Source organism: Ovis aries, chromosome 24, assembly GCF_016772045.2.
Source record: "Ovis aries strain OAR_USU_Benz2616 breed Rambouillet chromosome 24, ARS-UI_Ramb_v3.0, whole genome shotgun sequence".
NCBI lineage: Eukaryota > Metazoa > Chordata > Mammalia > Artiodactyla > Bovidae > Ovis > Ovis aries.
In genome coordinates this window covers 10,549,170-10,835,371 of record NC_056077.1, presented here as the reverse complement: position 1 = coordinate 10,835,371, position 286,202 = coordinate 10,549,170, and the positions used below count along the sequence as shown (strand labels likewise).

The 286,202-nt window shown below is 48.6% G+C and overlaps 2 protein-coding genes and 1 pseudogene across 11 annotated transcripts; 2 read left to right on the top strand and 1 right to left on the bottom strand.

Annotated features, from left to right (window-relative positions):
- Window positions 1-7,798: 7,798 nt before the first annotated feature.
- Window positions 7,799-10,878, bottom strand: LOC121817914 (NADH dehydrogenase [ubiquinone] 1 alpha subcomplex subunit 1-like; annotated as a pseudogene).
- Window positions 10,879-43,223: 32,345 nt separating this feature from the next.
- On the top strand, window positions 43,224-80,506 carry LITAF (lipopolysaccharide induced TNF factor). 8 transcript variants are annotated; one of them, XM_042240515.1, is made up of 7 exons: window positions 43,224-43,283; window positions 56,054-56,316; window positions 59,953-60,054; window positions 69,560-69,784; window positions 73,213-73,290; window positions 73,383-73,539; window positions 77,549-80,506. In XM_042240515.1, the coding sequence occupies exons 4-7, from the start codon at window positions 69,565-69,567 to the stop codon at window positions 77,655-77,657; spliced, it is 564 nt and encodes a 187-aa protein (XP_042096449.1). In that variant the 5' UTR covers window positions 43,224-43,283; window positions 56,054-56,316; window positions 59,953-60,054; window positions 69,560-69,564; the 3' UTR covers window positions 77,658-80,506. The 8 variants fall into 8 exon arrangements, with proteins under 8 accessions (XP_042096449.1, XP_042096448.1, XP_042096444.1 ...); XM_042240514.1 differs by having other exon boundaries at window positions 59,874-60,054; XM_042240510.1 differs by lacking the exon at window positions 59,953-60,054.
- A 39,225-nt stretch (window positions 80,507-119,731) lies between these two features.
- On the top strand, window positions 119,732-285,985 carry LOC105604659 (uncharacterized). 3 transcript variants are annotated; one of them, XM_060405888.1, is made up of 70 exons: window positions 119,756-119,983; window positions 121,295-121,455; window positions 125,528-125,598; window positions 128,036-128,201; window positions 128,280-128,423; window positions 129,297-129,480; window positions 131,106-131,251; window positions 135,806-135,906; window positions 138,607-138,772; window positions 140,861-141,046; window positions 141,174-141,326; window positions 143,144-143,288; window positions 145,842-146,000; window positions 146,764-146,888; window positions 149,310-149,498; window positions 157,761-157,916; window positions 158,401-158,585; window positions 159,504-159,686; window positions 160,715-160,806; window positions 162,727-162,890; window positions 165,524-165,683; window positions 165,927-166,006; window positions 168,293-168,479; window positions 169,355-169,510; window positions 170,127-170,260; window positions 171,444-171,602; window positions 180,319-180,499; window positions 185,872-186,083; window positions 187,904-188,092; window positions 188,517-188,656; window positions 189,752-189,914; window positions 190,012-190,098; window positions 194,617-194,754; window positions 194,850-194,969; window positions 196,045-196,137; window positions 200,304-200,521; window positions 202,409-202,602; window positions 221,853-222,161; window positions 223,040-223,269; window positions 223,347-223,484; window positions 226,933-227,289; window positions 228,413-228,769; window positions 229,994-230,347; window positions 232,988-233,119; window positions 233,964-234,113; window positions 236,427-236,634; window positions 239,541-239,707; window positions 241,068-241,180; window positions 242,217-242,298; window positions 245,743-245,880; window positions 248,308-248,482; window positions 250,596-250,717; window positions 251,265-251,405; window positions 252,867-252,980; window positions 253,087-253,215; window positions 253,852-254,013; window positions 255,696-255,860; window positions 259,619-259,787; window positions 260,215-260,399; window positions 260,622-260,714; window positions 260,873-261,077; window positions 262,685-262,869; window positions 262,951-263,048; window positions 265,093-265,277; window positions 269,554-269,759; window positions 269,870-270,047; window positions 270,943-271,052; window positions 271,306-271,422; window positions 271,567-271,708; window positions 285,303-285,985. In XM_060405888.1, exons 1-70 carry the CDS (start codon window positions 119,833-119,835, stop codon window positions 285,305-285,307), a joined length of 11,259 nt encoding a protein of 3,752 aa, XP_060261871.1. In that variant the 5' UTR covers window positions 119,756-119,832; the 3' UTR covers window positions 285,308-285,985. The 3 variants fall into 3 exon arrangements, 2 of the variants coding, with proteins under 2 accessions (XP_060261872.1, XP_060261871.1); XM_060405889.1 differs by lacking the exons at window positions 270,943-271,052; window positions 271,306-271,422; window positions 271,567-271,708; window positions 285,303-285,985 and having other exon boundaries at window positions 119,732-119,983; window positions 269,554-269,578; window positions 269,688-269,759; window positions 269,870-269,982; XR_009598382.1 differs by lacking the exons at window positions 271,306-271,422; window positions 271,567-271,708; window positions 285,303-285,985 and having other exon boundaries at window positions 119,736-119,983; window positions 269,688-269,759.
- The last annotated feature ends 217 nt before the right edge of the window (window positions 285,986-286,202 follow it).

Sequence of the window (286,202 nt, the reverse complement as noted above, 5' to 3'; positions counted from 1 at the left end):
CTGCCCCCTGCTGACCCCGCTCCTTGATTCTCAAAAGTGAAAGTGTTAGTCGCTCACACTTTGCGACCCCATGGACTGTAGCCTGCCAGGCTCCTCTGTCCTTGGAATTCTCCAGGCAAGAATACTAGAGTGGGTTGCCATGCCCTCCTCCAGGGGACCTTCCCGACCCAGTATTGAACCTGCATCTCTTGTGTCTCCTGCATTGGCAGGTGCGTTCTTGACCAGCTAAGCTGGCCCAGCACTTGGTAAGAAGAGGCAAGAACAGCTTCTTTGGACACTTTCTATAGAGGCGAGATTTCCAAGGTCTTCTTGTGCATTGCAAGTAGTCATTGAGTGTTGATTTGGCTGGGCATTTGGTAAGATGTTTTCTTGGTGCGTTAGAAAAATCCAACTCCCAGGACTCTGAGCTGGAGGTGAAAGGTGCAGTGACACAGTCTTTTCAGAGGAAAATGGAAAATCTAGGGAGCCTTAAAGGTCTCTGCAGCCACACCAACCTCAAGGCTGGTTAGGGCTGGGATGAGTAATGATTGTCAGGCAGGATAACTTGTTTGAGAAATGAACCAGAGCTTATTTTAGCTATTGAGTCATCACAGAAGAATGAGAAATATTTTCCCTCCCTTCACCTACCACCTCAAGGACCCTCAAGGTCTTTGCTTTCTAAAGAGTGGTGTTTGCCCTGGACTAGTAGAGAATCAAAAAGCCACTTTTTTTTTTTTTTTTTAAGTCTAGTACATAGTCAGGCTTCATCTAGCTGCAAATTACAGTCTCTGACTGAAATTAACTTACACTGAAGCAGAACATATTATTTTGTGCCCCTGGAAATTCAGGAGAGCAACAGCTTTAGGCATGGCTCGATCCAGGGGCTCAGGCAGGTGGTTGGGGATCTGTCTGTGTCTCTTGGCCATGCTTGCCTAATTGTTCAGTGGGCCCTCTCCATTGGCTGGCAAAGATGGTGCATCACAGCCCCAGGGTTTCATCTCACCAGCCTAGTGAAGATTTCCTTTTAGGCTGGAGTTTTTTTGGCTCAGCTTAAGTCACATGCTCATTACTGAAGCAAGCACTGTGGCCAGCCTTGCTCAGTATTCAGGAACCTGGGGTGTGGCTAGGAAGGGAAGATTTGGCAGTAAAAGGAAGAGATATTGTGTACACCTGGGGCCTTAGGGGGATGGAACCAGGCTATCCAGGAGAGGCTTGTGGGAACTGTTTGTGGAAACAAGCTTTCAGAATGGCAAAAGCCTGCCCCCTGGCAAGGAGAATCAGATCTAAATTTCATCAGACTTAGAAAAGCAAACTAATGAGACTTTTCTCACAAGTATTATGGAACTGACTCATACCATCTGGGGGAGTAAATCCTAAATTCTTGTTTGTTTCGTCACTAAATTGTGTCTGACTCTTTGTGACCCCACGGACTGTAGACAGCCAGGCTCGTCTGTCCATGAATTCTCCGAGCAAGAATACTGGAGTGTATTGCCATTTCCTTCTCTGGGGATCTTCCCCACTCAGGGATCCAACCTGCATCTCCTACCTTGGCAGGTAGATTCTTTACTGCTGAGCTACCAGGGAAGCCTCAAGTCCTAAATTCTGGGACTTTCCTCAGCCAGCCTAGTCTCTAGAACTTCTGAGGAAGTGGCTAAGACCATGGGTATGGAGTTGACTCCTGGGCTTGAACCCTGGCTCTGCTACTGATTAGCTGTGTGACCTTGGGCAAGTTACTCAGTCTCTCTGTGCCTCCGTTTCCTCATCTGAAAAATAAGGACCATAACATTTCCTGCCTCATAGGACACAGTGACAATTAAATGAAGCTCTGAAAGAGTGGGTGATGTGCCCATATTTGTGGCTTCAGTTTGCACCAGCTCAAATGACTCCAAGTTCTGGCCTCTACTGTCTCCAGTGCTTGAACGTAGCAGAAGCCTGTTGACTGTTTGTTGAATGAATGAATGAAAGGTTGAAAGGAAAGGTTTACTTCTTTCTGCTCAGAGCTCTGTCATTGGGTTCCTTCAGTCCACAACACAGAGGCATGTGGGCCTCCCAAGACTTGGTTCCTCCAAAAGCAGGCTCTGAAACAAGGGTTTGGATGAAAGTACAGGCATCCCTCAGCGATATTGTGGGTTTGGTTTCAGACCAAATGGCGATAAGGCAAACACCACAATAAAGCAAGGACTCTTGAGGTCCCTTGGGCTGCAAGGAGATCAAATCAGTCAATCCTGAAGGAAATCAGTCCTGAATATTCATTGGAAGGACTGATGTTGAAGCTGAAACTCCAATACTTTGGCCACCTGATGTGAAGAACTGACTCATTGGAAAAGACCCTGATGCTGGGAAAGATTGAAGGGAGGAGGAGAAGGGGACGACAGAGGATGAGATGGTTGGATGGCATCACCAACTCGATGGACATGAGTTTGAGCAATCTCCAGGAGTTGATGATGGACAGGGAAGCCTGGCGTGCTGCAGTCCATGGGGCCACAAAGAGTTGGACATGACTGAGCGACTGAACTGAATTCTGAATTTTAAAATTTCCCAGTGTATATGAAAGTTATGTTTATATCACACTATAGTCTATTAAGTGTGCTTTAAAATAACACTATGCTAAATAAAACAATATAGATACCTTAGTTTTAAAATACTTATTGCTGAGAGATGCTAACCATCTTCTGAGTCTTCAGTTGGTCATAGTAGTAACATCAAAGATCACTGATCGCAGGTCACCATAACAAATAAAATGATCATGAAAAAGTGTGAAATATGGCAAGAAGTACCAAAACATGACACAGAGACTCTGAGGGAGTGAATCCCATCGGTAAAATGGTGCCAATAAATTTGCCTGATGTAAACCTTTGTTAAAAACAGCAAAATCTTGCAATATCTGTGAATCACAAGAAAGCAAAACACAGTAAATTGAGGTGGTGGTATTGGTTAGTCCCTACATCATGTCTTGACTCTTTGTGACCCAACGGACTGTAGCTTGCTAGGCTCCTCTGTCTGTGGGATTTCCCAGGCAAGGATACTGGAGGGGGTTGCCATTCCCTTCTCCAGGGGGTCTTCTCAATCCAGGAATTGAACCCACATCTCCTGCGCTGGCAGGCGGATTCTTCACTGCTGAGCCACCAGGGAAGCCCCCAGTGTGTCTGTGCTTCTATTTAAGTCATCCCAGGAGACACTGTCATTGTATATGACCACACCAACTTTCAGAGGGCCTCATCCGCAGCTCCGTTTCACACTTGCCTTTAGGCTAATTCTAACCTGGAACTCATCACTTCATGGCCAATAGATGGGAAAAAAAATGGAAACAGTGACAGACTTTATTTTCTTGGGCTCCAAAATCACTGTGGACAGTGACTGCAGCCATGAAATTAAAAGATGCTTGCTCCTCGGAAGAAAAGCTTTGCCCAATCTAGACAGCGTATTAAAAAACAGAGACATCACTTTGTCAACAATGGTCTGTATAGTCAAAGCTATGGCATTTTCCAGTAGTCATGTACAGATGTGAAAGTTGGACCAGAAAGAAGGCTGAAAGACAAAGAATTGATGCTTTTGAACTGTGGTGCTGGAGAAGACTCTTTTAGAGTTCCCTGGACAGCAAGGTGATCAAACCAGTCAATCTTAAAGGAAATCAACCCTGAATATTCACTGGAAGGACTGATGCTGAAGCTGAAGCTCCAATACTTCGGCCACCTGATGCAAAGAGCTGACTCACTAGAAAAGGCCTTGATGCTGGGAAAGATTTAGGGCAGGAGGAGAAGGGGGCAACAGAAGATGAGATGGTTAGATGGCATCACTGACTCAATGGACATGAGTTTGAGCAAACTCCAGGAGATGGAGGGAAGCGTGGCATGCTGCAGTCCCTGGGGTCGCAGAGTCAGACACGACTGAGCAACTGAATAACAAACCTGGAATCATATAGAGCAGGGATTCTGGGAAACTGAGTTACCAGCTTAAATGCATGCATGCATGTGAGCATGCTCAGTCATGTCTGATTCTTTGTGACCCCACAGACTGCAGCCTGCCAGGCTCCTCTGTACATGGAATTTTCCAGGTAAGAATACCAGAGTGGGTTGCCATTTTTTCCTCTAGGCAGCTTAAGTGAGCTGACAGCAGTTTGCTCCATCTGTCTGTCCTACCTCCCCAGGTCCTCCAAAGCTGGGCAGCCAGGGCATCTTGGTTTCCCTCACATGACTTCTTATCCTCTCAAAGGACCTCCTCTTCAAAGAAAATGTAAGTGTCAGCCTCAAAATTCACAGCATCACTTCTGCTGTGTTCTACTGGTCAAAGCAACACAAGGCCAGCCCAGATTTGAGGGGTGAGGAAATAGATTCCACCCACCTCTTGATGGTAGCTTCCCTTGTGGCTCAGTCAGTAAAGCGTCTGCCTACAGTGTGGGAGACGTGGGTTTGAGCCCTGGGTCAGGAAGATCCTCTGGAGAAGGAAATCGCAACCCACTCCAGTCCTCTTGCCTGGAAAATCCCATGGACAGAGGAGCCCGGTAGGCTACAGTCCATGGGGTCACAAAGATTCGGACACGACTGAGTGACTTCACTTCACTTCTTGATGGTAAGACTTGCAACATGCTGTGGGTTTTTTTTCTTTTCAACCTGTGTTTTCAATTGTAAGACACTAAACTGCCATAGTTGAAAACGTACTTTGATAAAAACATAAATGCACAACAACACTGAGTGTAAGCGGAGCACGCCAGAAATGCATTGGGTACAACCTGTGCAGCTGTCCCGACAGCCCTGCTGATGCCACAGGATTCACCTACTTTTCTCCCCTTGCTGTGGTTGGCTCCTGTTATTTTATTTTTTAATATTTATTTATTCAGCTGTGCTGGGAGTTGCCGCAGGAAGGGTCTTCGAGTTTCTTTGTGGCATGTGGATGTTTCCGTTGCAACATGCAAACTGTTAGTTGGGACATGTGGAATCTAGTTCCCTGATCAGGGATTGAACCTGGGCCTTCTGCATTGAGAGGACAGAGTCTTAGCCACTAGACTAAGAGGGAAATCCCATGGCTTGTTATTTTTGAATGCCTACTGTCTACCCATTCAAAACGGGCACAGTAACTACCCCTATTCCTACCTGTATTTTAGTGGAATGACCCTCTAAAACTCCTAGTGTGGGCCTGTGCTTATGAACTCTGTCACCCTAGCCATAGTGATTGGCATGTGACCCAATGAGCTAGACCCATGAGATTCAGTCATAGGACTTTTGCTGAAATTCTTGGGAAACTCTGTCCAGCAGAGTTGCTTGGCAACGGGAAGCTTGGAACTGCTGGAGACTATCTTTGCAATCTTAAGAGAAAGGCCTGACTGAGAAGGAAATAGTGACGGTGGACAGTAGAGCCAAGAGATAGAGAGAGAGAGAGTCTCATGACAGCATCAGAACTCCTGGGTCCAGCCATACCTGAAGTCCTTCTCACGGTCATTCCAATCATGTAAAGCCTCTTTGATATAAGTTTCTATCCCTTGTAACCAAGAGATATTGTAATCTGAGAATGCTATACAGCTTATTTGGATCATGATGAGGATTAAATGTGCTATGATGTATGAAATATGGGCCTCCTAGGGGGCCCATTAGAGGTCTGCTTTCAGGAATGTTTCTTCCCCTCTCCTTGACGGAACATAGTTCCAACTTAAAACCTGCTAAATGTATTAAACAATTTAGAACAGGCGTGGATGGCTTTCGCTGGTTGTAGAACAATAAACACACAGAACCCAAATTTTACATCACCCGCCTGTACTCTTGACACCCTGTATTCTTAATTTAAATTCTGAGAAGGCAGGCGAAAAGCGATTGCTTTAAATAAACCATGTGAAATGGGGCAAAAACAATCTCGAGAGACACCCGTTTTGTTTTCTCTGCAAGAGGAAAGAGGCGGGGGCGGCGGGGGTGGGGTGGTTGGTGGTGCAGTGCAAGGAGATGGAAAGCTATAAAGACGGCCTCCTCTGTCTGCACGGAATTAAAAAGAAGTTCACAAGTGTGAGGGTCTAGACTTGGCTCTCTCACGACTGCTTTCTCCTGGGTACACTCCAGCGCTCCCCGTCCCCCCCTCCCCCAACCCCGGCTCCCCAAGTTTGTTTTTCCTGGGCCTGAGCTTAGATGTCCGGCAGGCGGAGTGATCCTGGGACCGCACCCCACCCTGGCGAGCCTGGGGAGGCCTACGGCTGCTCCGGGTCTGCGTGTTTAGAAAAGCATTCGGGCTGATTGTTTATTCTGGGTCTACTGCCGGCCCGCGGGCGGCCACGCAGGGCCTTCCAGATGCTTCCAGCTGGGGTCTTGTAAATAGGCCATACTGCCCGGCCCACCGAAGCCCTCCTCCGCTGGTCCCCACCCCCACAGGCCACCAAAGCAGGTTGCCAAGAAGCCCCTCTGACCAAGGCTCCCTGCTGCTCACAGCTTTGGGGGGGCCCCCCCACCCGCCACCAACAGCTCTGACCCGGCGGTCGAGGGTCAGGGCTGGCTCGCAGACACGTTGTGTTTTGTTCTGTTTTACTTTGTTCTGTATTGTTTTAATTTGAGCTGGCTATGAAAACTCGGAAGGTTTCACAGGAAAGTCTGGATCCTGGTTTCTCTTTGGGAAAAAAGTGGCAATGTCTAGTGATACAGGGTTTGCCTTCCTATCCAGCAGACACTGGCTGCAGCGAAGGAACAGCCAGTCCCTTACGTGGTCCCTTATCTTAATTTTGATTGCCCCCAAAGCAGGCTCTGAGTGCAAAGAGTTTATTAGGGAGGGGATCCCGGGAAGCGCTGGGGGGAAACAGGGCAGGAGTGGGAAGGAGGTAGCTCAGGATGGCTGTGGGCAGCTGGGGCTCAGACCCTCTGGGCACATGTGGGAGTCATGCCGCCCGAGGGGCCAGGGAACTGCGGTGTCTCCTGCCAGCGCCTGTCCTTGGTAGAAGGCTGCGCCTGGGGTATTAGCGCCCTGCCACTGCCAGTTGGACCAAGAAAAAAGCTTAGAAAGTCACAAATGGGACTTTCCTGTTGATCCAGGGGTTAAGAATCCGCCTGGCAATGCAGGGGACATGGTTTGATCCCTGGTCCGGGGAAGATTCCGCATGCAGTGGCACAGCTAAGCCCTCGAGCCTCAACTACTGAAGCCCGCGTACCCTAGAACCCGTGCTCTGCAACAAGGGCAGCCACCACAATGAGAAGCCAGCACACCACAGCTAGAGAAAGCCTGCGTGCAGCAATGGATTCCCCATGCAAGCAAAAATAAATAGATTTTAAAACACCACTCAAACACACTAATTCTCCCACTTCAATTGGGTGTCCAGTAATTCCATTTTTTAAAAAAATATATATTTATTTGGGTCCCAGGATGTTCACTCGTGCGTGCAGGCTTTCTCTAGTTTCAGCAGCCAAAATTAAATGAATAGATTTTTAAAAAGGAAAGTCCTGGATGGAGAAGCATCGTGTGCACTAATGGCAATGCCGTGTAGCACCCTTTAGATGGCCCTGCCCTCCTGCTTGCCATAGGCCCCCTGCTCTCTGTCTCTATCTCCCTGACAGGAGGCTATCATGCTTGTGCCAACTTAAAAAAGAACACACAATGTGAGAGTTTCGAGTTAAGTTTTGTTTGGGGACAAAATGAGGACTATAGCCAGGGAGACAGCACCTCAGATAAACTCTGAGAAACTGCTCCAAAGAGGTGGGGGGAGAAACCGTATAGCCGCGATGCTAGTGAAGGGGGAGGACGCGCAATGAAGCACTTATTTTTGCAGAACAAGGAGCAGTCATCACCAAGAAGGATTTTAGTGCTTTTCTAGGTAGGAGGAGATATACGAATTGGACTCATAAAATCAGCTGCTGAAAATATCTGTCTGAAGACCTATCCTGCCAAGTTTTTCCCTGAGTCCAGAGTGCCTCATTTCTGCTCTCCACCTTGAACTCCTTTCAGAGGGTGCTGAGAATCAGTAGCTGCAGCAGCTCATGATTTAATCATTGTAGATGTAGATGGCAAGTGCCAGTTTGTAGCTGACACTTGTACTGCTGATGTTTTTTTCTTTTTTCTTTTTATTACACACTACAAAATACTCTGCATGCTACACAAGACGCTGCATAATCTTCTAGCAGGGATAGAAGAACATGACTGAGTTGTTTTTCATCAATCAGGAAAACATTTGCTTAATCAATGTTCTCCAGACTCTTTGACACATAGTCATGGTTTACTCCAGAGACCCGCCTGTCTCTTTCCATCCAATACCGCTGATATGAGTAATGGGCAGCCCTTTTCTCCTCGCCCCCGTTACTGAACCTGTGGATGCCCGCGGTGGCCATTCCCCGGGATGAACAAGCCCACGCCCATGAAGGCAATCCCAGGAAGAACCTCGAACCACGTCGCAACTCCGTTCCCCTCTTTCTATTTTTGTATTTTTAAAAATGTATTTACTTTTTTGTATTTATTCATTTTCTATTTTTTAATGTATTTTTTTTTAATTGAAGGATAACTGCTTTACAGAATTGTGTTGGTTTCTGCCAAACGTCAGCATGAATCGGCCGTGGTGGTTTAGTCACTAAGTTGCAACCCCGTGGGCTGTAGCCCGCCAGGTTCCTCTGTCCATGGGATTCTCCAGGCAAGAATACTGGAGTGGGTTGCCATTTCCTTCACCAGGGATCTTCCTGACCCAGGAATTGAACCCCGGTCTCCTGCACTGTAGACAGATTCTTCTACCGACTGAGCTATGAGGGAAGCCACTACCTGTGGAATCAGCCAAAGGTATATATATGTCCCTTCCCTCTTAAACCTCCCTCCCGCCTCCCTCCCCATTCCACCCCTCTAGGTTGTTACAGAGCCCCAGTTTGAGGTTCGAGTCATACAGCGAATTCCCATTAGCTATCTAAATTACATATGGTATTTTAAATTTCGATGTCACACTCTCCATACATCCCGCCCTGTCTGTCCTCTTCCCATCTCCCGTCCCACCCCGCCGTGTCCAGAAGTCTGTTCTCTATGTCTGCGTCTCCACTGCTGCCCTAATACTTTCATCAGTACCATCTTTCTAGATTCCACATATATGCATTAGTATGCGCATCTAGTCAAGGCTATGGTTTTCCAGTGGTCATGTATGGATGTGAGAGTTGGACTGTGAAGAAAGCTGAGAGCCGAAGAATTGATGCTTTTGAACCATGGTGTTGGAGAAGACTCTTGAGAGTCCCTTGGACTGCAAGAAGATTCAACCAGTCCATTCTGAAGGAGATTGGTCCTGGGTGTTCTTTGGAAGGAATGATGCTAAAGCTGAAACCCCAGTATTTTGGCCACCTCATGCGAAGAGTTGACTCATTGGAAAAGACTCAGATGCTGGGAGGGATTGGGGGCAGGAGGAGAAGGGGACGACAGAGGATGAGATGGCTGGATGGCATCACCGACTCTACGGACCTGAGTCTGAGTGGACTCCGGGAGTTGGTGATGGACAGGGAGGCCTGGCGTGCTGCGATTCATGGGGTTGCAAAGAGTCGGAGATGACTGAGCGACTGAACTGAACTGAATTGATGCGTTATTTGATTTCTCTTTCTGACTTACTTCACTCTGTATAATAAGCTCTAGGTTCATCCACCTCATTAGAACTGACTCAAATGTGTTCCTTTTTATGGCTGAATAGTATTCTATTGTTTATATATAGCTTTCCTGGTAGCTCAGCTGGTAAAAAATCTGCCTGTATGCAGGAGACCCTGGTTTGATTCCTGAGTTGGGAAGATCCCCTGGAGAAGGGATAGGCTTCCCACTCCAGTATTCTTGGGCTTCCCTGGTGGCTCAGACAGTAAAGAATCCACCTGCAATGCGGGAGACCTAGGTTGGGAAGATGCCCTGGAGAAGGGAATGGCTACCCACTCCACTATTCTGGCCTGGACAATTCCATGGACGGAGGAGCCTGGAGTCCATGGAGTCTCAGAGAGTTGGACACAACTGAGTAACTTTCACTTTCACATTCATATATGTGGCACATCTTCTTTATCCATTCATCTGTTGATGGACATCTAGGCTGCTTCCATGTTCTAGTTAGTGTAAATAGTGCTGCAGTGAACACTGGGGTACATGTATCTTTTTCAATTTTGGTTTCCTCTTATGTGCCTAGGAGTGGAATTGTTGGGTCGTATGGTGGTTTTATTCCTAGATTTTTAAGGAATCTCCATACCATCTTCCATAGTGGCTGTATCAATTTACATTCCCACCAACAGTGCAAGAGGGTTCCGTTTTCTCCACACCCTCTCCAACATTTACTGTTTGTAGACTTTTTGATGACGGCCATTCTGACTGGTGTAAGGGGATATTTCATTGTGGTTTTGATTCGCATTTTTCTAATAATGAGCGATGTTGAGCATCTTTTCGTGTGTCTGTTAGCCATCTGTATGTCTTCTTTGGAGAAATGTCTGTTTAGGTCTTTCCCCCACTTTTTGATTGGGTTGTTTGTTTTTCTGGTATTGAGTTGTATGAGCTGCTTGTGTGTTTTGGAAATTAATCCTTTGTCAGTTGCTTCATTTGCTGTTATTTTCTCCCATTCCGAGGGTTGTCTTTTCACCTTGTTTTGATTTTCTTATGGATGAGACCTGTCCCTCTGCCTAAATCACCTTCAAAAATAGGAGAGTTAAAAGCTAATAATGCCGCATGTTTATAGTTATAGTCTGCTCACTTCTCCTGTTTCTGTGACTGGTCTGGTCCCTGATGGAGGCTGTGTTGGCAGCCTCGCACCCACAGAGCAAAGCCCTGTCATTCATGTGGTGAGCAGAGCCCTTGGAGCATTGGCTTTCACCTGCTAACACCTTAGAACTCCTTCCTCTGAGCCCAGGGTGGTGGCCGGCTCTCAGCCCACATCCTCTCACCCATCCTCACAAGAGCCTTGGGGCCTCCCCAGAAATACCCCATCTCTCGGGAAGCACAGGCATTACCCATGTTTACTACCAGCAACAAAGTTATCTTGCTGTGAGCCCATCCATGCAACAAAGCCCAGAGGAACCCCTCAAACACACTGGTTCTCCCATTCCAACTGAATGTCCTGCAATTCAATTCTTTTTTTTTTTTTCATATTTATTTATTTGCCTGCACAGTGTCTTCGTTGGGGCACGCAGGCTTTCTCTAGTTTCAGTGATCGGGGCCACCCTCTAGTTGCAGGGCACAGGCTTCTCTTTGTGCTGGCTTCTCTGGTTGTGGAGCATGGGCTCTAGGTGCGTGGGCTTCAGTACTTGCAGGGTGCAGGCTCAGTAGTTGTGGCGTACAGGCTTAGTTGCTCCAGCAGCCTATTGAGATCTTCCTGGACCAGGGATCCAACCTCCGTCCCCTGTGTTGGCAGGAGGATCCTTTACCACCAGGAAGTCTCAGCAATTCAGTTCTGACACTAACTAGTGCCACTAATTAGACTCCACAACTAGAATTAGACCCCCACAGGTTAAGGGCTCAGGCCCACAAGACAGTCCCCGCTTCAGACCCCAGCCATAAATGGGGTCCCCAGGTTACCTGCACTTCTGTCCCACCTCCTAGAGATTTGAGGGGTCTCACAATGCCCCCCATTCAGTTTGATCACTTGCTAGAAGGGCTCGCAGAATGCAGGAAAGAGCTGTCCTTACTATTACCTATTACCGTTTATCATAAGGAGACAGGTGAACCGGCAGATGAAGATGATGTGAGACACAGGGTCTGAAGGGTCCTGAGAACAGGGACCTCTAACCCCTTGGAGCTGGGGGTGTGCCACCCTCCCGGCACATGGATGTGTTTGCCAGCCCAGAAGCCCCCAGAACCCCATTATTTAGGGTATTTTTAAAATTGAGGTTTGAGTACACAGGCACAAGTGATTAAATCGTCAGTTGCTGGTGACTGAACTCAATCTTCAGCTTTTTCCCCAGTAGATGGGACTGAAAATTCCCATTCTCTAGGCACTTGGCTGTTTTTTCTGGCTACCAGCTCCCCTCCTGAAGCTTTTTAGCCCCAGTCCCTGGAGTTCCCATTAACAAACAAAAGACACTCTTATCACTCAGGAAATTCCAAGGATTTTAGGGGCTCTGTGCCAGGAATGGGGCAAAGACCAAATAGATATATTTGGTATCTATAAAAATAGATATACATACATATATTTTATTATACCACACACACACACATCTCTGTTTATCGACTGAGTTGCTGCCCAGGCCATTCAGACGGCAGGGCAGAATGGGGATCCCAGAGTTGCTTCTCTTTCTGGGATCCCTGTTCCTTCCTTCTCCCAGCATGTAGGTTTACTGAGCATCCACTTTGCGCCAGGGCTGAGCTGCCCGGGTTGGGGTGGGGTGGGGGTTGGGCCAGGCCCCAACTGGTACCACTCTATGAGGTCCTGGAAGCCAAGCGTCCACTGGCATAAAGTAGCCACTGAAGTCCCTGCTGTGTCTAGACTAGGGAACTCCATAGAGACTAATGGCCAAGTCAGTGGTGGCCAAGGGCTGGGGAGAGAGGGGAGTGACTGCTAATTGGTTGTTAACTAAAACAGCCAGTTTCTGGGTTTTGTTTTTAACCAGCAAATGGGTTTATCGAGGAATAGCAAAGAATTGCAATTCAGGACAAGCATGTTACAGCTTGTAACCTATAACCAAAACTATAACCAAGTCCAGAGACACAAAGACAGGACCATTCTTTATCTATAGGCGAGAAAGGAGAGTTGAGCTGGGCTGTTATAAACAAAGAGCTCATTGGAGGAAGCTGGGAGTTCTAAGTGTAGTGGCTTTTCATTGGCTGAGTTGTTGCAGCTTCTCATTGGCTGGGCAGTTGCCGGGCAAGGAGAAAATCTTCCTTCTTCTTCCTCCTGGCGTAGTAAGGTAACAACTTTCTTTCTGTTGGAGATGCAAGGTACATCTCTTCCTGTTTGGAGTCTGCAGATAGCAACGTGTGAGAGGGTGTGAGAGCTCCCCCTTCTTGCCATCCTGAATCCAACATAAAGGAGGTTTCATCTATTCATCAGGGTACTTGGGGTGATAGAAATGTTCCAGAACTAGGTAGTGGTGATGGTTGCATAATACGGTGACTGTACTAAAAGCCAGTGAATTGTTTAATTTATTAAAATGGTTGATTTTATGATGCATGAATTTTACTGCAATTTAAAACAATAAAATGATGAACTTAATATGAATAATGTATATTTTAACCCAATCTATCCAAAATGTTATTTTATTTATTTATTTATTAGAAAGATTTATTTTATATGTTTATTTTGACTGCACTAGGATTTTGTTGCTATGCACAGACTCTCTAGTTATGGGGAGCAGGAGCTACTCATTACGGTGGCTTCTCTTGTTGCAGCTTGTGGGCTCTGTGTTTGTGGCCTTCAGGATTAGTTGCTTCCATAGCATGTGGAATCTTCCCGGACCAGGAATCAAACACGTGTCCCCTGCATTGGTAGATGGATTCTTAACCACTAGACCACCAGGGAAGCCCCCTAAAATGTTATTGTTGGACCCTAAAATGTTATTGTTGGAACATGTAATCAGTATAAGAAGTTATGAATGAGATATGTTATATTCCTTTTTCCATGTAAAGTCTTTGGATTCTGGCACGTGTTGGGCACTGCACAACGGCTCCATTTGGACTGGCCACATTTCAAGTTTTAGCAGCCAAGTGGGGTTGGCTACTCCCTCGTCAGACAGTGAGGCTCTAGAAGGAAGCAAGGCTTCAGAGGAGCCACCAGAAAGTAAACTTCTCACTGAAAAGCCCCTCCCTTTGTGTGTGTGATTTGCTCATGGAGCCTCTGGAGTCTTGTCTGCTCTGGTCAGTCCTCCCTACCAGAGATGGGGAGAGTGGAGGGGGCTGAATGGAACCCCTTCTCCCAAAGAGATCCATGCCCAGAACCTATGAATGGGATCTTTGCAGATGTAATTAAGACCCTTGAGGGAATTCCCTGGGGGTCCAGTGGTAAAGGACTTGGTGCTTTCCCTGTCGTGGCCTGGGTTCAATCTCTGATCAGGAAACTGAGATCCTGCAAGCTGCGTACTTGCAGAAAAAGAAAAAAAAAATTGTAAAAAAAAAAAAGGACTCTCAAGGGCATCCTGGATTATACAGGTGGGGGCCCCAAATCCAATGACAAGCATCCTTATAAGATGAAGAGAGGATGCAGATACAAAGATGATGGAGGCAGAGATTAGAGAGATGCAGCCACAAGCCAAGAGCACTCCAGGACTGCCAGGTAAGAGGGAAAAGGTTTCTCTCCACCCTCTTAGGGTCCCTGGCTGGGTGTGGAAGTTGAATGGACAAAGATGAACAGGAGAGAAGGACTCACGTTTGATTGAATTTTTGCTTGTATAGAGGAGTCTTTACAAGAGAATACAGACCAGAAGTGGTCAAAAACAGGAAGATTTTGTACCTTTGAGACAAAGAAACAAGTGAATTTGTGAAGAACGGGGAAGACGAAGGGGTTTGGGTTTGGGGTGGGAAGTGGAGAAATAACTAGGAAAAGGTGAGGTGAACAAACCTTGTTCAGATTTCGCGACCCCCAGTTCCCTGCCCCTGGTGATAAGAAAGCCCCCCCTTCCTCCTGGTACAGGGAGGCCATCTCTCCGATGGGAATTGTTTTCTCCTGTTTCAGAGAAGAAGGATAAGGTCAGGGCGATCTTTCTGCTTCTGCCTGAGCTCCATCAACTGGAAGACCCCAGAAGCTGGGAGAGGGGCAGGGAGAAGGTTCTCCCCACTGCCGAGCCTCTAGAAGGGACCAACCCTGCCAGCACTTTGATTTCAGACTTCTGGGCTCCGAGACTGAGAGAAAATAAATAAATGTCCGATTTTTAAAATTATATTTATTTATTTTCAGCTTTGCTGGGTCTTCGTTGCTGAGTGTAGGGTTTCCCTAATTGCAACAAGTGGGGGCTACTCTGGAGAGGTGGTGTGTGGGCCTCTCACTGTGACGGCTTCTCTTGTTGGGGAGCATGGTTTCTAGAGCGAGTGGGCTTCAGTCTTGGTGGCACGTGGGCTTAGTTGCCCTGAGGCATGTTGGATCCTCCTGGGCCAGGGATCAAACTTGTGCCCCCTGCATCTCAAGGTGGATTCTTAACCACTGGACCACCAGGGAAGCCCCATTTTTTTTTTTTTTTCAAAGCCACTCAGTTTGTGCTAACTGCTATGGCCATCCCAGGAAGGAAAAAAGAAAGTGAGAGACAGCTGTGTTCACATTCCAAGCAGCATCCCTCCTGCTCCTTCCTAGGGTCAGTGCAAGCCTGGGCTTCAAATCCTGGGATCTGGGTTCAAATCCTGAACCTTGGAACCTAGGACCTCTTTCTGAACGTTTGTAAGCCTCAACCACCTCGTCTGTACAATGGAGATAAAAGTGCCCCCTGTTTTCTAGGGGTGTCATGGGAATGAGTGAGATGTGCAGGTAAATGCTGACCCCAGGGCCTGGCAGAGAGCGAAGGGAGCCCCCCAGAGCGGCGATGTTCATCACTGCCATTGTCTCCATCTTGTTCAGTCGCTCAGTCGTGTCCAACTCTTTGCCACCCCTTGGGCTGCAGCACACCAGGCTTCCCTGTCCTTCACCATCTCCCACAGTTTGCTCAGACTCATGTCCATTGAGTTGATGATGCCAAACCAACCATCTCATCTGTCATCCCCTTCTCCTCCTGTCCTCAATCTTTCCCAGCGTTAGAGTCTTAGAGATGAAGAAACTGAGGTTTAGCAAGTGAAGTGGCTTTGCCCAGTCATCAGACACCAGGAGTCAGGGAAAGGCTGGCTGTCTTGAGTCTGAATCCTGCTTTCTAGGACGCTCTCTCTGTTCAGCCGTTCCTCTAGCTCCCCATTCCCCACCCCATGCTCTGGTTCCACCAGCCAAAGCTGCCCAGGGTTACCTGTCTGCTCAGTCTGTCTGTGTACCATACCTTCCATCTCACTTTTTCTGTAAGACAGTGTCCTTCCTGCTCCTCCCTGCAGCAAACTCTGGCTTCAACCAGTGCTGCTTCCTCCAGGAAGCCTTCCCTGACTGCCTGCTCCCTCTGGGGGCTCTCCAAGGAGTCCATCCATGCTGAATCAGCAGGGTCCCTGCCCTCCAGGGGTTGGTAGTTGGAAGGGAGAATGTTACTCCACCTTTGCAATGCATGCATGCGTGGTTAGTCATGTCTGACTCTTTGTGACCCCGCAAATCTAAATAGGCAGGACAATAGGGTCTGACCCCTCGAACCCAACTGTGACCAAATTACCCAGAAGAATGCAGCCCTGGGGACCTGCATCTGGCTGCAATGGGAGTTTCCCTGGTGACAGAGCGGCTCTGGCCTCTGCCCTTGTGAGCACCTTTCCTCTTTCCACCCCACAAGGATCAGAAGCGGAAACAAAAACAAGAATCAAGAATTCGGCTGGGAAAAAAAAAAAAAGAATTCGGCTGGGGATTTCCCTGGTGATCCAGTGGCTAAGACTCTGCACTCCCAATGAGGAGGGCCTGGGTTCGATGCCTGGTCAGGGAACTAGATCCCACATGCTGCAACTAAGACCCGATACAACCAAATAAATAAATAAAAATGTTAAAAATAAGAAAAGAGAACTCGTTTGGCTGGCCCTCTCATGGGAAGACGGCATCTCTGCCCTAGTTATGCCACCACACAGGGCAGCTTTTGCAATGACCAAGTTCCTCTGTGCCTCTCCAGGGAACAGGATTCTAGGATGATGGAGAGGGACTCTCAAAAGTCTCTGGGAGCCACAGGGAGGCTCCCAAATTGTGTCCGAAGACTTCTGCGCTAGGAAGGTGGAAGTGAAAGTCGCTCAGTCATGTCTGACTCTTTGTGGCCCCTTGGACTGTAGCCCACCAGGCTCCTCTGTTCATGGGATTTCCCAGTCAAAAATACTGGAGTGGGTTCCCATTTCCTTCTCTAGGGGATGATCCTTAGGGATCAAACCTACATCTACTGCATTGGCAGGCGAATTCTTAACCGCTGAACCACCAGGGAATCCACAGGTGATCTGCGGTCCGAAGACAGTTCTCAAGAGAGATCTTGATTGACACTGGTTCTCATAGGAAAGACATCGGTGCTTTTCTGTTTCTCTTTTAATACTACTTTTTTGTGAGTAGGCACGTTGCTGTGCTGTGCTTAGTTGCTCATTCATGTCTGATTCTTTGTGACCCCATGGACTATAGCCTGACAGGCTCCTCTGTCCGTGAGGATTCTCCAGGCAAGAATACTGGAGTGGGTTGCCATGTCCTCCTCCAGGGAATCTTCCCAACCCAGGGATCAAACCTACATCTCCCCCATTGCAGGTGGATTCTTTACTGTCTGAGCCACCAGGGAGGGTGGAACTGCTCCCAAACAGGGCTGACTCATCCCTGGGGCATTTTAGCTCCTCCTCACCTCCCCACCCTTCCCAGGGGCTCAGACAGACAGAGGAGTGGGGAGCATGGGTGGAGAAGCTGGTCGCCAGTTCTGAGCTGGAGGGGGAAATGGGAAGCTGGGGAGACCCTTCTGTTACTTGCTAGGGCTCTTCTGGGTTCCCGATCCAGGTCTGTCCTGCCTGGGCCTTGGGTAACTTTCTGTCCAGGTTTCCTGTGCCCATGAGAGTCCTGCCAGCTGGGTTGGTGCCACCACGCACTGGGCACGTGTATTCAGTTCTGACCACAGGTGGCCCCACAAGATGTTAGCCAGCTCTTCCCATAGAAACTTCCTGGGGGTTGCCTATGGCCCTACCTCCCTCATTCTCTACCTGCCTTGCAGAAAACGCAAGGGGATGGCTAGGGAGGAGCCTCCCCACCGACCTGAGCACCGCCCCCTGCTAGGCAACCCCAGCTCCAAAGAATGAGAGGACACCAGAGTCCAAGGCCACCCAGTTCCCAGAGTCACAGCGTCTGACTTACTGTGCTGGCCTTGTGCAAGATACACTCTTCCAGTTTCGGCTGTGTGGGCAGTGCTCTGAGATCCTCAGGCTCCAAGGCTGGGTTTCTGTCCTCCCCACAGCCATGTGGCCGTGCTGGGCACCCACCGGCAGAGAAATCTCTTACCCAGGCCAGGGGGCGATTTCAGAGCTTCCAGGAGATGAAGAGGCCTTTGCGATGATACCAACATGTGTGTGTGTGTAGGAGCAGGGGGAGTGCTCTCTTACTTCCCATCCTGCTCAGCAGACAAAAGGCCTGGGGGAAGTTTGGTCCTGATTAGTTGCTAGTTTAATAGCTGTTTCCAGGCAATGGTGGGTGGCAAAGAGCTTTTACAGACATGCCCTCTGAGGGCAGGATTGCTAGAGTTAGCAAGGAAAAATAGAGATGCCTAGTTAAATTTGACTGACGGAGAACTAACAGGTGATTTCTTTAGTGTAGGTGTATCCCATGCAATGTTTGGGGGCATACTTATGCTAAAAAGATTTCATTGTTTGTTTCTTTGTTTGATCTTAGCCCTGGGGATATTTTTTATTCATTGTTTATCTGATGTTCAAATTTAACTGGGTATCCCCTATTTTTTTCTGGCAATCATATCTGGGAGGTAGGAGAGTCCACAAATTTGAGAGCTCTTACTTTCTTGACTTCTCCTTCCTCCCCGACCCTGTTAGATTTAGTTATCTGTATGGGGAGTGTCTAAGTGTTTCAATCAGGACTGACATTGTAATGAGGTCTTGCTGTGTCCCCCACATACAAACTGGCCACTGATTCCCATCCCCCCAGCTCCATCCAAGAATAAGGCCCTGGCCACCTGAGCCAGGTGGTTCTCCTTCTGGTACATAATGGGTGACCCCCAATGGGTATACACACAGCATGACTCTGAGGAGAGGCGCCTCAGCAGTTGTGCAGTGCACAGCCTGCACAACCGTCTGCAGCAACCCTGCTCCCACTTCTAGATTCTCACCACCAGCAATTTTCTGTTTCTCATTTACTTCTGAAATGGGTGGCCCAAAGACATCGTCCCTTTCCCCCCTCTATCCAACTGCCTCTATCCAAAGAAAACTCAAACCATCTGGGAAGGCAGTGCAGCAATGCTGAAAAACGGTTGAGCGTCCAGGCTGTGCACAGAAGGGCTTTTGATTCTTGGGACCGATCTAGCATCTGCTGAAGGGGCACTCCCTTCCCGCTGCCCAGGGTGCCAGCTGGGGCTCAAGGCACTGGATTAGAGGTTTCCTGCCTGCCTGCCTGCCTACCACATCCTTTCCCGCTCCTAGCCTTGGCCCCCGCCCCACCCTCCCCGGACCTAGGCGTAATTTTAGAAATGTAATAGATGCTGCTATGCACATTCTTGGCCTGGAGCCTGTGGGGGCAGGTCTGAAAAGAGTACAGACTTTTTTCCCCAGGCCATGTTGATCGAGATCCTCTGTTTTCCCCCAGGGACAGGTTTCTGAGGGGCCATTGTACAGGGATAAGCCCCCCCACACACACTTGCTTCTTTGGGGAGTCCCCTTACCCCATCCCACCCAGGCTGGATTACTTTGCAGGGTCAGTGCCAGCTTCTCTTTGACTTTCCTGAGGTCCTCAAAGCCACCAGGAGCAGTGGGGACTACAGGGAGTGGAGCACAGGTTCAAGGGTCCCAGGTGATGGGGGCCATGAGGACCTCTTTGCAGACCACTGGGGTCATTTGGTCTCCTGGAGCTATAAGTGATAGACTGGGCCCTCTGGGTCTAGGGAAAGAAGGCTGGCCCAATTTTAGGACTGGGGGCCAGGACAACAGTGAGCGCTTTTGCTTTTCCCAGGGCAGGAAAGCCTACGTGATTTTGATTCCAAAGAATTGTCCCATTCCTGGAATGGATGCTCTCGAGGTTTCTGGAATGAATGAGAAATGGCTTGCGGGGGAGACACACCCAGAGTCTAATGTCCAGTGACTAACGTTTATAGTGCTCTCAAATGGCAGGCTCTGGGCTGCATGCTTTAGCTTCTTCAACTTCCCTTGAACCCTAGCAGATGGGCGAGGACTGTGGATGTACCCATTTAACAGATAAGGAAACTGAGGCTCTGGGAGGTGAAGTGATTTGTCCATGGTCATGCAGCCAAGCAGTAGCACAGCCCACACTACTAAAGCCTGAATCCTCTGCCTTGGGAGTATCCCTCGACTCGGTCTTTATTTTATTTTCCAACAGTTTTATTGAGACATCATTCATATACCAAACAATTCCCCATGTATTTATTTATCTGGCTGCCCTGCGTCTTCACTGCTGTGTGCATGCTTTCTCTAGTTGTGGTGAGTGGGGGCTACTCTTCATTGCAGAGCACAGACTCTAAGCATGCAGGCTTCAGTAGTTGTGGCTCATGGACTCTAGAGCGCAGGGTCAATAGTGTGGCACACGGGCTTAGCTGCCCTGTGGCACGTGGGATCTTCCCAGACCAGGGATCAAACCTGTGTCCCCTGCATTAGGAGGCGATTCTTAACCACTGGACCACCAGAGAAGTCTCGATTCACCCATTTAAAGCGTACAGTTCAATGACTTTTAGTACACAGAGAGTTGTTCAACCATCACAGTTTTAGAACATTTTCATCATCTGCGGAGGACACCCTGCCCCCTTTAGCTATTACCCCCCACTTCCCCCACCCCCTACCCCCTACCCCTCAGCAACCACAACTCTACTTTATGTCTCCAGCTTTGCTGATTTTGGACATTTCATGTCAACAGAATCGTACATTATGTGAGCTTTCGAGTTTGGCTATTTTCACTGCCCGTGATGTTTTCAAGATTCATTCATGTCGTAGCATGAAGCAGCCTTCATTGCTTTTAGGGCTGAATAATATTCCATTTGTGTGAGTAGACAGTGTTTCTCCCCTCATTTGTGGATGGCTATGTGGGTTGTTTCCACCTTTTGATTATTGTGAACAATGCTATTATAAACATCCACATACACGTTTTCAGTTCTCTCAGGAGTCCCCCAGTCTTAAGTAAGCTGTTCAGATGCCCACCTATGGGCATTTTCATGCTCAGATTCCCCGACCTGGGATCCCAGCTGCCTAGTCCAGCCTGAGTGCAGAACCCAGCTTACGGTCCAATGTCTTGCAGTGACCACTCCCTGCCCCTCTCTGTCCTGTCGCCTGTGTGCTGTGTGACCTTGGTCCACGAGCTCAGCCTCTCTGGACCCCAGTGCCTTCATCTGTAAAGTGGGGATCTAATTATGGCTCTATGGGGCTGCCATGAGGATTGAGATGGTAAGAGCTCTAGGGGCAGAAAGCCTGGAGGAGGTGGTGGGGTGGGTGTTTGTTCATCCCTTACGCCAACTCTTCTCACCCTGCCAGCTACCGCCCTGAAGAAGTCCCTGGCTGCTGTCCTAAACTATCTCATCCTACTTTTAAGGAGTGCAAGCTAGAGCAGAAGTTCTTAACTGGGTGAGCTTGCCCCCTGGGGACATCTTACAGTGAGCACCTTTGGTTGTCAGAATGCTGAGGGGCTGGGGGTTGATGGGGGGAGGCCAAGGATACTGTTAAACACAGGACGGCCCCCCACGACAGTGCATGAGCCAGCTCCAAATATTAATATCGCCAAGGCTGAGAAACCCTGATCTCACGATATTATTGTCACTCATTCATTTTTCATGTGTGTATGTATTTACCTGTAACCTTGCCTCTTCCCAAATGAATGAGAAGTAACTAACAAGGATATCAACAGAGCAATGAAATTTTTTTCTAATGTGGAAACTTAACAAAAAAAAAAGGAGGGAAAGAAAATTAAAAAAAAAAAACAAAAACCACTCATGTTGAAGTAACCTTCCAGAGCTGGGATGTATATTTGGTCTGAGTTTCCTAGCAGCCAAAGCAAAGAGGGGAAATAATAGGATCAATTTCAAGATTCTCACTGTTTCAAAGGTGAAAACAAAATTAAGAGTTCAGGGGAAGTCTGGCTGAAAACAAGAGTTCAAGAGGAGTCTGGCTTTCCTGGGCCTGAAGAACCCAGGGCTTTTCTCTTTATCTAGGGGACACAGCAGCATGCTGGGGCTGACAGCACTGTCCTCAACAACAGCCCCAAGGGGAACACAATTGTTGTTGTTGAGTCGCTAAGTCATCGATCCCATGGACTGTGGCCCACCAGGTTCCTCCATCCATGGGATTTCCCAGGCAAGAATATTAGAGTGGGTAGCAATTTTTTTCTCCAGGGGATCTTCCTGACCCAGGGATCGAACCCCCATCTTCTGCGTTGGCAGGCGGATTCTTTGTCACTGAGCCATCCGGGAAGGCCCTAGGGAACACAGTGGTGACTGTCGTATTCTCCAAAGCAGGCGGTGATGTAAAGCTGAGGCCAGTTGGGCGAAGGCAGCCTTTCCTGTCCCTAGTGTGGTGGTGTACTTTTCCAAATTGAAGGCAGAAACCAGGGCCAATGCTTTAGGCAGTTACAGGGATGGCAACAGGGGCTCTGGAGTCAGACTGCCTGGGCTCTGGAGTGACTCCCAAGTAGCTGTGTGACTGATGGCCATTCTCTAAACCTCTCTGAGCTCACTTTCCTTATTCATAAAATGGGGCCCAAATGTACTGACCTTACAGAGCTGTTGGGAGAATGAAGTGAGATAGTATATAACAAAGGCTGACCCCAGGCCTGGCAGAAGTAAACAATTAGTTCAACTATTATTTCTGTGCCCCGGATGGTGCTGAGTAAATATTTTGAAACAGTTGCATTTTTTTTTTTTTAATAAGTAATGAAAGTTTCAGCCTTGGGAGTGGGAATTACGTGTTTGGGCTTCAGTCCTGAGCTGGAAGGCAGTGAAAGGGTGAAAGGTCTTGGCCAGGGAAATCCTACAGCCAGATACAGTCAGGTCCGATCCCACTGTTTTTCTGCTTAAAATTTCTGACTCCTCATCACTTAAGGGTGGCCTTCAGAGGCTTAGTCCCAGAGCCTGGGGGCCCATCCCTGACTTACAACCAATCTCTTTTCTACAAACCACCTCCATCCTACATCCCAGTAATTCTGAACCCCAGGCGATTGTCAGCCTGCCAGGCCTTTGCCTGTGCAGTGCCCTCCACCTGGAATGCTCTCCCTCCCTGTCTGCCTCACTCATATGCTAAGATTTGACTTGATCATCAGCCCGTTTAAGAGGCCCTTGTTGGATTTCCTACCCCCCAGGGAACAGTAATTTCTTCTTTGTATCCACCTCCCTCCCCAGCCACTCCACAGAGTCAGCATTCAGAACACAGATGCCTTCCCTCACTCACTCACTCATGACTCAGTCACTCATTCATAAATTTGCTCACTCATTCACTGATTCAATCACTCATTCATTCATTCCTCAGTCACTCACTGGTTGATTGATTCATTAATTGTTTCATTCATTCAGTCATAAATCAACCATTGAAAGCTTACTGTTGACCAATCCCTTTTCTGGGCACTGGGGTTAAAGCAGTGAACAAATCAGACGAAAAGTCCCACCTTTGGGTCTTTGTGACTCCAACCCTTAATAAATTGCCCCAACATAGAGTTCTCAGACTCTGTGGTCTGCCTTCTCCGATCCCGGGGTTCGATCGTTGGGTCAGGAAGATCCCCTGGAAGAGGAAATGGCAACCCACTCCAGTATTCTTGCCTGGGAAATCCCATGGGCATGGAAGCCTGGAGGGTTACAGTCCATGAGGTCGCAACACGTCAGACAGGACTTGGCAACTGAGCATGCATGCACTGTGTAACACAGGGAACTATACTCAGTATCTTATAATAACCTATAATGGTAAAGAATCTGAAAAAGAAAACCAGTTCAGTTCATTTCACTCAGTCATGTCTGACTCTTTGCAAGCCCATGGACTGCAGCACGCCAGGCTTCCCTGAGCTTGGCTCTGGGAGTTGGCTCCATCACCAACTCCTGGAGCTAGCTCAAACTCATGTCCATTGAGTTGGTGATGCCATCCAACCATGTCATCCTTTTTCATCCCCTTTTCCTCCTGCCTTCAATCTTAATATAAAATATATGAAAAGAATAAATATAAGTATAGTATAAATATAATTATATAACTGAATCAGTTTGCTGTAACTTGAAACATTGTAAATCAACTATACTTCAATTAAAAAAAATAATACCACCAAGTTCAGAATAAACTGCATCAATACCAAAGGGGAAAAAAAAAAAGAATTTTGCCACTAGCTTCAGGAGTTTACATTCATCAGCCTTGGTCTCACCTCCTCCAGGAAGCCCTCCCTTACCACCCTACCCAGATGCACCTGGAGCTTCTACATCCTTTCCATATGCCCCTTTTCCATTGACTGTTATAAAAGTATTTGGTGGTCTCCTATAAGGTCTGTCTTCCCACTGGACTTAAACGTGATCTTGGGCATTGTTCTCCTGGGCCTGCCACAATGGCTGGCAGCTGGCAATGATCAATAAATACTTGTTGAATGACCAAACAGGGTCGGGGCAACCTGAGATGACTTGGCTCCTCCCTCTGGGGCCCAGAGGAGGTCCTCCTGAAGGAGGGATAGTGGGTCAGGAGTCCCTCTGCAGGGCACCGATGGGGTGAGTGTGGAGAGGGGATTAACTCTTAGCCTGGGAAACTGTGCCAAGTGCCCGTCTGTCTTCATGCTGCTAGGAGACAGTTGGGTGTGTGTGAGGCTGACCTTGCCCAGCAATTTCAGTGTAGCACCTGGTGCAGTTTGCTAGTGCCCCATGCCGGCTTCACTGGTTTATCCTTGCTGTGTGGCCTCAGAAAAGTCACTTGACCCCTCTGTGTCTCGTTTTTGTCCTTTGTGAAACGGGACAACAAAAGACATCACCTCTTGGCGTTGCCACCAGGGTTAGCAGGATGAGAACATCCGTGGGGCCCAGCTTGAGAAATACTCTACCAATGTGTGTTGCTGTTTTGATCATGTTTTTCCCCACATCTGGCCACCCGGCAAGTGTTTACTGAGCACCTACTATGTGCCAGATGAGCTGAGTGCCAGCTGCTGGAGACTGTGAACAGGATCCTGTTTCGAACAAATCAGATTCCTTTAAAAACATTTATGAGACTGTCAGGGAAATATAAACCCAGACTGGATGACATGGAATGAAATTCAAAAGTTCATTTTGCGAGAGGCACATTGTAGTTTTCTGGTTATCCTTTTCAAAAGAGTCCTCATCTTTTAGACACTCAACCTCGGGTGTTTACAGATGACATGTGATGTCAGGGATTTGCTTTGAAACAATCCAGTCTGTAAAACTAATCTTTTTAAATGTATGTGTATGTTTTTTATTTTTATGGACTGTATCATGTGGCTTGCGGGATCTTAGTTCCCCAACCAGGGATCAAGCCTGGACCCTTGGCAGTGAAAGTACAGAGTCCTAACCACTGGACGGTCGGGTAATTCCCTAAAATGATTCTTTTTTGAAAGCTTATTTTTTAAAAAATCCAGTGGTGGAGGGAGGTCGTTGCTGTGGGGTTACATAGACAGTATCAGATGGATTGCAAGTCGATGATGAGGAAGGTGTTTGTAATGGTCCATGAGTTTCACAAAATGGCATCTGTTAACCCCATGGATAATTACACACCCTGGGTTGATCCAGATGAGCCGGAGACAACCACAGATGTCCTTAGCTCCCCGACCAGGGCTGGAACCCACACCCCCTGAAATGGAAGGCAAAGTCCTAACCACTGGACGGCCAAGGAAGTCCCAGGAGTGTGGTCTTGATCCTAAGTGGGCAGCCAGTGATGGGTTTCGGTGGGGACCGTGGCGCCGCTGGCCCGGTGCAGTTGTGAGAAAACTAAGTAACTCGCTGAAAGGCTCAGAATAAGCACACCGCTGGCGACTCCGACAGGCCCTTCTTTTTTTCTCTTTTTTGTCCTCAATACCCCCCTGTCCAACACGGGACTGGGGAGGGCTCCATACCCTAGGAAGGAGGTGGGCACAGGGCGAACACCTGCCAAGCCTTAAAGAAGGCATGCAAGGGTCTTGCCTAGAAGCAGGAAGCCACAGCTTTTCAGCTACAAGGAACTCCAGGCCTTATGAGGGTTTTGGGGGCCCCTGAAGGCAGAGCCAACACAAGTCTGTATCCCCATTCATCCATCTGCCCCATCTGGACAAACCACAGGCCTTGTCTTCCCTGCTCAGCATTTCCCCAGGACTGAAGGTTTGTGTCCCCTTCAAATTCACGTGTTGATGGGAATTCCCCGGTGGTCCAGTGGTTATGACTCTGCTTTCAGTGCCCAGGATGCGGGGTTCAATCCCAGGTAGGGGAGCTGAAGTCCCACAAGCCATGCCGTGCTGCCAGAAAGAAAAAAACTTAAAAAAAAAAATTCATATGTTGAAGCCTAACCTCCAATGTGAGAGTGTTAGGAAGAAGGGCCTTTGAGAGGTGAGTAGGTCATCATGATGATGAAGCCTGCCAATGCTGGAGACACAGGTTTGATGCCTTATCCAGGAAGATTCCACATGGCTCTGAGCAGCTAAGTCCATGTGCCACAACTACTGAGCCTGTGCGCACAAGAGTCTGTACTGCTTAACAGGAGAAGCCACCACACTGTGAATTGTGTGCAGTTCGCCACAACTAGGGAAAACCTTGCACAGCAACAAAGACCCAGCACAGCCAATAAAAAATTAAATTATTTAAAAATGAATAAGAGAGACCCCAGGGAGCTTCCCTGACCCTCCCACCGTGTGAGAACGCTGAGAGAAGACAGCTGTCTATGACCCAGGAGATGGGCTCTCCGCAGACATCGGATCTACTAGCACCTACTAGAACGGTGAGAACCACACGTGGGTTGTTTGCAAGCCATCTCGTCTGCAGTATTCTCCTGAGAGCCCGACCTGACTAAGCCTCCAGCAGAACACGGTCGGGACCACATCGCCCATGGTCACAGCCTACCGATACAGTCCATCCTCCCAGCCCTGGGATGCTGAGGGTCTGGGTTCCACGTTTCCACTGGGGAAGGAGACAAAAGGACGCCCACCCTGCCCTTCGAGTCCTCTGAGGGCCGGCCCCCTCCGCTGTGGCTCAGGCCCTGGCCGGTTACCACAGAGGAAGAGGAAGTCTCTCTTTCCTACAGGGCTCTCTCTTCCTGACACAGGGCGCCTGGGGCACAGATGTATCACGTCAGACGCCAGAGGTGGTAGTGACTTAATCACCCAAGCCTGCAGTTCCTTAAAAAGGTGTGGGTGTCAGCCTTTTCAGAAAGCAGTTTGGCAGAGGGTTTTTCAGGGGCCTGGAAAGATCTATGCTTTCTTTTCCAGCAATCACACGTCTGGGAAATTGCTCAAAGGAACCGATTGTAAAACAAGGAAAGAGAGACCGAGTGCCCGGTGATATCTACTGCCACGAGATTTGTCATAGATGTCAACATGTATGTTGACACCCCTTGTGGATTCTTAAGTAGGCGTTTAGAAGGAGTTATGGGAGCTCTTCATCAAAAACATAGAAAATACTTGGATGATACAACACTGAACTGAGAACACAATATGACGATGGTGGGCGAGGCTGGTGGTGGAGGGGGGTTCTGTTGATTTTCCTAATGGTCTGTGATATTGCCCTATTGCTCTAAATGGCAGGAAAACCAGCCTGCGTGTGGCGAGAGGGTTTCCAGCCCTGCTCCCCAATTGGCAGCCCCATCCCCAGGGCTCTGCCCGCCAATCCAGCCTTAAAACTGGTGCGCCTGATCCATTTTCGAAAATGAGACTGACATCGTAAGGCGTGTTTCCTTTTTGGATGATCCTGTGGCTTTGTGGAGCAAGATAAGTGGAAAAAAGCCAGAGAGGCCCTTGTAGCCCACTGGGAGGCAGAGCCCTTCGGGGCAGGGTTTTGGTCTTTTTCACATCAAAAAACTTGTTGACAGCTCAAACTGCACAGCCTCTTTCCTGGAGACTGAGGCAGGAATGTTTATTTTTACTGAAAAGGTTTAAAAAGGTCTTTATTTTATTGCAAAAGCAATGCACGCTCATTGTTTAAAAAAGAAAGAACCAAATAGTATAGAATTGTATAAAGCAAAGCCCCCCGCCGACCCCCCTCTTCCCTTCCCAGGGAAACCCCTCTTGGCTGTTTGTGTCTTTCCTTTTAGATAGGTTCCATATCCGGGGTTTTCAAACTATTTTTAGCTACAAGCCACAGTGAAAAAATAGGTTTTGCATTGTAACACAGTACCCAGGGACACTGGACAATCGCTAGACGTCTGATGAAACGATACTTGTTAAGAGGAATGCTAGCGGGGTTGTCTTCTGTTCCGTGTTATTCTAGACAGTCTACTCCATTCTATCCCATTTCCTTTAGAAAAGAAAGGTGGCTGTTCTTAACCCAGTCCCATGGTTTCATATCCCGCCGCTAGGTGCAAAAGTACTGCTGTAGACGTTACTGACGCATAGCATCATTATTCTCGACTCCCCATACTACTACTTGCTTTTTGCACTTGAGGATACTGCAACCCGCTTTCCATAAATGGACACACAGAGCTGTTTTCTTCCTTCTTAATGGCAGCAGAGGAAAACACATCAGTGGTTTTTGGTGTTTGTCCATCTCTTTCTTAACGGCCATTTTCGTTGTTTCCACACTGGGCTGCCACCAGGGAGGTTTGGGGGTTGGGGGAAACGCCCAGCTATGGGGCCATCTGGGCGGTGATTCCCAGCATGGGATCCGCAGGGCGGGGAGCAAGCATGATGGTTGCTGATAATACCCTGGGGTGGGGGCGGGTACGTTGAGTTGTGCATCTAGGGGCACAGAGGACCTCTACACCCAATGACCACACAGGATTTTGTTCATGTCACACCCTGCTTACCATGTTGAGAAATACACATGTGGGTTTTAGAATGAGATGGATCCCAAGTCACTTCTTCTTTCTCTTTCTTTGTTTCCTCTTTTGTCCCTTGACAGCTTTGGAGGAGGGGACCCTCCTCAACCCTGATTTCAAAGGTCTTCCATGTCAATGGCCTTTCGGTCTGAAGTCCTTGAGCCTTCTCTGTTGTGTGACGTGGTGGGTTATTTCCCAGGGGGGTCAACCGTGCACTTGTGAATACGAGCTGGACTGGGACCCCACAGCTGCAATGAATTAGAATGGGTACTTTCTCAGGTGGTGCTAGAGGTTAAGAACCCACCTGCCAAGGCAGGAGATGGAAGAGACACAGGTTCGATCCCTGTGTTGGGAAGATCCCCTGGACAAGGGCCCGGCAACCCACTCCAGTATTCTTGCCTGGAGAATCTCATGGACAGAGCTGCCTGGTGGGCTACAGTCCATAGGGCCACAAAGAGTCAGACACGACTGAAGCAGCTTAGTACTTTATTTGTAGTTCTATCTTAGGTTCAGATCCTGGTTCTGACACTTACAAGTGGGAAAAACCTTGGGTCTTGGTTGCTTCATCATTTACGAAATGGTGTTTAGAACTTCTGCTCAGGGAAACAAGATAGAATAATGGGTAAGTACATGAATTTTATTTATTTATTTTGCCCACGGGCGCATGGCAGGTAGCATCTTAGTTGCCTGACCAGGGGTGGAAATTGTACCCCCTGCAATGGAAGCACGGAGTCTTAACCACTGGATCTCCAGGGACTTTAGAAAGAACCTGTCTGGATTTTTATCATGGCTTCACACTAACCCGCTGTGTGACCTTGGGCAAGCTATATAACCTCTCTGTGTCTCAATTTCCTCATGTGTAAAATGGGGAGAATAATAGTGCCTACGTCCTAGGGTTCTGGTGAGGATTAAATGAGTTAGGCTGATGCCTGGCTATGCATTTATTATTATTGTTATTATTAAGAAAGATGGGTTGTTGTAAAGATTAAACAAGATGACCGATGTACAAGTGCTCCTATTGGATCTGGCATGTAGTAAATGATCACAATTAAAAGAAAAAAAAAAAAAGTTTTAAACAGAGGATACTTTTGGTTCAGAGTGCAGGAGGTCTGGTAATGAACGTTTAGCCCTGGCTCTTGATGAGCTAAGGCGGGAGAAGAAATCTTAGAGGCTGGGGGTGGGGCAGAGGGGTTTGCAAATGTTTGCTCCATGTTTCAATGTCTCCTTTCAGTGGCTCAAGAAGGTGGAGGAGGGGATGGTGGCCTGGGAAGTGCGGGGTTTGTGGTGGGCGGGGAGACAACCTCCATCTCTAAGAGTGGGTAGGTAGAAGGGGAAGTAGTGTGATTCTTCTTTTTTCTGGAAATGCTCCTGATGATATTCCCAGGTTAGGGCTTCAGGGTTGGGTGTGCTTGGGGCCCAGGGTACAGAAAGGGGAAGTTGGGGGTGTCAGGGACGTCAAGGTGCTCCCTACTTCCCCTCCAGATTGCCTTCTCTTCATTCCAGTGCAAGGCTTGCGCTAGACATGTGAGAGACATCCATGAACTGCACACAGTCAGATGTGGAGTAATAAATGTTGCTGTTGTTTAGCCGCTGAGTCATGTCTGACTCTTTGTAACCCCATGGACTATAGCCCGCCAGACTCCTCTGTCCATGGGATTTCCCAGGCAAGAACACTGGAGTGGGTTGCCATTTTCCTCCTCCAAGGGATCGTCCCGATCCTGGGATCAAACCTGTGTCTCCTACATTGGTGGGTGGATTCTTTACCTCTGAGTCATCAAGGAAGCCCCAGAATAATAAAATGATGTCATTAATTAGAAGCTAGTAAGTGTTACGGATGGAGAAGGGAACGACAGTCCACTCCAGTTGTCTTGCCTAGAGAATCCCACGGACAAAGAAGCCTGGCGGGCTACAATCTGTCGAGTCACAAAGTCGGATACAACTGAGTGACTAACACAAGTGTTACAGAAAAGAGGGTGTGGGGTTAAGAGAGTGAAGGAAGGGCTGTAATTTCAGAGAGGGCGGCCAGAGAAAGTAACACTTAGGCAAACACTTGAACGAGAGAGCAAGCCATGTTGATACCTGGGGTGCCAGTGGTCCCAGCAGAGAGAAACAGCCAGTGCAAAGGCCCTGAGGCAGGGTGATGCTGGAACAGCAGGTGTGTGACTAGAGTGGAGTGAGTGAGACTGAGAGTGTTTGGAGAGAAGGGCAGAGAAGAAGGGAGGGTTAGATCATGTGGGGCTCTGGAGGCTTCGGGAGGGCGGGACACCTCTCTGGACTTTGGGGAAACTGAGTCAGGAACTCAGGATAGGTCGTGAGTATATTGCTTGGGTGACATTACTTTCTTTTCATGGAGATGGAGACATTACTTTCTTTTCACTTTTTTTTCTAGCAGATCAAAAGTGTAAGTCCAGAAACAAAGGGCTCATAGGCTTTGTGGGTACTTGGTTTTTGTGGAAGGGGAGCCTAAAAACAACAGCGACAAGTTTAAGATTAGCGGATGCAAACTATTGTGTATAGAAGAGATAAACAAGGTGCTGCTGTATATACAGGGAACTATATTCAACATCCTGTGATAAACCATAATGGAGAAGAATATGCAAGAGTGAATATATGCGTGTCACCGAATCACTTTGCTGTACAGCAAAAAATAACACGACATTGTAAATCAACTAGACTTCAATTAAAAACAACAACAGCAGCAACTCAGTGATGATAGCATATGAACGTCTGGAGCCTTCCTATGTGCCTGGCATGGTGCCAGCCACGCTGTTTCTTTTCACAAGTTCAGCTCTGCCGCAGCCTCACTGGGCGATGTTGGGACAGTGGAGAAAACAGAGTCTGGAATGGGGAGGGGTTGCCTGAGGTCCTGCCACTCAGAGGGAGCCAAGAAGGGGACTGGAGCCCAGGCCTCGGACTTCACATCTGGATGACTTCAAGGCGCCATCCATTTCCTCAAACAGAGGGGGCCCGACTGCCCACTTCCCACCTCCAAGCCCTGGTCTGACCCTCTGGCGGTTGGGCAATTCCAAGTTTCCTGGACCCACGGTCACAGCCCCCAACCTACGCTTCTCCTTCCAGCCGAAAGAGAAACCAGCCTTGAACCGATGGACAAACACTCGCGTTCAGGTTCAAATTCCAGAAAATGCAGGATCAGTCCAAGCTGTGGTGTGCCCGGGAGTCAACCCCAAGTGAGTGAGATTCTGCAAGTTGAGTGCAAAGGTGGCACTGGTGTTGGGGCACCCGGGAAGACGAGGGAAAGACAAGAATCGGAAGATCTCATTCACACGTCGAATTTGAAGGAAAAAAAATCACCAAACTCAGAGAAACAGGGACGGGATGGATGGTTGCCAGAAGGTGGGGCTGGGATGTGTGTGAAATGAGATGATGGTCATTCGAAGGTGCTCAAAAGGTACAAACTTCCAGTTATAAAATAAATAGGTCCTGGGGAGGTCATGTATAGCATGGTGACTATAGTTAGTAATAATACAGTATCAGATATTTGACAATTGCTAGGACAGTAGATCTTAAAGCTCTTATCACAATGAAGAAGAGATACGTAATTATACATGGTGACAGATGTTAACTAGACTTACTGTGGCGAGCGCTTTGCAATATGTACAACTATGGAATTGTTATGTTGCACACCCGAAACTAATATAATGTTATTTGTCAATTACATCTCCATTCAGGAAAATGAAGGGAAAGTGGCAGAGGGCTCCAAGGGAGCAGAGGAACTTTCATGGGGACCTTGGCTGGGGGTTGTGTGGGGAGTAGGGGAAATTAGCTATTCCCTTTCTGACGGGGGAGAGCCGGGTTTTGCTTCAACCCACACAGAACTGCTTATTTCTCTTTTGTGGGTTGCATCTCTATGGGAGGCTACAGTGGAGGGAAAGTCTCTGAGGTTCAACAGCCTAAAAGATACAGGTCTGGGTGATCTAGAAGGCTGTAAGCTCCAAGAAGCTCTCCGTGGCGAGGTGACTAAACAGGGACATGGAGCCAGGCAGCCTGGGTTCAACTTGCCACTGCTACCATTGCTGTGTGACTTTTGGCGACTTGCTTTATGTCTCTGAGCCTCATCTGTAAAGTGAAGATGATCACCCTCATCCTCACATAAGACTGCCCTCACAGGGCTGTTGGGTGTACCATCTTTAAATAAAGATGATTCCGGGATTCGTGCTCTACCCGCACCGCCCCTTCTCCCCCTGCAGGGCTGTTGGAATGGATCCCAGAGAACGAAGCTCTTTTGTGCCATGAAGACATTTGTTTCCTGGAAGCTGCAACAATTAGAAAGCGCCAGGGATGATTGCAGAGTCACAGGGTACTCATTATTGATTTATCATCTATCTCCTGCTCCCAGCCAGAACTCCAGGGGGGCTGGGACCTTGCCTTTGGCTTTGTGATCCCAGCTCGAGGCCCCTGCGACAGTCCTGGCACCCAGATCACAGCAGCTGAGGGAGTGAGAAGGCTGTGGGACAGCCTCTGGAGTCTGCTGGACTTGGTTCAAATCCCGTCTCCAGGCACCTTCTTGCTGTGTGACTTGGGGCTTGTTACTTAATCTCTCAGGGCCTCCGATGCCTCATCTGTAACACAGGAGAGTTTTTGTAAAGAGGAAAGGAGATAGGGACTTCCCTGGTGGTCCAGTGGCCAAGAATGCGCCTGCCAAGGCAGGGGACTCGGATTTGATCCCTGGTCTGGGAGGATCCCACCTGGCCGGGGCCCTGCGCCACAGCTGCTGAAGCCCTAAGCGTGCCCTGGAGCCTGTGGTCTGCAGCGGGAGAGCCATCGCAGTGAGACACCCGAGCACCACAGCTAGAGAGTAGCCCCCTACTCGCCGCAACTAGAGAAAGCCCACGTGCAGCAACCAAGATCCAGCGCAGTCAAAAATGAATTTTTTTTTTTTAAAGAGAGAGAAAAGGAGATAATGGATGCAAAAGGGTCCAGTGTCCAGGACCCCGTGGGGGTAGAGTTAGTGTCTATCCTCTTCCTCCTTAGGCACTGGGGGTTCATTCCACATTCTTGAGCCATTGCTGTGGTCCCGGTGCTGTTGTTTAGTCGCTAAGTCGTGTCTGGCTGTTTGCAACACCATAGACTGTAGCCTGCCAAGCTCCTCTGTCCATGGAATTCTCCAGGCAAGAATACTGGAGTGGGTTGCCATTGCCTCCTCCAGGGGATCTTTCCCACCCAGGGATCGAACCCCTGTCTCTTGCATTGACAGGCAGACTCTTTAGCACTGAGCCACCTGGGATGCCCACACAGTGAGGGGGTGTCTTGTTAAATAGAACCTCAGGCGTACAGCATGTCATTCAGGTAATGTTATTGGGGGGATCGGGCCTCTCCTCCTGAGGACCCTCTTTCCCCTGCATTTAATCATCCCCCCACACCCCCCACCAAGGAGGTCACCAAGGTCTGCCTCTGGACAGACTAGAAAAGGCCCCACCTGCTGCTTCTCCGGGGCCTGGTGGAGACAGAGGCCTGGCTAGCTCGGGCTAGTTCCCACACCTTGAGGGCAAAGGCTGACCCACGTAATTATGGGGTTGGGTTAACTCAGCCCGGCCTCCATGTTGGCCACTGTCTGTAGGTGCCATCGCTTTGGCTAAAGGCCTACCGACCAGGCAGACCGAATAGAGAATGCCTAGTTAAATGTGAATTTCAGACAAACAATGAGTAATTTTTTTTTTTTTTTTTAGCTTAAGTATGTCTTGGGCAAGGCTGATAATATATCACAAGTCTGCAACATTTGGGATATTACTTGCTATTTATCTGAAATTCACATTTAACTGGGCGTCTTGTGTTTTTATTTGCTACAGCTGGCAACTCCACCAAGGCCTCTCTCTGCCCCTGAATTCACCCCATTTCAGCTCCATCTTGGCAGCAGCAGAAGCAAAGAGCATATCCAGGGCCAGAGCCCAGCCAAGGGCAGAGAGCCAGGCTCTGGGCACAAGGAAGGCCTCTCATGTCCCCAGCCTCGGTTTCCCCATCTTTGTAACTCAGCAGGAAAAATCTTGGCTGCTCGGGCCTTTTGCAAGAATGAATTGTGTGATGTGTGTGTGTGGGAAACATGTTTTAAAAGTGAAAAAGGTGTTGTGGAAACATTAGTTACCATAATTCATTGTTATGAATAACACAGGTCAGCCAGTGGAGGCGGTTTCTGGCAGCTGGGTTCTTTTTTTGAAAATTTGTTTTTCGAAACCAGCAATTGCTGTTTGTTCTTAAAAACGTTAGAAAATGGGAAGTAGCAAAATGAGAAGAAAAATCCCTAATTATTCTCCTCACTTAGAGACAACTATTTATCTTGTCCTTTTTTTTTTAAAAAAAATTTCGTTCTGTGGCAGGATCTTAGTTCCATGACCAGGGATTGAACCATGCCCCGTGCACTGGAAGTGCAGAATCTTAACCACTGGACTGCCAGGGAAATCCTTAGCACAGCGTTTTGTGTGTATGTGCTTTTATTAGTTAGTGATAAAATTAATCAGAATTATTTATCATGCAGGGATGTATGGTTATTTGGTTAAAATCCCAGACAATTTAATCATAGGATCTAGGTTTATCCCATCTCCCATCCAGATAATCTCATTCTTGTATGGGCAGGCATTTGGATAAGAAAGCAAAAGACAAAATTAAATCAATAACCAAAAACCATAAACAAAGGACATCTTGCGCTACAATCTCTGGCATTTTTAACTTTAGATTTCCAATGCATTCATGTTAGTTACATGCCATTCCTGCCATGTCACAGCGTTTTTTCATCCTTGAAAAAGTGTGAAGATTTTTTTCCCAGGTGTATGTGTGTGTAGTTTATTTTCTTTTTAAACACAAAATAGGATTATATCCTACATTCTTTTAGGCAACCCGTTTTTCTCCCCTGGCTGTTGAAATTTCAGAAAACACCCACAGGAAGTCTCTGCACCTCTGTCCAGTTCATGTGATACCAGGCGTGTTGGCTTGTATGTGTCTACTTCCCAGATCTTGCTCTGGGCCCTTTTGGGTTAGAACTGCAAAGTCTTCAATGGGAAGAGAAACAGTCACAGAAATGTGTATAAACGTGAACCCTGCCTCTGCTATGTCCTAACAGAGCATACGTGAGATGCCTGGTTTACTTTTTTAAAATTGCTATAAATTCATATAAGATTTAACATTCTCACCATTTTAAACTCTACAATTCAGAGTATCCCATTGGAGAAGGGAATGGCTACTCACTCCAGTATTCTTGCCCAGAGAATTCCATGGACAGAGGAGCCTTGCAGGCTACAGTCCTGGGGTTACAAAGTGTCGGACACCACTGAGTGACTAACACTTTCACAAACTCTACAATTCAGTAAACTTCACAATTCAGCATGTTGTGCAACCATCACCATGATTAGCTTCCAGAATATTTTTAGCCCCTCCCAAAAGAAATCACATACCTATCTCCCCGCTCCTTCCTGCCCTTGGCAACCACTAATCAGTTTTCTGTATCTATAGAGTCTTGCTGTTCTTGAAACTTGATATGAATGGAATCATATACCATGTGACCTTTCATGTCTGGCTTCTTTCACTTAGCATTGGGTTTTCAGGGTCTGTCCAAACTATAGCAAACGTTAGCATTTCACTCCTTCTTATGATCAAATAATATTCCATCATAAGGATATACCACTTTTTGTTTATCTGCATCAGTTAATGGACATTTAGGTTATTTCCATCTTTTGATTATTTGGAATAATGCTATGAACATTCCTGCACAAAGTTTTGCTTGGAAACCTGTTTTCAATCCTTTCGTGTATATACCTATGGGGTAGAACAGTGGTTGCACCATTTTATAGTCCTGCCAGCAATGTGTGAAAGTTTCCATTTCTTCACTTGCTCCCCAACACTTGTTTATTTTCCATCAAAAAAACTTTTTTTTTTTTTTAATGACCACCATAGTGGGTATGAAGTGGTTTCTCGCTGTAGTTTTGATTTGCATTTCCATGATGACTAATGGTGTTGAGCATCTTTTCATGTGCTTATTGGCATTTGTATATCTTCTTTGTAGAATTGGCTATTCAAATCTTTTGCCAGTGTTTTGTTTAACTTAAATTTGTGTGTGGTAAAATATACATAATGTAAAATTTATCATTTCAACCATTTTCAAGGGTACAGTTCAGTGGCATTAAGTGCGTTCACAATATTGTGCAGCTATCATCACTCTCCATCTCCAAAGCTTAAAAAAAAAAAAGGATATTTTTAAAAAGCAGTTTTAGGGGCTTCCCTGGTGGCTCAGTGGTAAGGAATCTGCCTGCCAACGCAGGAGACACAAGTTTGATCCCTGATCTGGGAAGATCCCACATACTGTGGAGCAACTAAGCCCGTGCACCGCAACTATTGAACCTGTGCTCTGGAGCCCAGGAGCCAACAGTACTGAGCCCACGTGTTGCTCAGCAGTTGAGCAACTACTGAAACCAGCAAGCTCTGGAGCCTGTGCTACCCAGCAAGAAGCCACTGCAATGAGAAGCCCCTACAGAGCAATGAAGAGTAGCCACAGCTAGAGAAAAACCTGCACAATAACGAAGACCAAAACAGCAGTTTTAGATTTGTAGAAACTTAGGAAGTTATGGGAAGTTCCCGTATACTCCCTGTCTCCACAAATACATAGCCTCCCCTATTATCAACATTCCCCACTAGAGTGGTACTGAGACAGGGCTGGGCCCTGGGCCCTGGGCCCTGGGACCCTTTGCTGCAGTGCTTGCCTCTGGACAAACTCTCCTTGAGCAACAAAATACAAAGAAACTATATGAGACTAAAAATAGCTGAATGGCTGTACACTTGGGGCAAATTTTGGACAAGATTAAAAAAAAGATAAAAAACACCCAACTACCACTTCAGAAAGTGAAAGTTGCTCAGTTGCATCCGACTCTTTGCAACCCCATGGACTGTAGCCTGCCAGGCTCCTCTGTTCAAGGAATTCTCCAGGCCAGGATATTGGAGTGGGTTGCCATTTCCTTCTCCAGGGGATCTTCCCAACCCAGGGATGAACTCAGGTCTCCCATATTGCAGGCAGATTCTTTACCATCTGAGCCACCAGGGTTCTGAAGAGTTGGGATTAAAAACAGGGTATTGTGCATACGCCGAGTATACAATACCACCTAAGGGTGTGCAAACCACCTAGATCACCCTCCAGCCTGACCTCTGGACTCACTCCTACCCTCCCTCCGTTTCAGGAATCAGCTCCCCTTGGGGAGGAGCAAGGGAACCTGTTACTTGTTTTCCGTCCCTCCTGCTGTAGCAGAAGCCCTGAAAAAGCCTTGCCTGAAGTTCTCATCCGGCCTCTTAATCAATTTCTATTGACTAGGGAAGTCCAAGGACCCTGGTTGATAACGGTGCATTTGTTACAATTGATGAACTTACATTGACATCTCATCATCACCCAAATCTATAGTTTATATTAGGGCTCACTTTAATATATATATATGTATTATTATTTTTTAACATTTTAAAAATCTATTTTATTGTTGCCTGTGAGGTCTTTGTTGCTGAGCTTGGGCTTTCTCTAGTTGTGGCACGCCAGGGTTGCTCTCTAGTGGTGGTGCGCAGGTTCTCATTGTGGTGGCGCCTCCTGTCGCAGAGCACCAGCTCCACAGTGAATGGGCTTTAGCAGTTGTGGCGGACAGGCTCAGTAGTTACAGCTTGTGGGCTCTAGCACATGGGTATGCATGTAGTTCTGGTACATGGGCTTAGTTGCCCTGTGGCATGTGGAATCTTCCAGGACCAGGGATGGAACCTGGGTCCCCTGCATTGGCAGGCAGATTCTCAACCACTGGACCACCAGGGAAGTCCTTAATATCTTTCTTTCTTTATGTATTTGGCTGTGTCAGGTCTTAGTCGAGGTACACAGGGATCTTTTGTTGTGGCTCGAGAGCTCAGTAACTGTGGCACACAAGCTTCGCTGCTCTGAGGCACGTGGGAATATACATATACACACACACACACACCCTAGAGAAGGACATGGGAACCCACTCCAGTATTGTGGCCTGGAGAATCCTCCTGGATAGAGGAGCCTGACTGGCTATAGTCCATGGGGTTGCACAGAGTCAGACATGACCAAGCACAACATAGCATATATACACATAAATATGTGTGTGTGTATGTCGCTCAGTCGCTCAGTCGTGTCAGACTCTTTGCAGCCCCACTGGACTGGCAACCCCTGTTGCCCGCCAGGCTCCTCTGTCCATGGGGAGTCTCTAGGCCAGAATGCTGGAGTGGGTTGCCATGCCCTCCTCCAGGGGATCTTCCCAACCCAGGGAATCTAACCCAGGTCTCCCACATTGCAGGTGGATTCTTTACCATCTGAGCCACCAGGAAAGCCCATATATATATATATATATATATATATATATAAAATTTTATCTTATTCATTTTTGGCTGTGCTGGGACTTCATTGCCCCTCAGGCTTTTCTCTAGTTGTGACGAGTCGGGGCTACCCTTTCTTGCAGTGTGCAGGGCTTCTCATTGGGGTGGTTTCTCTTGCTGCGGAGCACAGGCTCTGGGGCACGTGGGTTTCAGTAGTTGCGGCGTGGCTCCTGGGCTCCAGAGCACAGGCTCAGTAGCTGTGGTGCACAGACTCAGTAGCTCTGCGGCATGTGGCATCTTCCCAGATCAGGGATCGAACCTGCGTTTCCTGCACTGGCAGGTGGATTCTTAACCACTGAGTCACCAGGGACCCCCAGTGTCCCCTCTTGCTGTTGTACATTCTAAGTGAAGTCACTCAGTCATGTCCAACTTTGCGACCCCTTGGACTGTAGCCTGCCAGGCTCCTCTGTCCATGGAATTTTCCAGGCAAGGATACTGGAGTGGGTTGCAATTTCCTCCTCCAGGGGGTACATTCTAAGGGTTTGGACAAATATAATGACATATATCCACAAATATAAGAACATGTATCCGCAGATATCCTCAAATATAATGACATATATCCACAGAAAGTCAGACACAACTGAGCGACTGGGCACACATGCCCGCATCCATCATAATATCATATAGAGTATTTTCACTGCCCTAAAATTTCCCTGTGCTCTGCGTATTCACAGTTTTGTGTTTCTCTGGGACTTTCCCACCATCCCAATGCCTAATTAAAAAACTGAGTTGATGTCTCTTTGTTGTTGATTTGTAAGGTTGCTTTACAAAATATGGATACTAGATCCTGATTAAATGATTTGGAAATATTTTCTCCCATTCTGTGGATTGTCTTTTCACTCTCTTGATATAAGCATACCTTGTTTTGTGTTGTTTTGCTTTATAAAGTGCAAATACTTTATTGCACTTTGCAGATACAGCAAGTTATTTTTTAGAAATTTAAGGTTTGTGGCAACTTTGCTAAGCAAGTCTATTGAAGTCATTTTCTCAACAGCATTTGCTTACTTTGCGTCTATCTCTCTGTCACATCTTGGTAATTCCTTAAATCTTTCAAACTTTTTCATTACTATTATATTTGTTATGGTGATCTGTGATCTTTGATATTACTATTAAGACTCTCTGAAGACTCAAAGGATGGTTAGAAATTTTTAGCAATAAAGTATTTTGAAAATTAAGATATGTACTTTTTAAAAGACATAATGCTATTGCACACAATAGACTATAGTACAGTGTTAGTATATATTTAATATTCACTGGGAAGCTAAAAAATTTGTGTGTTGCTTTATTACAATTTTCACTTTCTTGCGGTGACCTGAAGCTGAACCCTTAATAAACCCAAAGTATACCAGTAGTGTCCTTTCATGCCCAAAACCTTTTCAATTTTGATGAAGTTAAATTTATCTGTTTTTTTCTTTTTGTACCTTAAGCTTTTGATATCATATTTAAGAAACCATTGCCTAATCCAAGATCACAGAATTCACAGTTTTGTTTCCTTCTAAGAATTGATGCTTTTGAACTGTGGTGTTGGAGAAGACTCTTGAGAGTCCCTTGGACTGCAAGGAGATCAGCCAGTCCATTCTGAAGGAGATCAGCCCTGGGATTTCTTTGGAAGGAATGATGCTAAAGCTGAAACTCCAGTACTTTGGCCACCTCATGCGAAGAGTTGGCTCATTGGAAAAGACTCTGATGCTGGGAGGGATTGGGGGCAGGAGGAGAAGGGGATGACCGAGGATGAGATGGCTGGATGGCATCACTGACTCGATGGATGGAAGTCTGAGTGAACTCTGGGAGTTGGTGATGGACAGGGAGGCCTGGCGTGCTGCGATTCACGGGGTCGCAAAGAGTTGGACACAACTGAGCAACTGAACTGAACTGAACTGAAGAGTTTTATAGTTTTTCCATCTTGAATTCATTTTTTGATATGGTGTGAGGCAGGGATCCAGCTTCACTCTCTTGCGTGTGAATATGCAGTTGCCCCAGCACCACTTGCTCTAAAGACTCTCTTACCATGAAATGGTCTCAGTATCTTTCTCAAAAACCCGTTGCCCACATATGTGTGAGTTTATGTCTGTTTGCTTATTTTTGATTTTGTTTTTGTTGCATCGCATGTGGGATCCTAGTTCCCTGACCAGGGATCGAACCTGCGCCCCCAGGATTGTAAGTGCAGAGTCCCAGTGACCACTGGGCTGCCAGGGAAGTCCCTCTATAGTTTTTATTATTATTATTTTATGTTATGTGTATATATTTTTTTCCTCTAGAGTTTTAAAACAAGAAAAGATTGGCATCACTAATAACATCTTATCTGGCAATTTCTCATGCTGAAGGATTGAATTACCCTCCTTTAACTGAGTAATATGTCCATGGCTGCTAGTATTTGGGTCCACTTGGTGAAAGGTGGTAAGACCTTTGGGCAGGGAAGAAGGGGGACAGTTTGCTGTAAGACCTTGGACAAGTTACTCTCTGCCTGGGTCTCAGCGTGAAGTTGGGGGGTGGTGAGAGGTTCCACCTCCAGAAGAGTTCTGGAATCCAAGTCTATGAATCCACAGGGGGCTCTTAGGCTTTCTGCCCCGACAGCATTTCTCTAGGTAGCCACAATAGGGTTCCACCCATTCTGCAGGACTCTGTATTTGGGGCTTCCCTGGTGCTCAAATGGTAAAGAATCTGCCTGCAACATGGGAGACCTGGGTTCAATCCCTGGGTCAGGAAGATCTCCCGGAGAAGGGAATGGCAACCCACTCTAGTATTTTTGCTTTGAGAATCCCATGGACAGAGGATTCTCACCTTAAAGCCACACCATCATCAATGCCCTGTAATGACTTTCCAGGGGGCCTTACTAGCAGGATCAGGGCTGCTGTTATTACTCTAGCAGGATAATAGAGGCTCTTGTCAGAGATGCAGCATCTATTGAGGGGCAGTGAGTTGATGGATGTTGATATAGTGGGGGCAGGAGGAGAAGGGGACGACAGAGGATGAGATGGCTGGATGGCATCACCGACTCTATGGACCTGAGTTTGAGTGAACTCCGGGAGTTGGGGATGGACAGGGAGGCCTGGCGTGCTGCAATTCATGGGGTCGCAAAAAGTCGGACACGACTGAGCGACTGAACTGAACTGAACTGAACTGAAATAGTAGTTACTCATTTCCAGAGCTTTCAGTGATTGAGTGAGAAAGTAGCAGGGGCCACAGGACACCCTGGGTGCATGCAAAGTATTGGGTTGGCCAAACAATTCATTTGGGTTTTTGTTTCATCTTAGGGAAAACCTGAATGAACTTTTTGACCAGTCCAATAGTTAGCAGCTGCTGCTGCTCCTAAGTTGCTTCAGTTGTGTCCGACTCTGTGAGACCCCAGAGACGGCAGCCCACCAGGCTCCACCATCCCTGGGATTCTCCAGGCAAGAACACTGGATCGGGTTGCCATTTCCTTCTCCAATGCATGAAAGTGAAAAGTGAAAGTGAAGTCCCTCAGTCGTGTCTGACTCTTAGCGACTCGGTGGACTGCAGCCTGCCAGGCTCCTCCGTCCATGGGATTTTCCAGGCAAGAGTACTGGAGTGGGGTGCCATTGCCTTCTGCGAGTTAGCAGCTAGGATAGGTTTAATTTAGCACAATCTGTGCTGAACGCTTTGCTTGCATTGTTCAGCTAAATCTCTGTGGATCTTACGAGACAGGTACTGTTATGCCCATGTTACAGACAGGAGACTGAGGCCAGAGCAAGTGGGCACATGGCCAAAGGCACATAGATTTTCTTGGGTTGCCTGGATGCATCTGAATGCACAGAATTGAGGTATGGGGAGAAAAGGGCCGACTTCCGGAGGGCAGGGAGCGCTGGATGCCTTGGCAAGGGATCTGGAGGTGATCAGCATTGTCTGAGAACCGGGAAGGAGAACAAATGCCGAAGATGGGGACCCAGGGGCGCAGGGGAGAGCAGAGTGGGAATGGAAATCAGGAGGGGAGTTCAAGGTTGTGCGGGCACGTGGCGCGGATCCACGAGCAGGAGCAGAACCCGAAAGGGGAGACACTCTCTGAGAGTGGGGTCTGGGCTGAAACTAGGGGGTTCCAGGGAGTGAGCGGGGTCTAGGGGTGTCAAGGGGGTGTTCCGAGGGTAGCGGGAGATCGGAGCGGTGGAGGGGAAGGGTAGAAGCCAGAGGGTCGCAGGTCCCTGATGGGGTTTCTAGCTTGGGGGAGGCGGCCCCCCGCGAGTGGGAAGGATCGGGTCCAGGCGGCGCATAGAGGCGGGGACAAGCCGGAAGCGGGAGCCGGAGCGCCCCGCCCCGGCCGGTCCAGCTCCCGCCCCCCGCCTTCAGGCGCTCCTCCCCGCCGTCTTCCAGCCAGTCCGCCCCCCAGCTCCATCTGCTCAGACCTCCCGGCTCGACTGGCGGCGCGCGCGGCGGTGAGTGAGGAGCGCGTTGGCTGGCGGCGGGGGCGCGGGCTGGGGTCGCCGACGGGAGGAGGCAGCGACCGGGGTGCTGATCCGCGGAGCGTCGAGCTGGTGGTGGCTGGAGAGCGGGGTCGGTGCGGCGCCAGCACCAGCTCCGGACTCCGCGGGAGTGGTGGCGGTGTCCCGGAACCCTGGCGGGTCCCCGGGGTTCGAAGTGGTTGGAGGGCGTCGGAGTCCCGCCGCGATCTTCCACGCGGGGCCGGGGAGGCCGGGCTTCCAGTCACTTGGCGCTTGTTCCCGCCGCAGTCCAGGCAGGGTCCCGTTCCTGCTCCCCGAAGTGAGCCGATCGCCCGCGGATCGCGCGCGGTGGGGTCATCCCGCCCTCACCTGAAAGCGCGCCCCGTGTTGCTCGCGGGGGTCTCCTCCTCGGGAGAGGACACCCCGAAGCTTTTCAAGAAAGTTTCGTCTCGCTTGGTAGCTGCTCTCTCAAAGTTGAAGTTTCCAGACTTATTATCGCACGGCTATTCAGAAACAAAACCAACCAACCAAACAAAAAAAGCCCAACAGATTTCCGACGCCGGTCCCAGAAATTCGACTTCTGGGGTCCACGATATCTGCTTTTCCCCGCCATCCCCCGCTCCAGGGGGTTCCCCATAGTATTCAGGACCGCTCTCGGCGGACACCGGCGGGCCTAGGGAGCCCACGAGAGATAAAAATTCCGGACACAGAGCAAACGGAGCCAGGGCCCTGGCTAGACCCCTCGCGGGGAGGGGTTGTGGGGGGGGGGAGCGGGTAAGGTAGGCACCCTGTGAGCGCAGGGGTCGGCCGGGACCCCGTCCACTGCCGCTGCCAGATACATGCCAGTGGCACAGGCCGGCAAGGTGGACATTGGCCCTCCACGCCCAGCTAGGTAGGTGGCCTCTTTCTCTTTGGTTTCCAGGTCACTGTGATCTGGGCAGTGGAGTCATTGTTATGCCAGAAACCCTTCATCAAGGTCAGGACAGGAGGTGATGGGGAAATGGGCAATTCTGGACCGGCTGTGCATTCCAGGGATCAGGCCGGCTGGTCTTTGATTAGTTGTCTGGTGGCTTTTGTGCTGCCGATAAGTGGGGCTGATGTCATTGCATGTCGGACTGAGCTTTGGTGGCTGGGAAATCCAAATTCTGGAAGGCACAGGGCCTTCCCATCTTAGTGCATCAGAGTAAGACTCGCCCACCCATCTTCCCAAGGGGAATAAGCCCTTGGCTGGGTGAGCTGGTGCTGGTTCAAGGGCTGTCTGGAAGGCAGGTTGGCCCTGCAGTTCCCCTGGGGCCCTTTTAAGGAAAGATGTGGTTTGCATTAGTGTGTGCTTGACTGCCTCCCCTATCTTCTTACCCCCCACCCCGCCCCCTGGCCCTGCCCAAGCCATCTCTGATTGACTCTTACAGTGAGACTCACCTGGATGTGGTGTCCAGCGTGAGCTGGTATCTGGGACTCCACCAGACTGTTTGGTTTTATCGAAGTTGACTTGGAGGAGGCCTGCAAGCAGGACTTGGCTCTACCTGACGTAGAATAATACCCATGCTGCTCCTGACTTACCTCAACCAGGCCTTGCACTGGGGTTTAAAGGTGCCCCAGACTCTCTAAGAAACGTCTATTGTAGATCTACGATGGGAGGGGCCCATCTTCCCCCTTTCCTGTTACTTGAAGGCATGAATAATAGATGCTTTTATTCACATTTGTGAAAGTATCCTCATTGTAATGTTTTTGTGGATTAAGTGACTCACTGATTGATCTGAGATGGAGGATCAATTTCTTAAGTCTCTAAATACTAGATTGAAGTCATTTCACTGTCTCTGGTGAGTAAACTTTCCTTTGTTCCTTTAGTCCCTTTTACTGGATGGTTGTGGGGAAATAAAATGCTACTCTAGCCTTGTAAAGGACACAGAAGAAATGTCTCTATGTTCTGAGGGGTTTATGCTGCAGTGGAAAGTGGAAAAAAACACAGGTGGATAGTCAGTGCTCAGCAATGCCCTTTACTCTGGAAGGATTGAAAGAAATGGAAAGGAGTGAACTACAAGTCAGGGAAAATTTCATAGGAAAGCAGAGACCTGAGAATACATGTCATAGAAGGTACATGTATTCCAAATAAGCAGAAGAGGCTCAGCAAAGCTTTGGAGGAAGTGCAGGCTAGCCCATAGTTGAGGACAGTAAAAGAGAAGCCACTGAGAGCAAAGGAACTGGAAGGCATTTCCAGCCCAAGTTTATTTTCAAGGAGATAGACAGGGCATGCTTCCTTGCTTTTACCCACGACTGGCAGTGCTATGGTGCCACTCTGAGAATGGGAGTATGCCCATCAAGGACTTAAAATTCTCCTGCTGAAAATGAATCAACCCCAGCTACAGTGATGGTGGAAAAAAATGAGTTCCATGACTCGAAGTCTTAGAGTTTTGACACTGTGACCTGTCTTCTATTTGTTTGTGCTTTTACTGCAATGAAAATAGCTCACTGGGCAGTGTGGTCCGTCTCACCAAGCAAGTAGCCTTCCTTAACTCATCGGGGTTGAGCTCTAAGTGGTACTTTCCTGGGTCCTCACAATTTCATCTTACTGTTTGCACCTGCGCTGGGGCTCAGGGCAGTCGGGATAACACTTTTGTGGCCAATGAATTTGTCTTCTGACTGCAGATTATTTCTGTGAAGAACTGTGTGTACTTTCATAAGACTTAGGGCCTGGACAGAAGAAAGTAAATATCACGGGTGTCTCAGTGGCAACTCCCTGTTTACCTAGTAGGTAGGAAGTTAATTCACCGAGATCCGAAAAGTCAGAGGCACTTTCTTCTTCGTGGGTGTTAACGTCAGGGAAAATAATGGTGAAGAATTTAAGCTATTTAGCTCATGGGGGTTTCTTCTTTTCTTTAAAAAAAAAAAAAAAATTATTTATTTTGGGAGATCTAACCCATGCCCCCTGCAGTGAAAGCAAGGAGGAAATCCTGACCGCTGGACTGCCAGGGAATTTCCTCTCATGGAGTTTTAGAATTGACAATGTTCCTGAGGTAAATGTAAGAGCTTAGCATTGACTCACCCTATCCGTGAGTCCAGGGAGATTATTCATAAAGGCTGCATTGGTATTTTTTAAAGTTATGTAAAAAATAACAATATTACAGAAAGCATGAAAAATAACGAAGCGTATCCGGTATAATCTCAGCCTGTGAATGAAACAGCTAGCATCAGTTTTCCTTATTTGGCGGCTTCTTGTCATGGTGCCTGCTTTTTTATGAAGTTGTAGTCAGGGTACGAATAATTTTGTCTCCTGATGCAGCCCTATTAATGTTCTCATTGTGCTGTTTCATCAAAAACCGTCATTCATGTGGAAACTGGGGATGTGGTTTCACCAGGAATCCAGGGGGGGAATTGTTTCCCTTTGATTCTGGGGGCGCAGCCCAGCTCCCCATTGGAAGCATTTTCCATTCCACAAATCACTGTAATTTGTACTTAAGCCATATTTGAACCTGACTCTCAGATTGTGGTCACTTTATCTCTGCCTGGTGAAAGAAACTGAATTCGGAAGATGGAATGTGAAAACATGTCTCTGAAATCTTTCCCTGCGAGCTTCTGTGCTTTTAACGGAGGTAGGCTGAATTTATTTGGGGTTCATTGGCCTAAGAACCTTAGTGTAATTTCTCACTTCCTCTCCCGAAGAGAGTTGGAGATCCCAGTTTCCCTTTTTGTCTAAATTCTTCCTCCTAATAGATTGTAAAGAATAGTTTTCTCCGGAGACCGTGAAAGACCAGCTCTCTTTGACCTCCTCAGCTGGTTCTCCACCTTGTGTACAAACTAGGCTATTTTCTTAGGAGGCCCGACAATTTGCATGTGTGTGTGTCCTTCTTTTTTGCCCAGGAATGTCTTTTTCCCTGGGGTCATTTCTCTAATGCCTGTATTCTTTTCTGGGGCCTGGACTGTGGGGGCAGGGAATGGAATTGAATAATCTTCCTCTTTCTGTTCCTGAAAGAACTGATTTTAGAGGATTAAGTGGGTGGGGAAAAAGCTGCCTTATCTTCTCTCTGAAGGCCTTGCCCTTTTGTGTGTTGATCTAATACCTAAATCCAGAAAACTGTTCTATACACATCAGGAGGATGTATTTTTAGAAGTTTATCACCTACCTGTGGCCACCTAACCTATTTGTGCTGAGATATATAAAAAGGAAATGGCAACCCACTCCAGTATTCTTGCCTGGAAAATCCCATGGACAGAGGGGCCTGGTAGGCTACAGTCCATGGGGCCGCAAAGAGTCGGACACAACTGAGTGACTTCAATCAATCAATCAATCAATCAATATATATATATATATATATATATATATAATATATATAGTTTATCACCTATTTGTGGCCAGGCATCAGTGTGCAAATGCTGGGAGGAGATTCATTAAACTTTAAGGCTTATTCACTTAAAATGGCGGTATCTGTGTATCTGTCTGTCTGCCTATCTACCTGTGTATCTATCTAGTAATTGGTAATCATCTATCTATCTACCTGTGAACCTATCTAGTAATGGGTCAGAGAGAAATACTAGAAACCCTGATCATCACCCTGGCCTCCACTTGATCCTTCCCATTTAACCAAAATACCTGAGGGGAAATAAAACTTTCTTTAAAAAAAAAAAAAAAAAAGTAAAACCTTAAACTTCTTTTTAATGGCAGCTTGATTTTTTTTTTTTTAAATTAAAAAAAAGACATATATTTGTTTTTGGCTGCACTGGGTCTTTGTTGCTGGGCAGACTTCTCTCTAGTTGCAGCGAGCGGGAGCTACTCTTTAGTTGCGTACGTGGGCTTCTCATTGCGGTAGCTTTTCTTGCTGTGGAGCATGGTCTCTAGGCAGGCATGCAGGTTTCTGTAGTTGTGGCGCAAGAACTTAGTTGTCCTGAGGAACGTGGGATCTATCCGGACCAGGTATTGAACCTGTGTCCCTTGCATTGGCATTCAGATTCTTAACCACTGGATTACCCCGGAAGCCCTGTTTTGTCTTTAAAAACTGAACTTGTATGCTTTTGGGTAAGGCCTGCCCTGCTTCAGTTCATCTTAAAGTTGGTTTTTTGTTTTTTTTAAAAAATATTTATTTATTTGGCTGTGTGGGATCTTAGTTATTGCATGCGGGATCTAGTTCCCTGACCTTGGGCCCTCTGCTTCGGGAGTCTTGGCCAGTGAACCGCCAGGGAAACCTCCATCTGATAGTTTAATTTTAGATTTGCCACAAAGTAGAATCCAGGGACGGGGGAGCCTGGTGGGCCGCCGTCTGTGGGGTCACACAGAGTTGGACACGACTGAAGTGACTTAGCAGCAGCAGCAGCAGTTAGTGCAAGGAGTGTTCCATCCACCTCTCCCCTAGTTTCCCCGCTGTGAACGTCTTCCCTCATCTGTGAACATCTTACATCATCACTGCAGGACTTGTGTGAAACTAGGAAATGAGCTCTGGCACCTCACTGTCGCTCACCCTCCAGACATTGTTTGACGTTTCTGCTAAAGTCTCTTTTTCTGTTCCCAGACCCCATCCAGGGTACCACACTGCGTTTAATCACACCATCACCAACTCCTCCTGTCTCCTCAATCTTTCCTTGTTTCTCATGGCTGTTTCTAAGCTGTAATGGGCAAAGATTTCGTAGAATTTCCCTCACATTGGGTTGGTCTGATGTTTGTCTTGTGATTCTACTGGGGTTACCAGTTTTGCGGGAGAAGGCCACAGAGATGAAGGGCTCTTCACTTCACAAGGGGGTACAACATGATACCCGAAGACATCGCTGCTGCCAGCTTTCCCCGTAGCAGAGTTCCTCTTTTTCCTCTTTTCATAGACCATTAGCCTTTCCTTCCTCCAGGGGATCTTCCCAACCCTGGGATCAAAAGCAGGCCTCCTGCACTGCAGGCAGATTCTTTACCAGCTGAGCCACCAGGGAAGCCCAAGAATACTGGAGTGGGTAGCCTATCCCTTCTCCAGTGGATCTTCCAGACCCAGGAATTGAACCGAGGTCCCCTGCATTGCAGGCAGATTCTTTACCAACTGAGCTATCAGAGAAGGCCTCACCCAGGAGAGGAAGGGTCAAGATTAAGCTCTACTTCTTAGAGGGAGAAGAAACTTCCCTGTAGCTCAAACAGTAAAGAATCTGCCTGCAATGCAGGAGACCAGGATTCGATCCCTGGGTTGAGAAGATCCTCTGGAGAAGGGAATGGCAATCCACTCCAGTATTCTTGCCTGGAAAACTCCATAGACAGAGGAGCCTGGTGGGCTGCAGTCCGTGGGGAGCTAAGATCCAACATGCCTTGCAGAGCATATTAAAAAGCAGAGACATTACTTTGCTGACAAAGTAGATGGACAAATGTCCATCTAGTCAAACCTATGGTTTTGGGTTTCCCTGGTGGCTCAGATGGTAAAGCATCTATCTACAATTCAGGAGACCTGAGTTTGATCCCTGAGTCAGGAAGATCCCCTGGAGAAGGAAATGGCAACCCACTCTAGTACTCTTGCCTGGGAAATCCCATGGACAGAGGAGCCTGGTAGGCTACAGCTCAAGGGGTCACAAAGAGTTGGACACAACAGAAGAGACTTCACTTTCACTTAGAGGGAGGGTGCTTCTACACGTCATTTGGAATTCTTTAAGGAAATTTGTCTTTTCTTCTGTATTTAAAAAATACATACTCCTCTGCTCAATGTTATGTGACAGCCTGGGTAGCAGGGGAGTTTGGGGAAGAATGGATACATGCATCTGTATGGCTGAATTCCTTTGCTGTCCACCGGAAACTATCACAATATTGTTAATCAGCTATACTCCAATATAAAATAATAAGTTAAAAAAAGTAAAAAACATAAAAAATACATACTTCTCTAGTTCTCTACTTCTAAGTAAGTAATCAGAATGTAAATTCATAATAAAGATAATGAACATACTATACATTATTCATGAAACTTATTAAGAGAGTAAATCAGAGTTCTCATGCAAAGAATTTTTTTCTGTTTCTTTGGGTTGAGACTACGAGAGGATGGCTGTTCACTAAACTACTTGTAATCATTTCATGATGTGTAAGGGAAATCATTATGTTGTACACCTAAAACTTACACAGTTGTTGTTGTTGTTCAGTTGCTAAGTTGGTGTCCGACTTTTTGTGACCCCGGGGACTGTAGCCCGCCAGGCTCCTCTGTCTATGGGATTTCCCAGGCAAGAGTGCTAGGGTGGGTGGCCATTTCCTTCTCCAGAGATCTTCCCAACTCTGGGATTGAACCCACGTCTCCTGTGTTGGCAGGTGGATTCTTTACCACTTTAGTCACCTGGGAAGCCCCCCAAACTTATACAGTGCTATATGTCAAACTGGAAAAACTATGCCCTGCCAATACACTCTTCGAGCTTACGGCATAGATTGCCCCATCATATACGGGCTATATATGCAACCCACTCCAGTGTTCTTGCCTTGAGAACCCCAGGGACAGGGGAGGCTGGTGGGCTGCCATCTATGGGGTCGCACAGAGTCGGACACGACTGAAGTGACTTAGCAGCAGCAGCAGCATGCCATCTTTGTGCATGAAATCTCTGGCTAGGAGGTAGTCTGTGTGTTGCTTTCCCCAAAGCTCCGTGGAGGGAGAATCCAGAGAAACAAGGATCCCAGCCCTTCCCCAGAGGGGTGTGATGTAGGCTAGTTAGGGAAACAGAATCTAATTTACAGACAGGAAGCAATTAGGACGAATGAGGAAGGCGTGCATCATCCAGGGCTGGGCTTGTTACGGATGGGCCAGGGGAAGGCTGAAAAGACTGCAGGAGGTTAATGCTTACCACCCTGTCCTTACCTGAAGTCTCGCTGAAGGAAACACTGTTTTATAATTCTCAAAGACATGACAGTTATAAAACCCACAGTCATCTGGAATATGGCCAGAATTGAGGAAATAAGCAAATAGGGGCCTCCCAAGTAATGCAGATAGTTATCGTCAAGACAAATGCCCAGCTTGTTGACTTTCCTTAAGGGAGGCTTCCAGGGAAGCTAGTAGCTCTTTACACGGAGTTCTTACCCACGGGGAGCCTTCAGAAGTCTTCAAACAGCAAAGGAGGGGACGGGACGGGGGCTGTGTGTAGCCTGGGGTGTCACAGAATCACAAGACTCCGAGGTGAGTGTTTTCTTATTATTATTTTTTTTTTTGCAGACTCTTAAGGAGGCAGAGAGAAATAGGGGATCATTTTAGAAAATGATTAAGAGACTTTCGGGGGAGGGATATTGAAAAAGGGCCTCGGTCAGATGATAGCAACACCAGGAGTTACTAGCCTGGAGTTTTTGTTATGTTGATTGTGTGATCTGGGGAGAGAAGCCCTTGGCGATGGGCCGTTGGGCCTTTGATGTGTGTTTATACTGATGGGGACTTCTTGGGTGGCTTTTGCTGTGGCTGCTTTCCCCTGATATTCTAGGTTTTGAGGCTTATTTTTAGAATCTGAATTATCCTTGGCAGGAGTTGAAAACTTGGAGGGGGTTTTTCAAGCCGCTTTTGGGCTGCTGGTTAATGAAACAGAACCTGCTTGGGGGGCGGGGTCCCTCCCTGAAAGATCTGGTCCCATCCCCACCTCGCGTGGACCAGGCTTATTTTTTGTTTGTTTTATTTTGGTTGTGCAACATGTGGGGATCTTAGTTCCCTGACCACGGATTGAACCTGCATTCCCTGCAGTGAAATTGTGGTCTTAGCCATTGGACTGCCAGGCAGTCCCAGGGCCGGACTCTTGATGGTGCAAAGACTCCTGTAACCTGGCCTTACCCTCCTGGCCAACCTCTGTCACTTCCCCATGGAGCACAGGTGTGCCTGCCTCTGCATCCCCCTCCTATTTCCCTTGCCTGCATCCTTCTCTTGTCTCAGACCTTCTGCTTGCCTTAGAATCTGGGCTCAGTTTCCCCTTTGTGCTTGTTCCCATGTCTTCCCAGGCTGGTTCACTTTCCCTCCTCAAATGGGTTCCTTAAGGCCAGTGAGGGAGGGCCCATGCCACCCGGCCCACAGTCCCACATCCATCCTCAGCTTTTAGAATTCCCCGTGTGAAAAGAGAAGAGTTTTACTGTGGCCGATAGGATGTTATTAGTACAGATTTGGGACTGAGATAGAGGAAGCGGTGGTGTGCATGTCTTCTCACCAAAGAGAAGTAATCAGTAACCTGAAAATCTGTCTGCAAACCCTTAGGGAGGGGCCAAAGGCCAGCTGAGGGGCATGAAACACCAGTCATGGGACCAAGGACTGATGATGTCATTTCACCCAGAAGTGAGAGGATGTGAGAAACCAACCTGGGAAGGGCAGATACGGGGTTTGCAGAAGAGGCTTTGTCCCTATTTAAAAAAAAGTTTATTATATTTTAAATTTAATTTAATTTTAAAACATTTAATTATGTTATAATTAATACAAATTATAAAGAATAGATCATAGAACTACAAATTTATTATGTTATAATTATATTTAACTTAAATAATTTCTTAAGTTTTTGACTATGTAGTATGGCTGTGGCTCAGTATACAAAAGACCAAGTCTAAGAGTGAAAAGCATGCATCCAGCTACAATCCCCAGTGTACCTCCCTCCTCCTTTTACAGGCAGCCACTGTTATCTGTTTCTTCTCCCCCGCCCCACCCCCCTTTAGGTTGGGTGGTTGGTGAAAGCGCTGAGTCCTAACCTCTGCACTGCCAGAGAATTTCCGGTTGCTGTATCACTTCCTTGTGTATCCATTTGGAGACATTTCATGCGTATTTTATAAGGAAATGTGTATCCTTCTTCCTTGTACACCAGTGATGGCCTGAGATGATAGACACCATTTGGGCTTTTTTCACGCAGTGATCTGTTAATATTGCAGGGACATCTGTGTTTCCACACATGAAGTTCCTCTTTCAGTCTTGATGGTCGCACGCCATTCCCCGCTGTGGGTGGAGTGTAACTGGTCTACCCAGTTCTCTGCTGACGGACAATTAGGTGGTTTCTAGCAACAAGGCAGTGGGTACCCCTGTGTGCTCAGCATTTGTCACTACCTCAACGCATGGTGTCAGCTCCGATGCACGTACCTAGAGGAGGAATCTCTGGGTTAAAGGACTCCTGCGTATTAAATTTTGGTAGGTGCTTCCATGGTGTGAGACTCAGTTTACCTCCCCACCAGGCCTGGGGGAGAGGCCAGCTCTGTGTTCAAACAGTTTGCTCTTTGCTAAAGGTGAAGATGGCAGGTGTGGGGTTGAGGAGTTGAGGGGACTCTCGGGGTTGTGTGCAGACCCCCAAGTCCCTGGGGTCCTTCCATGGAAGGGCTGACCCGGAAGAAGATGGAGGTGCAAGGCCAGGGTAGTGAGGAAGTCCTTCCAGAGAAGGTGCCAGCAGCCTTGGGAGAGGAGGACAGGAAATGGGAAGTGGGCTTGGAGGGGTCATGGCCGAGGGAGGAAGGAGATTGGTGGCCCTGGGTGAATCCAAGGACGTGGAAGAGAAGCTCACAGGCAGAGGGGCTGAGGATGCAGGCTGGGGTAGCGGGGGCTTTTATTTTTACCTTTCTTGTTTAAAATATTTATTTATTTATGGCTGTGCCGGGTCTTTGTTGCTGCTTGGGCTTTGTCTAGTTTCAGAGAGCGGGGGCTCCCCTCTAGCTGTGGTGCGCGGGCTTCTCGTTGCAGTGGCTTCTCTTGTTGAGGGGCCCAAGCTCTGTCTAGGGTGCACGGGCGTCATCGGTTGTGGCTCCCCGGCTCTGGAGCTCAGGATCAGTAGTTGCGGTGCACGGGCTTATTTGCTCCATGGCATGTGGGATCTCCCTGGTTCAGGGATCGAACCTGTGTCTCCTGCATTGGCAGGTGGATTCTTTACCACCGAGCCACCAGGGAAGCCCTGTTTTTACCTTTTAATGAGGAACAATTTGAACAAGCTTAGAGATTGGGAGGGGCTTCCCAGGTGGTACTTGTGTTAAAGAACCTGCCTGCCAGTGCAGGAGATGCCGGAGACACGAGTTCAATCCCTGGGTCAGGAAGATCCCCTGGAGGAGGGCATAGCAACCCACTCCAATATTCTTGCCTGGAGAATCTCATGGACAGAGGAGCCTGGCGGACTGCAGTCCATGGGGTCGCAAAAAAATCAGACACGACTGACTAAGCACAAGCAAGCCTGAGATCAGGAGAGGAGCCACCTGAGAGGGCAGGGCTGTCAGAAGGGGTCATTGCTGGAGCAGCGTCCCTGGGATGTGGCAGGGTGTGGTGGGGTGGCCACTCTCGTGGGCTTGAAGTAGAGGCTGAGCCTGAAGAAGGGTTCCTGCTGAGCTGAGGGTGGGCGGACAGATGCCTGGGAGCTAGGGTGGGAGGTTGAGGGGCTCAGGTCTCTGGTGGGGGGCACTGCTGTGGGGGTGGGAGAGACCCCTTGGGAGTCTGCAGGGCTGGTGGGAATTGGGCCACCCAGCTAGGAGTGGGCAGGTTTGTTTGCTCTGCCTACTGTAAGAGATTACAAGCCTAGTAGCTGAAACAACGCGTTTATGATCATACAGTCTGGAGGTCAGGAGTCCACAATGGGTGTCACTGGGTGGAACTCCAGGCGCTGCTCTCCTGGAGGCTCTCGGCGAAAGAGAATCCATCTCTTGGTCCTTTCTAGCTTCTTCATTTTGTTGTTCATTCGCTCAGTCGTGTCTGACTCTTTGGGACCCCGTGGACTACAGCACACTTGTCCTTCCCTATCACCCGGAATTTTCTCAAATTCATGTCCATTGAGTCGGTGATGCCATCCAACCATCTCATCCTCTGTCGTCCCCTTCTCCTCCTGCCTTCAATCTTTGCCAGCATCAGGGTCTTTTCCAGTGAGTCAGTTCTTCACATCAGGTGGCCAGAGTATTGGAGCTTCAGCTTTAGCATCAGTCCTTCCAATGAATATTCAGGACTGATTTCCTTTAGGATGGACTGGTTTGATCTTCTGTCCAAGGGACTCTCAAGAGTTGCCTCCAGCACCAACATTCAAAAGCATCAATTCTTCTGTTCTCAGCCTTCTTTATGGTCCAACTCTCACATCCGTACGTGACTACTTGAAAAAACCAACTAGCAATCACCTATGTATCTTGGTCCATGGCTCCCTGAGCCTATTTCAAAGCCAATAGGGCCTCTTTTGTCTTTGAGGCCCTCCTGCCTCCGTCTTCTAAGGACCATTGTGGTTGTCTTGGGGCCACTTGAATCATCTCCTCCTCTTAAGGGCCTTAACCTCGTCACAGCTGCACAGTCCCTTTTGCCATTTAAGGCAACGTATTCTGGAACTTCTCTGACAGTCCTATGGTTAAGACTTCGTCTTTCAATTCAGGAGGTGCAGGTTTGATCCCTGGATGGGCAGCTAAGATCCCACGTGCCTCCAGGCCAAAACCCAAAACATAAAACAGAAGCTACATTGGATGGCATCCCCGACTCAATGGATGTGAGTTTGAGCAAGCTCTGGGAGATGGTGAAGGTCAGGGAAGCCCGGCATGCTGCAGTCCCTGGGGCTGCAAAGAGTGGGACATGACTTAAGTGACTGAACAACATATTGTATCAAAGTAAATAAAAACTTAAAAAAAAAAGAAGTCCACATTAAAAAAGATCTTTAAAAGATAAAAATAAGTATTAAAAAAAAAAGAACCACATGTTCTGGGAATTGAAAGTGAAAGTGTGAGTTGCTCAGTCGTGTCCAGCTCTGGAACCCCATGGACTGTAGCCCGCCAGGCTCCTCTGCCCATGGAATTTTCCAGGCAAGAATACTGGAGTGGGTTGCCATTCCCTTCTCCAGGAGATCCTCCCGACCCAGGGACTGAACCCAGGTCTTCTGCATTGCAGGCGGATTCTTTGTCGTCTGAGCTGCCAGGAATGAGCCTTCTGTGATGAGGATGTGGACAACTTTAGAGGGTGTTACCCTCTCCAGTGCGGGTGAGGGTGGGAGGATCAAACTGTAGGCGGTTTGGACAAACAAGTAAAGGTGTGAAGGAAGTGGCCTGAGAAGGGGCGAGCATGGTGTGAAGGGATCTGCATTCTGCCTTCTGCCCGTCTGTGTCACTGCGAGCAAGCAACCTCCCCCTCCCTGGACTCGATTCCGCCTCCCTGTAAGTAGTTAAATCTAATGCTTTTGTAATGACTCAAGTGCCCAGTGTTCTGAGCACATGCAACCCTGTGAAGGTGGGGGTCCGATTATAATTCCATTTTCCTGATGAAGAGACCGAGGCATGGAGAAATGAAACACGGTCGCACAGCCTAGAAGTGACAAGAGCTGGATTTTGAACTGAGGTTGTGCGCTTCTTTCTTTCTTTCTTTTTGGCTGTGCTGGGTCTTCGTTTGCTCCTCTGGCTTTTCTCAAGTTGTGGGGAGTGGGGGCTGCTGTCATTGCGATGTGCAGGCTTCTCACTGTGGTGGCCTCTCCTGTTGCAGAGCGCGGGCACATGGGCTCTGTAGTTGTGGCTCCCGGGGTGTAGACACAGGCTAAGAAGTTGCGGCCCACGGGTTTAGTTGTTCCACACGAGGGATCTTCCCGGACCAGGGATCGAACCTGTGTCTCCTGCATTTGGTAGGCGAATTCTTTACCACCGAGCCACCAGAAAAGCCCTCCAGGTTTTTGCTCTTAAATATTCGACTTGTCTTAAAAATCCTATCATCCAAAAAAAAAAAAAAAAAAAATCCTATGGTCTTAACTTTCTTTGGGCCCTTTGTGTCCCCCTCTATGTGCCGCACTTGCTCACATTCTTCTGTGTCTTCTCTTTTCCCCAGATCATGGTTGGGTATGAAGGTTGTGGTCCACGTCATTCCCTCTGACCTCTTAGAGATGGGTGGTACCCATCCATGCTTGTGAATAACAGGACCCACGCAGGTGTTTCTGAAAACCCCACACATAGTGGTATCAGGTACCAGGCACACACATCCCACCTGTAACATCTCTGAGCTCAGTGGCCACGCTTCTCCACCAGGTCAGTTCCTGACTGGAGTTGGCAGTCAAGCCCGCGTGTCTTCTGCAATTGCCTAGGGAGAATTTACTCAGCATCAGGAGTCACCTCTCTGTCCTTTGTTTTTGGACCCCGCTTGCCTGTCGGTCATTTCACCAGAAAGAATTGGAGTTGGGAAGGAAGAAAATCACCCAAGGCTCCTTAAAGCCCCTAGTTTCTGCCAAGCTCCCCCCGCCCATCCTTGCTGGTTATAAAGCACTGAGGGTGGAGGTGCCTGCGGCAGTGTGAACTCTGTCCCCCTTCTTCCTGTCCACGCATGTCAGCAGCAGTTGCTGGCGTTCATGGTGTCTCAGGGTAGAAGTTCGTTAGTCTCCGAATTTTCTTGACACCCGTGATGAAAGACTGTCATTTCTGGAGACTGCATGACGCACCATCTGGGTTAGATGAAGTGGCTTCGGAGCCACACCAAGGACCAGGTGATGAATGTGGAGTGACAGGTATTACTGAGTTTGGGCTGGTGGCAGTGAGGCACCTGCCCAGAGTCCAGATCTTGGGTGGATGGTGGAGCCGAGGGTAACACCCCCTCCTCACTCTCTTCTGAAATCCCAGCCAGCACTGGGAGTGGTTGTTGGCAGAATCCATGTGCACCCCTTCACCAGAGCCCCAAGATGAAACTTACATTGAAGAGAAAAAAATCAACTAATCTTGAAGTTTGGAGGGTGTGGCTTTTTTTTTCTTTCTGTTTTTATCTTGTTGATGTTTGCTTCCCTTTTCAAGTTCTTTGTGCCCACATCTTGATCTTGCGCCTTGACATCCCTGTTGAGAAGAGGTATCACTCTCTCCAAAGAACTCTGGAGGAAACAAAGGATTCCAGACCAATTAAGTGATTCTAGTTCTGGAGCATATTTGCTGACGCTTCTGCCAGATCCTCACACTACCTTGAACTGTGAGGACCATCTATTACTGAGGTCTGTTGTTAGTAACATCTTCCTATCTGTTGCTGTTCAGTCGCTAAGTCCTGTCCGACTCTTTGCAACACCATGGACTGCAGCCTGCCAGGCTCCCCTGTCCTTCACTAGCTCTCGAAGTTTGTGCAAATTCATGTCCGTTGAGTCACTGATGCTATCTAAACATCTCATTCTTTGCCGCCCCCTTCTTTGGCCTTCACTTTCTCCCAGCATCAGAATCTTTTAACATCTTTCTATTTAAAAAGCTTTATTTTGGTTAGATTCTAAGTTGAAGCTCTTAAGGTTAAGTTCCTTCCATTTATGTATACTTCCAAATCTGGATGCCATCCAAGATGGGTTTTGGTGTCCTTCTTATGCATAGGTATCATCTCCAAATATATGTGGGAATATCAGGGTGGCCAAATTGTTCTGGTTTGCCTGGGACTTTCCCAGTTTAAGTACCAAAACTCCTGTATCCGGGGAAACTGCTCCATCCTGGGTAAACTGGGACAGTGAGTCACCCTGCGAAGCACCCATCATGTTTTGAGCTTAGTTCTGAGCGCTGAGGGTGCAGATGTTAATAAATTTCAATCCCTGTGACAAGTAGAACAGAGAAATATGTGTAATGACAGCTAGCACTTGCTAAGGGCATGCATGTCTCTCACTGCCCTGGGTCCTTGTCACAGGTGGATTCATTTAATTCTTCTAAGAGCCTCATGAGGAAGAAACTGCGAGTGCGCCCATTTCACAGATGGGAAAACTGAGGCACCAAAGTCGTGCTCTGGGGAACTCAAAGGTGACCGACCACAGGCCATCTGGCTTCAGACTATGCACCACTGATTTCTGCACCATGTAGAGAGGTTTGGGAGGAATTAGTTCTTCCCTGGGAAGCCAGAGATCGCCTCTTGGAGGACAGGCGAGCAAGGATATGATGGGTGAGAGGAATTAGCAGACCTGTGGGGAAGGAAGGAAGCCGGCAGGGGGGTGAGAGGGGGCAAAGAGGAAAGAGCATGTTCTGGGCTCATTTGGGGCCATCCAAGCAAGGCTGCAGACACGTCAAAGATTTGCATCTGTGGTGGGAGGTGAAGGGAGAAGGGCAGGGTGCGGAGTAGCAGCGCAGCATGTCCTGAGAACCTCTGGGCGACCCAGGACCTTTGATCACCTTAACTGGGAGACGCATTGGCAGCTATCTGAAAGACCCCAGTGGTTTCTTCTAAGTAAACGAGCCACTGGATGGCTGAACTAAGGCCAGTGGATTGGAGCTGAAATTACAGGCCTTGGCTTGTAATATGGAGACTGTAGAGATTTCTGGCACTGCCTTTTTTCTTTCTTTTTCTTTTTATTTTTTTTTAGTTTTTGCTTCATGGCTTGTGGGATCTTAGTTCTCTGATCAGGGGTGGAACCCATGCTCCCTGCATCGGAAGCACCACATTCTAACCAGTGGGCTGCCAGGAAATTCTGCTGGCACTGCCTTTTCTTCTTTGTTTTTTAACGTTGTTGTTGTTGTTCCTCACGTTCACCAAACAGTAAAATTCACCATCTGAAAGTGCACGGTTCAGCGGCATGCAGTCCACTCACAGCGCTGTGCAACCATCGCAGTTCCAGAACATTTTCATCACCCTCGAAAGAAACCCCGTCCTGGTTCCCTCCCAGCAGCCTCACCCTGCTCCCCCAACCCCTGCACCCCCAGTTGGTTTTCTGTCTGGATTTACCTATCCTGGACATTTTGTATAAATGGATGGAATCATACGATGATTTCGAGTCTGACTTCTCTCGAAGTCGTGTTTTTGAGGTTCATCCCAGCGATGTTTTGGAGCTGCCATATCAGTGACCGAGCTGGTTGGCTGACCATCTCTAGGCTTCCTGGAAGTCCAGCCCCTGCTTCTGAAGTTAGGATTCCAGGCAAACACTGCCAGGCTGGGCCCCCATGCCCTTCACTGAACACCTGTACAGTCACAGAGTAAGTTGACTCCCAGAGCTTGAGTGAGCTCCACTGGGGTGTTTCGGGGAATTCTAAGACTGTTTAGGCCAAGTATTTTTAGGAAAAAAATCTGGTGCTGAAAGTACTTGGAGTTTTTTCTTGCGTCTTGAGGTTTCAGGATCAATTCATTAATCGCAGCTCAAGGAGAGAAGATGGCTGGGCCCGTCGGCATGGCTTCTCTCCAGGATTTTGAGGGCTTTTTCCTCCTGTCTTTCAACAGAGGGGATATTAAAAAGCCCAATCTGAGACTCAGATGGCGTGGCGTTTGCTTTCTCTTCCCTGGGAGCTGTAGCAGGTGGTAGAGGTATCTCAGCTCCAGGTGGTTTTTTAAACAGACGTGGAATTTCACAGGACTTCCCAGGTGGCCCAGTGGTTAAGACTCTGTGCCCTCACTGCAGGTGGTGTGGGTTCGATCCCTGGCCGGGGAGCTAAGATCCCACATACTGCATGGCACTGCCAAAAAATAAAAATTAAACAGATATGGCATCTCAGAATTCTGAGATCACCTCTTCATTGCTGCTGCTCTAAGTCTCTTCAGTCACGTCCGACTCTTTGCGACCCTATGGGTCATAGCCCGCCAGGCTTCTCTGTTCATGGGATTCTCCAGGCAAAAATAGCGGAGTGGGTTTCCATTCCCTCCTCCACGGGATATTCCTGACCTAGGGATCGAACCTGCATCTCCTGCATTGCAGGCAGATTCTTAACTGCTGAGCCACCAGGGAAGCCTGAAAGTGAAAGTGAAAATCGCTGAGTCATGTCTGACTGTTTGCTATTCCACTGGAGTGGGTAGCCGTTCCCTTCTCCAGGGATCTCCCCAACCCAGGGATTGAACCCAGGTCTCCTGCATTGCAGGCGGATTCTTTACCAGCTGAGCTACCAGGGAATCCCCATTGCTTGCCTCCTCCAAAAAGAGCAGGAATTGCTCTGTGGATATCTACTGTAGGTTGGTCAGTGACTCCTGGACCCCTGATTATCATTAAAGAAGCAGATCATTTTGAGTTGAAAGTCCTCAGTGACAAAATTAGTTGGGAGTCCTTAATTTGTTGTTGCTATTGTTCAGTCACTTAACTCATGTCCGACTCTTTGCGACATTATGGACTGTAGCTCGCCAGGCTCTTCTGTCCAGGGGCTTTTCCAGGCCAGAATACTGGAGTGGGTTGCCATTTCCTCCTCCAGGAGATCTTCTCCACTCAAAGATCAAACCCATGTCTTCAGCATCTCCTGCATTGATGGTGGATTATTTACCAACTGCGCCACCTGGGAAGCCCCGGAGTCCATAAATGGGCAGGTGTTTTTTTAGAATCTTGTCTTGGGTATGTGGTGTGAAAGTCTGGAAATTAATCTTCAGAAGTGTGAGTGAGGTAGAGAAAAAAAGAGGTGACCTGTCACCTCGGGTTCAATTGATTTTCCTTTCACATTTCTTTGAGGGGTAAATTGTGTGAAATGAGTTGCTGATTGTGTCTGGATCTCCCAGCCTGGGAGGTATTTTGGTGAGTTCTAAAGAGCTCCAGAGTCCGAGGGGCATGGGTTCTAACCCCAACCCTGCCAATTTCATCTGTGTGACTTTGGACAAGATGCTCAACCTCTCTGGGTGCCCAGTGTTTTCATTTGTATTAAAGTCTATTTTGTCTGATAATGAGTATTGCTAGTCCAACTTTCTTTTGATTTCCGTTTGCATGGAATACCTTCTCCCATCCTCTTACTTTTCATCTCTCAAGTGTCCCTGGCTCTGCGGTGGGTCTCTTTTAGACAGCATATATATGGGTCTTGTTTTTGTATCCATCCCACCAGTCTCTTTTGGTTGGTGCATTTAATCCATTTACATTTAAGGTGATGATCGATATGTATGATCCTATTACCATTTTCTTAAGTGTTTTGGGTTTACTTTTTGTAGGTTTTTTCCTTCTCTTGTGTTGCTTGCCTAGAGAACTTCCTTTAGTATTTGTTGTAAAGCTGGTTTGTTGGTGCTAAACTCTTTTAACTTTTGCTTGTTTGTAAAGCTTTTGATTTCTCCATCAACTCTGGACGAGAGTTGCTGAGTAGAGTATTCCTGGTTTTAATTTATTTGCTTTTCATCACTTTAAATATTTCATGCCATTCACTTCTGGTTTGTAGAGTTTCCATTGAGAAGGCAGTTGATAACTTTATGGGAGTTCCTTTGTATGTTACCTAGTTTTTTCATTTGTAAAACAGGTTGATGGTATTGTAATTTTTCATTCCTGACTCAGTGTTGTGGGGATGGGATGTTGGCAGGTAAGGATGTGAATTACAGGGCCCCTTGCAGTAAAGGAAGAGCCCGTTATGGTTCATCTTAATGCAGTTGTGAATCTGCGGTGGTTGGGGTATGAGTAGTAGATACTGCTCAGCCAGGTAGAACCTCTGTATTCAAAGATGTGAAAATAAGCCTGCTTATCTGCAACCCCTGAGCACCCTTTACCTTCTTCCTGGGGTGAGGACCCAGCAGATTCAAGACCCAGAGGAGTGGCCAGTGTAGGAGGAAGCAGACGCCAGTGAGCCCAGCCCTGCTTGGCCCCCGTACAGCAGAAGGGAGTGTCCCCCCGGCTGATCCCCCCTCTCTCCATCTACCTCCCTTCCTCATGGCTCATGAGATTGAAGTTGCACGAGGGCTGGGCCTGCCTGGAAAAGAACACGCAGATGTCAAGGACCCTAGGACTTGGTCGGTAAAAGGAATGAGTTTGGACAATTGCATTTATGACACCAAGAAAAGAGGGGTCACATATCAGAAGGACTCAATGAATAAATGTGGGTGATTGGGGATACTCAAATATTAATACCTCTTTCCAAATAGTGGGTTCTCAGTGAGGACCTATGAGGAAAAATCAGTTCTTAGGGGAGGAGAGAGGGGGCAAAAAAAAAACTTAGATATCACAGTGATGTGTGGCCCTCCAAAACTCAACCCTGCCCAACCAAGTCTTATTTCTTTGTATTTAATTTCTCTTGTTAGGTGGAAATTAAATTATATTCAAATTCGTTAATTGAATTTGAATTTAATTTATTTTTTTTTCCTTGAGGATGGGGGAGAGGAAAAGAGGGGAGGCAGCTGTTATGAAAGCAAGATTGGGAAGTCCTGCTCTGAACTGGGTTCGATGAATGAGCTACTCCCAGACTCACTTCTGTAGGCCCAGGAATAAATAGCGGTATAACCCTCCCTGACCATTTAAGAGAGTAACTTTCACCCACCCAGCAAATCACTGAGACTTGGAACAAGGGATGTTTTCAGTTAGGGACCCCCAGACTTCCAATAGGCATATTTGTGGATGAGAAAATGGGGGCCAGGTTGGTGCAGCTGGTCACGGGCCAGTTTCCAAGGTCAAGCCTGGTTCTTCTTGCTCCAGGAATGCATCTCTTCGTGCCTCAGAAATGCCTCCTTTTTATAACTAGTGGTCGCATTCAGCTACATAATATTCAGCCCCAGTGCAGCATGGAAAGGCAGGGCCCCCGGTTCAAGAAGTATTTGGAATTTCAGGATGGCGGCCGCATTCAACTGAGCTTGGCAGGCCCTTGTGCCCATAGGGTCCCGTGGGACTACATGGGTCGCGTGCCCGGGAGGCCAGCCCCAGTCACATTTTCCATGTTTAAAAAATGAGTTTGAAATGCCTCTCTCTGGATTTGGAAGGAGCTAAATAAAAGAGTCATTCTGAGATGGTGTGAAGAGAAATCTCCAGCCCTTAACATTTCCCTGATTCCTGTGGGGGCAGGTGGAAGGTGGGTGGAGAGTCCCCTTCAATGTGTCCTTTTAAATGGACAGTCGAGAAAAGCCACTCTCAGGGGCTTAATAACAAAGTTAAACAACTGGGGAGGGAGGAGGGAGACCCCCTTGTTTGTGCCTTTATTCCCCCCACAAAGCTCCCCGTAACTATGGCAACCTGAGTTCTGCAGAGGCCTGTACCCAAGCCACCCGGGGGCAACCAAAGGATTCTCAAGGCTGTGCTTTTTTTGTGGCAGAACTGTGGCTTTGCTGTTTTGTTAAACTCAGAGTTGCTTTCCTGTGGTTTCCAGTTTGTCCCACATGTCTTCCATGGAGTTGTGCTCTGGAGCGATAAAGTGTTCTCTGGTGGCAGTGGAGGGTTGTCTGCATGTGTCTGTCTGTGTCTGTATGTCCGTCTGCCCTTAAGCGTTTCACATTGTCAGGGAGAGGAGAAGCGGATGGAGGCCAGTTGAACGACCACCCATTCTGGAAGGGTGGTTAAGTGGGTGGCTCGGTGGGCCTCCTGATCTTGGGGGAAATCAAATAAGAAATGGGGGATGGCGAGAGGGGGGCCAAGAAAAAAATGGAGACTCACTGAAGTGGCATTTCCTGGCCTGGGGCCTTGGGGAAGAAAGCAGGCTGTGGAATTTATTTAGAAAGCTTTTGAAGCAGCTGGTTATGTTTTTTCTTAAAAAAAATAAAACAAAACAAAACACACACAACCCATTCTAGGCTGTTGGCTCTTGTTCTTTGCAGAATTATGAGCGTGTTTATGTGGCTGTTTGATCCAAAAGCCATGTTCCCGAGAGACAGTGTCCTAAAGTTCCAGAAAATAGGACATGACTACAAGGAAGCTGATGACGCCTAATAAAAGGGGGCAAGGGTGGGAGGGTGTTCTTTTCCAGAACAGCAACCCAGGGCCTTCCTTCCTTGAGATGTCTTGGAAAGAACCCCGCCTCCCCCCAGCTTTCTCCCTCCTGCATGTTCTCCCTCAACAGCGCAGTTCACAATTCCCAGCCGAGTTTCTTCCCTTTTGGAGGAGAGAGGCGATCACTCAGTTATGTCCGACTCATTGCTACCCCATAGACTGTAGCCCACCGGGCTTTGCTGTCCATGGAATTTTCCAGGCAAGAATACCGGAGTGGGTTGCCATTTCCTTCTCCAGGGGATCTTCCTGACCCAGGGACTGAACCCAGGTCTCCTGCATCGCAGGCAGAGTCTGTATTGTTTGAGCCATCAGGGAAGCCCTTTCCCCTCGCAAAGCACTCTGCTTGCAGCTGTGGCCGAGTGTGCTGTTTTAGACTTTCTGGATCCCCCACCCCCACCCCCGAGATGCTTTCTGCCCTTGTGGTTTTTTAAATATGACTCATTTTTCATAATAAGTGGTGCGGGCAGCTCCGGGGGCTGCCTTTCCTGACACAGGAAGGGACAGTGAGTCCTTGATGGTCAGTACGGATGTAAATTACCTGGAAGCCCCAGGCGACTGTGTTCTCCCAGCTGGGTCTCCTCCAGCCTAGTCCACAGATAGGGGCTGGGGGCTGCGGCTGGTGGGGGACAGCCTAGAGGGGACATCAGCCGACTTAAGAGGTGAGCCTGGTAGAGACCTGTCCTGGGCTGAAGTCTGTGGCCAGCTTCCCCGCCCACTTATTCTGTTTCTGGGTAGCAGAGGAAATTGACACAGTTATGAACTTTAACCACTTTTCACAGTCTGTCTCAGGTTTAAACCCTAAACCTGTTTTCGCAGAGATGTCCTGGTCCTTCTGGTTAACTCCTCCTGTACTGTAGACCCCCCCCCCCCCCCCCCCCCCCACACACACACAGGGGCCTTCGGAACTGTGTTTCTTGTTTCCCTTACAGACCTTCTGCTTCCTCTGCCCTGTCTAGGGTGACCTTTCTTCTAGAACCTTCCGTGGCTCCCATCGCTGTCCCATAGGACCAGAAAGAGAGCCACGTAGGCAATTCAGAATTGTTTAGTAGCCACATTTAAGAATCCACCTACAATGTGAGAGATCTGGGTTCAGTCCCTGGGTTGGGAAGGTCCCCTGGAGAAGGAAAAGGCAATTCACTCCAGTATTCTTGCCTGGAGAATTCCATGGACAGAGGAGCCTGGCGGGCTACAATCTACTGGGTGGCAAAGAGTTGGATATGACTGAGAGCCATGAACACAACCACATTTTGAAAAGTGAAAGGAAACAGGTGAAATGAACTTTAAAAAGCATGCACGCTAAATCGTGTATGACTGTTTGTGACCCCGTGGACTGTAGCCCACCAGGGTCCTGTGTCCATGGGATTTTCCAGGCAAGAATACTGGAGTGGGCTCCCATTTCCTGCTCTAGGGGATCTTCCCAATCAGTGATCGAACCCGAATCTCTTGCGTGTCCTGCATTGGCAGGTGGATTCTTTACCACCTGGGGAGCCCAAAATGAACTTTACCAACATATTAATTCTGGCTATCTAAAAATATCATTTTGATGTGGAGACATATAAAAAATTATGGCTGAGATATTCCACATGAACATTTTTTAAATGTTTTGACATCCAGGGTGTATTTTTACATTTACGTCACATCCCAAATTGGATGCTAAAATTTTATCAGAAACATTTGATCTTGATTCAGAGCTCCTTCAGTTTGCTGTTAAAAAAGTAGATTCGCATACGCAAGGCATCCCAGACTTACATAAAAGTGTTCTGATGAATGGATTGTGTGTCCTTTTGTTGTTATTGTTGTTGTTCTGACTTCGCTGCATAGCTTCTGGGAATCTTAGTTCCCCAACTAGGGGTGAAAGCTGGGCTGTCAGCAGTGAAAGTGTAGAGAGTCCTAACTGCTGGACTTCCAGGGAGTTCCCCGTATCCTACTTCGATTTTCTTTTTTTAAGGTTTATTTAGTTTTTGGATGTTCTGGCTCTTCGTTGCTGTGTGCAGGCTTTCTCTAGCTGTGGCGAGCAAGGGCTGCTCTTCATGGCGTGCACGGGCTTCTCATTGCAGCGGCTTCTCTTGTTGTGGAGCACAGGCTGTAGGCGCGAGGGCTTCAGTAACTGCGGCTCCCAGACTCTAGAGCGCAGGCTCAGCAGTTGAGGCCCACGGGCGTACTTGCTCCGAGGCATGTGGGATCCTCCCAGATCAGGGATCGAACCTGTTTCTCCTGCGTTGGCAGGCTGATTCTTTACTACTGAGCCTCCAGGGAACACCACCACCACCCACCCCACTCCCATATTCTATCTTCAATTTAAATCACTTAAATATAATTTAGCCATTCTGTTCCTCGGTCACATTTCAAGTGTTCAGCCAGCCTTGTGTGGTTGCTGGCAACCGTAGTGGACAGCCCAGATAGAGACCATTTCCCCCATTCCAGAAAGTTCCCTTGCACAGTCCAGGCTTATAGAATAAGGTCCAAACATCTCCATAGGACTTTCAAAATTTTCTAGAACCCAGCCCCGACCTGTCTGGCTTTACTGATTGATTTTTCTGCACGTTCATTTTCCCATGCCTCTCTTTCCACTTTGAAAGCCCTTTCATCTCTTCCCCCAGAGAAATCTCCTCTTTCGGGCTGGGCTGAAAGCAGAGTGTCCTTGAAGGAGTCTCCCCCTTTCCCTGCGGCAGAATGAATGGTTGCCTCTGCTTCCCACGGGTTCTAGAAGAAGAGGCAGGGTGCGTGGGAAGCAGCGCCGGGCCAGCCAAGCCCCCGGCCCGTGGCTCACCGCCCTCAGAGCTTGGGGCCTCGTTTCTCCTGAGACAGGTTTGAATGGATCTTCTAACGCAGCCTTAGCCCTTTCCCGCTGGAAAGCAGAACCAGACAAAGGACGGCACTGTGTCCTTCTCCAGCCGCCCCGGGGGCGGCCGAGTATGGGACCGCAGACAGGAACACGCCCCGGGTCCAGGCCATGTAATTCTAGGCAGGCATCAGCTCTGCGGGGAAAAAAAAAGACTTTTCTTTGCCCTCACAAAAGGAAATATGTGCTCTGATTCTCGTCTGTCAAAACGTGAACTGCTTGGTGTGTGTGTGCCTGTGTGTTTACTTTTTAAAAAAACTATAACATATTGGAGAAGGAAATGGCAACCCACTCCAGTATTCTTGCTTGGGAAATCCTATGGACCGAGGAGCTTGGCAGGCTGCAGTCCATGGGGTTGCAAAAGAGTCGGACACGACTTAGTGACTAAAACAACAGCAACAACATACCATATTAAAGAACATTTTTCCTATTACTTAGGTTATCATTTGTCATCAGATATATTAAAAGCTACAAATACTCCCCAGAATAAATTAATGAATGCATGATAAGAAGTAAAATAAAAACCTCTAACACATATACAAAGAAGGGCACATAACTGTACCACTCTAGTTTTCACCAAGTGGACATTTCCTATGTAACTACCCCAGATGAAGAAAGAGAACATGACTTACCCCCTTCCCCTGCTTCTGGACTCTACTTCCCCTTCCCAAATTAATCACTTTTTTGACTTCTAGCCCCAAGGTTCCTTTCTGGACTTCAGGTATCTAGCATTACATGGTCAGAGAAGGCAATGGCACCCCACTCCAGTACTCTTGCCTGAAAAATCCATGGATGGAGGAGCCTAGTAGGTTGCAGTCCATGGGGTTGCTAAGAGTCGGACACGACTTCACTTTCACTTTCACTTTTCACTTTCATGCATTGGAGAAGGAAATGGCAACCCACTCCGGTGTTCTTGCCTGGAGAATCCCAGGGACAGGGGAGCCTGGTGGGCTGCTGTCTGTGGGGTCGCACAGAGTTGGACGCGACTGAAGCGACTTAGCAGCAGCAGCATTATATGGTATGCATTTCTTGGCATCTGGCTTGTTTTGCTCAGTATTCCTTTTGCCATAGTTTGTAGTTGGGTTTTGAAGGCCTTTGTGTTTTCCATCCCCTGAAACACTGGTAAAAGTTGCAGCGGTTAATGAAAGAAAGCAACAAAAGAAAAAACATTAGCTGTGAAAGGTTGTGGTTAGGTGATGGTTTCAAGTGTGAAAAAGCTTCTGCTCACATTTGGCTGATGCTTGCCTTGGGGATTTTTTTCTCTCTCTCTCTTTTTTCCCCATAATTTTTTGTCTTTATTGCAGCTCGGGATTTTCTCTAGTTGTGGCGATGGGGAGAGGGCGGTGGGCTACTCTCTAGTCGCGGTACATGGGCTTCTCATTGTGGTGGCTTCTCTTGTTGCAGAGCGCAGGCTCGGGCCCGCGGGCTTCAGTGGTTGCAGCGTGCAAGGTCTAGAGCACAGGCTCAATAGTTGTGGTGCATGGGCCTTGATGCTCCGAGGCATGTGGGATCTTCCTGTTTTAGGCAGATTCTTTACCACTGAGCCACCAGGGAAGCTCCTGCCCTGGGAAATTTCTAGGTTTGGGTGATTTTTCTCTTGTCATTATCTACCTTTTATTTATTTAAATGAAAATGCAAAGAATGTGCAATACCCAAGGCAATCTTTTTCTTTTCGGTTAGCATGTGGGATCTCAGTTCCCTGACCAGGGACTGAACACGTGCCCCCTGCAGCAGAAGTGCAGAGTCTTAACCCCTGGACCACCAGGGAAGTGCTCTACCTTTTAGCTTTACGTAGGGAATCTCTTTTTAAGGTGGTCCTTCCTGGGTCTGGAAGGGCTGATGGTCATTCCCTTTGTGGCTTTTGAACAAGGCTGGATACTGGTCATTTCCTGATCATCTGTTTATCAGGAAGGAAATGAAAGACTGAGCGTGGAAATGAAGAGAGTGGACGGGGGCGGGGATGTCCATGGAGTTGCTGATCTGGTGTCTTCTGGTTTTGCTTTAGGTAAAATGTCTGTTCCAGGATCCTACCAGGCGGCCGCTGGGCCCTCCTCGGTGCCAACTGCGCCCCCATCCTATGAAGAGACGGTGGCCGTCAACAGTTACTACCCCACGCCTCCAGCACCCACGCCTGGGCCGAACACGGGGCTCATGACGGGCCCGGATGGGAAGGGGATGAACCCACCTGCCTATTACACCCAGCCAGTGCCTGTCCCCAATGCCAATGCAAGTACGTACGTACAACTTCCCGGCCCCTTTCCCTTCCACTGCAGAGGGCACAGGTTCGATCCCTGGTCGGGGAACTAAGATCCCACATGCCACTTGGTGCAGCCAAAAAATAAATTAATTGGAATCCACCTGCAATGCAGGAGACCCAGGTTCGATCCTTGGGTGGGGAAGATCCCCTGGAGGAGAGAATGGCAACCCACTCCAGTATTCTTGCCTGGAGAATTCCGTGGACAGAAGAGCCTAGTGGGCTACCATCCATGGGGTCATAGTCAGACATGAGCGACTACCACTTTCACTTTCAAATTGACAAAAATAAAAATTTTTTTTTTTTTTAAAGGAGAGCCACCAAAGCGACTCTGCCGGAGTCTAGGCAGTCAGTCCAGCTCTCCCTGTTCTGAAATTTCACATCTGGTCTTGGGTTCCATGTCAGGGAGGCTCTTGGCTTTTCCATAATATAAGGCATGGTTCGTGAGCTTTCCCAAGTTGGACATCAGCCAGTCCTCTGGTGTTCATCACAGGGGGATGACCAACTATCCCAGAAAAATGTAGGAATGGGAGCTTGATTTGGGAGGCTTTCGCCCTTGCTGCCGAGGTTTGTCTGGAGAACTCCTGCCCCGAGGCTAGGGCTGGAATAGGAAAAGGAGAGAATGCAGTGGTGAACGAGGAATGGGTAGGCTACAGCCCACCCCCAGCTCATCATGAGTGCAGGCCATTCCCCTGCCTTCCAGCACTTTCTTCATGACCTTTCCCTTTGTTACTTCCTGCTGCTCAGGTATGTTGCTGATTCAGTGTCATAAGCAGCTCAGAGAGTGGATCCAGGCATCAGGCTGCCTGGGTTCGTCAGCCTCCTTGTGCCTCAGTTTTCTCCATCTGTAAAATGGGGCTCATCAAGTACCTACAACTGAGGACTGTTAAGGGTAAATAAATCTCTATGAATAATCCTGGGATAAACACAAACTGTCATTGGGGGCCTTCCCTCATGGTCCAGTGCTTAAGATTCTGTGCTCCCAGTACCGGGGATTCAGGTTTGATTCCTGGTCAGGGAACTAAGATCTCACATGTTGCATTGCCAAAAGATAAAAAAAAGTCGGGGTGAAGTGACTTTGCTCCAAATAGAAGATGACAAGGCTTTAGACTATTTTATAGATCCTACTCTGATCAATAAGTAACTCATTCTTGCAGCCCCAAAAAACTTGCTAAAATTTAAATTAGTGCTAAATTGTGCTTTAATACTGCTCCTCTGCCAACAAAGTTCCGTCTAGTCAAGGCTATGGTTTTCCAGTAGTCATGTATGGATGTGAAAGTTGGACTGTGAAGAAATCTGAGCACCAAATAATTGATGCTTTTGAACTGTGGTGTTGGAGAAGACTCTTGAGAGTCCCTTGGACTGCAAGGAGATCCAACCAGTCCATTTTAAAGGAGATCAGTCCTGGGTGTTCTTTGGAAGGACTGATGCTGAAGCTGAAACTCCAATACTTTGGCCACCTCATGCGAAGAACTGACTCATTGGAAAAGACCCTGACGCTGGGAGGGATTGGGGGCAGAAGGAGAAGGGGACGACAGGATGAGATGGCTGGATGGCATCACCGACTCGATGGACATGAGTTTGGGTGAACTCCGGGAGTTGGTGATGGAAAGGGAGGCCTGGCATGCTGCGATTCATGGGGTTGCAAAGAGTCGGACACGACTGAGCGACTGAGCTGAACTGAACTGAACAGCTCCTCTGCAGGGGATGGTGTGTGTGCAGGAGCTTTCTATTAATAGGTCTTTCTAGGAATAGTAAGTCTGGTTAGCTCTGGGTGGTAATGTCCCCTAATACAAAGATCACAGAAATGGCATTTCAACAACATAAAAAAGAACAGAAGGAAGTTACTTTGACAGAACTATGAGCTTCAACAACTTGGCCAAAAATCAAAAAGAACACACTAAGCCCTGAGGGCCTTGTGATTTCCATCACCCTCGGTGCTCTTCTGATGCTTGTGGGTGTTGTCCACATCGTTTTCTCTTTTTAGCATGATGTCACATACCCATTGCATGTATCAACATGGTCCTCCGACTTTAAAGAACTAGGTCAGTATTCCCTGGCTTGGGAAATGCCAGCCTTATCTCTGAACCTTGGAGCTAGTTAAGGAGCCCATGTGAAATGAAAGCTTGTGTATGGAGGATTCACTGTGTACCAGCACTGGAGGAGGTTCTTTACCATCTTTGTCCCATTTAATCCTAGCAACGGCTCTTGTTACATTTTTTCAATAACAGCTTTATTGAGATAGAATTCCCATATCATAAAGTTCACTCTTTTAAAGTATATAGTTCAGTGGTTTTAGCATATTCACAGAGCTGTGCAACCGTCAGCACTCATTCCAGAATGTTTCCATCACCCCAGAAAGAAACCCCACTCCCGTTAGCAGTCACCCCCTCAACCCCCCTTCTCCTAACCCCTGGCAACCACTAATCTATGGATGAAGAAAATTGAGGCCAAAACCCATCACATCACTGTTTCTGAAATTACCATGTGCAGACCACCTTCATAGAACCACTGAAAAGCTTAAAAATTGGTTTGGGGACCCTGCCCCAGACCTGCTGAATCAGACTGTCTTGAGGGCCGGGCCCAGGAACCTGCATTCTGTTAGCTCCCCACTTGAGTCCAGAGACAGTCGAGTTTGAAGCCTGGTGGAGCTGGGTCTAGTCTCCCCAGAAACAGAGTCCCCCCCACCCCATCTTGTGTGTGGAGCTTTCAAGAGCCCCTCAAATGAAAATTCTGAAAGTCTGCCACTGTTTTCTCTTTTTCCCTTTTTGTCATCTTTCTCCTTCTAACCCGGTCCCCAATTTATTTTGGTAAAATACACATAAACTTGATTGCCTGAAGCATTTCAGTGGCATTAAATATGTTCCTAGTTTTGTGCAATCCCTACCACCTCACATCCCTGGAACTCTTTACATTTTACAAAACAAACTCTATACCGATTGAATGGCTGCTCTAATCCCTCTTATCCCCCAGCCCTGGCACCTACCAGTACACTTTTTTTTTTTTTTAATGAGGACCATTTAAAAAACCTTTATTGAATTCGTTACAATATTGCTTCTGTTTTAAGTTTTGATTGTTTGGCCTCAAGGCATGTGAGATCTTCGTGCCCATGTGAGATCTTCGCTCCCTGACCAGGGATCGAACCTGCCCCCCCTGCATTGGAAGGCAAAGTCTTAACCACTGGACTGCCAGGGCCCCATTCTTTTTATCTCTGTGAATTCGGCTACTCTAGTTGGCTCCAATATGTGTACTCATACGGTATTGGTCTTTTTGTGACTGGCTTGTTTCACTTAGCCTGATGCCCTCAAGGTCCATCCACATTGTAAAATGCATCAGAATATCCTTCCTTTTTTAAGGCTGAGTAATATTCCATTGAATGAATGGACCACATTTTGTTCATCCAGTCATTCACGGACAGACATTTGGGTCGCTTCTACTTCTTGGTTCTTGTGAACGGTGCTGCCCTGAACACAGATGTGCAGGTATCTGTCGAGACCCTGCCCCTCTTGGTTTGCACTTAACGGATGTCTCCCTCGTTTCCTGATTGGCCGCTTTGTTCTGTCCCTCCCCTCAGTTGCCGTGCAGACAGTCTACGTGCAGCAGCCCGTCTCCTTTTATGACCGCCCGGTCCAGATGTGTTGCCCTTCCTGCAACAAGATGATTGTGACGCAGCTGTCCTACAATGCAGGCGCCCTCACCTGGCTCTCCTGTGGGAGCCTGTGCCTGCTGGGGTAAGTCTGGGGTCCACTCAGACCCTGAGCGCTGCCGGATTCCTCTCCTCCAGGCTTTCTTCTCTGTTTCGGGGTGTGCCCTGTAGAATGTTGAGCTCGCATCTCTGGTCTCTCCCCACTGGATGCCAGTAGCTCCCCTGCCCCCGTTGTTACAACCCAGAAATTGTGCCCAGTTGAGGACTGCTGCCCTTGATCGTATCAGCACCTAGAGGTTGCTCTCCCGTCATTTGTTCTCAGACCACTCCGGGCATGTCGGGACAAGCGAGGTAGCTGGGTGCATCTGTGTAGGACGATACCCTTGGGGATTTCTTTTTCTTCTAGAATTTCATGACCTAAGTAATAATGTTTGTTTGATTCGGAGAGAAGCTTTAAACAATGTGTACATTAAAATACTTTATAGTCATCTCTTCCAAACTTCTTATCCTTTTATGACCCCCAGTAGTTTTCTGTTATCGCCACAAGGGGAGTGTGTAAATATTTATGTCTGAACCAAGGGTATTATGTTGAAAGAGATAATACTTTCTGTTCTGGGAGAAATTTGAGGAAGCACCACATAATTTTTTTTCCCCCTCAAAGGCAGGCAGCCTCCGTACTCTTGGTTGTGTGAGTCACTCGGCAAACCTCAGGCGCTCAGTTTTCTTCCTTGAAGGAAGCGGAGTTTGCATGTTTCTTTTCAGAAGCCTTGCTTGGCTGTTTCCTCATTTTCTGCTTGTGACCTAAGAAAGAAAAGGAGTGATAGTTCTCTTCCTGATTTCAAAGAGAGGCTCAAAGCCCCTAAGAGCTTAGTTGACTTCCTTGAGGACTTGCATACAGTGGGGAAGAAAGGATGCTGAAAATGGGACATAGAAGTTCATCATCTTTGGACATTCCTGTTGAAACTGACTTTATCTTTGAAATAAGGGGAGGACAAAATGGAGAAGTTTATCCCATGTCGGCCCCTGGCTTTCGAATGGAGGCAGCTTTTTCTGTCCCTTCCTTTTTCTTCCTTATGTGCAGTGGCGTGTTCTCAGGTCCTGCTTCTCTCTGCTGTGTGGCTGTGGGCAGGTGACTTCATCTCCTGTGCTCCGGTTTCCTCGCCTGGAAACTGAGAGTGCTAATGCCTCCCTTGGGGGCGGCGGGGTTTGTTGAGGATAAAGTTGGTGAGTGTGTGTGCATTGCCCCTTGGAGCCAGAGGTTAGGCTTATCTCTAAACGCTGCCCTTACGTGAACCCAGGTAAGCTTAGGCAATAGGAAATTCCATTTATGAGATTGTTTCCTCATCAGGTTATTTCCGGATCCTGCTTTATATAAATCAGCGCCTTCCTGTAAAATGCTGTTGTGTTTTTTTTTTAAACTGTGTTTTTGGCCAACTTTGGATATAAGGCTGTGGAGAGTCTTCTGACACCAGCCAGTGCTCCAGCACCAGGTGGGTGTCCAGTGATTCCATTCAGTTCAGACACTAATGACCTGGAGTCAGTACAGACCCCCACAGCTTAAAGGTTCAGTCCCATAGCCAGCCCCCCACTTCAGATGCCACTCAAAAGTCCTGGATCCCCGGGCCTTTGGACCAATCAGGGATCCTGCTAGTTGCTCCTCAGGTTTGATAATATGCTAGCATGGTTCACAGAACTCAGAATGGCACTTAACTTGCATTTACCGGTTTATTATACAGGAGATAAACGGACAGCCAGATGAGGGGGTAACAGGGCGAGGTCCAGATGGGTCCTGAGCGCTTCTGTCCCTGTGGAGCTGGGATGCAGCCACTTTCTGGGGACGTAAATGTGTCCACCAACCCAGAAGCTCTCTAAATACAGTTGTTCAAGAGCTTTTATAACCTAGTCCTTGGCCCCTCACCCCTCAACCCCCATTCCACCCCAGAGGTCTGTGGTTGGGGCTGAGAGTTTTAAGCCTCCAGTGACTTGGTCTTTCTGGTGACCAGCCCATCCTGAGCCTGTTTGGGGACCGACCCCAGACACCCTCCTTAGCATATACACCGGTGTGATGGAAAGCGATTCCCTGTGAATATGAAGATGCAGCTCCGTCACTCAGGAAATTCCAAGAGTCCTGGAGCTCTGTGCCAGGAATCAGAGACAAAGACTGCGTGTTTTTCTTCTTGCACCTCAGGCTGTAGGGAGGCCCTTCCTGTGTGTGCCGATGATGGCTTATGTAGGTTAAAGGACATAATTTGTGGGACTTTATTTGGTTGCTGCTGTGAGAAGCAGCTTCTCCGTATGGAAAAACGATCAGTCCAAGGCAAGAGTTGGCAAACTGCAGCCCAGGGGCCAAATCCAGCCCCTTGTAAGTTTTATTGGAACATGTCACGCCCTTTATGAACAGATTATCTGTGGCCGCTTTCACACTTCAGCAACAGAATAAGACCCGTGTAGCCTGAAACACGTACTCCCTGGCCCTTTGTAAAAGAAGTTCGCCGATTGCAACCTAAGACTTTGAAAGATGCCCCAGTGACCGAAGAGTTGATAATATGCCCAGGACGGTCTGTCTGTTGTGACAGCCTTGGCGAGAGTTGGAGCTGCCATAACAAATTACCATAAACCCGATGGCTCCAGACGAAAGGAATTGTTTTCTCTCACCATTCGGGAAGGTTCCCAGGTGGCACTAGTGGTAAAGAACCCACCTGCCAATGCCAGCAGAGAAGGCAATGGCACCCCACTCCAGTATTCTTGCCTGGAAAATCCCATGGATGGAGGAGCCTGGAAGGCTGCAGTCCATGGGGTCGCTAAGAGTTGGACACGACTGAGTGACTTCACTCACCTTTCACTTTCATGCATTGGAGAAGGAGGTGGCAACCCACTCCAGTGTTCTTGCCTGGAGAACTCCAGGGATGAGGGAGCCTGGGGGGCTGCCGTCTCTGGGGTCACACAGAGTTGGATACGACTGAAATGACTTAGCAGCAGCAGCAGCCAATGCCAGAGATGTAAGAGACATGGGTTCGATCCCTGGATCAGGAGGATCCCCTAGAGGAGGGCATGGCAACCCGCTCCAGTATTTTTGCTTGGAGAATCCCATGGACAGAGGAGCCTGGTAGGCTACAGCCCTTAGGGTCTCATACAGTCGGACCTGACTGAAGGGACTTAGCGTTCTGGAAGCCAGAAGTCCAAAATCAAGACACCATGCTCCTTGGGAAGGCTCTAAGGGCAGAACCTATCCTTGCCTCTTCCAGCTTCTGGAAGTCCAGGTGTTCTTGGCTGTGGCTGTGTCTCTCTCGTCTCTGTCTCTGTCTTTCCATGGGGTTTGTCTCTCTCTCTCTATTTCTTTCTTCTTTTGAATATTTAGTATGACAGAGTTTTCTTATTAGTTAGTTAATTTTATTTTTGGCTGCACTGGGTCTTTGTTGCTGCACACAGGCTTTCCCTAGTTGCAGTGAGCGGGGGCTGCTACTTCGTTGTGACTCTCAGGCTTCTCCTTGTGGTGGCTTCTGTCTGCGGAGCACTGGCTCTAGGCATTTGGGCTTAGTCACCCCACGGCATATGGAAATCTTCGCCTGACCAGAGATGGAACCCGTGTCCCCTGCATTGGCAGGCAGATTCTTATCCACTGCATCACCAGGGAAGTCTCACCTCTCTGTATGTCTGTGTGTCCTCTTCTCTTATCAGGACCCCAGTCATTGAGTTTAAGGAGCCCACCCCACATAATTGGGGAAGATCCTATCTTGAGATCCTTAATTACATCTGCAAAGACCCGTTTTTCCAAATAAGATCACATTCATATGTTCCAGGGGTTAGGACTCTGACATATCTTCCCAGGGGGTTCAGTGGTAAGGAATTCCCCTGCCAATGCAAGGGACCCAGGAGACACGGGTTTGATCTCTGAGTCGGGAAGATCCCCTGGAGGAGGGCATGGCAACCCCTCTCCAGTATTCTTGCCTGGACAGTCCCATGGCCAGAGAAACCTGGTGGGCTACAGTCCATGGGGTCGCAGAGTCGGACACAGCTTGAGCACGCACATATCTGTTTGATGGCTGCCATCCAGATCACAGTAACACGCTGTGTGTGTGGCCTTTTTGTTCCAGGTGCATCGCAGGCTGCTGCTTCATCCCTTTCTGTGTGGACGCCCTGCAGGACGTGGACCACCACTGTCCCAACTGCAAAGCTCTCCTGGGCACCTACAAGCGTTTGTAGGACTCAGCCAGACCTGAAGGGAGCCGTGTGCTGCAGGAAGGCCTCTCCGACTCTTCACCCAGCCCCTCTGCTCCTGGAGAAGGCTCTACCTTGGTGGTCTCGTGTCTCCAGGGGCTCCACCTTCGTGTCTTCTTTTGGGGGGGGAAAATATTGCAAAAATCACACACCTCCAAACCCCAGAAATGACTGCTCGGAGTCGTGCACAGACATGCAAAGACATTCTCCTTGAGTGCTGGGTCCAGGGTTTTCTGTCCCCCTCCTCCCCCCTGACCGTGACCCCAAGTCATTCCATCTTACTGAGATCGTTGTCCCGTCTGAGTATCTTCTGGTGATTCGCCACTGGCTGGCTTCTTTTCTTACTTCAGTGGGCCTTTCTGTCAGTGGTCTCCAAATCAGAAGCCCCAGACTGCCTTATTTTTGAAACTGTTCTGGCCCCAGTACGGCTGAACCAACCTTTAGTGCCTACCACCATAGCCATCTGTTTCCACTTCTGATGACAAAAACCTTATAGGCTAAGGGCTTGGCTCTCAGATTCTGTAGCTGCAGGCTTTTAAATAGCACATGAATTCACTTTAATTTCTTAATTTGTCTCTGAGTACAAGCAGGGGTTATTCACACCCACATAGCCATGAGGTCATAAACGCAGGCTAGAAATAGAAGGCTGGATCTTATCACTAATCTGCCTCCTTGGGACCAGATCCTCAGCCACTTTCCACGAAGGGCTTTTTTCTGGTAGAGTGATTGTTTTTTATATTAACACTTTTTGTGACCTTCCTTTGGTCTTAAACACCTTTGAGCATAATTTTGAAAGAAGAGACTTATGGAACCATTTTCTGTAACCATATGACTGGTATCATTTTCCTATTTACCAGCACACACTCACTTTTTTTTTTTTTTTTGCCTTAACAGGAAAAGTAATGGATAATTTCATCCACTGTCTTTTCTTGGGTTTAGTGTGGTTCCTAGAAACCTCTATAATGGAACTCATTAAAGTTGGGCCCTTTTGGGGTTCCCAGTGGATGTTTGGAAAGACAAAGCACGTTTGAGCACGTCTGGGTACCATGGTGCTGAAAGGCGTGGGGACCCGACTGTTTCAAAGGCATCTGAAGTCTGGATTTTATTTTTCAGAAATACAGTTTGTATAACATCGGAAGACATGATTCCTAGGACTGAAGCAGCAAGCTAAAGTTCTCAGTTTGCTGCTGTGTCATCTTTGAAATCAAGACAAAGCCGGGCTCGAATTTCAAGAGTCCCCGTTTTGATAATGAATAGGCACAAGGAATGCATATGAATAATACTCTGTAGAAATCAAAACCTAGACATTGATCAAAAATCTGTATATTGGGTAAAAATTATAGTCATAACCCATTGATTCATTTAATGTTTTGAAACTTCCAGGAATTATTTTTACAATGACTATAGACATACTTCATAGTACTTTGTTCTCTGCTTTTCAAAAATAAAGTCTTTGGTTCACTCCGTGAACTATTTATCAATTCTTGCCATGTGAAGAAAGGTCTTATGTTGTGTTTCCAGCTGTTGTTACAAAGAGCCTTTATTTGTTCCATAATAGTACAAAGTCCTTCATGATAGAAAACTTCAGACTGGATGAATATCCTGCGATGTCAACATGACCGATGGTGAGCTGGGTGGATGGCTAGTGAGTCAGATTTGAACATGAGGTTGTTGGAACCCAGTAAACGTCATCAGTGGCAGCAAGCCGTAGCTTTCAAGTTTTAATAAGATGCACAGAAGGAAGCTGTTCTCATTCATGCTCTGAACAAAACATGCTTTGTTAATTGATTGGGGTAGATGTGAGATGCTAGAAGGAGGGCATTGTAACTTGCCAGGACTATGAATGTCATCCCCTCTTTTCCTACCTGGTGATAAAACTTCATTTTGGAAGGTGACGGTAAATCGTGTCATTGCCGTACGACTTTGTCAATTTAAACCCTAACTTCTGGTTTTGAAAAATTGCCGCTCACCCCAATCACGAGCGTGTATTTTTCTTTCTCTTGACAAAATTGAAGGCCATGCATATTTAGCAGTTTTGCTCAGATGGTGGCATATAAATTGTCTCAAACTGTTATCCATTACATATGCAGAGTCTTCAAAATCTTCTAAACAAGAGCCCTATTTCAAGGACTGTAACATATATCGTCTGCAGAACTTGAAAAATAACATCGGATGCCTGGCGCTTGGAGTGTTCAGCAGACATTCCATTTTATTGTTCTAAGTAGAGGCTTATCTGTATATTTTTTACAAAGTGACTATTTTGTGCTGCCCTGTTTGTTGGGGACTTGGGAGTATGTTGGAAGCACTGCATCACATTCAATTATTGCAAGAGCTTTATTTTATATCTACTTGGACGTCAAAGAAGAATTTGTATGAATTTCAAACCCTGAATGGCTGTATATCTTGTTTGTATACTGTGAGTCCATCCAGGCCTTGTACATGCAAGTTTGGGTTTGTGTCCTATTAACAAAAAGAAATCAGTTTACTGCATCTGTTTTAGCCAGCTTAGAGCACGTGACTCATTCCTGGCTGACCACAGCATTACCCATGAAAATGTTTTCTCTGGGACAACTGGCTCCGCAGTTGCTACCGAGAACACTTCTATGGGGCCCTGAACTATTTATAAAATGTGGCTTCATACACTCACACACAAACTTGGCTTCGGTTTTCTCCCCAGCGACAGCCTCTCGTGTTTGGGATATTAAAATCCTGCTTTGACTTTCTGCGCTCCAAGATCTCTGTGTAGGAGTAAGTGTAGACGTTGGAATTTTACTTACAAAATTCTGATTTGCATTTTGGATCCTATTAAAGTTATCTCCTGTATTTATGACTCAGATGTTGACAATGAGTCGTCTGTTTTTCATGGGCGCACGAGTGAATTGAAAGTAGATCCAGCAAGGGCGATGAAAGAGAGAAACCCGGAGGTTTCTTTCTTTTTTTTCCCCTAAGTCTGAAGAATGTTAAAGAAACAAGAATCTAAGGCTTGGAAAGACTGGAAAAAAAAAAAGAAAAAAGTTCATGGCCAAGTGTACAGTCGAGTGCATTTAACTGTTTTGTGGCTGTTCTCTGCAGTTTGAGGAAAAGTGTTCACACATGTAAATACCTTAAAAAAATTTTTTTTTACCCTTTCAGGTTATTTTTTTAGAGCAGTTTTAGGTTTGTAGTAAAATTGAGCTGAAGATACAGAGATTTCTCATGTACTCCCTGCCCCATGCATAGCCTCCCCCATTCTCAGCATCCCCCACACTTATTACAATTGATGAATCTACACTGATATCGTGATCATCATCCGGCGACCGTCTGGGGCATCAGGGTTCACTCTTGCTGTGTTTGGTTCACGTTCTGTGTGTTTGGACAAATGGTGGATGACATGTATCCACCATCTCAGTATTTTACAGAGTGTTTTTATAATACAGAGTATTTTACAGAGTGATTTTACTCCTAAAAACCGTTTCCTGTTCCTGCCTGCCTCCCCCAGCCCCTAGCCACTGTTCTTACTGGCTCTATAGCTTTGCCTCTCCCAGATTGTCGTAGAGCAAACATACACACGGGAATCAGCCTTCTCAGAGTGGCTTTTTTCACTTAAGAGTATGCACTTCAGGTTCTGTACGTCTTCCCATAGCTTGGCAGCTCGTTTCTTTATTATTCAGGTAATATCCCTTCTTTTTTTGTTGTTGTTGTTCGTTTGGTTGGATTTTGGGGCCGTGCCTCACAGCCTGCAGTGTCCTAGTTCCCCAAGCAGGGATGGAACCCTCGCTCCTGGCAAGGGAAGCACGGAATCTTAACCACTGGATCATTTACCCAGGGAAGTCCCAGCACTTACGCTATTCTAACTGCCCTGTCTCAGTGATCTCCTCGTACCTGGTCTCTCAAGTGGGCAGACTCAGTGGAGCTCGTGTGCGCTGGATCTGTATCTTCAGAGAAAACAGGATTGTAAAACCTGTGTTTATATAGCTGTGTATATGAACAACTGTATAAACCTAAACCTGGGTTTAGGTTTAGCTGCTTGTTGCTCAAGAAGAACCCAACTGCCCACTGCGGATCGGGGCAAGAACTTTGAAAGGGGAGTTTCAGGGAGGCACAGGTCGGGGGCGGAGCTACATGCAGAACGGTAGTCCACTCCTACAATCACCTTGAAACTGGTGGTGCGTGGCCTGATGAACATCATCTTGACTGCTTTAGGTGCAAAATTCCAGGGTCAGTTTGCTAGCGTTTGCTTGAGGCCAGTTCTCAGAATTTTGTAATTTGGAGCAGCTTATGTCATTGCTGCTGTCTGGTCATCCTGCAGTTAACTTCTTTCACCCGGTGGGGGTTTTAGGGTCTGCAAAACAGCTCAAAGGGTATGGCTCAGAATATTACCGATAGCCCTCGAGAAACTAAAGGCCCTTGACTTGTTCAATGGCTTCACTATTGCTATTTTGTCTTGCTCGACTCTTTCTTTGCGTCTGCATTTTCTCACTTCTCTGATTAAATTTATTCCTTGGGTAAAGTTTCTCTACAGACAAGAGGCAGGCAGAGGACACGGAGTGGTCTGTCCTGGGAAGATGCTCTGTTACGGGGTGGGTCACAGTGCCAAGAGAGTGCCAAGGGCAACATCTGGGAACCTCTAGCCTAGCACATCTGTGGTTTTCATGTACCATTTTTTAAAAAATGTTTTGTATTGGTGGTAGAGCCAGTTAACAATGTTGTGATAGTCACAGCAAAGGGGCTCAGCCGTATATACACATGTATCATCAATTGACTTCTGCTGTATCCGAGGTATTGTACAGCTTGGATGCCAGATAGCCCTGCCTGGAAAGCGTGAGCATGAACCCAGCACTGCCCTGCCTGCCAACACTTCCGTGGCTTTTTGTTGCTGTTGTTTCAAATTTATGTTTAATGGGAGGATAATTGCTTTACAGTGTTGTGTTGGTTGCTGTTGGCAGTAACTTGAATCAGCTGTAAGTATACATGTATCCCCTCCCTCTTGAACTTTTCTCCCAACCGCACATCCCACCCCTCTAGGACGTCACAGAGCACCGAGCTGAGACCCCTGAGCTGTACAGTTGCTTCTTCATAGCTGTCTATTTCACACGTGGCGGTGTGCATATGTCCGTGTTGCTCTCTCAGTTCGTCACCTGCTTCTTCCCCCCCCCGCTGTGTTCGCAAGTCTCTCCTCTCTGTCTGTGTCTCTGTTCCTACCCTGCAAATAGGTTCTTCAGTACCATTTTCCGGTGGCTTCTTTATTATTTCCTTTAAGCTAAAATTAATGGAACATTTAGAAAAAATTTTACATTGGAGAATAGTTGCTTTACAGTTGGGTCACAATAGTTGTGTACAACACAATATAGTTGTGTACAACAGTTGTGTTAGCTTCCGGCATACAGCAAAGTGATTCAGTTATACATATGCATATATCTGATCGGAAAAAGAATTAGAGCCTTTTCCCATATAGGCTCTTACAGAGTATTGAGTAGAGCTCCCTATACGATACAGTGGGTCTGTTGATGATCTGTTTCATGTATAGTAGTGTGTATATGTTAATCGAAACCTCAGTTGTGTAACATTAACGTGTATAATTCAGTGACACCTGCTGCAGGCACAGTGTTGGGCAACCCACCCCCTTTATATCGAGCTCCAAAGCATTTCTCTCAGTCCAACATAAAACCTCGTACCCATTAAGCAGTGTCTTGTCACTCCTCCTGCCCCAGCACTTGGCAACCACCCATTTGCTTCTGTTTCTTTGGAATCACCTCTTCTGGATACTTCGTACAGACATAATCATACTACATGACCATTCGCATCTGGTTTCTTTAGCAGAGCATCACATTTTCAAAGTTCATCCACACTGTAGCATGTGCTCAGGGCTTCATTCCTTTCAGTGGCTGAATAATACTCCATTGTAGGGATATGCTGCGTTTTGTCTCTTTATCCATGGGTGGCCCATGTGAGTCATTTCTGCATTTTGGTGATTGTGAATACGCCTGCTGTGAACATTTATTGGCAGTTTTCTATGTGGGTGTATGTTTTCAGTTCTCTTTGGGTTGGAATTGCTAGGTCACATGGTAGTTCAGTTTAACTTCTTGAGCAACTGCCTGATAGCTTCTTTTTTAAGTTGTTTTTTTTTTTTTTAATTTATTTATTTATTTGGCTGCCTCAGAGTGTTAGTTGCAGCACTCAGGATCTTTGCTTGTGGCGTGTGAACTCTTAGTTGCAGCATATGGGATCTAGTTCCCTGACCAGGGATCGAACCCAGGTCTCCTGCATTGGGAGCGCAAAGTCTTAGCCATTGGCCCACTGAGGAATTCCCTCAATGGCTTCGTAAAGCCGCTTCTGACTTAAGACTACCATTTGGAACTGCTCTGGCCTGGAAGACTCTGCTCTGGCCTGCAGCATGAACTGTTTGGAGCAGCCTGGTAGCCACAGAGCTGGACTTGGAGCAAGAAGACCTCACTCTGGGCTGGCCTGCCCCGGATCCTCAGCTGACCTGAACCCCACTCGGTCCTCTGGCACTCCTGACCTCGGGTGGCTTGCAGTGGGGCTTGGCTTCCCAGCCAGAGACTGAGGCCAGGTTGCTGTGGTGAAAGCACCTGGTTGGTGGTCAGTGACAAGGGCCCTGGCCCTTTGGCTCCTGCAGAAAAGACGGGAAGTAGTGAGCAAAGTAAAGTATTTATTCAGAGGGGAAAAACAAGTGCAGTACATGTAGATGGAACACGAGCGGACTTGGGGAGAGAGAGTCGTGCCCTTGTGGCAGCTTGAATCACTTTTATGGGGTGTTTCTTCCGGGTTTCCTTTGGTTAATCATTTTGATTTGCCTGGCTCACTCTCCATATTTTCTATATCTCAGGATCCTCCCATGTGTGCGCACGCATCTTTTAGCCAAGGTGGATCCTACCAAAAAGGCCTCTGGGTGGAACGTCCCTTGACATAACTCCCCTTTGGTCTCCAAGGAGCCTTTCTGTGTATGTGTGGTTGGGAAAGTCTCCTGACTTCAGGAAAGAGACTTATGTGATCTGGACAGGGCCTAGCCTTCTGTAATTGTCCAGCTAGTCTCATCTTGGAGTTTCGGACCGCGGGGTGAATCTCCCACCGCTTTACCCTGGGGGGACCCATCTACTGCCTCCCTCACTCCCACTGAGCCTGAAGAAGGAGGGGTGGACGTTGCATCTCGGCTCTTCTGTGTGGCCTCTCTAAGAGGTTCAACTGTTGGTCCTTTGTTTACCTGTGCACCCAGCATGGGGAACAGTAAAGGGCGGGGTGGGAGCACTGTCCTCTGCCTCATGGAATTGATGGTAGAGGGGGAGAGAGAGACATCAAATAAGAAAACCTAACATTTCCAACCTGTTACAAACCAGGAGGGAAAAGTGGAGGAAAATAGCCGATTGTAGTGATTTTACTTGTGGGGGAAGGGCACCTCATCCTCTCAAATTATCCAGTCATTCTGATGTTTTCTTCTTCTGAGGGCCAGCCTTTATGTTTCAATGCCAGAGGAGTCTGAAAGCTGTGTTAGGAACGTTCATTTCTGTTCTGTGTCTTTGTGTGATTTCATTTGCTCTGTCTCCCCCCTGGGTAGAATCACTGGATGCCTTCCATTTTCTTTGGAAGAATGAAACCTAACTCTTTTCTCTAGCTCCTGTCTCCGGATTTCCCGTTGATACCAGGAAGGGCAAGGCTGGCTTCGAGTAAGTGGGTGGATTCTGGCCAAGTGTGGTCAGTAGAAAATGTCCCATTGGCCCAGAGGGCCACAGGGTTCTCCCAGGCGCCTGCCCACGGTCCCCTTGAACCCAAATATCCTCAATAAGAGCTTGGTGGAGAAAAGGGAAAGTGAGAAACATTTGACAACCAGTTCTAAGGGTTTCCCTGGTGGCTTAGATGTTTAAGAATCCACCTACACTTCAGGAGACGGGTTTGATCGCTGGATTAAGATCCCCCGGAGAAGGGAATGGTTACCCACTCCAGTATTCTTGCCTGTAGAATGCCATGGACAGAGGAGCCTGGTGGGCTACAGGCCATAGGGTTGCTAAGAGTCGGACGTGACTGAGTGACAACACTTTTACTACTTTTTTGCTTTCAGTGGGGATGTTTCTTTCTCTTGGTTCTGGGTGTGGGAGGGGTGGGAGCTGTCCCAGTAGAGAGAGCCGGGAAGGTAAGAACCCTAACAACTCTGTAAGGTTATTTTCTAAGCCATAATCTGCATTTCTTGTTCATGTCTAAAGTTAAACTGGGAGGAAAAGAAAAACCCTTATCATAAGCCTGATGGAGGGGTGGTGGGTTGAGGTCTCCCCTTTCTGCACATGCTTGAACTTGAAACCCTTACACAGCAGGGAGGTCCCAGCAGCTGGGGGTGGGTGTCGGGGAGGGGTGTTGGGAGTGGGATAGGGGTGGGGGCTCCGAACTCATCGGCCTCATCAGTGGAATCTGATCATTGCTGCCTGCAATGATGTGGCTTAGAGACACTTTCTCTAGGTTCACTGAGGGCTTTTTTTTTTTTTTTTTTTTAAGGAAGTATAGTGAATTTGGGCTTCCCAGGTGGTGCTAGTGATAAAGAATCTGCTTGCCAATGCAGGAGGCATAAGAGATGTGTGTTCAATCCCTGGGTCCAGGAGATCCCCTGGAGTAGGAAATGGCAACCCACTCCAGTATTCTTGCCTGGAAAACCCCCTGGACAGAAGAGCCTGGTGGGCTACAGTCCGTGGGGTTGCAAAGAGTCAGACACAGCTGACTGAATGCACACACACATAGTTGATTTATAGTTAGTTTCAGTTGTATAACAGTGATTCAGTAAATTACGTCATATAAAATATGGGTTATATTCCTGTGCTGTCCAGCATATCCTTGTAGCTTATTTGTCTTATACTTAGTCGTTGGTACCTCTTAATCCCCTACCCCATCTTGTCCCTCCCTACTTCCTTCTCCGTACTACTAACCGTTAGTTTGTTCTCTGCGTCTGTTTCCATTTTGTTATATTCTTTTGTTTACTTTATAGATTCCACACGTAAGTTGTGGTTGTATTGGTTTACTTTTTCCTGCTTTGTGGTTTTTCTAACTAGGTATTTTCTTCCTCATTTCATCTTCTTCCTGCCCTCTGTCCTAAAGTCGTAGATGAGCTCTGGGCTTCATCTGTGCGTGCGTGTGTGTGTGTGTGTCTGGGCTTCATCAGTGTGTGTGTGTGTGTGTGTGTGTCTGTGTGTGTGTGGTCTCTGTGAGGGTGCCTGGGGGTCTGGACTTTGTGTGTACGTGGGTGTGTTGGTGGATGTTTGGGGAGGGATAGTTCTAGGTGTCTGTGATGTGTGTTTCTCTGTAGTCACCGTGAGTGGTTCTGTGTGTGTGTGTGCATGCGCGCACATGCAGGGGAGAGAGAAGTGACAGGGCTACTCAGAGCTGCAGCTGCATTCCCTCCGGGTTTCCCTTCAGTCCCCGAGCTTGAGAGGCCTCTAAGGACTTCAGGCCAACCAACCCAGCAGGGGAATGGCTGTCACCTTGCTGATCTCAGGGACTGAGAAGGTGGGAACAGTGGTTTTTCCACTTCCTACATGTAAGCTACTTGCAATACGGCATGGGCGTGGACAAGCCTGGCCTCCCCGACCTTGTCAATCACTCCCCATGGTAGACAGGTGACTCCGCTTTCGAGAAGGACTCTTACTGAACCCTCCACTGCAGGACCAGGCCTGTCCATTGCACTCAGCCTGGGCCGGGGGAGCCTTTACAAACCTATGCGGTCTGGCCACATGCCAGACCTACTGGATCAGAACCTCCCAGGGTGGGGCCAACTTGCCTACTGAGCACCTAGGGCATTTGATATTTTTAGGGGCTTGGGGAAAGGCATGATTTTTTAAATATTTTAAAAATTGTGTTTGTTTATTTTTGGCCATGCTGAGGGTTTGTTGCGTGTGGGCTTTTCTCTGGCTTCAGGGAGCGGGGAGGGGCTCCTCATTGCAGTGGCCTCTTGTCGGGAGCGCAGGCACTAGGGTATGCGGCCTTCAGTATTTGCAGTTCATGGGCAGCGGCTGCAGACCCGAGATCTGGAGCACAGGCTCAGTAGTCGTGGTGCACGAGCTTTGTTGCTCTGTAGCACTTGGGATCTTACTGGACCAGAAATCAAACCTGTATCTCCTGAATTAGCAGGTGGATTCTTTAGCCACTGGAGAAGCCCTAAATTTTTTTTTTTTTTACTTAGAATGAATTTAATAATTTTTATTAATGTTCTGTAACATCTTCAGATTCTTATGTCAATTTATCTTAAAATACCATTATTTTGAGTACTGAAAATGAGATCGTACATTTATATCTCTATATTTAAGGCAGAGTATAAAATTCTCCCTGTATCTTTTTTTTTTTAAATTTTACTTTATTTTTACTTTACAATACTGTATTGGTATTCATCAACATGTATTGGTATTCATCAACATGAATCCGCCTCGGGTGTACATGAGTTCCCAATCCTGAACCCCTTTCCCACCTCCCTCCGCATACCATCTCTCTGGGTCATCCCAGTGCACCAGCCCCAAGCATCCTGTATCCTGCATCGAACCTAGACTGGCGATTCGTTTCTTACATGATATTATACGTGTTTCAATGCCACTCTCCCAAATCATCCCACCCTCTCCCTCTCCCACAGAGTCCAAAATTTTTTAATAGGAGGAAAAAGCCTGAATAAAATAATAATGAACATATAGTAATGACTCTAACCTGGACTATATTGCTCTTCCTATCAATGCAGCCTTAAAGTATACCTTTCAATATAGGAATAGTTTTAAGGACAGAGGGGCCCAGGGAAGCCTACACGTGGATACAGGTCAAAGGCCCAGGTCTACTGTTAATGGGATAGAATCAATCTTGCCTCCTTTCTTTCAGTAAAGGTTTACTGAGCGTGTAATGTGCAGGGAGGTCTTCCCAGGTGGTTCAGTGGTAAATAATTAGCCTGGCAATGCAGGAGATTCGGACTGGATCCCTGTTCAGGAAATGGCAACCCACTCCAGTATTCTTGCCTGGAAAATCCCATGGACAGAGGAGCCTGGTAGGGCTACAGTCCATGGGGTTGCAAAAGAGTTGGACACGACTGAGTGACTTCACTTTCCTTTCATCATTTTAGGATTGTTTTGCATGTTACGATAAAGTTAATCTTGTGTAGAACACTTCTATAGCCTTTGCCAAGACAAGAACTCTTCAGATGGAAAAGAAAAACATCTTCACCATTTTACAGATAAAATAATAACAGAGACACAGAATAAGCTGCTGAACGACCCATGACTTAGTGAGGACTTCTGATCCTATTAATAAAATATACCTTGGTATTATTAAATACAGATTTCTGGGGCTTTTGCTCAGAGATTCGGATTCAGAAGGCCTAGGAAGGGCCCCGGGAATATGTATTTTTATATAAAAGCACCCAGCTGGTTCCTAAGGGTATGTGAGTTTAAGAAATGCTGCTCCATATGGCCTGGGGCCAGATCAGCCTGAGAGGAGGAACTGAAGTCAGCCCAAGGGAGGGCCCCACTCTCGGCACTATTGGCATCTGGGTCCAGATCTTTTCTTGGGTGGGGGCTGTCCTGTGCCTTGTTGGATGCTGAGGCGCATCCTTGACCCCCTACTCACCAGATACCAGAAGCACACACCCCAGTCGTGACAACCAAAAACTCCAGATGTTGCTCAGTGTTCCCACGGGGACAGAATCACCCCACTGAGAACCCCCTGGACTAAGTACATGGGCTGAACCCAACGTTTCCTGTGTTTGGGAGTTGGGGTGTCATTCACTGCCCACGTGAGTGCTCAGTTCTCAGTTGTGTCTGACTCTCTGTGACCTCTTGGGCTGTAGCCCACCAGGCTCTGTCCATAGGATTTTTCAGGCAAGAATACTGGAGTGGGTTGCACCTGTCTTTAAAACATAAAATATGCCCATTTCCAAGACTCCCCTGGTGTCCAGTGGGTAAGACTCCATACTCCTAATGCAGGGAGCTGGGGTTCGATCCCTGGTCAAGGAACTAGATCCCACGTGCCTTAACTAAGAGTGTTCATGCCACAACAGAAAAGATCCCACGTGCCACAACTAAGACTTGGTGCAGCCAAATAATCAAAAAAAAAAAAATTCCATCAAAAGGAAGGGAGCACAGACTCCTGCTACCCAGTGGATGAACCTTGACAACACAGCACTCAGTGAAAGACGCCAGTCACAAAGGCCGCGTCCTATATGAGTCCATTGATACGGAATGTGCAGAATAGGTAACTTCTTAGAGACTGAGCACAGATGGGCTGCAGGTGAGGAGGGAGAGCATTTGGTGGACACGAGGTCTCCTTTGGGAGTGATGAAAATATTCCGGAACCAGATAGAGGGGGTGGTGGTACATCATGAAATGTACCAAATGCCACTGGTTTGTTCACTTTACAACAGATAATGTTTTAAATTTATATTTTATTTTTAATTGTAGGATAATCACAGTATTGTGACAGTTTTTGCCATACATCAGCATGAATCGGCCATGGGTATACACATGCCCCCTCCCTCTTGCACCCACCTCCCATCCCGCTTGGTTTTCACAGAGCACCCATTTTGGGTTCCCTGAGTCATACAGCAAACTCCCGCTGGCTTACAGTAGCTAATTTTATGTTAGAAGGGTTTCATCTTGTATAAAGTGATAGTTGGTAGGAAGGGACTGGACTGAATCGTGAATGCAGCATGAATTGGGTCTGTAAATGAGGTCATGACCATTCAGTGTAATAAGAAACATAACATGTAATTAAGTAATATTTTTAAAGCAAGGGTAGAATTTGAGGGCTGGACCTCAGTACTGCTGTCTTTGGAGCTGGTACAGTGCCGGGTTACAGTAAGTATGCCATATGAGCTTGTTGAATTTGAGAAGCAGGAGAACTGAAAGCAGCTCCATCAAGAACTGTCACTGAGCCACATGCAACCTGCTGTATGGCTGAGGTGTATCATTTCAACTTCCTGGGCTGAGTTCCTCTCTTCTCTAAAAAGAGGCAGGCTGATCCTTCCAGTTCTAAAAGTCTGTCTTGGGAAATGCACAGATTCAAGGGAAGGCTCTGGAACATGCCAGAACATGCTGGAACATTCCACGGGCTGGCTCTGTTAGGGTATCAGAGGCAAGCTCCTGGGTGAGCTAGGAAATCCTTCAGGACACAGGCTTGGCGTTCAAGTGTTGCGGGAAGGGGGACCCCTTCCAGGGCCTAAGAGTGGGCTCTTGTCTAATATTCTGACATAAGTTGTCCAAGGAGACATGTGCTGACAAAGCAAGAGACTTTATTGGGAAGGGGAGCCCGGGCAGAGAGCAGGAGGGTGTAGGAACCCAGGAGAACTGCTCTGCCATGTGGCTTGCCGTCTCAGGTTTTATGGTGTTGGAGTTAGTTCCCTGGTTGTGTTTGCTCAATCACTCTGACTCAGGGTCCTTCCTGGTGGGGCATGCATTGCTCAACCAAGATGGATGCCAGCGGGAAGGAGGCGGTAAGACACGTGGTGTCTCCTTTTGTCCTTTCCGGATCTCTTCCCGTTGGTGGTGGCTCATTAGTTCTGTGTTCCTTACGAGGCTCTCCTGTCGCAAGGCAACTCATGCGAATAGTTATAATACTATGGTGCCTGGCCAGGATGAGTGGTTTCAGTCTGTGTTTCCCCTAACACAGGAGTCTCGGGACCAGGCAGTTTCCAGCTTTGATAAACAGGGTCAGAATAACCTAACAGGTAGACTAAACCAGCAGTCCCAAACTTTGGTACTAGGGACAAGTCTTGTGGAAGACAATCTTCCACTGACGGGGGAGTGGGGAGGATGGTTTCAGGATGCACCTTTATTGTGCATTTCACGTGTGTTGTATTAGATTCTTTGCGACCCCAAGGACTGTAGCCCGCCAGCCTCTTCTGTCCGTGGAATTCTCCGGAAGAAGACTGGAGTGGGTTGTCATTCCCTTCTCCAGGGGATCTTCCTGACCCAGATATTGAATCTGAGGCTCCTGCGTTGCAGTCAGATTCTTTAGCATCTGAGCCGCCAAGGAGACCATCGTGCACTTCATTTCTAGCGTTATTATATCAGCGCCGCCTCAGCGCATCGGGTATTAGATCCTGGAGGCTGGGGACTGCTGGACCAGCCTAAACAAGAACTGGCCACCTGGGTGCCCTCCCAGCCATCTGCTTTCAGGCGTGGTCCGCGTCAGCACACTCGGCTTACGTGAGGATGGAGTCACTGTGCCGTCGTGTGAAGCCCACATTCCTTTCCTAGGTGGACCATGGGGGTCGCCTCCCTCCCTGCCTGGCCCATGAATGCCACCTTTACAGTCACTCTTCTGCATTCACTGACCCGAGGCAAAGCATTTCTTCCTTGGGTCATGATTAATGGAGCCCATCCCCTGAAGGTAGAAACAAATACATGCTTGAGCTGCTCACGTGAGCTCACTCATTAGCTCGCAGCTGTTGTGAATGGAATAGCGGGCAGGTGTTTGGAGGAGATGCAGGCTGGGACCAGGTTAACAGAAAGCTGAGACGCTGGTGCAATGGCTGATGGGTCTCTGAGTAGCAGGTCATGGGGGAGAAGTTTCTGGGAGGACCAGCCTGCCAAATACAGAGACGTGCTCAGACGCCACTGTAGAGTCTTCTCTGCAGACAGCTACTGATGGGGGGCTTCTGGGTAAGAACTTGTTTGCTTTTGGTAACAGCTTTATTGAGATGTAATTTACATACCATGTTATCCACCCTCTTAAAGTGTACAATTCAGTTTTTTTTTTTTTAGTGTATTCACAGAATTTTGCATCTATCACTACAATCTGTCTTAACATTTCTCTTACCCACAAAAGACACTCACCCACTCCTAGACCTAACCAACCACTAAGCTATGTTGTCTCTACAGATGGGCCCATTCTGGACTTTTCTTATGCTTGGAATAGTACACTTGTATACTTGTACTTGCTCAGTTGTGTCCGACTCTTTGCGACCCCATGGACTGCAGCACACCAGGGTTTCCTGTCCTTAACTGTCTCCCGGAGTATGCTCAAATTCATGTCCGTAGAGTCGGTGGAATTGTATAGTATGTGGGTTTTTGCATCTGGCTTTTCTCTTAGCACATTTCTGAGGTTTACCCTTGTGGCACGTGCTGGCACTGCGTTCCTTTGGACGGTCAGATAATCTTCCCTTGTGTGGATGTACCACGTCTCATTTATCCGTCCTTCTGTGATGCCTACCGTTTTCTAACGAATTCATGGGTCTAAAACGACTACTCACTGCAGCCGCTGTTCAAGAAAGAATTAGCTGGGCGCCATTTGTCAGTGAAAAGTCTTTTATTATGTATGGTGGCAAGCCGAGGTTGGAACTTTGGAGGGTGAAAGGGGCTGTTGTTTATGATTATACCAGGCAACGGGTGTGAAGCGGGGCTGTGCTGGGCAAACCCAAGGGGTGGATGCCTTTGTTCTGGGGCTAAGTGAGAATGCTGAGCAGTCTCCTTCAGCAGACTCTGGGCTGAGGACTCTGGGTCCTCGAAGAAGCCCAAGTGTAAATTTTTTTCAGGCCTGGTCAAGTAATGACAAAGTCCCTACCTGACAGCACCCCAACCCCATCCCTGGGGGAGGACGGAGAGGAGCTGTGTTCCCTGGCATGTTTGGTGACAGCCAATGAATTGCAGTCTCTGAGGGGAATTGCAGACCAGGGCCCAGACCCTCCAGGCTGCTCTGCAAGCCTGCATTCCTCCTCTTTAATCGGGGGCAGGGGTCTGCCTCGGGTGCCCCTGCTATGACCCCACTGGACTCAGAGCCTCCACCCCCTCCCCCACCCCCTCCAGCTCAGGGTCCATAAACTGCCATAGGCTTTTTTGGGGGGCTCCCTCAGTAAGTGAGAAAAGCCTCACATCTGGGTTGATCTTCCCAGGCGGCAAGTCAGTGCTTTACTGGCTGTAGGAAGTGACGCAAAGTGTAACTCCTTTCATTTGGGGCTGGCTGGTTGCTTGACCAGGCAGCTTAGCTCGCTCACTCCCAGCTTGAAGCTGGGCTCCTGACATCAGCTGGAAGGGGGATTGGATCTTTGATTGTGAAGTGGTGTCTGCGGGTGGGGAGGGGTGGAGCTGGTGTATTAAATTCAGAATATGCAGACTATGACTGTCTGAAATAGGCCCAAGCTCCCACTCTAGGGAGAAAACCCAGGGTTGTTTTGATTAAAGGTATAGTTTCCATACATTCACGCAAATGAAATAAAGTCACAAATGTATTATCTGCAGAAACAGTGGAGGTAGGCTGTTTTGCAATCACCTGGGTGTCAACTTAAAAAATATTCCTGACCCAAAAGTTGAAAATTATGTTTTATTTGGCGGGAATTTTTAGGTCTCCAAGCCCAGGAGGCAGCATCTCAAGTAACCCTGAGAGAACTACTCTGAGGAGGCAAAGTGGTGGGGGAGCCAGGATGTATAGATTTCCAGCATTCAATTAAAAAATAAATAAAAAAAAAATCCCAGGGAAGCAAAAAAAAAAATTTTTTTTTCGCAATAAAAGGCGGATAGTCTGAATGTCAAAAGATTATTGCTAATTAAAGGAAAACCAGGTATTTTAAGGAACTTAGAGCTTTTCTATGTATGGGTAGATGCAGGAGTTTGGGCTCACTGAAATCATTCCTTTGGTATACATCTCGTATCTGGGGCCAGTATCCTGTTTTCATATCCTGGGTTTCCTTAGGACTCACGGTAGGGACTGTCTGCAGTCCGATGGCTATTAGATGGCGGGGATTCTTTCCCTGTCTTCTCAGGGGTCATCATTGGTGGTGGCTGCAACCACTGATGACTGTGATATCCATTGTTTACTGATATGGCAGGAAATATTCCATTTCTCATGGGGGGAAGGACAGTCCTCTACCCCAGGTCACAGCGAGCAGGAGATAGAAAGTGAGCACCTGTATGACTCCTGACCTGTGGCTGGGGCAGAGGTCACTCACTTTTCCCAGGCTCTAAGTGGTCAAATAACTCTAAGTTGTTGTTTTTGTTTATTTATGTTTATATTTATTTATTTATTTGTTTTTGGTTATTTCTATTTTATTTTTTGTTATTTTTATTTACTTTTTTCAGATAAAATACTATCAGTTCAGTTCAGTTGCTCAGTCATGTCTGACTTTTTGCGACCCTATGAATCACAGCACGCCAGGCCTCCCTGTCCATCACCAACTCCCGGAGTTCACTCAGACTTCCGTCCATCGAGTCAGTGATGCCATCCAGCCATCTCATCCTCTGCCGTCCCCTTCTCCAACTGCTCCCAATCCCTCCCAGCGTCAGAGTCTTTTCCAATGAGTCAACTCTTTGCATGAGGTGGCCAAAGTACTGGAGTTTCAGCTTTAGCATCAGTCCTTCCAAAGAAATCCCAGGACTGATCTCCTTTAGAGTGGACTGGTTGGATATCCTTGCAGTCCAAGGGACTCTCAAGAGTCTTCTCCAACACCATAGTTCAAAAGCATCAATTCTTCGGCACTCAGCTTTCTTCACAGTCCAACTCTCACATCCATACATGACCACTGGAAAAACCATAGCCTTGACTAGACGGACCTTTGTTGGCAAAGTAATGTCCCTGCTTTTGAATGTGCTATCTAGGTTGGTCATAACTTTCTTCCAAGGAGTAAGCGTCTTTTAATTCCATGGCTGCAGTCACCATCTGCAGTGATTTTCGAGCCCCCCAAAATAAAAGTATGACACTGTTTCCACTGTTTCCCCATCTATTTCCCATGAACTGATGGGACCAGATGCCTTGATCTTCGTTTTCTGAATGTTGAGCTTTAAGCCAACCTTTTCACTCTCCTCTTTCACTTTCATCAAGAGGCTTTTTAGTTCCTTTTCACTTTCTGCCATAAGGGTGGTGTAATTTGCATCTCTGAGGTTATTGATATTTTTCTCAGAAATCTTGATTCCAGCTTGTGCTTCTTCCAGCCCAGCGTTTCTCATGATGTACTCTGCATAGAAGTTAAACAAGCAGGGTGACAATATACAGCCTTGATGTACTCCTTTTCCTATTTGGAACCAGTCTGTTGTTCCATGTCCAGTTCTAACTGTTGCTGCCTGACCTGCATATAGGTTTCTCAAGAGGCAGGTCAGGTGGTCTGGTATTCCCATCTCTTGAAGAATTTTCCAGTTTATTGTGATCCACACAGTCAAAGGCTTTGGCATAGTCAATAAAGCAGATATAGATGTTTTTCTGGAACTCTCTTGCTTTTTCCATGATCCAATGGATGTTGGCAATTTGATCTCTGGTTCCTCTGCCTTTTCTAAAACCAGCTTGAACATCTGGAAGTTCCTGGTTCACGTATTGCTGAAGCCTGGCTTGGAGAATTTTGAGCATTACTTTACTAGCATGTGAGATGAGTACAGTTGTGTGGTAGTCTGAGCATTCTTTGGCATTGCCTTTCTTTGGGATTGGAATGAAAACTGACCTTTTCCAGTCCTGTGGCCACTGCTGAACTTTCCAAATTTGCTGGCATATTGAGTGCAGCACTTTCACAGCATCATCTTCCAGGATTTGAAAGAGTTCAACTGGAATTCCATCACCTCCACTAGCTTTGTTCATAGTGATGCTTCCTAAGGCCCACTTGACTTCACATTCCAGGATGTCTGGCTCTATGTGAGTGATCACACCATCGTGATTATCTGGGTTGTGAAGATCATTTTTGTATAGTTCTTCTGTGTATTCTTGCCACCTCTTCTTAATATCTTCTGCTTCTTTTAGGTCCATAGCATTTCTGTCCTTTATCGAGCCCATCTTTACAGGAAATGTTCCCTTGGTGTCTCTAACTTTCTTGAAGAGATCTCTAGTCTTTCCCATTCTGTTCTTTTCCTCTATTTCTTTGCATTGATTGCTGAGGAAGGCTTTCTTATCTCTTCTTGCTATTCTTTAGAACTCTGCATTCAGATGCTTATATCTTTCCTTTTCTCGTTTGCTTTTTGCTTCTCTTCTTTTCACAGCTATTTGTAAGGCCTCCCCAGACAGCCATTTTGCTTTTTTGCATTTCTTTTCCATAGGGATGGTCTTGATCCCTGTCTTCTGTACAATGTCATGAACCTCAGTCCATAGTTCATCAGGCACTCTATCTATGAGATCTAGTCCCTTAAATCTATTTCTCACTTCCACTGTATAATCATAAGGGATTTGATTTAGGTCATACCTGAATGGTCTAGTGGTTTTCCCTACTTTCTTCAATTTGAGTCTGAATTTGGTAATAAGGAGCTCATGACCTGAGCCACAGTCAACTCCTGGTCTTGTTTGTTGACTGTATAGAGCTTCTCTATCTTTGGCTGCAAAGAATATAATCAATCTGATTTCGGTGTTGACCATCTGGTGATGTCCATGTGTAGGGTCTTCTCTTGTGTTGTTGGAAGAGGGTGTTTGCTATGACCAGTGCATTTTCTTGGCAAAACTCTATTAGCCTTTGCCCTGCTTCATTGTGCATTCCAAGGCCAAATTTGCCTGTTACTCCAGGTGTTTCTTGACTTCCTACTTTTGCATTCCAGTCTCCTATAATGAAAAGGACATCTTTTTTGGGTGTTAGTTCTAAAAGGTCTTATAGGTCTTCATAGAACTGCTCAACTTCAGCTTCTTCAGCATTACTGGTTGGGGCATAGACTTGGATTACTGTGATATTGAATGGTTTGCCTTGGAAAAGAACAGAGATCATTCTGTCGTTTTTGAGATTGCATCCAAGTACTGCATTTTGGACTCTTTTGTTGACCATCATGGCTAATCCATTTCTTCTGAGGGATTCTTGCCCACAGTAGTAGATACAATGGTCATCTGAGTTAAATTCACCCATTCCAGTCCATTTTAGTTTGCTGATCCCTAGAATGTCGATGTTCTTGCCATCTCCTGTTTGACCACTTCCAATTTGCCTTGATTCATGGACCTAACATTCCAGGTCCCTATGCAATATTGCTCTTGACAGCATCAGAGCTTGCTTCTATCACCAGTCACATCCACAACTGGGTATTGTTTTTACTTTGGCTCCGTCCCTTCATTCTTTCTGGAGTTATTTCTCCACTGATTTCCAGTCGCATGTTGGGCACCTACTGACCTGGGGAGTTCCTCTTTGGTATCCTATCATTTTGCCTTTTCAGACTGTTCATGGGGTTCTCAAGGCAAGAACACTGAAGTGGTTTGCCATTCCCTTCTCCAGTGGACCACATTCTGTCAGACCTCTCCACCATGACCTGCCTGTCCTGGGTGGCCCCACACAGCATGGCTTAGTTTCATTGAGTTAGACAAGGCTGTGGTCCCTGTGATCAGATTGACTAGTTTTCTGTGATTATGGTTTCAGTGTGTCTGCCCTCTGATGCCCTCTTGCAACACCTACTGTCTTACTTGGTTTCTCTTACCTTGGACGTGGGGTATCTCTTCAGGGCTGCTCCAGCAAAGTGCAGCTGCTGCTCCTTACCTTGGACAAGGGGTATCTCCTCACCGCCCCCCTCCTGACCTTGAATGTGGAGTAGCTCCTCTAGGCCCTCCTATAATTCCAGCAGTCAGGGCACTCTGGCCAGTTGTCCATGTCAGGAGGAGACCAGGGACAAAAGGGTCCCAGTTGCATCCCCTGGGTCTGGTCCATTGGCAGGCAAGCTGGCCCGTGAGTACCCTGAGAGGTCAGGATGTCAGTCTCAGTGAAGAAGAGTCCCCGCCAGAGTCTCCATTTGTTGCAGGAAGGCAGACCCCTTCCAGGGCTCGAAACTGGGCTCTTGTCTAACACTCGGGTCCGAGGACACATGTGCTGACAAAGCAAGAGATTTTATTGCGAAAGGGTACCCGGGCAGAGAGCAGTAGGGTAAGGGAACCCAGGTATAGGTTTATTTAAAACAATTCTCACCTTGAGTATGCAAAATACAAACACCACAAAACGTTCATTTTTTTACTTTGTAGTTTACCAATATACAAAATAGAAGTTTGCTTAAATTTAAATTACATACTTTTTGAAGGCAGAGAACTGTATGGAAAAAAAAAATTTTTTTGTTCTGCTTAAGGCATACTTGGGAATAAACCATTGTACAAATTATTGCACATCTGAAACCACGGTGCATAAGACTGCAGAGAAAGGTTAAAGTAAACCAGGTGCATTTACCTGACTTAGGTGAAGTGTTTCTTTTTAATTTCTTTTTGGCTGTGCTGGGGTGTTCATTGCTGCTCAGGCTTTTCTCTGGTTGCAGCGTGCAGGCTTCTCCCTGGGGTGGCTTCTCTTGCCAGGCGGTCTAACCTCTAGGGCACATGGGCTTTAGTAGTTCTGGTACATGGTCTTAGTTCCTCCGAGGCAAGTGGGATCTTCCTGGATCAGGGATCCAACCTGTGTCTCCTGCATCGGCAGGTGGATTCTTTACCACTGAGCCACCAGGGAAGCCCTAAGTGGTTATTTTATTTAAAAGTGCGCTGGGAAAAGCAAAGCAGGAACTTGGTGGGGGCTGGTGGGGTAGAGGATGGGGAATCCTAAACCCAGAGCCTAGAAGTCCAGACTCCAGGTGTGCGCAGGGTTGTCATACTATAAAATGTTTGTAGACAGGAAAAAAAAACCCACCCTGCCCGTCACGTCATTTCATTAAACAAAGAATGTTGTTGATCACCAGCCACTGTGGCTGCCCTGGAGGGGAGTTCGGGGTGGAGAAATTGAGGGCATGACAGGGCAATAAATCGAGAGGTGAGTTGCTGAACAGAGAATAGCGACTTTATCTGGAAAGCCAGCAGACTGAGGATGGTGAGCAAGTGGCCCCTCCAATCCGTCTTCCCTGAGATAGAATTCAGGCTTTTCTGCTAAAAGGGGATGGGGACGGGGCATCAGATCCTCATTCTGCGGAGACTCTGGAGACTCCTTTTTTTCTCCTGCAGTCCTTCCCAGGTGGGCCAGGTCAAGATGTTTCCTGTAAGATAAACAAAGGTATTTTAGCTTAAGGCTCATTCTGTGGAAGGCAGGGTTCCTGGAGATGGGCCTCTAAATGTATAACTGAAGCTTCTAGGCAACATTCCTTTCCTGATTAACTTGTAGCAAAGGCAATAGAATGCAAAGGTTAAAGAAACAGATCCAAACATGGGGTCAGATTTGTTCTTCTCTATTGTAACACCAGCCCTAGGTAAGATGTATATTAAAGGAGTAATCTGGGGCTTCCCTGGCAGCTCAGATGGTAAAGAATCCTCCTGCCAGTGCAGGAGATACAAGAGATGAGGATTCGATCCCTGGGTGGGGAAGATCCCCTGGAGTAGGAAATGGCAACCCACTCTAGTATTCTTGCCTGGAGAATCCCATGGACAGAGGAGCCCAGGGGGGCTACAGTCTTTGGGGTCTCAAAGAGTCTGACACAGCTGAGGGACTAAACCGCAACAACAGACCCTCACACTGTGCATTTTTTTAAGTCAGCATTGCAATTTGCAGTCATCTTGATATTCGATTCCATTTTTTTTTCAGCAAAAACTCTTAAACATCCTGGCTCCTCCCTTACCTCTTTGGAACAATTCCTCAGACGTATCTGAGAACCTATGTCGGGGTTTATGACTCTCAGTCAGGTCCTCAGATAAAATATACTGCAACTTTTAGGTTGTGCTTTTTTTTTCAGTTGACATTAGGCAACAACTCAAAATGGCTATTTTGTCATCACAGTTGACACCCACGTTGATGAGGAATACTAGAGGGAGGTGTGGTGTTTGTCCTTGACAAGATATACTGTCAGTTTTCAAGGGTTTCATATCCTTGGCCTTCATAGGTCTCTCTTCTCTCACCTGCAAATTGTCCAAACACCTTTTCATGTTTCTTTGCCCAAACAACACTGTGTCCTCATCCTTCACAAGCTGCCAGTATTACATCCAGACTTCTTGGCCCTTTCACTTATAAACTATTTTAAAATAAACATATGCCCCAGAACAAAGTTCAAATGGCACAGAAACAGGAGAGAAGTGGGCGGGGCATAACCTTTAAAAGAATGACATGACAAACTGGTTAGAACCAATTAGGTCCAAAATGGTGGATGATTCAACTCCCAGTAGATCTTGACCTCATTATACACTCATTGTAATACATTAGCATGAGCTAAGTGACACCCACCCACCAGCCCCGTGACAGTTCCAAGGTTGACCATCAAAGGACAAAATTGGGAGGTGGCCCAAATGCTGGAATCCTCCCACTTATTAGCCTATGAAGTTACCCAGCTCATAGAACCTAACCACCCCATATTTCATGGCCTTTCACCTTCTGAGATGGCCCACACTCTATCTATGGAATGTATATGTCTCTAAATAAATTCACTTCTATCACTTTGTCTCTCATTGTATTCTCTTTGCCGTGAGACATAAAGAACCTGAAATTCATGAAGTCCTGAGACCAGGTGAAAATGTTAGTCATTCACTTGTGTCCGACTCTTTGCAACCCCATGGACTGAAGCCCAGCAGGCTCTTCTGTTCATAGAATTCTCCAGGCAAGAATACTAGAGAGGGTTGCCATGCCTTCCTCCAAGGGATCTTTCAGACTGAGGGATTGAACTCGGGTCTCCTGTATTGCAGGCAGATTCTTTACCACCTAAGCCACCAGAGAAGATGAGATGAAGTGCACAATCTCAATTAAAAGACAGTGGGTTCAAGTCCCAGGCTGAGTTGTACAGTTTCATTAAGTGAACATGGGCTTTCCTCAGAACTCTGGTGCCTTATTCAGTTGTTTTCCCCAGATGAAACCACTCTTCCCAGTTCCTGCTGGGTCCTTCCAGAGAGTTCTATACATTAACAAGTGCATTTTCTCTCTCTTATCTTTTAGTCGTGGCATAAAACCTGCAATACCCGGCATCTTGTTGTTGTTTTTCTTTAACAAAATATTACAAATCTGGCCCGTTTTCCCTAAAGTTACATATTACTCCGTTGTGTGGATGTATTTCTTTGTGTAATTCACCTGACCTTGTGCAAAGGACATGGTGGTGGCCTCTAGCCTTGGGCTATCACAGGCACTGATGCTGTGAATGAGTTGTGGATTTGTAAGCAGATAGGGGGTCTTCAGAGAAAGGGAACCAGGCGTGACTTTCTTGACGAAAAAGAAGCCATTTTTAGCCTAAAGCCATCTTGTGATCTAGGCCTGGCCACAAGGCTTGCCCTTGAACAGGGTTCAGTAATTAATGCTCTTATGGGAAGTGAAGAAATGCAGGAGAAAAGAAAAAGCAGTCTAGAAACAATAGTTAAGCAATAAAACGGAATCCCACTTCCTCTTCAAGGGATGTATGTAATAGTCTGCTACATTTTTGAGTTCTATAGAAACTAAGGCTCCCACCTAGGTGCAGGGTGGAATGATGGGGTCAACTTTCCTGATTTCAGTCAACTGAAGATTGGACTCTGTTGATCTGGGTCCCAATGCTATGCTGAATTTTCCCCCTTCATGGATATGCATGTACTCTTAACTTAAAACTACTCCAGTTTTGCTCTTCAGGAGACACTGCTTTGAGAAAGATGACTGGTATTCTCCTTACTTGAAAAAGTAATGAATCCTCCCTTCTCTTGATCTTTGGTTTGCTTGCGTCGTTTGGCCTGACCCCCACCAAGAGGTGAGCCCAGTTCTTAGGTAACAGATTTACTCTTTTCCCCTCCAGCAAGTACAGTGGTAGTCAGGTGGCCCCTGAAGATGTCCACACACAAGACCCTGGAGCCTGTGAGAATCTTCTGGCCCAAGGCCAGAGGACTTTGCAGATGGGGTTAAGTTTATGGGCTTTAATATAGGGAGATTATCCTGGATTATCTGGGTGGTTTCAAGGTGGTAAACTGAAGTGGGAGTGAACATCGCTTAGTTGTGTCTGACTCTTTGTGACCCTGTGGACTATACAGTCCATGGAATTCTCCAGGCCAGAATACTGGAGTGGGTAGCCATTCCCTTCTCCAGGGGATCTTCCCAACCCAGGGATCGAACCCAGGTCTTCCGCATTGTGGTCAGATTCTTTCCCACATGAGCCACAAGGGAAGCCCAACAATACTGGACTGGGTAGCCTATCCCTTCTCCAGGGGATCTTCCTGACCCAGGAGTCGAACCAGGGTCTCCTGCATTGCAGGCGGATTCTTTACCAACTGAGTTTTCAGGGAAGCTCCCAGGTAAACTGAAGAATGACCCCCAAATATATTCACATTCTGATCTCCCAAAGCCTCGTACCTGTGGCCTTAGGGGCAGGAGTCAACAGGTAAGAACCTTGAGATGGGGTTCCTGGATTATCCTGGTGAACCCACTGTCATGACAGTGGTCCTTGAAAGAAGAAGATGTCAGAATTGGAGGAGCAGGTGTACCAGGACTGAAGCAGAGATTAAAGTGATGGGTCTTAAGATGGAAGAAGGGGCCACAAGCCAGAGAGTGTAGGAAGCCTCCAGAAGGTGGTAAAGGCAAGGAAATAGATTCTCTCCCCTCAGAGCCTCCAGAAGAGATCAGTCCAGATAGCATCTTGATTTTAGCCCAGGAAGATAGAGCCTTGTTAGACATCTGATCTCCGGAACAGTAAGAGAAATAAATGCCCATGGTCATAAGTCACTGTTTCTGGCAATTTATTATCATAGCAACCATAGGAAACAAATACTCCCAGTCTATCACGTGAGCAGATAACTTTCTCTGGCCGGAGGTAGAAAGATGTAATGGAAGGAAATACTCAAAGCACACAAGGGACCACGAGGAAGTCCTGAAAAGGAAAGTGGGCAGGCTCTGGGAGCAAAGTCAGGCTTCCAGCTGGAAATGGACACCTCAGTCCCACAACTGCAAGGAACTGTGTGCTGCCAATAACCTGGATGAGCTTGGAAGCAGATTCATCCCGTGAAATAAAATTCATATCTTATGCAAGAAAACTTGAAACATAAAATTTCTCTTCTGCTCTTTGGCCTCCCTTTGCCCCTCTGTGTTGTGTATCTGCATTATGAAGCTGTTGCCGTTCAGCCACTCAGTCGTGTCCAACTCTTTGTGACCCCAAGAACTGCAGCATGCCAGGCTTCCCTGTCCATCACCAACTTCCGGAGCTTGCTCAAACTCATGTCCATTGAGTTGGTGATGCCATCCAGCTATCTCATCCTTGGTCATCCCCTTCTCCTCCTGCCTTCAATCTTTCCCAGCATCAGCGTCTTTTCCTGATGCAGGGAGGAAGCCAATTCTGACCCCAAGTTGGAACTGTTTCTTTGACTTGCTTTTCGTTGCTTTTGTTGTTATAATCATACAAAATGGTTTGCCTCAGAAAATTCTGCCCCTCTGCCTGACTATTAAACACAGGTGCCTTTGTTCAGAACCGTGTCCACTTATAGATGGCGGGAAGGAAGACATTAACACATCCCATGCCTGAGGTTTGGAGATGTTTGCAAGATTAATGGCCTTTTTTACTTTGCTTCCTCACTTCCCCTCATCTCTGATCTGTAAAAGAACCTGGCATCCAGAGCCCAATAAAATGGTTATTTTGAGGCACTGGCTTGCCATCTTCTAGGTCTGCTGGCTCCCCGATTAAAGTCTCTTCGTTGCCTTCTACACTTGGTCTTCCGGACTCACTGGCTTGTCGTGCAGCGAGAAAAGCGAGCTTGGACTCGGTCACAAATTGCCAAAACTTCTATTAGCAGCGTCGCCTGAAAAGACATGCCATCTGAAAGCTGAGAGTTGTTTTATTTTGTGGAAAATTTTAGGACTTCAAGCCCAGGGGACCGCATCTCAACTAACCCTGAGATAATTGCTCTGAGAAGGGAATAGGGAGGGCAGTGGAGGAGTCAGGTTATATAGAAGTTTGCAGCAAAGGGTGGGTAGTCTAAGCATCAGAAGATTTTTGTTAGGTAACGACAACTAGGTATCTCAAGGAATTTAGTGCTTTTCTATGTATGGGAAGATGCAAGAGTCTGGGTTCAACTGAAATCATTTCTTTCACATGCATCTCAACCATCTGGGGACAGTATCCTGTGATTTTTCATATCCTTAGTTCCTTGCTCACTGTAGGGAGTGGTGGTAGCCTAATGACTTCAGGATCACAGGGATTGTTCTTTCTGGATGCCACTGGGGCTCAGAAATTCACTTTGGAGGGCTGGAATCACTAATGACTGTGATGTCCTTGTTTACTGAAATGGCAAGAAATACTCCATTTCTCAGCAGGACTACCTGCTCAACCATAAAGAGCAACATTCTCCCAGCATAAACATGACAATTCCCTAAAAGATAACATTTCTTCTTGAGCTTGTAAGGGGTCACATGACCTACTACAATGATGCTTCGATCTAGATTATATAAACTGTCAATAGTGTCTTCTGATGTACAGTCCTCTGTCTCAAAAATATTATATAACTATGCTTTGACTTCTAATGGGGATAATAGTTCTCAGAGCTTTCTGAGATGCTCTTCCTGGGTTTGCTCAAGTAAAATTGTCCATTTCTTTCTTAGAATGACTAATTTTGCATCAACAATCCTAGAGCCTCCAGGAAAGAACACAGCCCTTGGTGGATTAGTAAATGGCACATCTAAGAACATTGAAGTAGTATGCAGCTGTATAAAAGAACAAGTCAGATCTGTGATGTTTTGTTAAAGAAAAAAACAGGCACAGTGTTGCATGGTTTAGGTCACCATTATGCGTTAAAAGACGGGACAGAAGGAAGAAAGAACACATGGCTTTGCTTGGCAACCTGTAAAATTCCCTGGAAGGTCCACCAGGAAAAAGTAACACCTTGATCTCAGCCTGTGAGGTTTGAAGCAGCTGAGCTGCTGTTACACTTGTTGCTCTTCTGTCCTCCAAGACTTTGAGATCATAAATGGGTGTTGTTTTAAGCCGCTGAAGTGGTGGTAATGTGTTATAGCAGTACTAGGAAACTAGGTAATTTCAAAAAAAAAAGTATCTTTTATAGATGTAGGTCGAAAGTAAATGTATTCAAATTTTCTTGTTCAGTCACCAAGTCATGTCTGACTCTTGGGGACCCTATGGACTGTAGCACGCCAGGCTTACCCATCCTTTACTGTCTCCTGGAGTTGGCTCAAACTCATGTCCACGGAGTCGGTGATGCCATCCAACCACCTCATCCTCTGTTGCCCCCTTCTCCTCCTGCCCTCAACCTTTCCCAGCATCAAGGTCTTTTCCAGTGAGTCAGCTCTTCACATCAGGTGGCCAGTTGGAGCTTCAGCATTAGTCCTTCCGATGAATGTTCAGGGTTGATTTCCTTTAGGATTGTATAGTTTGATCTCCTTGCTGTCCAAGGGGCTCTCAATTAAATTTTCAGTTCAGTTGCTCAGTCGTGTCTGACTCTTTGTGACCCCATGAATCACAGCACGCCAGGCCTCCCTGTCCATCACCAACTCCCGGAGTTCACTCAGACTCCTGTCCATCAAGTCAGTGATGCCATCCAGCCATCTCATCCTGTGTCATCCCCTTCTCCTCCTGCCCCCAATCCCTCCCAGCATCAAGGTCTTTTCCAATGAGTCAACTCTTCCCATGAGGTGGCCAAAGTATTGGAGTTTCAGCTTCAACATCAGTCCTTCCAATGGACACCCAGGACTGATCTCCTTTAGGATGGACTGGTTGGATCTCCTTGCAGTCCAAGGGACTCTCGAGGGTCTTCTCCAACACCACAGTTGAAAAGCATCAATTCTTTGGTGCTCAGCTTTCTTCACAGTCAGACTCTCACATCCATACATGACCACTGGAAAAACCATAGCCTTGACTTGACGGACCTTTGTTGGCAAAGTAATGTCTCTGCTCTTGAATATGCTGTCTAGGTTGGTCATAGCTTTCCTTTCTTCCTCAAAGCTCGTGCTCATTTCTGCCCTGCTGTAGTCCATGAGATGCTTGCTTCCCACACTGTAGCCATTTATCACAGTGCTTTATCGTGGTCTGTCTGGCAGAAGAGCAGGATATCACCTGGTAGACTTAGGAAGTTTTACTGAGGTATAATTGACATACAGCAAACCACACACATTTAAAGAGTACAATGTGATACATTTTGACATGTTTATGCCAGTAGAACCATGATCACAATCAAGATCGGGAAAATACTCATTACCCACAAATTTCCTCATTCTTTATGATGCAAATTCCTCTTTCCATGGAACCAGTGATTTGCTTTCCAAATTTTCAGTTTCTCGTATTTCATGTAAATGGAGACACAGTTCTCCCCTCTCCAGCATCTTTCAGAATAGTTATTTTTAGGCTCATCTATATCCGTGTATATACCAATAGTTGGTTTCTCTTTATGACTGAATAGTGTTTCGTTTTATGGATTTACTACACTGTGTTTATTCATTCACCTATTGATGGACATTTGGGTTGTTTCCAGTTTTGAGCTTTACAAACAAAGCTGTTATGAATATTTGTGTCCAAGTCTTTGCATGGACATATGCTTTCTTTACTGGTGGTTAATTATCTCAGTTGGAGAAGACTCTTGAGAGTCCCTTGGACTGCAAGGAGATCCAACCAGTCCATTCTGAAGGAGATCAACCCTGGGATTCATGGGGTCGCAAAGAGTTGGACACTGAGCGACTGAACTGAACTGAATTATCTCAGAACAGAGTGGGTGGGTCAAACAGCAGGGTATGTTTGACTTTTGGAGAAACTCACCTGGTAGCTTTATTTTGTATTTCTTTTATGGCTGAGGTCAAGCATCTTTCATTTGATAAAAATTGATTTCTGCATTGTTTTCTGTGAATAGGATGCTCATATACGCTGTCCACTAAGTTATCTGTCTCTAACTATTTGTAGTGTTGTTTTCGTCATATGGTAATTCCCACGTGTACTTGGCTCCTTTCGGGCCTCTCTCTTTTCCACTTGAACGTAACATGGAGCCAGAGGACACCTGAACGGTAATTTACAACCCCTTCATTTTGCCAATGAATAAATGAGTCCAGAGAGGTCAGGTGACTTTTCTAAGATCACACAGCTAAATGAAAAAGTAAAGAGATGGGCTATCCCTCTCCACCAACCCCAGTGTTTCCAATCACATTAGTAATCAATGTGGAGCAGTCTTTACTTCAAAGATAAAAGATACGGCAGAAAATAGAAGTCACACGGTGTCTGGTCTCAGATCACAATGGAATCAAACTCTAAATCAATATCAGAAAAACCGCTAGAAAAATCCTCAAATACCTGCAGACTGAAACACACACTTCTAAATAACATATGAGCCAAAAAAAGGAGTCTCAAGAGAAAGTTTTAAGTATTTTGAGCTAAATGAAAATGCAGCTTGTCAAAATGTGTGGGATTCAATGCAAGAAGTGCTTACAGGGGGATTTATAACACTGAATGTGTATATGAGAAAAGGAGAAATAGCTAAGGTCAATAAACTTCTTCCTGAGGAAACTAGAGAAAAGAGCAAATTGTAGAAAGCAGAAGAAAAGAAGGGATAAAAATCAGAGCAGAAACCAATGAAATTGGGACAGGAAACCAGAGAGCATCAACAGATCCAAAATCTAGTTCCTAGAAAAGATAAGTCAAATTGACAAGCCTCTAGCCAGGTTAACTAAGGAAAAAGAGAAAGGACGCAAATTGCTAACAGCATAAATGAGGGATGAGACATCTTTACAGAGCCCATGGACGTTAAAAAGATAGTCAAGGAATATGAACAACTCTATGCCCACAAATCTAATAAACGAGATGAAATGGACCAATTCCTTGAAAGACATAGTCTGCAAAGCCCACACATGAGAGAATAAGCAATCTAAACACACATATCTTTTATAGAAATTGAATCAAGGATTCATAACCTTCCAAAGCAGAAATTATCAGACCAAGTGGGTTCACTGATGAATTCTACCAAACGTTTAAGGAAGAAATTACACAGTTTTCTACATTCTCTTTCAGAAGATAGAATCAGAGGGAATAATTCCTAATGAATTCTAGGAGGCCAGCTTTTCCCTACGAAAATCAGACAAAGATGCTAAAAGGAAAATTATAAAACAATATCTTATGAATCTAGATGCAAAAAAAAATCAGCAAAATATTAGCAAATCAAATCTAGCAATCCAAGCTTTCCCCCTGAGATCAGGTTCAAGACAAGGACATCTCTCTTCACTACTCCTTTTCAACATCTTATTGACAGTCCTAGGTAATTCAAAAATATAAGCGAAGGATATACCAGGAAGAAATAAAACTATCTTTCTTCACAGATGACATGATCACCTATATAGAAAATGTGAAAATACCAACCAAAAAGAAATCTGAATCTGTTAAGCAATTATAGCAAGATTGCTGGATGCAAGATTAAAATACAGTAGGGGCTTCTTTGGTGGTCCAGTGGTGACGACTCTATATTGGCAGTGTCGGAGGTGTGGGTTCAATCCCTGATTGGGGAACTAAGATCCCACGTGCTATGCAGCCTGGACAAAAGATTAAAAAGTTTAGGAAAGCAGTTGGCTGCTGTATGTTATCTACTAGCAATGAACATGTGGAATTTGAAATTAAAATTGATACCATTTATATTGTGTGTACTCAAATGTGTCTGACTCTTTGTGACCTCATGGACCGGAGCCTGCCAGGCAACATTCAGTTGCAAAAGACCCAGAGCAGCTAATACGGTATTGGAGGAGAAAAAGTGGGAAGATTGACACTACTTGACTTCAAGACTTACAATAAAGCTACAAAATTCAAGAGTGTGATATTGGTATTAGATAGATCAGCGGAACCCAGAAACAGCCCCTCATAAATATAGTCAACTAATCTTTGGCAAAGGTGCCAAGGCAATAAAATGGAACAACAACAGTCTTTTTAATAAATGATGCTGGAATACTTGCCAAAAGAAAAAAAGAAAACTAGACACAGACCTCACGCCTTTTACAAAAACTAGCTCAAAATGGATCACAGATGTAAATGTAAGTCACAATGATAAAACTCTTAGAAAAAAATCTAGATGACCTGGGCTTTGATGATAACTTTTTAGATATAACAGATGGCAAATAAGCATATGAAAAGATGCTTTGCATCAATGTCATCAGGGAAATGAAAGTTAAAACAATGATGAATACCATTACATGTTTATTTATTTAGGATGTGCTGTGTAGCATGTGAAATCTTAGTTCCCCAGCCAGGAACTGAACTCAGGCCAAGGCAGTAAAAGCCCAAAATCATAACCATTGGGCAACCAGCAAACTCCCAGTACAGCTACTTTGGAAAACAGTTCAGTGATTTCTTACAAAATTAATTATAGTCTCACCATATGATCCAGCAATTTACTGGATCATATTACTACTTACCCAAGTGAACTGAAAACTTATATCCACACAGAAATCTCCACATGGATGTTTATAGTGGCTTTAGTGTAACTGTTAACATTTAGGAGCAACCAAGGTATCGTTCAGTAGGTGAAATAAACTGTGGTATATCTAGACAATGAAATATGACTCAGCTCTAAAGAGAAAAGAGCTGTCAAGCCATGAAAACGACATGGAGGGAACTTAAATGCATATTGCTACATGAAAGAAGCCGGTACGAGGAGGCTATGCACTGTGTGATTCCAATTACATGGCATTTTGGAGAAGGCAAAACTTTGGAGACAGTAAACACATCAGTGGTTGCCAGGGACTCGGGGAAAGAGGCGTGGACAGGCAGATTACAGATTTTCAGGGCAGTGATGTGACACTATAATGGTGGATAAATGTCATCATACATGTGTCTAAACCCATAGAATTCTCAGCACCCAGTGACCCCTAAGGTAAACAATGGACTTTAGGTGATAATGATCTGTCATCAAAGGTTCTTTCCTGGTAACAAATGTGCCTTTCTGATGGGGGATAGTGACAGTGGGGAAGGCTAGGCATGCATGTAGGCAGGGGTATTTGGGAAATCTCTTTGCCTTCCTGTCGATTTTGCCATGAACCAAAAACTGCTCTGAAAAATAAAGTCTTGAGAAACATGGCTGAAGTGTTTACAAAGGGCAAATTGCCTGTAAAAGTCTTTACCCATGTAAGAAGAGCTCACTGCGCCCCCTGCCGGTCAGTTCTTCTCTACAGTGAGGCATCTCCTGTCGCAGCTCTATAAAATCACGCTGTCTGTCGTTCAGCGTCTCAGTCGTATCCGACTCTTTGTGGCCCCATGGACTGCAGCACGCCAGGCTTCCCTGTCCTTCACTATCTCCTGGAGTTTGCTCAAACTCATGTCCACTGAGTCGGTGATGCCATCCAACCATCTCGTCCTCTCTCTTCCCCTTCTCCTCCTGCCTTCAATCTTTCCCAGCATCAGGGTCTTTTCCAGTGAATCGGCTCTTCGCATCAGGTGGCCAAAGGACTGGAGCTCTAGTTTCAGCATCAGTCCTTCCAATGAATATTCAGGGTTGATTTCCTTTAGAATGGACTAGTTGGATCTCTTTGCAGTCCAAGGGGCTCTCAAAAGTCTTCTCCAACACTATAGTTCAAAAGCATCAGTTCTTAGGCACTCAGCTTTCTTTATGGTCCAACTCTCACGTCCATACGTGACTACTGGAAAAACCATAGCTTTGACTAGACGGACCTTTGTAGGCAAAGTAATGTCTCTGCTTTTTGATACGCTATCTAGGTTTGTCATTGACTTTCTTCCAAGGAGCACGTGTCTTTTAATTTGATGGCTGCAGTCACCATCCACAGTGGTTTAAAGAGCAGGCTTCTTATTTTTGGTGGCTCTGACTTGGGAGTGATGGGCCTTATTTTATCCTCTGTCTTATTTCAGTACTAGAAGCTCTCCTCCAGTTCTTTGCCACCCCAATCCTGCAAATTCTTTCAAGGAGGAAGCAGCTTAGTTTTCGGTGGGAGGATGAGGAGGTAGGAAGTCTTGTCTAGGAGAGGCTGATGGTGAGTCAGATCCTTGAATCCTGGTGCTCCATCCAACCAGTGCCTCATGTTTTTGTCCGGTAATGATGGACATGGGGAAGCGAGGCCAGAGATGCTGGGAGCCCTACCCTGGTCAATTCCAGTAGCCTGGGTGATGGCAAACCCAAATGGTCATCAGAATGTCCTGGGGAGAGGAAGCGGGAGAGCTGCCCCCTCCCACACCACTTAGCAAGTTCTCGTTTTCCAGGCCTGTACTGTGATGCTGTTATGTTAATTGAGAAACATCATATGGAAAGTTGAACTGTTTTTTTTTTTTTTTTAAACTTTGCTTTTTAAAGAAGTAATCTGCGTTTATTTGGCTGCACCAGGTCTTAGATACCGCACTCAGGATCTTTAGTTACAGCAAACATGCAAACTCTTGTTGAGGCATGTGGGGTCTAGTTCCCTAGACCCCCTGTATTGGTAGCACGGAATCTTAGCCACTGGACCACTAGGGAAGTCCCTGTAAGGTTTTCTTTCAGATTCCTGACTGTGAAAGGGGAAGGAATCTAGACGTGTGGGCAGAGACCAGAGTCTCCTGGAGGAGAAGATGGAGAAAGTGACAACCACTGAGCAAAGCTGTCCAAGTTAAAAGCTTAGGGACCCTGGAGCAACCCTGGGTTAAAATCCTCAGAAGCTGTGTGACTTTGGGCAAGCGACTTAACCTCTCTGTGTCTCTTCTTTTTGTCTGTACAATGGGATGCTGCTAGTTCAACCTGGTGGGTTGTTGGTGGGGGTAAGCGGTGGGAAGGTTTGACTGAATGAGTTAATATTCAATGAGTGTTTTGCCTTGTACCTGTACTGCTGCTGCTGCTGCTAAGTTGCTTCAGTCGTGTCCAACTCTGTGCGACCCCACAGACGGCAGCCCACCAGGCTCCGCTGTCCCTGGGATTCTCCAGGCAAGAACACTGGAGTGGGTTGCCATTTCCTTCTCCAATGCATGAAAGGGAAAAGTGAAGTCACTCAGGGTTTTAAAAAATTGAGAGATGTTTGACACTTGACACTAGATGAGCTTAAGGCACGTGACCCATTAGTCTGATACATTTATACCGCAATACTGTTGCCACTGTAGCCTTAGTTAACAGCTCTCTTGCAGCATATATAATGTATTTCTTGTAGTGTTGGGGAAAATTCAGATCTAGACTCTTAACAAGTTCAGTGTTTACAATATCATTTTGTTGTCTGTAAACACTGTGCTGTGTATTAGGTTCCAGGACTTATTTCTTGCCCAGTCACAAGTATACAGTTTTCTAACAATATTACTATCAAGTCTTCGAAGTCCTGGGAAATCTCTCCTCCATAAGCTGTTCCCAGTGATTCCCTGACCAGGGCTCTCCTTAGTACATTTCATGTTTTTTGCGTGTGCATCTCATTTCCCTTCAAGAATTTTAGCTCACCCAGGCCAGCCCAGTCGGATATCGTTTTCTGCTTTTTCTGACAGTATTTAGTAGCACCCCCTGCCCATAACACATCATGGGGCCCCAGGCAGCTGTATGCTCAGGGGCCGTTTCAGTCTTCAGCCCTGTGTGCTGGGAGTTTCTGTGCTCAGGCAGTACAAATGCTTGAGCTGCAGGAAGGGAAGGTGAAATTACTGGTTTCAAAATATAAAAGAAAATGACTCGGGCTTCCCTGGCGGCTCAGTGGCACGGAATCCGCCTGCCAATGCAGGGGACACGGGTTTGATCCCTGGTCCAGGAAGATCCCACATTCCTCACAGCAACTAAGCCCGTGCACCACACCTGTTGGGTCTGTGCTGTACAGCCTGTGAGTGGCGGCTCCTGAAGCCTGCCCACCTAGAGCCTGTGTTCAGAAACAAGAGAAGCCCGCACACCACAGCTAGAGAGGAGCTCTGCTCACTGCAGCTAGAGAAAAGCCCCACAGCCACAAGGGTCCAGCACAGCCATAAATAAATGAATATAATTTAAAAAGTAAATGGCCCAAGTCTAAAAGCATAATCGGTTATTTCCATAGAACATAACGTGTCAGTCGAGTTGGTCTTCATTTAAGAAAGCTACGTTTAACAGTTAGGAGGTGAATGAACAAACAAATGTGCTTTACCCATTCGATGGAAAAATCAGTTCAGATCAGTCGCTCAGTCGTGTCTGACTTTGCAACCCCATGAATCGCAGCACGCCAGGCCTCCCTGTCCATCACCATCTCCCGGAGTTTACTCAGATTCATGTCCATCGAGTCCGTGATGCCATCCAGCCATCTCATCCTCTGTCGTCCCCTTCTCCTCCTGCCCCCAATCCCTCCCAGCATCAGAGTCTTTTCCAATGAGTCACCTCTTCACATGAGGTGGCCAAAGTACTGGAGTTTCAGCTTTAGCATCATTCCTTCCAAAGAAATCCCAGGGCTGATCTCCTTCACAATGGACTGGTTGATGGAACAATATTCAGCTATAAAAAGGAATGAAATACTGACACAGGCTAGTACATGGCTCAACCTTGAAAACGTGGTGCCCAGTGAAAGAAGCCAGACACAGCATGCCGCGGGTTGAATGATTCCATTTCTAGGAAGTGTCCCAAATCCATGGAGACAGGAAGCAGACCACTGGGGACCAGGGACTGGGGTGAGGGAAACGAAGAATGACTGCTTGTGGGGGTGGGGGTATCTCCTACGGTGAGAAAATGGTCTAAAATTGGCTCTGGTATTGGCTGTACAAGCCTGTGGGTATACCAGAACTACTGAACTGTGGACCTTCAATGGGAGAATTGTATGACCTGTCTCAATGCATGTGTTCTCAGTCGTGTCTCTTTGCAACCGCAAGGACCATAGCTGACCAGGCTCTTCTGTCCGTGGGATTCTCCAGGCAAGAATACTGGAGTGGGTTGCCATTTCCTTCTGCAGGGGATCTTCCCAGCCCAGCGATTGAACCTGTATCTCCTGCATTGGCAGACGGATTCTCTACCATCCTGCCACCCATCTCAAAGGGGTTTGTAAAAAAAAGCACGTGTGGGGCTTCCCTGGTGGTCTAGTGGTTAAGACTCTGTGCTTCCACTGCAGGGGGCACGTGTTCGATCCCTGGTTAGGGAAGTTCCCTGCGTGTCGCATGTCATGAGTTGCAGCCAAAAAAGAAAAAAAAAAAAAGGAAAGGAAAGCACACTTACTGTGGAAACAGGTGCATAAGAGGGGCTAGTCCATGAGACCTGCCGGGGCTGAAAGAGGCGGTAGCTGAGGAGCTTGGCTGCCTGCAGCCCCAAAACCAAGGGTGCGGGTGGATGGCAGGGAGCCTGGGGGTACATGTGAGTGGGTCCTCAGGCTTCCCAGAAGACTTGCCCTGCTTCTCTGCTGGTGGTCCTCATGTGTGCAGGAGGGACGCCTTGGGCCTGAAGCATGGAAATAAGACCCTCAGCTGCTGAGAGCCGTTTCTGAGGCCAGGCTGGCCCTTCTGTTTACTTTGCCCACCCTAACTAAGTCCTGGGAATAGCAAACCCCAAATCAGACCTCAGAACTCAGCATGGTGGTAATGGTTGCATAATGTCACGAATATACTCAGTGCCACCAAATTACCACTTTCGAATGGCTCAAATGATCAATGTTATGTCCTATCCATTAGCCCACACACAAAAAAGGGCCAACCATGCTACGCTGCCTTCTGCCCCAAGAGCTCTGTTTACAAGACTTGAAGGGGCAAATCTTTTTTTTTTTCCTAGACAGAAAAGGGATTTTTTTTCCCCCTCACTGATCAGAAGCCCCCCCCCCCCCTCCTTCCCTCCTGGGGCTAAGAACTTTTTTAGAGGCTTCTGATTGGCTGGGTCTTTGCCCTGGAAGCCCCCTCCTCCCCTTTCCATCTTCTGCTTGCTGGGAGAGTGGATTGAAGGTGAACCCCCTCCTTCGGGAGACAAGGCTCCTTTCTGGGCTGTTCGGAGTTACCCTGCAGAGAGAGGCTGGTGGTGTAGGGCTCCCTCGGGCCAGCAGCAATGCCAGCGCCCCTGGGCTTCCTTGGTCTGGTCCTGTTCTGGGTGCTGGCGCGAGTGACTGCAGGGAGTAAGTAAAGCTGCTCAACCCTATTCTGTCGGGGCGAAGGGGGCGGCAGCCCAGATCCACTTGGGGTGGTGTTTTTATAGGCTGATGCCTGTTTACTGGTCCTTCTGCACATCCTTGGTTTTACCTTTCATGGGGGGAGAAGGAAGGAGAGGTTACAAGTGGGCCCTCATCTCTCTCACTCCCATCTTCCATCAACATCCTCTGGAATCCAGAGTCCAGATTAGAAATCTTAAGTGAGGAAACGCTGACTTCTAGGCTCCCTAAGCCTGTGTGCAAGGATGCTTAGCAGTCTGCACGGTAACAACGTGAAATGAACTTTAATTTGTTGTCTGTTTATTGTGGGAAGGTATAGGACAGCTCTATCCACTAAAAATACAGTGCAAGCCAATATGTAATTTTAAATGTCCAAGTAGCCACATTTAAAAAGTGTTAGGTAAAATTAATTCAGAAAATTTTAAAATTTTATTTATTTTGGTTGCCCTGGTCTTCATTGCTGTGCATGGGCTTTCTCTAGTTGTGAGTGGGGGCTTTTTTTTTAACTTTTAATTTTGTACCGGGTTTAGCTGATGAGCAATGTTGTGGAAGCCGTTTCAGGTGAACAGCCCAGGGACTCAGCCATACGTATGTATGTGTCCATTCTCCTAGCAGAGGCGTCTCTTGTTGCTGGCACTGGCTCAGTAGCTGTGGTGCGTGGGTTTAGCTGTCCCACAACATGCGGAATCTTCATGGACCAGGGATCCACCCTGTGTCCCTTGCATTGGTAGGTGGATTCGTAACCACTAGGATCACCAGGGAAGTCCTGAAATTAATGTAAAAGTATATTGTAATTGTTCAGTCGCTAAGTCATGTCTGACTCTTTTTTACCCTATGGACTGCAGCATGCCAGGCTTCCCTGTCCTCGTCTCCCAGAATTCGCTCAAATTCATGTCCATTGAGTCAGTGATGCCGTCCAACCATCTCATCCTCTGCCGCCCCCTTCTCCTTTTGCCTTCAGTCATTCCCAGCGTCAGGGTCTTTTCCAACGAGTCAGCTCTTTGCATCAGGTGGCCAGAGTTATTGTACTTGACCCAATATATCTAAAATATCATTAGAAAAAAAAATAAAATAAAATATCATTAGAAAATGTAATAAATATAGAAATTATTAATGAGCTTTATTTTCTGTTCTTTGAAATCCAGTGTGTCCTTTACAGTTAGAACATTTGAATGCTAAATGTTCATTGCAAATGCTTGATCTCTTATTAGATATCTTAAAATTTTGAGTTGAAAGAGATGAATGAGGTCATTATGCTTTTTCCTTTGGGAGTGGGGCATGATGAGGTTTTAGTATTGAGTGGAGAAGTACTTATTTGAGACAGTAAAGATGGGAGATATGAAACAGTTATCTCGACCATTCTGGGTAAGACAGAAGTAGGGATTAAAGTCAAGGCATGGATCGTCAGATTATATCAAACAAGGTAAATTTGGACATGAGGCAAGACTATGGTGTATTCTGTAGAATGTGATAAGACGAGAGTGGAGCTAAACATGCAAGGAATTCTTGAAAACACTAGGCTTATATCATAGTACTATATCACTTTGGTTTATATAATGTGCTTTGTGGAGAATGACGATTCCATCATTTAATAAAAATTAGCTCAAATCCCCATCCCCAATTCTTTCACATACTAAGTTGTTTCAGACATCTTTTAAAGTTTTCCACGGGGAGTGGGAGGGAGGTTCAAGAGAGAGGGGGCATGTGTATACCCACGGCTGATTCACACTGGTGTATGGCAGAAGCCAACATAACGTTGGAAAGCAATAATCCTCCAATTAAAACATTTTAAAAATTTCATTTAAAAGTTTTGCAATAATTGACTTGAGCATAGGTTTTAAATTTTATTAAAATTACATAAAATGAAAGGCTTCTTCATAGCACCAGCTACATTTCAGATGTCCACTAGCCGCGTGCGGCTGGCAGATACGTCCCAGACAGTGCAGGTCCCGTCACAACTGTTTTACTCGTTGTGTTTTCCCCTATTTGCCTCTCACACAGTTGGTGTTTAGTGAGTCTGTGCTGGCTGGGTAAATAAATGAATGGGAATCAGACCTGACTTCTGAGAAGGCTGAAATGAGTTTCAATTTCATTCCTCAGTAGTAGAGATGACATCAATTTCAGTCCATTTCCAGTCTCTCTCTAGAAGTGCTGGAAAGATTTATCACTCCCCAGTTTTCAACGTTTCCCCCTTCTTGGTTGATACGTTTAGTAGGATAAGTGAATGGTCTTTGTTCTTCAGAAACTTTTTTTAAAGCTTTAGATAGATCTTTGTAAGTGCTTGAAAAATGGAAGGGAGACAGACTTGGTTCAAGCAGACTGCTCTCTGAACACCCCTTCTTCCTGGAAGCTCGTGGTATACCCAGGCTTGCAGGCATCACTGCTCTTGGCATAGCTGGGCAGAAAAAGCTGATGCAGAGGTTATCGGTGGAACAAAGAAGCTGAATGCTGGATCTGTGCGCAACTGGGAGTTTAATGGTTATGCACGAACATGTTTAATTTGGAGCCCAGGGTTCAAGTGATCAAAGAGTTGAAGGCAAGTTGGCAGGGAAATTGATTGAGTTAAATGTCTTTGAAATGTGGTTTTATCCATTGATATTCTACTTTAATGCAAAGAGTATTTTGTTGGATGAGCCAAAACATTCAGGGAAGCGAAAACTCTGCCAAATACCCTACCATTTTCTATTATTGCAAAGGTTTAAATGAAATGGCATAAAATGCACTTTCCCCCCATTTTGGGAAACTATATTTTTCTTAAGGGATTAAAAACAGGCTGGCACATGTCATGATTACCAGTTGAGGCACAGTGGGGTGGTTTTGAGAATAGAAATGCTCTTATTGGAAAGTCATTCTATGAAAACGGCTGCAGATGGACCCCTGGCTAAGGCTGTTCTGAAAGGATATGGATGATGTCCAGGAAATGCCAGGCATGTGGCTGGAGGAAAGGACAAATGAGGAGAGATAGTAGGTGGAAATGGGGAGTCTTCTGGTGATGGTTGGGACGGGCGGATGGAGAGATGCTGGCCCTTGCAGGGAAGAGGTCTGAGGGCCCCTGCGGAGCGTCCTCGGCTGCCGGAGGAGGCCCCTGGCCGTTCTGCTCGCACGCTCGCTGTTCTGCAGCTTGGACAGTGGGTGAATGAGGCAGTATGAGATCGACCAGGATGCTGAGCCAGATCCCACCCTTCACTGCCGCGGTCTTTCGGGCTTGCCTTTGTTGGTTCACCCATCCCTTTATTCACTCACTTATTCCTTCGTGACAGTGTAGTGGTTGAGGCTGTGGACTCAGGATGCCTGGGTCCAAACCCTGGCTCCTCTGCTCACTGTGTCTGAGTCTCTGGGCCTCCGTGAAACGGGAGTAATAATCGCACCCACGGCAGGGAACTGTCAGGATTGAAGGCGCTGAATACATAACTTGTTTGGAACAGCGCTTGGCACATGATAAGTGCCTTATGCTACTTGTATACACTCATTTATTCATTCCAGTATCGACTGGGAACCAGGCACTCGGGGATACAATTTTGATGAAGATGACTAAGATAGTGAAATCATTAACATTTTTATAAGCATTGTGAAGAGAACAGGATGTTAAGATAGGGACTGACAAAGGGGGGTTTACTCTGGACAGGGAGACACGCTTACGCTGGGGCCTGAAGGAGCGTAGGACATGAGAACTGGAGGAAGTGTTGAGACCAGAGGGCGCAGTGTGTGCAAAGGCCTTGAGCTGGAGAAGGACCAGCATGGCTGGAGGTCGAGTGGGCTGAGATACGGCCAAAGGGGCAGACAGAGGCTGGCTGGCTTGGGAAGGATTTTATTATGAATGCATGTGGGTTGTGGTGGTTGGGGAGAGACTTGGGAGCTCTTACTCAGGGAGTGATGCGATTAGATTAAGGGTTTTAAAACAAGACTGTAACTGTTGGGAATGAACTGTGGACACAGGGAACAGTTGGAAGGCTGCTGCAGTGGTCTAGGTGAGAGAAGATGAGGCTTTGCCTGGAGCGATGGCTGTGGGGATGGAGACATGAATGGAGAGAGAAGGATGGAGTAAGGGAGAGAGGGATGGATAGATGGATAGAAAGATGGACAGAGAGAGACAGACAGATGAATGAAAGGAGAGACGGATGGGTAGATAGAGGGAGAGAGAGACAGACAGATGGCTGGAGGGAGGGAGGGGTCCACAGAGAGGTGACTGGAGGGAAGGAGGGATGAGCTGACGGAGGGAGGGGGGATGGAGACCTGATGGAATTGGCAGCACTTGCCGACACGTGGGGCTTGGGGTGATGATGAGAGAGAAGGGGAAGCACGGCTTCCAGGTTACCAGCTCGAGCAGTGGGAGGGCAGTGGTATTAGTACCCAAGATGGGGAAGAGTGGGGCGGCTGGAGGGTGCATGGAGGTTACTCCCAGCTCTGCTCGAGAGAAGAGAGCGGGGATTATCTCTTTTTGTCCCCCTGGCCCCTTTAATGTCCTCTTTCCAGAGCAGGTCAGTGGCTCATGGGAGGGGGCTGTTGCACGTCTCCTCCTGGCCTTGTCCTGGTTCCATCCGATTTGTGATTTCAGAAATGCCAGACTCGCTGGTGGGGCAGGCGGCCTCCTGCATGACTTCCTGCACAGGTGAGTCTCTCTGGAGACCTTATCACACTTCTGGTGAACTCAAGACAGGGCGGGGCAGGGGTTTGAGGAGGCGAAGCTGATCATGGCCAGGTCTAATTAGGGACAACCCCTGAGGGCCTCAGCCACATTCCCAGGGAGACCAGTGGGGAAGAGCAAGACTGGTTCTGCAAAGGCCAACCAGTCGTCAGCATTTAGAGAAGCAAATCACACACTCAGGTTAAAATGTCCTTAAACCATCCCAGCCCTGAAGCCCTGGGGCTTTCCCTCATACTCTGTGGTCCCCAGGTGGAGTAAAATCTCCAGCCAAGTGATTCTATTTGCATCTTGGGGTGGAGTAGATGAGAGAAACTGGGGGCAAATGGCTTAGAAGGAGGCATTTTTGGAATGTGAGATGTGGTTATATTTTGAGCACAAAGAAATGAACATGAACGTGTTCATTCAATTTCAAAGCCCAGGAGAAGGATGAGCTGTCATAATTAATACTTTAATGGTGTTTCGCAATTGGTCTGTGGTCTAAATAGAAGGTTCGGGAATCACAGACTCTCTGCTCTCTAGATCCAATCTACCCCAGTGTACCTCCCCCACCTCCCCACTATCTCCAGTACCTCCAGACTAGCCAGTTTTTCAGTGTTGTGTTCTGAAAAGATCAGGGAACTTGATCCAGTCCACCCCCCCGTCCCTGCTGATATCTACCAAGGCGAGGTGAGGAATCACCAGACAGCCAAGGTTTGGATTCCAGCTCTGCAACCTTGGGTAAGTTAGTTAACCTCTCTGAGCCTTGGTTTCCAACTCTGTAAGATGGAGAAAATAAGATTACCCACTTCAAAGTTGTTATGAGGCTTCCAAAAGCTAATATAAAATAGATCAGTGGTTCTCAACCAGGATGACTGTATCTACCAGGGACATTTTGCAAAGTCTGGGGACATTTTTGCTTGTCCCAACTGGGGCATGCCACTGGCGTCTGGAGATGCTGTTGAGCATCCCATAATGCACAGAATAGCCCCCACAACAGAATTATGTGATATCAAAATATTGATACCACGGAGGCTGAGAAACTCTGGAGTGTTTAGAAGAAGGCCAAGCATGCGAAACACTAGGTAACGTTGATTAAGCACTCCTTGTAATTATCTTCATTTTCTTCTTCACTCTCTTGGGGTCTGCAGCCTTCCCCTGAGCTGGGAGCAGGAAGCTCACTGGCCAGATGAGAAGGGAAGGTGACAGTTAGGATGCCTAAGTAGTTGAGGTGGAGCTGAGTCTCAGAAGGTGTCAGATTGTCAAGGTGACACCGTGTGCCCTCTCTCTGCCCTCCAGGGTCAGCTGATCCTCACCTCCCCGTGGGCACCAGATACATCTATCACTTTTCCACTAACACCAGCACCAGCCTGCAGGGGTCCCAGGTGGAGGGAAGTGGCCTTGGTCTGCAAGGCTTGGTTACCCTCAATGTGCTTGGCCCTTGCCAGATGGCCTTACAGGTGAGTATCACTGAGTAACCATGGGGTCACGGTGACATGGGGGAGGGCCATGGGGAAGCCATAGCCCCTGAAACCAAATTCAAGTGAGGGCTCTAGAGTAATATCAGAATGTGGCACCGTTCTGGTTGTAGAGGGTGCCAGGGTAGATCCAGTGTGGGGAGGAGTGGAGATTAAAGAAGTGAAGGGTATTCCTTGGAGCAGGTATAGCCACAGGATGGGATCAAGCTATGTCCTTGGGAGAATCAGTTCAGTTGAGTTGCTAAGTTGTGTCCAACTCTTTGCGACCCATGGACTGCAGCACACCAGGCTTCCCTGTCCATCACCAACTCTCAGAACTTACTCAAACTCATGTCCATCGAGTCGGTGATGCTGCCAACCATCTCATCCTCTGTCGTCCCCTTCTCCTCCTGCCTTCAATCTTTCCAAGCACCAGGGTCTTTTCTAATGAGTCAATTCTTTTCTAATGAGTCAGCTGAAGTATTGGAGCTTCAGCTTCAGCATCAGTCCTTCCAATGAATATTCAGGACTAATTTCCTTTAGGATGACTGGTTGGATCTCCTTGCAGTCCAAGGGACTCTCAAGAGTCTTCTCCAACACCACAGTTCAAAAGCATCAATTCTTTGGCATTCAGCTTTCTTTATGGCCCAACTCTCACATCCATACATGACTACTGGAAAAATCATAAATGGAGGGTCACAACTGGGAAATTGTAGGTCCCAGGGGTGAGCAAAATCAAACCAAATCAAGGCTTTGTAGGCAAAGGAGCAGACTATGACGGACAGCCCAGACCCAGTTGGGGACTCCAGGCCTGCCCTGGGCATCTCTGTACAGGCATACCACAGAAATATTGCAATTTTGATTCCAGGTCACTGAAATAAAACAAATTGAAATAAAGTGAGTCACACTAGTTTTTTGGTTTCCCAGTGTATATCAAAGTTATGTTTATACTAAATTGTAGTTTATTAAGTGTGCAATAGCATGATGTCTATAAAAAGTACATAATTAAAAAATATTACTGAAAAAAGCTAGTTATCATCTGAGCATTCAGGGAGTTGTAGTAAGATTAAAGATCACTGATCATAGACCATGCTAACAAATATAATGAAAAAGTTTGAAATATTGTTAAAACCACTAAAATGTAACACAGACATGAACAAATGCTCTTGGAAAAACTGATAGACTTGCTCAATGCAGTGTTGCCACAAACATTCAATTTGAAAAAAAAAAAAAGGCAGTATCTGGGAAGTGCAATTAAGTGGAGCATTGTAGAATGAGGTCTGCCTTAGTGGACAGTGGTGGCACTGGGTTAGGTCAAAGTGGAATTATGAGCTAGATTCTCTTGGTGGTTGTAGGTTTCTTTTTCATCAAGATTTTCCTGGAGCTTTCTCATGTTCTTGCAAGCAGAAATGCCTGACTCTTCTCTGGTCTCTTTCTGATGAAGCTCATGTGTTTCCTGGACAAAGCTTCCCACTCTGCATAAATGGCTGCCTAGTTTCCAGTAAAGTCGTATGTCCCATTTGTCATTTGTAAGGGGTTTTTGAACTGACTGGAGTGCTTGCTGATGAGAGTTTCTCAAAACTGCTTTGTTATGTTTTCATGTAGACCGCAGGATGGAGTCTTTTGTGAGGTGGCTCTGAGCGGCCTCTGACTTCTTAAACTATCCAAAATATTGGTTTTGGTCAGAATTGTCACTTTGCTGTCCTTTCATGTCCATCAAAACTGTAGGGGTTGTTTTTTCTACAGTCTTCACAAGGCAAGTTGTGTACTGCTGCAAATTTGTTTGTTTTTAGCATAAAAAAATGGATACTGTTGAATGCTGGCAAAGGTAGACAGAAGGGGCTCATTTCAGAGACTCGTGGCATAGTGAATTCCCTGGTAGTCCAGTATTTAGGACGCCATGCTTCCACTGCAGGGAGGCACAGGTTTGATCCCTTGTCAGGGAACTAAGATCCCCAAAGCCACATAGTGTGGCCAAAAAAAAAAAAAAATTGTGTCATAAATGGAAAATTTACAGCCACTTAGGCAATCCATTAAGTATATTTTTTGTAGGAAAAGGGTGAATGTAAGTATTCAGGACAATGAATTTCACAGATTGAACACTCCTGTGTAGCCACCTCCAGATCAAGAAACTCCCATAACCTCCCTCTTTCTCTCTTCCGGTCCCTTCTCCCAAAGGCTCCCTTGAGTTCCAGCACCATGGATTAGTTTTGTTCGTCTTTGAACCTCTCTTTAATGGAATCATGCAGGATGTTCTCTTTTGTGCCCGGTTTCTTCTTATTTTTTATTTTGATTTTTTTGATCATGGTAAAATATACATGATATAAAATTTATCATCATAACCATTTCAAGTGTACAATTCAATAGCAATATGTATGCTCCTGTTGTGTAACCATCACCACCCTCCACCCCTGGAATGTTTTCATCATCCTAAGCAGAAGCACTGTGCCCCTTAAATGACATACATATAGTTCATTTATTGGCTATGCTGGGTCTTTGTCGTTCCGAGTAGGCTCTCTCTAGCTGCGGTGCTTGGGTTTCTCATTGCCATGGCTTCTCTCATTTCAGAGCACGGGCTCTGAGGCACGTGGGCGTCAGCAGTTGCTGCTCTCGGAGTCTAAGCATGGGCTCTGGGCTCAGTAGTTGTGGCACACGGGCTTAGTTGCTCCACGACACGTGTGATCTTCCCAGACCAGGGATCAAACCGGTGTCCCCTGCATTGCAGGGTGGATTCACACTCTCTGGACCACCAGGGAAGGCCAGGATTAGTTACTCTGAAAACATGAAGTCACGGGGCAGTGAAACTATGCAATACTATAATGACAGACACATGTCGTCATACGTTTGTCTAAATCTATAGACTAGGAACCCTCATTTTTATCAGGGGCTTCGGGTGGTGGTTATGTATTAGTATAGGATTGGCAGTTGTGAGTAATGTCCCACTCTGGTGGGGGATGTTGATAATGCGGAAGTCAGGGGGTACATGGGAAATTTCTGTACCTTCCTCTCAGTATTGCTATGGACCTAAAACTGCGCTAATAATAATAATAATAATAAAAGTGAAATCAGTCAGCTTAGGGATGCAGGGTTTTAGAAACTGTTTTGCTTTTGGCTATTCTGGTTCTTCGCTGCTGCCTGGGCTCTTTTTCTGTTGTGACTGAAGGGCTACTGTCCAGTTGTGGTGTGCAGGCTTCTCATTTCAGTGGCTTCTCTTGTTGTGAAGCATGGGCTCGAGGGTGCTCGGGCCTCAGCAGTTGCCGCTCCCGGGCTCTAGAGCACAGGCCCAATAGTTGTGGTGCGCAGGCTTAGTTGCTCGGTAGTTTGTGGAATCTTCCTGACCTAGGGATCAACCCACATCTCCTGCATTGGCAGGCAGACTCCTTAGCACTAAGCCACCAGGGAAGCCCGGGATGCAGGTGTTAGGGGTGATTTTATTTTCCATCTTTAGAGAGTCCATCTTCTTTAGCAATAAGTACACACATGTGTGAAACCATGGTGATTTGGGGACGTCCAAGTCTTTTATTCATGGTGACAAAGCATTTTTTGTTTGCTTTGCAATCCTAGTTTATTTTTGTTTATACTGCGTAGCCATATGAATCTCTCAGTCAAACTTCCAGGGCCTTTTGGGGAAAAATGAGAAACTAATGGGGCTTCCCTGGTAGCTCAGCTGGTAAAGAATCTGCCTGCAATGCAGGACACCCAGGTTCGAGCCCTGGGTCGGGAAGATTCCCTGGAGAAAGGGATAGGCTACCCACTCCAGTATTCTTGGGCTTCCCTGGTGGTTCAGCTGGTAAAGAATCTACCTGCAATGCGGAAGAAGCTAATGAGAACTTTCTGTACAGTGAGTGGGGAGCGGAGGGGCCTGACTGTTTAAATTATTTACCCTGGAGATATTCAACAGCTACCACCTGACATTAGAACCTTCTGCTCAAGGGGCGGATCTCCCTGCCTACCCCTCCCTCACCAGCATGAATCACGAGGGGGCCCAGAACTACTTTAGGTGGGGGGGAGGGGGTGCTGGTGTGGTCCTGGAATATCCCAGGAGAGGTCACCAACTCAGCGCCTCCTGCTTCAGCTCCAGCACTTCCAGCTGACATCCATCCTGGGGTCCAAGGTGGAAGTTCTGAAGCAGTCAGAGAGTCTGAGGTAAGACACTGGGCCTTGCTCCCCCTGGGGCTGCATATGTGAGCCCGGCTCCCTTTTCCGATGGCCACTGGGCACTGGGTGTGCCAGACTGTATTGAAAGAATCCAATTAGGGTAACCCCTCTACAGCAGAGAAAGGCCATTTTGGATCAAAGTTCAAAGAGGATTCCATCTTTGTTTTGACCTTGTAAACACCCAGGCCACTGATGAGGACCACTAGGAGTTATTGTGATGTGGGAGCCTTGAGTGGCTCCAAAGAGCTTCGGATGGCCTTCCCTTATCTGGACGAAGAACTCTTGCCCCATATTTACCTGGCCGTCACTCTCAGCATGTCCAGATTTTATGTTTGCACAGCACCCTCTGGGCTTCATCCTTAAGAACATTCTGGAAGACACTGGGCACCCATTGAGGCCTGCCCTTCTCCTCCCCCATGCTGAGATGGGGGATTTTCCTGGAGACCCATAGCTTCTTTCTCCCTTCCCCAGCCAAGCTCCCCTTGGTGACCCAGCCAAGCCTGGAATTCTCCCTTGGCGTGTTTCCCAGGGACTCCTGACAGTGGCTTCCTGGCCACAAAGCTCGGTCCAGCCCCCAGTCTGAAGACAAGCCCATCTCTGCAGATTCCTCTTCCTTTTTGATTGCAAATTCATTTGTTAAAAAAAAATAATAAAGCCTTTGTGCAGGGATACAGGGATGGGGGAGCTGCCAGGGGCAAATGGATCCCCACTGAAAAGCTTAGAGGGGTCCTCTCCGAGGGGGCAGGGAGGGCTATTGTCCCTGGGGAGTCTCATCAGAAATGCTAAGTCAGTGCCCAGGGCTGTCAGCTCCTGGAGAGACCAGACTGACATTAGTTATTCTAGAAGGGGCGGGAGCCATTAGCATTTCTCTTGAGGCCTGAGGCCCTAGGGGCTGCCACGGTGGGTGGGGGGCAGGGGCAGACTCCACGTGGAGCTGGGGAGGGGTCAGTGACCTCCCTGGGGAAGTTCAGTAGGGACACTTGTGTCCCCCAAAGTTCTGCTTACTGGCTGGTTGGTGGGGTTTGGGGCTTTGCCAGTTTCCCCTTCATCATGGGGCACCTCCTTCTTCAACGCTCCCCACACAAAGAGGAGTACTCCCCAAGCCCTCGCCCCCAACCTGCCCTATCCTCTCCCTCACCAGGCCATACCAGACACAGGCTCCTGGTCTGGGTCAGGTGAGGGGCGACGGGAAGAGCACTGGGCTCAATTCTGGACCCAGCTCCTCCCAGACTTGCTGTGTGATCCTCTCCGGTCGCTCTCCCTCTCTGGGCCTTGTTTCCTCCTTTCTACAGTGCTGGAGCCTAAGTCGCTTCTGCTGTGGTCCGTGTGCGGGATGGAAAAGAATTTCCAGACACCAGGCAGAATGAGAGGAGAATAAAGTTTAGCAGAGTGGGAGACCCTGATAGAACAGCAGGCTGGCTCAAGGGAGAGCCGAACCTTTTTGCAGGCGAGCAGCCACTTTTTTAGAGCCTCAAGACAGAAAATTCCTACTGGAAGGGTGGCATTATGTGATTGGTTAGGATGCTATAGGGTGGGTAATAAAGTTGGTATTTTACCTAATAGGGGGTCAGGGTTAGATCTGGAGGCTCATGGCAACAATTGCTATGGGGTTTGGTCAGTTCCAGAGATTTTTAACCTGTGACCATGGTGCTGCTGCTGCTGCTGCTAAGTCGCTTCAGTCGTGTCCGACTGAGTGCAACCCCATAGACGGCAGCCCACCAGGCTCCCCCGTCCCTGGGATTCTCCAGGCAAGAACACTGGAGTGGGTTGCCATTTCCTTCTCCAATGCATGGAAGTGAAAAGTGAAAGTGAAGTCACTCAGTCGTGTCTGACTCTTAGCGACCCCATGGACTGCAGCCTACCAGGCTCCTCTGTCCATGGGATTTTCCAGGCAAGAGTGCTGGAGTGGGTTGCCACTGCTTTCTCTGACCTTGGTGCAGGGCTCCACAACTTCCAGCTCAGGGTGTCTGAGACCGGTGACCCCAGAGCCATCCTGCCTGGGTTCAAATCCCAGCTGTGGCCCTGAACAAGTCACCTTATCGCTCAGAGCCTCAGGTTCCTTCCTGAATATATAATGTGAATGGGCTGGGAAAATAAGAAGTTTTGCAATGCAGGACGCCCTGGGAAGCTCAGCTTTTTCTTTTTTTTCAAGCTGGGTTCACCCATTTTATTCAGGTGGCGGCAAGGCTGGGAGTAGCTTCAAGCATGGACTTGGCTGTCTTTTGTGAGGTTTCGTTGAGACCTGGCTGGAGAGCTGAGCTGAGTTAGGAAGCCAGGCCATTTGAGCGGGGTTTGGGGATAGCTGGGTGCTTCCTAAGGGACTGACCTATGGGAGCGGCCCACGCTGGAGGGGCAAGGTTGTGGTGGCAGAGAAGAGGTGGCCTGGGGCCTTAGATGGGCCTCCCTGATGCCCGCCCCCACGCAGCGCTGTCCTGGGCCGGGCGCCACTGCGCTTCGTCCTGCAAGCGGGGCGCGTGGTCCGCCTGTGCCCTGCCCGAGCCGAGCCGCGCTGGGCCCTGAACGTGAAGCGAGCGGTGCTGAGCCTCCTGCAGGGTCATCCGGGTGTCCGTGACCCCCACACTGTGGAGGAGGTGAGTTCTGAGTCTTGAGAGCCGGGTGGGTGATGGAGTGATGGGGAGCAGGGCGCTGACTGGGTCCCACTCGCCCAGGTGGACATCCTGGGCAGGTGTCCCACCACGTACCAGCAACTCGGAAGCAGGCTGCACAAGACCAAGGCCCTGGCGCGGTGCTCCCTGCGCAGGGTGCGCGCCTCCCTGCGCTCGCAGGCCCTGCCCGCCGCCAACGCCGAGGAGGTGAGAGCCGGGCTCTGTCCTTCCCCTCCCCCACTTCCTCATCTCTCATCCTCCTCTCCCCCACCCTCTAAGGCTCCGCCACTTTCCCGTCCCTCGTCTTCCCCTCTCCTTCTCTCTCCCTTCTCCTTTTCTCTCCTTCATGGTTCCCTGCAGATGAAAGTGTTGTGTAAACAGTTCAGTTCAGTCGCTCAGTTGTGTCCAACTCTTTGGAACCCCATGCACCACACCCCATGGAGTACACCAGGCCTCCCTATCAATTACCAACTCTCGAGTTTGCTCAAACTAATGTCCATTGAGTTGGTGATGCCACCCAACCATCTCATCCTCTGTTGTCCCCTTCTCCTCCTGCCTTCAATCTTTCCCAGCATCAGGGTCTTTTCAAATGAGTCAACTCTTCGCATCAGATGGCCAAAGTATTGGAGTTTCAGCTTTAGCCTCAGTCCTTCCAATGAACAGTCAGGACTGATTTCCTACAGAATGGGCTGGTTGGATCTCCTTGCAGTCCAAGGGACTCTCAAGAGTATTCTCCAACACCACAGTGTAAACAGTAGGCATCTATATAAGGATAGGAGGTGATCACTGTTAACATGACTAATACAGAGTCTCAGCATCTAGAAGCGGCTGCAGGCACCGGCTTTCTTCATTTTCCAATTGAGGCTTTATCCTTCCTCTCCTTGGGGTGACCTGTGACTGCTCTTTCTTGCCTCCCTTGGTCTCCCACCTCTGTCTATGGGGAGGGGGATCCTGAAGCTCCAAGGTAGTCCCCAGTGGGCTTCCCCCAGCCTTGCCTGTTGCTACCAATTTGAGGGTTACGGGGGGTTCCCTTACTCCCAAGGCCTGCCTGAGCCTCTGCCTCTTCCCCACATGGTCCAGCAGTCTGGCCTGGCCTCCCATCTGACCTGCGTCCAGAGTTTGCAGGCTGGTGTGCTGCGGGAGGCCTCCTGCACGCAGCTGGACACTGCGGGGCCCCTCTCCAGGGAGGCAAGTGCTGTGCTGATGTGGACCTTTTCCTCGCTCTCCCTGCAGCAGGAGGTACCCCAGGACCCTGCTGTCACAGGTGATGGGGGTAGGGATGGGGGGGTGGCCCCTGGACCCTTAGGTGAGCCTCCCAGTCTCCTCTGACCAGAGGGGCTCCAGCAAGCAGAGGCTCCACTGCTGTGTCCCTGTCTGGACACCCTTGAACACCTTCTGAAAGTGGCCATTGTCAGGGTTGGCCTCTTTTTCTAGAAGTTTCTGTCGGCTCACATGGCTCTCAGGCTTGGTCTTGGCTTCCTCTCTGGGCTGTTCTCAGGGGAGATGGCATCTTCTGGTTCCCAGCTTTTGTGGGAGAATCTACCTTACCCCTGACGACCCTACGACTTGACCATTTTGGGGGCGAGCTGACTCAGGTTTCCTGATTTTCTGGAAAGTTCCTGACAACATAGAGCATCCCCTGGTGCATGGTTCCCTTCTATGAGCTTTGTACAGAGAGAAACAAAGCAAGGCATGCATCTGAGGGAAAGAGATATATATTTTTTCTACGGTGAAAAAAATGGCTGTCTCCCTGAATCAGGAAATAAGGATGGTTAATTCTTACTGCTGACAGTTTGGAAGGATTTACTGTGGGCCAGTATCTGTGCTGAGTGCTTTATGTGGATTATTTAACTTAATTCTCATCATGACCCCATTAGGAAGTTACTGTTGTTTTAGTTATATTTTTTTCACTGAAGGCCAAGAGGTAAAAATGACGTGTCTGAAGTCACAGCTAATGAGAGGCAGAGCTGGGACTTGGGCCTGTGGGGTCTTTTCTACAGCCCTGGTGGATAATCAGGTTTGTCTCAGAGAACAGACTCGCTGCCTGCACCAGCCCAGGGAGAAGCCAGAAGATGGGGACTGAAGCCCTGGGTCTTCCCAGCATTCCGTTTGGTTCCGTGGAGCACAGGCTGAGATCCTAGGCTGACCTGCCCCCCAAGGCTCCCTCAAACACAGACGCTGGCCATGACTGGGGCATCTAGTTTCGGGACCTGCCTGCAGGTTGACCATTGAGTTGAATGAGCTTTTCATTTTTTTTTTAAACAGGTGTCATTGAGATGTAATTCACATACTGTGTAGTTCATGCATTTAAAGTAAATAATTCAGTGGCTTCTAAGGGTCAGAGTTGTCCATCCATCATCAGAATCGACTTTATGACATTTTCGTCACCCCAGAAGAAACCTTGCACCCTTTGGCCATCACCTCCTGTTCCCCCAATTCCTGGCAACCACGAATCTGCTTTCTATCTCTAGATTTTCCCATCCTGGACAGTTTGTATAAATAGAATGAGATAGTGTGTGACCTTTTTTATAACTGGCTTCTTTCACTTCCCATAGGTTTTTCCTGTGGGATGAACCTGTCTTCCCAAGGTTCATCCGTGTTGTAGCATGTATCAGTTTCATTTCTTTCTCTTGCTGGAGGAGGTTTCCATGTGTCCTCTGGCAATCCCCAGAGGGTTTTGGGGGTCCCCTTATTGGGCCCGTTGCTTACTGATGGGCGCATGGACCGTCTTTCGCTGTCAGCAGTAATGCTGGCATGATTTTCTTGGATGTGTTCCCCTCCCCTGTTGCCAGAAACAAACTGGAGGAAGCCTTGGCCGGTGTGGGTGTGGCTCCCAGGCCTCCTTCCACTCACTCTGACATTTCCCCCAATGCGGTCATCCCTGCCAAGACCTTCTCACCTCAGATTCACACGGTGGAGACTTAGCCCCGAGCAGCTTGTTGTACGAGTGGGAGGAGACCCCGTCCCAAGCTACGGTGGCCACAGGGGCTGCATCAGTGAGGAGGCTGTGCCTGGCTCGGGCCACAAGCTTTGAGGTAAGTGGCTTCTCCAGCCCTGGGGCCCTGGGACAGCCTCTTCTTCCTACCAGATCCTTTAAGGTCTACTTGGTAGAATACTCAATATTAGTGCTGCTGTGTGCTGTTGGGCAGGTTATGCACTGCACAGCTGTGCCTGGTTGGGAAAGCGAGAGGAAGAACTCTAGCAGGTGTGTGCAAACCTGACCTAGTGCTGATTGGGTAAGAGCCTGGAGGAGGCCTCCTTCTCATCAGTCTGTCTGTGGGCACATGGGCCTTTTGGGCCCCAGACTAACCTTCTGGACCTGGCCTGTCCTAGAGATCTCTCAGGACACACACACACACACACACACACACACACACACACACACTGCATACGCACACCCCGCACACGCACACCCCCCCACACACACAATCTGGAGGATGAAGTGGCAACACACACACACCCCCCACATACCCACCCCAGCCCACACACAGTCTGGAGGGAAAAATGGCAACCCACTCCAGTATTCTTGCCAGGATAATCCCACGGAGAGGAGAGTCTGGTGGGCTGTAGTCCATGGGGTCACAAAAGAATCAGACATGACTTAGTGACTAAGCAACAACGAATACACACACACAAGAATGTACTGAGACTTCCCTGGCAGTCCAGCCGTTAAGACTCTGCACTTTCACTGCTGAGGACCTGAATTCGATCCCTGATTGGGGTACTAAGATTCCACAAGCTGCACGGTGGCCAAAAAACCGGAATACATTGAATTTGTATAAACTATATTGAACATGTAGTCAGTAAATATAGACTATATATATGTATGTATTGAAGACTCATAGGCACACACACACATTGTACATTTTGCGTGTGCATAGAAGAGACACGCTTGCAGCTGCTCTTTACTGTTTCGGGGACCGGGAGCCAAGGCCCCAGCTCATTGCTGTCTGGAACCCCTGACCTGGGGGGCTCTGTGGGGGTCAGAGAGCAGCCCAAAGGAGAGGGCCCTCAGCCCCGTGAGGTGATGCTCCATGCCTGTGGCTAGAGGGTGACAACTGGCTGTTCGCCCAGGCATCCTGGCCTCCTGACCCCTTGGGACGCCCCATGCACTGTCGGATGCTTAGCCGCCTCCCTGACCTCTGTCCACCAGTGTCAGCATCACCTCCAATCCTGTCACAGTAACCCAGTGTCTCCAGATGTTACCTGGGTTCCCTGGGGAGCACGCTCACCCCCCCCCCCCCCACTGAGAGCCACTGCTCTGCCTCCTGTGTTCCAACCTGCCTCCTTCCATCTGGCCCCAGAGCCTCACCCCCGGCCCCCTGACCGGGCATTTCCCCCGCAGAGGCAGCTCAGGGCCAGGCATGTCGCGGGCCTGTCTCCCCTCCTGCAGCCTGGCAGTGCTGGCCCCAGAGGGCGCGGGGCGGCTGTCCTGTCTTTATAGCACTAACAAGGAAGCAAATTGTTCCCACCAGGGAGGTCCCCTGGGCTGGGGTGAGTTGCTGAGGACTTTGTTCCTGAACACTGCTTCTTGGGGATGCCTGAGTGCACATCAGAGTGCTTCGCATCCCTCTCCCCGGGGGAGGGCCCACCGGTTACCAGGGGGATGGCCCGTGGGCTTCGGCTGGGAATGCCTTTGCCCCACGCCATTGTTGGTGGGCAGGAGACAAGATGGGTTTTTCGGTTTGGAAACAAAACCTGGGCTTGGGACTCAATAGAGAGCAAATTCCCCAGCCTGACCCTCTGCAGAGAGGCCCCGGGGATTTCGATGTGGGGGGCAGAGGCCTGGGGTGGCCAAGAGCCTGGTGGAGTGAAGGAGAGGGTGGGGAGAGAAGGTGGGCAGGTCAGTGCCCCCGCGCCCCCAGGCTGCCAGGGAGGACGCCTGAGGAGGGCACAGCTCCTGACCACCATCTGGGGTACTCAGAATAGAGCACTCACATCACAGACACTGACTCACCACCGACTGTGTACAGCCAAGTGTGGACGGTGGTGTGCCAGGCTGGCTTATACAGACTTGCCAGAGCTGATGGCTAGCCTCTGGACATCCTGCAGGTTGGTTGCTAAGCAGACATCACCAGAGATGAAGTTATACTCTAATGAGAGTCTACTGTATAGCATGGGGAACTTTATCGGTGGTCTGTGGTGAACTAGACGGCTGCTGGAGCTAACTCGCTTCAGTCGTGTCTGACTCTGCGACCCCCATGAACTGTAGCCCACCAGGCTCCTCTGTCCATGGGGATTCTCCAGGCAAGAATCCTGGAGGGGATTGCCATGCCCTCCTCCAGGGGAATCTTCCCAACCCAGGGATTGAACCCAGGTCTCCTGCATTGCAGGTGGATTACCCTCTGAGCCACCAGGGAAGCAACAATACTCCAATTAAACAAAGGACTGGGAACTTCCCTTGTGGTCCAGTGGCTAAGACACTGCACTCCCAATGCAGGGGACCAGGGTTCGATCCCTGATCAGGGAACTAGATCCCACATACTGTAACTAAAGAACCTGCATGTCATAGTGAAGATCAAAGATCCCGCATGCTGCAACTAAGATCTGGTGTAGTGAAATAAATAAAAATATTAGAAAAAAATTAAAACAACAACAAAGGACTGTTATACCCATTTACAGTGAAAATGAACCATATTCAAAACGAAGGTAATGAGTACTCAGTATCATCGTCTGCTAGTTATTTCTCTGCATTTTAATCTTTGCGCTGGTGGTCACTGGCGTCCACTGTGGCTTAGAAACAGGGTGCAGTGGCTTGCTTCTGTGCAGCGACTGCACGTCCGCCTTCAGCGATGGCACCTGGGCTGCTGGTAACGGCCACAGTGGGGGTACTGATACCACGGGAGCTGTCAATTGGGGCTTTTTATCTCCCCTCTCCAGGGCCTTGAGTACAGGATGCTGGTTAAGAGCGTGGGTTCAAGTCTCAGCTCTGCCACTTAGTAGCCCTGTGGCTGCTGTCACCTGCCTTAAGTGCTCTGTTAAGTGAGGAGAGTCACGGCCCCTTGTAGGGTCAAGGTCAGATGAAGTGATGCCTGTAACGTGCCTGGCCCACAGTGGAGGCTCCACGCAAAGCAGCCATTGTTGTTATTACTGTTGTACATCGATGTTGCTGAGGAGGGCATGGCGACCCACTCCAGCATTCTTGGCTGGAGAATCCCATGGACAGAGAAGCCTGGCGGGCTATAGTCCATAGAGTCACAAAGAGTTGGACACGACTGAAGTGCCCACATCCGCACACCCACACCAGCTCCACCAGCAAAAGTCACATAGTCGGGATGCTGCCTACCCTGGGGCAGACACTCTGGAGGGAGGGTTGGCCCACGAGGCCTGTTTCCCGTTTGCATCCGGTTGTAGTCAAGCTGTGTGCATGGAACTCAGTCCCAGCCGCTGAGAGCAGAGGAGGCCTGAGTGACGCAAGCCCATCCCTGCAGCCGTGGACCCCTGGCTGGGTGGGGTGAAGACTCACTCTTGGCCTTGACCAAACCCAGCAGGAAGCCAGGAACCTCATCACTCTTTCTGTGGCTTTGGGTTTGGGCTGAGGCAACAAATCTGAGACTGAGGGGGCACGGAGGAGGGAAGACAGGATGTGGGGCCAGCATCCCAAACCCACTATCTCCTGAAACTCCTGAGAGGTGTGGGCTCTGAATAGAGTCCTTTATTTCCTTGAGTGTTTGGAGACTTGGTGACTGTGCTGGTCAGACCTGTAGACAAGGGGTGAAAGCTGCAAACCCCTGCCGATTAGCCATTATCACTGTTCATAATTCTGAAAAACGTTCACAAATTTTTTTAGTTGGAAATATCAGAAGCTTTGTGAAATAAGGTAGGACTCGTTATAATAATTACGATCATTGTAACATGTTATTAGTTGCTCAGTTGTGTCTGACTCTCTTGCGACCCCGTTGACTGTAGACTGTCAGGCATCTCTGTCCATGGGATTTCCCAGGCAGGAATACTGGAGTGGGTTGTCATATGCTTCTCCAGGGGATCTTCCTGACCCAGCGATTGAAACCCCGTCTCCTACAAGTCTCCTGAATTGCAGGTGGATTCTTTCCCACTAAGTCACTGAGCTTTTATTAGAGCATAAAGTCCACGAATATACACGCCATCTCTCCTTTTCACCCCCGTGTCCCTGGCCCAGGTATGCCTGGCACATAGTAGGTGCCCAATAAATGCTTGTTAAACTAAAATATAAAAATGGCCCAGCCTGTGTGCCAGGCGCTTGGGATTCAGTGGAAAGAAACCCATATGAGCAGCCTCATCTCTTTGGGTCTGTGAAGCTGTGGGAGATACTGGAGTTCCCACCTTCTCTGCAGCCATGTTGATGGCTCAGCTGGTAAAGAATCTGCCTGCAATGCAGGAGACATGGGTTCGATCCCTGTGTCGGGAAGATCCCCTGGAGAAGGGAATGGCGACCACTCCAGGATTCTCACCCAGAGAGTCTTGTGGACCGAGGAGCCTGGGGGGGCTACAGTCCATGGTGTTGCAAAGAGTCGGACACAACTGAGCGACCAAGCACATCTGGAGACGGGGGGATGGATGAGGTGACCTTTGGGGTTCGAGTCTCTCACGCTGCCCCGTCTGATTTCCAGGCCACAGAACTGTTCCTGACGCTGGTGTCTGAGCTCCGAGGCCTCTCTGTGGATGAGCTCATGGAACTCTGGGGACTTTCTTTTAAATGCCGAGACAACTGGTAAGGGCCTGTCCCTGAATTGGGGGCTGGGCCAGGAGTTGGCTGAGGGGTCCTGGTGGGGCTGGATAAGCTTGCTGCTGTCCTAGGTTGCCATCGAGAGATGGATAGTGATATTTCAGCTCAACCCTGTGATATGTTATCTCATTCCTGACTTGTCCTTCAGTCTGGGGACATCTGCCAAGAAGACGATTAAGCAGGGAGCTTGGAGGTTCCCACGGGGGCTGGAGACTGGAGGCTGCAGGGCCTGGTGGGATAAAGACAGGCATTGTTCCCTTCCGACACAGGGTCCCTCTGGCAGGGAGCTGGAATTAGCATTCCAATGCGCCTTGGGTTCCCTTCTGCTGGGAGTGGGGGGTGCTGGGCAGGGCTGGGATCCACCCCCACCCCTTGCTGATGTGGGGCCAGCAAGGGGTGTAGAGAGACCCCAAGGGTGGAGGGGAAGTTCTGAGGTCCTGCCTCTAGGGGCAGAGGACTGTAGAGGGTCGAGGGGGGAAACCTGTAGCTCCTTTCCCAAGTTCAGCTATTCACTAGATCCAGATTTCAGGTCCGTGAGCTTTTCAAAGGCTCTCAGATCTTGAGACCTGAAAAATATTTTATTGACTCAGAAATAAGAAAGAACCCCCCCCCAAACCCCTGCCGCCCACCATATCAACATTGTTGTTTAGTTGCTAAGTTGTGTCTGATTCTTTGCAACCCCATCTTAGCCCACCAGGCTTCTCTGTCCGTGGGATTTCCCAGGCAAGAATGCTGGAGTGGGTTGCCGTTTCTCTGTCCAGGAGGTCTTCCTGACCCAGGGATTGAACCTGCATTACGGGCAGATTCTTTACCACTGAGCCACCAGTGTGTTAATCGCTCAGTCGTGTCTGACTCTTTGTGACCCCATGGATTGTAGCCCACCAGGCTCCTCTGTCCATGGGAATTCTGCAGGCAAAAATACTGGAGTGGGTAGCCATTCCCTTCTTCAGGGGATCTTCCAAATCCAGGGATCAAACTCAGGTCTCCTGCATTGCAGGCAGATTCTTCAGACAGTCTGAGCCACCAGGGAAGCCCGTGAATCAACATTATCACATGTCTATTTGAATGACTACCGGACTTAATAGCTAATAATGCACAGATACCTTCCAAGCCTTTTATCTGTATTCACTCATTTAATCCTCACAATGACCCCATGAGGTAGGTGGTTTTATTCCTATGTAACAGGTGTAAAAGGAAACCAAGGCACAGAGCAGTTAGGAAACTTGCCCAAAGTCACACAGAAGAGTTTAGATTTGAATCCAGGTGGTCTGTGCTTATCCATCAAATTCTTAGGGTCTTAAATAAAAGTGATGCTAGACTTGGGCACATTTTAGCTGTCTTTGCTGTAGGGAGGGGCTTCTGAGTCTCCATGTGGAGTTCCCTATTCCCCTGGTGACTCACACTACTTGTCACTTGGGATATTCCCACAAGTCCCTGTGTCTCGCTTGTCTACCTAGATGTTAGGAGTCAGGGAGGTGGGGAGATTATCCCCAAATCTAGAAGTTTCCAAGATGACTGATACTCTTGAGAGATTTCTCTTGCCCTCACCTCCTCCTCCATTTCTGCCCAGAGTCTGGTTTTCCTGGGCCCAAATCTCTAAGGGAAAGAAAGGAAATACAAGGGCAAGAGATGGGAAGTGCAGGTGGGATATCTCCAGATGAAGAGGCTTGTGGTCCTGAGGCCTCATGATCATCTTGGAGCTGGCCCAGTCATGAGCATTCCCATTTTACAGATGAATAAATTGAGGCCAGAGACTGTTTACGGGCAGATGGTGTGTGCGAGTCGAGGGTGGGTGGGATGCCCTCTGTGGCCATGGATGTCACTCATCAGGGTTGATAAGATGGGGGGGCCAATCCGCTCCACCCTGTGTACCCTGCTGCCTGTGTGACCCCAGCCCTGGGAGCCTCCCATTCCTACTGTAATTGAGGCACCCACCCCCATTCAGCCATCATCTCCCCATTTAGACTCATCACTGTGCAAAGGTTCAAAACCTTTCCTGAACATACCAACCTTTCTGTAACTTCAAAAAAAGAAAAAGGAAAGATTGTGATGTTGGGCTGAGAGCATTAGAGGTTTAATGAGGGGCTTCTGTTTAATGCGGGGACACCTGCCAGTTGTTGACTCCTGTTCTACGCAAGGGATTCTTATCCTATGAGGTGAGTGTGGTTGGTTTGGGGAGAGCAGAGGACTCACATCGCCCCAAACTGCTGTGTCTCCAGAGTGGGCTGAATTGCCAGGGTTTAGACTGGGCTTCCTTGGCAGGTCAGAGGGTGAAGAATCTACCTGCAATGCAGGAGATTCGGGTTCAATCCTTGGGTTGTGAAGATCCCCTGGAGAAGGTATGGCAACCCACTCCAGTGTTCTTGCCTGGAGAATGCCATGGACAGAGGAGCCTGGTGGGCTACCGTCCGTGCGGTTGTACAGAGTCAGATACAACTGACCGACTAACTTTCATTCAGGGCTGCTGGTGTCTCCGGGGCCCTAAGAGCACAGAATCCCGGCCAGGCTGCCTGGGTCTGGCTCAGCCCCTTTCTGGGTGTGTGAGCATGGATGCATCCCTGCCTTACCTCTCTGAGTCTCTGATTGCTCCCAGATGACCAGAGGCTACATGAGGGAGGCGTCCTGGAGGACACTTGGGCGTGTAGGCCGCCATCCTGACGTTCCCTGGGCCTCTCTCCATGTCAGGCAGCCGCTGGTGGATGCCCTGCCCTCCTGTGGCACCGAGGCCTGCGTGGGCCTCATGGCAGAGCTCATCATGTCTGGGGAGGTGGAGGCAGACGAGACAGAGGCGTGGCTCTGGTCGCTGGCCTTCGTCCCAGAGCCCACAGATGCTATGGTCCGCGCCCTGCTGGTGAGCCCTGTGCCCTGCCCCCACCCATGTGGCCCCGCCCCTGCTCCGCTGCTGGTTGGACGCAGCAGGGAGGGACGGGGGACCTGCTGTCCTCCAGGCTTTGTGCCTCTGCCTGGTGGGGCCAGTGGAGGCAAATCAGAGAAACGGGGTTTGACTCTCAGCAGTATCCCAGCCAGCTGCGTGATCCTGACCTATCTGAGCCCATTTTTCTGCTCTGTAAGATGGAGATCGAACAGTATTTGCCTCTTGGGCTCGTGGTGAGAAATGAGATGCTGAATGTAAAGCACTTCTCTGGATGCCTTGTGGGGAGACCCAGTGGTTTAGAGCTGCTATTGTTCTTGTAATCAAGCGTATTTAATGAGTCTCAGGATTAAGAAAGCGTGTGAAACTAGGCTAGCAATTTTTAACAACCCAAGGAGGTCCTATTTAACCCCCATGATGCCTCTTATGAGGTAGGTGCTCTTATCCCTCCCATTTTACAGATGAGGAAACTGAGGCCCAAGGAGGCTGGGCAGCTGGCCCAGGTGATGCAGCTGCTGTGCCTTCTTCTTGGACCATGGGCCCTGTCCTCACTCACTTGGGGGGCATGTCCTCATTCACCTGGGGGCGTGTCCTCACTCACTTGGGGGGCGTGTCCTCACCCACCACGGGGAGGGCTAACGTCACTCCTCACTGCCCTCCCAGATTGACAGGGGGCCAGGATTCAGAGGCCACCAGTGGGGAGTGTATGGGAGACCCCTGGGCTGGCTGATGGCAGGAATGGGTCTCCAACAGGATCTCTCAGGCCCTCATGCTGGTCAGACTCTTGACTAACTGTCCAGGTGGAGTGTAGGGAACACTCACCCCTGTCCCCGCCGCCCCTGATGCCTGCGTTTACAGTAGGGCCAGCCCATGCAGGCTGTGTGGTTGGCTCCGTTCAACAGGGAACTGGGCACTGAGTCAGAGCCAGGCTAGGACTGGGCCCAGGGGGCATTGCTCACAGCCTAACAAGTGACATGGTGGCCACACAGACATCAGTGCCCTGTAGGGTCCGTGGGGACTCAGCCAGTGCCAGGCGGGGTTGGGCGTCCCCTTCTTTCCTTTCTCTCCCTCCTTTGTTTGCTCAGCAGAAGTGCAGAAGTGTGGGAGGTGGGGGACTTAAGGCGCAGACTCTGGTGCACGATACCACCCCCACCCCGCTTTAGAACCCAGCCTAGTCCCTTACCAGCACGACCTCAGGCAAGGTGCTTTCTCTGCCTTGGGATGGGGCGGACTGATAGTCGTTCTGATGTGTGCTGAGTGTTATGTACACACTGGTTTCGTGGCTGTGGCCACTTGCCAGGGACACAGGGAGCAGAGCAGGTGGGTCCCTGGGCTGGTGGAGTCCAGGCTCTTCGCTCGCCTGTTTCCTGCCGTTTCTCATCCTGCTAGCCCAGAGCTTGTGCCTCTCTGGACTGTATTTGTTCTCTCATCCCATCACAAGAACGCACCGACCCCCAGTTGTCACAACTTACGCTGTCTCCAGCCTTGCCAAATGTCCCCTGTCAGCCTGAGATACTGTTGTCCATCCTGGATGCACAGAAAAGGTCTTCTGGGGCATTAAACAAATAATTTTATTGGTTTATTTCATTTTGGCTGTGCTGGGTCTTCACTGCTGCGTGGCATTTCTCTAGGTGCGGCGAGCCGGGGCTCCTCTCTAGTTGCGGCGCGTGGTCTCGTTGCCGTGGCTGCTCTTATTCTGGAGAACGGGCTCTAGGGTGCACAGGCTTCAGCAGTTGCAGTTCCCAGGCTCTAGAGCACAGGCTCAGCCGTTGTGGCGCTTGGGCTTAGTTGTCCCGTGGCATGTGGAATCTCCCTGGACCAGGGATCGAACCAGGGTCTCCTGCATTGGCAGGCAAATTCTTTACCCCTGAGCCACCAGAAAGTCCCCTGGGACATTTTAAGAAATGCTCCCTGCAGGTCGCACCACAGGCAATTTATTCAGACTCTCAGGAGTGGCGGGGTGGGGGCGGGGGCATCTGTATTTTTAGGAAGCATCCCATGGGGAGGCCTGTGAAAGACCCCTTACCAGGCTTCTTTGCTGGGGTGGGGGCCGGTTTCTGTCCCCAGCCTCTGCTGCAGACCCTGGGGGCCAGCTCCAGCGCCTTCCTGGGCATCTCAGCTCTGGTGCACAACCTGTGTGTGTCTCTGGACGGGCCCTGTGAGCAGCTCTCTGGTGTCGGCTCCCTTGTGAGGATCCTGGGAGATGCCGTGGATGCCAACTGCACCTTCCGGGAGCCCCCAGATGCTGATCAGGTGAGGACAGCCCATACCCTGGGCATGGGCCCTTGAGGGGGTCCCTGCCAAGCAGGTGAGCTGTAGACTGGGCGGGTGGGCTGGACGCCACCACCAGCCTCAAGGCCCCACCGTCATCTTGTTTCAGCTTCTGTTTGTGCTGAAGGCCATTGGCAACGCTGGCCAGGCAGCCACAGCTCTCACCCCCAAGCTGAGCACTTGTGCCTCCCTGAGGAGCTGCCCCCATGAGATCCGGCTGGGGGCCATCCAGGCCTTCCGGAGGGTTCCCTGCTCTGCGGACGTGAGCTCCTGGGAGTTATTTCACCGGGGTTGGCATTGGGCAGGAGTGGGTCTTGAACCACTGTTAATGCACGTCTTCACTTGCTCATTCGTTCATCGCATTTACTGAGCACCTACTATGTGCTGGGCACTGGTGTGAACAGGTGCCCAGGTCTCTGCTCTCATAGAGCCTGTATCTGGGGTAGGGGGTCCTGTATTCATCGAATACTCAAGTGAGTGAGTGATTACTAACACACCACACATAAGCCATCTGTGCTGCAAACCCGCTGGTTCAGGGGTCAGCAAGGTCCGTGATCGACATCCAGCTTATTGCCTGTTCTTGTAGGTGAAGTGTTGTGGAAATACAGCTCTGCCTGTTCACTGGTGTGTGGTCTGGGCTGCTTTCTTGCTTTGATTGTGGAATTGAGTAGTTGCAACAGCGACTGTATGGTCTGCAAAGGCAAAACAATTGACCATCTTTCCCTTTGTAGGAAGTTTGCTGACCCTTGGACTAGCGGCTCCTGCCTCATTTAGTCAGAGTCCTTCCTGTGATCTGACCACTGATCCAGGAGCACCTCTTGGCTTCATTTCCTGCTTCCCTCACCCCCGCTACTCCTGCCCAGCCACGCTGCCTCCAGGGCTCACTTCTGCCTCAGGGCATTTACACATGCTCTTCTCCTTTTACTTTTTACTGTGGGGGATCTTCCTTGGCTTCCTTTCACTTGCAACTGACCTTTTCAAGCTCCCCCAGGCATCCGGCTGCCCTATTTTATTTTTCCCTTTTTAGCAGTTATGGGCTTACCAGGTGGCACGAGTGGTAAAGAACCTGTCTGCCAATGCAGGAGATGCAAGAAACATGGCTTCTATCTCTGAGTCAGGAAGATCTCCTGGAAGTGGGCATGACAACCTGCTCTAGTATTCTTGCCTGGAAAATCCCATGGACAGAGGAGCCTGGAGGGATACAGCCTATAGGATTGCAAAGAGTCAGACACTACTGAAGTGACTTGCATGCAGCAACGTACTATATATTCACCTGGTTTACTATCTGTCTCTCTGCACTAGAATGTAAGCTTCAGATGGACAGAGCGGGGTTTGTCTTGCTCACAGTTGTTCCCTTGCACCTCGCTGGGCACGTGATAGGTGCTCAGTTAATGTTGCTACATGAGTGGATGGGCGGATGGCTGTGCTGTGAAGGGAACCAGCAGGTGCTGAGGGAGAGAGTCACGGGGTATGGGAAGTGGCTTGCTTAGGAAGGGGGGCATGGGGAGTATCTTTAGAGGGAATACCTCCTGTGAGTCTGTTGCTATGGTGTTTTCACAGATGATGTTTTCTTGGAATGTAGCCACACCCACCTGTTTACCCATTGTTTGCATGGTGCTCAGTCGCTAAGTCATGTCTGACTCTGTGACCCCATGGACTGTAGCCCACCAGGCTCCTCTGTCCATGGGATTTCCCAGACAAGAATACTAGAGTGGGTTGCCATTTCCTTGTCCAGAGGATCTTCCTGACCCAGGGATGGAACCTACGTCTCATCTCCTGCATTGGCAGGCTGATTCTTTACCACTGGCCCCACCTGGGAAGCCCTTACCATTGTTACTTGTGGAAGTTGATAAGGCTCTGGGCTGGGGCTCTGGGGAGTTAGGTATTGGCAGTGACTGGGCAAACTCCCATGTCCCACAATCGGGCCCCAGGTGAGAGTGTCTGGGAGCAGCGGAGACTTTGGGAGAGCCCGGTCAAGGCAGCCGGACCCCTGCTGGAGCCAGGGCAGACAAGGGGACATGGCGCTCTCGGGTGAGGGGGGTGGGCTCTGGGTGATGGCTTTCCCTTTGCCCGAGGCAGCGATCCGTGCTCTCCAGCCTGTACCAAAACTCCGAGGAGGATACTGAGATTCGCATCAATGCCTACCTGGCCCTGATGAAGTGCCCGGGCGAGGAGGTGTTTGCCCAGGTGCGGCATACCCAGGCCGGAGAGCAGTCCACCCAGGGTGAGCAGCTGCAGGTGGGCGGCAGGGGCTGGCCTGGGTGCCACCAGATGGGTGCGGGGGTTTCCAGAGCACTCTGCCTCCATCCCTCAGGTGTCTTCCCATCCCCTTCTGTTCCCCTTCTTTTGCCACACCATCTGGACAAATAACTTCACATGCTCCCCTCACCCTGGTGGCAATTGAACAACCCAGGAGAAGTTGCTTCCCTCTGGTCCTCAGTTTCCTCATCTGTACAATGGGGTGACAGTCGCTGAGCTCCTTTCTAGCTTTGGCCAGGTCATGGCATACCACCTAAAGGAGAGAGGAGAGGAGAGACTTGAGGCCAGGGACAGTGTCTGCGAATCTCAGACCCCTTGAGGGGTCAGAGAGTTCCTTTTGAACAGGTAGAACTTCAAAAGATAAGCTCAGCTAACTTTTGAAAAGTTTTTTTTTCCTAGTGCACAGTGATCTGACATAATTCGCAGTGAGTTGAGTCTGGGGACTGCCTGACTGGGTTCAGGTCCCAGCTCAGCCACTTCCTACCTGTGTGCCTTTGGGCAAATGACCAAACCGTTGGGAGCCTCAGTTTCTCCATCCGTGAAATGGGGGTAATAACAGTACCTTCCTCATAAAGGAAGCATAAAATGAATTAATACAGGAAGGCATTTAGAGCATTGTGAGTGCTGTATGCATAGCTGTTCACTGTCCATGTTATTATCACTGCTGCTGTTATTGTTGTTATTCTTCAGTCATTCAGTCGTGTCCCACTCTTTGCGACCCTGTGGACAGCAGCGTGCCAGGCCTCCCTGTCCTTCACCATCTTCCGGAGTTTGCTCAAACTCATGTCCATCGAGTCAATTATGCCATGCAACTATCTCATTCTCTGCTATGATTATGCAGCCAAAATTTCAAAGCAGACGGCAAGATATAAATGGAAAGTTAAAGGCCTCCTTCCTTGCCTCCTGATCCCTAAGTCCTGTTTTCTGAAGGCACTGACTTTGACCATTCTCTTCTGTGTCCCATCAGAACATGTAGTGCATGTATGAACATGGATGTGTTATGACCGTAACAACAGCAGCCACTCAGGATCATGGTGTACACACTGGTTGTGCCCTTTGCCTCTGCCTTCAGTGTGTCCGGGAGCTCTTTCCACATCAGGGTACTTGGGTTCTTAGCTGCAGCTGCGGGATGTTCCGCTAGGAGCTTAAACCATAGTCCACTTTACCAGTCCCTAGTGATGGGCGTTTAGATTTTTTTTCCTAGTCTTTTGCCATGAGAAACAGCAACCAAAATGAATCTCTCTGTCCATCCCCCTTCAGACCCTTTTGCTAATCTAGCCGGAGGATAATTTCCCAGAAGTAGCCAACAAGAGGCTTCCCAGGTGGTGCTAGTGGTAAAGAACCGACCTGCCAATGCAGGAGACGTTAAGAGACGTGGGTTTGATCCCTGGGTTGGGAAGATCCTGTGGAAGAGGAAATGCAACCCACTCCAATATTCTTGCTTGGAGAATCCACATGGACAGAGGAGCCTGTCAAGCTACAGTTCATAGGGTCTTAAAGAGTTGGACATGATGGAAATGACTTAGTGCACACACACTCAGCCAGCATAAAGGTGTGCACACACGTTTGAAAGTCTGATGTGATGCTGCTAAACTACCTTCTAAAGAAATGACACCTCCCCAGCCTCCAGAGGAAAAGAAATGGTGCTACTCGAAGCCGCAGTTTGTTGTTGGCAGTTTCTAGGGTGGGATGGGATGGGTGGGGCTGTTCTACATCAATAGACCACTGGGCCAAGCCCCTCAGAGGGGGTCAGCCAAGGGGCAGCCTTAATAGATACCCTGCGGTATCAGGCTTGTATGTTGCCTGATGGGAGCAAAAACATTCTCATCTCTGTTTCCTGGTGGATTGTTCTAGAAGCTCCCTGATGGGCATTCTGAGAACCTGGGATGAGCAAGGGGGTTGGTGTTCCCAATTAGAATAATATCCTCTGTTGGACTCCTTTCCCTTGGTACATTCATTTCATTTTTAACTCTCCGGAGAGCCTCAGAGGGTCCCCATCACAGACTGCATGTTTACCCTTTCCCAACCCTAAAAGATACTCAGTCCTTTAGGTCCAGACTCTGCTGTTGACTGATCTGTGCAAACTCCCCTGGGAGATGGGTCATTATAGTTCATTTTACTGATGAGGAAACTAAGGCTCAGAGAAGTGGAGTGACCAGCCCATGAGTCACACAGCTCATGAGTGGTGGAACTGGGTTTCAGGCTCAGGTCTGACTTTCAAACCAAGGCTTTCCCACACTCTCAAACCAGTCCAGTGGGCTCCCTTTTCCTTCAGGAAAGTGCATCAGAATGCCGTGTGCAGCCTAGATTTCCAAGTTCCATTAAGGCACTTCTGTTTGCTGTTTATCTACAAAGAGGACGTGGTTCCCAGTAGCTAGGCTCCTGAGAAGCCCCTGGTGGGTAGAAATAGCAGGACCTGGAGCGGGAGGCTGGAGGTCTTTTCTCTGTACTGTGTCAGCTGTGGGCCCTCCCTCATCGCCCTCCCCTTCCCTCCCCTCCGGCTGTGACTGGACGCCAGTGGGCTCCTTTGTGTGGAGTCACCTCCTGCAGCTGTTGAAGACCGACGACCCCTTGAAACAGAGCCTCCGGGAGGCCGTCCCTGAAGATATTGTCAGCCGGGAGTTCCATCCAGAGGTGTGGAAACACTCGTCCTACTCTGACGTCACCTTCCGCTCAGGTATGGGCATCTCTGACCAGCACTGTCCTCCTTGGGGACCACAAAGGCTTGGGGACCCGGGAGTTCTGACTCCAGAGGACATGTGGATAAGGCTGAGGCCATGTCTGTTGCTAAATGTCCAGATATTCACATGCCATCTGCTTGATTTTTTTTTTTTCTGTATCCTCATAGCAATCTGCCATTTTTGTCGGAAGAGGTAAAAAATAGTTAAATATGAGCCACCTCATAGCATTCAATGAAATAGTACTTCCATCTTTTCTCTAAACTGGTTCTTTTAAATTTACTGTTATGCTAAAGGAAAACCTCTTCAGTTTAATTCTAAAAATAGGGTTGTCCTAAAAAGAGACGCAGTGACCGTGAAACACTGTTGTTGAATTCTCACGGGTTCTCGCCTGCTGAGGGCGGCGAGTTTGAGAACTGCTTTTCCCTGGGTTAAAAAGGGAGATTAGCATCAACCAGAGACAACTGCTTCCTTGTAATTAAACAGAATCAAAAAGAGACCCCATTCTAGGTTAAGTATCCAACCCCCCTCAGCTACTTGGAAAGCTGGGGGACAGGGTGGGGTGCTCTGGCTGCCCCCCACCTATCAGCAGATGTGGGTACATTTGTGACCTTCCCTCTGCTCTTGGTAAGGCTTACTTCTGAGCTTCCTGTCCTGGCTGAGAGGATGCACCACTTGTCTGGCCCTGTCTCCAGCCCCTCAGCTGTTCACTCCTGCCCTGTGAGTGGCGTGGTGGGCACTGATCCTTTCTCTCTCTTCCAGCATCAGGCAGCCTGGGAGCCAACCTGGAGGGGACCCTTCTCTTCTCTCCAGCCTCCTTCCTCCCCCGTTCTGCCACAGCCAACCTGACCATCCACGCTCTTGGTCATGCCTTCAACCTCCTGGAGGTAAGAGGGGGCCTTATTTCAGTCTCTACAGGGTGTCTCCTGGGCTTGGGGCCAGAAATCATCCCATCCATCCATCTTTCCATCCCTCACTTCTTGTGTCTATCGATCTACTCCCAGCCCCCAGCCTCCACCCACCCATTTATCTGCCCGTCCACCCATCTACTCATCCAGCCTGCTGACCCATACATAAATCCAAACATCTATGACCCCATCCCTCCTCCTCTCCCTCCCTCTCATCCATCTGTGTACCTGCCATCTCTCTCCATCTACCCTCTCACCTACTCATTTATCTTCCCAGTCATGCACCTATCCACCCACCCATCTATCTATGCACCACTTAGCTACCCATCCGCCTATCCATCACCCCATCCGTACAGTCATCCATCCATCCTTCTCACCCACCAATCCGTTGATGTACCTTCCCACCCATCTCTCCATCTACACTCTCACGCGATCATCTTTATTCTTTCAGTCATCCACCCATCTATCCACCTGTTTATTAACACCTACGCACCTACTCATCTGTCCACACACTCTTCCGTATGCTTATACATCTGTATCCATCCATCTTTCCATCCATTCTTCTATCCTCACCCATCTATTCACTCACTTACCCCTACTATCTCTTCGTCTACTCTCTCATCCACTATTTATTCATCTACCCTTCTGCCCATCCATACGTCTGTCAGTCTCCCCACCCACCTTTCTCTTCATCTGTTCTTCCTGATCTATCCACCCTTCTATCCATCTATGCATCCATCTGTGAACCTGTCATCAACTGCACAGTATCCATCTTCTGCCTAACATGTGCCAGGTACTATGCTGTGTGCTGGGCTCGGAGAATATGATGATGATGCAGAGATACAATTCCTGCCTTCTTGGTGCTCACAGCCCAGAGAGATAGACAGATAAGAAATGGGTAGATGCGTCCGTAAAACAATGGCAACTCTAAGTAGTGAGTTTAGAGATCTGAAGGATGAGCGGGAGCAGCCGTGTGAAAAACTGAGGTAAGAACCTTCCAGGGGGAAAGAGGGCAGTGTGTGCAACGTTCCTGAGATGACAGAGGGCTTGGTGTGTTTAAGGAACAGAAATAGATTAGAGAACAGGAGGAGAATAGTAAGATGGGAACTCAGGGAGGGAGCAGGACCATGTTGAGGAAGGGTTTCAAGTTGGGGAGTGACAGGCAATTTGAATGTGGAAAATGATTTGTAAGGGGCAGCAATGGAAGAGGGATGATCTCTGAGGTCATGTGCCCAGCAAGCTTTGAAGTAATGTAATACCTTGGGGCCCTTCCATCTCTTCCCCCCAGGTCCCTGGAGCCTGTCTGAGGGAGGGTGCTCTGTGCTCTATCCCAGCACTTTCTAATTTATGGAGAACTGGGGACTTACCATCCAAACTTTGCCTGCTGGGCACCTGAGCTTAGATCTGCCAAGGGCTGAACGTCTGGTAATTTCTCTACAAATGCTCTCATAGACATCTAGATGAGAGGTCGGAAGGAAACGATGTAAGAGTGAGTGAACACATGGGTGGATGGATAGGTAGATGGAATGAAGGAAGGACTCATTCATTCATCCATCAGATTTTGAGAATCAGTCAGGTCATCTGATAGTCAGGGTTCTGCAGAAAAGTAGAATCAATAGGGTTATAGAGGCTGACAGGCCCCAGATCTACAGTCAGCAGAGCTGGAGACCCAGGGGAACTGATGGTGTAGTTCCCGTCTGAAGACAGGAAAAGCCAATGTCCCAGTCTGAAGGCAGTCAGGGAGGAGAAATGCCCTCTTATTTGGAGGAAGGGCAGCCTTTTGTTTGATTCAGGCCTTCAACTGATTAGATGAGGCTCACCCTCATAATGGAGGGCGATCTGCTTGACTTGGTCCACTGATGTAAATGTTAAACTCATTAAAAAATGCTCTCACAGAAACATCTGTAATAACACTGGACCAAATATCTGGGCACCCCACTGCCCAGTCATGTAGAGACAGAATTAACCATCTCACCAGGCATTGAGTGCCCTTGGTGAATGAGACACAGGTCCCTGCTCTCATAGAGCTCAAGATCTTTCAGGGAGACACATAAATTAGTCTGAGTGTGACTTTGGAGCATTGTGCTTGACACTCAGAGGAAGGGGTAATAAATTTGGTTGAGGGTGGGGAGGTGGGATGTATGGAGCCGGTGATATGGGAATTCAGGGAAGGCGTCCCAGAGGTGGTGACATTTGAACCAGGCCTCAAAGAATTGGTCGGAATTCTTGCTATGTGTCATTTGCCAAGCAGATGTGGAGCTGAGATTGTATCTCTTGACATTTGGGCCTGGATGGGCCCTAGGGAGCCTGGAGCCCCCTGTTCAAGCTCCCAACCCCATAGCTCTTGGTTACTATTATAACCAAGTTACTGTTCCCTGAGCCCCTGACTTTCCTTCCCAGTTGGGGCTCCGGCTGGAAAATGCCGAGGAAATGGCCCGCAGGCTGTTTGGCCCGAAGTCATTCTGGGGGCAGGAAGAGAAGAGACAAGCTCAGGCGAAGGAGCCCCCAGAGGCAGAGCCAGGGCCCACACCCTCCAACCCAGCCTGTCCAGGAGAAAGGTCCAGAAGGATGAGAGACTTGCAGCAGAAGGTAAGGGAAGCACCTGTGCCCACCTCATTTCGCCTGCCCCCCGTCAGACGCCAGCTTGGGCTTTGGGACTGGGGGACGCAGGTGTCCATGAACTCTAACCCTTCCCTCCCACCCCTACCCCCTTACAGAAGCAAACTGCTGGTCCAGATCTCAGCAGGGAGCTGCTAGCCTGCCTTCTTTTGAAAAACCATTTGATATGTCATCTTTTGAAAAACCATTTGATATAGAAAAGTGCCCACTTTGGAAGTGTGTTTCCATCAGTGAAACATCCTTGTAACCAGCACCCAGACCCCTCATAAGCTCCCCAGAGGCACCCTTCTGCCTCCCTATTCTGGTTTACCCACCCATAACCAGAGGTAAGCAACCACTGTTCTGACTCCTAATAGCACTGAGTAACCTTAAAAAACAGCTTTGTTTAAAAAAAAAAAATCAGCTTTGTTGAGGTATAATTGCCCTACAATAAATGGTATGTGTTTAGAGTGTTGACGCATACTGTTTGACAAGTTTGGACATATGTAAACACTGAAGGGACTTCACTGATGGCTCAATGGAAAAGAATCTGCCTGCCAATGCAGGGGACAAGGGCTCCTTCCCTGGGTCAGGAAGATGCCCTGGAGGAGGGAATGCTGACCCACTCTAGTGTCCTTGCCTGGGAAATCCCATGGACAGAAGATCCTGGCAGGCTACAGTCCATGGCTTGCAGAGTTAGACATGATTTTGTGACTGAGAGACAACAGCAATACACCATGAAACCACTATCAACTAAATCAACATATCCATCACCCCCAAAGGCTTCTTAGTCTCCTTAATCCCTTCTTCCTGCTCCAGCCCTGCCCCCCTGTTGTGATATGCTTTTTCTGTCATGATGGACGAGTTTGCATTTTCTGGAATGTTGCGTAAATGGAATCTTGCAGCACATACTTTTGTCTGTAAAGCACGTGCTGCTTTCTGACCTCACTTCCTCTGTTCAGTATAATTATTTTGAGATTCATCCTCGTGCAGGGTATACTAGTAGTTTATTTCTTCCTATGGTCAGGTAGTGTTCCGTTGTAGGGATGGACCTCAGTCCGTTTAAGTATTCACCTGTTGATGAACATTTGCATTATTTCCGGTTTTGGGGCTATTACAAGTAGGGCTGCTATGCACATTTATGTACGTGGTGGTGGTTTTAGTTGCTAAGATGTGTCCAACTCTTGCAACCCCATGGACTGTAGCCTGCCAGGCTCCTCTATCCATGGGATTTTCCAGGCAAGATACTGGATTGACTTACCATTACAAATCTTCATATAAACATATGTTTTCAGGTTTGGGGTAAATATTGAGGAATGGGATGGCTGGATCATATGTTTAATTTTTTAAGAGATAGCTAAATTGTTTTGCAAAGTGGTTGTACTATTTTGCATCCCCACCAGCAGTGTAGGAAAGGTCTAATTCCTCCACATCCTCACCAACACTTGGTAGGATTAGACTTTTTAGTTTTTGCCATTCTAAAAGTGTGCGGTAGTATCTCGTGGCTTTATTCCCTAATGCTGCTAATGTTGAGCATCTTTTCATGTGCTTATTTGTTATCCATGCATCTTTGGTGAAGTGTATGTTCAAATATTTTGTCCTTTGTTTAAAAAAAAAATTGGGTTGGTTTCTTAAGAGCAAGTTTCGAACATTCTTGATCTATTCAGAACGCAAGACTTTTGTTAGCTGTGTAACTTGCAAATGCTTTCTCCCAGGGTGTGGATGGTCTTTCCATTCTCTTAGCAGTGTCTTTTTCTGGCCATGCTGGGTCTCCACTGCGGTGTGCAGGCTTCCCTAGTTCCGGCACCCAGGCTCTAGAGTGCACGGGCTTGGTAGCTGCAGTAGTGGGCTTCTCTTGGTTGCGATGTGTGTGCTTAGTTACCTCACAGCATGTGGTATCTCAGTTTCTCGACCAGGGATCGAACCCATGTCCCTTGCGTTGGAAGGCAGACTCTTAACCGCTGGACCCCCAGGGAAGTCCCAGCAGTGTCTTCTAAAGAGCAGACATTCGTGATTTGGATAAAGTCAGGTTTATCCATTTCTTTTATGTGTAGTGTTTTGAGTGTTAACATCTAAGAAGTCTTGGCCTAAAGCAGTGTTATAGAGATTCTTGGAACCCTCTGGAGACATCCAGAGTTCTCTGCGCAACTCTTTCCCCTCTTGTCCTCTGCCCTGCAATGTCCAGTCACCTTGGTCTCCCCAGGCTCCCAGATCCGTAACTCCAAGAGTCTGCCCTGCCACACTCTGTTCCCCTCCCAGCCCCTCAGCCTGAATTCCCTCCAGGCGGGGAGCTGAGGCTCACTTGCTATTTCCTGTTTCTTGGGTTCACCATCTTGCATTACCTGGTGGTGTCTAATGTCTTGGGAACTTTTGTTTAATCTGTTTCATCTGAGTTTCGAGTTGCTCCACACGGGGAGGGAAATTCAGTCCCTGTTACTTCAATCTGGTTGATAGTAGAAGTCACATCTAGTTCCTTTTGTGAACTTTATGTAAATAGAATCATTTACATGTACCCTTTTGGGAAAAAAGTGACGTTCACATAACATAAAGTTAGCCGTTTAAAAATATACAATTCAGTGACACGTGATACATTCACAGCGTTGTGCAACGACCACATCTGTCTAGTTCCAAAACATTTTTGTCACCCCAAGGAGACCCCACCTCCGTTAGTGGTCACGTGCCGTCCCCTCATTTCCCAGCCCTGCCAACCACGAATGTGCTTTCTGTCTAGATGGATTTATCTGTTCTGGACATTTCTTATAAACAGAATCACACAATATGTGGCCTCTTGTGTCTGGCTTCTCTCACCGAGCATGTTTTTGAGGTTTATTTGTGTCATAGCATGGATCAGTACTTCGTTCTTTTTTTCCATTGCACAAATAATTCATTTCTTAATTGAAATATAGTTGATTTGTTATGTGATAGTTTGTGGTGTACAGCGAAGCGATTCAGTTATATGTGTGTGTGTGTGTGTGTGTGTACATATGCACTTTTTCAGATTCTTTTCCATTATAGATTATGACAAGATACTGAGTATATTTCTCTGTGCTATACAGCAACTTCCCTGAATGAACTTCATGAACTTCCCTGCAGTGGTACAGTGGTTAAGACTCCGTGCTTCCACCGCAGGGGATGAGGGTTCAATCCCTGGTTAGGAAACTAAGATTCCACATGCTTCATGGTGCAACCAAAAATTACAAAATTTAGGAGCTTCCCTCTTGGCTCAGCTGGTAAAGAATCTGCTAGCAGTGCAGGAGACCTGGGTTCAATCCCTGTTTCAGGAAGATCCCCTGGAGAAGGAAATGGCAGCCCACTCCAGTATTCTTGCCTGGAGAATTCCATGGACAGCAGAGCCTGGTGGGCTATAGTCCATGGGGTCGCGAAGAGTCAGACATGACTGAGTGACTTCACTTTCACTTTGTACAGTAAGTCCTCTTTTTTATCTATTTTATATATAGTACTGAGTATATGTTAATCCCAAACTCCTAATTTATCCCTCCCCATCCCCTTTGCCCTTTGGTAACCATAAGTTTGCTCTCTATGTCTGTGGGTCTCTTTCTGTTTTGTAAATAAGTTCATTTATATCATTTTTTAGATTCTACATATAAGTAATATCATACGATGTTTGTCTTTGTCTGACTTTACTTAGTATGATAATCTCTAGGTCCATTCACAATGCCACAGATGACATTACTTCATTTTTTTTTATGGCCGAGTAGTATTCCATTGTGTGTGTGTATCTCACATCTTCTTTATCCATTTATCTCTCAGTAGACACTTCAATTGCTTCCATGTCTTGGCTGTGCTGCTATAAACATTAAGGTGCATGGTGTGAAGTGGTTTTGATTTGCATTTCTCTAAAAAAATAATTAAAGACGCTTACTCTTTGGAAGAAAAGTTATGACCAACCTAGATAGTATATTCAAAAGCAGAGACATTACTTTGCCAACAAAGGTCCGTCTAGTCAAGGCTATAGTTTTTCCAGTGGTCATGTATGGATGTGAGAGTTGGACTGTGAAGAAAGCTGAGCGCCGAAGAATTGATGCTTTAGAACTGTGGTGTTGGAAAAGACTCCTGAGAGTCCCTTGGACTGCAAGGAGATCCAACCAGTCCATTCTGAAGGAGATCAGCCCTGAGATTTGTTTGGAAGGACTGATGCTAAAGCTGAAACTCCAGTGCTTTGGCCACCTCATGCGAAGAGTTGACTCATTGGAAAGATTCTGATGCTGGGAGGGATTGGGGGCAGGAGGAGAAGGGGATGACAGAGGATGAGATGGCTGGATCACTGACTCGATGGACATGAGTCTGAGTGAACTCTGGGAGTTGATGATGGACAGGAAGGCCTGGCGTGCTGCGATTCATGGGATTGCAAAGAGTCGGACATGACTGAGCAACTGAACTGAACTGAATTGACTGAATAATTAGTGATATTGAGCATCTTTTCATGCACCTGTCGGCCATCTGTATGTCTTCTTTGGAGAAATGTCTCTTTAGATCTTCTGCCCTTTTTATGACTAGGTTGTTCTGATACTGAGCTGTGTGAACTATCTATGTATTTTAGAAATTAATCTTTTGTCGATTGCATCATCTGCAAATATTTTCTCTCAGTCCATAGGCTTTCTTTTTTTGTTGTTTATGGTTTCTTTTGCTGTGCAAAAGCTTCTAATTTTGGTTAGGTCCTGTTTATTTTCCCTTTTATTTCTTTTGCCTTGGGAGACTGACCTAAGAAAATATTGCTACGATTTATGTCAGAGAATGTTTTGCCTATATTCTAGGAGTTTTATGGTGTCATGTCTTATGTTTAAGTGTTTAAGCCATTTTGAGTTTATTCTTGTGTATGATGTGAGAATGTGTTCTGATTTCATCAATTTACAAGCGGCTGTACAGCTTTCCCAGCACCACTTGCTAAAGAGACTGTCTTTTCTCCAGTGTGTATTCTTGTGTCTTTTATCATAGACTAATTGATCTTAGGTGTGTGAGTTTACCTGTTCCATTGACCTATGTGTCTGATTTTGTGCTTCATTCCTCCTTAAGGCTGGATAATATTCATTGTATGGATGGACCACATTTTGCATGTCCCTTTCCCCACTGATGGGCTTTCGGGTTGTTCCCATCTTATGACGATTGTGAATAATGCTGTCCACATCCTCTTTTTTGGGTCTGACTTCTTCTGCTGAAAGTATGTTTCTGAGATCGATCTGTGTTGCTGTCTGTACTTAGAGCTTGTTCATTTTCCTTGCTGTACAGCATTCCATGGTGTGAACACACCACAGTTTCTTTATCCAGCTATCCACTTACTGTTGCCAATGTCCTTACCCAGTGTTGAAGCCAGTTTCTGGCTTGGTACAGGTAGCATGTTCTTGCGCGTGTGCCTTTGGTGAATGTCTGTGGATACATTTGTTCCATGTGTGCGCAGTCGTGGACTTGCTGGGCAAGGGCTGTGTGTATGCGTGCTTCCTCTGGTTTCCCACTTGATGCTAGGACTTGAGTATTTTTCTTCCTGAAAACTTACTGTATGCAAACATTTTAATACCCATTCTGTGGGTGGGGACCTTACTTTACATAACCTTTTCCCCACCAGTGGATACTGAGGTTGTTAGTCCCCTCTTGGTGTTATAAATGTCATTTCCATGTACATCTGGGGGTGATCAAGGTGGTGGCTGAGGCATTTCCTCATGTGTTCACTCACTAACCATCAGCCATGACCCCCACACAGCCCAGGAACACAAAGATGATCAGGGTGTGGTCCCTGCCGTCAAAAGCCGCTTGGACTAAATCTGAAGCCAGTAAGTAACTTGAATGAGGGCTGTGGGTTGGATATAAATGTGTTTTCTTAGAGTCACAATCCCGCAGTTTCTTAGAATAACACAATTGGTCTGTTACCTTCTCACTTTTTTAAAGGCTTTTTTTGGTTTAGGTTTTTTTTTAATCAGTTAGTTAACTTTTGGGTGCTCGGGGTCTTTGCTACGTGCGCGGTCCTTCTCGGGTTGCGGCGAGCGGGGGCTGCTCTTCACTGCGGTGCTCGCTTCTCGCTGCGGTGGCTTCTCTCGCTGCGGAGCACAGGTTCCAGGTGCGCGAGCTTCAGTAGCTGCGGCGTATGGGCTCGGTAGTTGTGGCGCATCAGCTTAGCTGCTCCATGACGTGTGAAATGTTCCTGGACCAGTGACTGAACTTGTGTTCCCTGCCTTGGCAGGCGGATTCCTAACCACTGTACCACCAGGGACGTCCTGTCTTCTCGCTCTTGATATATGTTCACTTTGCAAGATATATTTTGCACAAGTGCAGTGATGAGTGGGACTTCCCCGGTGGCTCAGATGGTAAAGCATCTGTCTGCAATGCGGGAGACCTGGGTTCAATCCCTGGGTTGGGAAGATTCCCTGGAGAAGGAAACGGCAACCCACTCCAGTACTCTTGCCTAGAAAATCCCATGGACGGAGGAGCTTGGTGCAGGCTACTGTCCATGGGGTTGCAAAGAGTCGGGCACGACTGAGCGACTTCACTTCTTCAGTGATGAGTGACAGTAGTCCTTGGCCTGAGTGCTGGAGAGACGGCCAGGCATGGTGGAGACTGTGGTAGACAGGCTTGTAGCTCAGGCCTCGGCTCACTGGCAGTCACCGCTCAGTTCTGAATGCCTGTTGCCCTTTTGGGGAGGGGGAGACTGGGGGGCAGTGGGAGACAGGCCAATATTTCTCTTCTTTTGAGAAGCTGGGTATCTGGATTTTATATAAAATCTCACAGGTTTTAAATAGTAGAGATAAATTTTTAAAAATACATACTGCCTGAAATATAAAGACCAAGAAACTGTCACGCACCAGAGGAGAGTGAAGAGACGTGATACTAAACACCACGTGGTGCTGGATTGAATCCTGGAACAGAAGGAGGATGGAATGGAAAAACCGGTGAAACCCGAACAAAGTCTGGAGTTTAGTTAATAACATGCTGGTGTTGGTTGCCTCGTTTTCACTGTGCGTCTTGGTCGTGTAAGATGCTAACAGTGGAGGAAACAGGCTGAGGTGCATGGGAGCTCCCTGTAACTTTGCAACTTTTTCCAAAAATTTTTATTGTTGTGGCTCAGCTGGTAAAGAATCTGCCTGCCATGTGGGAGACCTGGGTTCAATCCCTGGGTTGGAAAGATCCCCTGGAGAAGGGAAAGGCTGCCCACTCCAATATTCTGGCCTGGAGAATTCCACGGACTATATATAGTTCATGGGGTCGCAAAGAGTCAGACACGACTGAGCGACTTTCACTTTCATAGCTGATTTACAATATAGTGTTAGTTTCAGGTTGGCAGCACAGTGACTCCGCTTTCCATATATGAATGTGCTGTGCTTAGTTGCTCAGTCATGTCTGACTCTCTGTGCGACCCCATGGACTGTAACCTTCCAGGCTTCTCTGTCCGTGGGGATTCTCCAGGCAAGAATACTGGAGTGGGTTGCCATGCTCTCTTCCAGGGGATCTTCCCAACCCAGGGATTGCCAGTCTCCCACACTGCAGGCGGATTCTTTACCAGCTGAGCCACCAGGGAAACCCCCATGTATGTATATCTACTCTTTTTTAGATTCTTTTCACATCTAGGGTATTAACAGAGTATTGAGTAGTTTCCTGTGTTATATATAGTTACTTATTAATTATCTATTTTATATGTAGTAGTATGTATGTGTCAATCTCAGTCTCCCAGTTTATCCACCCCCCTTTCCCCTCTGGTAACCATAAGTTTGTTTTCTATACCTGTGACTCTATTTCTGCTTTGTAAATAAGTTCACTTTAGTATCATTTTTCTGGATTCCACATGTAAGTGATATCGTATGATATTTGTCTTTCTCTGTCTGACCTACTTCACTCAGTATAACAATCTCGGGCATGAACCTAGGGTTTGCTGCAAAGGGCATTATTTCATTCTTTTTAATGGCTGAGTAGTATTCCATTGTACCACATCTTTATCCATTACTCTGCTGATGGACACTGGGGTGCATCTATGTTTTTGAATTGCAGTTTTGTCTGGCTATACTGCTGGATCATATTCAGCCTGGATTTTTAAAAGCCTCTATTATTTATACACACGCATTGCACTGGGTGTTGGGTAGACTGTGCAGGTGTAAGAAAATATGTCCATAGGTTCTGCCTGTGGACCATGAGTTTTGCAGGTCCTGTGCTAAATCCCACAAGCCCTTGACCTTTCTCTCCAGCTGCCCCTTCCCCCTCCCAAGGTCCAGGTGCCTTGCCCGGCTAAGCCAGACCTGTTCCTGGTCACAGGTGGCCCGGAGGCGCGGGGAGCGGCAGGCGCTGAAATGTCAGCTGAGCATGAAGGTGTTCGGGCATGAGTTGAGCTTTGTGAACTGTGGGGTGATGGGGAGCCACGTGACGCACCAGTCCCTGAACCTGGCTGAGCTTGCCGTCAAACTCCTGAAGGTACCTCAGGCTGGGCTTGGCCCATCCCTGCCATCTGACCTGATGATGTTTCCTTTGATGCTTTGGGGGAATACTAAAGTACTTTCAGACTCAAGAGCATGAAATTTGGAATCAGACTGCCCAAGGTCAAAAATTGGCTGCCGTGCTTACTGCCTTGGGCGTATTGTTGAATTTACCATGGCCTCAGTTTCTGCATCTGTGAAATGGGTGTGATAAAATAGTGCCCTGTACCAGGTGGGCAAGGAGGGCCCAGACCCTGGATGGGCCTGGATGCCTGACCTCTGACTATGACCTGCAGTAACCCGTCTTGGTTCAAACCCCAGTTCTGCCGGTTTCTAGCTACATGGGCTCAGCTGGGTTATTTTTATCTGTTTTGGGGTTCTGTTTTCTCTTCTGGAAACTGGGGACAATGATAAGGTTCTGTCTGAGGGTTGTGAGGGGCGAGTGAGGGGGTCACGTGCACTGTGCGGTTCTCTGACTGCAGGGCCAGGAGGTGCAGGTGAACCGGAGGCTGAACCTAGCAATGCAAGAGCTCACCTTTCCCACCATGTCTGGCCTCCCAGCCCGGTTGACCCTCAATGTCTCGGCTGCCGTCAGCATCCGGGTCCGAGGGACAGCCGACTTCCAGCAGCGCTCAGATTTCTCTGTGAATGGTTACGTCAAGCCCAGGTAACTGGCCCCTCATATCTGGGGGAGATAGGTGGATCAGAGCCTCCCCCTGCAGAGAGCTGGGGCATCAGCATGGGCTGAGTGGGGAGCCCTGCTCTGCTGACTACCTTTATACCAGCTACTGTAGATGGAGTGTTTTTTGTGCCAAGAGACTAAAGGGATCCTGGGCAGTTGTGCCCACTTTACAGATGAGGAGACTGAGGCTCAGCAAGCACAGCCTCCATGCCCAAGGTAGCACAGCAGCTGGGATTCACAGCCTGTGTCTCAGCCCCGCTCTTCCCTCTGCCCCCTCTGCCTCTTGGGGGAGAGGGTGGGAACAGAGGGAGAAGGAGGAGCATTTAAGGCACAGGAACCCACATGGCCACACACAAGGCGGACACTTTTCTCATTTCCATTAAGGGTTAAGGAAATTGAGACTCACAATGAGTGCACAGCTGACCCAGGGCCACACAGCAAGGATTTTGAGCAGAACAATGCTCACCTGTCTCAGGTCAGCTGGGTGACTCTCCCAGTCACTAAGCTGACCTGCCTTTCACTTCTGGGTCCAGTGTGGGGAATGTGGGTGTCCTGTGCTGCCTTTTGTTGGGCATAGAGACCTTGGGCTTGGGCTCTGACAACTGGGGCTCCAGACTGGCTGTTCCATGTCCCAACTGTGGAACCCATGCAGGTGGTGTCACCTCTGTGAGCCTCGGTTTGTCTGTCTGTTAAATGGGGCTAATGATGGTGAGGGTTCGATGGCAAGGTATAGAGTTCTTGGCCCACATGGAGTGTGTGGTCAGTGATGGCTGCTGCGGAGGGGCCGCCCTGACTCAGGACCATGGAGTGAAGCTGGCAGGGGGTTCGTGGGTGGTGCGTGGGTTGGCACTGGTTTGGCCATTGCCTGGGGCTCTAGGCTGCAGCCATGTGCTTCTTCCTTAGCGCGCTGCTCCAGATCTCGGCACAGATGGGCACAGTGGGTGCCCTGGGGCAGGCCGGGCTGAGGTGGGTGACTGGTATCCACGGCACCGCCAGCCTGGATGGTGGGATCCAGGCGAGGAAGGGCCAAGACCTCAGGGTGCATCTGAACACACCAGAGGAGGTCATGGAGCTGTTCCGCTTCAGGTGGGTTCCCTAACCTGGGGAGGGAGCCCATGAATATGTCTGTGTGTGAGCACTGGTGTGCATGTGGGTGTCTGTGAGAGTGTACATGCCTGTGTCTGAGAGTGTGTCCCTACGGGTGTGCCTGTGAGTCTGTGTATGTGATTGCATGTCTGTGGGGGTGTTTGTGAGATAGTTTGCCCATATCAGTGAGGGGGGGGTGTGGGGTGTGTGTGGGGGGGGGGTGTGTGGGGTGTGTCTGTCAGGGTAGGGCGGGTGTGTCTGTGACAGGGGCTGAGGGAGACCAGGAGGTAGGGACTCCCACAGTGCTCAGATCTTTCCGGGGGTCCGTCCTGGGGTCTGCTCTGCCCCAGCCTCCTGGAGAGGTGATACTTAGAGAGCAGTGAGTTCAGAGAAAACAGGAGAAGCCAGACTGCCCCCACCTCCACTGTTGCCCACCCGACCCTCTCCAGGCAGCAGCCAGTGGGGTCTCCTTTTACTTGTCAATTAAATCCTATCATGCTCCCCCTACCCTATTTAAAATCCCTTGCTTGCCTCCAGGATGACCCAGCCAGCATGCTTGCCCTGCCCGATGGAGGCCTTGCCCTCTCCCTCACCCGTCTCCTGCCACTACTTCCCCCCACTCCCTCCCCGCCATTCTGACCCCCTCACCACCCTTTTGTCGGTGGTCCTAAAGAGCGCCCTTTATTCTCACCCCAGGGCCTTTGCACCATCCCTCTGGGATGCCGGCTCCTTCTCATCCTTTGATTCTCTGACCAAATATTACCTCTGCAGTGTCCCCTCCAACCCCCCCACAACTAACCAATGCCTTGCTGTATCCCCGAGATGGATGTTATGCCCACGTCATCCCATGTTTTAGGATTTTCGTAGCGCATGTCACCCTCTGTGTTCATGGACTGACTCCCCCACCAGCGTGCAGGTGCCCCAAGGGCCTGTCCGGTTCCTGGTGGGACCTGCCCGAGCGCCTCGCCCTGGTGGGTTTATGGATGAATGCAGTGACTCACCTGGCTCTTCCCTCCCTTCCCACCCAGCTCTCAGCTGTACCTCGTCACTGGGGATGGTGTGAGGAGCCTCAATCATGTTCCCAGCCCTTCCGAGGCCCAGTCCTGTACCAGCAAGGAAGGTGGGTGCCAGCAGGCCCTCCGTGTCATTGTCCCAGGATGGGCGTCTTGGGGGCTGAGGGGTAAGAGAACAGCTCCAAATTCCAGAGTTATCTTCTGCCCTGAAAGTACTTATGCCCCTTAACTCAGTGATGCTGTGTCTAGACTCTGTGTGTCCAGTTACTCAGTCATGTCCAACTCTTTGTGGCCCCACGGACTGTAGCCTGCCAGGCTCCTCTGTCCATGGAATTTTCCAAGCAAGAATATTGGAGTGGGTTGCCATTTCCTTGTCCGGGGGATCTTCCCAACCGAGGGATTGAACCCATGTCTTTAGTATCTCCTGCATTGGCAGGTGGGTTCCTTACCACTAGCACCACATGGGAAGCCCTCCCTATACCTTATGAAAATAAGCCAAAATAGCTTTAAAAGGGCTGAATGCACAGAGATGTTTGTTGCATCATTATTTACAGAGCAAGAAAAAAAAAAAGATGGCAACTCAAATATCCAGCAGTAGGAGAATGGCTTATTATGATGGCCTTGAGCTAAGAACAGACTTTTACATTTCCAAACGCTGAAAAAATAGTCAAAAGAAGACGATTTCAGCACATGTGAGCAATTAGTGAAATTCATATTTCAGTGCCCAGAAATGAAGTTTTATTGGTGCAGAGCCACTCCCGTTGTCTGTGGCCTTTCTTCAACAACAGCAGAGCTGAGTAACAGCAAACTGCGGTCATGGTTGTGTGACCAGCAAAACCTCAAGTATTTACCATCTGGCCATTTACTGAAGATGTTTGCCAACTCCTGGTTTCATAAAATACTGAGATATCCCATAGCTTTTGAAGTCTGTAAAGAAGGGCATTTTTTTAGTAGATTCTTTTCGCGTTTCCTCTTTTATGTATATATATATGTATGTATTTTTGGCTGCGCTGGGTCTTCATTGCTGTACGCAGGCTTTTGTCAGTTGCGGTGAGTGGGGACTACTGTCTCTTGTGGTGCATGGCCTTCTCACTGTGGCGGCTTCTCTTGTTGCAGGGTGAGGGCCCCGGAGCAGAGGCTCAGTAGTTGCAGCGCATGGGGTCAGTAGTTGTGGCATTCAGGCTTAGTTGCCCCATGGCATGTGGGATCTTCCCGAGCCAGGGATCGAACCGGTGTCCGCTGCATTGGCAGGTGGATTCTTGACCACTGGACCACCAGGGAAGTCCTGAACTTCATATTTTAGTAGCACAAGAAAACTCTTTGGTGATAACATCAGGTGAAAGGCAACAAAATTGAGAAGGGAGAGAAGGAGGTAGATCAGCTGCAGATCTTGCAATCGTTTGGGGGGTAAAGTGGGGGAGGGGCCTACTTAAGTTACTTCTTTAGGCTAAGCAGTGTCCTGAACACTCACTGAGCTGTGAATCCTCCCAGTTACAGCATGGGGCTGGATCTATTATCGGTCCCCATGGACAGATGAGAAACACCAAAGCACAGAGATGTTAGGTCACTTGCCCAAAGTCACACAGCTGGGCAATGGCAGAACGGGAATGCAGATCCAGGCTTTCTTGCTCCAGAGCCTGTGTCCTACATTGTACTCCCGGATATTCTGATAGTCTACATGAGGGGTCCTGAACCAGGGGTGATTTTGACCCTACCCTTGCCCGGGGGACAGTTGGCAATGTCTGTTGACATCATTGGTTGTCATACTGGTGTGGGAGGTGCTAAAGGCATCTCGTGGGTCGAGCCCAGGTCCCCCACAACAAGGAATTATCCAGGCCACGGGTTGAGAGTGCCAAAGCTGAGAAACACTGGTCTACACAGCACCACCTGCTGTGATTAATGACTAAATGACACTGTTTCTCCGAAGAATGTGGAGATGCTCTTTCTTTGCTGATGGGAGCATCTGTGGCCCCGCCCTGAGCCCTCAGCTCTCTCCTGACTGGTGGTGCCTGCTCCCTTTCCCACAGCATCCCGCAGCTGGGGCTGGCAGCTCTGCACTGAGGTGCGCTGGCCGGCCCCTGACCAGCCCTTCCTGCTCTCGGTGCCTGTGTCCGCGGCCGTGACGCTGGAGAAGCAGGACCGGGGGCTCCAACAGTATCTGCTGGAAGCTGCCTACACCCTCCACCCCCAGGTAGGCCCTAGGGAAACTTCTTTCTCAACCGGATTCAGGGGTTCCCTAGGTCTTCTACTCAGGGATCAGCCTTGAGCATCACTCATAAAGACGGGGGCCTCCTCCCCGGAGCTGTTGGGCTGGGCTTGTAGTTCCCCTCCTGCCTGAGGACCCTTGCACATGCTGTCTCTGGCTTGTTGGCTTGTTAACTCTGAATCAACCTTCATAGCTCCATTCAAGAGGTCACCTCCTCAGGGAAGCCTGCCCTGATTACCCTGAAGTGGCCATATTCATTTGCTATGTACTGTAAGGGGACTGTGTTCCTTCCCTTTCAGTCACATTTGTGTTCATTACTGAAGCTGGTTAATTAGGATCTATCTTCCCCACTAGTCACTCAGTTCCTGGGAACAGATCCAGTGCCTTTCTCACTCCTGGGTCCCCAGCAGCTGGCACAGAACAGACACTCAGCAGCCTCCTATCTGACCTCCCAGTTCCCACTCTTGTCTCCTTCCCATGTGTTTTCCACCAGCAGCCAGATAGACCTTCCAAAATCCCTAAAGGATTGTGTCCGTCCTCTGCTCAGGACTCTGCGGTGGCCCCTTTCTCTCCGCGTAGGAGCCGAGCGCCCTGACCGGCAGGCTTTCAATGATCCAGCTGTGCCAGCCTCTCATCCCCATCTCCCCCTTTTTGACCAGGTTCACCGCTCTCCAGACACACTGACCTCCTTTTAATTAAATGCCAAGCACGTTGCTGCCCCAGGGCCTTTGCACTGGCGATTCCCTCTGCCTGGAACACTCTTTCTTAGTCATCCACTTGACTCTGTGCCTTGCTGCCTTCTGGTCTCATCAAATGCCCCTTCCTCAGAAACAACTTCCTTCCCTGACCACCCGGTCCAGAACAATGACCCCTGACTCCGAGTTTGTCAGCAGAGCACTCACAGCCACTAGCTGCCGTCTGACTTCCTTCTCTGTCTGGAGGTTCTGTGAGTGTGGCTGCCAGGAGGGAGGACTTTGTGTATAACACTCGGCTGCACCCCCTGTGCCTGCGACAGTGCCTCGCACACAGCAGTGGAGGTTAATTGGTTCTGAGTGAATGTACGATGGTGCAGGATATTAAAGAGGGCTCATGTGTTAAGCTGCATTTTCACAGAAGCACACCAGAACCAAGGATTTGGGTAAAAGTGATGGATGAAGAAAAGACTCCAGGAGGACCCAGTAAGAGGGTGGAGAAAAGAAGGTGGGGAAAGGAAAGAAGCTGAGCAGGGGTGACGGCAGATGAAGTGGCAGCATCAGCCTGTTCCCTGGTCAGCCCTGGAGCAGGACTTACGTAGCGGAGTTTGGTCCCCTGGGGACTAAGAAGCTAGATGTTTTTCCCTCCTTTGCTGGAGGGAATGTTCTGGAGGTCACAGGTGCCTGGCATTAGGAGCAAAGTACACAGACCCCAGTGTTCATTGCATCACTGTTTATGATAGCCGAGACATGGAAGCAACCTAAATGTCCATCAGCAGAGGAGTGGATAAGGATGTGGTGCATATATATAATGGACTGTTGCTCAGCCATTTAAAAAGAATGAAGTAATGCCGTTTGCAGCAACGTGGGTGGACCTAGAGCGCGTCATGCTGAGTCAAGTGAGTCAAAGCAGGAGAAATATCAGGTGACATCCCTTATATGTGGACTCCAAAGAGACGTTATACAAATGAACTTGCTTACAAAACAGAAACAGACTCACAGACCGAGAACAAGCTGATGGTTGCCAGCGGGAAGGATAGGGGCAAGGGATAGCTAGGGAGTTAGGGATGGACATGTACAAACAGCTGTATTTAAAATGGACACCCAACAGGGCTCTGCCGTATAGCACAGGGAACTCTGCTCAGTGTTATGTGGCAGCCTCGATGGGAGGGGAGTTTGGGGAGAATGGATACATGTATGTGCGTGGCTGAGCCCCTTCATTCTCCACCTGATACTGTCACAACATTGTTAATCAGTTACACCCCAATACAAAATAAAACTTAAAAAAAAAAGCAAAGCACACAAAAGCTGGGAGATGAGCACGCTGGGCTGGTGAAGGGGCCCAGGGGGGTCCAGGCAGGTGTGTGTTGAGGCTGCTCCCCTGGTTGTTGGCCAAAAAAACGGAGAGCCTGTTCCTGTGGTCCTGAGTTGTCTTGTAGGACTCTCCTCCAGGGTGTACAGCCCCAGACTCCTGGTTTTAGGGTTCTTGTCTTTCGAGGACAAGAATGACCATTAGAACTCAGGTCTTTGGGTTTCTTTGGAAACATACATTTATTTATTTTGGGGTCTTCGTTGCTTTTCTCTAGAGCTGTTCTCCAGCTGCAGAGCTTGGGCTTCTCACTGCAGGGGCTTCTCTTGTTTCGGATCATGGGCTCTGGAGTGTCTGGGCTTTAGTGGTTTCCGCAGGTAGCCTCAGGAGCTGCAGTTCCCAGGCCCCAGAGCACAGGCTCGGTAGTTGCAGCGCACGGGCGTAGTTGCTCCGCAGATCGTGGGATCTTCCTGGACCAGGCGTGGAACCTGTGTCTTCTGTGTTGGCAGGCGGACTCTTTACCACTGAGCGACGGGGGGAAGCCCGGAACTCAGGCTTTTTTCAGGTGGGGGGACCTGGATGGGTTCTCAGTCTTGAGGACTCTGCCGTGTTTCCAGAAGGACTGCTGGCTCCCTCAAGAGGCCTCAGCTCACATCTTCATGGGCACGCCTGGATCGGAAGTGCCCAGGGACGTCGGGGTGGACATCAGCTATAGTTGGCCTCAGGGGAAGTTCCGTCTCAAGCTTCTGCATCCCAAGAAGAGAATTGAGCTTGATGGTAAAGACAGTGGTCCCCCTGTCACTCTGTCCCCAGCCACAGGCCGATCCGTGGGCCAGATACAGCCCGCTCACTGTGGACTCCTCAGCCACTGTCTGAGGTTGGCACTACATAGAGCCCCGTTTAATGGACGAGGACCCCGGGGCTCAGAGACTAGGAAGCCAGGAGGACATCCCCCAGCGAAGGCAGGGGTGGATCCAGGATGTTGAGCCCTGGTCTCTAAACTCTCATTTTGTCTCCCAGGAAAGATCGAGACTGTCCAGAGGGCCCGCATGGGTCACCTGGAGCTGATCCTGGATGAAAGGGATGTCTACTACATCAAGGTTTGCACCCCGTCCTCAAACCCCTGGTGTTGACACCTGCCACCTCCCAGGACACTTCCGGTCCCAATCCCTGCTTACTCATCACCACCTCCTTTGGTGTTTTTCGTTTCTTTTTAAATTTATTAATTAATTTGTTTGATTGCATCGAGTCTTAGTTGTGGCATGAGAGATCTTTGCTGCAGCGTATGGGATCTTTTGCTGTGAGGCATGGCCTCAGTAGTTGTGGGGCATGGGCTTAATTGCCCCATGGCACGTGGGATCTTAGTTCCCTGACCAGGGATCAAACCCAAGTCCCCTGCATTGGAAGGTGGATTTTTAAAAAGTATTTATTGATTTATTGGGGCTTAGTTGCATCACATGGGATCTTCACTGTGGCATGCAGGACCTTTCAGTTGCAGTGTGTTGGTTCAGTTGCCCTGAGGAAAGTGGAATCTAGTTTCCTGTCCCCTGCATTGGTAGGCAGATTCTTAACCACTAGACCTCCAGGGAAGTCCCTCCTCTGGTGCTTTAGCTGTTGTTCTCTATCCACCTACTAGTACCATCTAGTATGAAAATGAAAAAATGGGTTCAGATCTTACCACCATCGATGTCAAAAATTGATAATAAGAATAACACAGGAGCATGCTTAAAAAAATTCAGAGTAGACAAAGGTATAAAATAGTAAGTCAAAGAGTGCTTCTCTCCAGATTTCCAGAAGAAATGTCAAAGCACACAGTGAGAAATCTGTGTGAGTTTTCCAGGGCTGCTCTATCAAAGTACCCTGAATTTTAGGGGGCTTCAACAATGGAAATTCTCTCATAGTTTGGAGGCTAGAAGTTGAAAATCAATGTGCTGGCAGAGTTGGTTCCTGCTAAGGCTCTAATCCATGCTTCTCTCCTGGTTTCTGGTAGCCTTGGGGATTCCTTGGCTTTTAAGTGGCTGTCTTCCGCCTTGTCTCCTCATTGTCTGCCCTGTGTAGGTATCTATGCCCAAATCTCTCTTTTTGTAAGTTTCCCAGTCAGGCTGGATTAAGGTCCAGACAAATGACCTCATCCTGCTTTCCTTTGCAAACATCCTGTTTACAAATATGATCACATTCACATGTCCTGGGGGTTAGCTTTGGAGGGAAGCACAGTTCAGCTCATAATATTATAGATTTGAAAAACCTTTCCATTTTTTAAAAACATCTATTTACTTTTGACTGTGCTGGCCCTCTGTAGCTGTGTGATCTTTTCTCTAGTTGCAGGGAGCAGGGACTACCCTCTGTTTGCAGTGCGGGGACTTCTCTCGTGGCTCCCAGGTGCTAGAGCACAGGCTGGGTAGTTGTGGCGTGCTACTGAGTTGCTTCTCCACATGTGGGTTCTTCCCAGACTGGAAATCAAACCTGTGTCCCTTGCACTGGCGGGTGGATTCTTTACCACTGAGCCGTCAAGGAAGCCCTATAGGTACTTTTTAAGGTTTTCAACCTGGAGGACCTAAATGGGACTCAGTGGATCCTCTGGAGCCCCTGCAATTGTGCAGAAGTTTTGTGTCTGTCCTCCTTCTGGGGAGAGGGTTTAGACCTTCCAGCCAATGCTCAAGCAGGTCTGTGACTCCAAAAAGGATAAAAAGAGCAGCTGGAGACTTGTTCCTGCCAAGCAGGACCTCTGGGCCCCTCTGGCCATGAGTCTGGTTGTTCTGTATCTGTCTCCAGTGGATTCTCTTTGAGGTCCGAGTTGAAAATTAGAGCCAGGGTTGGAATTTTTGCAGCATGAACACACTCTCAGCTCCCAAATCTGCTTCCTGTCCGGGTGCGAAGACCAAGTGTCAGGGGAGAGCATCTTCCTCTTAGGACCCCAGCTGCCTGCTGGCTGAGAGTACGTGTCATTTCAGAGCTCCCAGGAGCCCTCGAAGCAATCCCGCTTTGCTAAGCACACTAGTGCTAATTGCCTGCCCCTCCCTGCAGGCCTGCCTGTGGCTCTCCAGAGGGCTGTCTGCAGCCTGGAAGCACTGGCCTTTAGAGAATCTCCAGTTCTAGCTGCCTCAGACTCATCACGATCCTGGTAACAGCTGGAGCTTCAGAACTTTCCAAAGCCTTTTCTAGGATGGGCAGGGGACACATACGGCTTTGACCCTGGGTCTCTCATTTAGTCCTCTTGGTAAGCCCACAGGAAATGAGGAAGCTAAGGCAGATGAACTCAGGAATACAAAGCAGGAAGGCTGGGCTAAAGTCTACTGAGAGTTTGTGGGCTTTAAGAACAGCGTGTACGGTCAGGGTGGGGCCTGTTAGTGGGACCTGTCCCCTCAAGTGATCTAGGACCTTTCCAGGGCCAGAGCAACCTGTGGCCAGCAGTGGGCAGTGAGGCCCAGCGGTTTGAGGCCCAGCTGGAGGTGAAACTGGTGACATCGGGCAGCCCTGTGGTCCTCATCGGAAACCTCAGCCGGCAGGCGGGCAGCTGGTTGGCCTTCTCTGTGTCACTGAGCAACCTGTTGGGTGATGAGGCCCGCGTGTCAGGTAGGAGGAGGGTGGGGGCCCTTCCTGCCACCTTTCCTTAGTGACCAGGCTTCAGGAGAGAAGGGGAGGGCTGAGTACCCCACTCAAGTCCCCATCACCCCAACTCCTAATATTCACATTCCACTTAAGGAAAACCCCGACCTTATGTCTGCTTACAGCCTCTGCCTCGGTCCCCAGTGTGCTCAACTGGCCCCATGAACTATAAACCAGCACCTTTTGGACTGTCTGGGTTCTGACACACATTATGTGTTACAGGATGTGTAAAAAACACGTTTTGCATTTTTGACCCAAATTGCATAGGGCACTGTTTGGATCTTGAATACACAACCTGGCCTGGATACCCACCCACCTGAGCAGGCGCCGGCCCTGGTGCGGGAGCTGGCATGGAGCCCTCCCAGCGGTGCTCCTCGTGGGGTGTTCTGGGAAATTCCGAGGGAGTGATGTGAGTGGCTGGCCCCGGTGACCAGCTGGCCTGTGCATTTGTGATAGTCTTAACCATCATGGCTGTTCCTGTGATCAGGCTGAATGTGTAGCAGAAACAAGTTTCAGAAGGTGAAATTTACCTGATGACCCTTGACACACTGTCATTTCTTTTCCGTCTGATCCCGTTTTGTCTTATTCTACTTTATTTAAAACCTTTTGGTCTTGACCCACAAAAGCGACTTTTGCGGTTGCCAGCTGGACAGTGAAAATGCTGTCAGCGGCCCTGATGTCAGTGGTCCTTGGTAGAGACTCAGGCATTGGTTCTACTGGGACCCCCTGGGCTGCTCCCCCATCCTTTCCTTGCCTGGCACCCTAGGGTCGTGGGGGGCAGTCCTGGGGCACAGCCCATGACCACACTGTACCTGCCCTCTCTCCACCCGCTCTCCCCACAGTGCTGCTGGAGAAGAAGGTGAAGGACGGGCTGCAGGTGGTGTCCCTGGGTGGTGAGCTCTTTGTGCCGGGGCTTGTGGGGCTGCGTGTCCTGGGCCAGCTGCAGCGGCAGGGCCACCTCTGGACCAGCTACCTGAGGATCAAGTACGGCCTCCGGGGTATGCCCGTGTGCTGGTGGGGGGCGAGCTGGGCAGTGGCTGGACTTGTGCCCTTTCCTGGGGTGGTGGCTCCAAGGGCTTAGGTGCCAATGTCACCTTGAGTGTTTTGGCCTTCCCGCACAGCTCCTTAGCTAAAGAGTCATTCTATTAGCTTTGAATGGAGCTGAGTCCCTGCCCGTTAAAACAAGAAAAGCTCCAAGTATGTGTATTGGTGCACTGCTTAGTTGCTCATTTGTGTCCGACTCTTTGTGACCCCATAAAGTGTAGCCCACCAGGCTCCTCTTTCCATGGAGATTCCCTGGGCAAGGATATGGGAGTGGGTTGCCATGCCCTTCTCCAGGGGATCTTCCCAACCCAGGGACCGAGCCCAGGTCTCTGCATTGCAGGCGGATTCTTTACCGTCTGAGCCACTGGGAAGCCCTGAGTGTGTTGGGGTTGGGCATAAATCAGTCTCTTAAAACCTCCCAGTTGGCAGATTCCAATGAGTGACGTTAGTTGAGGCAGCTCCAGAGGGCTAGCTGAAGGCGGGGTTGTGCCGGATGCTCCTCTGCTCAGAATGAGGATGGAGGGCTGCATGGCAGAGGAAGGGCAAGGGTCTCTGGGTTGCCCTGCACAGGTCAGGCCAAGCAGCTGGCTCAGGAGTGCAGCACCAGCCAGAAGCTATGGACAGAGAGCAGCTCAGAGGCCTCCTACAAGCTGGAGCTGAACCACAAACTCCACTGCACGCAGATCCCAGCTTTCAGTCACAAGGTGGGTGCCTGAGCCAGTTGAGGGGGTCTGGAGAGAGCCCCCAGGGTCAGGGAAGTGGTGGGTGAGCACCCAGAACCCATCCTCAGAGAGGTCAATTGCTCAAGGTCAGGTATGGGGGTGGATCAGGAACTTGGGTCTTGTCTCCCCTCTGTTCAGCTGGCGTTTATTGAACACCTGCTGTATGCCCAACCCTGGGGGAGAGCTGTGCTCAGGGCAGTCCCCCGTCTCTGTCGTCTCATTGCTGAGTGGGGGTCAGAGAGCGAGATACATGGACCAAATCGAGTGAATTATAAATGCCATGGGTGATAAACAGGGCAGAGACGGATCAAACACAGGGGAGTCTCATTTGGACGGGGCTGCAGGAAAGGCTTCTTCGGTGGAAATGTATTTTAAGCTGAAAAGTAAAAAATGAGATAGTTCTGTTCCCATGGAAGTGTGCTATAGCCAGAAGGAACAGTAAGTGCAAAGACGCTGGGACTGAAGGGCGAAAGGAGGGATTAAGGAACGGGCAGTTTACCAGAGTGACGAGGGCCCAGCCGAAGGGAGAAGTGGCTGTTTCTCGGCTAATTTACTTTGCCTCTTCCTCTGACCTACTGCTTCCACCAAGGCGGGGCTTCTGGCTCCTTCCTTCCTGGCTATTTAGTGCCCAGTGAAGCGCTTACCTGGTACCTGGGGGAAAATGTGTCCAATAATTGAATGAATGGATGAGGCTGTGTTGCCTCAACCTGTGGTTCGGAGGCAGGAGGAAGCAGAAGGGTGCCAGGAGCCCCCAGGTGGGGAACCCTGATCCTTGTAGATTCAGTCCAGGGAACCAGAGGCTGCCGTGGGAGAGTGGAGCAGGGGGAGGTCTTGGGCTTATATGAAGATCAGAAGTTATCTTCCCATGGTGGGCTGGCTCTTTCTACTCCTTATCAGGGCATGGATAAGGCTTGGGTTGGGGCCTTCTAGTTTCTCACCTCGGGATAGAGGGTGCTAGAAATATAGTCATGAAAGTAAATCATATTTGAATGCAAAATTTTATAAAATCAAAATCAGTGCAAAAAAACACAAAAATCCATACCTTTTACAGAATTCTCTCCCCAAATAAGCAAGCCTTGCATCTCGGGATGGGTGGCAGCGGGGAGACTCAGGACTAGGTACACAAGGCTTCCTCGGGGGTCTCCCTGGGGGGGGTGTGTCCCAGGTCCAGCTGCGGCACGAGGAAGGCTCTGGACACCTGCACTGGGCGCTGGAAGCGAGCTACGGGAAGCACTGGGATGACAGCCGCAACAGGAGGCGCCTCCGCATCCTCCACACCTTCCAGAATGACTCGGGCCCGGCCCTGAGCAATCACTTCCTGGAGGTGAGTCCCGCCCCAGCAGGGCTGGTCCCTGGAGCTCAGCATGCATGGGGCAGCAGGTTCTCAGTTACAAGGACGCAGGAGCTAAAATTCAGGCCCAGAGATCTTCCTTTTGGCATCTCTGGCCCCCATGTCCCTGAGGAAGTTAAACATTTGCTGATGTGCCGTGGGGCAGTTTGCAAGGGGGCTTGGGAAATGCAGATTTCCAGCTGTAAAAATGCATTTTGGAAACGGTTCACTTGCAGGGTTTCCTGGAAGGTGCGCTTTTTTTGGTAAATCAGGAGTAACTCGAAGGCCTAGCCTCTGAACATGCTCCTACAAGGCACATGTTATCTTTCTGAGTTTCTTTTTTAATTGTTTTTTTTTTTTAATGTTTAATTGTGGTCAAATATCACATCAAGGCTTCCCTGGTGGCTCAAACGGTAAAGAATCTGTCTGTAGTGCAGGAGACCCTGGTTCGATTCCTGGGTCAGGAAGATCCCCTGGACAAGAAAATGGCAACCCACTCCAGTGTTCTTGTCTGGAGAATTCCATGGACAGAGGTGCCTGGCAGGCTGCACTCCATGGGGTTACAAAGAGTTGGAAACAACTGAGAGACTAACACACACACACACATACCATGAAACAGACCATTTTCACCATTTTTAGGTATACAGTTCAGCAGCATTACGCTCATATTGTTGTGTGGCCGTTACCATGGTCCATCTTTTTCATCTTGTAGAACTGAAACTCTGGACCCATTAAATAGTATCTTTCCATTCCCCTCCCCCAGCCCCTGGCAACCACCATTCTATTTCCTGTCTCTGAATTTCACGACTCTAGGTACCTCGCGTAAGTGGGATCCTATAGTATCTGCCTTTCCATGACTGGCCTGTTTCACTAAGCATAATGTCCTCAAGGTTTGTAAGTCTGAATGAGATTCCATTGTATGGGTGGACCCCATTTGGCTGATCCATTCATTCCATCAGCAGACACTTGGCTTCAAATACCTGTCTGAGTCCCTGCTTTCCAGTCTTTGGGGGTATATACCCTGAAGTAGAATTATGCAATAACCCTACTTTTAATATTTTGATCTCCATAGCAGTTGCACCATTTTACCACCCTACCATCCGTGTGCAAGTGCCCCAGTTCCTCCACGTCCTCACCAACACTTCTTTCTGGGCTTCGTTTTTTTTTTAAACAGTAGTCATCTTAATGGGTATGAAGATCTCATAGTTTAGATTTGCATTTCCCTAGTGATTGATGATGTTGAGCATCTTTTCATGGGCTTGTTAGCTGTTTAATTATCATCTTTAGAGAAAGGTCTATTTAAATCCTTTAGTCCTTTTGAATCAGGTCATTTTTTTTTGATTTTGTTGTTGCTGTAGTTCTTTATGTATCCTGGATAAACCCTTATCAGATGTATGGTTTACAAATATTTTCTCTCATTCCACAGGTTGCCTTTTCACTCTATGAATAGCAATTTTGTTGCACAAAAGGGTTTAATGTTTAGTAGTTCAGCATGTTTACTTTTGTTGCCTGTGTTGTAGGTGTCATGTTCAATAAATCAGTTGCCAAATCCAGTCTCATGAAGCTTTTCAATCACATGTTTTCTTCTAAGAGTTTTATAGTTAGGTCTTCGATCCATTTTGAGTTAAATTCTGTATATGGCATAAGATAAGGGTCCAGCTTCTTTCTTCTGCATTGAATACCCAGTTTTTCCAGCACCATTTGTTGAAAAGCTGTCCTTTCCCTAACCATAAATGTGTGAGCTTATTTCTGGACAATCTATTGTAGTCCGTTGGGCTGTATGTGTCTTTTAGGTCACAAAATACTGTTTTGATTACTGTAGCTTCATGAGACCTCACATTGTGTTGTTTTTCAAAATTGTTTTGGTTATTTGAAGTTCCCTTGAGATTCAATATGGATTTTAAGATGGACTTTTCTATTTCTACCAAAAAAAAAAAAAAAGCCATTGAGATTTTGATAAGGCTTGCATTAAGTCTATAGATTGTTTGGGTCGTATTGAATCTTAGCAATATTAAGTCTTCAGTCTACAAACAGAGGATGCCTTTCCATTTATTTGTCTTTTCTAATTTCTTTCAGCAGTTTTGTACTTTTCAGTGCCTTCCTGCTTAATTTCACTCCTAAGTATTAAGCTGATTTTAAATGATACCAATACTCCATGAATAAATTCTTGTGGAAAAAAACACTTAAAATAAGGCTCAAAGTCCCTTTCACAGTTATCATCCCTATTCCTGGTCCCCTCCTTAGCTGCCTGGAGAAAGCCATAATTATGGTCTGCATCACTGGAAAGGAGACCTTTTTCTATATATTTGCTCTGTGGCCCTGTCACGCGCACTGAGTTCTGTTTGGGACATCATGCTGTGCTTCCTTTGGCAGTGGACCTTAGAGAACGTCCCTGTTGTCTTACAGAAGTCTACTCTCTCTTTTGTAAATACCTGCGTCATGTTGCATATGCTTCTGTCCTGCATTTTATTAGGCCGTTTCCCTCCTGGTGTCCTGAACATCTTTGGGCTTGCCTCCCTGGGCACGTGTGTCGGGGGTCTCTGGGGCAGATGTCACAATGTAGAATTTCCGGAAATTGGGGCATTTTTCATTTGCTGGCTTTATGTCAATTTGCCCTCCAGAATGTCTAGACCCATCACCTGCCTCCCAGCCATGCCCAACAGGAGCAAGTTCCGTATTCTCCCCACTACTTTTAGCACTTGAAAAATATTGCTGACGTGGGTGGAAACGGTATCCCGTTGTTTGAATTTGCATTTCCTGATGACTTAAGGCTGGGAGACACTGTTTTGTGTATTTATTCTACTATTGCGTTACCCTTTCTGTGAACTGATTTTTCATATTGTTTGACATTTGGAAAAAATTAGTATACTTGGCTTTTGGTTGGTGGGAGTTCTACATGTAATTGCAGTTTATACATCATATTAATGTTCTGAATTGGGAAATTTATTTCTGGAAAACATCTGGCCCCTAGGGTTTTAGTGAAGTGATTAAGAGATTGACGGCAGCATTTCTGCAAGCCTTCCAAAGTGTGGCAGAGGCCATGTGAGGTTCTGGGGAGACAAGAATGAATAAGGTAATCTTTATCTTTAAGAAGCTGACAGTGAGTAGAAGAGGGAAAAGCAGAGCGGTCAGTGATGAGTCATAAAGATCACCAGACCACATGTCAGGTGCTTTGTTTGTCTTATCTCATTTAACCGTTGTGCAGCAAGTATTATCAGTTCTCACTGAATAGAAGAGAAATATCATAAACAGACTTGTATGAGGTCTCTCAGCTACTTTATGGCAGAACTGGGATTCAAAGTCCAGTCTGCCTCAGGCTTTTCACCTCTTGACTGGACGGAATTGTGGCAGAACTAATTTACTATAAAATAATTGACTAAATGATCAGTCAAGAGAAAACACTTCCCAGTTCATTCTATGCAACCAGTATTATTCTGATGCCCAAACAAGACAAAAACATCATAAGAAAAACTAGAGACCATTATCTCTTATAAATACAGATGCAAAGTCCTCAAGAAAACACTACGAAAACTCCACTGAGCAGTCTATAAAAAGAATTACACAATATGACCAAGTAAGATGTATCCGAGGAATGCAAGATCGGTTTAACATTTGAATATCCATCAATGTAATATATCATATTAATAGAATGAAGGACAAAAGCCACATCATTTCAAAAGATGCAGAAAAGTATCTGGTACAACACCACAGCAGTCTAGCAGTGGGAGGGCACTTCCTCAACCTGATAAAGGCCGTTTGTGACAAACCCACAGCTAACGTCATACTTAATGGTGAGAGGCTAAATGCTTTCCCCCTAAGATCAGGGAAAAGATAAGATGTCTGCTTTTCACCACTTCTATTTAACATTATACTGGAGGTTCTAGCTAGGACATTCAGCCCCAAAAGAAATAAAACAGAAAGAAGGAGCAAAGAAAAGCCATTTAGATTGGAAAATAAGTAAAATTATTTCTATTTACAGATGACATGATCTTGTATATGTATTGTAGTCAGTCGCTCAGTAATGCCTGACTCTGCAACGCTGTGGACTGTAGCCCACCAGGCTCCTCTGTCCATGGAATTTTCCAGGCAAGAATATTACAGTGGGTTGCCATTTCCTTCTCCAGGGGATCTTCCCTATCCAGATCCCTACCCATGTCTCTTGTGTCCCCTGCATTGGCAGGCGGATTCTTTATCACTAGCGCCACCTGGAAGCCCAATCTTGTATATATCAATAGAAGACCCTAATGAACTCACCTTCCTCAGTAATCAATGCAAAGAAATAGAGGAAAACAATAGAATGGGAAACACTAGCGATTTCTTCAAGAAAATTAGAGATACCAAGGGAACATTTCATGCACAATAAAGAACAGAAATGGTCTGGACCTAACAGAAGCAGAAGATATTAAGAAGAGGTGGCAAGAATACACAGAAGCACTGTACAAAAAAGATCTTCACGACCCAGATAACCATGATGGTGTGATCACTCACCTAGAGCCGGACATCCTGGAATGCGAAGTCAAGTGGTCCTTAGGAAGCAGCACTATGAACAAAGCTAGTGGAGGTGATGGAATTCCAGTTGAGCTATTTCAGATCCTGAAAGATGATGCTATGAAAGTGCTGCACTCAATATACCAGCAAATTTGGAAAACTCAGCAGTGGCCACAGGAAAAGGTCAGTTTTCATTCCAATCCCAAAGAACAGTTGCACTCATCTCACACACTAGTAAAGTAATGCTCAAAATTCTCCAAGCCAGGCTTCAACAGTACCTGAACCGAGAACTTCCAGATGTTCAAGCTGGCAGAGAACACTAGCTTTGTTCATAGTGATGCTTCCTAAGGACCACTTGACTTCTCATTCCAGGATGTCTGGCTCTAGATGAGTGATCACACCATCATGGTTATCTGGGTTGTGAAGATCTTTTTGTACAGTTCTTCTGTGTATTCTTGCCACCTCTTCTTAATATCTTCTGCTTCTGTTAGAAAAGGCAGAGGAACCAGAAATCAAATTGCCAACTCCACTGGATCATAGAAAAAGCAAGAGAGTTCCAGAGAAACATCTATTTCTGCTTTATTGACTACGCCAAAGCCTTTGACTGTGTGGATCACAACAAACTGTAAAATTCTTAAAGAGATGGGAATACCAGACCACCTGACCTGCCTCCTGAGAAATCTGTATGCAGGTTAAGAAGCAACAGTTAGAACTGGACATGGAACAACAGACTGGTTCCAAATTAGGAAAGGAGTACGTCAAGGCTGCATATTGTCACCCTGCTAATTTAACTTTTATGCAGAGTACATCATGCGAAATGCTGGGCTAGATGAAGCACAAGCTGGAATCGATTGCCAGGAGAAATATCAATAACCTCAGATATGAAGATGACACCACCCTTATGGCAGAAAGAAAAGAAGAACTAAAGAGCCTCTTGATTAAAGTGAAAGAGGAGAGTGAAAAAGTTGGCTTAAAACTCAGCATTCAGAAAACTAAGATCATGGCATCCGGTCCCCTCACATCATGGCAAATAGAAGGGAAACAATGGAAACAGTGACAGACTTTATTTGAGGGGGGGCTCCAAAATGACTGCAGATGGTGACTGCAGCCATGAAATTAAAAGACCCTTGCTCCTTGGAAAGAAAGCTATGATCAACGTAGACAGCATATTAAAAAGCAGAGACATTACTTTGCCAACAAAGGTCCATCTAGTCAAAGCTGTGGTTTTTCCAGTAGTCATGTATGGATGGGAGAGTTGGACTACAAAGAAAGCTGAGCACCGAAGAATTGATGCTTTTGAACTGTGGTGTTGGAGTAGACTCTTGAGAGTCCCTTACAAGGAGATCCAACCAGTCTATCCTAAAGGAGATCAGTCCTAAATATTCATTGGAAGGACTGATGCTGAAGCTGAAACTCCAATATTTTGGCCACCTGATGTAAAGAACTGACTCACTAGAAAAGACCCTGATGCTGGGAAAGATTGAAGGCAGGAGGAGAAGGGGATAACAGAGGATGGGATGGTTGGATGGTGTCACTGACTCGATGGACATGAGTTTGAGTAAGCTCTGGGAGTTGGTGATGGACAGGGACGCCTGGTGTGCTGCAGTCCATGGGGTTGCACAGAGTCGGACACAACTGAGTGAATGAACTGAATGAACTCACCGAAAAAAAAAGTCTATTAGAGCTCATAAATGAGTTTATCAAAGTTGCAGGATACAGAATGAATATACAAAAATTAGTTGTATTTCTCTACACTAGCAATGAAAAACCTGAGAAAGAAATTAAGATAATTTCATTTACACTAGCATAAAAAGAATAATACTTAGGAATAAATTTAACAAAAGAATATAAAATGAATACTCTCAAAAACTACAAAACATTGTTGAAAGAAACTAAAGAAATGGGGAGGAAGGTGGGAGGGGGGTTCAGCATGGGGAACACACGTACACCAATGGTTGATTCGTGTGAATGTATGGCAAGAACCACGACAGTATTGTAAAGTAATTAGCCTCTAATTAAAATAAATTAATTTAAAAAATAAAAAGAAAACCCAAATAAATGGGAGAGTATCTCATGTACTTGAATTGGAATATTTAATGTGAAGTTTACAAGACCTCCTAAATTGATCTGCAGATTCAACAATCTCTATCTCCCTATCAAAATCTGCACTATCTTTTTGAGAGCTGATCCTAAAATTCATATGGAATTTCAAGGGACCCAGGGTAGGTAAGACAATCTTGAAAAAGGACAAGCTTGGAGGATTCACTCTTCCCAATTTCAAAACTTACTACAAAGTTACAGTAATTAAGAGTATTATGGTAGTGGCATAAGGATAGACGTACAGACCAACAGCATAGAACCCGGAATTGAAAAATAAGCCCTTCTACTTACAGTTAGTTGATCTTCGACAAGGGCGCCAAGGTAACTGTAGAGGGGAAAGAACAATCTTTTCAACAAATGGTGTGGGGCATCTGAACATTCATGTTTAAGAATATGAAGTTGGACACTTCAGATCATATATAAAAACTAACTCAAATAGGCTATAGGCCTAAATACAAGAGATATGAAACTCTCAGAAAAAAACATAAGAGGAAATCTTTATTCCCTTGGATTTCTAAGATAGGACACTGACAGTATAACCACAAAAATACACTGGATTTCATCAAACTTAAAAACCTGGCCCTTCCTTGAAGGTCCAGTGGTTAAGAATCCACCTTTCAATGCAGGGGATGGGGATTCAATCCCTGATCAGGGAAATAAGATCCCATTGGCCACAGGGCAGCTAAGCTCACACGCCACAACTAGAGAGGCCCACAGGCTATAGCGAAGACCCAGTGCAGTCAAAACTAAGTAAATAAACATTTAAAAAACAACAGAAAAAAAACCCCAAATTTGTCTTCAAAGGACACCGTCACAAAAGTGAAGTAACAACCCACAGAATGGAAGAAAACATCTGCAAATCGTATTTCTGATAGAGGATTTGTCTCCAGAATATATAAAGAGCACTTACAACTCAACATGAAAACGACAAAGGATTTGAACAGATATTTCTCCAAAGAAGGTACACAAGCGGCCAATAGATATGTGAAAAGTTGCTTAAGCTAATTAGTCATTAGAGAAATTTAAATCGAAACTGCAGTGAGATGCTACCACCAGCAGGCGGTACTCAGTTGCTCGGTTGTGTCTGACTCTCTTTAGCCCCACGGAGTGTAGCTCCTCTGTCCATGGAATTTTCTGGGGAAGAATACTGGAGTGGGGTGCTGTCTCCTACTCCAGGGGATCTTCTCGACCCAGGCATTGAACCCACATCTCCTGCATCTTTTGCACTGGCAGCTGGATTCTTTGACCACTAGCATCACCTGGGAAGCCCACCACTAGAATAGCTGACATGAAGAAAGAAAGAAACTAACAAGGGTTCGTGAGGATGCAGGGAAATTAGGACTCATATTGGTGGCATCATAAAATGGTGTGATGGTTTAGAAAAAAGAGTTTTATGTTTCTTTAAAATATTAAACAGAGTTACCATATGACCCAACAATTCTACTCCTAGGTACTCAGGAGAATTGAAAACTTATGTCCACACAAAACTTGTACATGAACATTTATAGCAGCTTTATTCATAATAACCCCAAAGCAGAAACAACCCAAATGTTCATCAATGAATAAGTTGACACATATATTTATCCATACAATAGAATATCATTCCGTAATAAGAATGAAGTTCTGGGGTGGGATGGATTTGGAGGTGGGAAGAAGGTTCAAGGGAGAGAAGACATATGTATATCTCTGGCTGATTCATGTTGATGTATGACAAACCAACACAACATTGTAAAGTAATTATCCTCCAATTAAAATAAGTAGAATTTAAAAAGAAAAAGATGAAATTCTGACACATGCTACAACGTGGATGAACCTTGAAAGCATCATGCCATGCTAAAGAAGCCTGACACCAAAGGCCACATACTATGTGATTCTATTTGTAAGAAATGTCCAGAAGAGGTAAATTAATAGAAACAGAAGGTAGGTTTCTGGAGTGTATGGGAAGGAGGCAATGGGGAGTGACTGCTAATGGGGGTGCAGGGTTTCTTTTGGGGTGGACTGGGGCAGTTCCTGGTAGCCAGGGGGCTCAGGCTGCAGTGGAGAGCCAGTGGAATGTTCTGTGTTGGAAGCAGCCTCGTAGTTAGCACCAGATCCGATTAGCATCGTGGGTGTGGGTCTCCAGTTTGTGCTGCAGGTGCTGGAGAGGCAGCTGGATTATCGAACGCAGCTGCACCACCTGAGCCTCCGCCATCCGCACGTGGAGGCCAGCACACACCTGAAGGCGCAGTACAACGGGCGGCTGCCCTTCGTGGCGGGCTGGCAGTGGAAGGACACGTCCAGGGCTGCCCTGTGGAGGTGGGAAGGTGAGTGACGTCTATGGGGTGGCCTTGGCTAGTGGTCTTCGCTCAAGTCACGCCCACCGTCTGCAACACCCTTCCCTTTTGTCTACCTGGCTATCTCCAGACTCAGGCCTTAAATGTGTTGCAGGAAGCACACAAACACATCCTGCTTTCTTACCCTTACCAACAGAACTCTACATTACAGGGCCTTGCCTGTTTCTCCGACCTTATGTCACCCTACTCTCCCCATTGCCCATTACCCTGCAACCCTCCTGGCCTCTTTTCTGTTCCCCAGACACACCTCAGGGCCTTTGCGCTTGCTGTTTCTTCTCCTTGGAACACTGTCTCCCATTTTAAAAGATGGATGTACCATAGTTTATCTTTGAATTAATTTTTATTAAAGAAATACATAGTTTGAAAAGTGAATTAGACTATGACATAGAAATTGTTGAAGGTGGGTGAATGTTACATGGGAATCTCATCATAGTCTCTGTATTCATGTATGTACTTGAAAAACTTTTTAAAGTTTTAAAAGTTAAAGTTATAACAAACACAGTAATTTTCTGTTTCATGTCTTCCTATCCCAAATTTTGCTTGAAATGGCAATCACTGTAAATTCTTTTTACTATTTCTTACCAGACCTTCCATCTTTTAATCACACTTACTTCTTGCTTTTTCTCTCTTAGGCATTTTTATTCTCCATGTATTTCTTATTATAGAGGATGAGAATTTAACTTGCACCATCCCTTTTAAAATATGTATTTCCCTCTCTTCCCCCCAAACAGTTACAGTTTGTTAATATTCACTGTTGATAAAATTGTGTCCCTCACAGCTGAGACATGTGGTATACTAGAATTCTAACTTTTTGTTTTTCCTGGAGCTATAATAGCTTTTCCCCCTGTTTGGTTAATTTTCTATTTTCCTCCTATGATTATTCCTAGAATTTTTAGCAACAGTGCAAAACTCTCCTCCAGAGGGTCACACACTTCCGATCACATGTCAGCTTTGATCAGTTCCCCTAGTTTTCTTGTCGACACTCTTCCTGGAGCCACTGGTGCTCCCGGGTGTACTGCTGTGTCCTGGGGCCTCCCGTCACCATCATTCAGGGAGTGCCTTCCACTTCTCTGGGCCACAGTCCCTGCTTCTCGCGTTCATGTCCTTTCTTGCCTTACTCTTGTTCCAGTGGAGCACATCCTCCAGTAGCTTCTTCAGAGAGGATACATGGAAGGTGTATTCGTTAGCTAGGGCTGTGTTAACCAATTACTACAAGCTGGGTGGCTTAAAACAGCAAATTTATTCTCTTACAGTCTCCAAGACTAGAATTCTGAAGGTGAGGCGTCAGCAGGGCTATGTTCTCTCTGCGACCCTGGGTAGAATCCTCCCTGCCTCTTCCTAGCTTCTGGTGGTGGCTATTAATGCTTGACATTCCTTGGTTGGTACATTGAGTTACATTAGAGTTACATTGCTCTAATCTCTGCCTGCAGGAGACACAAGTTCGATTTGTGGGTTGGGAAGATCCCCTGGAGAAGGAAATGACAGCCCACTGCACTATTCTTGCCTGAAAAACCCCATGGACAGAGAGCCTGGTAGGCTACAGTCCATGGGGTCGCAAAGGATCGGACATGACTCGGCAACTAAACAACAATAACAGTCCTGCCTCGTTGTTACATGGTTCTCTGTGTGTGTGTGCCAAAACCTCTCCCTTCATATAAAGGTACCAGTCATGTCAGACTTCAGGCCTCTCCTTCGCCGTTAAGTGTCCGTGAACGCTCAATGTGTCCAACTCTTTGTGACCCTATGGACTGTAGTCCACCAGGCTCCTCTGTCCATGGGATTTTTCAGGCGATACTGCAGTGGGGTGCCATTTCCTCCTTCAGGGGATCTTCCATCACTGAGTCACCTGGGACTCTGGTGTGATCTCATCTTAACTAATTCTATCTGCAATGACCCCATTCCCAAATAAGGTCACCTTTTGAGGTACCTGGGGTTAAGACTACATATCTGTTCGAGAGAGACAATTCAACCTGTAACAGGATGTAAACATTTTGAAACCCTGAGTGTTTAAACTGTCTTCATTTGATTTGGCTGAATAGAGAACTCTAGGTCGGAAATGATTTCCCTTTGTGATTTTGAAGACATCGCTCCACTGTCTATGTGAATCAATTGAGAGGTCTGGTGCTATTTCTGATCCATCATCCTTTGTCTGTGATCCTTTTGTCTCTCTCTGGAAGCTTTTAGGAGCTTCTCTTTATTCCTGAAAGTGAAAGGTGCTCAGTCATATCTGACTCTTGGCCACCCCATGGACTATGCAGTCCATGGAATTCTCCAGGTCAGAATACTAGAGCCGGTAGCCTTTCCCTTCTCCAGTGGGTCTTCCTGACCCAGGAATAGAACCAGGGTCTCCTGCATTGCAGGCAGATTCTTTACCACCTGAGCTATGAGGGAAGCCCTTAATCCTCATATCTTCAAATCTTATGATGATGAGCTTTGGTTTAGATCTATCTTTATTCACTGTACTAAGGACTTGGCATATAACCTTGCAAATGTGGAGACCCACCATTTGGGTCTTGGTAGTTTTCTTGTACAGTTTCTTTGGTAATTTCTTTCTGTGTTCTGGAATGCCTGGTGGTCAGATAGATGTTGGTCCTCAGAAACTAAACCTCTGATTTTCTCTTTTCTCTCCTTTGTTCCATCTCTTTGTCCTTTTGTTCTGTTTTGAGGGCTGATTTCCCCAGCTTCATCCACCAGCCCTCCTGCTGACCTTTCTAGTTTTGTTTAGCTTGTATTCCCAAGAGCTCTTTTGTGTTCCTGCAAGTTCTTCATGATGCATTGTCTTCTCTTCTCTATGAACGTAAGTTATAGAATCGGGGTGCTTTGATCTGTTCCCCTTGAGTTTCTTTCTTCTTTATGTTTCTGAAGTTGCTTTTAGTAGCTTTCCCACATGCCAGGTAAGAGTATGGTATGTGCTTTAGTTTAAGAGTCAGTAACTTGGAACTTGCTTGGAAGGAGGCTCTATGGGAAGAGGAGGGTGTGTGTGCTCGTTAAAAAAAATTATTTTGTTGAAGTATAGTTGAGTTACAATGTTCTATTTCTGCTGTACAGCAAAGTGATCCCATTATACATATATACACACTGGAGAAGGCAAAGGCACCCCACTCCAGTCCTCTTGCCTGGAAAATCCTATGGATGGAGGAGCCTGGTGAGCTGCAGTCCATGGGGTTGCGAAGAGTCCGACACGACTGAGCGACGTCACTTTCACTTTTCACTTTCATGCATTGGAGAAGGAAATGGCAACCCACTCCAGTGTTCTTGCCTGGAGAATCCCAGGGATGGGGGAGCCTGGTGGGCTGCCGTCTCTGGGGTCACACAGAGTCGGACATGACTGAAGCGATTTAGCAGCAGCAGCAGCATATATATATACACACATTTTTTCTATTCTTTTCCATTATGGCTTATCATAGGATATTGAATATTATTCCTTGTGCTATACAGTAGTATCTTATTGTTTATCCATTCCATATATAATGTTTCCATCTTTTAATCTCAAACTCCCAATCCATCCCTCGCCTTGCTAACTATAAGTCTGTTCTCTATGTCTGCGAGTCTTTTCCATAGATCAGTTCATTTGCGTCATGTTTTAGATTCCATGTCTAGTAATATCACATGGCATTTATCTTTCTCACTTGCTTCGTTTAGGATAATAATCTCTAGTTGCAGTCATGTAGCTGCAAAGGGAATTACTTCATTCTTTTTCATGGCTGAGCAGTATTTCACTTGCATATATGTATGTATGTATGAGTGGGGGTGCTCTTGTTGACTGATGGACTTCCCTGTTGGGTGGGGTCCTGGCTCTCCCTGAGGACCCTGGGCCCCATATCTGTGGACCACTTTTTTTCGGTCACTCTGTTCTTCTGTGGAGCAAACTCCCCGTTTCCTGTGGAACTGGCACCTCAGGGCACCTGACCACAGTCTACTCAATATCTCCCTGTTCTCAACTTGGCAGCCCGCCCTCTACCCTTGCTGTGCTGGGTCCCCCTGAATCCTGGCCTCTGAGCCTCAGTTTCCCCACATAGTGAATCTTCTATCTCCACTAGGAGGTGGGGGAGTGCTCCCTCCCTTTGACTGACTCCACTGCCTCTCATTCAGGGTTGAGCTCAATGGTCCTGTTCATGGGAGTCTTCACTGATCCTCCTGACCTTGGTCTAGCTCCCTCTTTCTTTTCCTTCCTAGCACTTAGCATTTTCCTCCTAGGTAGGTCTTCCCTGGTGGCTCAGACGGTAAACAATATGCCTGCAATGCGAGAGACCCGGGTTCGACCCCTGGGTTGGGAAGATCCCCTGGAGGAGGGCATGGCAACCCCCTCCAGTATTCTTGCCTGAGAATCCCCACGGACAGAGGAGCCTGGTGGGCTACAGTCCATGGGGTTGCAAAAGAGCTGGACAGGACTGAGCAACTAAGGACAGCGCAGCACAGGTCTCATTACATGTTTATTCAAGATTTCTCTGCCACCACTGCCCCCAGACCACGAGTTCCATCAAGGCAGCAACTATGCCTCCTGTTCACTACCAAGTTCTGAGAGTCTGGAGCAGTATTTACTGAATTAGCCCTTGAGCGAGTGGGAGATTTATTACAAAGTATGAGAGGGGTCCAGTGACTGGTTTTAGTTCCTTGTGGAAGGGCAACGTGCTGTGTAGAATGTCAACTTTTTGATGATGGTGATGATTGATCTTTACTCTTCTGAGTGGATGCTTCCTCTGTCCCAAGACACAGTGATTAGTACTGTTGTACCCATTTTACAGATGGAAGCACAGGCTCAAAGAGGTCACATAGCTTGCAAGAGTAAAGGCCATGCTCTTGATCACCTCACTGGAGTGCCCCCTTTCCAACCTTCCTAGCGTTTCTTCTGTCTAACATATCTTCCTGAAAACATTTCAAACATACAGAAAAGTGCAAAGAGTGCTGCAGGGAATACCTACATATTCTCAGTGTCGATTCTACTATGAACATTTTACTCCACCTATCTTGTCACCTATCTGTCCACTTAGCCATCTGTCTTATTTGTTGGTAACAGGTCAAATTAAGTTGTAAACTATGGTCCATCTCACCCCTCAACATTTCAGTATGGTATCATTCACTAAGGTGAAATGCCAACATCTCCCGGGTACCATTTGATGAGTTTTGACAGGTGCACAGATCTGTGAAACCCAAGCTCCTGTCAAAATTCAGAACATTTGAGTCATTCTAGAAGGTTCCCTTATGTTCTACCCCCAGTCATTCCCAGTTATGAGATGTGCCCTGCAGTGACCGTGATGACTCTACAGGGGGCTCTTGCTGCCTGCCAGAAGCCCCCTTCTTGCCCTGGAGATAACTAGTTTCTTGTTCTCTGCCCATCTCAGGAGCCTTGAACCTGAATAGTCCCTGGCTGATGGTCTCCACGGCTCACAGGCTGTACTGGCCTAACCGAGCCATGTTCCAGGCTGTGTTGGAGCTGACGCTGGGCAAGGCCTGGACCCTGAAGAATTTGGTGGTGAACGTGGCCTGCAGGGGCCAGGGCCTCCAGAGGCAGGGCAAGATCCACGTCTACACCCCAGCTACCACCTACCTTCGGGTGCGCATGCTCAGCCACGCCCCCTGCCCAGCCCCCTCACCAGTGGCCAGGGAGGCTGATTTCTTGTGGCTTAAATCTTCTGAGAAAAGGGTTAAAACTGAGGTTTGGGGGTTTTCCATACTGGGTCCCGGATGCGTGAGGTCTAGCTCACTCAGTACTGACACTCTTCAGAGTTAGTTGCCGAGGGAATTTGGGAGAGTGGACCGCAAAATAAACCTCAATGTCTCATGTTCTTGCTTAGCAGCTGATAGAGTAAAATATGAAAGTAGGTTGAGCTGGTACCCTGGAAACAAATAGATAGGAGGCTTTTACCAAAACGCAGAATGAGGCCTGCCGAGTGAAGCAGCATAGCAGAGTTTGAAAGGAAATCAACAAGGGAAGGACTTCCCTGGTGTCACGTGTGGGAACCTGGTACACCAAGCCTCTCCCTGTGTTGGGATGATGAGTGGACATGAGAGAGGGGTGGTCCAGGCCTGACTTGGGCTCAGGAGGAGGCAGCTCTGTGGGCATGTCTGGGGACAGCACAGTACCCTCGAGGCAGGGGCCAGGTGGTACCAGGGTGGACTCAGGAGGAGCAAGTGACTCCCAGCAAGGTTAGGGACCTTGAGAGGGCAGCTGTGTGACAGGTAAAGCCAGGACAGGATGCGAGGAGGGGTCAGCTGGCCAGTTCCTGCAGGTGACCCAGCTCAGGGGCGTGATGGTGACCTGGCCTGGGAGAAGACAGCAGAGGCAGGTGGTCAGATTGCAGAATTTACTTCAAGGTGTCGATGACTGACTTGCTTATGGATTGGTTTGGGGAAGTGAGGAAGAGACAAATGACCCCAAGTTTTTGGCTCAAGCAGTTGTGTAGCTATGGTTTTTTGAGTAGTCGTGTACGGATGTAAGAGTTGAACCATAAAGAAGGCTGAGTGCTGAGTTGATGCTCTCAAACTCTTTTGCTGGAGAAGACTCTTTGAGAGTCTTTTGGACAGCAAGGAGATCAAACCAGTCCATCCTAAAGGAAATCAACCCTGCGTATTCACTGGAAGGACAGGAGCTAAAGCTCCAATCCTTTAGCCACCTGATTCGAAGAGCTGACTCATTGGAAAAGACCCTGATGCTGGGAAGGATTGAAGGCAGGAGGAGAAGGGGGCGACAGAGGATGAGATGGCTGGATGGCATCACCGACTCAATGGACATGAGTTTGAGCAAGCTCTAGGAGACAGTGTAGGACAGAGAAGCCTGATGTGCTGCAGTCTGTGGGGTCACAAAGAGTCGGACACAACTGAGTGACTGAACAGCAACAACCAGGTTGTGTAGGAGCAGGTGCCATTTGCTGAAATGGGGCCCGTGGGTTCTGGGGGTGACCTGAGGTCAGTGATGCGTGGGGTAAGGTCTTGGGTAGTTCTAGTATTTGGCAGGAGGTTTGGTAATTCCCAAACTCCAACTTGGCCCCATTACCTCTCCTCATGAGTCCCCTGAGGGAGCTGTATGAACAAGGGACAGAGGCCAGCAGGGCACAAGGCAGAGCCTTGTTCCTAGAGGGGCTTGTGCCAAGGGTAGTGGGCTGGGTATACAGCCCAGCACAAGGCTAAAGAGTTCTACTTCCCCCAGCTCCAGTACAAGCCCCAGTAACACCTAGATCCTCCCATGGCTCTGAAAACCGTGCAATGATGCAGGGAGAGAAGGCTACCCTTCTGTCCTCTTGTGTGTCCTCCTTCATTGGAGGGGCTTTGAAGGATGAGTAGGAGTTCACCAAGTGGGACTGAGAGAAAGGGAATCCCAAGAGGAGGAAATAGGGTGTGCAAAGGCTTTGGTCAGCCTCTTCATCCTCATTGCAGGTTTCCACGGTGACAGCCTTGGCACAGAGCCTCTTTAGCAGCCAGAGTGAAATAGAATCAGCCTGGAGTGAAGCGGTGCAGAGCAAGATTCATGCTGAGAACAGCCGAGACCGTAAGATCCTGCACTGCTGGTTGAAGGGCCCACAGCGGGAGCTGAACCTAACGGCAGCCTACAGGCACACGGAGCAGGTAAGGGTCCAGGTGGCCCATGCTGGAGACTTTGCCATCGAGAGACCCTGAATCCCATATCTGGGATGGGGAAGCCTACTAGTTTGGCCTATAAGCCTCCCCAAGCCTCAGTTTCTTTATCTATAAAATGGAACCCAGCCATACTAGCGCTGACCGCAGAGCAAAGGTCAGCCACCTGGTACTGGACATCCAAGTGCTTCATTCCTGCTGGGCCCCTGGAGAGGCCTGGCCATAGCAGTGTGCCTGTGCAACCTTGAGGTCTGATGGTGTGGAAGCTGCAGCCCATTTGATCAGCCCTTCTTGGTGGTCATTCCTGGGGTAATGAGTGGGCAGTGGGGGCTGCTCCTGGAGACCCCCAGGGCAGGATGTTTCGCAGCTTGGACCCTCGGGGCATCCCTCTGCATCAGCCTGGTCCTCATTGCAGCCATGGAAGAGTCATGTATCGCTGACGGCTCTGGGGACCAGTGCCAGGGGCCATCCTGAGGGCCTGCAGCTGGAGGGCAGCCTGGAGGAGCTGGTTCGAGACAGGAGCTTGTACCGGAAGCAGGGAACCTTCTTCCTTGTGTATGTGTGGCCCCTTCCCCCAGGCTGCTTCCCCCGAGGAGTAGTGCTTGCCCGGGTCTCCTGTTCTCCAGCATGGAGGGTCACCAGGGAGTGGGGTGTGCTGTGCTGCCTGGAGGGGCCCAGACAGAACCCAGAGCTCAGAGATGAGCCCCCTCCCTGAAAGCCCCCGTGTCCCTCACCTCCTTTCATTCATGTGCCAAGGTGGGCATAGAAAACAGTCTCGTCACCCCAGGCTGAAAGTTGCTCTGGGGGAACCATTTCAGTTCCTGGAGGCCCAGCTGGTTGAAAAGCCTGTTTTTTGTTGGGGGCTGAACAGCACAGGGTTGGAGTCAGAGACCCAGCCTGAAGTCCAGGCTGTGCACTGACCAGCCAGGGACCCTTAGCCATCTACTGTCAGAACAGCAGCAGTAACCCAAACTAACAGCCCCTGCATCTGCCAAGGTCTCATCCACTTCTTAACCACATTTATATTTATTGAGCACCTACGGTGTTCCAGGGTTTCCCTGGTGGCTCAGATGGTGAAGAATCTGCCTGCAGTGCAGGAGACAGAGGAGACGTGGGTTCCATCCCTGGGTCTGGAAGATCCCCTGGAGAAGGGAATGGCAGCCCACTCCCGTATTCTCGCCTGGAGAATCCCATGGACAGAGGAGCCTGGTGGGCCATGGTCCATAGGGTTGCAAAGAGTCAGACACGACTGAAGGGCCTTCACATGCACGCACATAGACAAAGTCTTTTATAAAAACACGTGTTTGGCTGCATCAGGTCTTAGCTAGGCACACAGGATCTTTGTTGCGGTGCTCAGGCTTCTCTAGTTGCGTTGCTCAAGCTCCTCTCTAGCTGTGGCACGCAGGCTCAGTAGTTGGAATGTGAGGGCTTAGTTGCTACGTGGCGTGTGGGATCTTAGTTCTCGGACCAGGGATCAAACCCACATCCCATGCATTGGAAGGTGGATTCCTAACCACTGGACCACCAGGCTAGTCCCCTGTAACAAAGTCTCAACTCTGCAAGACAGTGACAGGCCCCTGGGGCACAGGTGTCCTCTGACCCCGCCAGCTGCTTTAATGACTTCAGCCTGTTCCCCGCTCTCCATGCCAGGCACCCCTGGACTGTGCCCCTCCCGCAGCGCATCCTCCTGCAGGAGACCTTCACGGCCGACAGGCGGCACCAGCGTTACTCCCTGGAGAGCAGGGTGGTCCTGGGAGCCCAGGAGGAGACCCTGCAGACCGTGGTTCTGGGCTACCAGGCCGGGCACCCCTATGTGAGTAGGCTCCAGGGTTCAACGGGGAGGGGCTTCCATCTGCCTCTGACCCATCTGTGTGTGTGTGTGTGTGCATGTGTGTGGTTGTCCCTCCCAGGTCTGCGCGGGCCTGACCCACCCATACGACGGCAGGACCATCCCCAGGAGCTTGGATGGGTGCGTGGTTTTGTGGAATCGGCATGTGGTAAGTGAAGATCCCAGAGCTCTTTTCACCCCAGTGGTCCCCAGTTCAGGTTGCCACCTTCTCTCAACTGGACGAAGCAAACGGAGAATTCCGGCCCGAGTTTTCTGTTCTGCTGTCTGCCTAATTCAATCTACTTGAGAGCCCGAGGGAGTTTTTCAACACGCCAGCATAGTCATTGTCACCCCCTTACTTAAAAACCCTCACCTCTTCTCTTGGGAGAAAGACCCCAGCCCGGACCTGTGCTAGTCCGAGACCGTGATTGGGACGTGTCTGCTTTGTAATCCTGAGAGCCGCAAGGCCTGGCGCACAGTCAGTGCTTAATGAATAGCTGTTGGCCTGGTGCTGTTGCAAGCCCATTCTAGGACTCCCCTGGCAGTCCAGTGCTTAAGACTCTGTGCTTCCAGGGCAGGGGGCACAGGTTCAATTCCTGGTTGGGGAAGTTCCACGCGACCACAATTTTAAAAATAGAAAGAAAAAATGCATTACATACCTAATTTAGAGCAGGGATTGATCAAGTTTTTCTCTGAAGGACCAGATGGTAACTACTGTAGCCTTGGCAGGTCATACAGCCAGTGTTGCAACTACTCATCTCTGCCTTTGTAGCTCACAAACATTGCAGGGAAGACACAAATGAATGGGCACAGCTGTGTTCTGATAAAACTTTTGCTGTGGGCTGGATGTTTGTGTACCCACCCCCCTCCCCAGATTCATATGCTGAAGCTCTAATGTGATGGCATTTGGAAGTGCGGGCTTTGGGTAATCAAGGTCATGAGGGTGGAGCCCTTATGATAAGATTGTTGTTCAGCTGCTGAGCGCTCAGTCATGTCCGACTCTTTGCCATCCCATGGACTGCAGCCCACCAAGTTTCCCTTCCTTCACTATCTCCCAGAGTTTGCTCAATCTCATGTGCATTGAGTTGGTGATGCCATCCAGCTGTCTCATCCTCTGTTGCCCTCCTTCTCCTCCTGCCTTCAATCTTTCCCAGCATCAGGGTTTTTCCAGTGAGTTGGCTCTTTGCATCAGGTGGCCAAAGTATTGGAGCTTCAGCATCAGTCCTTCCAATGAATATTCAGGTTTGATTTCTAAGATGGACTGGTTTGATCTACTTGCAGTCCAAGAGACCCTCAAGAGTCTTCTCTAGCACCACAGTTCGAAAGCATCAATTCTGTTCTCAGCCTTCTTTATGGTCTGAATCTCACATCCGTACATGACTACTGGAAAAACCATACCTTTAACTATACGGACCTTTGTCAGCAAAGTGATGTCTCTGCTTTTTAATACACTGTCTAGGTTTGTCATACAGCTTTCTTCCAAGGAGCTAGCCTCTTTTAATTTTATGGCTGTAGTTGCTGTGTGCAGTGATTTTGGAGCCTAAGAAAATAAAGTCTGTCACTGTTTCCATTTTTTCCCCATCCATTTGCCATGAAGTGATTAATCTTAATGGTAAGATTAGTGTCCTTCCAAAAAGAGGATCAGAGCTGAGCTTTCTCTCCACCATCTGAGGACACAATGAGAAAAGCCATCTGCAAACCAGCAAGAGGTTTCTCACCAGAACCCATCCATGCCTGGCACCTTGGTTTTAGACTTCCAGCCTCCAGAACTGTGAGATGTAAAATTTCTGGTATTTGAGTCACGCAGTCTGTGGTATTTCTGTTATAGCAGGTTAAACAACTTGATTTGCAAAAATAGGCTGGCCAGTTTCCCCCGCTCCCAGTCTGTAGTTTTTAACCCCTGACTTAGAGGGTCTTCGGAGAAGGCGATGGCACCCCACTCCAGTACTCTTGCCTGGAAAATCCCATGGATGGAAGAGCCTGGTGGGCTGCAGTACATGGGGTCGCGATGAGTCGGACACGACTGAGCGACTTCACTTTCACTTTTCACTTTCATGCATTGGAGAAGGAAATGGCAACCCACTCCAGTGTTCTTGCCTGGAGAATCCCAGGGACGGGGGAAGCCCGGTGGGCTGCTGTCTGTGGGGTCGCACAGAGTCGGACAGGACTGAAGCGACTTAGCAGCAGTAGTAGAGGGTCTTGGCATTTGTCTTTTAGGAGTGAAACTCATTTTTGCCTCTGTGCCCTTAGCAAATCATCTTATGTCTCTGGATCTCAGTTTCCTCTTCTGTGCAGAGGAGACAGCAATCTTCATCTCCTGCGCAGTGTTACGAGGATTGAAATGGATTACACGGATCTTTCTTGAGTACTTGTTGTGCAGTTGCTACGTCAGGGCTGACTCTTTGTGACCCAATGGACAGCAGCACGCCAGGCTCCTCTGTCCTTCACTGTCTCCTGGAGTTTGCTGAAACTCATGTCTACTGAGTCAGTGATGCCATCCAACCATTTCATCCTCTATCACCCCCTTCTCATTTTGCCTTCAGTATTTCCCAGCATCAGCGTCTTTTTAAGTGAGTCAGCTTTTTGCATCAGGTGGCCAAAGTATTGGAGTTTCAGCTGGAGGATCAGTCCTTCCAAGATTGTACTTGGGTGCAATCTTGAGTACTTACAACATGGCTATAGGCCCTCATCCAAGTCTCCTTCCTGACCCCTCTAGGAAAAGACGCTCCAAGAGATGATCCCATTCTCCAGCAAGCATGTATTGAGCACCTGCTGTGTGCCGGGCCCTGGAGAAGGAAGACAGTGGTGGTTTCTCCCTTGGGGATATCCACAGGTCTCGGGCTGGAGCCGGGCCAGCTGCTACATGGAGAGACACCTGTGTTTCTGGGGCCTCACTTCCCCGCCTGTCAAACTGAAGCTGTGAGCAGGCCCCAGGTTTGGGAGTTGGAGGTCCTGAGGGGAAACCATGGGCAAGATGACGACCCAGAACACCTGCGCAAATGTTTCCCAGTGGTGTGTCCTGTTTTCTAAACCGGAGATTGCAAAATGGCGAATGGGCCAAATCCAGCCTGCAGATGTGTTTTGTTTGGCCTGCTTAGCATTTAAATTAAAGGGGAAAAAGTGTCAACATTTAAATCAGAAGATTTGGAATAAAACGCAGATCTCTGCTTCTAATTATAAAAAATTGGAAGATCTGACCCACTGGGCCTGAAACCCCACCTGACACCAACAGGCTAGAACCAAGTAGGTGGGGATCCTTTAATTTAATTTAATTTGACTGTTCTTTCTAAAACCCTGTGTGCTCAGTCATGTCCATCTCTTTGTGACCCCATGAGCTGTAGCCCGCCAGGCTCCTCTGTCCATGGGATTGTCTAGGCAAGAATACTGGAGTGGGTTGCCGTTTCCTTCTCCAGGGTTTTAAAACTGTATCTTTGTTTAATGACACACATTTTTTGCTTCTCTTGGACCTTTGTTTCTTCCTTCTCCATCCTGGCTCTAAAATAAAGCTGTGTATTCTTTTAGAGACGTTCACCAATGATAAAATTCTAGTGGCAAGACATTTTTTAACTTCTCAGTCAGCACAGGTGGGAAAAGATGGCAGCCTGTTGCTTGTACTTAGCATGTGGCAGAAGCGAAATAGTTGTTGAGTGAATAAGTGATTAACTGTGTGTGTATTTCCTGTTGCTGCTATAATAAATTGCCACAAACTTAGCGGCTTAACACAACACAAATTTATCTTACATTTCTTGAGATCTGAAATAAAAAATGGGTTTCACTTGGCTGAAATCAAGGTGTTTCCAGGATTGCATTCTTTCCAGAAGTTCCAGGGGAGAATCCTTTTATTTTTTATTTTTTTTTTGCCTTTTCTAACTTCTAAAAACCACCCATGTGTCTTGATTTATGGTCCCTTTCTCTGTTTTCAAAGGTAACAGAGTGGTGTCTTCCTCTCTCTGACTGTGACTGTCTTGGCTCCCTCTTATATGAATCCTTGAAGCTTCCCGGGAAGTCCAATGGTTAGGACTCTATGTTTTCACTGCAGAGGCCACAGGTTCAATACCTGGTCAGGGAACTAAGATCTCACGTGCTGTTTGACCAAAAAGAAAAATCCAACACAAACCAAAAAAGCCTTGTGATCAGCTCATTGGATAATCCAGGATAATCTGCCCATCTCAAGATCCTTAACTGTAAAATCTCTTTTGCCCTGTAAAGTAACAGATTCCCAGAGTTCAGGGTTGAGGACATGGACATTTTGGGGACGGTGGGTATTTTTCTGCCTGCCAGAAATTAAACATTCTTCCACTTGGCATGGCATTGCCTTTGGGATTTCAGGCTATAACTACAACTAGCGATTCTGCATTCGTCTAGATATTTGTTGAGCACCTACTGTGCACCTGGTGCCATGCTGAGTGTTACAACTGCAGCAGTGACTAGAACAATCACCCTTATGAATGAGACACAGGCCCTTAAGCCTACCCTGCTCGCCCTACCTGTGGGCGCTGGAGTTTACCATACATATCAAAGGCCCTCCTGGGCACCTGCCCCACTTCCTTTCCTGTGAGTGGCACAGTGTAGACTGCTTTCACCCATCAATCTTAGGGCCACTTTGATTGCTGGGTTCCGAGGGTGGCCTCTGCAGGCACTCAGAGACGGGAAGTCCCCTCTCTGAGGGCCGTTGGTTCTTGTACAGGCTAAGAACAGAGGTGTCGAGGCCACTCTGAAGGTCAACCAGAAAGTCCTGCTGCACGTGAAGGCTCTTCACCATGACAGATCGCAGCGTGGTGAAGTCTGGCATAACCTGGCCTTGGACGTGGCTCACTCCTTCCAGGTACCCATCCCTGGGCTGGGCAAATGCTGGTTGGTGACCTCCAAGCAGAGCTTGACTGTTGGCAAGAGTAAAAGGTACTGTCTGTTCTTTCCTAGCTGAGGTTTCCCCAAGCCCTGAATGTGGACGGGGACATTGTCTTCAGACAGAGTCACAAGGGAGCATATGACTGTGGCGTGGATGCACGAGCTACCATCAACCGCAACGTCACGTCCCAGGTCAGATGACTGAGTTCTGCCTCTTAGCTGGGGGAGGAGGGGATTTAATGTTAGCATGCAGGTGTCCTGTATGGGAGGTGGCAGGGCTATCAGCCCTGGCAAGCTGATAGCACAGGCTTTATTTTGGCAGCATGCCTATGATGAATCAGGGTGCACCTCTATGACAAAAGTTTGCTTTACTGTGAAAGTTTATTCTGCAGTCATGTCGCAGTTCATTGTGGGTCTACTCCACACAGTCACTCGGGGACCCAGGCTCCCACCACCCTGTGGCTCTGCCCTAGCAGGCTAGATGAGGAGAAAGAGGGTGAGAATTTTGCAGAGGTTTTTGTTCTCAGGCGCATAAGTAATTCCACTGGTGGGAACTCATCACTTGACCCCCACCCAGCTGCAAGGGAGGCTGGGAAATGCAGTTTTAGCCATATGTCCTAGCGGGAAAGGAAGTGCGTTTTGGTGAATATATAGCAGCCACTGTGGGTATATTCATTAATTCACCATATATAGATAGTGTCTCTGCTGTATGCCAGGCTCTGTGCGACGTACTGAGACTGCACGGATGCCTGTGTTTCTGTTCCCATCTCCAAGGACCTTTCAGGTTCAAATCCTAGCTCCACTGTTGACTTGCTGTGTGACCTTGGGTAAATTATTCAACCTCGCTGAGCATTAGTTTTTCCTCCTGTGAAGAAGGATAGTAATACCAGCCTGTGAGAGCAGGGGTGATGATTGAATAAGATGATGATTGTAAAATCAGCTTCCCAGTGCCTGGTTCATAGTCAGGGTCAAATAAATGGCAGCCGTAAACACGGGAGGCATGAGCAGACACCGTGGCAGGGGGAGGATGCAGTCTGTAGTCCAAGAGCTGTCCTCTCAGCCCCGTGTCTGGGGCCTCACTTCTCAAGCTTCCAGGTAAGGCAGTCTCCGTAAGATTTAGGCTGAGAACCGTCCTGGAAGGATGGCAGCTTCAGGCATCTGCTGTGGGGCCTGTCCCAAACTTATCCCTCCTCAGTGCCCAGCCAGCCACCTTCTTGGGTTCTGCATCTCTCTCCCTCACCCTTTCTCCACTTCCCCCTCCCAACAGGTCTCGGTCCAGCTGAATGGATCTGACTCCCACTCGGTGGTTTCCTTGCAGCTCAGACGTCCCCGTGGACCCACGTTTCCTCCAGACTTACAGGTACAGATGGTGGTCCCTTCAGGATGACCTCAGTTACCTGCCAAGTGTTGTCTTTGAGCAGCCAGCTTGCTGGGAGATGGAGCGGAAGGAAGGGAGGATGGAGGGGAGGGAGCAGGGGGAGGGCCACACCACGATGCTAAGCTTAGCCAGACAGCCCCTCCAGAATCAAGAACAGATGGGAAGGAGATTTCCAAATCCGTCATTTGGAAGTGATTGTCCAGGCAAGAAGGGTTTTCAGCTCCCTGGAGGGTGAAAGGATCACATTTCACCCTTGAAAAAGGAGAGAGGCAGAATTGTCCTCAAAACCCTGCCCTGTGGTTGGGTCTGGAAGAAACTGTATGAGCCTTCAGAACGGCTTTTTAGATCCCAGAGTATTTTGCCCAGTGTGGGGTAGAAACACATAGCGTTTCATTCTCCAGAGAAAGGAAGAGGCAGGGAGAGGCGTGCAGGTGGGAGGGCGGTGCTCTGTTCCTCCAGGGCCGGCTTTGTAGAAAGCCCCCCACCTTGGTTGCTTTGAGAGTATGCTGTGTACACAGGAATTAGGCTGTCGGCTGGGGACATGGAGGTGTAGGTGGGTAGCCCCCACTGCGATGAGGACCAGAATTCGATAGCAATTTTCAAATGCCTGCTGTAGCCTCAGTCCTTTGCCTGTGGGTTTTGACAGCTCGAGGGGAGCCCGAGAAGGGCTCTGAAGAATGAAGCTGGTCGCTCTCAGAGATGTGTTTTCACATGTGTTGGTATCTCTGAAATCAGGATGTGTCTTCAGACCCACACTGGTTCATTGTCTCATAGGCAGCCTTTTCACTTTTGAGATGTATAAAATCAGGGCACCTGTCAGACTGGAAAATGTGCCATCGCTGAAGTCAGTTATAACGGGAGCTGATGGCCCTTGACTGTTTGTCGTGTGCCAGGCTCTGGTCTCAGCCCTTGACGTGGACCTTCTCGTGGATGCCTCGTGGTGCTGCTGTCTCGGCATTTTGCAGAGGAGACTCTGAGGCACAGAGAGGTGATGTGCCCTGTACAAGGTCATGGAGCGCATAAGTGGAGGGTCTTGGATGGGCACCCAGGCAGTCTGGATGTGGAGCCCAGCGTGGCCCCAGCACTCATGGAGAGAGAGGAGTCCTGTTGGAACCTTGGGTGCTGGGTCACCTAATGGATTCAGGCTTTATTATTACTTTTTTAAAAATTAGAGTACAGTTGATTTACAATGTTGTGTTAGTTTCAGATGTACAGCGAAGTGATTTAGTTATACATATGGGTTGGGAAGATCCTTTGGAGAAGGGAACAGCTACCCAGTCCAGTATTCTGGCCTGGAGAATTCCGTGGACTGTATAGTCCATGGGGTCGCAAAGAGTTGGACACGAATGAGCGACTTTCACTTCATATATGTATATATATCTCCACTCTTTTTAATGTTCTTTTCCCATATAGGCCATTAAAAGTATTGAGTATATTATTACTTTTTAAAACAACAGGAGCCTTTGCTCACATTATCTCTGTGTTTGAATGAGGGCTGGACCTGGGTGGCAGGAACCCAGCCTTCTCAAACCCATCCCCCGCAAAACATCAGGTATCTCTTCACTGATGTTTCTCAACCTAATTTTCATTACTGCATCCCCGACCAAGGAGGCTTGTTAGACACTTTTTCCCTAATTGTCCCCTCTATGAAAATATAAGTCCACACATGTCCTGTATTTCTGTTATGTGTGGATGCATATCTGTGCCTTGTATAAGAATTTTTTTTTTTTAACCAAAGCCCCCTCACCAGAACCACTTATGCATTTAAGGTGATATTGCCTCTATTGAGAGTGCATGCTCCACAAGACCTCTCGGGCCCACAGAGTCAATCAGAGAAGACACAGTGTCCCCTGGAAGTTCCCAGCCTCAGCTGCATGTTAGAAGCAGGTGGGGGCAGTTTTATTAATAGAACATACCCGGACTGCAGCCTGGAGATGCTGAGTTGGTTAGTTAGGGTGTCCCAGGCACTCTTTTTAAAAATTAATAAATCTCAGTTTTTACAGCAGTTTTAGGTTTACAGGAAAATTGAGCAGAAAGTATGGAGGGTTCTCACAGACGCCTGTCCTCCACGCAGTTTTCCCGCTTATCAACATCTTGTGGGACTTGCCTGGTGGTCCATTGGTAGACTGTGCTTCCACTGCTGTGGGGTGCCAGTTCGATCCCTGGCCGGGGACTGAGATCCTGCATGCTGCACGGCTTGGCCAAAATAAAAAAATAAATAGATAAAAGGAGAATGTTTAAAAAATAAGCCAAACATCTTGCCTTAGTGTGGTACATTTGCTAAAATGGAGGGACCGATATTAATTCATTACGAACTAAAGTGCGTCATTTACTTTAAGGTTCTCTCTTTGTGCCATACATTTTGTGGGTTTTGCCAAGTGCATAATGTCATAAATCAGCTTTTGCTGTATCATACACAGTAGCTTCACTGCCCTAAATATCCTCCACGATTCCTCTGTTCCTCCTTCCCTCTCTCTCACCCTCTGGCCACCAGTTACCATTTTCTGTATATTTAGTTTTCCCTTTTCCCCGGGAACATCACACAGTTGGAATCATTCATTCTGTAGCCTTGAAGTGAAAGATTGGTTTGTTTCATTTAGAATGTGCTGTTACAATTCCTTTGTGTCTTTTCATGGCTTAATAGCTCATTTCCCTTTATCACTCAATACTGTTGCCTTGCATGGGAAACACTACTGTCTATCAATGCAAGTAGCGAGGGGCTAGGCATGCTTGTAAAAGCTCCCCATGCGATTGTAATGTGCAGACTGGGCCGGGCCAGTTTCTACCCTGTAGTGGGGGAACCGAGGCCCAGGTCAGGAAGTGGGCTTCAGATCCTACAGAGCTGGTGGAAGAGCGGGCCTCGCCGCTCACACCCTACTCCTCCCCCCATCACCCTGGGGAGCCGGGCCAGACCTTTGCTCCAACCTCACCCCAGGTGTGAAAGTGAAGTCGCTCAGTTATGTTTGACTCTTTGTGACCCCGTGGATTGTAGCCTGCACCAGGCTCCTCTGTCCATGGGATTTTTCAGGCAAGAATACTGGAGTGGGGTGCAATTTCCTTCTCCAGGGGATCTTCCCAACCCAGGGATGGAACCCAGCTCTCTTGCCTTTCAGGCAGACGCTTTACCCTCTGAGCCACCAGGGAACTCACCCCAAGTGTGGCCCCTCCTTATCCACCAGACACTCTTCCCTTTGACCTCCAGAGCTTCTAGGGCTTCTCTGGGCCCCAAGGGGCACTGTGGAGCATCCTTTTCTGTAACTGAATTGCCCAGGGGTCTTCTGCTCCCCCCAGCAGCCCTATTTCAGGCACAAGCATGAGTTCTAGAGCCAGGCAGGCCCAGGTTGAATATGTGAGCCTCAGTTTCTCCATTTGTAAGATAGAAATCCCCCCTCACAGGTAGTGGGAAGGACAAGGTGATTCTGTTCCTAGGCAAGGACCTGGGGTCAGGAAAGGCTTCCCCTGTTCTTCCCTCTGTCTTATTTCTCTTCCTGAGTGTTTGCTGTCCACTGTGTTTGGTGATGCTCAGTGCTAGAGTGACTCGGGATGACTTCCTGGAAGAAGAGGCCCTCCTACATACCCAGATCCCACAGACCCTTCCTGTCCTTCCTCTGCTTTTTTTTTTTTATAATATCTTTTAAAAAAAGAGGGGTTCCCCTGGTGGCTCAGATGGTAAAGCATCTGCCTGTAATGCAGACAGAGCCAGGTTTGATCCCTGGGTTGAGAAGATCTTCTGGAGAAGGGAATAGCTTCCCACTCCAGTATTCTTGCCTGGAGAATCCCATGGACAGAGAGAGGAACCTGGCAGACTACAGTCTATAGGGTCACAAGGAATCAGACATGACTGAGTGACTAATGCTTTCACTTTTACTGTTTTATAAAAGTATGTATTTATTTATCACATGGCTGTGCTGAGTCTCAGTTGTGGCACGTGGTGTCTTCCTGTGTCATGGGAGATCTTTCGTTGCAACACACGGATCCTCTACTTGAGCCGCAAGGGCTCAGCAGTTGTGGCTCACACACTAAGTTGCTCTGTGGCATGTGGGATCTTAGTTTGTCCCCTGCATTGCAAGGTGGATTCTTAACTACTGGAGCATCAGGGAAGAACCCCCAACACCCCTGCTTCTAAACTCTGTCCTCTTTCCCTGCAGGTGCAGGGGGCTGCCAGGCGCTACAGAGAGCGCGGCGTCAATGGCTCCCTGTCTGTGCACGTGTCTGGTGAGGAGCTGGTTCTGCTGGAGGCCAGTGCGAGCCAGAACAGCCGGAGGAACACCCGGGGCTGGGGTGTGAGCGTCCTCCTACACCAGGAGGTCCTCAGAGCCCCCAGGGCTGTTCAGCTGCAGCTCTCCAGCAAGGTCGCCCCAGCCAGGTGACCGTCCCCAGGTGGCTTCAAGGAGGGAGGGGGCCTCTGAGGTTGAAGGGCTGAAGTCCTGGTAGATGGGAAATCATCACCCAGAAGTGCCCCCTGAGACCATCGCTGAACGGGATGGGACCATCCGCGCCATTCTTGATTTAAAGGCTTGAGCGGGTAGAAGGGAGGAGGGAGGAGACATTCAATTTTCCACTTTGATCTATTTTCCTTTCTTTTCTAGTTATAACAGCATTCACAGTTGTTGTCAAGTTGCTAAGTTATGTCTGATTCTTTTATGACCCAGTGAACTATAGCCTGCCAGGCTCCTCTGTCCTGGGATTTCCCAGGCAAGAATATTGGAATGGGTTGCCATTTCCTCCTCCAGGGGATCTTCGGGGCCGGAGATTGAACCCGTGCCTCCTGCATTGGCAGGCAGGTTCTTTACCGCCTAGCCTCCTGGGAAACCTTATTCCCAAACTTCAAAGGGTTTGAGGTAGATTATGAAAATGTACGTTGTTCTAGGTCAAGAACTGGCAAACTTTCAGGAAAGGACAGGATGGTAAATATGTTTGGATCTGCAGGCCACATGCTCTCTGTGGCAGGTACTCTGCTATTGTAGCACAAAAGCATCGTAGACAACATGTAAATCAATGCAAGTGGCCAAGTTCGGATAAAACTTTATTTACTATACAGGTGGGCTGGTTTTGGCCCACAGCTTACCAATTCTTATTCTGGGTTTCAAAAAAAAATACATGAGGAAATTAGGGTGAAGGGAAGGAAAAATGGGAAGATGATCAAAGTGGCATCAGTAAACGAAACGCGTGCCTTTTTCTAGAGTGGAGCTGACGATTTGACTCTGAGCTCCCTAGCAGCCATTGTAAAGTAAGAAACCAAACAATGGCATTATTTGTAAATAGTACCTTTCCTTAGGGAAACACACACTCACACACACACACACACACTCTCACACCTGTGTGAGTGTGCACCAAGGAAAGCATGGCTGATCTTGTCCCTGGTCTTGGTATTCCCATGGAAAGCATCTCCCACGGTGTCATATATAGAACATACCATGTGGGACTTCCCTGGTGGTCCAGTGGTTAAGACTCTGCACTTCCAGTGTGGGGGCATGGGTTCGATCCCTGGTCAGGAAAGTAAGTTTTTACATGCTTCGTGTGTGCTAAGTCACTTTAGTCATGTCCGACCCTTTGCGACCCCATGGATTATAGCCCGCCAGGCTCCTCTGTCCATGGGATTCTCCAGGCAAGAATACTGGAGTGCGTGGCCATGCCTTCCTCCAGGGGACCTTCCCTATTGAGGGATCAAACTCGTGTCTCCTGCAGCTCCTGCTTTGGCGGTCGGGTTCTTTACCACTAGCGCCACCTGGGAAGCCTTACGTGACTTGAGTCAAGAAAAGAAAAAAACTCAAACAAACAAAAAAACATGTGGATGACTGGCACCCTGTCACCTGCCCCGATTCTCCAGGAATTGTAACAGCAGGCTTCCTGGGACTGTTTTGTCCCTCGTCCCCGACCGTAATAACATAGACTGATAACTCATTAGCAATATCAGTTCAGCATCAGTAGTTCCACGCTTTCCTCCACTTTACAGAAGAAGAGACTGAGGTTCAGGGAGTTGTGTCCTCATGCAAGGCCCCATGGTGAGTGGGCAGCAGCGCTGGGATTCAACCTCCCATTTGGCTGACCTCAAAGCCTGTGATCTGGGCCCGCTGTTACACTGCATCCCTGCAGGCTGAGGGCCCAGTAAGGTGATCCCACGATGGGTCTGAACGTGGGGTTCAGGAACACACTTCATAGGGCCAGACTGGCTTACTTGAAAGGGAAAAACACCGTTTGCTACAGAGATAGCTGCTAATGTTTTCCACACTTCCATCACTTTCCTTCCTAGGATCTGGCTGTTTTCCAAAGCCCTGCTGGACCAGAACACAGTGCAGCTCTTCCTCAAGGCCTCCGAGGAGCGGAGAGGAGGTCGGGTCCTGACCCTGCGGAGCCAAGCCCAGCACACAGTGGCCGCCTGGGCAGCCCTGCCCCGTCTTCTGACCGTCGTGGGGGTGCTGAAGCAGAAGGAGGCGCTCCGAGAGGGTGAGAGCCCAGGGGGCACTGTGGGATCGTGGGCGAGCACTCTCTGTGGGTCCTCCACGTAGATGAAACCCTGCACATATTCAGGTCCACAGATGCTCTGTTCCAGCGTCACACACACTCGTGATGCCCTTTGGTGAGCAGTTAGTACCTCGGACTTCGCTAGGGGCTCAGCTGGTACAGGATCTGCCTGCCAGTGCAGGAGACTCCAGAAACACAGGTTCGAACCCTGGGTCAGGAAGATGCCCTGGAGGAGGAAATGGCAACCCACTCCAGTATTCTTCGGGCTTCCCTGGTGGCTCAGAGGGTAAAGAATTTGCCTGCAATGCAGGAGACTGGAGTTCGATCCCTGTGTTGGGAAGAACCACCGGAGAAGGGAATGGCAGCCTACTCCAGTATTCTTGCCTGGAGAACTCCACGGACAGAGATACTAGCAGACTGTAGTCCATGGGGTCACCAAAGCGTTGGACACGACTGAGCGAGTAACGCTTTCAAAATGAGTCTTCTGCTGTGTAAATACTAAACAGAGGGAGTGACTGGATGAGACACATGGGACTGAGTAATTTTCTTTTTGGAGGGTGGAGTACAAACTGGTTTTGTTGTGTTTTGAGATTAATCCATGTTGTTACAAGTAGCAATTGTCATTTCTCCATTGTAGTCCGTTGTATGAATATCCCATGATTTCTTTGTACATCTTACTTTTTTTTTTTTATTATGCAACACATTTTAGAAATTGAAAACCAAACTAAACAGGCTACCTTGTACAGGACTTGTCAGAGCCTTAGCATGCTAATGGATATTGGAAATATCCAGGAAGGGGACTGAGTGCAATGTTCCCTTCTAACACTTGTTTTATTTTTTGGCTGTGCTAGGTCTTTGTCGTGATGTGTCGGCTCTTCATTTATGCCATATGGGCTTTCTAGTTGTGGGACGTGGGCTTAGTTGCCCCTCAGCATGTGGGATCTTAGTTCACCAGTTCAGTTCAGTCACTCAGTCGTGTCCAGTTCTTTGTGATCCCATGGACTGCAGTCAGGCTTCCCTGTCCATCAGCGACTCCTGGAGCTTGCTCAGACTTATTTCCATTGAGTTGGTGATGCGATCCAACCATCTCATCCTCTCTTGCCCCCTTCTCCTCCTGCCTTCAATCCTTCCCAGCATCAGGGTCTTTTCCAATGAGTCAGCTCTTCAAATCATGTGGCCAAAGTATTGGAGCTTCAGCTTCAGCATCAGTCCTTCCAATGAATAGTTCACCAACCAGGGGTCAAACCCACATCCCCTGCACTGGAAGGCAGTTTCTTAACCCTGGACCCCCAGGGAAGTCCCTCTAACAATTTGTTTTTCTTCAGGTTTTATTGAAATATAATTGTCATGTAGCACGATATTAGTTTGGGTACAGCATTGTGATTTGACTTACATACATTAGGAAATGATAATCACAGTAGGTTTAGTGAACATCCATCATCTCATTTAGACACAAAATTAAAGAAATAGAAAATTTCTTATGGTGGGAATTCTTAGGATTTTATACTCTTAATTTTCATATATGACATAGAGCAACGTTAATTAGATTTATCATGTTGTATATGACGTTCTTCTGTGGGAGGAAATGGCAACCCACTCCAGTATTCTTGCCTGGGAAATCCCATGGACAGCGAGCCTGGCAGGCTGCAGTCCATGGGGTCTCAAAGAGACAGACGGGACTCAGTGACTGAGCATGCATACTGCTTTCCTAGTACCTCTTAATCTTATAACTGGAAGTTCGAACCTTTTAAAAAATGTTTTACTGAAGTATAGTTGATTCACAATGTTGTTAATTACTTCTGTACAGCAAAGTGATTCAGTTATATATACGTTCTCTTTCTTATGTCCTTTCCCTTTATGGCTTATCATAGGGTAGTGGATATATAACATAGTGACATGTTGTTATCACTAGTCACATAGCATAATATGATGTTGTATGATACATCCATCTCTGCTAACCCCAAGGTCCCACTCCATCCCTCTTCCAACCCCCTCCCCTGGACAAGCGCAGATCTCTTCTTACTCTGTGTCCGTGATTCCGTTTCTCTTTTGCCGTGCTTGTTGTTCGGTTGCTAAGTCATGTCTGTTTCATGGATAGGCTCATTTGTGTCATATTTTAGATACAACACATACATGATAGCATCTGGTATTTGTCCCTCCCTTTCTGACTGACTTCACTTAGTACGGGGGCCTCTGGTTGCATCCGTGTTGCTGCAGATGGCATTATTTTGTTCTTTTTTATGGCTGAGTAGGATTCCATTGTGTGTGCGCCACGTCTTTATCCCTCCATGCGTCAGTGGACATGTAGGCTGTTTCCTGTCTTGGCTCTTGTGAACAGTGCTGCTGTGAGCTTAGGTGTGCATGTGTCTTTTTGAATTATAGTTCTGTCCAGATATATGCCCAGGAGTGGGATTGCTGGATCATCTGGTAATATTGTTTTTAGTTTTTTGAAGAACCCCCGTCCTGGCTCAAAACTGCACAGTGGCTGCACCAACTTGTATTCCCTCCGAGAAGCATGTACATTTTGATTGCCTTCATCCAATACCCCATTGCCCACCTCTGATAACCATAAATGTGACCTTTTTTAAATTGAAGCATAGTTGATGTATATTATATAAGTTACCTGTTGAACAGCATAGTGACTCACAATTTAAGGGTTATACTCCATTTGAAGTTATTATAAAATATTGACTACATTCCCCATGTTGTATGATATATCCTTGTAGCTCTTTTACTTTGTACGTAATGGTTTTTACCTCTTAATCCTGCATCCCGCTTCCCTCTCCCCCTGGTAACCACCAGTTTGTTCTCTGTATCTGTATGTCTGTTTCTTTCCCATTATATTCACTACTTTGTTTTATTTTTTAGATTCTACATATAGGTGATATACAGTGTTGACTTTCTCTGGCTGACTTATTTCACTTGGCATAATACCCTCCAAGTCCATCTATATTGGAAATGGCAAAATTTCATTCCTTTTTATGGCTGAGTAGTATTCGTGTGTGTGTGTGTGTGTATTATATCTTCTTAATGCATTTGTCTGTTGATGGATGAATTGCTTCCATATCTTGGCCATTGTAAATAACACTGCTATGAGCATTGGGATACATATATCTTTTTGAATTAATATTTTCTTTTTCTTTTCTTTTTGGATATATACCCAGGAATGGAATTCCTGGTTCGTATGGTTGTTCGATTTTTAATTTTTGAGAAACCTTCATACTGATTTCCATAGCGGCTGCACCCATTTACATTTCCATCAGCAGTGCATGAGGGTTTTCCTTTTTCTCCAAATGCTTGCCAACATTTGTTATTGTTATTATTTTTTTGATGATAGCCATTCTGCCAGATATGAGATGATATCCACTGTGGTTTTAATTTGCATTTTTCTGATGGTTAATGATGTTGAGCATCTTTTCATGTGCCTATTGGCCACCTGCATGTCCTCTTTGGAAAAATGTCTATTCAGGTCATCTGTCCATCTTTTACTCAGATTGTGTGGTCTTGTCTTGATGTTGAATTATGTGAGCTGTTTGTGTTTTGGATATTAACCTTTCATCGGTCATATCATTTACAAACATTACCTCCCATTCAGTAGGTTGTCTTTTTGTTTTGCTGATGGTCTCATTTGCTGTGCAAAAGCTTTCAAGTTTAATTAGAGTCCATTTGTTTATTTTTGCTTTTATTTCCTTTGCTTTAGGAGACAGACTCAAAAAAATATTGCTACGATTTATGCCAGAGTGTTCTGCCTATGTTTCCCTCTAGGAGTTTTATGGTTTCTGGTCTTATATTTAGGTCTTTAGTCCACACTGAGTTTATTTTCATATGTGGTGTTAGAGAATGTTCTACTTTCATTCTTTTACATGTGGCTGTCCAATTTTCTCAGAATCACTTATTGAATAATCTCATTTTTTATGAGTTTGTTTTTGAAATGTAATTGACCTACAACACTGTTGGTTCCTGTTACACAAAATAGTGACTGGATACTTCTGTATGTTTCAAACTGATCACCAGGATGAGTCTAGTTACGCTATGTTACCATACAAAGATATCACATAGTTATTGACTACTTTCCCGTTCTGTACATTTTATACCCATGACTCATTTGGAAACTTGTAGCTCTTAATCTCCCTTACCTATTTCTGTCTCCCCCCACCCTGGCCCACCTCCCCCCTGGCAACCGCCTGCTTGTTCTCTGCATCTTCTCCGTTTTATGTTTGTTCACTTATTTAAGATTCTGTATATAAGTGAAATCATATAGCATTTGTCCCTCATAATGCCCTTATGTTGTTGAAAGCGGCAAGATCTGATTCTTCTCATGATTGAGTAATATCCCATTATGTGCATATATACTGTATCTTCTTAGCCATTCATCTATCAGTGGGCACTTAGGTTGCTCCCATGTCTTGGCTATTGTAAATTATGCTGCAATGAAGGTTCAGTTCAGTTCAGTCGCTCAGTCGTGTCCAACTCTTTGCGACCCCATGAACTGCAGCAAGGCTTCCCTGTCCATCACCAACTCCCGGAGCTTGCTCAAACTTACGTCCATTGAGTTGGTGATGCCATCCAACCATCTCATCCTCTGTCATCCCCTTCTCCTCCTGCCTTCAATCTTTCCCAGCGTCAGGGTCTTTTCTAAGGAGTCAGTTCTTCACATCAGGTGGCCAAAATATTGGAGTTTCAGCTTCAGCATCAGTCCTTCCAATGAAAATTCAGGACTTTAGTAATGAAGGATATATTCTAAATTTCATTTAGAAATGAAATGAATGATTTCATTTAGCAATGAAGGTAAGGGTGCATATATCTGTTCTAATTAATGCTTTCATTTTCTTCAGATAAATACCCAGAAGTGAATTTGCTGGATCACATGGTAGTTCAATTTTTAACTTTTTGAGGAATCTCTATACTATTTTTCAAAGTGGCTACATCGAATACTTTTTATTTTGACATGATTTCAGACATACAGAAAAGTGATTGCAAAGAATCCCAGAGGCTCTTTACCTGGCTTCACCAACTATTGACATTTATCACAATTGCTTTATCATTTTTATTCTCTCTGTCTCCCTCTGTGTATATGTGTGTATAGAACATTATTATTTGCATACAAAATTTTTTATTTTGGGCCACATTGCACATCATGCGGGATCTTAGTTCCCCAACCAGGGATCAAACCCACACCCCCTGCAAAGGAAGCATGGAGTTTTTAACACTGGACTGCCAAGGAAGTCCCTAAAATTTTTAAATTCTTGAACTGTGTTTTAATAAGCTACAGACATAATAGTTCTTCACCCCTAAATAGTTGTGTTTTTATTTCCAAAAAAATAAAGACATTCTCTTACATTCTACAATACAGTTCTTAACTCAGAAAATTAGCATTTATATATTGCTGTCAGCTACAGACTTTATTGAGATTTCACTGGATGTCCCATCATGTCCCTTATAGTAAAAGAAAATCCTGAATTGTGCGTTGCAGTTAGTTGTATTGTTTCTTTGGTCTCTTATTCTGGATCAGTTCTTCTGTATTTCTTTCTCTTTCATGATCACATTTCAAAGGGTACAGGGCAGTCAGTTTGTAGAATATCCCTCACGTGGGCTTTGTTGGATGCTTTCTTACATGCTTTCAAAAAAGCCTTGTTGGCAGAATGCCACCTGGTGTCAGTTTGTCCCTATACTCTTGGTGACATCAGTCTTGATCACTTGGTTAAAGTGGTGTCTGCTAAGTTTCTTCACTGTTAAGCATCTTTTCCTTTTGTATGCTAACTTCATAAAACAAGTTGAGAAGTACTTTATTCCCTTCTGTTTTCTGAAAGAGCTTGTGCAAGATGGGTGTGAACACTCCTGTAATTGTCTGATGGACGCTACCAGAGAAGCCATCTGGAATTTTCTTTGTGGAATTTTTTTTTTTTTTCAGAAAATGAATAGATTTATAAATCTATTTATATTTTCTATTTCATCCTTATCATTTTGTGTAAGTTCTGTTTTTCAAGGAGTTTGTCCATCTCAACTAAGATGTCAGCTATATTGGTAGTTATTTATTATATGTATTATAATCTTTATAAGGTATCTATAATGATACCTTTGCTTTTGTTCTTGACAGTCATTATTATGTTCCATCTCTCTCTTCCTTATTAGTCTAACTAGGATTTTGTCAATTGTTTTAATCTGTTCAAAGAACCAAATGTTATTTTTTTTAATGTTCTGTTATTTTTTTCTTGTTGTCTCTTTTCAGTTCCACTGACTGCAGACATTATTGCTATTATTTCCTTTCCTACACTTAATTTGGGTTTACTTTGCTGTGCATTTATGATGTATTTATGGCAGATCCTCAAGCCATTGACTTTTAGACCTTTTTCCTTTTCTAATATAAGCATGTAAAACCACACATATTCCTTTAGCTGCATCCCACAAAATTTGATGTTGTCCATTTTTATTATGATTTATTTTAAAATATTTCTGGATTTCTCTTATGATTGCTTCTTTCAGCCATATATTTGAAGTATGTTGCTTAATTTCCAAATATTTGAGATTTTTCTAGATAGCTTTGTAATATTTAACTTCGTTATGGCCAGAGGATTTCTTCTGTAGGATCAGTCCTTTAATATTCATTGTGACTTGTTTTATAGGCCAATCTATATCTATCTTGTGAACACATCTTATGCAATAGAAAGAATTTGTATTCTGTAGTGTTGTTGGGTGTAATGTGCTATAAATGTTAGTTAGGTCAAGATGCTTGGCTGTATTGCTCTGATATATACTGTTACTGAATTTTTTTGCCTGGTTATTGTATCAAGCAGAGAAAGGTGGTAAACTTGCCGACTGTATGGATTTCTCTAGTTTGTTCATTTGGTTTTTGCTTCATGTATGTGCATTGCATAGTGGTATTAGGTGTATAAGCATATATGATTATTATTCTTAGTGACCAGGTTTATCCTTATGAAATGGACTGCTGTCTCTCCCACAGGTCTTTGTCTTGAGGTCTATTTTGTCTGATATTAATGTTGCCACTCTTGCTTTCTATTAGCATTTGCACTATATATATATATATATGTATGTATATATATATATATATTTCCACCCATTTTCTTCCCACATATTTACTTCCTTATATTTAAGGTACATTTCTTATAGCCCACATACAGTTGGATTTTGCTTTATGTACCTTTATGTCGGGCAGTCTCTGCTTTCTAACTATAGTATTTAGTCGATTTATGTTTATCATGATTATTGATATGATTAGATTTATGTCAACTATTTTGCTGTTTTGTTCTCTACTTTATCATATGCTTTTTCTTTCTCTGTTATTATTTTCTTTTGCCTTCTTTCTGATGATTTTAAGAATTTTTAGAACTCAGTTTTAACTTATCTATTCCTCTTTCAACTATGCCTTTGTATATTCTTTCACATTCTACTTAAGAGTTTCTGGTATTATTTCTCTTCAGTGTAAAGAATCACCTTTAGCATTTCTTGGAAGGCTGGCTTACTGACAATAAATCTCCTTAATTTTTAGTTATTTGAAAAGGTCCTATTTTGCCTTAATTCTTAAAGGATATTTTTAAATTGTATATTCCTTGACACATTTGGAAAACTTTCATATTTGCTTCTTCAAAGATTTCTTTCTGACCAGTTCTCATTGTCCTCTTCTGTGGTTTCTAATTACACATGTTTTAGAAGTTTCTATATTGTTCCACAGATCTCTGAGGCTCTGTTGATCTTTTTAGTCCCTTTTTTCTTTGCTTTAAATATCTATCAGTCTATCTTCAAGTTCACTAGCTCTTTCTTCTCCAAACACCCCCCAATAAAAAAATTTTAGATCGTCCAATAATTTTTTTCATCACAGATTTAATATTTGTTAGTTCTAGAATCACCACCAGGTTATTTTTATTTCTGGTTTTCATTCAATACAAGAATATTTTCCTTATATTTTCAAACATGGTTATAAGAGCTGTTTTAAAATCTTTGCTAATTCCAGTGTCTAGGTCATCTTGAGGTTGATCTCCCTTGATTATTGATTGCCCTTTCTCTTAAATGTGATTTACATTTACTATTTCTTTGTACATTGGGTAATTTGAGATTGTATTTTAGATGTTTTGAGTGATGTTAAGACTCTGATTATTTTCTATTTCTCTGAAGAGTATTATTATTTTAAAAAAATTTTTAGCATGCAGTAAACTTGGCTGGTCTCAAAATCTAGACTCTGTCTTTCTTCTGGTGGGCTGCAGTGGAAATAATTTTCAACTCTTTTATCTTAGCAGGTCTGCTTAGAAGTCTGTCCCACCCTTGTTCAAGGATTAGCTCTGGATAGACTTCATAGGTAGAATTTGGGATTCTCTCCTGTGGCTCTCTCTGGAATTTTTCACTTCACTTTCGATTCTCTATCATCACCCTGAACTCTGCTCTCTGATTCTATAATTGGTAAGACCATGGATTTCTGTCTGAATTTTGCTCTTCCTTCTCAGCACCAAGAAGAGTAAAAACATGCAGCTCAACTATTGCTGGTCCTTTCCTCCAAGTGTTAACTCCCCTACATTGTCACTCTCTAGTCACTTCAGGTAACTGTTTCATATATTTTGTCCAGAACATGCAATTGTTACCTTGAGAGAGTTACTCAATTGAAGTGTCCCCACCATCCCACCGTTAATGGAGCTAAATCTCCTGTGTCTTTTTGATATATCCCTATCATACCTTGGCCACTTCTTCCTTTATGGCCAAAAAAATGTCTCAGTCTCATGTTATACTTTCCCTGATACGGAACAAGCCATTTCTCCAAGGATTCCTGACTCCTTTTGTGCTAAATAGTATTTAAAAACTAAGATCTGGGATCTAGATGTGTTTATCAGTCTTTCTAGGCCTTCTCAACGAACAGACCAAGAAAATAGATGGATGTGTACATACATACACTCATATCTTTTCTGTCTATGGGTATATGTTTACAATTACTAGTTCATACTGATGCTCTTAAATCCAGTCCATCATGAAAAAGTTCATTCTGTTTCTTCCCCCCTTTCATATTTCTTATTCCTCTCTTCAACAGCAAGAAACCTGGCTCTCCTTATCCACAATATATTTACTTATTTGTTCAGCCCTAGAATACATAGAAAGTAGTCAGAATTGAGACAGCTTCACAGCTGAATTCTACCAAAAGTTTCGAGAAGAGCTAACACCTATCCTACTCAAACTCTTCCAGAAAATTGCAGAGGAAGGTAAACTTCCAAACTCATTCTATGAGGCCACCATCACCCTAGTACCAAAACCTGACAAAGATACTACAAAAAGGAAAACTACAGGCCAATATCACTGATGAACATAGATGCAAAAATCCGCAATAAAATTCTAGCAATTAGAATCCAACAACACATTAAAAAGATCATACACCATGACCAAGTGGGCTTTATCCCAGGGATGTAAGGATTCTTCAATATCTGCAAATCAATCAGTGTAATTCACCACATTAACAAATTAAAAAATAAAAGCCATATGATTATCTCAATAGATGCAGAGAAGGCCTTTGACAAAATTCAACATCCATTTATGATAAAAACTCTCCAGAAAGCAGGAATAGAAGGAACATACCTCAACATAATAAAAGCTATATATGACAAACCCACAGCAAACATTATCCTCAATGGTGAAAAACTGAAAGCATTTCCCCTAAAGTCAGGAACAAGACAAGGGTGCCCACTTTCACCGCTACTATTCAACATAGTTCTGGAAGTTTTGGCCATAGCAATCAGAACAGAAAAAGAAATAAAAGGAATCCAAATTGGAAAAGAAGAAGTAAAACTCTCATTATTTGCAGATGACATGATCCTCTACATAGAAAACCCTAAAGACTCCACCAGAAAATTACTAGAGCTAATTAATGAATATAGTAAAGTTGCAGGATATAAAATCAACACACAGAAATTCCTTGCATTCCTATACACTAATAATGAGAAAGTAGAAAAAGAAATTAAGGAAACAATTCCATTCACCATTGCAATGAAAAGAATAAAATACTTAGGAATATATCTACCTAAAGAAACTAAAGACCTATATATAGAAAACTATAAAACACTGATGAAAGAAATCAAAGAGGACACTAATAGATGGAGAAATATACCATGTTCGTGGATCGGAAGAATCAATATAGTGAAAATGAGTATACTACCCAAAGCAATTTACAAATTCAATGCAATCCCTATCAAGCTACCAGTGATATTTTTCACAGAACTAGAACAAATCATTTCAAGATTTGAATGGAAATACAAAAAACCTCGAATAGCTAAAGCAGTCTTGAGAAAGAAGAATGGAACTGGAGGAATCAACTTGCCTGACTTCAGGCTCTACTACAAAGCCACAGTCATCGAGACAGTATGGTACTGGCACAAAGACAGAAATATAGATCAATGGAACAAAATAGAAAGCCCAGAGATAAATCCACACACCTATGGACAGCTTATCTTTGACAAAGGAGGCAAGAATATACAATGGAGTAAAGACAATCTCTTTAACAAGTGATGCTGGGAAAACTGGTCAACCACTTGTAAAAGAATGAAATTAGATCACTTTCTAACTCCGCACACGAAAATAAACTCAAAATGGATTAAAGATCTAAATGTAAGACCAGAAACTATAAAACTCCTAGAGGAGAACATAGGCAAAACACTCTCCGACATAAATCACAGCAGGATCCTCTATGATCCACCTCCCAGAATTCTGGAAATAAAAGCAAAAATAAACAAATGGGATCTAATTAAAATTAAAAGCTTCTGCACAACAAAGGAAACTATAAGCAAGGTGAAAAGACAGCCTTCTGAATGGGAGAAAATAATAGCAAATGAAACAACTGACAACTAATCTCAAAAATATACAAGCAACTTATACAACTCAATTCCAGAAAAATAAACGACACAATCAAAAAATGGGCCAAAGAACTAAATAGACATTTCTCCAAAGAAGACATACGGATGGCTAACAAACACATGTAAAGATGCTCAACATCGCTCATTATTAGAGAAATGCAAATCAAAACCACAATGAGGTACCACTTCACACCAGTCAGAATGGCTGTGATCCAAAAATCTGCAAGCAATAAATGCTGGAGAGGGTGTGGAGAAAAGGGAACCCTCCTACACTGTTGGTGGGAATGCAAACTAGTGCAACCACTATGGAAAACAGTGTGGCGATTCCTTAAAAAATTGCAAATAGAACTACCATATGACCCAGCAATCCCACTGCTGGGCATACACACCGAGGAAACCAGAATAGAAAGAGACACATGTACCCCAATGTTCATCGCAGCACTGTTTATAATAGCCAGGGCATGGAAACAACCTAAATGTCCATCAGCAGATGAATGGATAAGAAAGCTGTGGTACATATACACAATGGAGTATTACTCAGCTGTTAAAAAGAATACATTTGAATCAGTTCTGTTGAGATGGATGAAACTGGAGCCGATTATACAGAGTGAAGTAAGCCAGAAAGAAAAACATCAATACGGTATACTAACACATATATACGGAATTTAGAAAGATGGCAATGATGACCCTGTATGCAAGACAGCAAAAAGACACAGATGTGTATAGCGGACTTTGGGACTCAGAGGGAGAGGGAGAGGGTGGGATGATTTGGGAGAATGGCATTGAAACATGTATACTATCATGTAAGAATCGAATCACCAGTCTATGTCTGATGTAGGATACAGCATGCTTGGGGCTGGTGCATGGGGATGACCCAGAGGGATGTTGTGGGGAGGGAGGTGGGAGGGGGGTTCATGTTGGGATCGCATGTACACCCGTGGTGGATTCAGGTCAATGTATGTCGAAACCAATACAGTATTGTAAAAGTAAAATAAAGTAAAAATAAAAATTAAAAAAAAAGTAAAAAAAAAAGAAAGTAGTCAGAATTACTAACCTATATCTTTGAGAAAACAAAGCCTTTTAACTAGAATTCGGTATTTGTTTAGACTTCTTGTCTTTAGACTGAGTGTATAAATCCAAACGGGGCTTCTCAGGTGGCACTAGTGGTCAAGTATCTGCCTGCCCACGCAGGAGAGGTACTAGACATGGGTTCGATCCCTCGGTCGGGAAGATCTCCTGGAGTAGGAAATGGCAACCTGCTCCAGTATTCTTGCCTGGAAACTTCCATGGACAGAGGATCCTGGTGGGGTATATAGTTCATGAGGCCACAAAGAGTTGGACATGATTGAACACACAAAAATAAATACAAGCATGGTGTTTAAACATTAGTTGTGGTTAATCTCCCACCCATCATGTGTGATGCTGTTAATCATTTGAAGTACGATTGGTTCACTGGTTTTTGTTTATGTTCCATTTTCAAGTTTCCAATCTATCAATTTTGTGTATTTATTTTTTGATTATGTGAAACTACAAGGTTCCAAAAGTCGGGATTTCACAAAAAGGGATTTTTTTGCCCAAATATCCTTGACCGTCATGCCCTGGCTGAACATCTGTCCAGGGCCCAGTTTTTCAGAAACTAAAGACTCTGCTTTTCTACCAATCTCAGGGAAATAGAATCATTCTCCTATCTTGGAGTAATATTAACACGAGCCCTCCTAATTCCTAACTGGTTAAATTGTGGTTAAACCAAATTGCAGGGACTTCCCTGGCAGTCTAGTGGTGAAGACTTTGCCTTCCAACACAGGCGGGTGCAGGTTCAGTGCCTGGTCAGAGAGCTAAGCTCCCATTTGCGTCATGGCCAAAATAGCAAAGCATAATACAGAAGCAATATTATAACAAATTCAGTAATAACTTTTAAAACGGTCCACATTTTTTTAAAAAAGAAAGCAAATTGCGTAATAAAATACCTGTCTAAGACTGTATGACATAGGTTTGAAAAAACTTAATCAAATAAAGAAAGTGACATCAGGGCACTGTTCTCAAGTTTACTTTGATTTACTCTGGTGGTCTCCCCTTCATCTTTCTGAAGTTTGTCATTTGCAGCTGATAACAGACTCGCATGCTGATCTTAACACATGTTGCTTTATTTAAAAAAAAACAACTTTACAATGTTGTGTTATTTGCTGCTGTGTGGCAAAGTGACTCAGCTATGCCTATACATATATCCCCTTTGCTTGGCTTTCCTTCCCATCTAGGTGGCCACTGAGCATTGCGTAGGGGTCCCTGTGCTACCCAGGAGGTTCTCATCAGTTTCCTGTTCTATGCATGGTCGTGTATATATGCCAATCCCAGCCTCCTAGTTCATCCCAGCCTCTCATTTCCGCCCTTGGCATCCATACCTTGTTCTCTACATCTGTGTCTCTATTTTTGCCTTCCAAAGAAGGCAATTATGGAGGTATACTTTCTCAGGGCACAATTTACATACAGGGAAGAACCATTTCCGTTCTGATAAGCTGGCGGTACACCCGCCAACGTACCAGATGCAGAACAATTCCGTCTCCCCCAGAAGTTCCTTCCTGCTGCTCACTGTCGTTAGCTTTTGCCCCACCCCCGTCCCTGGCAGCCACCCAGTTGTCTGTCCCTGTAGCTTGGGCTATTCCAAGATGTCACGTGAATGGAATCGTATCGTACGGCGACTTTGAGTATGACATCTTCTGCCCTACATAATGTGGTTGATATTCAGCCAAGTTGTACGTATCAGTAGTTTTCCCCCTTTGTTGGTGAGCAGGATTCCATCGTGTGGATGTGCTGCAGCTATAAAAATATTTTGCTTATTTATTTGACTGCATCGGGTCTTAGGTGCAGCATGTGGTATCTCTGGTTGCGGCACACGGGCTCAGTCGTTGGGCACATGGGCTTAGTTGTCCCATGGCATGTGGGATCTTAATTCTCCAACCAGGGAGCGAACTTGGATAGAAGTCTTAACCGCCGGACTACCAAGGAAGTCCCACTGCTACAGTTTATCCATTCACAGCTGAAAGGTATTTGGCTTGTTTCTAGTATTTTTCAATTATGAATGAAAGTGAAAATCGCTCAGTCGTGTCCAACTCTTTGCGACCCTATGGACTATATAGTCCATAGGATTCTCCAGGCCAGAAGACTGGAGTGTGTGGCCATTCCCTTCTCCAGGGAATCTTCCCAACCCAGGGATTGAACCCAGGTTCGCACATTGCAGACAGATTCTTTACCAGCTGAGCCACCAGGGAAGCCCAAGAATACTGGAGTGGGTAGCCTGTCCCTTCCCCAGCGGATCTTCTGGACCCAGGAACAGAACCAGGGTCTCCTACATTGCATGTGGATTCTTTACCAGCTGAGCCACTAGGGAAGCCCCCAGTCATCCAATTATGAATAAAGCTTCATGCTGGGTCTACCGGTTTTTATGGGATCATGTGATTTCACTTCTCTTTGGTAAATACCTAGGAATGGGATTGTTGTGTTGTACGGCGAGTATATATTTATAGGAAGCAGCCAGACTATTTCTAGAGTTGCTGTACCATTTTCTGCTCCCAGCAGCAGTGTGTGAGGATACTAGTTGCTCTGTGTCTTTGCTAGCAATTTGTACTGTCAGTTTTCAGCTTTGAGTTTCGTTTTAATCGTTCTAATTGGTTTGTAATTGTATCTCATCTTGGTTTTAATGTGGATTTCCCTCTTCCCTGGGAGCTCAGCTGGTAAAGAATCTGCCTGCAATGTAGGAGACCCTGGTTCGATTCCTGGGTTAGGAAGGTTCCTTGGAGGAGGGCATGGCAACCCACTCCAGTATTCTTGCCTGGAGAATCCCCATGGACAGAGACAGGAGGCCACAGTCCATGGGGTCTCAGAGTCAGACACGACTGAGCAACTAAGCACACAAATGACTAATTTTGTTGAACATCTTTTCATAGGCTTATCTGTCACTTGTAAATCTTCTTTGGTGACGTGTCTGTTCAGACATTGTGCCCACTTTAGAGAATCCCCAGTGGTCCAGAGGCTAAGACTCTGAGCTTCCAGTGCAGTGGGCGCAGGGCCAATCGCTGCTGGGGAGCTAAGAGCCCCAGGCCTTGTGGTGCCATGGCCAGAAAACAAACACAATGTTGCTCATTTGAAAAATTGAGTTGCTTGGGTTCTTATTGAATGTGGAAATCATTTATACAAGTCCTTTATCAGATATGTATTTTGAAAATATCTATGGCTAGTCTTTTATTTTTTAAGTGATTTTATTTATTTATTGGCTGTGCTGGGTCTATGTTGCTGTTGGACTTTTCTCTAATTGCGTCTTCTGTGTCTGACTTCAGTTCAGTTCAGTTCAGTTGCTCAGTTGTGTCCGACTCTTTGTGACCCCATGAATCGCAGCACCCCAGGGCTCCCTGTCCATCACCATCTCCCGGAGTTTACTCAGACTCACGTCCATCGAGTCCATGATGCCATCCAGCCATCTCATCCACGGTCGTCCCCTTCTCCTCCTGCCCCAAATCCCTCCCAGCATCAGAGTCTTTTCCAATGAGTCAACTTCTCGCATGAGGTGTCCAAAGTACTGGAGTTTCAGCTTTAGCATCATTCCTTCCAAAGAAATCCCAGGGTTGATCTCCTTCAGAATGGACTGGTTGGATCTCCTTGCAGTCCAAGGGACCCTCAAGAATCTTCTCCAACACCACAGTTCAAAAGCATCAATTCTTCAGCACTCAGCCTTCTTCACAGTCCAACTCTCACATCCATACATGACCACAGGAAAAAAATGACAGAATGATCTCTGTTCGTCTCCAAGGCAAACCATTCAATATCACGGTAATCCAAGTCTATGCTCCAACCAGTAATGCTGAAGAAATTGAAGTTGAACGGTTTTATGAAGACCTACAAGACCTTTTAGAACTAACACCCAAAAAAGATGTCCTTTTCATTATAGGGGACTGGAATGCAAAAGTAGGAAGTCAAAAAACACCTGGAGTAACAGGCAAATTTGGCCTTGGAATGTGGAATGAAGCAGGGCAAACACTAATAGAGTTTTGCCAAGAAAATGCACCAGTCATAGCAAACACCCTCTTCCAACAACACAAGAGAAAACTCTGCACATGGACATCACCAGATGGTCAACACTGAAATTAGATTGATTATATTCTTTGCAACCAAAGATGGAGAAGCTCTATACAGTCAACAAAAACAAGACCAGGAGCTGACTGTGTCTCAGATCATGAACTCCTTATTGCCAAATTCAGACTTAAATCGAAGAAAGTAGGGAAAACTGCTAGACCATTCAGGTATGACCTAAATCAAATCCCTTATGATGATACAGTGGAAGTAAGTAATAGATTTAAGGGTCTAGATCTGATAGATAGAGTGCCTGATGAACTATGGAATGAGGTTCGTGACATTGTACAGGAGACAGGGATCAAGACCATCCCCATGGAAAAGAAATGCAAAAAAGCAAAATGGCTGTCTGGGGAGGCCTTACAAATAGTTGTGAAAAGAAGAGAGGCAGAAAGCAAAGGAGAAAAGGAAAGATATAAGCATCTGAATGCAGAGTTCCAAAGAATGTCAAGAAGAGATAAAAGCCTTCTTCAGCGATCAGTGCAAAGAAATAGAGGAAAACAACAGAATGGGAAAGACTAGAGATCTCTTCAAGAAAATTAGAGATACCAAGGGAACATTTCATGCAAAGATGGGCTCGATAAAGGACAGAAATGGTCTGGACCTAACAGAAGCAGAAGATATTAAGAAGAGGTGGCAAGAATACATGGAAGAACTGTACAAAAAAGATCTTCACGACCCAGATAATCATGATGATGTGATCACTAATCTAGAGCCAGACATCTTGGAATGTGAAGTCAAGTGGGCCTTAGAAAGCATCACTACGAACAAAGTTAGTGGAGGTGATGGAATTCCAGTGGAGCTGTTTCAAATCCTGAAAGATGATGCTGTGAAAGTGCTGCACTCAATATGCCAGCAAGTTTGGAAAACTCAGCAGTGGCCACAGGACTGGAAAAGGTTAGTTTTCATTCCAATCCCAAAGAAAGGCAATGGCAAAGAATGCTCAAACTACCACACAATTGCACTCATCTCACATGCTAGTAAAGTAATGCTCAAAATTCTCCAAGCCAGACTTCAGTAATACGTGAACCGTGAACTCCCTGATGTTCAAGCTGGTTTTAGAAAAGGCAGAGGAACCAGAGAGCAAATTGCCAACATCCGCTGGATCATGGAAAAAGCAAGAGAGTTCCAGAAAACATCTATTTCTGCTTTCTTGACTATGCCAAAGCCTTTGACTGTGTGGATCACAATCCACTGTGGAAAATTCTGAAAGAGATGGGAATACCAGACCACCTAACCTGCCTCTTGAGAAATCTGTATGCAGGTCAGGAAGCAACAGTTAGAACTGGACATGGAACAACAGACTGGTTCCAAATAGGAAAAGGAGTCCATCAAGGCTGTATATTGTCACCCTGCTTATTTAACTTCTATGCAGAGTACATCATGAGAAACGCTGGACTGGAAGAAATACAAGCTGAAATAAAGATTGCCGGGAGAAATATCAATAACCTCAGATATGCAGATGACACCACCCTTATGGCAGAAAGTGAAGAGGAACTCTAAAGCCTCTTGATGAAAGTGAAAGAGGAGAGTGAAAAAGTTGGGTTAAAGCTCAACATTCAGAAAACGAAGATCATGGCATCTGGTCCCATCACTTCATGGGAAATAGATGGGGAAACTGTAGAAACAGTGTCAGGCTTTATTTTTTGGGGCTCCAAAATCACTGCAGATGGTGACTGCAGCCATGAAATTAAGAGACACTTACTCCTTGGAAGAAAGTTATGACCAACCTAGACAGTATATTCAAAAGCAGAGACATTACTTTGCCGACTAAGGTCCGTCTAGTCAAGGCTATGGTTTTTCCTGTGTCTGACTTATTTCCCTTAGTAATCATACTAAATGAAGATTATTAATCTCTAGGTCCATCCATGTTTCTGCAAATGACAATATTTTATTTTTATGGCTGAATAATATCCTATTGTGTGTGTGTATGTGTGTGTGTGTGTATCACGTCTTCTTTATCCATTCATCTGTTAATGGATCCTTAGGTCTTGGCTATTATAAATAGTGCTGCTATGAACATTAGGGTACATTTATCTCTTTAAATTAGAGTTTTCATCTTTTCCAGATATATGCTCAAGAGTAGAATTGCTGGATCATATAGTAGTTCTTTTTTTTTTTTTAAGGACCTGCATACTGTTCTCTATTAGTGACTGTACCAGTTTGCATTCTTACTAACAGTGTTGGAGGGTTCCCTTTTCTTCTGTGGTCAGTTTTTAATTAATTTGTATATAGGTTTGGGTAAGGTTCATGGTAGCTTTTTTACATGTGGACTTCCAATCAATTCAGCACATTTTTTTAAAAGACTGTCCTTTTTCCACTTTGCACTTTTGTCAAAAATCAACTGAGCATTTGTGGTGAGTTTATTCTTGAATTCTATACTATTCCATTGACATTATTTCATTTTTCTTCACAGTTATCAATTGAAGTTTTACTCTTGATTATCCATGTTTTCCAGATAAGGACACAGGTTAACATCCTAGAGGACATGGAGACACAGGGCCCTACAATGTAAAGAATCTGTAAAAAAGATGATTGCAAGATTCTGTGAGAAAGTTCTGTCTGTATGGAAAGTACTCTGTAACAGAGTTTAGCATGCGCTCAGTGTCTGGAAGCATAGAATGAGGGTGTTTAACCAGGCCTATGGCTGCAGAAGGGTCAAGGAAGGCTTCCTGGAGGTAGTGACCCCGAGTCAAACCTTGAATGACAGGAGGGAACTTGGGCCCTTGGACAACATTAAGGCCCTAGTGAAGACTGGTGAGGGTCAGGAAACCTAAATGGTTTTGATAAGAGCAAGAATATCCCTAATGCATGACTTATATATGGCCTGGGTCAAGGGCATGAAATCTCTTTCTCTTGGTGGGTGGAAGAGACCTCTGAGCAATCTTTTCCTCCCTAAAATTCCAAAATTTCCAGGTCTCAGTTTTGTTGCATGTAAAATGGGGTCATTCCATCATGGTGATATGTGATTCTCTTGAGCAGGATTCAGCAGCGCTGGTGTTAACAGACATGCCTTATCAGGCTTACTGCTTTTTTGCCAAAACTGTTTTATTTGTGAATTAGGTTGTTTGGTCCTCAGAGCATCCTGGGGGCAGGGGAAGCTGATTTCATTTGGTCTTGTCCTCAGATATGCTCTCTCTGACATGAGTTAACGTTACATCTTGGATCTAGGAACTTCCTGCCCCTGGGTTCTATTCCTTCCTTCCCAAAGCAGCCCAGTGCCCTGGGCTGACCCTCTTCTTTTTTCAGACTATTTCCCATCCTTTGCAGGTACTGTCAAGGTCACTGCCGACTCAGCCGTGCTGGGATTCCTCTTGCGGGACAAGCATGAGAGGGCGGGGAACAGCACCAGCATGCACAGTGTGACCTGCATCCTTGCCCAGAACAGCAGCCAGGCCTTGCCAGGAGAGCTCCGGCTAAGCGGGCGGTTGCAGGCCCAGACAGGGAGCCTCGGGGGCCAGGCCAGTCTCCGTGCTGACACGGCCAGCCTGGCCCTGGGTGGGGCCTGCACCTGGGGCCCTGGGCACGGCCAGCTCTCTGGTAGCCTGAGTCACAACATCAGCGCTTTGAGTGAGGCAGGTAGGAGAGGCTAAGAGAGCCCAGTGGCTTCCTTCCCTGAAGACTCCCAAGGCCTGCAACCAAGGGAGTTAGAGCCCCTAGTCCCTAAATCCACCTCCCAGCTCTATTTCCTTCCCCCACCACCTTCTCCCAGTGCCTCCATCTTCCCTGGACTCTTATTCAGCCAGAATACCAGTTGCAACCCAGTAGAGATACACCCAGGCTCCCCAGGTGGCTTAGTGGTAACGAATCTGTCTGCCAAGCAGGAGACATAAGTTCGATCCTTGGGTCAGGAAGATCCCCTGGAGAAGGAAATGGCAACCCACTCCAGTATTTTTGCCTGGGAAATCCCATGGACAGAGGAGCCTGGCGGGCTACAGACCATGGGGTCTCAAAGAGTTGGACACGACTTAGCAACTAAGCTACCACCACCACCACCACAGACACACCTCCAAACTGGAGGGCAGATAGCCCCTGCCACCCGCCCCTCCTCCCAGGACTCCCCACCCCGAGTCCAGCTTCTGGGCTTGGAAACCTGGTTTAGCAGGACTTCCAGAATGTTCTTGGCACCACAGTTAGGAAACAGTTCAGACACCCCCAGCTCTAGCTTCTTGGGGACAATTCCATGGGCCTGGGGGTGCCTGAAGGTACAGCAAGGTGAGAGCACAGGATCAGACCCTTGCTTCCTAAGAGCCCATCCCTACCTTCAGGGAGCGAGGAATCCAAAGGGGACATGGGGCCTATTACTTGCTAGGTGTGGCCAGTGTGGTCTTAGGAAGGAGCTGGGAGGCGAGCTCGCCTCAGGGCTCAGGGGACCCTCAAGAGAGAAGGCGGGCTGCCAGGGACCCCATTCTGGCTCCCGTGGGGCATGCCATCCCTGTGGTTCCTCTCGCCCCCAGGGCTCTCCTCCGAGGCAGGGATACTCCTGTCACACACCCACGTGGCTTCCAACTTCTCAGTGAGCATGATGCTGCGAAGTTCCGGGGGTCAGCTGGATGCGGCCCTTGGCCTGGAGGGCGTGGCCACCAGCGCACCAGGCAGCCAGCTCCGCAGCAGCCTCAGCCACACAGTGCCCGGCCTCAGGCGCTGGGGCCTCCCCTTCTCCTTGGATGGCCGTGGACACTTGCAGGTGGGTGAGAGGGCTGGGCCCGGGGCCTCGTGGGGGCAGTGGGTCCAAGGGACACCCACAGCTGTGCTTCTGCCCAGAGCTCGGGACCCAGTCTGGAGGCGGGGCTGGTGGTGAGCGTGGATGGCGAGGAACTTGGTGGAGGCCTGGAGAGGAGGGGAGCAGGTGACCGCCGGGAGCTGACCCTGGGGCTGTACCCCAGCCACATGAGGCTCCAGGTAAGTGACCCTTAGGTTCTCATGTGGGTCGGGCCCAAGCCAGGCTCACTGCCTCTGCAAGGTCTCTAGTAACCTACCCAGTTTCCACCAGCTTGCCCCGCCCACCGGCCCGCCCCACCCCGCCCCACCCCGCCCCACCCCGCCCCACCCCGCCCCACCCTCGCTCCCAGGCTCTCACCAAATTTCCCATCCTCCCTTCTTCTCATCCATCCTTTCTCTTTTCCTCCCGCCCTCCCCTCCCATTCATCCACATTCCCGTCCTTTCTTCCTCCCCACCCTGTCTTCTCTTCTTCTGCCCACTTATCTTCTCGTCCTGTTAATGCTCCCACCCCTGCTCCTGTAAGTGGCAGTGGAGGAGACACTCTGGGTTTATCTGGTCTGCTGAGACTCGCACCCATCAGTTCATGTTCTGAGTACCTCCCCTGGGGAAACCTGGAACACTGGCCAGCTGTCTTTTACATTGGTCTCAAGAACGAAAAACAGGAAACCACCTCTGTGCCCTTCACGGGTGTGGCTAAACCATCCAGAGTGTGAGGGAGGCAGGGTGAGTGAGCAAGGTGTGCAACCTGAAGCCAAGCTGCTTCATCGCTTACCGATTGCGTGACTTCAGGCCAGTTGTTTACTCTCTCTGTGCCTCAGTGTTCTCTTCTGCAAAATGGGACTGTTAATAATGCCTGCCTCCCACAGTTACCTCGAGGATCCGATGAGGAACCAGTGAGAGCCTGGCACACAGGCCCTGTGAGGATGTGAGCTTTGGTTACTTCCAATTGTGACGATGCTGTGGGTTAGCACTTCAGTTTGCACAAACCTGTCTTTGAGGTTTATCTTCCCAGGGAGGCCTTCAGTAGGAGAGATGGGGTCAATTGGATCTTAACATTCTGTCCAGGGTCAAGGTTGGGGAAAACACCTCATGCCTGCACATGCCCCCGGCCCACCCTGCTGGCCATCCTGGCTCAACTGCAGAGGAGACGTCATGCCTGCCCAGCTGTCAGGCTTTGCTGGGGGGTACCTCGCCAGGTGGCTTCTTGAGGTGCCAGGGTCTCTGTCACCATCAGGGCAGGAGTGATAGATGGTAGTCTGCCTCCAGGGAAGGCTGGGGAAGGGCAGGCACAGTCTGAGCACCAAGGCCTTCCTGCTGGATGGCTTAGGGAAGGCTAGTGGCCACTGCCAGGCTGACCTGCACAGTCCCCTCCTGCAAGCCCTTCGCATCCCCAGGGACATGCATCTGGGCGCCCAGCCCAGCCTGACAGTGGATGGGTGGTTCCTTCTGTAAACACAGTGACAAGGACCCAGGATCCAAGTCTCTCAAGCCAGCCTTTGCCCTGGGGGCGGAAATGGGGGGGTTGTCTGGGCTGGTGACAGGCACATCTGGGCCTTTCGGGGGAGACAGAGCATGGGCCTTACAGGCACACGTGCTGCCCAGGCTGGGCCTCAGCCCGGCCCAGGAAGCTCTGAGCTCTTTCGCGCCAGGGCCCAGGTGAACAGTAGGTTATCTCCTTCAAAGGCAGAGCCTGGTGGGGAGGCCCACCTGCAGGGCTTGGACTCCCTCATCTCCAGCGGCTCCTGGTGTCTCCTGGACCAAGAGCTGTGGGTGAAGTGGACGCAGTCGGGGCTGCCCTGTAGGCAGCTGAGCGGACAGCTGGTTTAGGCCTGGCTCAGCAGAGCTTTCAGCCCAGCTGGCTGTGGGGGCACCAGCCAGTGAGCATCGCCCTAGGAATGGCCCTTGGGGAGGCTCACACTCCCCTGGCCTGGCTGCCTGCTGGTTCCCCTGGAGGAGCCGGCCCAAGGAACCGGCCTGCTCGGGGATCAGGGAGACATGAATCTGGAGGTGCTGAATGGGTGCTGCTGGGTGTCCCACCTGGGGCACTGCCTGAGGGCCCTGGGAGCCAGTGCTGTGGGCTTGCCACCTGGCTGTCCAGGTAGAGGGAACCTCCTTGGGGAGGACGACTTCTGCCAGTGTCCCCTCTGTGAGCACAAAGCGGGCGATGCTTTCATGCCTCCAGCTTGGGTAGTGGTACTGACTTCACCCAACACAGGACCAGAAAAATCAAACTACCGCAGCTTCCTGCCCAGACCTGCCACTCACCTGCTGTGTGACTTTTAGCCAGGCCTTAACCTCTCTGAGCCTTAACCATTGTCATCTGTATACTTCAGGTGGCAGTATGCAGTACATCCCTACCTTACGCTCTCGAGCAGGAAGTGGACCAGTGCCCATTAAGTGCCATCTCAGTTGGGTACCCTCTCTTTTGCCCTGGTTTCAGCTACCAGGGAATCATAATCTCTTTTTACAGATGTGGAAACTGAGGCTTAGGAAGGTGAAGTCACCTTCCTAGGGTTGCACAGTGCCCTAGATTGCAGGAGGGTTAACCTAGGGAATTGAGGGTCAGGATTGAAGGGGTCTTAAGGGGCAGATGGGCTGCCTCCCCCTAGAGGAAACTTAAGACTAGGGGGCATGTGAAATGAATAGCTACACATGTGAGAAAGACTCAGAGCTGGTGGCAGGAGGGCAGGGTGATTGCTGCAAGGACTCACTGCACAGGAGGGTTAGGACAGGAGCTGTGAATGGATGGAACTTCCCTCTGAGAGTCATGGCCTGGAATTCCAGGAAAGGGCTAGAAAGGGGGCATTCCGCAGTCCTGGAGCAGGCCAGAGACATCCAAGCAGGAGAAGCATGCCCTGGGCCCCATGGGAGGCCACCCCGAGCTCCGTGGCTCCTCTTGTGGTCTCCATTTGGCTGCGGTGGAGCTGATGCATGCATTCACCCCATCACCAGCAGCGCTGTCCCCACCCCAGGCAGACAGATGAGTGCTGGGTGACAGGAAGGGGCTGAGGGCAGCTCCCGGTTCTGTCCTGGGGGTGCAGACTCCCCCTAGAACCCCAGGTCCTGAGACTATACCACTTAGAGGCGCAAGTGACTTCCATTTGGGGCATTAAGAGGGACATGTCCAGACCAGAGAGGTTGAGAGGCCTGTGCTCTATTGTGGAAAAGAGAGGAGAAAATGGAGACCTTGGGGGAGGGGGCATTTTTTATTCCTGTTGGTCTCTCAGTCGTGTCGGACTCTTTGCAACTCCGTAGACTGCAGCCTGCCAGTCTCCTCTGTCCATGGGATTCTGCAGGCAAGAATACTGGAGTGGGTTGCCATGCCCTTTTCCAGGAGATCTTCCCAAGCCAGGAATCGAACCCAAGCCTCCTGCCTTGCAAGCAGATTCTTTACTATCTGAGCCAGCAGGGAAGCCCCAGGTGAGGAGGGCATGAGGAGCCCCAAATTGCTCTCAATGGTTAGATTTCTTGACCCCCCTGGGAGGCTGTTTTCAGCTCTTCAAAGAGAAGAAAGGTGGTGGATGCCTCTGAAAGATGAGGGCTTTCTTGACCACCTGTGGACAAATGGATAGTGGACACACTTCATGGGATTCTGTAGGGACCCCCTCACCTGGCCTTTCTTGGCAGCAGAATCCAGCTATGCTGATGCTGAATGGCTCCTTCCTGGTGCACACCTTTGGGGCCAGCCTGGTGGCTCAGGTATCATCTGGGGACACCTTCGCCCGAGCCCACATCCACTCAGCCTGCGGCCACCATGCTCACCTGGACACTGGCCTCCAGCACGCGTGGCCTCCACTTCAGGCACTGGGAGTTCCCCCCAACAACCACATCCAAGTGTCCATGTGGGAAGATGAACCCCCTCGGGCCCAGCTGGAGGTGGCCCTGGGCCTGTGCACCCTGACCGCCCGTGGGGACTTCAGATCAGAGGCCAGCGTCACACACAACTGGACCCTGGCCCTGGTGAATCACTGCCCTCTGCTGGAGGTAAGCCCCCTGCCCCACATGTCCGTGTGGGTTCCCACCTCCCTTTATAAATTATTAACCGCCCACTGTATGCCCAGCTCTGCACTCAGCATGAGAAACTTTGGGCTATTTTTTTCTTTTGCTGTTGTCACTTAAACTGGGGGACTCATTGACTGTAAAGCTTTGAGCCAAAAACAGGACCAGAATTCAATTTTTCTCCTCTTTTGCAAAGGACCCTCCTGAGACACTGGTTCACATCTTTTCCGTGGTTCAAGTTGATTCTGTTCTTATATCTCACTTCCTGCATCCCTGGGGTCAAGGATCCAGGAGTAAGAAATGAGACTAGTACAGAGTAATAACATGAATGCTGAGTACTTTCTGAGGCCCCTTGAATCCTCACCGCCTGGGGGAAAGGGCTGCTTGTACCCCCTTGTCCCCCATGATACACTGGGGCCCAGAGAGCTGGGGGGACCTTTTCATTCCCATCTTGGGTTTGTGCCCGCATGTTGGGTTGTCTTAGGCCCTGGTGGAGCAAGTTGCTTAAGGTCTCGCCCTCCAGCAAGTGAACATTGATGTTCGTGATCTCATTTCAGTAGCCAGTGCTTTCTGGATGCCTGGCTCTGGATTCACAAGGATTAACTTACTTCCATCTCCCAGCAACTTATGATCAACTCCCATTTTAGAGATGGGTAAACTGAGTCCGTGGGTTTGGAGAGACTGAGTTAGTGGTAGAACAGGAATTTGAGCCCACATCTCTCGATGGGGTGCCGTTGGTATCGCTCACCTTGCAGAAGGAGGTGCTGATAAAGTTTAGGCCGTGGGGCCACTGCTGCCCTCTTCCCACCCAGACGCGTCTCCAGCTCCCTCCCCTTGACTTCTGGTGTGTGTGTGTGCTGAGTCACTTCCGTCGTCTCCGACTCTTTGCGACCCCATGGGCAGTAGCCCACGAGGCTCCTCTGTCCATGGGGTTCTCCAGGCAAGGATACTGTGGTGGGTTTCCATGCCCTCCTCCAGGGTGTCTTCCTGACCTAGGGATCGAACCCGCACCTCTATGTCTCCTGCATTGGCAGGCGGGTTCTTTACCACTGGCGCCACCTGGCCTCTGGCACTCACCTGAAATCCAACCACTTTCTCCATATTCCAGGCGACAGGAATCCCGCGGGCCCTGCGCTCTGAGGGCAGCCTAAGCTGGGGCCCCTGCGAGTTCGACCTGACCACGGACTTCCATAGTGACCGTGGAGATGCCCGCCTGCAGTTGGCCCATACCTGCGGGCCCCACACCTTGGTTCTGGGGCACCTGACCCACTCCCTGCCCCTCCTGGGCCGACTGGGCCTGCCACCCCAGAGTGCCATCAGCCTGACCGTCCAGCCTGGCCCCGCCCCCCACAGCTCCCTGTCCCTCCAGATGGGGCCGTGCCGGCTGCAGGGTGCCCTGGGGCAGCACACGGAGAACCAGAGCACGTGGATACTGGCCACCGAGCCGGGTTGCCCGCTGCTGGAGGTGCGTATAGTGGGCCAGCAAGGGCCCTGGAGAGGAGCTTCCCGTCAGCGTAAGGCCTGAGCCTGGCTGACACCCTCTCCAGGGACTTCCCAAGACTAGCTACTATTTCTCCAAAGCCCTGCTGGACACTTGACCCCTCTTATCTCTCATCCCGTGTTCCCATTTGGCAGATGAGGAGATCGAGGCTGGGTGAGATTAGAGGCACGCAGTGCTATGGAACTTAAGGACCACAGGCTCAGAATTTATGACAGTCTGTCTTTTTAGTAAAATTTTAAGAGCAGGAAGGGAATGAGAGGAACTCTTCTCATGACAGTTGGAAACAGTTGCATCTTGGTTTCATAATCTGTTAAAAACCACAGGCTGGGTTTTATCTGAGCCAAGAGATAGTCTGAGCATTGTCCTGTGATGTTTGGGGGAAGGGGACCCTGTGACTCAGGAAAGGGGGAAGCTGGAGTCTAGGTCAGCAGACAGGGCTGGTGACCTCGTCTGAGTGGCACAGGCCCCTGCCCTGTGTCTCCTGATGGAGCTTCCTGGGCACAGGGACAGGGCCTGGTCCACTCAGCATCCCTGAGTGTAGGGCTGGGCGCGGGCAGATGTTCTGTCAGTGTTAATCAGGTCAACACAGGATTGGTCCACAAGAGAGCAGAGCATCATGGGGTGAAGCAGGCCTACTCACTAGGACTTTCTATGATGATGGAAATGTTCTTTACTATCCAGGACAGTAGCCACTAGAGACAGGGAGCTACTGAGGGCTTAAGATGATTTTACTCATGCTACAGAGAAACTGAATTCTTACTTGAACTTCATTTTAATTTAGATGGAACCAGCCCCATGTGGTTAGTGACCCTAATCCTAACCCTAACCCTTCACAGACTGAAGACAGATCAGGTTCAAACCTTAGCTCCTCTACTTATTAGCTATGTGATTCTGGGCAATGATTTTGCCTTTGAGCCTCAGTGTTCCCATCTGTAAAACGGGGACTAGTAACTGTCAATCTCAGAGTTGTTGGAATAGGGTGAAAGAGAACATCTTGATGAAGCACTCAGCCTGAGACTGTATACTGAGTGTTCTCTGATGGACGACTGTTGTGTGTGGTGGTTGAAGCTGCAGTTTTGTTGTTACTGTAATGGGAGAGGAGTGGGGGTGAGGAAGAGGGTTGAAGATGGAGAATCAGGCCACTCGGTGTGGGACCACCCTCTGACCCCTCTCTCTGGGGTCCGGCAGGGCCTGGGCCTCCCAGCAGGGACGCAGCTCAGTGACTCCCTGCAGGCCTTGGGTGGGGAAGCAGAAGCCTCAGGGGTCCTTGTGGCGGCCAGCCAGACTGCTTCCTTGACCTTGGCGGTGACCCTGCACCCATCCGAGGCCACACTCCGAGCGAAACTGAGGCCCACGCTGCCTGCACCGCACGCGCTTCCCCCGGAGACCTCGCTGACTGTCCAGTGTGGGTGGGAGGCCGGGTACCAGCTGCGCCTGGAGCTGCACACGGGGGCCTGTGAACTTCAGGGCAGTGGTGAGCTGCAGCTGGACCGCCGGCTGCAGTGGCGGGTGGTGGCCGAGAGCTCCTGCGAGGGCCTGCAGGTACGTGTGCCAGGGGTGGGTGGGAGGGATGAGCGCCAGGGTCTCCAGGTGGGAACCCTCCTTTTTAACCACTGCCAAAGTGAGAGAGATGGGGTGAACCCTGGAGGACTGGAGAACCTCTAAGCCCTAGACATACAGCTGTAAACACGGCAGATGAGTGCCTCCCAGGGGCAGACAGGCAACGCCCAGGATAAATCAGCAAACTGTGGAGTGTTATTACACAGGGGTGAGGGCTAAGGAGAGAGAGAAAGTGGGAAAGGGGGTCATGAAAAACAGGGCAGATACTGCAATTTTGTATGTCGGTCAAGGTTGGTCCCCCAAACAGGGTGACATTTAAGCACAGACCTGAAGGAGAGGAGAGAGTAGGATTGTGGGTACCTGGGGAGAAGGTTTTCTCTTTTTTAAAAGAATATTTATTTCTGTTTATTTATTTGGTTGCACCGGGTCTTAGTTGAGGCATGAGGGATCATTTGTTGTGGCATGCGAACTCTTAGTTGCGGGATTGGGGATCTAGTTCTCTGACCAGGGATCGTACCTAGGACCCTTGCATTGAGGATGTGAAGTCTTAGTAACTGGACTACCAGAGAAGTCCCAAGGGGAAAGGATTTTCTGGGCATGGCCAGTGTAAAGGCCCTGAGGCAGAGCTGGAGAGGGAAGGGCATTCTCTGGGGCTGGGATCAGCAGACCGTCTCTCTGAAAGTCCAGATAGCAAATACCTTAGACCTTGCAGGCCATTCAGCCACTGTTGTAACTACTCCGTGCTGCTGCCGTAGTGCAATGCGCCATAGGCAGTGTGCAGAGTAGTACGGCAGTGATCAGTACAGATCACAAGCATGACTGTGTTCCAATAAAGCTTTATTTACAGCAGGCAGCGGGCTGGATGCAGCTGGTGGGCTGGCGTTTGCTGACTTCTGTTTTATAAAAAGCCCATGGGGTGGGAGCACCCTCGGATTCAGGATCCACCACGCAGGTGGAGAGAGAGGATTGGATAGAAGTCAGATGTGGGTGTGAGAAATAGGGGAGCCAGATGGCGACTGTGTGAGAAGAGGACTGGGGCTGCTGCTGTTCCTGGTGATAGGAAGGACGTGGGTGGAGAAGGAGAGTTGGGAAGGGGATGTCGCTGACTCACAGGCCCTTTTGGGATGTGTTAAATCTGGATCCAACCAGTGCATTCTGAAGGAGATCAGCCCTGGGAATTCTTTGGAAGGAATGATGCTAAAGCTGAAACTCCAGTACTTTGGACACCTCATGCGAAGAGTTGACTCATTGGAAAAGACTCTGATGCTGGGAGGGATTGGGGGCAGGAGAAGAAGGGGACGACCGAGGATGAGATGGCTGGATGGCATCACTGACTCGATGAATGCGAGTCTGAGTGAACTCCGGGAGTTGGTGATGGACAGGGAGGCCTGGCGTGCTGCGATTCATGGGGTCGCAAAGAGTCGGACATGACTGAGTGACTGAACTGAACTGAACTAAATCTGACAGGGCTCTTAAACGCCCAAGTGGAGACGGTGGGGGCAGTCAGGTCAGCTGTGGTCTGAACTGGAGGTGTCCTCTTGGTGGTCACATTTAAAGCCACAGACTGAGGACTTCCCTGGTGGTCCAGTGGTTAAGACTTCGCCTTCCAATGCAGGGGGCGCAGGTTCAATCCCTGGTCGGGGGTGAAGATCCCACATGCCTCAGGGCCCCAAAACCAAAACATAAAACAGAAGCAATATTGTAACAGATTCAATTAAGATCTTTAAAATGGTCCACATCAAAGAGGAAAAAACTCTCAAAAAAGTCACAGACTGGCTGGGATGGCTGTGGGGTAGGTGGAGACTAGGCACTCAGAGGAAAGCTGGGGAAGATGAGAAGGAAACCGCCAAGGGTACCAAAAACAAGCCAGGAGGAGGAGGAACCCCAAGGGAGAAGGGGTCTCGAGGCTGGGGAGGAAAGGGTTAATAGGGTCAAACGCTGCGTCAGGCGGGTGGAGCCGGGCAGCTGTCCTGGGCACTGGAAGGCCACCTGTGAGGCCAGGAAGCCCAGACTGTGAATTAAGGTTCTGCCCCTTGTCCCTAGTGGCCTTGAGCACACCCCTGTTCCTCCTGGGGCTTCAGAGCCATCATCGTAGATGGGGTGCAGTGACCTCCTCCTGTGCTCCGGGATGCGCTGGTGGGCGGAGCCTAGGGAGATGCCCACGTGGGCAGCCTTGCAGCCTGCTTCCTGAGCAGGCTCCCATCGCCTCTCAGGAGCAGGGTCTGGGTTCTGTGAGCCTGGGGAGTTGGAGAGGTTGGGGGAGGAGAGGAGGGGAAATACATGTTTCAGAGCTGCCAGTGTTCCAAGGCTCTTGACCAGTTGGTTTCACGGGATGCGTGAAAAGCACGGGATGCTTGGGCATAAAGAGGCGATCTTTGTGGTTTGGGGAATTGGGAAGGGGGCCGGAGGAAGCTTGTTTGACAGTGCAGGGCTACTGAAGTGGGGCCCTCTGGCACTCCTAAAATCTGACCCAAGTCACAAACCCTCTCCTGCAGAGACTCATGTGGGCACATCCTCATCCCATTTTGTTTTCAGTTCAAGGGAGATCATGGGACCCCTGATGCCCACTTGAGACCCACCCTAGTTAAGACGACCTACTACCATCTCTTTCAACCCTTCCAGGCCCTGGGGGTCCCAGGCCGAGTCAACAGCTCCGGCTATGTTGCAGTGAACTCCACAGCCATGGACGCTCAGGCGCTGGTCACTGTGGATGCCAGCACGCTGCGGGGGCTGCTTGTCCTCAGCACCACCGAGGTGAGGGTGCAGACCAGGCCTGGGATGCCAGGGCCATGTGCTCCTGATGAGAGAAGCATTTGGATACCAGCTGAACTCCAGAGAGGACCCTGGCAGATGAGAGCTTCACGGTCCATGAGTAGAGGAATGAGACTTCTGAGGAGAAGCCCCTCAGCTGCCCCTTCCCCTTCCTAACTCCCCAGGAGCCATCGCTCATCTGACTCTTTTAATGTCATGTTCACGAAAGCACACAGCCTGCTCGCGTTTGCACCTGCCTCCTTTTATTCAGCATGATGCTTGTGGGATTCACGTGGTCTGTATCCTTTTTCACTGCTGTATAGTATTCCATGGTATGCTGGTATCACAATTCATCTGTTCATCTTATCCATTCGCATTTGGGCAGTGTCTAGTTTTTTATTGTATACTTAATTAAATTAAGTACATTTTTTATTTTAAAAATATCGTCATTGTGATATAATACACATGACAAAATTTACCATCTTAACCACTTTCAAGTGCACAGTTCAGTGGCATTAAATACATTCACATGATTGTACAGCCATCACCACCATTGGTGTCCAGAACTCTCTTCATCTTGCAAACCTGAAACTACCCACGATACAACAACTTGTCATTTCCCGCCCTCCCCCCACCCCAAGGCTCTATTGAATTTCTTTCCTTTTTAAGGCTGAATAATATTGCATTGTATGAATGGTCCATATTTTGTTGATCCATTTATCCATCAGTGGACACTGGGTTGCTTCTACCCTTTGGCTGTTGTGAAGAGTGCTGCTATGAACATGGGTGTGCAAATATTTCTTGGTGATCTCTCATGTGAGTCTTGGTTTTTCTCGCTCTGTTATAGACCCAGCAGGAGGTGAACTTGCTGCTCACACACAACCTGCCTCAGCCCAACCCCTTGGCCCTCCCAGCCCAGATCCTGCTGTACCTGACCAACAAGAGGCTCGGGCCCAGCTACAGACACACCCTGCAGGTCGGAGTGGATGGCAAAGAGGTGGGGGCTCTGCCGGGGTGAGGGGGCGGCCTGGTGGGGCTGGGAGCTGGCCCGACAGCCCTGGTCCCACGTCTTCCACCATGACATGTGTCCGAGGAGCTGACCTTCACTCGGTGGCCAGAGCACGTCTCCCTGGACTGCAGACTCCAGCACAGCCTGCCCGCACTGCGGACGCTGTGGGTGGAGGACAGGGTGGCCCTTCAGGTCAGCCTTGGCAAGCGGCAGTGATAATGGAAATCATTCATTCATTCATTCATTCAACAAACCTTTTTGGAAGTACCTCTGAGACAAGGGGATGATAGAACAAGCTTCAGACCTCCCTCTGAGCCTCAGTCTTTACATCTGGAAATTGGGGCTGCTGATACTCATTTTGCCCTGGTGACTCAGCTGGTAAAGAATCCTCCTGCAATGCGGGAGACCTGGGTTCGATCCCTGGGTTGGGACGATTCCCTGGAGAAGGGAACCCCCACCCACACCAGTATTCTTGCCTGGAGAATCCCATGGACAGAGGAGCCTGGGGGGCTACAGTCCATGGGGTCACAAAGAGTAGGACACGACTGAGTGACTTTCCCTTCACGTTTCACTTTCAGTATTCATTTCCTTCACCCAGCCGTGCCCCCAGGACTGTTACACGTTCTCTTCCTCTAGAGCCTTCTGCCCCACTCCCAGCAGACCAGAGCTCGTCCTCAGCCCTCTTTTTCCACGTTGTCCACACACACTCCCTTCACGGTCTTATCCGTTCTCTCATATCAGTGGGCGTATCTGCACTGCCGTGTCCCCCATCTTTTCCTCCCCTGAATCCCAGATCAATAGGCCCACCTGCCCACTGTATCTCCACTCAGGTGCCTGGCAGGCACCTCCGACTTCAGCTGTTCCAAAACCAGACAGGCCAGCCCCCCAGATCGGCCCCTCCCTGTCTCTCTCCATCTTGGCAAGCAATGCCTAGTCCATCCTTCCCACTGTGTTGTCAAACCCTTGAAATCAACCTTGATTGGCCAAGCCCTCATTGAGGAACCCCCTAAAGCGTCACCTCATTAGAACCAAAGACTCTCCTATCACCCAGGAAATTCCAAGGGACCTGTGAGCTCCGTGTCACATTCTCCTGTCCCTCCCATCACTCAGTCTACAAAGCTGTGAGTTCTGTGCCAGGAACTGGGCTCAAAGACCAACTGTTAGCAGGAACTGGGACCAGAGGCCTCCGCAGCTGCAGCTTTACTGTGCCACGCCCTTCCTCGCCTCTCCCCAGCTTTCTTTTCCATCGACTTCCCATCATCCGTCACGTGATGCCTTTGGTGTGGTCCCGGTCTGACACCCACTGCTGGCGTTTAAGTTCCACGTTGTAATGTAAAAGTTCAGGCATTTCTGTCTGTCTCACGTGTGGTAGCCTCCGAAGGTGTAACAGGACCCAGCGAGTGGTAGGTGTTCAGTCAACATGGTAGAGCGATGGAGTGACACCCCCCGCTTTATAGAGCGGGCGACTTAGGAGTCTGCTCGCCACCTGCTGCCATGCGCTGTGTGTTCTGATCGTAATGGCTAATGTGCTATTGTGGTTTCAGTGATTAACTCACAGGCACGCTGGAGGGAAGCTTGCAAACTCAAAGCCTTTGGGGCCCCGTGGAGAACTCCAGTGTGAGCTGTGAGGGGACCTAGAGAGCTCACACCCTGTCTAAAGTCTTCCAAGGGGTATATTTTTAACTTGTTAAAAAAAAAAGATTTTTTTTTAAAAAATGTATTAACTTTTGTTGGGGTGAAATACATCTTTACCATTTTAACTGTTTTATTTTGTTTCAAGATATTTTTCTGTGGACCATTTTCTAAAGTCTCTATTGGATTTCTTACAATATTGCTTCTGTTTTATGTTTTGGGTTTTTTGCCCATGGGGAGCTTAGTTCCCTGGCCAGGGATTGAATCCTCACCCTTTGCATTGGAAGGCAAATTCTTAACGACTGGACTTTGAAGGAAGTCCCCTGAGCTATTTTAAGCTGTACAATTCAGGTATTTAGTACACTGATAAATTTGTGTAGCTACTCTCTAATTTAGAGCATTTTCACCCCCCGAGATGGGAGCCCTATTACCCACGAGCATTCACTCCTCAGCAGGCACCTCCCCGCCCTCTAGTGCCAAACAGCAGGTGTGTCGTTTGCCAAGTGTAACCCAGCTGTTCCTCCATCCTGCTCACTCAGGGCCCCGGTTCTTCCCACCCTAGTGGTGTGGACGGTATAAGACCCCAGGGTTTGGGCAAGCGGGTCCTGGTTGCGCCAGGCTGGCTTTCTCTGCTCAGGGTGGTCCGGCGTCTCCTGGGTGTTGTTCCAGGTCTCCACGGACGTTGACAGCAGTGGCGCTGGCTTTGAGAATTCAGGACGCGTCTCATCAGGGTCCACGTCTCTGAATTACTCCGTGAGCTGCCGTCACCGCGATGGGCGCCTGGAGTTCTCTGGTTGGAGCGAGCACAACAGCTGGGCCCTGCGGCAGGCGGGGTTCCCGGAAGAGGCCCGCCTGGGCGCTGAGCTGCAGATGCAGAGTAAGGCGGCCAGACCCTGCCCGGGATCGGGAGTCAGCCCCCCTACACCGACACCTGCCCACCAGCCTCAGGCCCGGCGTGACCCTGAGTTCCAGCACTAACCAGGATGCCCTTGGCCTTGGAACCTGACTCTTAAAGGAGTGGGTATTCACTTCCCAGGGTGGCCAAGGCAACGTACCATAAAACGGGTGGCTTAAAACAACAGAAATTTATTCTCCCAACTTCTAAAGGCTGGAAGTCAGAAACCAGGTGAGGTCACGGCCATGCTCCCTCCAGAGTCATTAGGATTCAACCCTTACTTGCCTCTGCCCGCTCCTGGTAGCCCCAGGCATTCTTGCACTTATGGCTGTTTAACCCTGGTCTCTGCCCCCGAGTCTCTGCCTTTCTTTCTGTAAGGATGCTAGCCATTGGGTTATGGCCCAGCCCAACCCAGCACCTCACCTTGGCTTGATTTGTGATTTACTCATTAAGTTGTGTCCAACTCTTGCGACCCCACAGACTGTATCCCACCAGGCTCCTCTGTCCATGGGATTCTCCAGGCAAGATGACTAGAATGGGTTGCCACTTTCTTCTCCAGGGGATCTTCCCGACTCAGGGACTGAACCCGGGTCTCCTGCATTGCAGGTGGATTCTTTACCAGCTGAGCCACCAATCCTATCTCCAAATAAGGGCACATCCCCAGGCCCTGGGAGTTAGAACTTCAAACGTAATTTTTAAGGGGAAATAGTTTAACCCATATTGGAGGAGGGAGGGAAGGTAACAGTAATAGTGTTTCTGTTATTGCTTATTTTTTTTAATGAGGGATTTTATTTTTATTTATTTGGTCACGCTGGGTCTTATCTGTGGCACGTGGGATCTTTTGTTGCAGCATGCAAGTTCTTAGGTGGGATCTAGTTCCCTGACCAGGGATCAAACCCAGGATCCCTGCCCTGGGACTGTGGAGTCTTAGCCCCTGGGCCACCAGGGAAGTCCCAAGAGCCGGCGTTGATTGAGTGATTACTGCATATGTAGTTACTGAGGCAAGCTCTCAGTACATAGCTCAGTGAGTCTGCTAGACAACCCCGTTCACACCAAGGGAAGCTTGAAGCCCCCAGTGGGGCTTCTCAGACCCTCTGACTTCTCTCCTGACCCCTGCTCATTCCGCTCCTTGATATTCTTCCAACACATGAGGCTTACTCCTGCCTCAGGACCTTTGCACAGGCTGTTCCGTCTGCCTGGAACGCTCTTCCCCACATGATTCCTTGTGGGAGAAACAAGGAGACAGCCCCTCACCACCTGCGCCTCAAATGCCATCTCCTCGTGGAGGCCTTGCCTCTCCCCCTAGTTATTTGCATCCCCACCTCCCTCCAGCTCTCCCCACCTCTCTCCCAGACTTTGTCGTTGTAGCAAGCTGTGTAACCCATTTCTTAAATATCCTTATTTCTCACTTCCCACCTTCCATCCACCCCACACTCCACTCTTTGTTTGCAGAGTGGCAGATAGTAAGTGCTCAGTTAATCAGCTGTTGAGTGAACAGATAGGAGGGGGTGGTGAGTAACACCATCCCTGTTCTGCAGGGGAGGAACAGAAGCTCAGAGAGGTTGAGTCACTTGTCCCATGCCATACAGCTGGCTCATGATGAATCCAGGCAGCATGACTCCAGAGCCACCCTCTGATCCACCCCCGCCCCCGCGTAGATGGCAGAGATCAGGATCCCTGCACTGCCCCGAGTCTCCTGGATGGTCCTCTTCTGGCCTTGAACTCTTCCAGCCTTGGTTCTCAGCCTCCTGCAGGGTGAGCAGGCGCCTGGATCAGACAGGGGACTGTCTCACAGACTGCTCTGAGGAAGGGTTTGTCAGGGATGTTGTGGGTCAGTGATGGGACAAGTGTCCCAGGAATGATTCCCCACGGCCCCAGTTCCCGGCCAGGAGGCCTTGGATGCTAGCCTTCAGCCACAGTGGCTTCTCACCCCCCAACTGCTCTCTCTCAGGGGGCATGTTCTGCCTGGTGTCAATATTCTTGGTGTCCCCACAATCAGGAACCTCCCCAGGCACAAGGGGACTGAGTCCCCTTGGACGTGTGTTCACTCCCCACTCACGCCCCACATATAGTAGGTGCACATGGGTGAACACTGCAGAATGAAGGAAGGAGACAGACCCTTCATGAGACCTACTATGTGCCCAGCGCGCAGATGTGTTATCTTAGTTAATCTTGGCGATGTCTCTTGAGGTGGATGGCCTATGCCCACTCTGTAGGTGAGGAAATTGAGGCTCAGAGTTGCCAGCTTGTCCTTGTCTGCCAAGGAGGGCCTCCCAGGTGATGGGGCTGAGCGAGATCCCAGAATCTCCTTTCCTGGAGGAGTTTCTTCTGTCTGCTGAGCTGAGCTGTGGCCTAGCTCGGAGGCAGGGGACTGGAAGAAATGCCCGCACATGCTAGAGGAGGGTGCAGACCCTTCTGCCTTGGCCAGGCAAGCTGCAGGTCAATATTATTTGATACTGATTTGATATTAACCCTGGAGAAAAGCACCATTGGTTTGTTCACTCCCTCATTAGGTTCTGGGCACTTGTGATGTGTCTGGGGCAGTACTAAATGCTGGAGTCACAGCAGGGAAGGAAATAGACTGAAGGTCCTGCCCTCGTGGAGCTGACCTTCTGGCAAGGGAGGAAGCAGGACGGGCTGGGAGGTACTTTAGAGGGGCAATCAGAGGAGGCTGCTCGGAGGAGGTGTCATAGCAGCAGTGACTCCAATGCGAGAAGGAGCTGGCCAGGCCAAGACTGGGGGAAGCCTCATGACAAATGCTTTCACAGGGACTCAGAGGTGAAAGGCTCGCCCAGGTCAGTCTCACTGGTATCCACAGGGTTTGACCCTAAAGTGGAATGGGAAATGGACCCCAGTTCCCAGCAGCCTTTGCCATTCTCTGTCTCTAGAGACCCAGACACAGGCCCGTGTGGTCCTCCAAGGCGGGGACGATGGGATCAGCATGGACACGGCAGCCCTGGTGGCCCGGCCAGTGAATGGCCCCCTGGAGCTGGTGGTGAATGTCAGCCACACGGCACCTCTTCTCCGGAGGCTGGGCCTGCCCTTTGCCAGCCAGGTGAGGTGTAGTGTGGGTGGCCAGCCCAGGCAGGGGCAAACTCTCCTGCTAATTCTGTCAACTCCCATCCTGTTCCCAGGGGCAGAGGACCACTGTGTGCAGTTGATGCGAATGGTCTTGCCTTGTGTCTGTCTAGCACTTTACAGTTTGCAAAGACTTTATTAATAATGATAATAACTGTCACCAGCGGCCTCTGTGCTCCCTGCCATGGGGCTGGTGTGGATGGGCCCCTGCACCTGTGTTCCAGCTCCTGGTCCTGTGTCCTTTCCACCCTTCCAGCTTGCATGTGTACAGCACCTACTGCATGCTTGGCACTGTTCTGAGGGTCTCATAGGGCTCATCTCCTAACACCCCAGTAAGAGGCAGAGCAGCACAGTTGTTATACATGCCATCACTGGGGGCCAGTCCCAGCTCTGTCATTTGCTGGCTGGCTGTCCTTGGGCAGATTCCTTAGCCCCTCTGTGCCCTCAGTCTCCTCATCTGTGAAATGGGGATAATACCGGTACTGTTAATGTGAGGGTTGTGAGGATGGAGTGAGTCAGTACCAGTGATGCCCCTGGGATGATGTGTGGCTGGAGCTGATGCTTCAGAAGCCTTTGCTGCTCTGATGGTGCTGGTAATGCTGGCCACTGTAGTCATCAGCATCCTCAGGTCACAGGTCCATCTCTCAGTGACCTGCCCAAGGTCATGTGGCAAGTAGGCATCAAAACAGGGGCTCAGACTTGGTACTGGGTCCTTCCCTGAGATGCACCCCCACACCCTCTAAGACAGGAACTGTGCTGAGTCCCCATGCAGCGGGCCACTGGCAGTTGGTGTGAACTCGACTTGCTTAGTGAAGTCGACTCGACTCGAACCCTCCCTCTCCCTCACAAGCCACAGAGCACGTACATCCCAGACTCTTTTCCAGCCTTCTGCTTTGGGCTATCCAGCAATCCCTCTGCCCCTCACTCCCCTCTGCCATGGGAGGAGGGGCAGTTCCCAGAGTCTAGGGGCCCAGGATGTCACTCTTCCCACAGAGGGTCTGAGTCACCGTGACCCACCACTGAGCAGCACTTCTTCTGAATCCCCTTTCCCTGCCCTCAGCCCAGGTGGTGGGGAGGTCTGTAGGATGCCAGCTCTTTGCCGATATCTGGGGTACAGGTGGACACTGGGGACCCATGGCTGGCAACCTGAGCTGCAGCGAGAGAGCTGGCCCAGGCCTGCCTGGGGGTCCTCACCATCCAAGGGTGGGCAGATGGGGCCAAGTCTGATGGGCATCTGCCCTGCCAGGCTGGTGGGTGGACAGGGATGTGAGGGTCCTTAGGCCCCTTTCTCCCAGCCTGTCCCCGCCGACCCTCACCCCATCCTGTTCCCTTTTCAGCTCATGTTCCAGGAGCTCTGGGAAAAGGAAGAGATGCATTCTTCCCTGCAGCTGACGTGCGATTCTCAAACCAGCCTGGTCCTCAACATCCAAGGCCACAACCAGGCACTCAGGTGAGGGCTTTGCCACACTCTAGGGGCCCCGAGGGGAGAGGAATGGGTGAGGGAGAGGCCTCAGCTGAGCACCCGACCCACAGCGCTGCTTCAAACCCTCCCCACAGCCCCACTGCACAGAGGTGGCAAGGGAGGCTCAGAGAGGCCAAGTGACTTGCCCGAGGTCACACAGCTAATAAAACATCTCTGACCTCTGGGGCTCGGGACACGAAGGAGAAGTTCTTATTCTCACAAGTTAATGCATCCCAGGCCTCGAATAGTAATACTAGTATGGCTCTTCACTCTGGGAACCTTCTGGGGTCAGAGGTCTTAACACTCAGATGAAGTCAGGTGAGTCACCAGGCTCCAGGTGATGGAGGGTGATGAAGAAGCCACTGTTAACGATATAGACCAGCGGTTCTCACCCGGGGGCGTTGGGCAGTGTCTGGGGAAAGGTCCAGTTGTTACAGCCAGGAAGGGGGGTCTACCGGCTCCTCGCGGGCAGGGGCCACAGCTACTGCCAGACCTCCTGTAATGCGCGGGCCAGCCCACAACGATGACTGGTGTGGCCCGCGGTGTCAGCTCTGCTGAGGTTGGCACACGTGGTGTAGGAGCACCCCCGGACAGGGCAGGCGGCAGTGGGGAGCCGTGAGTGCCTGGCCTGAGGAGGCGAGGGAGGGGTGCTTTGAGCCCAGGGCTGCAGGAGGGGGCCGGGTTTGAAGCTTGCTGTCCAAAGTGAGGGGGCCTATGGGTGGGCCCACAGAAGATGTGCTGCTGAGTACCACCCAGCCCCTGTGCTGGAGGCGAAATGGAGGCACTTGCCCACTGTGCCAGCACCAGGCGGAGGCCAAGCTGGAATGCAAACGCACGTCGCTGCAGCCCTGATTGTTGCACCCCATGGCCATCAGGCCTCTGGGCATGTTAATAGCCCTTCCTTCATTGGGTTGCTGCTATGTTTCTGGGTCTCCAGCCGTCTGCTGGGGTGGTTGGCTTGGTCCCGACCCGGCCTGCACAGAGCGCCCTCAAGCCAGGCTTCTCACACCTTCTCTGCTTCCAGCAAAGAGCTGCAGCTCTCCGGCCGGCATCACCTCCCCGTCCTCCTCGGCCGCTGCCCCAGCAGAGCCTCTGCCTCAGCCAAGGTAACTGTGTCCCGGCCACCCCTGAGCCCCTAACTTGTTCCAGATGCCCTGCCCGAGGCGAGTGGGGGCTGCGCAGGCCGGCCTCGCCACTGCGGAGTGTTAACACATCATATGTGTCCCCCAGCTTGCAGCAGGCCGCGCTGGGCCACCCTCAGAAACCCCTGGCTCCAGGTTTTCCAAACAGGCCCGGGTTTACATTCCTGGGCCGGCCCTGCAGCCCCCAAGCGGGGCCCACGAGACCCCCAGGAGCCAGGGGAGTCTTGCCCACCAGTGCCTGGCACTGCCTGCCCTCAGCCTGGCACGCTCCCAGGCACTGGATCAGATGACGCGGCCTTTGAGCTGAGCCAGCCTCCCCTCCCAGGTGCCCCATGTCCCTTTCCCACAGCCTCTGCGTGGCTTCCTGCCCTGTGTCCGCAAGTCCCGTGTTCACCTGGAACCCTGGGATATCGCTGTCTCAGGCGTCTGCTCTGAGTAGCGTCTGGAGGTGCTGGGCGTGGACAGGAGGGCCAGTGAGAGCCGCGATTCCCCTTCCTTTGGTGCTGCCATTGTTTCCTTCTATCTGCTCCTCCCCAAAGCAGGAGATCCTGGAAGGTGTGCCCAGGACCTGGCCTAGGGCCCAGCACATAGTAGGTGCTTAGTGAGAGACAGGGAAGGAAGGAATGAATGGATGACGGGACGAGTGAATGAATGAGGACACACACCAGCTGGTCGCTTCCTTATCCTACCAGCCACCCAGCTTTGTAAAAAGCACCCGCCCACCAGCCTTGGCCCAGGCTGACTTTGTTTATAGAGCACCTACTGTGTGCCAGGCTGTGTACCAGCACATCACGCACAATCTCAGAGCTCTGCAGACTTCACTCACCATCATTCAGGGAGCCTCTTAGTTTTCCCCCAACCTTTCTTTTCAATAATTTCCAACCTATAGAAAAGGTACTATAGGGCAGTGACCATTTACCAGTTGGTTTCTCCCCCAGTTTTATTGAGATGTAATTGACATACAGCACTGTTAGTGTGTACAGCACATTAATCTGACTTGCATCTACTGTGAAATGACTGTAATGAGTTAGTTAAATCTGTTATCTCAGAGAGAGAGAGAAAAAGAAAAGGGAAAAAAAATCTTGTGATGACAACTGTTAGGATCTCTTCGCTCTTTATTTTTAATTTTATTGGAATATGGTTGATTTACACGTTTAGTTTCTGCTGTACAGCAAAGTGAATCAGTTACACATATGCATATATTCACTCTTTTTTAGATTTTATTTCCGTATAAGGTCACTACAGAGTATTGAGTAGAGTTCCCTGTGCCATGCAGAAGGGTCTCACTAGTTCCCTATTTTATCTCTGGTAGTGCATATATGTCTGTCCCAACCTCCCAGTTTATCCCTCCGTTCCCTTGGTAACCGTAGGTTTGTTTTTTGCATCTGTGACTGGTTCACTTGTACCATTCTTAACAACTCTCAGATATATCATCCAGCAGGGTTAACAGTAGCCATCTCACTGTGCGAACATCCCTGGTATTTATCTTATATCACCAAGTCTTAATATCTTGCCGCATCTTTCTGTTTATACTTAATATGTTATATACTTGTATATATTCACACACATATTTTTGTATTGTGAGTAATATTGAGCTGTTTCTGGAGGCGTCTCATTACTCCTAAATACTGCAGCTGGTGTTTCCCATAACAAGGGTATTTTCTTGTATAACACAGTAAAATTACCAAATTCAGGAAATTTAACATGTGACATAATATCGTTGTTGAGTATACAGCTCATCATAAAATTTCCCAGTTATGCAGTAATTCTTCTTTCTCAATAAGGCCCTTCTGAGCTGTTTTGTTTGTTTTAAATCTGGGATGCAGTTCAAAATCACCCAGGGCATTCAGTTGTCATGTCTCTTTAGTTTCTTAATATCTAGGACAGAGGTCTGCAAGCTTTTACTGTAAAAGGCCAGATAATAAATATTTTAGCCTTTATACCCAATACCCTCTCTGTTGCCATTGCTCAATTTTGCATTATAACAAAACGGCAGCCATAGACGATATGTAAATAAATGGGCTTGGCTGTGTTCCAATAAAACTTTATTTACAAAGCAGGCAGTGGGCCGAATTTGGCACAAAGACTGACCTCGATCTAGCGATTCTCTTCCTACCACCTACCTTTCTTTCCTTTAACATTTTATTATTATATTTTTCAGACACTGAAAGATTCAAACAGCTTTCTAGCAAATACTCACATACCTGTCACCTCGATTTTTTCATTCATATTTCGCTCTACTTTATCACACAGCTCTCCACCTTTTTAATGCATTTCAAAGGAAGTTCCTGATACTGATATACTTCCCCCTAAACATTTCATATCATTAACCACCTTAAAGAAGAACTCCTGTATTGAACAACAAGGATTTACTGTATAGCACAGGGAACTGTAATCAATATCTTATAATAACCTAAAATGGAAAAGGATCTGAAGCTGTGTACCTGAAACTAATACACTATTGTAAACCAACTATAGTTCAGTTTTTAAAAAGAAAGAAAGCTTTCGCGTGGACGAGTTTGCAGTGTCCAGGCACTCATTTTGCAAAAATCCTCTGTTTGAATTTGTCAGATTGACGGTGTGAGGTGTGATTCAGGTTGGACGTTTTTGACAGGGGAGTCACTAAATTAATGATGTTTCTGGAAAGCTCTTAGAAATACCAATTCTTGACCCAGTTTCTACAGGCTCTCTTTTTACAGGTCTTAGGTGGGGGCGCAGAGTCTATATTTTTAGCATGTGCCCTGAGTGATTCTGCTCTTCAACCAGCCTGGAAATTAGCTCATGATTTCACATAGTTTCCACATCAACACATTAATAAAGTGTGTTTCATCATCCCAGTTTATCTGGTTAGAGAGTGACGTCCTAAGGGGTTATGGAACTAGCTAGAGGTCACTCACCTCATGCCTGGAAGAGCCAGAGCTGAATCCCGGCCTGTTTGATGCACTGTCTGTGTGCCGTCCTCTGCTCCAGACTGCCCCCTCCCATTTACAGTGATAATTAGAATGCCTGCCTGCTGCAGGCTGGTAGCCACCTGCAAGTCAGTGTTAGAGCATGAAGGGCATGGGAGATTGTTGTCCTGGCCACACCTGGTGATCTAACCTGAGCTTAGGACCCTTGTGTGTGCTAAGTTGCTTCAGTCATATCTGACTCTTTGCGACCCCATTGATTGCAGCCCACCAGGCTCTTCTGTCCATGGGATTCTCCAGGCAAGAATACTGGAGTGGGTTGCCATGCCCTCCTCCAGGGGATCTTCCCTGGACCTCACATCATCACAATGCATCTCATCCAGGGAGCTGTGGGTCTTTAAGTCTGGGGGCTTTGGGAGGCAGAGCCTACTTCCAGCACCTTCCTGAATGTTCTGTCAGAGACTTGGCTGAGGAATTCTGCCTTGCTTTCCTTCTGACCCAGCTACAATACTCTGAGGGTGGAGCCGAGGGCACATTTGTGTTGATGGTGGAGGAGCATCATTTCCACATGGGCGCCGGGCTCGCAGCTGCTAAGAACAGCCTTACCAACATCATCAAGCTGGAGCAGACCTTCCCCCAGGTGCGTGGAGGAGGCCAGCACAGGCTTGGCTGGCGGGGGGGGGGGGGGACGGGGGGATGTTCCCGGGGCAGCCCTTTAAGAAAAGAGGAATTGTCCTGTTTTCTGGGAGGATCCACTACAGGCAGGGCTGTGGTATGGGCAGAATTTTCTGGAATGGATTCTCAGCTGGTTTCAATGTCCCTTCTTCCCTTCCCCTGTCCCTCCCTCTCTCCCTCCCTTTCATGTTATTTACTGAGCATGTACTAGGTGCCAGGCCAGACACTGTTCCAGAAGCTGGGGATGTTGCTTAGAGCAGTCTGATGTGCCCTTCCTCTCATCGAATGTAGTCTAGTGGGGAGACTGCGCCTGCAAAGCATCAGAGTCATGGGCAGGAGACGTGTCAGGGAGATCCCCTGAAGAAGGAAATGGCAACCCACTCCACTATTCTTGCCTGAAAATCCCATGGACAGAGGAGCCTGGTGGGCTACAGTCCATGGCGTCACGCAGGAGTCAGACACAACTTGGTGACTAAGAAACCACCAAAAGTGGGGAGACTGACCAACAACATAAAGAAAATCAAATAAGAAAAATATACCAGATGATGATGCCTAGTATAGAAAAGGGCTTCCCTGTGGCTCAGATGGTAAAGACCCTGCCTGCAGTATGGGGTGATATGAGCGGGAATGACTGGGGAGCTATTTAGGAGGCCAGAAAAGGCCCCCTAAGGAGGTGACAGTGGAGTTAGCCTGAGTTAACCATTTGGAAGCCTGGTGACAGGGCCTTCCAGGCAGAGGGAACAAGATGTGCAAAGGGCCTGGGGCAGGAATGACTTTGGCATGTTTGAAGAACAGCCACTGCGCTGGAGCAGGATGGGTGAGGCGGAAAGAGCAGGCAGGAGTGGGAATCTAATCACGCAGGGTGTGTCAGGCCACAGAGAGGGGTTGGGGTTGTATCCTCTCTGAAATTGGAGGCCTTTGAGGCCCTGATCCAAAGGGTCCTTTCAGACTCCTCTGGCCGCTGTGCAGCGAGTGACCTACAGGGGGCAGCAGAGGCACCAGTGAGTCAGCCGTGAGCAGAGTCTCAAGTGGATGGTGACTGCAGCCATGGAATTAAAAGGTGCTTGCTCCTTGGAAGAAAAGCTATGACCAACCTAGACAGGATATTAAAAAGCAGAGACATTACCAACGAAGGTCCGTCCAGTCAAAGCTATGCTTTTTCCAGTAGTCATGTATGGATGTGAGAGTTGGACTATAAAGAAAGCTGAGCGCCAAAGAATTGATGCTTTTGACCTGTGGTGTTGGAGAAAACTCTTGAGAGTCCCTTGGACTGCAAGGAAATCAAGCTAGTCAATCATAAAGGAAATCAGTCCTGAATATTCATTGGAAGGACTGATGCTGAAGCTGAAACTCCAGTCCTCTGGCCGCCTGATGCGAAGAGCTGACTCACTGGGAACCCTCATGCTGAAGGAGAAGGGGGCAACAGAGGATGAGATGGTTGGATGGCATCACCGACTCAATGAACATGAGTTTGAGTAGACTCTGGGAGTTGGTGATGGACAGGGAAGCCTGGTGTGCTGTAGTCCATGGTGTTGCAAAGAGTCGGATGCAACTGAGTGACTGAACTGAACTGAGAGTCTCAAGAATGATGGTGTCTTGGACCGAGATGGGGGCAGTAGTGATGGGCTTTAGAGACATTTAAGAGTAAACTCCCTTCCTCCCCGTGAAAGTCTCCTCCACCATCCTCCTGTGGCACCCAACAGCTAGGAAGAATGCCCGTTGCTGAGCCTTCGCAGAGGCTGTTCCTTCTGCCTAGAATGCCCTTCCCTGTTTTGTCAGGCAGCCTCTTTCTCTGTGTTCCGTTTCCCCCTTGAATATCTTCCATGGCTTCTCTTGTCACCTTACCTTACATTTCCTAATTCTGTGACTGTCTCCCCACCAGCCTGGAGTCCCTGAAGGGCCAGGGTCAGTCTTGGTTATCTTTGTCCCCCAACCCCCAGCCCTGGGTCAGGAACATCACACCAGCTCATTAAATGTTTGAGAAATCCTTCTGCCGACCACAGCAGCCCCTCGTGGCACCACCCATGGGTCCAGCCCTGAGCTGAGCATATCACTCCCCTTGTCTCACTGAAGTCAGCACTATTATTCTTACCCCAGTTTATAGATGAGGAACCTGAGGTTCAGAGAGGTTGGGAAACTAGCCCAAGGCCACACAGCTTGGAAGTGGAGCTGAGAGGCGGCTGTCCTCTTCTCAGGGGGCATCAGTCTCTGGTTTGTCATACCCCTTCCGCCCCCTTGCTCCACTCCGTTACATTATCTACCAGCCCAGTAAACAATTAGAGCTTTGTTTCTCGTCTTTCCTTTTCTGAAAGCTTCTCTCCTTTGCTACCCTCAGCAGGAACATGGGCTGGGCTTCCCAGTGACCCAGCTCCATCTCTTTTTTTTTCCCCAGTTCCATGCCCTTCCTGGGGAGCTGGTCCTTCAGACCTCATACGAGCGAGCCCGTGGCACCCAAGTCCTGCACCACATAGTGCTGTGGGACGGGCAGGGCATGGCCCTCAAAGGGAACCTCAGTGGGAGCCTCTCCATGCCCTTCCTCAAGCCCGCTGGGACCCTTGGTCTGCAGGGTGAGTCTCCCAGGTGCCACGCATCCGCCCATTCACTCAGAGCATCATCACTGAGTGCTTGCTTATCCCAGGCACTGTTCCAGGCACTGGGGGTCCACTGGGAAGCAGGATGGCCCAGGTCCCAGATCTCAGGGAGGCGGGTTGTGAGCAGGGACACATACCGAACAAGATAACATCAGAGTGTCTCCAGGAGTGAGAACGCCTATGAAAACAAGCAGGGTTTGGTTTGGGGGGAGGAGGGGTGGAGCTCCTCCAGGTGGGTGGTCTGGGAAGGCTTTTCTCAGGAGGTGACTTTCAAGCTGAGCCCTGAGTGACAAGAAGGTGAAGCTCTGGGGAGATCATCGTGGGTGGAAGAGGAGGAACAGCAGGTGCAAAGGCCCTGGGGTGGGAACAGGCTTTGTGGCTGGAGTGGACTGATGGGAGAAGCAGAGGGGCGGAGATGAGGTGGGAGAGGTTAGGGGAGCCAGGACACACAGGGTCTCAGCCTCTGACAAGGAGCTGGGGCTTTTCCTGAGTGTGATAAGACAGGAGGGTGAGGTTAGCATGTGGAAGACGTGGCGACCCCTGCATCCCCGAGGGGTTGCAAGCTGAGGCTGACAGACTGCAGGTTGGCAGGGGAGGTGAGTGTGGTCCCAGCGAGGGCACCCGTGATCCCCTGAGGCCCTCCAGGAAACAGCCCCATCCCCAAGGGCCCTGCAGACACACAGGCTGTCAATTTGTGTTTGAGGAGTCTGCGTACACAGAGCAGAAACTGACCTGCTGGCCTGCCAAGCGGGAGACGCAGTGCAGACCCTCGCCCGGGGTGGGCATGGCTTGGTGGGTGGCCCAGTGGGGTTCCCCAGGGTCAGGGTTGCCACATGTGTGCCCTGCAAAGCAGAGAAAAAGAGGATCCTCAGCACACCAAGCAGTGTTTGCTGTGCATGCCTGTGTGTGCGCGTGTGAGTATATGCATGCTCAAGGGGCCCACGGATGGGCTGAGCAGCCTGTGGACCCTGCTGTGTAGTTACTGGGTGCAGGAAGCAGTGGGTTGGGCAGGGGGAGTGAGGGGTAGCGGCTCTGCATGTGGTCAGTACTCCTGGACTGGTGACCAGCTTAGAGCCACTGCCTCTGGGCACAGCTCCCCAGGGTCCATGTAGGGACAGCCCCCTTCCAGAGGGTTCAAAGGTGGTCTTTGTCTGCAGTGGAGTCTCAGGTGGACTCCTGCTCTGGGGGGTCTAGGAAGACAGAAGCAGTTGGTGGCCTCACGGGATGGAGTCAGACAGTTCCGGAGGTCAGGGCAGCTGGACTCAGGCTTCAGAGATGAAGGAAAAAAATCAAGGGCAAGGAGGTCTCAGCAATGGGCTGTGTTGTACTCCAGGGTGGAACAAGAGCACGAAGTAGCTGAGTGTGACCAGGCGGATGTGGAGCATTCAAAGTGGCCGGGGTAACCATGCGTGTGAAGGACCTGAGAGTGATATTGGAAGGCGTATCTGTCAGCTACTGCTGTGTAACAAATGACCCCAAACTCAGTGGCTTACAGTAGTAAGAATTCATCACTGCTAATGAGCCTGTGGGCAGCTATCTGGTCTTGCTCACGCATCAGGGTCAGGCCCTAACTTGGATAGGTGGTGCTGCTGATTTCGGCTGCACTTTCTCACTTGTTTGGGGGCTGGTTGGCTGTCACCTGGTCCGGGACAGTCTCTGCTGAAACATCCAGGCTCTCCTCTGTGTGGCGTCAGCATCCGGCAGGCCAGCCTGGGTTTAATCTCATGATGGCTGGGCAGGGGTCCCAGAGAGCCAGACAGAGCTGAGGCCTTAAGGCCGAAGCTGGGGTTTCACAGTGTCAACTTCACCAAATTCTACAAGCCAGTCACGAGGCCGGCCCAGGTTCCAGGGCCAGGGCAACAAATTCCGCCTCTTGATGGAGGAGATACAAGGCCTCCTTGCAGAAGTCCTGGCGTGGGGCTCTCATGAGGAAGCTGATGGACTGTTGAGTGGCATGGGGACCAAGAGAGGGGACAGCTTCTGAGTTTTGTGCAGATTACATGCGTGTGTGGCCCCGAAGTGGCCCCTGGCCCCCTCTTGGCCTCAAGCTGATGCCCCCACCCCTCCCTGTACGCCCCTCCCTGCCCAGTGGAGCTCATCCACCTGCTGCCCCTGCCCTTGCCACGGCACTGCAGCTTCCGCCTGACCTCCGAGCATTCGACACGCCGTCACCAGGATGACCTGGTTGTGGGCTGGGACGGCAAGGACCAGGTAGGCATCAGGCTGGAAGGGGACCCAGGAAGCCCACCTTGTGGCCTGAGCGGGACACTAGGGGCCCTGCCCTGCCCGAGGAGCGTTATGGGGCCAACCGGGCTGAGCCCCGGTCCCCAAAGGACCACAGGAAGAGCACTGGCGGGGAGGAGGGAGCCTGGGTCCCAGCACCACCTGGATGATAACAGGAAGACCAGTGGCTGACACATAGCGACGGCCTCTTGTGTGCCAGGCAGCCACGCCCCGTTTCATAGATGAAACTGAAGCTCAGAAGGGAATGGAGCTACTGAAAGGCAGGGCTGGGACTCAGACCCATGAAATGCCTCTAACCCGCAGTCCCCTCTCCGTCATATGCTTGTCCCTATCTGCTGCTCTCCAAGCCTCAACTTACTCCTCTGAAAAATGGGCTGAAGCTCCCAGAGGACCTCCCCTAGTGGTGGGCCAGCAGCCCTCACTCCCTTGACCGTGATGAAGGAGGTGACCTGCGCTGGGTGGTGGGGAGGGCCTCTCTGGGGGAGGCCTCTTGCTCAGCCTGTCCCCTCCCCAGGTGGCGCTGTCCTCCTCTCTGCGGTGGGAGAAGGGCAAGCTGGCCGCCCGCCTGGCCCTGGCTCACCCCTTCAGCCTCTCCTGGTGGCGGGCCGAGGCCAGTGGCCTTGCTGAGAGCAGAGGCGGCAGGCAGAGCCGGCAGGTGAGCAGGGAGCAGCCGCGGGGCCCTGGGTAGATGGCTTTTGGGGGTGGGTGAGCCGCATGGCTGAGGCCACGGGTGGGACATCTGGGACCACGTTTGGGGGAGGAGGATCTTGTTTGTTCATCAAAGACAAGGACCTCTCTGGAATCACAGTGTCCTGAAGCTTGGAACCCCAGGGGGGCCTTCATGCATTCATTCCTTCACTGGGACTGTATTAAGCACCTAATGTGTTCCAGGACATGTTGAGGTGCAGGCGTAGTCCCTGCATTGATAAAGCTCACATTTTAGTGGGAGGAGCAGTTCGCGAGCATGTCTGGTTCATCACTGATGCGCTGGTTTGTTTAGCTGGTCACTGCAGGGGTTCACACAGGACAGCTTGGACTCTGCATCTGACTGGGAGGCTTTGGGCAGTCTTCAGCACCTCTCTAAGCCTCAGGTGTTTTTTTTTTTTTCTATGAAATGGGAGACAGTAGGCCAGTGTGTGCCAGGCAAAAGAGAATGAGTGAATAAAAAATTAAGAGTTGTGATAAGTTCTATAAAGAAAGTAAGGAGGGTACTAAGAGAGAGAGTCACTGGAGCCCGGTGGGGAGGGGACTTTAGATGGGGTGGTCAGAGAGGGCTTCATGGAGGAGGTGGCTTGTCAGCTGAGGACCCATGGATGAAGGGGAGCCCGGACGAGCTGGAGGAGCAGCAAGTGCAAAGGCCCTGAGGTGGGAACAGGCTGGGAGCTTCAGGAGGAGCCAGAGGCAGTTAAGACCAGCACGGAGGAAATGATGGGGTGGGGGCTGGTGAGGCAGGAGAGCTGAGGTCAGGTGAGGGGGCAGACCAACTGTCTTAGCTCGGGGCTGCCATAGCAAAACATCACAGGTTGGGTGGCTTAAACCACAGCCTAGAGGCTAGAAGTCCAAGATCAAGGCGCCAGCACAGTCAGGTTCTGGTAAGAGCCGTCTTCTTGGTCTGAAGCTTTCTCTCTGTGTCCTCACATGTCAGGGAGTAAGCTCTGTGGGGTCCTTCTTACAGAGCATGGATCCCATCGTGACCCCCCCCCCAACCCCACCCCATCTAACCCTAATCGCCTCCCAACACCTCCTGATGTTGTCACATTGCAGCTTAGGGCTTCGACCCACAGGCCCCAGTAGGGGTTCAGATTTCCCTGTCCTGGGAAATGTGTTGAGAATGGGGATTTTTCCACCCAGTAAACACTTCGGGTCTGCAGTCTGAGCGTGGCTCTGCGCTCTTACAGGCATGAGCCGGAAGAGAAGTCTGTCTCAACTCCCGCTTGCCACCTCCATCCCCTAGAGGGTGGGCAGGGGACCACCAGCTTCTCCACCTCCCCCCGCCCAGGCTCTGCACCTCTCCCTCCCTCTTCCCTCCCCACCCTGACACACAGATGGGGGGACCTCAGCCTCTCCTCCGCCCCACTTCTCCCGTCCTCCTGCCACTGGCTGCGTCTCCATGCAGGTGCAGCTTGCCTGGAATGGAGGGCAGCCGCTGGCCTTGCAGCTCACCTGGGCCGACAGGTCCCCGGCGCAGAGCGCCTCCTGGGATGGTTGCGTGGCTGCCTCCCTGGGGCAGGTACGCACTGCCTGCCCTTCCAACCCGGCACCGGGCTCCCCCAAACCCCGGGCCCTGTGCTGCCCCCCTGCTCCCCAGTCACATCCACCATCCTCTTCCCTGTCAGCTCCAGGACACCTGGGGCCTGGGCGCCCTCAGGGCCTGTGGGGCCTTAACGCAGACCCCAGCTGTACTCAGCGAGTGGCTGGATCTGTCCTGGGATGGACGCCGGGTGCAGCAGAACCTGACGTACGAGGTGAGGCCTGGGGAGCTGGGTAGCCCCACTGGCTGCAGAAAGTGCCTGGCTCTGGGGCCATAGGGTCCTGGGTATAAGTGCTCATTGTGCTGGGGGGCCCCGGGCAATGCATTTCTCCACTGTGAACCTTGGTTTTCTCATCTGTGAAATGGGTACAAGTATCCTTCCCTGACTGTAATGTCGTGAAAGCGCTGGGAGGTCAGGAAAGCAAGGTGCCCGGCATGAGGCAAGCACTCCCAGGGAGCAGACAGAGGAGTGGGTGAGCCCAGTGGGCTGCCGGAGAAGGGTAGGGGGAGGTGGGGAGCTCAGGTTCCCAGAGGTGTCAGGGTCAAGGTCTCGCCAGCGTCACCATCTGCCCAGGGCTCCTGATGGACTGAGTGCTGCTCTGCAGAGCCTGGGGCAGGGGCTGGGCCGTGGAGAGATGAGGGCAGCTGGCCTGGAAGTGCCCTTGTCCCTTCCGAGTTTCCAAGGCCCACAGCCCCTCCGTCTCCCAACAGAGGTCCTGCCCGGAGTGTAAACGCCCTCTGTGGGGCTGCCCGGGGCTCTGATGGGGTTCCAGGCACCTCCTCTCCTCTCGTGAGGGTCTCCTTCTCTTCTGGGATGAGCCCCCATCCCAAGATGCCCTCTTCCTTCCAGAGGCACCAGCCGTCCCTCCCGGACAGGATCCATGCAGAGGCCGTGCTGGAGCACGTCCTCGGGGCCCCCTGCTCCACACAGAGCTTCCAGGGGGACGTGGAGACGGACCATGCCCACTGGCTGCGCCACTCCCTGCAGCTGGGGCTCTGCCACCTGCCCAGGGTGAGTCTGTCCCTGGGGAAGGGCCCAGGGACCCAGGGGTGAAGAGAGAGGAGGGTGCCCACCCAGGGCAGGGGTGTGAGTGAGGGAGCCGGGTCCCATCATCACGGGTCTGCCCAGGCCTGCAGGCAGCCCTGGGCAGGGCTCTCTCCTCTCTGAGCATCTGGTGTCTCATCTGAGGGATGGGAGACACGGTTGGTTCCAGCACGTGAGGTGATGGGGAGATTTAAGGTGAGGCTCCGGGAAAGTGCTTGACACGTAAACCAAGCTGCTGTTCTCATTGTTGTTAGGGGGAGGGGTTGGGACCCCTATCCCCCAACATTCCCCTGGGTTTGTTAGCTAGTTGATTGGTCTTTTCTGCCTTCCTCCACCCACCTTTTACCCATCTTTCCAGCCAGCCAGCCAGGCAGCCAGCCAGCCAGGCAGCCAGCCAGCCAGGCAGCCAGCCAGCCAGCCACCTACCCACCCTCCAACCCATCCTCCCGTTCATCCATCCACTCCTTCATCCTCCCCGTCCTCCAGCCTCCTCCCTTCCATCCGTCCTTCCCCTTTCCCATCCCCCACATCCTCTCATCTCTCTAACAGTCCCGGGGGTCACAAACTTTTCCTCCAAAGGGCCAGGTAGTGAATATTTTACTTACTTAAACAATTTACTTTTGTTTGTGCTGGGGCTTTGGTCTTTGTTTGTGTCACCGCGTGAGGGCTTCCTCTAGGTGCAGCGAGCGGGGGCCGCTCTCGGTGCGGTGCTCGGGCTTCTCCCTGCGGTGGCTTCTGTTGCAGAGCGTTGGGCTGTAGGCACCAGGGCTTCAGCAGTTGCGGCGCCCAGGTTTAGTTTCTCTGTGGCAACTGAGATCTTCCCGGACCAGGGACTGAACCTGTGTCCCCTGCGTTGGCAGGCAGATTCGTAACCACTGGGCCACCAAGGAAGTCACAGTAAACATTTCAGGTCTTGCAGACCATATGGGCTCTGTTGCAGCCTCTCAAGTCTGCCATTCTGCCGTGAAGGCCACCGTGGAGGACGTGTAAATGAAGGGGTATGGCCAGTCCCAATAAAAACGTATTTACAAGAACAGGCGGTGAGCCAGATTTGGCCCATGAGCCGAAGTTGCCAGCCCCCGATCTGTCCATCCATTCAGAGAGCATTTGTGGGTCTTTCTTATGCAGGCTCTGTTCTAGGTGCAGGGACAAGGACGGTGAAAGGGACAGACCAGGTGCCTGCCCTCCCGAAGCTGAGTCCCGTGGGTAGAAGATGAACAAGACAGGGGTAGTGAATGCTATGAAAGAACGAAGCAGGGAGAGGGGACAAATGCAGAATGCGGTGAGACCAGCCAGTGCAAAGGCCCTGTGGCCGGAGCATGCTGATGGGTGTTTGAGGAGCACAGGATGGCTTTTACAGAGAGAGCAAGGAGGTGAGGTTAGGAAGATAATGCACGTCCACAGGACCTGCCAAGGAGACCGGCTTCTCCTCCAGGCGCAATGGGAAGACAGAGGCTTTGAGCATGGGGACAGTGTCTGATTTGCATTTTCTTTTTTTAAGGTGGAATGGAGGAGGGGCTCTAGGGTGGGGCAGGAGTGGAGGCTGGGATAGGCTATTGTGAGGGGCTGCCGCCTGGACCCGGGCCTAGCAAGAGGAAGCTGTGCTCCTGTGCCTCCCTGACCGCCGACATCCCCTTTTCTTGTTCCAGGCCCTCTTGGTCTCTGGGGAGCACACCCTGGGCAGTGGTGAGCTCCTGCTACACTCCAGATGCCAGCTAGGCCTTGCCCCAGACCCAGATCACAGCCTGCACCTCAGCCTGATGCTCCGTAACCACAGCAGGCCCCGGACGCATGACTACTCCGGGGAGCTGGAGGTAAGGTGGCTGCCCGCCCCAGAGGAAGAGACCCTGATGGCCATCTTTCCCTGTCTGGCCAGTGGACCACCACTGACTGGGCAGCCCTGACATCTAGTGGCCAGTATTGGAACTGCAGACAGGCACTCGGAGGGGGCCTGAGCTTACTCATAGTGGGACTCCCTGAACCTGCCCACCCCCAACCCTCTGCCACCAAGACAAAACAGCTCCTCTGCTGCCCCAACACCAGCCCTTCCCATAACCAAGAGGCAATGGCTGGACTGCCTGGGTTTGAACCCCAGCCCGACCTCTTCCTAGCTAGCAATTTACCTCTGCTCTTTGTGCCTGTTCCTCACCTGTAAAGTGGGGGTAATCACTGCACCTGTCCTACCTCCCATGGGATTAATATTGTAGGGATTAAATATGTTACCGTGTGTATTTCTTAGAACAGAGCCGGGTGCAAAGCCAGCACTAAGAATTAGCTTCTTTTATTGTATAAGTCTGTTCACTCACTCAGTCGTGTCTGACTCTTTGTGACCTCATGGACTGTAGCTCACCAGGCTCCTCTGTCCATGGAATTTTCCAGACAAGAATACTGGAGTGGTTGCCATTTCCTACTCCAGGGGATCTTCCTGACGCAGGGATTAAACCTGCATCTGTTGCATCTGCAGGTGGATTCCTTACCGCTGCACCACCTGGGAAACCCCAGCTGCTATTATTATTGGCTGTTATTGGCCCAGTCTTCTCTAATCTCTCCCTTTCCTGGCAGCCCAGGGAGGTAGAAAGGGTTCAATACCTGCTCTGCCCTCATCTGGCCAAACGGTATTGGAAAGGGACCTCTCCGAGCCCCATTTCCTTACCTGTAAGTGGGGGTCAGATATATTTCATAAGGTGGTCAGTGGGGTTCTGGGCACCCCTCCTCTCCACCCACACAGCATGGGTATACAGTAGGTGCCCCATCAGTGCTGCCATATGCCTATCTCTGTGTCTCCCTGACCTTGACCTTGTGACTTTCCCTTTACTAGCCTCAGTATTCCCCTCTGTCAAATGGGGACAAATCCCACCTCCTCTGCAGAAGTGTTGGGAAGAAAAGAGACAGAGCTCACACGGCACACACACACAAGAAGTGCTCATGCGCAGGGCATTTCCTGCCAGTGTCCAGAGCTGGACGAGGCGTTCTGTGTCTGGAGCTCACCCAGCCCCCGTTTCCGAGCCCAGGAGCTGTGATGGTTTCAAAAGCGTTTTCCTTCCTGAGGCTTGCCAAGGCTGGCTCTCACTTCTCCTTTGGCCAGCCAGGCCGCCAGCCGCCCCCACATGTGTAATCCCAGTGCCCCCAGGTTCACGTCTCCCGCAGTGGGTGGTCAGGGAGCGGCTGGTCCCTCTGCTTCCATCCCGAGCCCGTGGGTGGCTGCCTTTGACAGCTTCTCCCTTGCCCAGGCCCTCTCGCTCCATTGTGGGGTCTGTGGCACGGGGAGGGCTTTCCCAGCCTGGTTTGGTGTTCACACCAAACGGAGAAGAGGGACAAAATTCAGGGGGGCAGGCACTTACCGCAGCTGCTGGGGCCCCAGCCACTCAGTGACTAGGATGGAGCTCAGATGCAGGAGGCCTTCTACGAGGAATACCCCAGGTGTGGTGTGCAGATGCGTGACCTCCTTCCCCCACCGCCCCCGCCCCTCCCACCGCACCAGGCTCACTGCCCGAGCCTGTGAAGTCTCCTAGGAATTCCTGGGCACCACTCCTCCCACCCACTCAGAAATCTGCTGGAAGGAGACTCAGGAAACGGCATGTTTTGCGAGCACCCTGAATTGGATTCCTATGGCTAACAAATTACCCACCAACTGAGTGGCTTAACACGGCAGAGATTTCTTCTTTCACAGTTCTGGAGGTTAGAAGGCTAAAATCAAGGTGTCAGCGGGGCCATGCTCCCTCTAGAAGCTCCAGGAAAGGATCCTTCCTTGTCTCTTCCAGCTGCTAGGGGCTGCCAGCAATCCAGGAGTCGCTTCATTATCCCAATCTCTGCCTCTGTCTGCACATGGCCTTCTCTTTTTTTAATGTTTATTTTTATTTATTTGGCTGTGCTGGGTCTTAGTTGCAGCATGTGGGATCTAGTTCCCTGACCAGCGATTGAACTCGGGACCCCTGGAGAAGGAAATGGCAATCCACTCCAGTATTTTTTTTTAATATTTTATTTATTTGGCTGTACCGGGTCTTAGTTGTGGTATGAGGTCTAGTTCCCTGACCAGGAATTGAACCTGGGACCCTGCACTGAAAGCATGGAGTCTTAGCCACTGGACCACCAGGGAAGTCCCCACCTGGCCTTCTTGTAAGGACACCAGTCATTGGATTTAGGTGTCCTTATATGACTTCATCACAAATGTATTTCATCTGCAAAGGACAGACATGCAAGTAACCCCACGTTCACAGGTACCAGGGGTAGAGTTCCATCAAGTCTTTTTGAGGAACACAATTCAACCCATAACACACCTCCTGCACACATTCACACAAATACACACACACACACAGGAATTCTGATTCCTGATAAATTTTGAGAACCACTGTTCTACATCTGATCTTACAGATTTTGAAACTGGGGTAACACACTTACTCTGGGCTGCACAGCTTGGGAGATGCAGTATTTGGACCAGAATACAGAGGAGCTGAGTTCAGGCCTGAGGGGGCTCGCCTCCCCCACAACTGCATCTCAGTCAGCCTGCTGCCTCCCCTCCCCCTGGGTCTCCCTCAGGGTTCCTTCCCTTTAGGCCGCTGAGGGTTTTCCTGACTCTGCCCCACCCTGGGTAGGGAAGATCCCCTGGAGAAGGAACAGGCAGCCCACTCCAGTATTCTTGCCTGGGCAGTCCCGTGGATGGAGGAGCCTGGAGGGCTGCATACAGTCTATGCGGTCGCGAGAGAGTCAGACGCGGCTGAGCACACACATTCAGTACTGTTTTATTGGTCTGTCATGAGTTGTTCCAGCCAGTCGTTCCACTGGCTGTCCATGGGGTTGCTAAGAGTGGGACGCAACTTGGTGATTGAACAGCCACCTGTCTTGTGTCCCCTCCCCTCTAGGCTGGTGGCTACAGGGGCTGGGACGAACTGCTCAGTGGCCCAGCCTTTATGCCAGGTGCCACCCACCATGTCTCCTTGACCTTGCAGAGACATTTGTAGTGGTTGTCCTACAGACACGGAAAACCTCACCGGGCGGGGGACACACCCAGGTGCTGGGGATGTTAAAATGCCAGGGCCCAGCCCCTCCCCCAGTCAGTTAGGTCAGAATCTCTGGGGTGAGGCCTGAGCATCAGGAATTCTTAAGCCATCTGGATGCTGTGTCCGTGCGCAGTTAGGTCCCTGGATGTGGATTTTAATAAGCATTTATGCAGTCGGTAGGGATTCTGAGCCCTGTGTTTCCCTGGTGGCTCAGACGATAAAGAATCTGCCTGCAATGTGGGAGACCCAGGTTCGATCCCCTGGAGAAGGGCATGGCAACCCACTCCACTATCCTTGGCTGGAGAATTCCATGGACAGAGGAGCCTGGCGGGGTATAGTCCATGGGGTCGCAAGAGTCAGACATGACTGAGCGAGTGCGCATGAGCATGAGCTGAGGCCTGTGGCAGGGTTGTGGGGTGAGGGGGACCCGGCGCTTGCTCCTGAAGGTATGGGGTGGGGTGGGCATTGCCTTTCCCCTGGAAGGTTCAACCTGTCTCCCCAGCCACCTCTCCCCAGGTCTGGGGCAGCAGAGGGCAGGGGCCAGGCCCCACTCAGGCCTCTGCCCCCTCCCCCAGCTCCGTGGCCCCAGAGCTCAGTGGCTTGGCCTGCTGGGCCGCGTCTCCACCTCGGCTTCTCGAAGCCTGCTCCATCTGGAGGGAAGCGTGGACGACGGGGATGAGAAAGTAAGGCTGTCGGTGTCTCGGGCCCTGAACTGCCTCCAGGCCTCAGTGGCCCATGAGGAAGGTGAGTGGAGGCTCTGGGTGTGGCTCAGTGGGGCTCAGCTTGGCCCAGGAGAAGTCAGAGATTGGGGAGCTGCGAGCTCAAAAGTCAAAGGCAACCCTGGTAGGGCTTCGTGGCCGCCCCCCCAGCCAGGAGGAGAGGAGCTCTCCGTGGCCACCTGGATTGACTGTGATGCCAGCAGAGGCTGGCGGAAGGTCTGGATCAGAGGTGGGTGTGGGGATGGGGAAGAAACCAGGCTTTGGGGGTGGGGTGGGGGGTCCGAAGGTTGACGTAGGCAGCTCAGTTTGAGGCCCTCAAGTCCCAGGGCCATTGAGCCTCTGCCTGTGGGCAGTGGGGAGCTATAGGAGGCTGTGGAGTGCCAGAGGAGTGGGCAGCTGGGAGGCGGATGGACGAGTCCTGGGCTCAGCGGCAGGTCCCTTCCTGGCCCCAGGGAGCCAAGAGGAGAGCGTGCTGCTGCGGGCCTGCACCCACAGGCGGGCGGCAGAGGTGGAGGCCCTGTTCTGGGACCGAGGGCAGCCCGTCCAGCCGCTGGTTCGCTTGACCCTGGAGGCTGCCAACCAGAGCCTCCGCTTGGCCGCACGCGGCTGCCAGGGGACCCTGCTGGGCCACGTGGAGGTAAGATGGCTGGGGGCGGGGGAGGGGTGGCCCTTCCTACCACCCCCACCCAAGCCCCACCCTGAGGCCACAGGCCCAGGCCCCCCGAGTCCAGTGGAGCCAAGGAAAGCAGAGGCAGACAGCCCGTAGCGTGGCATGCGGGTCTGCTGCCCTGCTGCTGGCATCGAGAGCTTTCTGCCCGCTGCATTCCCGGGGCGCCAGCCTGTCCCTCTGTGTCTGCAGTCCAGGCTGGCTGCTCTCGGGTCCCAGGCGCAAGCCGGGCTGGAGGAGAGGATCCACAGCTTGGATGCCTACGTGAGACAGTTCCAGCGCCTGGTAGGTAGAATGTACTTGGGGTGTCGCTAGAGAAGGGAGGGAGTGTGGGGCTGAGTGGGGTTGCTGCTCTGCTCTGTCTGGGGCCCCCTCTGAGGACATAAGGCGTGCAGGTGGCCCCAGACCCTCACGCTGATCCGGCCTCTGTTTTCCCTGCCCAGGTGCAGCCAGCGGGCGCCCTGGATGGCATGGCCGGCCCGCTTCTGCGGCTGTGCCAGGCAGGGCTGGGGGCCGTGCGGGACGGTGGCCGGGCAGTGGCCGCGCTGTGGGGCCTGAGCCCCGCTGGACGGGCATTCACCCTCCACATGCCGCTCTCCCTGGAGAGGCTGCGGGCGGGGCTGGAGCAGCTGCGGAAGGAGCTAGAACGTGAGTGCAGGGGTAAAGGGGTGTGACCGTGCCCCGATTGATCCACGCCTGACCCCAGGGCCCCTGACCCAGGCCCCTCACACTTGGCCCGGGGCACTGGTTCAAGCAGGAAGGCCACCGGATTTCCAGCGGGCCTGCACCCCAACTTCCTTTAGAGTCCTCTGCCTTATTTCTCATGGACCTACACTCTTCAGACTTGGGGAGCAGTGTGCATTTTTTAAAGAATGAGCCTACTGATTTATTGCTGTTTTTGGCTGGGCCAGGTCTTTGTTGCGGGGCAGGCTTTCCTCTAGTTGCAGCGAGCGGGGCAGAGGGGCTACTCTCTAGCTGTGGCGCACAGGCTTCTCGTGGCGGAGCGCGGGCTCTAGCTGAGGGGTCTTCAGTGGTTGCGGCACATGGGCTCAGTACTCACGGCTCCCGGGCTCCACAGTTGCAGTGCACGGCATTGGGATCTTCCCTGACTGAGGGCCAAACCCACGTCTCCTGCACCGCAGGCAGATTCTTAACCACCGAGCCGCTGGGGAAGCCAGCCGCGTCCGTTCTTGTAGGTCTCCGAGCTCACATCCCTCGTGCTCACCACCTTATTTCTTCTGGGACCTCTGCCCAAGTTTCTTCAGCCTCTGCCTGAATTCTTTAGGGCGTACGGCTTTATTTCTGCGAAGCCCACTGCTGTAGATTCCAGGGCCTGTTTCTGGCTCTGCAATAAGCCCCAGGGAGGCCACACCGGTTGTGACGGCTGCTGTCCCTAGCGCCCTCCTGGCGACACCGGGACCCTCCAGCCTCTCCCAGGGTCCGGGAGCACCAGGGCTGACAGCTGGCCCAGTGGGGGACCCCAGGACCCTGCCCAGCACCAGGGTGGCCATCCTGAGATTGGCCGGTGCTTGGGCCAGACTGGCCGTTCAGTGTCCTCTCACCCCTGCTTGTGTGTCTAGTCAGAATCCCAGGGCCACCCTGGCCTCGATGACTCACTAGGACTCGGCTCTCAGCTTGGAGTTGCACCTGCAGCCGAAGGGCCAAGAAACAGAGCCAGGCTGTGGAGGGACAGGTGTAGAGGAGGCTCCAGGGAGACCCCCCCCCACAACGAGCTCCCAGACTCATCCCCCAGTGGGGGCGCACAGAATGCCCTCAGCACCCCCAGCTTCAGATTGCGACAACACGTGCCAGACATAGCTGCCAAGGGAGCTCACTGGAGGCTCCGCACCCAGGCTCCTCATTGCGAGGTGGTCAGGTGGGAGCCCCTGCCTGGCACAGACCGATGTCCCAGACTCACAGAAGGAAAGGGGGTGTTCAGCGTGTTGTCTGTGCACCCCAGGCCCAGGAAGGCCCTCTCACTAGGTCTGGGAATGGTAGGACTCCCCCAGAATCCAGCCAGGGGCTGCCCTGTGAACGGGCCTTGCAGACGGGCAGTCTGGGCCTGCTGGGTGGACGTCCAGAGTCTCTAGTGCTGCCACCTCATTCTAGGTTGCAGGCTCTATTTCCTTCCTGGGGGCCCGGGTCATCTGGGAGAGGCGGGCTGGTTTCCCTGCGTGGGCCTGGGAGGCAGCCAGCAGCGTTGCACCTGCCGCCAGGCCTGGGAGGCCTCAGGGGGGTGGTGGCTGCCTTTGCAGGGCCCCTGGCCACGCTGAAGGACGCCTACCTGGAGGTGACGGTGCAGCCCCTGGATGGTGTATGGCGGGAGTGGGCAGAGGAGGCCCTGCGGCAGCTGCAGGCCTGGGTGTCCGGGACGCCAGGCACCTGGGGGTCCGGGCCCCTCGGGGCAGCGCTGGAGGCCACAGGGGGCGCCCTGGAGCTGGTGAGGCGGGGCACAGGGGCGGGAGGCGGCCTCTCAGGCGGGGATGGCCCTGACTGCTCTTGTGGCCCCCACCCCTTCCAGGCCGCCCACCGGATGCTGTCTTGGGCCGACGCCGCGCTCTCACGGGCACTGAGGCGGCTCTGCAGACCCCTGTTGCACCTGTACAGCTTCTCGGCCAGGTGACTCCTCCCCTCCGAGGCCCTGCCCCAAGCCAGGCACACCTTCTACCTCATCCGCTCCCCTTCCAGAGGCATTTTCATCCCCATTTTACAGATCAGAAAACTGAGGTCTGGTCTTCATTCTGCAGATATTTTACAAGCGCTCTCTCTGAGCAGGTGGAGTTTTAGACGCTGCAGATGCAGTGGTGAGTGGGACAGGTTCTGGCCCTCCCCCTGGCTGCCTGGGGAAACAGTGACCAGGTTATCTGCCCCTCGGGGGTGGCAAGCCTTCCTGTAAATGGCCTGAGAAGTGATGTGTACAGGTTTTGTAGCTAGCTGGCCCCTCATGTAGCCTTGGTCTTTTGTTTCTGTTAAGAATTCTTTGAACATATCAAAACCATTCTAAGCTTGTAGGCTGTCCAAAAATAGGACACAGGCTGGATTTGGCTACAGACTGTAGTCTACCCACCTTTGAGGTAGTGTGTGTGCCAAGTCGCCTTAGTCAGGTACGACTCTGTGACCCCATGGACTGTGACCCACCAGGCTCCCCGGTCCATGGAATTTTCCAGACAAGAATACTGGAGTGGGTCGCCGTTCCCTTCTCCAGGGGATCTTCCTGACCCAGCAATCAAACCCATGTCTCTTACGTCTCCTGCATTGGCAGGCAGGTTCTTTACCATTCGTGCCACCTGAGAAACCCCTGAGTTAGTACGTTATCTAAATGCTACAGGGAAAAAAAAGGACATGGAGGCGTTTTTTAAACATTAATCTTTAAATGAATTGATTAGTTTGGCCATATGGCGCAGCATGCAGGATCTGAGTTCCCGAACCAGTGACTGAACCCACGCCCCTGCAGTGGAAGCGCAGAGTCTTAACCGCTAGACTGCAAGGGAAGACGCCGATGGGGGCATTTTAAAGAGTGAGGCCATGGTTGGCTTCAGTGAGAAGGCAGCATTTGAGCCTTGAAGGGCGAGGAAGTGAGCTGGGTGGAGTCATGGGAAGAGAGTTCCAGGAGGAGGGCAAAGCCTGTGCAAAGGCCTGGGGGAGCAAATGCACCTGCTGCTGGAGGAATATGAAGGAAGCCAAGGGGAGCTGGAGTGGAGGGGAGCAGTTAGGGAGATAACAGGCCTCTGGAATGCACAGGAGGTTTTGAGCTGAGGACATGCTCTGCCTTTCATTTAATAAGATCCCTCTGGCCCCCATGTAGAGAATAAAGACTGGGGGCAGGAAGCGGGGGACAGAAGTGGGCAGCCCAGTTTAGAATGGTCCAGGCAAGATGGGAGGGTGGCTGCACCGGGCAGTGGCAGCCATGGAGGAGTGTGAGGCAGTCAGACTCTGAACAATCCTGTAGGACTGGCCGACAGATTGGATGTAGGTGGTGAAAGAGAAGAGGCAGGGATGACTCCAAGGGTTTTGGCTTTGATATTGAAAGGGTGGAGGGTTCATCTGTGGAGTAAGGGGGGTGACTAGGGTACAGGGATCAGCTTAGAGCTTTTCTAGTTGCCTATGGCTGCTGTAGCAAGTTACCACAAGTTCAGTGGCTTAATGCAACACAGATGCATTATCGTGTGGTTCCAGGGGTCAGAATTTCAAAATGAATTTCAGGTTCTTTCCTTCCCTTTTCCAGCTTCTACCGGCCACCTTTCCTTGGCTCGTGGCCCCTCCTCCATCTTTAAAGCCAGCAGTGTAGCAGCTTCTCCCCTCTGACCTTTGTCCTTATATCTTTCCTCTGCTCCTCCTTCCTCTTCCAAGGTCCGCTGTGATTCCAGTGAGCACATGTTTAACCCGTCTCAGGATCTTTAGTGTGGCCGCACCTACATAGTCCCTTTGGCCACCTAAGATGATGTAGCCTTTCAGCAGCTTGGGCGTCTTTGGGGCTGTTGTTCGGCCTGCTGTGCTGAAAGTGAGTGGCGTGGGGCTCCTTTCTGGCCTGTTGAATTTGAGTTGCCCTCCAGACACCCCACTGAGGCAAGCTGTCTTTCTGAGGCCTGGGCCATCAGGCACTTTGGGAAGGGTCAGGAGGCCTTCATGCTGGGGTCTCCCAGCTCCTCTGTGCTCCCTCCAGGGACCGCTCAGTGGTGGTAACGCTGCCAATGCTGCCGGCAGGGGACGAGCCCCTGGATGTGGCCCGCGTGACTAGCCACCTGGTGGAAGAACTGCTGCTGCGGCCACTCCGAGCACTGTATGGGACCAGCGTGCTGGCCGAGTACCACCGGCTCAAACATGGCCTGCTGGGGGCCCCCTCTGGGTGTAAGTCCTGCGCTCCTCCTCTCTGAGAGCCCCTCTGCCCTTTGGGATGCAGCGGCCTGACCTGGCAGGGACAGATGGACAGTGGGACCATCCCCTGCTACTACAGGGACACCCTAGCATCACAGTGCTGGGCCCATCTGCTCCCAGGCTGAGTGCCGAGGCTACTGGGCTTCCCAGGGTCACACAGGACTAAGGCTGGGCTTCAGATCTAAGGCATTTGTCCAGAAAGTCACAGCCTGAGCCTGAAGCCCAGCACGGAAGCATGGCGAGTGACTGAGGACCAGGCCAGCTCCCTCTGGGGGGGACTATGCAGGAAAAGCATAAAACAGACCTCCAGTTGCAGCCAGAAGGCCACTAATCGAGTCCAGACTGTCAGTCAAGACTTCGAGCCAGAGGCAGGGCCAGGAACAGTCACAGCTCTGGGGGCTGGGACCGCCTGGGAGTTTGCATTCTCTCCTCCGAGTATGTGCTGGCGACCCATCCCACCTCTCTGCCACCCAGAGGGGGAACGTGGCTCACTTGGGAGGTAACGGGTGTATGCCTTTGGCACCCGGGAGGGTCTCAAGTTAGTGGGCAGGGCTTGGCAAGGAGTGGTGGGTAGCCTAGGGGGTCTTGTGATCACACAGGTGAGGACAGGTGGGAATGCGGGCAGGTGGGAGCCACCGGAGTCAGGGGTACTTGTCTGACAGGCAGTGGGGCAACCGGAAACAGCGTGGTCCCCAGGTTCCACATGCATGACCTGGGGTCGGCTTATGACCTTTGGCTCTGACACCTGACAGAGGGACCCTCCTTGTGAGGCTACCATGGGCTGGCCTGGGTGTGTGTTCAACAGACGGGGCTTCTCTTATCTGCTCCCTACCCAAGCCTCTGCTCCTCTTCTGGCCGGGTAGGTCAGAACCCCCCTGTCTCAAGCCCCCTTCTGCTCACTGTGAAGATGGCAGGGCCTGGCCCAAGTGGCACCTCCCTCCTGTGGGATGGAGCCTTTGTACTTTTTCTTAAAATAGTGAACGTGTCTCTTTGCTGTAGCTTCAGTGAGGTTATAGTCCACCTGCTACCCAGGTCTTTTTTGAACTGTGGGTACAATTCAACAAATTCTGACCTTCTGTCAACGGTGACAAGAAATGAGAGACAGATGGGAAAATGCCATTTGCATTCATCTTTATAAATAAAATGACGTGGTCAGTTCAGTTTGGAGGCAAAGGTGTGGTTCAGTTCAGTTTAGTCACTCAGTCGTGTCCAACTCTTTGCGACCCCATGAACTGCAGCACGCCAGGCCTCCCTGTCCATCACCAACTCCCGGAGTTCACCCAAACCCATGTCCACTGAGTTGGTGATGCCATCCAACAATCTCACCCTCTGTCGTCCCCTTCTCCTCCTGTCTTCAGTCTTTCCCAGCATCCGGGTCTTTTCAAATGAGTCAGTTCTTCGCAGCAGGTGGCCAAAGTATTGGAGTTTCAGCTTCAACATCAGTCCTTCCAATGAACACGCAGGACTGATCTCCTTTAGGATGGACTGGTTGGATCTCCTTGCAGTCGAAGGGACTCTCAAGAGTCTTCTCCAACACCACACTTAAAAAACATCAATTCTTCGGCGCTCAGCTTTCTTTATAGTCCAACTCTCACATCCATACATGACCACTGGAAAAACCATAGCCTTGACTAGACGGACCTTTGTTGGCAAAGTAATGTCTCTGCTTCTTAATACGCTAGGACTGAAGCGACTTAGCAGCAGCAGCAACTAGGCTGGTCAAAACTTTCCTTCCAAGGAGTAAGCGTCTTTTAATTTCATGGCTGCAGTCACCATCTGCAGTGATTTTGGAGCCCAGAAAAATAAAGTCAGCCACTTTCCCCATCTATTTGCCATGAAGTGATGGGACCGGATGCCATGATCTTCGTTTTCTGAATGTTGAGCTTTAAGCCAACTTTTTCACTCTCCTCTTTCACTTTCATCAAGAGGCTCTTTAGTTCTTCTTCACTTTCTGCCATAAGGGTGGTGTCATCTGCACATCTGAGGTTACTGATATTTCTCCCAGCAGGGAACCTGGTGTAAATCCTTTTGTTGTTTTCTGAAGTAAGGATGTCACTGATTTACAATATTGTGTTAATTTCTGCTGTACAGCAAAGTGACTCAGTTATACATATGCTTTTTAAAAATATCCCTTTTCATTTATGGTTATTGATATGGAATATAGCTCCCTGTGCTATCCATACACGCGTTGTTGATCTATCCTACATGGAATAGTTAGCGTCTGCTGATCCCAACCCCAGTCCTTCCCCACCCCTCCCCTTCCCGCTTGGCCGCAGTGAGTCAGTTCTGTGGACAGGCTCCTTTGCGTCATGTTTTGGATTCCTCATGCTAGTGGCATATGGCATTTGTCTCTGACCGTTTATTTTATATTGGAGTATAGTTGAGTAACAGTGTGTTTGTTTTAGGTGGATAGCAAAGTGATTCAGCTACACATGTGCACGCATCTTGTTGTGTCGTCTCAAAGTCATGTCCAGCTCTTGCAATCCCATAGAATGCAGCCCGCCGGGCTGCTCTGTCCATGGGGTTTCCCAAGCAAGAATACTGGAGTGGGTTGCCATTTCCTTTTCCAGGAGCTCCTCCTGACCCGGAGATCAACCCTGCATCTCCTGCACTGGCAGGTGGATTCTTTATCGGGAAGCCCATACATATATCTTACTCGTTTTCAAATTCTTTTCCCATTTAGGTTGTTACATAATATTGAGCAGAGCTCACCGTGCTATATAGCAGGTCCTTGTTGTAGGTCATCCGTTTTAAATATAGTGGTATGTATTGGGCTGGCCAAAAAGTTCACTCTGTAACATCTTACAGAAAAACCCAAGAGATCCTTTTGGCCAACCCAGTACATGTCAGTCCCAAACTCTCGTAACTGTCCCTCCCCCTACCCATCCCCTCCGGTGTCTGTAAGTTCATTCTCTAAGTCTGTGAATCTGTTGCTCTTTTGTAAATAAGTTCATTTGTATCACTTTTTTTTTTAAGATTCTCACATAAGATCTGTCTGTCTTTCTGTCTGACTTCACTCAGTATGACCATCTCTGGGCCCATCCATGTTGCTGCACATGGCATGATTTCATTCTTTTTAATGGCTGCTATTCCACTGTATACACGCACCCCATCTTCTTTATTTGTTCATCTGTTGATGGATGTTTGTTTCCATGTCTTGGCTCTTGTGAACGGTGCTGCTATGAACACAGGGCTGCATGTATCTTTTTGGATTAGAGTTCTGTCTGGATATATGCCCAGGAGTGGGATCGCTGGATCATGTGGTAATTCTATTTTTACTTTTCTGAGGAACCTCCATACTTGTTTTCCATAGTGGCTGCATCAACTTACATCCCCACCAACAGTGTAGGAGGGTTGCCTTTTCTCCATATCCTCTCCAGCATTTACGGTAATTTTTCATGATAGCCATTCCGACCGGTGTGAGATGGCATTTCATTGTAGTTTTGACTTGCATTTCTTGAATTATTAATGATGTTGAGCATCTTTTCATGTGCCTGTTGGCTATTTCTTCTTTAGTGACATGTTTATTTAGGTCTTCTGCACATTTTTCTATTGGGTTTGGGTTTTTTTTTATATTGAGCTGTATGAACTGTTTTATATTTTAGAAATTAAGCCCTGGTCGGTCACATCGGTTTGCAAACATTTTCTCCCATTCCGTATGTTGTCTTTTCATTTCATTCATGATTTCCTTGGCTGTGTAAAAGCTTGTAAGTTTGATCAGGTCCCATTTGTTTCTGCGTATTTCTATCGCCTTAGGAGGCTGCAGGTCGTCCATTTAAAGTGTCCGATTCAGTGGCCGCTGTGCATCCATCAACAAGGTCAACTACAGAACCTTCCTCACCCCCAAAAGACACCCTGCATCCCTTAGCTGTCTGTCCCCATCCCCAGTCCACTTTCCGTCTGTGGATCTGCCTGTTACAAACTGTATGAACAGAATTATGTAACATGTGCCCAGGCTTCTCACTCAGAGTTTCCAAGGGTCCCCAGTGCTAAAATGTGCACCACCCCTTGGTTCCTTCTTGTTGCCGACTTGGCTGTAGACTGTTCACCTCGGGGCATCCCTAGAGCTCAAGTTGTCTAGAAGCTGGGGTTCCTGGAGACAGACCCCACTCCCCAGGTGGGCTGCCCCTGAGGACACCAGCCAAGGAGCAGGGACACCCTGGGCTGCCCTGTGGGCTCCAGGTCCCCCACCACCCCATAGCCAGCGCAGTGGGCCCCACTCACCCTGCCTCTGGCTTCTTCTTCCCAGACCACGCTGTGGTGGCCGGGGCCAGGTACGTGGTGACCTTTGACGGCCGGGTATGGGGCATTGGGGACCACTGTGGCAGCTTGCTGCTGGCCCAGGACTTTGCTCACGACACGTTCTCGCTGATGCTAAACCAGGCGGGCTCGGGGCTCACATCGCTGACCGTGGGGCTGAACCACACCATCCTCGCCCTCTACCCCAGCCTGAAGGTGAGCCTGGCGAGCGGGGTGGGAAGGTCACCGGCCATCTTTCCTGCCTCCTGCCATGTCCACACGCATGTGCCCCGTGGAGCCTGTCCTAGCCCCTGTCTGGCCCACAGACCTACAGGCTGTACAGCAACTCCCTGCCTGGGGAGAGCTGTCTGGACAGGGACCTGCCTCCCGCCAAGACCAGGAGGGACGACCCCAGGATTGAACTGACCAGCAAGGACGGCGTCTCCATCACCTGTGACGTCCCTGCCGGCCTCTGCAGCCTGACTCTGAGCATCTGGCAGCATGGTGGGTCTGGGCCCCCGCTGGCAGCCTCTGAGTCAGTGCAGTCAGTTTCCGGGGCTGAGGCTGACCGATCTCAGTGGGCAGTTACTCCGTGTCCTTGGGAGGATGAGGGTGGGAGGCCCAGGGATGCTTTTGGGCCTCTGCTGGTCCTGGGGGTTCACAACCTGAGCAGATATCAGAACAGCCCAGAACTGGAAGAGGTGCAAAGCTCATCTCTTCCAGCTTTGATCACGGTCAGTGCTGGGACAGCCCCTACCTCAGGGAGTGTGTGCATGCTAGGTCGCTTCAGTCATGTCTGACTCTGTGACCCTATGGACTATAGCCCGCCAGGCTCCTCTGTCCATGAGATTCTCTAGGCAAGAGTATTGGAGTGGGTTGCCATGCTTTCCTCCAGTGGGGATCTTCCTGACCCAGGGATCAAACTGAGGGGTGTACAACTCTGGATGCAGCTGGCTGGTTGACAGTTGCCCTGTTTTAGGAGCTGCACTGCATGGTCAGCTCCTTCTCCTTTGATCCCCCCACTGTTGTCCCCTGGGACAGGTGACCCACGTTACGCTGCTCACCCCCATGTCCCCAGCCTTGAGCAGCGGTGCCAGGTTTTGAGCCCAGGGCTCTGACCCTACGTTCTGCCCTCTCCCCTTGACCTGGTTGGGCCATCCCAGGAACACTGAAGAGCTTGCATCCCGGCCACTTGGGAGAGGGCCAGTGGACAGGGAAGGGCTCGGGAGGGGAACAGACGCTTCCCTCACCATCCTCATTCTCCTCCCCCTCTGGAGAGAAGGTTCAGAGCCAGGGCTGGTGTTTAGGGAAGTCAGCCTTGGAGGACACAGGGTCTGGCCATGCCCATGACCCTGGCCAGCAGGCTCTCACAGCCCGTTCTGCCTTCCCTGTCCCACAGGCCTGTCTGCCGGCCTCCTGGGCACCAATGACAACGAGGCTGGCAACGAGCTGATGCTGCCGGATGGCACGGTGGCCAGCAGCCTGGAGGAGTTCGCCCTGGCCTGGCAGGTGAGCTGCTGGCCAGCCCGCCCTTCTGCGGGCCTGGGCATCATCATTAGGATACTGGGGGTGGAGAGGGAACCATCCATGTGGATTGGCCGTGTACCTGAGCAGTGTGGGGACCTCATCTCCGGGGCTTCAGAGGTTCTCCATCCTAGTCCAAGGGGGTGGTGGTCCCCTCCTGCGGCTGGGGCACTCAGTGGAGGCACCCAGGAGACAGAGGTCCAGGCAGGAGGCCTGAGTCTTGGGTTCACGCCCCCAGGTGGCTGGTGACTGCAGAGCCGTGGAGAAGACTCAGCCAGCGTGCCTGGAACAGAGCCCCACCTGCCAGGCCTTCTTCCACGACCCCCACTCCAGCCTGGCGAGCTGCTTCGGAGTGGTGAGTGTGCGGCCACGGAGGCCATGCAGCAAGTGGACCGCAGGGCGGAGGAGACCCTCGCCCTGATATAGCCTATGCCCCTCCTCTGTGCTACTCCCCGGGGTGTGGTGGGCAGGGACACTGACTCTGGGTGCCGGATTTCAGGTGGACCCAACACCCTTCCTCAGCCTGTGCGCCCGGGACACCTGTGGCACCCAGGAGCGCCAGCCTGCTTGCACCCTGGCCGCCGCCTATGTCCACCTGTGTGCCAGGGGCTTCGTGCCCATGGACCCACCTCCACAATGCGGTGAGTGGCCGTGCCAGCAGGCACTCTGATCCCCTGCTTCCATCCCGGAGGGAAAACCTATTCCTCTCTCTTCGCTTCTGCCCCGAGGACACACACTCAGTTGTTGTACAGTGAGCTAAGAGGCAAAACAAAGTTATGTGCAAAGGAGCACTTTTTTAAAAAAATTTAACTTTTATTTGGCTGGGCCAGGTCTTCGTTGCGGCACATGGGCTCCAGCTCCCTAACCAGGGAAGTCCCAGGAGTTATTAAGAAAGTTACTAAGAAAGACAAAAAGAGGCCCCAGACTCGGTCTAGTGAGCCTGGTGACCTCTGGTGCAGGAGACGAGAGCTTGGGGAGGTCAGGCAGCTGTAAAGGCAGTTGCTGAAAATCACAGCCACAGGCCTTCCCTTAGATGTGAATGTACACACCCTACAAGGTCTGGAAACCCTCGGGCACACCTGCAACCAAGTCGGGTGCGATTCCCATGGCTCGTGTCCCACTACCCAGACAGGGAGGTTGGCAACTGCAGCAAACAGTGGCCGTGGGTCCCTGATACTAGAGCAAGTGTTCGTGACACCTGTAAGAGGACAGTTAGGCAGGCTTTACTGGGGGTCTGGAGATGCAGGGACCACTGCAGTAGGGGCAGAAAGACTGGGCTCATCTCTTAACAAGGAGAAGTGGGCATTTAGAGTCCAGGAGCATGGGGGAGAGGGGGTCAGTGGATGGAAGATTACTAAAAGGAAAGATCAGGGGTCGGGGAGATTCTGGCCAAACTGACCTAACAGAAATATTGCTGAAGGCAGGCTAGGGAGATCAGACATCACCCAGTTGCAGAGGTCAAGGTGATCAGCTCTGGAAGATCCTGATAAAGGGACTGACCTGCTGAAACTGGACAATGAAGACATGAAGCCCAAAAGTCAGGACCTAGTTGAGAAGAGTTCTAAAGGAGCCTGAGTAGAGTCTGGTCAAGGAGAAAGTCTTTCTCCAAGACTTTTGGATGCTAGAATAAAAGATTATTAAAGATAAGCACAATTCCAGAACTGATTTCTAGAAATGAAAAAATAGTCACAGAAATTTAAGACAACACATTATTGAACCAGGCGATTTTTCCAGAAACCAATGCCTGGGGCTGGCAATGTTATGTAAGTAAATACTGATAGGTGTCAATATTCTATAACATTTTATAACATTTAGGTAACAAAAGCATATTAATTCGTCTCTGGTAAATTGCTAATAGCAAAAGAGAAAATTAACTGGAAAATATGAGAAGAGGAAGATGAAGTGAGAATTTTAGAATGAGAAAGTTCTCAGATCCAGGAAGCACAGTGAGACTCCCGGGCAGTCCAGTGGTTAAGACACCAAGCTTCCAACGCAGGGCACGTGGATTTGATCCCTGGTCAGGGGACTAAGATCCCACATGCTGTGTGGCACGCCCAGCCCCCACAAAAAAGCACAGTGTTTCCCAAACACTGTAAATAAGCCTCTACCATGATGCATGGAACTGCGGAAAACCCAAGCAGAGGTCCTCAAAGCCACCAAAACGAATGGGAAAGAGGTGATTTTTCAAGGAACCATTCTCTTACCAGAAATGACAGAAGATGGTGGAATAAGTCTTTATAGCATTAAGAGAAAATAATTGTCAACTTATATTCTATGCCCAGTTCAGGTGATATTTAAGATGGGACACCTCCAGCACTGAACTGCCTGAAAATGTCACTGGTGAGTTGTCCATTAGTGCTGAGGGACATGGCCGTGCACAGTCACTCACTTGCTGTTTGTGGCTGCTTTTGTGCTGTGATGCGGAGTATTTGTGACCAAGACTCTCCAGCCACCAAGCCTAAAATATTTACTATCTGGCTCTTGACAGAAAACGTTGGCTGATCCCTGGTGTAGACCAAGGAAAGCAGAAGGAAATTAATGAATTAGGAAGAAATGAACAATAGGATGGTTCAAGAGAGGAAAAAAAGAGACGCACAAACAAATAGTGCTAGGAACAAGGAGCCAAAACGACAGGCTTCAGAAGGGGGCTCAACTTTGCTGATATCTTTCAAAACAAAGTATTGCCCAGAAAAATACAATCTGCCCAAACTGATTGGAGTAGGAATATTAAAGATCTAAAAGCATCTCATAGCTGTTAAATTCACTGCATCTGTAGGCTGAAATGCACCTCTGAAAGACAAGAGGTACGGTTTAGTGAAGAGTTGTTAGACATGACACCCAAAGCCTGATTCATAAAAGAGAAAAAAAAAAAATCAGTAAATCGGACTTCATCAAAATTGTCTGCTGTTGTTGCCTGTCAGAAGAATGGAAGAACAAAATCCAGGGAGAAAATACTTGCAAAGCAGATACCTGACAAAGGACCCATATCTAGAATACAGGAGCAAGTCTCAAAATTTAACTGTGGATGAACCTAGAGCCTGTTATGCAGAGTGAAGTAAGTCAGAAAGAGAAAAACAATTTCAGATATTAATGCATACATACGAGGGCTAGGAGAAAGGTACTGATGAACCTATTTGTAGGGCAGGAACAGAGACACAGAGAGCAGATTTGTGGGCGCAGCAGAGGAAGGGCCAGTCGAGAGTGGTGCCGATGCGTATGCACCACCATATGTAAATGGCTGGCTAGGGGCAGCTGCTGCACAGCACAGGGCGCTCAGCTCAGAGCTCTGCCACGGCCTGGGGGTGGGGGGATGGGCGCATGGAGGGGGCCCAAGAGGGAGGGGACATGTGTGTGCTCACGGCCGATTTACGCTGTATGGCAGAAACCGACCCAGCACTGTAAAGCAATTATCCTCCCGTTGAAAAGTTTCTATTGAAATATAGTTGATTTACAATGTTGTGTTGGTTTCAGGTGTACAGCAAAGTGGTTCAGTTTATATGTGTGTGTATATTTATATATCACTCTTTTTAGGTTCTTTTCCATTATAGTTTATGACACGATATTGAATTTAGTTCCCTGTGCTATACAGCAGGCCCTTGTTATCCGTTATATTTACATATAGTAGTGTGGATATACTAATCCCAAACTCCTCTAATTTATCACTTTCCCCTTTGATAACCATGTTTCTTTTCTTAAAAAAAAAAAACTAAAAATAAATTTAAGTAAAAAAAAAATCTACATAGAAAATGGACAAGACACGTGGAAACATTTCACCCACGATGGCAAATAAGCACCTGAAAAGATATTCAGCAGTACCAGCCAGTAGGAGAATGAGATAACACTTTATACACTTATTACAACAGTTAAAATGAAAAACAGGGGCAGTACCAAATGCGGGCAAGAATGTGGAGAAACTTGTTCTCACATACTGCTGTGGGCAGGTAAAATGCTACAGTCACTGGGAAGAAAGCTAAGCATACACTTACTATGTGATCCAGCAAATGCATTCGTGGATATTATCCCAGAGAAATGAAAACAAGTGTTCACAAAGAAACCTGTGTATGATTCATAGCACTATTATTCAGTTCAGTTCAGTCGCTCAGTTGTGTCTCTTTGCAACCCCAAGAACTGCAGCACGCCAGGCCTCCCTGTCCATCACCAACTCCTGGAGCTTGCTCAAACTCATGTCCATCAAGTCAGTGATGTCATCCAACCATCTCATTCTCTGTCGTCACCTTCTCCTCCTGCCTTCAATCTTTCCCAGCATCAGGGTCTTTTCCAGTGAGTCAGTTCTTCACATCAGGTGGCCAAAGTATTGGAGTTTCAGCTTCAGCCATCAGTCCTTCCAATGAATATTCAGGACTGATCTCCATTAGGATGGACTGGTTTGATTTCCTTGCAAGGAAGGATTCTCAAGAGCCTTTTCCAACACCACAGTTCAAAACCATCAGTTCTTTGGTGCTCAGCTTTTTTTGTAGCCTACTCTCACATCCATACATGACTACTAGAAAAACCGTAGCTTTGACTAGATGGACCTTTGTTGGCAAAATAATGGCTCTGCTTTTCAATATGCTGTCTAGGTTGGTCACAGCTTGTCTTCCAAGGAGCAAGTGTCTTAATTTCATGGCTGCAGTCACCATCTGCAGTGATGTAGGAACCCGAGGAGATAAAGTGTGTCACTTTCCATTGCTTCCCCATCTATTTGCCATGAAGTGATGCCATGATCATGGACCAGATGCCATGATCTTCGTTTTTTGAATACTGAGTTTCAAGCCAGCTTTTTCACTCTCCTCTTTCACTTTCATCAAGAGGCTCTTTAGTTCTTCTTTGCCTTCTGCCATAAGGGTGGTGTCATCTGCATATCTGAGGTTATTGATATTTCTCCCAGCAATCTTGATTCCAACTTGTGCTTCATCCAGCCTAGCATTTCACATGATGTACTCTGCATAGAAGTTAAATAAGCAGGGTGACAATATAAAGGCTTGACGTATTCCTTTCCCAATTTGGAACCAGTCTGTTGTTCCATGTCCAGTTCTAACTGTTGCTTCTTGACCTGCATACAGATTTCCCAAGAGGCAGGTAAGGTGGTCTGGTATTCCCATCTCTTGAAGAATTTTCCACAGTTTGTTGTGCTTTACACAGCCAAAGATGGAGAAGCTCTATACAGTCAGCAAAAACAAGACCGGGAGCTGACTGTGGCTCAGATCATGAACTCTTTATTGCCAAATTCAGACTGAAACTGAAGAAAGTGGAGAAAACCACTAGACCATTCAGGTATGACCTAAATCAAATCCCTTATGACCATACAGTGGAAGTGAGAAATAGATTTAAGGGACTAGATCTGATAGAGTGCCTGATGAACTATGGATGGCGGTTCGTGACATTGTACAGGAGATAGGAATCAAGACCATCCCCAAGAAAAAGAAATGCAAAAAAGCAAAATGGCTGTCTGAGGAGGCCTTACAAATAGCTGTGAAAAGAAGGGAAGTGAAAAGCAAAGGAGAAAAGGAAAGTTATACCCATTTGAATGCAGAGTTCCAAAGAATAGCAAGGAGAGATGAGAAAGCCTTCTTCAGCGATCAATGCAAAGAAAAGAGGAAAACAATAGAATGGGAAAGACTAGAGATCTCTTCAAGAAAATTAGAGATACCAAGGGAACATTTCATGCAAAGATGGGCACAATAAAGGACAGAAATGGTATGGACCTAACAGAAGCAGAAGACATTAAGAAGAGGTGGCAAGAATACACAGAAGAACTGTACAAAAAAGATCTTCACAACCCAGATAGTCACGATGGTGTGATCACTCACCTAGAGTCAGACATCCTGGAATGTGAAGTCAAGTGGGCCTTAGGAAGCATCACTACGAACAAAGCTAGTGGAGGTGATGGAATTCCAGTGGAGCTATTTCAAATCCTGAAAGATGATGCTGTGAAAGTGCTGCTCAATATGCCAGCAAATCTGGAAAACTCAGCAGTGGCCACAGGACTGGAAAAGGTCAGTTTTCATTCCAATCCCAAAGAAAGGCAATGGCAAAGAATGCTCAAACTACCACACAATTGCACTCAACTCACACGCTAGTAAAGTGATGCTTAAAATTCTGCAAGCCAGGCTTCAGCAATACGTGAACCGTGAACTTCCAGATGTTCAAGCTGGTTTTAGAAAAGGCAGAGGAACCAGAGATCAAATTGCCAACATCCGATGGATTATTGAAAAAGGAAGAAGAAGAAAAAAAAAAGAAAAAGAAAAAAAAAAGAAAAAGGAAGAGAGTTCCAGAAAAACATCTATTTCTGCTTTATTGACTATGCCAAAGCCTTTGACTGTGTGGATCACAATAAACTGGAAAATTCTGAAAGATTGGCATACCAGACCACCTGACCTGCCTCTTGAGAAACCTATATGCAGGTAAGGAAGCAACAGTTAGAACTGGACATGGAACAAGAGACTGGTTCCAAATAGGAAAAGGAGTACATCAAGGCTGTATATTGTCACCCTGCTTATTTACCTTATATGCAGAGTACATCATGAAAAATGCTGGGGCTGGAGGAAGTACAAGCTAGAATCAAGATTGCCAGGAGAAATATCAATAACCTCAGATATGCAGATGACACCACCCTTATGGCAGAAAGTGAAAAGGAACTAAAGGAGCCTCTTGATGAAAGTGAAAGAGGAGAGTGAAAAAGCTGGCTTAAAGCTCAACACTCAGAAAACAAAGATCATGGCATCCGGTCCCATCATTCCATGGCAAATAGATGAGGAAATAGTGGCTATTATTTTTGGGGGCTCCAAAATCACTGCAGATGGTGATTGCAGCCATGAAATTAAAAGTTGCTTACTCCTTGGAAGGAAAGTTATGACCAATCTAGACAGTATATTAAAAAGCAGAGACATTACTTTGCCAACAAAGGTCCATATAGTCAAGGCTATGGTTTTTCCAGTGGTCATGTGTGGATGTGAGAGTTGGACTATAAAGAAACCTGAGCACCGAAGAATTGATGCTTTAGAACTGTGGTGTTGGAAAAGACTCTTGAGAGGCCCTTGGACTGCAAGGAGATCCAACCAGTCCATCCTAAAGGAGATCAGCCCTAGGTGTTCATTGGAAGGACTGATGTTGAAGCTGAAACTCCAATACTTTGGCCACCTGATGCAAAGAGCTGACTCATTTGAAAAGACCCTGATGCTGGGAAAAATTGAGGGCAGGAGAAGGGGATGACAGAGGATCAGATGGTTGGATGGCATCACCGACTCAATGGACATAGGTTTGGGTAGACTCCGGGAGTTGGTGATGGACAGGGAGGCCTGGCATGCTGCAGTCCATGGGGTTGCAAAGAGTCAGACACGACTGAACTGAACACAGTCAAAGGCTTTGGCATAATGAGGCAGAAGTAGATGTTTTTCTGGTATTCTCTCACTTTTTCAATGATCCAATGAATGTTGGCAATTTGATCTCTGGTCCTTCTGTCTTTTCGAAATCCACCTTGGTAGGAAGTTCATGGTTCATGTACTGTTGAAGCCTGGTTTGGAGAATCTTGAGCAACTTGTAACCACCAAAATAGCCTACGGTCAGTACGTAGTTAAACAAATTCTGGTACATCCATACTCTGGAATACCACTCAGCAATAGAAGGGAACAAACTATTGATACAGATAACAACTTGGATGGATCTCCAAAGCATGAATGGAAAAAGACAAATTCAAGGATCATGCGCTGTATGATTCTGTAACATTCTCAAAACTACAAATTATAAAAATGAACAAATTAGTAGCCACTGGGAGGAGGAGTGGGCGTGACTCCAATAGGGTAGGAAAAGGGAGATGTTTGTGGTGATGTAACAGTTCTGTAGTTTGATGGTGGTTACATGAATCCACAACTGTGGCAAAATGTCACAGAACTATACACAATGTCAGTGTCTGGGTTTCCTTATTGTACTATAATTGTGGAAGATTTAAACACTGGGGTGAGTGGGATAAAAGATACACAGGACATCTCTCTACTATCTTTGTGGTGTGTGCTAAGTCGCTTCAGTCCTGTCCAACTCTTTGCAACCCTATGGACTATAGCCTGACAGGCTCCTCTGTCCATGGGATTCTCCAGGCAAGAATATTAGAGAGGGCTGCCATGCCCTTCTCCAGGGGAATCTTTCCAACCCAGGGATCAAATCTGCACCTCCAGCATTGGCAGGTAAGTTCTTTACCACTAGCGCCACCCGGAAAGCCAATACTATCTTTGAATTTCCTCCCAATCTATAATTATTTTAAAATAGATTTTAAAATTAAATATAAAATAGCAGGCCCAGATAGTTTTATAGGCAAGTTGTAATAATGTACCACAACTGTTCCAGAATATAAAAATGAAACCCTCCTCTTCCCAACTCATTTTAATGAAATTAGTATTATCTGATGGAAGACGACAACTCAAGGGCAAAAGAGGAAAGTTAGAAGCCCAACTGCAAACTTGAATGTAGATGTTACTAATATGTTAGTGAGTGAAATTCAAAAATGTGTTGAGACATAAGCTAAGAGAACATCATGACCAACTGGAAGTAATCTCTGGAACCCAAGGATGGTATTTAAGAACAGTGTACTAAAGTAGGCAGTTTAGACTATTCAGGACAATCCTTCTGGTAGGATATCTAATAATGTTGGACAAGACAGCAAAAAATGGTGCTTTGGAAATATCTTGATCAAAATCCAGGGGGAAGATCAGAGAGTGACATCAGCAAGGCGGCAGGCTAGAAATCTACAAATCCTTATTCCTCTGTGGAAACACTGACTATGGAACAATAAACGGACCAGAGTAGCTTTGTGAGAACCCTAGAAACCAGTTAAGCAGCAGCAACAACCAAGTGACGGCCTGACTGAGAAAACGTCTCACTCCAAACAGTAGGAAATTTCATGGCATGTTTTTTTGCTTGCCTTCCCCGTACACTCTCAGAGAAGGCAGTTGGTTCCTGGCTCCTGCTTTGGGGTGGAAGGAAACGAATGGAACTGGCTTGCAATGTGCTGACTTGTCTGGGACCTGCCAGGGCACAGGTTCCTGTCTCTGCCTCAGTGGTGATGAGAAGGCTGGCGTGGTTTGGATATCATGTGGGTGGTTGCTGAAAGCAGGGGTAGGTGCTGCTGCCAGAGACAGCTGCCAAGAGTCTGCAGGCGACCGGGGGCAAGATTATGGACAGACGGATACAACACTGTATCTAAATCCCTGAGAAGTGGGGGTGAGACGGCTAGTCTGCTGGGAATCTGGAGTTAAAGCATACACAGACCGGCCCAGGGAAGATACACCCTCTAGAAAGTATTTGAAAGAACCCTGAACTTTCATACCAGGCTGATTAGTGAAGGCCTTCCCTGAACAGGGGCAGTCTGCAAAGAATGGGAGAGGTGGGTGTTTTTACAAATGCCCCGTTCCAACGAAAGATGACAAGACATACAAAGAAGCAGGGAGACTGGGCCCGTTCAGAGAAACAGAGTAGATCTCCAGAAACTCTCAAGAAACACAGGCCTGTTACTTACTGATAGGTTTCAAAACGACTTCTCAAATATGCTCAACAAGCTGAAGGAGAAGAAAGATGGGAGCCAACTAAGTGAAATTAGGAAAATAATGTATGAGAAAAATGAGACTCTCAACAAAGAAGTAGAAATTATAATAATAAACAAGTTCCGGAGCTGAAAAATTGAATAATTTGAGCTGTCTTCAAGAGACTCACTTTAGATCTAAGGACACACACATGTTGAAAGGGAAAGGATGGGGAAGAAGGTATTGCGTACAAATAGTAACTGAAAGAGGGCACACTTCAATAATGGACAGGACCACCAAAAAGATGATTAATAAGGAAACAGAGGATCTGAATAACACTGCAGATCAACCAGACCTGACATACACACATATATATACATGGAACACTTCACCCAATAGCAGCATTGTTCTCAAGTGTTCTCAGCATTGTTTTCAACATTCAATGTCCAGGTTAGAACAAGTCCTAATAAACCTCTAAAATTTCAAGTCATACAAACTCTTTTTCAGTCACAAAGAAACCAGAAACAGCAGAAGGAGAAACTGGACAAATCATAAATTATACAAGATTAACACGCTCAAACACCCAATGGTAAATACAGGCTAAATTAGAAAATATCTTGAGACAAATGAAAACGATGGAATTGAGGGAAAACACCACTCCAGTATTCTCGCCTGGAGAATCCCAGGGACGGGGGAGCCTGGTGGGCTGCCGTCTGTGGGGTTGCACAGAGTCGGACACAACTGAAGCGACGCAGCAGCAGCAGCAGTGCTAAGAAGGAAATGTATAGCTGTAAATCCTGACAGTAAAAAAGGAGCTCAAATCAACAACCAAACTTCTTAAGGATTCTTGAAAAGAAGAAATCAAACAAGCTTGCAGAAAGAAGGAAATCATGAAGATTAGTTCAGAGATAAATGAAGTAGAAAGTAGAAAAATGAAAGTCAATGAAGCCAAAAGTTGTTTTTTTTTTAAGATCAACAAAATTGACAAATCTTTAGCTAGATTGACTAATTTAAAAAGAGAGAAGACCCAAGTAAGTAAAAATCCAAAGTGAAATCAGGAACATTACAACTGATTTTTATAGGACTAAAAAGGATTATGAGAGTACTGTGAACACTTGTATGATGAGTTGGACAATCAAGATGAAATGGATAAATTCCTAGAAACATGTTACCTGCCAAAACTGAATCTTCAAGAAATCTATAACTAGCAAGCAAGTTGAATCAGTAATCAAAAACCTCCCAACAAAGGAAAGCCCAGGACCAGATGGCCTCTCTAGTGAATTCTACTGAGGATTTAGGGAATTGAAATCAAGCTTTCTCAAGCTCTTACAAAAAGTTGAAGCAGAGGGAACATCTTTAAATCCATTTTATGAGGCCAGAATTATCTTGTTACCAAAGCCAGACAAGGATACTTTAAGAAAACTACGGAACAATATCCCTGATGAATACTGATGCAAAAATCCTCAAAAAAAAAAAAAAATACGGTTGGCCCTCTATACCTATGAGTTCCACATCCACAGATTCAATCAACTATAGATTGAAAATATTTGAAAAAAAAATCCGGAAAAGTTCCAAAAAGCAAATCTTGAAGTTGTTGCATGCTGGCAACTATTTACATAGCATTTACATTGTATTTAAGTATTCTAAGTAACCTAGAGATTATTTAAACGATACAGGAGGATGTACATGGGCTGTATGCAAATATTACATCATTTTATATAGGGGAATTGAGCATCCACAGATCTTGGTATCCATGGGAAGTCCTGAGGCCAACTGGATACTGAGGGACAACTGTACTGGCAAACAGAATTCAAGAGCACATTAAAAGGATTATTCATCATAACCAGGTGGGTTTATTCCTGAAATGCAAAGGTGGTTCAACACAGAAAATCATTGCAATGCACCATATTAACAGAATGACGGGGGGAAAAACACACGATCATCTCTAATGTTATATTAAAGCATTAACTCAAAAGAGATAAAATACATAAATATTAGAACTAAAACTGTAAAACTCTTACAAGGAAACATAAGGGGGGGTCTCCCCTGGGGGTCCAGCGGTTGAGAATCTGCCTGCCACTGCAGGGGACACTGGCTCGATCCCTGCTCCGAGAAGAACCCACATGGTGTGTGCAGCTAAGCCTGGGTGCCCGCGCTGCTCTGCAGCAAGAGGAGCCCCCCCAGTGAGAAGTCCGTGCGCGCAACTAGAGAAAGCTCACGTGCAGCAACGAAGACCCAACACAGCCAAAAGTAGACATGAATCTTTAAAACGAGAGCAAATAGACCAACTGGACATCACCAAAATTAAAAACTTCTGTGTGTGAAATGACACGATCAACTGAGTAGAAAGGCAAGTTGTGGAATGGGAGGAAATACTTGCAAATCATTATCTGATAGGGGGTTAATATTCCAAATAGACAAAGAATACCTACAACTCAACAACAAAACCTGTTTAAACATTGGTCAAAGGACTTGACTAGACGTTCCTCCAAACACGATATACAAATGACCAATAAGTACGTGAGAAGATGCTCAATATCACTCATCATTAGGGAAATGTGAATCAAAATCACAATGAGATACAAATTCACACCCGTTAGGGTGGCTACTGTCCAAAACTCAGAGAACAGTGTCGGCAAGGATGTGAAGAAATTGGAACCATTGTGCACTGTTGGCGGCAATGTAAAATGGTGCAACCAATATGGAAACCAGCATGGCAGTGCCCCCAAAAATTAAAAATTAAATTACCATATGACCCAGTCATTCCACTTCTGGGTATGATGTCACAAAAGAAGTGAAAACAGGGTCTCAAAGAGATGTTTGTACGACTATCAGAACATCATTCTTCACAATAGCCATGAGTTTCAAGAACACGAGTGTCCATCAACAACTGAACGGATAAGCAAAATATGTGTGTATGTACAATGGAATACGATTCAGTCTTAAAAAGGAAGGCAATTATGACACAGCACAGCCTGGCTGAACTTCGAGGCCATGACGCTAAGTGAAATAGGCCAGTCACAAAGAGACCAATGCTCTCTGAGTCCCCTTATACGAGGCACCTACAGTTGTCAGATTCATAGAGGATGGTGGTTGCCATGAGCTGGTCTAAAGGGATAATGGGAGTTGTTTAATGGGGACAGGGTTTCAATTTTGCAAGATGAAAAGGGTTCCTGAGATGGGAGTTGTTTGCACAACAAAGTGAAAGTAACTTAACACTACTGACCTGTTAAGATGGTCAGCTTTTTTGTTATGCATATTTTGCCACAACTAAAAACTTCTGAATGAGAAACTTTTACTGAGCACCTGTTTCATATGCTAGGCATGGTGATACAACTCTAAACACTGTACTTACAACCGCTGTAATTATTAGGAAAAAATAAATACACTTAAGGAGACAACATTCTTAGAGCAAGAACCAGTACAGACAAGACAATAGACACAAACAGGAATCCAGAAGTGGGTTTTTCCAACACACACTGTACATTCTGGCAGGGAACTAGAAACTATTAAAGGTATAATATCACGTCTGAAAAAGAACCAAAGATCAACAGATGACAGAACAGGCATTCAGTAAGCTTCTCTAATGCTCATACTTTCCTTTTAAACATTCTCTTAGCAAATGAGGGTTGGGAGGGACCTTCCTTAACCTGGTAACTTGAGGTATTTGGTACCCAGCCTTTAACATCATAGCTGATGGACAAACATCAGGAGCAGGTTGGCAAGGAGACAGGCACTCTTGTCTCTGCTTTTAATTCGTATTATATTGATGAGCCCATCACACAGAGACCAGAAAAAGAAAGAAACAGAGATTGAAACTCACCTGCTAGAACTTCCCCAGTGGTCCAGAGGCTAAGACTCTGCATTCCCAATGCAGAGGGGCCCGGACTCAATCCCTGGCCAGGAAGCTAGATCCTGCATGCTGCAACTAAAGATCCCGTGTGCCACAACCAAGATCACAGATCCAGTGTGCTGCAGCTAAGACCCAGCACAGTCAAAATTAATAAATATTTTTTTAAAAATTTACAAACCTGCTGATGGCGTCTTGCTCAGAGAGGTGCAGAGGATCTGCCTGGGTCTGTGACTCCTAAATTAAAGAGGTCCTTGCTTCAGAGTGAACTGGAGATCCCAGGGGTAAGGCTGTGGCTCTTTCTAAAAGTGCAGAGAAGTCATCCAGAGGTCACTGAGTGTTCCAGAAACATCTGAATATCCCTACTGCTTTCATGACCTGGATACCCTCTCTCCATCAGGATTCAGCTCCTGAACTCCCCCTTCACCAACTGACTAGATAGCTTAGTCGTGTCTGACTCTCTGCGACCCCCTGAACTGTAGCCCACCAGGCTCCCCTGTCCATGGGATTCTTTAGGCAAGAACACTGAAGTGGGTTCCCTTCTCCAGGAGATCTTCCTGACCCAGGGATCAAACCTGCATCTCCTGCATTGCAGGCAGATTCTTTTACCCACTTACCCACCACCTTTGGGTACATCATCTGTACTCCCAAAGTATCAGGTGCTGGGGTCCAGTCCTCTCCCAGGCTGGGAACAATCTCCTCATTAAAAGGGGGAGATACCCTTTTAATGGGGGCCACTTGAGGCCTGACCCTGCTGGGCCTGTGGTGTGCCAGGGGCTGTAACAAGAGCCCCCAGCTTGATTCCAGGAAACAGGGAGTTCCCTGTCCTCTGGGTCCACAAAGCATTATACTTCTCTCCCCTTTTCTCCGCAGTTTGAGATTCTGCCTGAGCCAGCACCAGGCTTGCCAAAGATCTGAGACTTCCTCTCCTTCTGCCACAATCCCATCTCATCCAGCTACAATCCCATCTCATCCAGCAAGGTCAAGATTCTTGTCTGGGGCAGAATGATGAGCACAAAATACCAGCAAGTCAGAGAAGATCAGGACTGAGATGGATCCAGGAAAGAAGGGCTGTTAGTGATTTTGAAATGCCTCCGGGGGCGACGGAGCCCTCACTGGTCTGGATAATTCTCCGTCCCCCTCAACACCTGCCCTGTGATCCAGGAGACAGCCTGGCCCGCCGGTTCCGCTCTGGAGAGGGAATGCCGCTTCGGAACTGTTCTCGCCTGCGATATTTCTTCACTCGTCTGGCTGCCGTTTCTGAAGCCTCTGCTGCATGAGTCAGGCTGCCCCAGGTCTTCCTAGCTTGGGATTGGCTTCCCCTGAGGCATGAGGTTCCTTGAGGGTAACGGATGGTCCCAAATCCCTTAATCAAAGCCTGGTTGGGGGCTTCCCTCTTGGCATAGATCCTGTTTCCAAGGCTGAATGTTCCGGGGGACCGGTTTCCACGGACCTGTGCTCTGGGCATTCAGCCCCCAAGGGTACAGCCTGCAGAGTTGTTCACTTCCTTTGGGGGAAGGCGTTGCCCTTGAAAAATTAAAGCTAGCAGAATCCAAGCACACGTGTGTTAGATTGGTGGAGTTGGCTGTTTCACTGGAGGGATGGGGTGGACCGGGGAGGCGTGGGTGGCTGTGAAACCCGCTCACCAGTAGGGGGCTCCCAAGACACCCTCTACACCGAATCAAGAGTCCAGAGCAGTGGGTGAGCTGTCAGCCCTGAGGCTCGGGGCTACCAGAAAGCCAGATGCCAGTGCTCAGCTGTCCTTGGCCTCCC

Excerpts from the sequence above, each read along its gene's own strand:
- LOC105604659 (XM_060405888.1), top strand. The coding sequence starts at position 119,833 with ATGTCCTCTTTCCAGAGCAGGTCAGTGGCTCATGGGAGGGGGCTGTTG. Across the intron at positions 128,202-128,279 it reads ACCCCCACACTGTGGAGGAG|GTGGACATCCTGGGCAGGTG; the intron begins GTGAGTTCTGAG and ends CCACTCGCCCAG. Across the intron at positions 168,480-169,354 it reads TGATGAGGCCCGCGTGTCAG|TGCTGCTGGAGAAGAAGGTG; the intron begins GTAGGAGGAGGG and ends CTCTCCCCACAG.
- LITAF (XM_042240509.1), top strand. The coding sequence starts at position 69,565 with ATGTCTGTTCCAGGATCCTACCAGGCGGCCGCTGGGCCCTCCTCGGTG. Across the intron at positions 69,785-73,212 it reads TGTCCCCAATGCCAATGCAA|TCATTCACGGACAGACATTT; the intron begins GTACGTACGTAC and ends TTGTTCATCCAG. Across the intron at positions 73,291-73,382 it reads CCCTGAACACAGATGTGCAG|TTGCCGTGCAGACAGTCTAC; the intron begins GTATCTGTCGAG and ends CCCTCCCCTCAG.